At 41.4% G+C, this 259,343-nt stretch overlaps 1 protein-coding gene and 1 pseudogene across 1 annotated transcript; one reads left to right on the top strand and one right to left on the bottom strand.

The window, feature by feature from the left end:
- Positions 1–46,509: 46,509 nt before the first annotated feature.
- LOC134349271 (ubiquitin carboxyl-terminal hydrolase 35-like) lies at positions 46,510–52,890 on the top strand (annotated as a pseudogene).
- Positions 52,891–77,247: 24,357 nt separating this feature from the next.
- On the bottom strand, positions 77,248–210,778 carry frmd6 (FERM domain containing 6). The gene is made up of 14 exons (XM_063048729.1): positions 210,383–210,778; positions 161,041–161,304; positions 160,080–160,170; positions 147,922–148,001; positions 140,574–140,650; positions 137,627–137,813; positions 127,537–127,692; positions 124,842–124,907; positions 122,830–122,898; positions 115,464–115,638; positions 109,535–109,870; positions 103,371–103,502; positions 96,852–96,943; positions 77,248–81,732 (listed from the first exon to the last, which is right to left on the bottom strand). Exons 2-14 carry the CDS (start codon positions 161,137–161,139, stop codon positions 81,445–81,447), a joined length of 1,848 nt encoding a protein of 615 aa, XP_062904799.1. The 5' UTR covers positions 161,140–161,304; positions 210,383–210,778; the 3' UTR covers positions 77,248–81,444.
- Between the last annotated feature and the right edge of the window lie 48,565 nt (positions 210,779–259,343).

Genomic DNA, 259,343 nt, shown 5'->3' with positions numbered 1-259,343 from the left:
ATCTGGTTCCTCATGCCATTGAATGGTTTCCATTATCAACTTCCTCCTGTACCAGACTCTAGCAAGTGTAGACTTTGTGTCCCTGCCCATCACACTGCAGCCTCTGCCTCTACCTTTGACCTCCTCTCCTCTCACTTGGTTCCACACCTTTTTTCCCCTTGAATGCTTTCCACATATCACCTGCCTCTGTCTCCCAGCTCCACTCCCCCCTCTTGCCCATTTGGCTCCATCTGCCCATCATTTCTCACTTCTTCTTGGACAGCTATCACCGACCAGCCCCTGTATTATACTTCCCCCGAACGCCTTCTTTTTATACTGGCTACCTTCCCTCTCCATTCTCAGTTCTGAAGCTGGGTCTTGACCTAGGAAGTCAACAATTTTTTTCGTTGTGTTGATGCTGCTCCAATCTGCTGAGTTCGTCCATCATTTTTTTTCACTTCTTCTTGCTATTGGATTCTTGTACTCTGCTATCCCACTGAAAGACAGTCAGGAATGATGGCTGTAGCACCATCCCTTGGGGTGCAATTATTACCAGACAGTCCAGCTGCAACTCGCACGGCCTTATAAAGAATTCTGAATCTGGCACTTTGCAACCCTCATTCAGTCTCTCAGGAGCTGAAAGTTTCAAGTGTTTTTTCAGATGACGTTTGCAGTGAAAGCTATCATGCTCTGGAGGATTTGTTGCAGCAGGGAATGGCTGGAGAATTTCCTGAAATTGCCACTTGCACTGCAGGTTTGAGTCTTCTGCATTCATTAGCACCTTTGTCAAAAATGATGAGCACACCTGCCCCATAGAAGGTTATTGCTCCTTCGTCAACTTTTAGGAGGACAACACAATACTAGCCACAGATATCGTTCTTTGCTTGAATATCAATAGTACTTCAAGTTGTTAGAGGCCTGGACTTTGTTACAGGATCCTGGAGATGGAATTAAGCTTTCATGAGACTCTGTAAAGTAATTCCTCAGTACATTTTCTCTGCCATCTGTACAGGTTGATTTTTTGGTGATTCACAGGACGGTCTAGAATGTTCTCCCACCCTTATGTTTCACATTTGGCAACACTCAGCACAAGCAGAATATCATTGGCTGCTTGAAGTACTGGTGTGGAAGATAAAGTTTCACAAGAAAACTGACCCAAAGGAAGTTGTTTCCAGAGATATGCAATAACAAAGTATTGGGAAATCCTTGAGTGTCACATCCTTTAAACAGTTCTGGAATACTTATACATACATGCTCTCTGGCATGCCTAAGATATGACACAAACTGCTTCCTCTTGTACATCTGTGTGCCTGGTTACAACATTGAACCATGCAATACTTATAATGGGTGGAGGGACCATCAACATCTGGCTCCAAATCTCTGGCAAGAAGACATTGAAATGAAGGCTTTTTTATTATTTTATGGTATTTTTTGGTTGGGTAGTCCTCCTGGGACGACCCAAGATTTCTGGTGTACAATCTGATATCATTAAGTCTGCCTGTCTATTGATTAATGTTCACTCAGCTATGCTTAGAATCTACTATCAAAATGCTAATTTCTTTCCTAGTGCCAGCTTGTTAGAAGTTATCCTGCATTCAAGATCTGTCACCTTGCCTTCTTGCCCATTAGCAATAATATTCAACACATGAATGCCTATAATCACAGCAAATCCCTGTGCCTGAGCTGTCACCTGCTCCTCAGTGAAACCAAAGTAATTGAAATCATTTCTTCATGAGTGCAATTCCTGGGTGACCTCACAGACGTGAATGAGAGCAGTAAATTGATAGTCACTCCAGAGATTTACTGTGACCACTGATAAAACGTCTCATCGGCTGGAGAAGAAAATGAGTCAACCTGACTCCCTTCCACAGGGAGACCAGAACAGTAAAATGGAATCTTTTAAATCTAGAGGAGAGACAAGATTGGGAGTCTGATTATTTTCACATTGAAATGTTCTATCTCCATTGGTGTAGAACTTTCTTGTTACTGAATTGGCATGCCAATGTAGATTTTCAAACACATTTTTGAAGTTGGACTTGGACCTCAAACTTCTGATGGAACATTTCAAAATTAACAATATATCCAAAGGCATGAAGAAGGCTAAGCTGAACCCCAAACAAATGGTGAGATGAAAAAAAGAAAACATTTGGTCACTGACATGAAAGGGGAGATAAAATACCACAATCTGCTTGTCCTCCCCATTACATCCACCAACTATAAACGATGACTTCAAAAATTTACTGATTTGTAAATTAATGCTGATGAATGAGAATACTAATTTTTGTTCAAATATAGAAATATCACCCAAGAAAGGAAATTGAATGGAGAAGAAATCCAAGGGGCACTAGGGATGGTGCAAAACAAGTAATAAATTACCATGGCAGTTCAACACAACAGTAAAAATGGTGACAAAGCACTGCAATGTATTTCTAGGTGTATTGTTCTCAAGAGTAATGAAGTTTTATTAAACTTGCTTGAGCACTGAAAACTTCCTAATTTCTCATTTTCCAGCATTATAAATGATATTGAAAGTCTAGATAGTATAAAATAAAGATTTACAATAAAGAATTCAGTAATTAGAGATAGCTAGTTTTAAAATAGAACACATTAAAACACTCCTCTTTTGAATAGGGAAATCTTGAAGGAGACTTGATGGAGGCCTTTAAAATGGTCTGTGGTTTGGATAGTGAAGGAAACATCTCCATATAAAACAATAGATTATAAGTAAAATACATCAACTAACGCATCCAGAAGGAGCATAAGCGGACAATTTTTTACTGAGAGAGTGATGAGAATTCAAAATGCAGGGACTGTCGAGGAAATTAGCTTAGATTCGTTCCTAAGGAAAGTAGATGAGTACATGAAAGGCAACCGTGGCTGACAAGGGAAGTAAAAGCCAAAAGAGAGAGCAGATAATAGAGCACAATTTTGTGGGAAGCTAGAGAATTAGGAAGTTTTTAAAGGACAAAGGAAGGCAATTTTAAAAAAAGTCATAAAGAGGGAAAAGATGTAAGCTAGCCAAAAATATTAATGAAGATACCAGAAGTTTCTTCACATACATAAAGAGTAAAAGAGAAATGAGAGTAGATATCAGACCACCGGAAAGTGATGCTGGAGATATAGTACCGGGGCAACAAGTAAATGGTGAACAAACATATTTTGCATCAATCTTCACTGTGGAAGACACTAGCAGTATGACAGAAGTTTGTGAGTGTCAGCAGAGCAGAAGTGAATGAAGTTGCCATTACTAGGGAGAAGGAGCTTAGGAAACTGAAAGGTCTGAAGGTAGAAAAATCACCTGGACCAGATGGCCTGCACCCCAGGTTTCTGAAAGAGGTGGCTGAAGAGATTGTGGAGGCATTAGTAATGATTTTTCAAGAGTCACTGGTTCCAGAGGTCAGGAAAATTGCAAATGTCACTCCACTCTTCAAGAAGGGAGAGAGAGAGAAGAAAGGAAATTATGGGCCAGTTAGTCTAACCTCCATGGTTGGGAAGATGTTGAAGTTCATTGTTAAGAATGTGGTTCTGAGGTACTTAGAGGCACATGATAAAATAAACCATAGTCAGCATGATTTCCTTAAGGGAAAATATTGCCTGACAAATCTGTTGGAATTCTTCAAAGAATTAACAAGTAAGATAGACAAAGAAAAATCAGTGGATGTTGTGTACTTGGATTTTCAGAAGGCCTTTGTCAAGATGAGGCACATGAATCTGCTTAACAAGTTAAGAGCTCATATTATTACAGGAAAAATACAAGCATGGATAGAGCATGGGCAGATTGGCTGGAGACAAAGAGTGGGAATAAATGGAACATTTTCTGGTTGGTTCCTGGTGACTAGTGGTGTTCCACAGGGATCTGTGTTGGGACCACTTCTTTTTACATTATATGTCAATGACTTGATGATGGAATTGATAGCTTTGTGGCCAAGTTTGCAGACAATGTGAAGATAGATGGAAGGGCAGGTAGTTTTTTGGAAGCAAGGAGGCTGCAGAAGGACTTAGACAGATTAGGAGAATGGACAGTGGTGGATGGAATACAGTGTCAGGAAGTGTATGCTCATGCACTTTGGTAGAAGAAATAAAAGCATAGACTATTTTCTAAATGGGGAGAATGTTGGAAAATCTGAAGTTCAAAGGGACTTGGGAGCGCTCATTCAGGATTTCCTAAAGGTTAATTTGCAGGTTGAGTTGGTGGTGAGGAAGGCAAATGCAATGTTAGCATATATAAAAGCAAGGATGTAATGTTGAGACTTTATAAAGCACTGGTGAGGCCTCATTTGGAGTACTGTGAGCAATTTTGGGCCCTTTATCTGAGAAAGGATGTGTTGACATTGGAGAGGGTTCAGATCGGATTCATGAAAATGGCTCTGGGAATGAGAGAGTTACCAAATGAGGACCATTTGATGGCTCTGGGGCTGTACTCACTGGAATTCAGAAGAATGAGAAGGGATCTCATTGAAAGCTTTCAAAAGTTGAAAGGCCTCGAAAGTGTGGAAATGGAGAGGATGTTTCCTTTGGTGGGGTAGTGTAGGACCAGAGGACACAGCCTTAGAATAGACGGATGTCCATTTAGAATGGAGCTGAGGGAGAATTTCTTTAGCCAGTGAGTGGTGAATCTGTGGAAGTCGTTGCCACAGGTGGTTGAGGAGACCAAGTCAATGGGTATATTTAAGGCAGAGGTTGATAGATTGGAGATTGGGGCTGAGAGGAAAATGGATCAGCCATGATGAAATGGCACAGCAGACTCGATGGGTCAAATGGCCTAATTCTGATCCCATATCTAATGGTCTTATGGTCCTATGAGAGCAAACTCTACACTAAAATATTAAGCCAAGGCAAGCGAACCTAGTGGGAATTTGAAGATTATAAACATCACTTCCCGAATGACCAAATGACCAGTTTCTGTGGGACTCGTTCTGCAAATTCTACTTGACAAATTGTTCTTATAAATGATCCTGTGTATCTAAACACAGAAACATGGGAAAAACTTACGTTATTTGTACGTTAAAGAGTCTTTGCCTAAATGGAGGAATTTGTATTCCCCAATGCGTTCCTTAATTTGTCTATGAGTACATCATGCACTGATGCCAGTTGCATCAGATTACGCACACAGACAAAATTAAAGTGGTACAATCAAGACAAAAATAGAATAATGTTGATATTCTTGGAGCCATTGCCTGCCATTAACTGCTTAATTGTCCACCACATTCATGATTAGATATGACTGCTTAATAGGTTTTTGATCTGTGTTGTCGATAGGGAAATTGCATAGCTCTGCACATTGCAACTGCCTGTGCAGTTTGATGTGCAAGTAGAGTTGGCATGTAAGTTCATAGTGGGCCTGTGGTTGCTCCCAGTATGATCTCTGCGTTCCTCACTGAATCAGGGTTGATCCCCTGGTTTGACAGTAATGGTGGACTGAGGCAGATGCTGGACTACGAGGTTACAGATTTTACAGTAGTGGTATTAGACATTTCAAGTGTTGCCAGTGCCCGTGAAAGTCCAGTTTTGAGCTACCAGATCTGATCAGAGTCTAAACCATTTAGGACAATCATAGTGTCACAGAACAGGATGAGGGATGTTCTTAGTATGAAGATAGGATTCATTGTTGTAGAGTCATAAGGCACAGGAAAAAAACCCTACCATGTCCGCACTGACCTTTCAGCATCTCTGCCCAGTAATCCCATTTACTAGCATGGGTACATGGTCCATAATCTCTGTGCCCTGGCATTTCAAATGCTTCTTAGATATTTTGAGCGTACCTGTCCTTATCGTCTTCTATGACACATGTCATCCACTATGACAATATCTCATCCACTAAGGCAATATGTTCCAGATTCCAAACACTCCCTGGTGAAAACACTCTTCCTCGCTTTCTTTCTAAATCTCTAAGTTTTTATGTCGAAGCTCATGCTAGAAAAAAGATGTTCAGTCTGTAACTAATTTGCTTATTAGACTTTCTTTTCTGTCTGATCAGAGGTGGGGTGTCATGGAGATGGTGGAGATGTGCATGAGTAGGAAGTTTATAATGAAATATTAAACATTTACTCTCAGGAAAAATATATCTGGGGGCACAGCAAAGAGCATCTTAAGGCTGTTTTGGATTTTTCGGAAGTCCATCTCACAAATGGTCAAGAGGATTTGGTCTGTGATATTGCTGATGACAGCCACTATGGAGCACGACATTGGTGACTTCAAAATTGGATGCTACTCCAACAACAATGGCAGAATCTACAAGATGAATGTACAGGCATTGTTGAGAAGCTTGTAGAGTGTTCAAATAAGCTATTCACTTAAAACTCCAAAATTTACAAAACCCACAAACTTGTTATAAACTGATTTCAGTAGATGGGACAGGCAACCTGAAACTTTCACAAAATGAGTCAGGCTGGAGATAGTGACCTTGAAGGCAGAACTAAGAGAGAAATTAAACAATAATGTGAAAGTGAAGGTTGGTTCCCCGAGGAAAACGAAAATATTTATGAAGTCAAAGAACAAGACGTGACAACTGATAAGACCATAAGACATAAAAGCAGAATTAGGCCATTTGGCCCATTGAGTCTGCTTTGCCATTCAATCATGGTAGATCCTTTTTTCCCTGCCTCAGATCCACTTCCCAACCTTCTCCCCGTAACCTTTGATGCCATATCCAATCAAGAACTTATTAATCTCTGCCTTAAATACACCCAATGACCTGGCCTCCACAAATTCCACAAATTCACCACCCTCTGGCTAAAGAAATTTCTCTGCATCTCAGTTTTAAATGGATGTTCCTCTATCCTGAGGCTGTGCCCTCTTGCCATAGACTCCCCCACCAGGGGAAACAGCCTTGCCACACCTACTCTGTCTAGGCCTTTCAACTTTCGAAAGGTTTCAATGAGATACCCCCTCATCCTTCTGAATTCCAGCGAGTACAGACACAGAGACATTAAGCATTCCTCGTATGATAACCTTTTAATTCCTGGAATCATCCTTATGAACCTCCTCTGAACCTTCTCCAATGCCAGCACATCTTTTCTTAGATGAGGAGCCCAAAACTGTTCACAATACTCAAGGTGAGGCCTCACCAGTGTGTTATAGAGCCTCAGCAACACATCCCTGCTCGTATTCGAGACCTCTTGAAATGAATGATAACATTGCATTTGCCTTCCTCACCACTGACTTAACCTGCAAGTTAACCTTCAGGGTGTTCTGCACAAGAACTCCAAAGTCCCTTTGCATCTCAGATTTTTGGATTTTCTCCCTGTTTAGAAAATAGGCTGCACATTTATTTCTACTATCAAAGTGCATGACCATGCATTTTCCAACGTTGTATTTAATTTGTCACTTTCTCATCTATTCTCCTGCTGTCTAAGTTCTTCTGCAGCCTACCTGTTTCCTCAACACCACCTGCCCCTCCACCAATCTTTGAATCAACTGCAAACTTGGCAACAAAGCCACCTATTCCATTATCTAAATCATTGGTACACAGCATAAAAAGAAGCGGTCCCAACACCGACCCCTTCAGAACGCCACTAGTCACTGGCAGCCGATCTTTTATTCCCACTCGCTGCCTCCACACCGATCAGCCAATACTCCAACCATGCCAGTAACTTTCCTGTAATACAATGGACTCTTAACTTCCTAAGCAGCTTCATGCATGGATAAGTTACAGGATGCCATGCAAACTGAGTTCAGCATATCTAACATACATCGAACACGGTCTGTTGTTAGCAAGACATCCCATGCATCTAATATCACTTGGTTCACATTAAAATGGAGTCTGATTTTGGTGAGTTATAGGCAAGCTAACAGATACTGTGGGATAAGCGTGCCTTGGAGGGAAAGGTGGAACAGCTTCGAAGATATCAGGAAGAGCTTCGAAGATATCAGGAAGAACTTCGGAGAAAAAGGAAGCATGCTTTGGAAGAACAGGGAGAACAACTTCAAAGGGAAATGGAAGATCTTAAATTGCAGAAGAAATCAGCAGCCAAGATGACCAGAGTTAAAATGCTAAGGGCTTCAATTGCTGTGGGCGCTAAGTGTGTATTAGAGAGCAGTTTTTTGGTGAGAGTTCCTATGTTGGCATAGAACAGAGAAAATCCAGCATACTCAAAGTGGATACATTTGAGGTTCAAAAGCCTATGGGCCATGAGTATGAGCTGCAAGAAAGGTGCAACTGTAAGGTTACTTTCACCGACTTTGTTTACCTTATTGGAAGGCAAGTAAAGATTGTTATACACCCAGTGTTTGGGAAAGGTTATAAGGCTACATCGCCTGGATCACAAATTCACTCTCAAGCCAAAGGAAGCAACTTTGTCATTACTGTGTGTGGTAAACCATATGTATGTTGTAACTGGGTTAACTGCCTGGACATGCCCCTCTGCTGACTGCCCCTGTGGCTTCTCCCACAGACCCCTGAATAAAGGTGATTTCGCCTTGCCCTCCCCCTCAGTCCGGGGGCAGACACTCACCATGGAGGTTGTATTGTACAGCGAATAAAACCCTTTCAGTATTTTACCCAACTTCAGTCTTTTGGAGTTATTGAAGGTGCTTCACTGTGGCCACCATAGAAAGTGAAACTGAGCCCAGAACTGATGAAAAGAATACAGGTTCGAATCAAGTCGTGAATGAAGCAAACCCAGCAGTGAGTAATGCCCTGGTAACTAATGGCCTTAAGGGAGCTGGTGATCATGATTGCAACCTTCCTATAATTCCAGTTCAGGTGAAGCCTAAGAAGAGTAACAAGACAGTGGTTACTTATGCTTTCCTAGATCAAGGAAGTACAGCAGTGTTCTGCACAGAGAGCTTCCTGAACAACCTCAACCTGGCGGGAAAAGGAACACACATTTCCAGCATCTGCAGATTTTCTCATTTAGGAAAAGAAAAGCACATTCTTTTAGGAACCATGGGTCAAGAGAAGGTCATGAGTAGCTACTTCATTTCAGGATTGGAAGTGGCTGACTTAGATTGTGAAAAATATTGTGAAGTGCCTCATGTCCATACACAGGAATGTATGCCCGTCCACAAGGGAATATTCCTTGTCAGAGAGACCTCCGGTAATGGTCTTACCTGAAACATGTTTATTTGCTGGAAATTGATTCAGAAGTTGGGCTGCTGATAGGGGGTGAATATGCCTAAGGCATTGGAGCCATTGCAAGTGATTCAGTGTTAATGATGGACCTGATGCAATCAGAACCATCTTAGGCTGGACTGCTAATGGACCATTGGAGGGAGACCATGATGGTAGAAGAGTCAACGCTCGGCCAGAGCTGACGGTTAAAGAGACTTCAGTTTTGTGCTTGGATGACCTTCGGAAACAGTGATTCAAGACCGATTTGCCTGACTGCAGTCAAGAGGGATAACCTGGTTTGGCAGGAGAAGAGCACAATCCAGGATAGATTGCTTACCAAAAGAGGACATTTGTGTAAATGTTGAGATTTCATGTCTCCTGTGTCTTAATAGCATGTAATTGTAATTATTATATGATATAATAATTAGGGGGTTGGAATGTAGGAGGCATGCATTTTGCGCTATGCAGTTACTACATTTACTATGATAACTAGTCTCATTAATGGGGGCATGGTAAAAGCGAAGGAAATAAATTACGTATTCTTGCTTATTTTGTGGAAAGGAAATTTTGTGTTACCTTGTGGCTTGCAACCAGTGAAGGTCATGTCTTTACTGGATCTGTCGCTAAGGTAACACTTAATATTGTTTCAAGATTGTATGTTTGTTAATTGCTAATAAAGGATCGAAATAAGGAACTTGACCCTTTGGAACAATCACTTCATTGGAGCTGAGGGTGAGACATGCAAGTATAAGAACCCTGTGGCGGCCGCAGGCTCGCGGCAATTGTTTTGATTTTGGATTTGTTTTGCTGCTGCACGATTGATTACAAGAGAGTTCAACTTGAATAGTTTGGGACTGCAAGAGGTGAGCAGATTCTGCAATGAAATCCACTTGCTGAAGACAGGGAGTTATGGACACTGAGGGGAGCAAATGTACCAAGGGTAATTCAGGAGGATGAAAGTTAAATGCTTAAAATGTGTTATTAATTTAAATGATCCTGCATATTGAACCTAGTGGGTTTTCTAGAAAATCTGTAAACTGCATAAGGCAGTTACTGCAAAAGCAGCAGTGAAATATGAAATTCTGCAGATGCTGGAAATCCAAAGCAACACACACAAAATGCTGGAGGAATTCACCAGGTCAGGTTGTGATATTGCTGATGAGAGCCACAGGTCAGGTCGGTGAAATATGAGTAACATTGTATCATTTTTTAATGCATGCATTTCTAAATGACAATAAACGAGAACTGAGTGTCCTCATAATCTAATATGAATCTCAGTTTGGGTGTCAGAAATGTTCAGTAGAACTGATGAAAATCAGACTGGGGTTTGGAATGTAAATGATGCTTATTAGACCATAAGACCATAAGACATAGGAGCAGAATTAGGCCATCTGGCCCATTGAGTCTGCTCCACCACTCAATCATGGCTGATCTTTTTTTCCCCTCCTCAGCCTCACTCCCTGCCTTCTCGCCAAAATGATGCCACATCCAATGAAGAAACTATCAAGCTCGGCCTTAAATACACCCAACGAACTGGCCTCCACAGCTGTATGTGGCAACAAATTCCACAAATTGATTACACTCTGGCTAAAGAAATTTCTCCACATCTCTGTTTTAAATGGATGCTGTGCCCTCTTGTCCTTGACTCCCCCACCATGAGAAACATCCTTTCCACATCTACTGTGTCTAGACCTTTCAACATTTGAAAGGTTTCAATGAGATCCCCCACCCCTCATCCTTCTAAACTACAGCAAGAACAGACCCGCAGCTAGCAAATGTTCCTTATATGATAACTCTTTCATTCCCGGAATAACCCTTTCATTATGCTTGTACTTTGTCTCCTAACATTCTGAGGGTGCAAGACATTTCTCACTAGGTTACACAATTTCACTGTAACTGCTAGCATTATGTAACGTCCTGGGAAAGGGTTCACTGCTAATTTAATGGTTTTTCTGTAGCAGTTGTGTTTGGGTTATGACTAGAGATAACGGCGGCTTTGGAATATGCGCCGTCCAATGAAGGAAGTGTTTTTTCTTGTTGTGTGCCTGAGAACGAGGTGATCTGGGTCATTTGTTCGGTGGAAGATGAAGAGAGAAGATGCCTGAAAGGAGAGGTTGTAGACATCCAAAAGGAGTGGAGTGGGGCCAGGAGTTGATGAAGCCAGGGGGAGGGGGAGGATGGGAATCGATGGAGGACCAACGGAAGGGAAACCATGAGCTCCAACGTGCACATTAGATTGTTTCATTAAACTGGGCCCTTTTCTTTTTGTTTTTCTGTACTAACCCTCTAGTCAAATTAAGAATTATAAAGCTAAATCATTTAATTGCATATGGTGTACTGTCTGTTAATTTGTGGTACTGATTTGTAACAGAGTAACACATCATGCAGCATCCACACAAACAAAAAGTTTTGCATCTCAGATTTCACACGTTTGGTGGGGCCAGAGACTGTCTTCCCTAGACTAACACCGCCGGCCGAACCTGAGGGTTATAATTGTGGGGGCTCATCCAGGATTGATTTCATTGGATGCTGTGTGATTGCCCTGAGCATTGAACCAGTGGGTTGTGTGTACAAGTCTCTGCTAGTACGGATGCTGCCAAGGTTGAGCGGTGGTGTGCATCCACGGGGTTACTGGTAATGATACGTGCATGTTGAGTGGGGTAGATATTCTACACCTGATGAATTGTTAATTCAAATTTAAGTACTGTTAAAGCTGTAGGCAAAGTTACTATGGTGGTGCGGAGATCTGATAAAATGGCAGCATAGATTTTGTTTTAGTTCAGACTAGTGTTGACGTAATGGCAGTGGAACTGTGGGCTGAATCGCAAGTCGAATCTCCCGTAGCTGGGGGCGGTGACTTCAAAGACAGGGTTCTCTTGTTTCTGCTTACCGAGGGGAAGGAGTGGTCTGATTTGGAATGTCTAATGACTTCCCCATCCCCCAGTGAAGAGTGAGAATTCTGAGTTAGTGTCCGCACTTTCCTCTCTGATGAATAAATGGAAAAGTGCCCAGGTTCAAAGTCCCAGCTATCATAGGCTCTGCCTGTTCTCAGGAATGAAGCCCACCCCTAAAGAGGAAGAGGAGTATGAGACTTGGGTGGAGCAGACCTCTCAGTTGTTAGATGGATAAGTGACAGTGCTCTGATAATGTAAAACAACAGCGATTGGTTGAAAGTTTGAGGGGGCGGGCTGCTGACGTAGTGAGAGCCGTAAAGGCGCAGAACCCCCTTGCCACTTCTGCAGCCTACATGCAAGCACCAGAGAAGGTGTTTGGTGCAACGGGAAGCCCAATGGAGCTCATGACGGGGTTTCAGAACATGTGTCAAGAGAAGGGGGAGAAGCTTTCTGCCTACATCTTTCGGCTAGAGAGGCAGCTAAGTTGCTTGTGGCGCAGAGGGGCCATTCAGATGGCTGAGGTGGATCAGTTAAGGATGGACCAAATAGAAAGCCATCGGTGGTTGGTGGCGTTGTCTGCCTATGATTTCAGCCTGAAGTACCAGCTGAGAAGCAGAAACATTGATCCTGATGCTTTGTCCCGACATGTGCATGAGAGGCTGGACAGGGACGAAGAGTGGGAGAGCGTTCCTGCCCTGGGGCTGAAAGCCATGTGCCAGTTTGCCATCACGGTGAAGGCAGACCCGGAGCCCGACCTGCAGCCTACACCTAGTAAAGGGTTCTGCGGTGTCGCGCCGCGACTGAAGGACCAATAGCAGGAGAGGTTAGACCGGCCCCTGCCCCTGAGTGGGATACTGATTCACAGGATGAGGAAATGGGGGTGTGATAAATGCTGCCTTTTGCTAACTCCCCACTGATTGAGAAAGAGATTCCCAACATTTCTCATGTTGAGTCAGGTGAAATTGGAGGTGGGGGCTATCTGTGGACAGCCTGGGGTTCAGCAGGACCCTACGAGGGATGAAGTGGGGCTCAGCCAAGGAACAGGGGGGTCCGAGTTGCAGGTGGGCACGAGTGATAGACCGAGGGAGACCGAAAGTATCCCCAGTACTGTCGGAACATGGAAAGGTAGATGAGGTCTCAAAGGATCAGGAGACCTCCGGATAGGCTGACCTATGTAGCACCGGGGGAACAGAGTATGGCCCCTGCTGCTTTGGGGAGCTATGTCACTGCCTTTTACACCTGTGTTGGACTTTCTGCTTTGCAGGAAGGGTTGACAAATGATCTCAATGTCATGAGGACATGGCTCAATTGGATGGGGGCGGGGGAAGGTGTAACGCCCTGGGAAAGATTTCACCGCTAATGTAATGGGTTTTCTGTAGCAGCAGTGTTTGGATTATGGCTAGAGACAACGGGGGCTTTGGAATGTGCGCCGTCCCTTCTTGTTGTGTGCCTGAGAACGAGGTAATCTGGGTCTTTTGTTCAGCAGAACATGAAGAGAGAAGGTGCCAGAACGGAGAAGTCGCAGACACCCGAAAGGAGAGGACTTGGAGTGGGGTCAGGAATCAATGAAGCTCGTGGGGGGGGGGGGGCAGAAATCGATGGAGGACCAACGGAAGGGAAACTGTGAGCTCCAATGTGCACATTAGACTGTTTCATTAAACTGGGCCCTCTTCTTTTTGTCGTTCTTTACTAACCCTCTCGTCAAATTAAGAATTATAGAGCTAAATCATTTAATGGCATATGGTGTACTGTGTGTTATCTCGTGGTACTGATTTGTAACAGGGGAACACATCACACAGCATCCAAACAAACAAGAGGTTTTGCACCTCAGATTAAACACGTTTGGCGGGGCCAGAGACTGTCTTCCCTAGACTAATGCCGCTGGCTGGACCTGAGGGTTATTATTAGATAATAATTATTTATCACATGTACATTGACAACCAACACAGCTAATGATGTGCGGGGGCAGTCTGCAAATGCCACCATACATTCTGGTGTGGACAGGGGACAGTGTTTTCGAGATCCTGTTTAAAGTTGGGCATGAGTAACTGGAATCAGTCAAAATCATTTCATAATTTTTTGGAAATTTATAATTTTTGTCACAAGTTATCCCAAATTCACTTCACCATCACTTTGCTACCCATCTTCTAATGTGATGCCGACATTACTGCACGAGACTTTCTTTAATTTCTACAAAGCAAAACCAAGCATCGTAGGTGACAATAATGTTTCACTCCCAGATGAACTCAGAGACTTTTATGCTCTCTTTGGCCAGCAAAGCACAGAGACACCTTCACAAACACCCACCATCCCCAATAACCTTGTGATTTCAATCTGTGAGTATCCTTCATGAGGGTGAACCCACGGAAAGCATTTGGCCCAGACAGTGTACCTGTGAGTACCTCTCTCTTCAGTAGTCTGAGGTACCCACCTGCTTCAAGCAGTCTTCAATCATACCGGTGCCCAAGAAGAACGTGATTATCTGCCTCAATGACTATCATCCAGTAGCACTTATGTCCACTGTGATGAAGTGCTTTGAGATGCTGTTCATGAAGCATATTTATTTTTGTCTGAGATGTCACTTGGATCCGCTCTGGTTTGCCTACCATCAAAACAGGTCAACAGCGGATGTCATTTCATTGGCTTTCCACTCAGCTCTGGAGCACCCGGACAGTGAAAATGCATTCATTAGGATGCTGATGAAGGGTCTTGGCCCGGCACATCAACTATTCCCTCTTTTCCATAGATGCTGCCTGGTCTGCTGAGTTCCTCCAGAATTTTGTGTGTGTTTCTCCTCATTGACTACAGCTCTTCATTCAACATTATCATCCCCTCAAAACTGATCTAAGCTCCAAGACCGAGGCCTCGATATACCCCTGTGCAACTGGATCTTCGGTTTCCTCACTTGCAGATCCCAGTCAGTTTAGATTAGCAACAACATCTCCACCACAATCACCATTAGCACAGGTGCAACTCAAGGCTGCGCTCTTAGACCCCTGCTCTATTCATCTTATACTTATGACTATGAAGCGAAGTACAGCTCCAACACCATCTTAAAATTTGCTGACAAAACCACTATTGCTGGCTGAATCAAATGTGGTGATGAATTGGCATAGAGGAGGAAGACTGAAAAATTGTTTAATGTTGCCACAACAGCAACCTGTCACTAAATGTCAGCAAAAACAGACAGCTGATTATTGCCTACAGGAAGAAGAATATGGGGGTCCATGAGCCAGTGCTCATTAGGGGATCAGAAGTGGAAAGGGTCTGTAACTTACAGGCTGTTATCATATCAGACGATGTGTCCCGGGACCAGCATGTAGGTGCCATTACAAAGAAGACGTGGCAGCGCCTTCACTTTCTTAGACGTTTTTGCAGATTTGGCATGTCATCTAAAAACATTTAGAAGCAAAACTTCTAAAAACTTCTATAGTTGCGCAGTGGCCAGTATCCTCACTGGTTGCATCATAGCGTGGGATGGAAACACCAAAGCCTACAACAAGTGATGGATACACCTACAAGGAGCGCTGTCACAAGAAAGCAACATCCTACATTAAGGATCCCCACCACCCATCAATGCTCTCTTCTCACTTCTATCATTGGAACTAGGTAGAGGAGCCTTTGTGCCATACCATTAGGTTCAGGAATAGTTATTGCCCTTCAACCATTGGTTCAACCATCAGCGTGGACAAGTTTGCTCACCGAAACACTGAACAGATTCCACAACCTATGGACTCACTTTTAAGGACTCTGCAATTCACGTTCTTAGTCATTTATTTATTTATTTATTCATTACTTATCTATCTATTTATTTATTTGTATTTGTATTTACACTTTGTCTTCTTTTGCACATTGGTTGTTTGTCAATCTTTGTGTGTAGTTTTTCACTGATTCAATTGTATTTCCTTGTTCTACTGTGAATACCTGCAAGCAAAGAAACCTCAGCATGGTGACATTTGCATACTTTGATAATAATTTTCTTTTGAAATTATGAACTTTGATGTGTGGATCTGCACCGATGAGTATTGACTTTGATACTTCTTCTGGGGATTTAGGCAACTGTTTCAATAGCTCGTGTAGCTTGCGAAGCAGTTGAGGAAAGAACATAGAATATAGACTGTAGAACCAATACATCACAGTACTGGCACCCACCATTCCATGATGTTGAACCAACTTTTAAGCTCTAAAATCAATCTAACCCTGCCCTCCAACATGGGCCTCCATTTTTCTTTCATCCATGAGATAGATTTCAGTTTCAGGCTAAGTTTAGGGAAAGGAAACTTGGTCAAAGCTCTCCTGCTCCTGATGAGTATTCTTCTCCACATCCATAATTCCTTAGCCACTGGTCATAGTTATCACTGTTCTCAGCTAAGTGGATGAATCATATTGAAATGCTTGAATTTGACATATAGAATTATCCTGGATCAATCTCACATTTACATACTCCTGATGCGAAACATCAATAATTCCTTTCTTCTCTCAGATAGCTCTCAACCCACTGTGTTCCTCCAACAGATTATTCGTTGCTCACCATTTATTTAGTTGCATTGACAGAAACTATAAGTGGCGTAATCTTCCAAAATCTGATTTCCTCCCCACCTAGCCCTCAGACTTCCGGAGTGCATTTCAGGGCAAAGACGGTGTTTCCTAAACCTGAACAGAGTTAAGGACACAACACAAGGGGAATTTTTCACGGAATCTACGTACGTTCAGGGACATGAGATATTAATAATGATGTTGTGTCTGATTGTGACACGTTGGAAAGGATGAAATATGCCTGCTTCAGTACTATACCTATGACTGTCTGAGGCCAGCAATCACTGTGTGGGGTGAAGGAATAACTAAGGTAGATCTTTTAACAACACTAAATATTTGACAGATCAAAACTACGATGAATACGGTACACAGATTTCATTTGAAACAGCCACATCCATATTGAAACTCAGTTATATTATGACTTATTTCTTTATACTGTTAACATTCCAATGTCTCAGTAAGCAACATCCATTCAAAATATTACATATATACAGAGGCTCTGTAAGCATTTTATTTACAACAGGGCATTCCCATCCTGGGCTTCACAGGCCCCCTACTTAATGACATTGGTCTATGGCATAAAAAAGGCTGGGAACCCCTGATTTACAAGGACTTTTACAATAACCAAATTTTAACTTGGAATAAAATGGAATTTGGCTATTCAGTTATTTTGCCAAAGTACTGATATTCTTAAGAATCCAAAGCAATCAATAGTTGCCTAGTCTTAAGAAAAGCAATTGCCCATTTTGTTAACCTGTCGTATTTCTTCTCAGGAAACAAGCTATATTGCCATATTCTGTTTCTGTCACAAGAGGGAGACAACATCATTCTCAGATGCCTTGCGTAGCAAACCAAATCTCTTGAGTTTTACAGATGAGGAGTTACCATTATAAACATGAGAAAGTCTGTAGATGCTGGAAATACAAAGCACCACACTCATGAAATGTCGACTGTTTATTCATTTCCATAGATGCTGACTGGCTTGCTGAGTTCCTCCTACATTTTGTGTGTGTTGCTTAGGAGTTACCATTGTTGTCTATTTTCTTCCCTGTCATAACAGGGATAAATCAGGAGATTGGTTAAATTGTGTCCAATGGCACTCAATAAGCTTTTGAAATAATGTGGAAGAAGATGCAGAGATAAATTTGCAAAAACAAATTGACACAGGAACAGAAGGCTTATAATTGTTATGAAGCACCAACTATGCTGGGTTTCCTTTCTCTTGTGAAGAGAATACAGGGGGGGTGACCTTTAAGAACACGAATGGATTTACACCAATCCAGATCTTGAGAGGATATTTGCAGTAACGGGAAGGGTAAAGCTAGTAGTCACAGATAGCCCAGTAATAAATCCAGCAGGGAATTCAAAAGAAACTTCTCTATTCAGTGCCTGATTAGAATGCGCAACATGCTACTACCAGTAGCTGCTCAGGTAGCTGATCCAGCAAATTTAAGGGGAGGCTGGGTGAGCACAGCTTTTTGTGTGGAGCAGACACTGTGGTGAGGACCTATTGAATGCAAACTACTGTATGTTTTCAAGCTCAGTACATTCTGCATAATATGTGAAATATTCCCACTGCAGATAGAATTATTGATGAGCTGCCTCTAGAAAAAAAAGCTTTTGTTTACTGAAAGTTTTACATAATGTACAATTTTACAACTGCCAAAGAAAAACTTGGTATCATCTGATAATGTCATGAATTTCAGCCTTCTGTGAGAACAAGATTATTTCAGAAAACACACTGGACCCAATCAATGAAGCACAGCAAAATAAAAACATACGTAACATCTTTCTTCCTTGCAGGTGTAAAGTTTCAATTGAAATGAATCAGGGGCAGATTGTGCATCAGGCCTAATCTGGTGAAGGATTTGTGAACAATTACCTTAGTGAAGGCTACTGTCAGTCAGTTTTTGCTCTGTTATTGGATTACATACAGAAAGCAGAGTGGGGCAAAAAACCACAGGCTCACCAGATAGACAAAATAAAGAGTACCTTTTTGTTCCTGCGTCCATCCACCAAAGTACTTAGTGTCTACAATGCAAAGCTTGTGAGGTGGCCTTGACAACGTCCCAAACCACCCTTGAGCAGTGAGCAGATCAACAGGTGTTGCATGATATGCCTTTTGTCACAAGCCGAGTTTCAAGGAGAGTAACTTTCCGCCCTTCACCATATCAACTCTTAACTGTGCTGGGGTACAGTCCCAGCTCTCTTGGTTGTCCATGTCCCCTGTGCACATGGGGAAAGCTGTTCAGTTGCTGACATCCAATCTGCTCCACTGTCAAAGACCAGCATGTTTTACCTGCTGCTGCCCCTTGCAGGAACCTGTAGCTATGATGCGGTTTTCAGTGGTGATAAGACCGTGTCAGGGTGTTAGACATCCTCTGCTGCCCTCTTTCTCCTTGGCTGGTAGGCTACTTCAGTTAACATGCATAAACTGTTAATACTAGTTGGCTTAATGATGGTTCTGTGGCTATCACCCACTGCTTGCTGTTTATTTTTTGAGTGGGCAGCACATTCCCATATTGGGAAGCACTCAGCACTAGAGTAACACAGGGCAGGGCAGGCACAGTGATTCTATTCGTGTGTGTGTCTGGCAGGTCACATCTCGTGCAAACTTCCAGGGGTTGTTGCTTTGTGTGCCGACTTTACTTTGCCCTTGTGAGCAACTGTCGGGTGCAGGGGCACCTGGAATATTTGGGTTTGTGCAACGACTGTTCCAGCTGACGCTCAGCTGTTTATCCACATCTAGATCAGGCAGGTGGAAGAGGCTGGCCTGCGATTCGTTTGGATTCATTTAAGTTGATTAGCGGTATAATAGACAGCCAGTCTGGTTGGTGCAGCTGTTATCTTGTGGCCCGAATGGGTGAAGTTTCCTGTTTGTGTAACTGATAGCAGGTCATCCCATGGATCAAGCTGAAAGTGTTTGGTTGTTCAGTCATGTAAAAGTTAAGGAACAGGGTTTCCAATGCACTTCCTTGCAGTATACTGTTGTGCAAATGCCAGCAACTGTGTTTTCCTCTGATGTAAAAAAATGTGATGGTTCCCTTTTGACATCAGTGGGAAGGAGCTACAGTTATTTATTATACAATTAAGCAGCCTTCAATGATTAACAGTGTCATATGGTGCTGAAAGGAGGCACTGAAGCAATTCACCACCTTCCCTTTGCATAATGCCATGAGACATATAGAATGAATACAACTCTCCCATTGCACAGAAATTACTCTACTAAATAAGATATGTTCTTCCCACCAAGGGAAACTTAAAGTTTATGACAAATAATATACTAGCAGTAGCAGATAAGTTTTCCAAAGAATGTGGGTTAATGCAACTTGCAAATACCGCTTCTGCTCACGGATGTAATGAGGAAGAAATGAAGCAGAGTCAAATAATGACGGATCAGCTAAAGAAACGAGAAGCCTTGCTGTAAACATTATTAATGTACTGTGATGCACAACTAACAAACAGACAAGGTCCAGCAGTGCCAGTAATCAGAGACTGCTGGCAATTATATTGTCAATACCGACAGAAATCTTTATTCTTCAGTAGCCAATTGTCAGGAAAAAGAGAAGGAACATAAATCCTTCACATGGAAAATTATAATTTCAGGCGCAGTGTCGGAGTTGTCAAATCTGACAGATGCTGCCAAATATACAGTAGCCTTGGTGAACAACTCTGCATTCAACTTTGTCTGTTGTGGTTCAAGTCCTTGCTCTGGTAATGACAGTCTCAGCTGGATTTAGTGCAGATAAAAGTAGGGAGATGAGAGATTGCAGGATTTGTCATCCTCTTTTCCTTTCTGTTTCTCCCCTTCTCACCCCATCTGGAACAGTCAGCCCTGACCAACAGCAAGTGTCCCCCAGTGGTCTATCATGGTCCATTATCTTCATACCTTATTTGCAGTTGTTCTTGTCGTGGAGGTATGTATTCCAGAAAGTCGTGATTCAACAGTCAGTTCACTCCAGATAAAGACCTATTCAAGGAATGGTTCAACAAGAAATACCAGTTTCCCACGTTATCAAATCCCACATGATTCTGTAAGAAGAAACACCGATTGTGTAATTCATCTGACAACCCAACAGAAAACAAAAACACTTTGTATAATCTCAAAGGATGTGGGTAACTAAAATCAAAACACAGGAGCACTTGAGCTCTCAGGAACAAAACATAAGAATTGTTAGGATAAAACCTGGAAGAATTTATCTGGAATTCCAGAAGTTGTTTTGTAAGAGTAATCATTGATTAGGATATTATTGCTTGATAGTGTTGCTGAGGAAACCTATCAATGTCAGAAAGATTCTTCCAGTCCGAAGCTGCATTTGTTATTTCTTTTGAAATTTCTAATAATCATTGTGGGGGCATTAGTAGTTTTCTTTCAAGAATCAGTAGATTCTGGAATGGTGCCATAGGACTGGAAAATCACAAATGCAACTCCACTCTTTAAGGAGTGAGAGAGGCAGGGGGGAACATCGACTCAGACCACGAGAGGCCTGCATCGGGCATTTTCTTGCCTTACAAGGCAGATTGGAAGTCTGTGTGGGGCGCCACTCCTCGCACAGACACTAGAGCAATGTGTGGTTAAGTGCCTTGCTCAAGGACAAAGAGAGGCAGAAGAAAGGAAATTCTAGGTCAGTTAGCCTGACTTCAGTTGTTAGGAAGATGTTGGAGTCCATTATTAAGGATGAGGTTTTGGGGTACTTGGAGGCACACAATAAAATAAGCTGATGAGCTTGGTTTCCTTAAAGGGAATTCTTGCCTGACATATCTGTTGGAGTTCTTTGAGGAAATAACAGGCAGAATAGACAAAGGAGAATCAGTGTATTTTGTTTACTTGGATTTTCAGAAGGCGTTTGACAAGGTGCAGCCAATTGAAGCTGCTAAACAAGATAAGGGCCACTGGTATTACAAGAAAGATGCTAGCATGGACAGGAGATTGGCTGACTGGCAAAGAATGGGAATAAAGGAGCCCTTTTCTGGTTGGTTGTTGGTGATTAGTGAAGTTCCATGGCTGTCAGTGTTGAGTCTGCAACTTTTCACATTATATGTTATAATCTCGAAGACAGAATTAATGGCTTTGTGACCAAGTTTGAAGATGATACAAATACAGATGGAGGGGCAAGGTAGTATTGAGAAAGCAGTGAGTCTGCAGAAGGACGTGGACTGATTAGAAGTGTTAGATGGAATATAGTGCAGGGAAATGTATGGTCATGCACTTTGGTAGAAGGAATAAAGGTGTAGACTATTTTCAAAATGGGGAGTGAACTCAGAATAAGAATGAAGTTTAATATCACTGGCATGTGCTGTGAAATTTGTTGCTTTGTGATACATTGCAATACGTAATAAAAAAGCTATAAATTTCAATAGGAAATTCATTGTCCATTCAAAAATCTGAAGTTGTTCCTAACACACTGAGTGTGTGTGTTTTCAGGCTCCTGTACCTCCTCCTTGATGATAACAATGAGAAGAGGGCATGTCCTGAGTGATGGGGGCTCTTAACGATGGATGCCACCTTTTTGAGGCATTGCCTTTTGAAGACGTCCCTGATGAGCAGACTAGTGCCCGTGATGCAGTTGGCTGAGTTAGAAACTTTCTCCTGCTTTTTCTGATCCTGTGCAGTGGCCCCTCCTTACCAGATGGTGATGCAACCAGTTAGAATGTTCACGGTACGTCTGTAGAAATCTGCGAGAATCTTTGGTGACATAATGAATCTCCTCAAACTGCTAACTGCCTTCATTCTTTCTTTATAATTGCATTGATATATTGGGCCCAGGGTTGATATTCAGAGATGTTAACACCCAGGAACTTGAAACTGCTCACCCTTTCCACTGCTGATCCCTCGATGAGGACTGGTGTGTGTTCCATTGACTTCCCCTTCCTGAAGTCCACCATCAATTCCTTGGACTTACTGAAGTTGAGTGCAAGGTTGCTGCTGCGACATCACTCTACCGGCTGATCTACCCTCCTCCTGTAAGTCTCCTCTTCACCATCTGATATTCTGTCAAAAACAGCAGTGATTTTGACAAATGTATGGATGGTCTTTGGTTTGTGCCTAGCCACACAGCTGTGGGTGAAGAGAGAGTGGAGCAGTAGGCTAGGTGTCCCAGTATTGATTGTAGTGGCCTGTAGATCTTGCCAGAGCTGACGTGCATCTGATTCCATCTCTAACCTCAACTGGAATTGTTTTGTTATGCTCTTAAAATAGTCTTCCATAGGTCATATCTGAACTTCTTGTACTGTTCTGGATCAATGGTCTTGAATGACACAGATCTAGCCCTCAGACTATAAATCTCCTGGTTTATCAACTGTCAGTACCTCCAGTTGAACTCTGTCTTTTTGTGTGTTTCCCCCTAGCTGTCAGTCTGTGGTTTTGTATTGCCATGTGCTCCTGCCCCCGCTCCTGCTCTACTCCGGCCCCTGTATTACTGAGTACTCCGTCTCTCATCTGTTTCTCATTATTACCTGTGTTGCTGCCACCTGTGTCTCATTGTGCTCCACCTATCATCTGCCTCTCTGTTTATTGCTCAGTGTATTTCAGTCCTGTGTATTCTCCTGTTTGTTGCCAGATTGTGCCAGTGAATTTTCCTGAGCTTTTACACCATTCTATCTGTACTCTGTCTGTCTGAATATCAACTCTGCCTGTTTCCTGATTAAGGTTTTTGAATTTCTCTGGATGTTTTGATCTCTGCCTGAACTTTAATGTCAACTTTGTTTGCACCTCGGGATTTGTTACTCAATCAATATCACTGTGTGCACAGTCTGCGATTGGACCCCTGCTCCAGTGCTCTGACATCAACAGCTTTTGGTATGGATATGTCCAGTATGTTCTTAAAGACACACACTCATGCACACAGGTCTTGATGAAGTTGATAACAAATGAGGCATATTCATTCAGATTCAAAGATGAACTCCTGAATATTGTCCACCCTCTCAAAGCAGTCCTGTCAATACTCCTCCACCTCCCTTGACCGTACATTCTTGGTCCTCATTGCTAGTGCTGCGATTGTTAGTCTCTGCCTGTACATCGGAGTTGAAGTACAGCCATGTGATCAGACTTTCCAAAGTGCGGGTATGGGATGGCACGATATAACAGTGGTCAAGTGTGTTGGAAGAAATTGAAGGTGCAAATGGACTTGGGAGTCCTTGTGCAGGACTCCCTGAAGGTTAACTTTCAGTCTGAGCTGGTAGTAAGGAAGGTGGATGCAATGTTAGCATTCATTCTGAGAAGACTAGAGTATAAAAGCAAGAAAGTGATGTTGAACCTTTATAAGGCATTGGTCAGACCACATTTGGAATATCATGAGCAGTTGTAGACCCTTACCTAACAAAGGATGTGCTGGCTTTAGAGAAGGTCTAGAGGAGGCTTACGGGAATGTACCTGGAAATGAAAGGGTTAACATATGAGGAGTGTTTGATATCACTGGCCTGTACTCACTGGAGTTTAGAAGAATGAGGAGGGATTTCACCGAAACCTACTCTGCTCGTATGTCTTACGGTCGTATGGAAATAAATGGTAATATTTGTCAGTGCCATTTGGAACAAATATTTTATTTTATAAGTGCAGTAATTCAAAAAAAACAATGATTGAGAAAATGGACACGATCATGTAGACCTCATGATCAGCAGTAATCTGGATTAATTCTGCTGTCCTACAACAGCCCACACCCCATCCAGCTTCGGTTTATTGTCCTCAAAGCCAAACTCACTGAAAATTGCTAGTCTATTGATCAAATCAAGATATATCATATTAAGATTGGAATGTTGGTTTTATTATCAAATCCTTGTGGTCCATGACTTGAGAAGGGTATCTTACTGTGAATGCGGTAAAATTAGTGGGTATGCATAGTTTTATTATCCTCACAGCTTTTTAACTATCAATGTTCTATAGAAATTCAATATTTAACTTGAAAAATGTGAGAAACCAAAGGAAAAGTAAGGTCCCATAAATAAAGCAACAGCTCTTTGTACCACAGCTGAATTCTGCTAGTTTTCAAAAATAGTAATATGCCAAAATTTCTTTCCTCCTTTTCACACAAGAGACATGGTTCCCTGTCAAAGTGACAGAAATTGTATTGTTTTGGCACTTAGCCAGTAGTGAGAGATTTAATTCTATACAAATGCTGGCACATACATTCATGCATTATATAGCAAAAAAAGCTCTTTATAAGGCTAGTTCATACTGATATTTGTGAAATAATTTATTGTTTTTGCATCCAAAAAATTCAAAGTGGCATCACCGTATGGTTTTATCATCAGACAAGCAAAATAGAGCAAAGATATTTTATGCAACTCAGAATAGTTTTATTTCATTCTAAACAAGTAATGCCGTTACTATCAGTGCAATGGAGAAACAGTAAAATGAAGTCTGTGTTCTCCTGTCTCTGTAATATGTTTTAAACCCATTATTAGAAATACTGTTTTATTGTTTTATTGTCTGTACTTTTCTATATATCAGCTGTGACCTCTCTAAACCAGATAAACATTTCAGTTTTATAAAACAGAATAGTAAGCACAGACCATAATATCTATGCTGACAATGCCTGCATAAAGTCAGTATCCCTCTAATCCCTGTCTGTTCATGTGCTGTCTTAAATGTTGCTACTGTATCTGCTTCTACCACTACCCCTATCAGCACGATCCCAGCAACTATCACGCTGTGTAAAAAAATCATGTTGTAGATAGATGATCTTTAAACCTTCCACTGAGTTTTTGATCCCTCAGTTTATGGATTTATGCAGATAGCAATAGGTGATGTTCTCGTTAATTGAAAATGCTCATAATTCTAAATATCTACCCAAGTCATTACCATGACTGGCTCCCTCTTCTTTAATGACATAGACTGCACAGCGCTCACAATGCAGAATCGATCCAGCTCGGCTTTACTGCTCAATACCTACATTTAAACTCTACATAAGGTACCTTTTTGTCCAAATCTATCAGCTTAATCTTCTATTCCTTTCACTCTCATGCTTACTGAGCGTCTTGTTACTTGCATCAATGCCGTTCACCTCAGTTCAACTTTCTGGCAGTGAATTGCTGAGAAAAGAGGTTCCTTCTGCCTGTCAGTCCTCCCTGATAGATACAGAGTCAGTTGTGGCATCATCCTGGCAAATATATTTTGCACCTTCTCGAGTATCTTTATCTTATTGTTAAAATAGGGATCAGAAGTGTACCCTTCTAAAAAAAACTCATCCTAAACTGCCTTCATGCCTAGTTTGTGTACTGAAACTCACTTTCCAATTACATGCCATTTTTTACAGTCATTTTCAGAGATATGAGCATCGCTGATTAGGCCAGAATTTACTGCCCTTGAAAAAGTGATTGTGAGCTCCTTTCTTGAACTGATGCAGCCCTTCTGGTGAAAGTAGTGCATTCCAGTATTCAGATTCAGTAATGATGAAGGAATGGTGGTATATTTCCAGATCAGACCACATGGAGGGGAACCTGTTGTTGGTGGTGGTCCCAGCATTTGCTGCCTTTGTCCTTCTTGGTGGTGGAGATTGTGTATCCTGATAAGTAACAACAATACATTTTTATAAGTAGATAATACACTTGCAGCCTACATTCCAATGGTGGAGAGAATAGATGCTTCAAGTGGTTAAAGAGATGGCTATCAAGCAAGTTGCTTGATCAGTATTGTGCTGAGCTCAAGATTTGTTGGAGCTCTGCTTCTCTATCATGCTCCTGATTTGTGCCTTGTAGATGGTGGGAAATACTTGGCATGCCAGGAGATGTGAATTTGGCCATCGGGATATCTAAAATCTGACCTGCTCTTGTAGCCATAATATTCATGTGGATGGTCCAACTGAGCTTCTAATCAATGGTGGCACTCAGGATGGTGAAGATTAGGAACTCAATTATTGTAATGCAATTGAGCATCAAGAGTATCTGGCTAGACATGCTCTGCTTGAAGATGGTTACTGCCTGATACGTCCCAACCATCTATAAACCCATGTCTGAACATTGGCTAGTTCTTATATGCATGCACTAGCTGAGGAACTGCAGATGCAATTAATCTCAATGAAATCATTGGTGAACTTTCTCGCTTCTGAGATCATGGATTGAAGAAACTGAATTGATGAAGCAACTGAAGATGCTTGTCCCTATGACATTGACCTGAGGAAGTTCTGCAGTGATACCCTGGGAATAAATTCCAACAACCATCTTCAATAGTGCAAGGTGTAACTCCAGTCATGGAATAATTTCTCTTTGATGCCCCCTGTTTCTGTTTTACTGGCCTTAAAATGTGCCATACTTAGTCAAATGTTGATTTGATGCTAAGAGTAGTCACTCTTATTTAATCTCTGGAATTCAGCTCATTGGTCCACTTCTATGGCTGGTAAACACGTTATTGAAAGTTCCACCTATAATAGCATCATTGATTACACCTCCATCATTCTGGTGGTGATTGTAAGTAAAATGATTTGGGGCAAGTAGCAAGATTGAGTTTATCCTGCTCTTTGGACAAGGCATACCTGTACAATTTTCCACATTGTTGTGGTTGTAACCCTACTGAAATATCTTGGCTGGAGTCACAGTTACTTTTGGAATGCAGATCCTCAGTGCTACAGTCTGTGTTTTCTGCTCCCTTAGCCTTACTGTATCAGGTGTCCTCTGCTATTTCTTGATATCACATGAAATAAATCAAATTAGCTGGAAGCTGGCTTCTGTGACGGTGGAAATCTCCTGAGGAAGCCAAGATGGATCATCTTTCGTCAAGTTTATTAACTTCTCTCAGTATTTTTTTTCAGTTTTTCCTGTGTTTCATTTTGGGTGATATGATTGAAATTGTAGCCATGCCAACTTGATGTACAATAATTGGAGAACAGTAGTAGTCTCTCACCAATCATTGCAAAACACTATTTCCACTCTGAGGAGCAAACTTTATCTCTACCCTTCACTTCGTCTCTGTCCTCCTACTTAGTCTTTGACATAACATGCTCTGACTTTCAGTCTTTTATGTAGTACATCTCTGAATATCAATGAGAACAAGTGAAGGCAAAACAAATAAAGTTTTATTCATTTGTTGAGCTTTCAAGAGAGGAGCCATTGTTCAACAAGCAAATGCATTTGATTATCGTGAACTGCCATGGTTTTGACATTGCCTGACTAGTTATTCATGATTATTGTACAAGCCCATGTGGAGCCAATATCTCAATTTTTGCCCGAAGAGATAAGGTCTAACTTTGTGCGGAAACCAAAGAAAAGCTGTTTTAGGCCTCAACACCAGGACTCCAGTTATCACTGTCGGTCATATTTCATCTTGGTGTGGAGAATCAAGGAAATGGACTTTGGAAATGGCCAACCTGAAACCTTTGAACTCCTCCTTTGTTTGTTAGCTCTGAAGCATCACATACTCTACTTTGTCAAGCTGCCAAGTTCCTTTTCATTTGCTCATTAATGAATCCTAAATCTGGCTTAATCCAATCAAAACATTTCACTATTGATGCAGTTGTTTAAAGTATAGCTGAGTCTTTGAACTTTGGTGACCCTTATTGAAACAGAAGCTCCTTGAAGATTTATAATCAGAAGAGGGTCAGTGTCATGTGGCAGCTTATGAGTGGAGAGCAAGTGGAAACACCCTGCAAATATCCAATTTCATTTTCAAATTTCCTTCATAGCTCAAGTTGTTACCATTTTAACATTTGCAATGCTTTTATCATGAAATCAATTTCATATTAAAATTTGTCTATAAAAGTTCCTTCTGCTGTTCCATAGCTTTTGCTTCTGTTCTTTGGAATGTCAGTAACTCTAATGCACGGTTCATACCCTGAAATATATAAATGGCCAATAAAGAATGAAGAACAGTTTGTGGTGTTTTTAACAATGTTTGGATGTCTTAAGTGCTGTCTAGGCATATAAATACCAATGAGGTATTATCTATGTTGTCATTTAAGAAGTGCTGCTGGCAATCTGTGCACAGTAAACTTCCACAGAGAGTGATAATGACCATTTGCTTTAGTGATGCTGGTTCAGGGGCTGAGCTGGAATGGGAAGAGCTCTCCTACTCTTCTCCTAATCAGTGGCATTGTGCTTTTTTTTTTACCCACCTGGTGGAACAGATGAAGTTCTGGTTTAATTGCTCAGAATTATGTCAAAGCAGTGAGGAGGCAGAGCGCATCAGCCTACATTTTCTCCTCAGCCTCTGGTGTGAATTCATACCATTCTAGCTTGGAGGTTAAGCCACTGGTGCCAGTTCTCAGCTCCAAGTTGCATTCCACCCTCGGCCCTGTGTGAACGTTGCCGGCACTGAGAAAAATTGCACTGGTCCAGCTTGTCCATTGCTTGTGGCCTGAGGCCAGGGGATCGAGGGCAACTCCTGAGAGAATTGGTGTGCTTTCTCCTCTTTGCAATTCAAGTGCTTCTTGATTGTTCTGCGAAACACCCACTCAGGGTCCATTTAAGGCTCTCTGACGAGAGTGCTGGGTACCCAGTTAGATTGGACTGTGTCCCCAAGAGGTTTGTGCAGAAAAGGCGCGAACCTTTTGTTCTCCCATTTACAGCAGGTCTTGCATTTGCCTGACACGATATCGCCAACATCCTACCCTGCTCCTGTAAATTTGCCTTACTCCAAATATTCTATTGCTTCTTTCAGGAAGAGCAAAGCTAGATGTGGACCCCAGGCCCTGAGCAGCACAGTAGCTGCTTCACTGGTGTCCTAATCCGTTACGCGTGTATTCACGTATACCCAGAATTTGCTGACATGCATGTAATGAAATCCCAGCAGTTACGTGCAGAACTGTTCCTTGGAAAATGAAGTCCATCGAGATGTTTACATGCATTGTGGATGAGGAGTTAGTGATTCATTTTGACTAGATGCTCATGAGATTTGTACTTTCTGATCATTCTCATGCCAAATTTTTATCCATTTGAAAGGGCCTTTTCCCATCAAAAAGATATTATTTGCAACATTCCTTTAGCAAGGGGCTGGACATCTGCTCCCAAGAGTTTGCACATTCTTCTGTGTGCAGTTTGCGCATTGGCACCATGAGAGCACAAGTTTCCTCCAGGTGCTGCGGTTTCCTCCTACATCCTGAAGATGTGAGGGTTGATAGGTTAATTGACACCCTGAGTTGCTCTTAGTGCCTAAGCTGATGGCACAGTCTGAGGGGTGGAGGCTGTTGGTTGATGGGACTATGAGGAGAATAGGTTAATGGAAAATAAGTAGAAGAATGAGATTGCTCTGTGAACTAGTACAGATTCAATGGACTGAATTACCCGCTTTACTGTCATAAGGAAGTATGAAAAGAGTTAGATCTGAACTCATGGGGTTTTAACTCAAGTACATTCTTAGTAGCAACTTAACTGGGGTGTCACTGTAGAGTGGCGGTGAGCATGACACTATTGTAGCTCGGGGGCGTCACAGTTCAGAGTTCAATGCTGGTGTCCTCTGTAAGGAGTTTGTACTTTCTCCCCATGGAATGTCTGGGTTTCCTCCGGGTACTCCCGTTTTCTCCCACAGCCCTAACGTACCGGTTAGTAGGTTAATTAGTCATTGGAATTTGTCCCATGATTAGGCTAGTGCTAAACTTGGGGTTGCTGGTAGCATGGCTCAAAGGGTCGGGAGGACCTATTCTGCACTGTATCTCCAAATAACATAAAATAAATAAACAGAGCTGAGACTCAACTGAAAACGTTGACTTCATCCCCACTTATGCCTCGAGGCAGAAATATTATTATCTCTTGCTGAGATGCCTCACATGACATCAGCAAACTTTAGGCCAATCAGTTTTAGGTTACCATACTTTATAAAGATAAATTATAATATTAATAGTGTAATTGAATTTATATTTGGGTTATTATTTCTTTGAAAAGCATTCCTGGACACAGCAATGTTTTTTTTTCTGAACTTTAAATAATACACTCATACTACGAACTTTTAATTCCACCTAAGACAATTATGCAAATATTTTGGCATGCGGACATGACGGATAGGGTAGAATTATGGTTAATGAGAGACTTGCAGTCGAGCAGAACCAACCAGTTGAAACTTGTTAGGAGACAAACTATGACTTCTGCAGCAACCTACACTTGCGAAAGAATTTGGAGAACAACAGAAATCTGACTTTTAACCCATAACAAATTCGACAGGAATGATGTACGTGTGTCCACTATCAACGTCCTTGGCAGCTGAAGAAGAGGGTTAGAGGATTGTGTGTGTGCGTATTTCATACAATGGTCACAATACAGTCTCTTCTATGCTAGAGAAACCAAGTTCAGATATTAACACTCACTTCAAACCACAGAGGAGACCCTAAACATGTAGTCACCTATCACTTTAATTCTCCAAACAACTCCTACTCAGTCTCTCTGCCTTTGGTCTTTACCATGACCAATATTAATTTGAGCAATGACCTCATTCTCTACCATCCATCCGCTTCCCCCTAGGAACTTCCAGAAGACCATTTATGGAGAGCCAACATCATGTTTGAATCCATTCTTTTGCCAGGTTGGCTGGCTAGGAAGGTGATCACACTGGCAGACTATCCCCATCCAATTTCACCCCACAGATCATTCTCCTGTTTATTGTCCAGGGTCGAGCCTCCATCCTCTTGCTGAATCTCTTGCTAACACCTTTCTAAATGGTCTACAGACAGGGTGATGCTCCCACCTTAGTTGTCATCAGGAAGGAGCCCTTTCCCCTCATCCAATTTCACATCAGGCACGCAGCCCAGGAAAGCGTGGCTGACACCAAATGTTCTTCTACATCACGAAGAACCGATTTAATGTAGGCCTTGTGACTACAGGAGCAGGCATGAAGGAGAGCCTGAGCTGTCTTTTCCCCAATTTAGACTCAAGAGATTACGAAGAACTTTTGGGATCACTAACCCGTTATTCATCCATAAGGTCACATTGATTGCAGAGGGACAGGTTGAGAGGTCCATCCCTTTTACCTGAGCAAGAAGCATACCTCTTTGCACTCACCAACAGAGGCAGTCTGGCCTTGCATGAACCAAAATGAGCCTGAGAGCGATTTGCATGGCATCACGTTCCAAATGGCTTCCGGGTTTTCTGAGAATTCTGAGGGAACGCAGAGAATTGGAAGCCTGGAAGAAGGAGCAAAAACAAGCAATGAATCAGAACTTTGATAAATCTAAGCCACCACGTAAGGTGATTCAAGTATTGGCAAGCATACGTTTCCAAAAGTTAACCTATCAAACATTTTAAGTGACACATCTGCCTCATTTTGGGAGAGGTGTGCTTGTCATCTCCAAAGTTTCCCTACAGTCATCCTGAAGATATGTTTTTGAGATAGCATAATGACACAATGTGGGAAAGGTGTTCGACAAGCCTTGGGCTTATTTTAGACATGTTTCATCATGTTCTTGTTTAATACTTCATGTTGGTTAAAGGAATATTACACTTGTTAAAAAAATTCCTTATCAGGGTTTGCTTTTGATTTTGGGAGGGTAAATAGCCAGAAAGAGGTACTTGTCACAAAGGCAGTAATACTCAGTTAAATACTGATGTGCTTCAACACAATTTCTCTTCCTGAATTGCATAAAAATAAAGTTTGCAAAACTCTGCTTCGTGAAAATAATGTCCTTTTGAAGAATATATACATAAAGATTCATAAGTTCAGCAAACATTGCAACCTGCCAATGTGTTGCAAACATTTGGCAAGCATCCAAGTTGTGTGAGCATTTTCACACAGAATCACTGGAGAAATGCCCTGGCTAATTGCAGAAATGCAGTTTTAAGGAAATGTATGCTTGTTGCTTTTTATGGGTAACTTAAGAGTTCAAAATTCAAAGTTCAAAGTACCTTTATCATTACTTCAGCTGAAACCTTTCATCTACATCTAGACTTGACCATTGCATGGAACTTCTGGTAATGTCCATGCCCATGTCCTCAGTCGGCCAGTTAGCTTCAGGTTAATGAGCTTTCATTGAATGGTCAACAGTTAAAGAAAAATAAACAGGTTTTAAGATGTTGGGAGTGTGGCGTGTGGCCAAGTGTTTAGGGCGTTGGACTAGCGATCTGAAGGTCGTGTGTTCGAGCCTCGGCCAGGGCAGCGTGTGTGTCCTTGAGCAAGGCACTTAACCACACAATGCTCCAGTCTACCCAGCTGAGAATGTGTACCAGCAAAAATGCTGGGGGTTAACCTCGTGATAGACTGGCGTCAATTCCGGGGGGAGTCTCATACTCTCAGTCGCTTCACGCCACAGAGACCAGCATAAGCACCAGCCTGATGGGTCACAAGGCTCGTGACAGACTTTAAAAAAGATGTTGAGAACTGCTTACAGATCTGATAAACTATTCCTATTTTTGACGGTTGGTCATTAACACAAAAGTTAACTTTGTTTCTTTCTACATAGATCCTATCTGACCTGAAATAATATGGAAAATAATAATTTCAAACATTTCAAAGGTACAATTTAATGTCAGAGAAATGTATACAATATACATCCTGAAATGCTTTTTCTTAGCAACCATCCATGAAAACAGAGAAGTGCCCCAAGAATGAATGACAATTAAATGTTAGAACCCTAAAGTCCCCCACCAGCACCCCTCCCTCCCTCACATAAGCGGCAGCAAGGAACAATCCCCCTCCCCCCACTGGTAAAAATAATGCGCACCTGCTACCAGCTCTCAAGTGTGAGCCAAGCAATAGCAAAGACACAGACTTGCAGTTACCCCAAAGACTACCTTGTTCACCCAATAATTCGACATGCTACAGGCTCTCCATATTCCATCGCAATGTCGGAAGACCTCCTCTCAGTCTCTCCAAGAAATAAAATCCTGGCCTATTCAATCTTTCCTTATAACTCAGGTCCTCCAGGCCTGGCAACATCCTTGTGAGTTTTCTCTGTACTCTTTCAAACTTATTTACATCTTTCCTGTAGGTAGGTGGCCAAAACTGCACACAATACTCCAAATTGTGTGGGAGGGGAGGAGAAGATGGCGGCGTGACACAGTACATGCGGCTGCTCTGAAATGATATTGTATTTATAAGTAGGTACCGTGCACAATCCTGATTTGATGGAGACAGACGTGAGAAGCACGGAGGAACGTCTGGACAAACTTCTGAAATGCCCGCTTCGCTGCCGCTGCTACTGTGCGATCGAGAATCTCCGGAGGGGAAGGCCCCTAATCCTCGGCTTTGCCTATTGCCTGTTGCCAGGGCCGGGGTTAAAGCGCTCGGCAGAGATGGTGCTCGGTGCTTGGTGTCGGAGGGCTGGTCGGAGGCTCGAAGTTTTTGGACAGACTCAAGAGTCGGCTGTGATTGGGTGCTTCCAGAGTGCTGCATCGGCAAGTTTGCAGCGCTGGAAGTTCATGGCAGGGAGAGTTTTTCTTCCTTCTACTGTCTGCGTGAGATGACAGGACCTTCAAGAGACTTTGAGACTTTTTTTTACCGTGCCCATGGTCTGTTCTTTATCAAATTACGGTATTGCTTTGCACTGTTGTAACTATATGTTATAATTATGTGGTTTTTGTCAGTTTTTCAGTCTTGGTTTGTCTTGTGTTTCTGTGATATCATTCTGGAGGAACATTGTATCATTTCTTAATGCATGCATTACTAAATGACAATAAAAGAGGACTGTGTGTCCTCATAATCTAAAAAAACTAAAAAAAATTAAGCCTCATCAATATCTTTTACAACTGCAACATAACACCTCATCTCCTGTAATCAATACTTTGGTTTAGGAAGGCCAATGTGCCAAAAGCTTTCTCTAGAACCCTATTTACCTATGATGTAACTTTTAATGAATTGTGCACTTGTATTCCCAGATCCCTTTGTTCTACTGCGCTCCTCAATGCCCTATCGTTCACTGTGTAAGACCTACCCTGGTTGAACCAACTGAAGTGAAACACCTTGCACTTGTCTGCATTAAATTTATTCTGCCATTTTTGCAGCTGGTCCAGATCCTGCTGCAAGCCCTGATAGCCTTTCCCACTGCCCACTGCACCCCCAATCTTGGTGTCATCCACAAATTTACTGATCCAGTTAACCACATTATCATCCACTTCATTGATATAGATGACAAATAACAACAGACCCAGGACTGATCCCTGCGATATTCTACTGGTCACAGGCCTCCAGTCAAAGAGGCAACCATCTACTACCAATCTCTAGCTTCTCCCACAAAGCCAAAGTCTAATCCAATTTACTACCTCATCTTGAATGCCGAGTGACTGAACCATCTTGACTAATCTCCCATGGGACCTTGTCAAATGCCTTTCTAAAGTCCAGGTAGACAACATCAACTGCCTAGCCTTCATCAACTTAACAGTTAACTTCCTTGAAAATCTCTATAAGCTTGGTTAGACATGACCTACCATGCATGAAGCCATGCTGACTATCCTTAATCAGGCCATGTCTTTCCAAGTATTTATATATCTAGCCCCTTAGAATACCTTCCCTCTCCTTAAACTGAAACGTGACCCCTAGCTTCCCACTCTGTCCTCAAAATCATCTCCGATATTTTGCATTTGTATTGGGCCCATTTTCTCATCATCTCTGTTATTGCTGACTACACTGTGTCCTTTCATACAATAACTCCTCCCTGCCTTTCTTGGTATCCCTTCTAATTTTCCAACTCTCCAAGATCTTCATGCACCTCCTATGCTGGCCTCCTGCTTCTCGCAGTACCCCCAGCTACAAGTTTCCGTCCTTCTTCTACACACCTCTTAAGAATTAATTCTGTAATCATGGATTAGCTCTCTGCTCGAATAGATCCATCAACCAGTGTTCTTTTGGTTATTATTATTATTCCACATCAACATAGTGCCCCAATAAAGATGGGAGGAAGGGGTTATCAACTCCTCAATGACAAAAAGGAGCATTGATAGATGGCTACGTAAAAAAAGAAATGCATTTGAACAGTAAGCATTTTGCCTTTCCTGTAATGCCAATTACCAAAGAGGGTTTTTAATATAGAAAAACTTTGAACTTGACAGCAGAATACACAGGTAATGGCAGGATTCACAGCTCCCTCAAAGTTGCCACGCAAGTTGATAGGGTGGTTAAAAAAGCGTGAGGTATGTCAGCCTTCATTAGGCAGGGAATTGAGTTCAAGAGCCCAGAAGTAATATTGCACCTCTATAAAACAGTTCTGGTCACCTCATTATACGGAGGATGTGGAAGGTTTAGAGAGAGTGCAAGGAGATTTACCAGTATGCCACCTGGATTATTGAGCATGCCTTATGAGGAAAGGTTGAGCGAGCTGGGCTTTTCCCTTTGGAATGAAGCCAGATGACAGGTGACTTGATAGAGGTGTATAACAAGTCAGTGGTGCAATCTGCTCTACATCAGTGAGACTGGCATAGATTGGGGACCTCTTCATTGAGTACCTTCACTCCATCTGCTACCAAAGCCGGATTTCCTGGTGGTCACCCATTTTAATTCTATTTCCCGTGCTCAACTGACATGTCAGCCCATGGTCACCTCTACTGCTACGATGAGGCCACACTCGGGTTGGAGGAGCAACACCTCATATCCTGTCAGGGTAGCCTCCAACCTAACAGCATGAACATCAATTTCTCTAACTTCGGATAATTTCACTCCCTTCCTCTTCTTTCTTTTTCCATTCCCTATCCTGGCTCTCCTTTTACCCCTACTCTTCTCCTCACCTGCCTATTATCTTCCTCCGGTGCCCCTCCTCTTTCTCTTTCTCCCGTGGCCCTCTCTCCACTCCTATCAGATTCTTTCTTCTTCAGCCCTTTACCTCTTCTATCTATCATCTCCCAGCCTCTCACTTCACCTCCTCCACTACCTGCCTCCTCCCCCCTCACCTGGTTTTGCCTATCATTTGCCTAATTGTACTTCTTCCTCTACCCCCACCTTCTTATTCTGGCTTCTTCCCCCTTACCTTCCAGTCCTGATGAAGCATCTCAGCTTGAAATGTTGACTGTTTATTCCACTCCAAGGCTGGTACCTGACCTGCTGAACATTTTTTTTCAAGGTTCAAAGTTCAAAGTACACTCAGACCCCGCTTAACGCTGAAGGTGCATTCTTTGGAGGTGGAGCACTGTGTAAATCAGGGCTCTGTGGGGTCATTATAACATTACGTAGATGGACATGTGTGCCTGACAAAAAAATCAAACCCAGGATATGTGACATTATCTTATGTATATACAGTAATTTGTGAACTAACAAACAGGTTAGCAGGCCTAACCCGTACACCAGTGGAGCAACAACACATCGCAGTGGCAGCAGAGGGAAATAGGTGATGGTTACATCTTAGAGGAGGAAACAGGCTCTGGGTCCTTCTCTAGCTTTGACTTCTTCAAGTAGGTGTTAGGATTTGACTGTCTTTTCTTAAGTTTCCTCTCATGAAGCAGTTCTCGGTAGCAGGAAATCATGTGGAGAACACCTCTCTTTGCTTATTGCTTTGCTCCTGGTCAGGGTCATTGTCGCTGAACTGGTCCATGATTTGTGTGATCGTGGTAATGCTAGTGCAGAGGAATTTTGTGGTAAGATTTCTTGCTGGTGTTTCCTCTCCTCCATCCATGTCCTCAAATTCACCCCAAGATACAATGCTCTGCCAATTCTTGAAGCTCTTCATTATTAAGGCTTTCACCATGAAAATGCGGTAACTCTCTAACATCAACCTGACACTCACCAGCTTCCAAATGCTGTATCACTTGCAGTTTCACATCCATGCTAATGCTTTTCCTAGACATCTTAGTAGCACTACCCTCACTGGAAGTTGCAGGCCGTTTTCCAGACAATATGGGTAAAAAAATGGAATAAGTTGGCAAGGGAGCAAGAACATTTACCAACATGGGGGAGGCAGAGCATGAACTGATACCTGATTGGCTGTGAGTGGCTGAGAACATATGTAAAACACTCTCATTGGCTGATTGAGTGTTTGCTCTTGAGAAGTTTTAAGTGTTGTTTAGAATGAGTTTTTGTCATTTAAAAAAAGTTCAATAAAGAATTGAATAACTGCGTCATAACAAATCAGTGCTATGAGAGGTCTGAGTGTAAATTTTATTATCAAAGTACATATATGTCACCAAATACAACCCTGAGGTTTATTTTCCTGTGGGCATACTTAGCAAATCTATAGAAAAGTAAATATAATAGGATCAATGAAAGATCAACCAGAGTTTAGAAGACAACAAACTGCAAATGCAAATATAAATAAACAGCAATAATTAATAGGAATATCTGATAATGAGATAAAGAGTCCTAAAAGTGAGATTATTGGTATGGGAACAGCTCAATGGATGGGCAAGTGAGTGCAGTTATCCCCTTTTGTTTAAGAGCCTGACGGCTGAGAGGCAGCAACTGTTCTTGAACCTGGTGGTGCGAGTCCTGATGCTCTTGTATCTTCTACCTGATGGCAGCAGCAAGAAACGAGCATGGTGGGATCTCTGATAATGGATACTGCTTTTCTATGACAGTGTTTCATGCAGATGTGCTGAATGGTTAGGAGGGCTTTACCTGTGATGTACTGGATGGAATCCAGAACCTTTTGTTGGATTTTCCATTCAAAGGCATTGGTGTTTTCATACCTGGCTGTGATGCAGCCAGTTAATACACTCGCCACTACACATCTATATAGAGTTTGTCAGAGTTGTAGTTGTCAAGTTGAATCTCCACAGACTCCTAAGGAAATAGAGGCAGTGCTGTGCTTCCTTCGCAATTGCATTTAAGTGCTGGTTTTAGGACAGATGCTTTGAAATAGTATTTGAGTGTTGCTTGAGATTTTCAGCATCCACAGAATCTCTTGTGTGAACCATTAACCAATCTACAAAGCCCAAATGATCTTTCTAAACCTCTCCCCCCTACCCTGGTTTCCTCCATCTATATTCCCATCTCCAACTGCTGTGGATCCATCATACTGGTCTTCCATTTGTGATTTCCCTGTCCAACAACAAGTGAGCCTTGAAATCTCACTGGTTCACAGGGGAGAAACTGTTAAAGGATACAGAAGTTATTCATTTGATTCAGCAAGCCCACCACATTTCGAGCTTTCCCAAAAATCTTCCCAACAAGAATACATTCCTACTGTCCAGAAATATCAGGGCCTGTAAGAGCATAAAGCCATAAGACATAGGAGCAGAATTAGGCCATTTGGCCCATCGAGTCTGCTCTACCATTCCATATGGCTGATTTATTATCCCTCTCTATCCCAATTCTGCCTTCTCCTCTTAACCTTTGACATCCTTACTAATCAAGAGCCAATCAACCTCCACTGTAAACATTCCCAATGATGTGGTCTCCACAGCTGCCTGCAGCAATGAATTCCACAGATTCACCCCCCTCTGACTGAAGTAATTCTTTCTTATCTCTGTTCGAAAGGGATGTCTTGTATTCTGAGAATTTACTGCACAAAATGAAAAAGGTCAAGTCTTGATATGTACTAATTATTAACACAGAAGTGAACAATTTGAATGAAAGGCAGAGTGGGGTAAACATGACTTCAAACACAACCTATGGGGTAACATCCAAACTAGTTTCTAACATTAGAGTTTCAGTTACAAAGGGGATTTATCATGAATCAACATGATTTCAGAGACAGATAATTATTCATTTTTGTAGCTGGTTGTTTAGTCAAGGGTAAAAACTGCTCAGGCATTTTAATATTTCTAAATGATTAGTCACTTGTCTGATGCTACCAAGCAATTAGTTCCCTTGTGCATTAGGAATGTACATTAGGTGCATGAAAAAAATGCTTTCTTTAAATTTATTCATTACACTCTTTCAAATTCTATGATTTAAAGTAATTACACCCATATAAATATACCCATATCCAATAGTTCCATCCAGTCCAAAATATGTATTGGTGGTATTTCACCTGGAAAGAAAATGTCTATGTTTAAAATGCCTTTCTACGTCTCTCATCCAAATATTTAAAACCTTTTCATACAGTAAAAATTATGGTGAGTATTGTAATTTATTGTTTGAAAAGTTCTATAGAGTTCTATCAGAAGCTTTCAAGTCAGAAACAAGCTAAGAAACTGGGCAATATTGATCATAAAACCAGGATAGTCCTCTGCTCATTTTTAGGAACTACCACCAACTACCAATGCCAAAATGCTAAATGTCTAATGCCAAAACTGGGTTAGTAACTCCGCTTTGATACAAGATACACTCATCCAAGATTATTAGATATCTCCTATTTTGCGCAGTTCCTGGGGGAGATATTGGATTACACAGAGGGGAGAGAGTTTTAAAGAAGCGAGTGGGACAGCTGATACATTTTGTGCACCACAGTTCCCCTGGAGAAATTGAATTCCATAGAGGGAGAGAGAAATTCAAAGAAGCGAGTGGGGGTAGCCAACACATTTTGCACACCACAGTTCCTAATAAGGCATTGGATTGTGTAGAGGGAGAAAGTTTAAAAGAAGTGAGAGGGGGCAGCCAGTGTATTTTCTGTGCCACAGTTCCCAAGGAGACATTGGACTGGCAAGGTCCAAAAGTGGAGTGGCCACTGTGTGAATGGGCCAGTGTTAGAGAGAGGAGTTCGGGCTTCGCGAGGAGAGGTGGTTTTTCATTATTTATTCTTTCTTTCTTATTGCACATTTTAAGCAGTGAGGATGCGAGGCTGGATAGTGAAATGCTTTTCTTGCGGGATGTGGGAAGGCAGGGAGAGCTCCAGTGTCCATGATAACTACTCCTGCAAGAAGTACATCCAGCTTCAGCGTCCAACACTTCTGGTTTTGAGCTGGGACTGGATGAGCTTTGGATCATTCAGGAGGCTGAGGGATTGATAAACAGGACATACATGGAGGTAGTTACACTCAAAATGCAGGACACTAGTAACTGGGTGACCGTCAACTGGGGGAAAGGGAATAGGCAGCCAGTTCAGAGTTCACCTGTAGTCGTTTCCCTCAACAACAGGTATGCTGCTTTGGATACTGTTGGGGGAGGGGGGGATGACTTAGCAGTAGAAAGCCTGATGTCTCTGACACTGACTCTGGGTCTGTGGCTCAGAAGGAAAGGAGTGAGAAGAAGCAAGCTGTAGTGATAGGGGATTTGTTGGTCAGAAAGGCGGTTCTGTGGATTCCCGGATGGTATGTTGACTTTCGGGTGCCAGGGTCAGGGATATCGTGGACTGAGTCCACAGCGTTTGTAAGTGGGAGGTCATGCTCCATGTCAATACCAATGACATGTGTAGGAGGGGTAACGAGGTCCTGAAAAGTGAGGGCAGGGAGTTACTGTAGGTGCTACGTCAAAGGACAGGGCATCCAGGGTTGTGATCTCAGGATTGCTACCTGTGCCACATGCTAGTGAGTCCAGAAACAGGAAGATCATGCAGTTTAACCTGTGGCTAAGGAGATACCAGCGTCAGGCATTTTCATGCCTTACAAGGCGCTGTTCGAAAGGCTGCGTGGGGCACCACACCTCGCACAGACATTTCACAGTATTATTTTACGAGGCCGAGCTGTGAGCTTGACATCAACCCGGCATGGATGGAGAGCACGCATGGGCGCGGTCTGTCACTGGGTCAAACTCGGGAACCTCTGTTCTCGAGCCCGGCGCTGATCTCACTGCATCACCAGTCTCTCAGGTCTGATTCAACGTCATCATCATAAGGAGATGGTGCAGGAGGGAGGGCTTCAGATGTTTGAATCATTGGGCTCTCTTCCAGGAAAAGGGGGACCTGCACAGAATAGATGGTTTGCAACTGAACTGGAGGGAGTCTAATACCCTAGCAGGAACATTCACTGGTGGTGTATGGGGAGTTTTAAACTAGAGCTGCAGGGAGATGGAAATTAGAGTGCCAGGGCAGATAGTGGAGAGACCATAAGACAAAGGAACAGAATTAGGCCATCTGGCCCATTGAGTCTGCTCCACCATTCAGTCATGGCTGATCCTTTTTTTTATCTCCTCCTCAACCCCAGTTCCCAGCTTTCTCCCCGTAACCTTTGATGCCATGTCCAATCAAGAAATGTCCATCTCTGCCTTAAGTACACCCAACAACCTGGCCTCCACAGCTGCATGTGGCAACAAATTCCACAAATTCACCACCTTTTGGCTAAAGAAATTTCTCCGCATCTGTTTTGAAAGGGCGCCCCTCTATCCTGAGGCTGTGCCCTCTTGTCTTAGACTCTCCTACCATTCGAAATACCCTTTCCGCATCTACTCTGATTGGGCCTTTCAACATTCGAAAAGTTTTGGTGAGATCCCCCTTATCCTTCTGAATTCCAGCAAGTACAGACCCAGAGCCATCAAACGTTCCTCATATCATAACTCCTTCATTCCTGGAATCATCCTTGTGAACCTCCTCTGGACCCTCTCCAATGCCAGCACATCTTTTCGAAGATGAGGAGCCCAAAACTGTTCACAATACTAAACGTGAGGCCTCACCAGTGCCTTATAAAGCCTCAGCATCACATCATTGCTCTTGTATTCTAGACCTCTTGAATGCATTTGCCTTCCTCACCACTGGCTCAACTGGCAAGTTAACCTTTAGGGCGTTCTGCACAAGGACTCCCAAGTCCCTTTGCATCTCAGGTTTTTGGATTTTCTCCTTGTTTAGAAAATAGACCGCACATTTATTTCTGCTATCAAGTGCACGACCATGCATTTTCCAACATTGTATTTCATTTGCCACTTTCTTGCCCATTCTCCTAATCTGCCTTCTGCATTCTTCCTTTTTCCTCAACACTACCTGCCCCTCCACCAATCTTCATATCATCTGCAAACTTGGCAACAAAGCCACCTATTCCATCATCTAAGTCATTTACATACAGCATAAAAAGGAGCGGTCCCAACATCGACCCCTGCAGAACACCACTAGTCACTGACAGCCAACCAGAAAAGGATCCTTTTATTCCCACTTGCTGTCTCCTACCAATCAGCCAATGCTCTAAACATGTTAGTAACTTTCCTGAAATACCATGGGCTCTTAACTTGGTAAGCAGTCTTATGTGTGGCACCTTGTCAAAGGCCTTCTGAAAGTACAAATATACAACATCCACTGTATCCCCTTTATCTCTCCTACTTGAAATCTCCTCAAAGAATTCCAACAGGTTAATCAGGCAGGATTTTCCCTGAAGGAAAACATGCTGACTTTGTATTATCTTGTCCTGTGTCACCAAGTACTCCATCACCTCATCCTTAACAATTGACTCTAATATCTTCCCAACCACTATAATTTCCTTCCTGCTGCCTTCCTCCTTTCTTAAAGAGTGGAGAACATTTGCAATTTTCTAGTTCACTGAGGCTGTGGAGAAAAAAATTGGTAAGCTTACATACAAGGTTAGGAATCAAAAGATTGAGCAAGGTTGGACTAATGTTCTGAGCTGCATAAATTTCAATGCAAGGAGTATCGTTAGAAAGGCGGATGAGCTTGGGGCATGGATCAACACATAGAACTATGATGTTGTAGCCATTAGTGAGAAGGACTAGCAGCTCAATGTTCCAGGGTTCCATTGTTTTGGACCTGGTAGAGTGTGGGGAGGGGTGGGGTAGCATTACTAGTCAGGGGAAATGTCACGGCAGTGCGCAGGCAGCACAGACCAGAGGGCTCATCTAGTGAGGCTTTATGGGCAGAAAGAGGAATAAGAAAGATATGACCACGTTAATGGGATTATATTATAGACTAAACAACGGTCCATGGGATTTATAAAAGAAAATTTGTAGAGATCCCAGACTATTGCGAGAACCATAAGACTGCGATAATAGGCAATTTTAACTTTCCACATATTGACTGGGATTCCCATGTTGGAAAAGTGCTGGATAGGATTGAGTTTGTCAAATATGTACAGGAAAGTTTCCTTAATCGGTACATAGATTCCCAAGTACAAGGAGTTCAATATTAGATCTCCTATTAGGGAATGAGACCGCAGGTGACAGAAGTTGTCATAATGTCATTAGTTTCAAGGTAATTATGGAAAAGGATAGATTTGATCCTTGGGTTGAAATTTTAAATTGGGGTAGGCCAATTTTGATGGCGTCAGAAAGGATTTGGCAAGTGTGGATTGGGTCAGGTTGTTTTCTTGTAAAGGTGTACTTAGTAAATGGGAGGCCTTCAAAAGTGAAATTTTGAGAGTACGGAGACTGCGTGTTCCTGTCAAAATTAAAGTCAAGGATAACAGGTTTAGAGAACCATGGTTTTTGAGAGATATTGAGGCCTTGGTTAAGAAAAGAAGGAGACACATGGGAACACTCCCATGTGTTCGGACATAAGTTTATAGGCAGGTAGGAAGAAATGAGGTACTTGAGGAGTATAAAAAATGCAAAAGAACACTTAAGAATAAAATCCGCAGGGCTAAAAGAAGGAATGAGGTTCCTCTAGCAGACAAGGTAAGGAGAGTCCTAAGAACCTTCATATATATTAAGAGCAAAAGGATAGCAAGGGACAAAATTAGTTCTCTGGAATGTCAGAGTGGTAATCTATGCACGGAGCTGAAAGAGGTGGGGAAGGTTTTAAATCTGTACTTTCTCCGGAGAAGGACTGAGTCTATAGAAGGGAGGCAAAGCAGCAGCAAGGCCATGGACCCTATACAGATTACAGAGGAGGACGTGTTTGCTGTCTTGAGGCAAATTAAGGTGGATGAACCCCCGGGATGTGAGAAGATTTCCCTTGGGCTCTGTGGGAAGCTGGTATAGAAATACTAGCTCAAGGGGCTCAAGTAGAAATATTTAAAACATCCTTCGCCATGGGAGAGGTACCAGAGGATTGGAGGATCGCCAATGTTGTTCCATTGTTTAAGAGAGCCTCTAAGAATCATCCAGGGAATTATAGGCTGGTGAGCTGGACATCAGTGGTGGGTAAGTTATTCTAAGGGACTGGATGTATAAGTACAATCCTTTAAATTAGATTAGACATTGGTTTTATGGGAGATGCAAGAGAGTGGTGGTAGATGGTTGCCTCTCTGACTGGAAGCCTGTGACTAGTGGTGTACCGCAGGGAGCACTCCTGTTTGTCATCTTTGAGTGTGAGGTAGCTGCAGGTCTCAGTGACCCTGAACACCATTTACATGAGTTCATTAGAGTTGTTCAATGACTACTTTTATCATTAAGCTGTCACAGTGTTTTTCATGACACTCGTTATGTGAATATGGTTTCCTTATGCTTCATGTTCTTAAATGATTAGTTTTTGATATTGTTCTGCACAGATTTCCGGTGTTTTATGTTCTATTTAAGATTATTCTGGACCAGTGCTCATCACTGAGTCCTGAATTTCTGTGTGCTCAAGCCCCAAATAAGTAAGGTCTTAGTTTGATTACTCCCCGTATTGTTCCCTGAATAAATCTTGATCGTTAATTTCTACTATGGAGCCCAGAGTTTATTCCGCATCTGGGGCCACTTGTCTGAAGATTATGACAGCAGGATTCAGCCAGTCATGGACCCAGCTGTGATTGATCAACTTTGCATGACATTGGCCTGCCAAAGGCAGGCGGCTGGAACCATGAGCAGTTCCTCTATTAGATACTTCCATTACAGAAGGACTCCGGTTTCAAGCGTACACTTGTGTGCCCTGCTACACGTCCCCAGAACTACCTGCCACCCCCAGAGCAGTACTATGGGGACCCTTGAGTCTTGCTGTGGGTTCTTAAATCAATGCTCCCTAGTCCTTGAATTGCAGCCCACAAAATTCCCCTTGGGCAGGAATAAGGTGGCCTTTATAATTTCCCTATCTTGGGCAGGGCCTTTTCATGGGCAACGACTTAATGGGTGAAGGATACTCCCATGTGTTCTGACATAAATTTATTTCTAAAAATGACGAGGAAGGTGTTCTTTCATCTTCCGAGGGCTCAGAGGCAGCCAGCAGATTCCTCCAGCTGCATCAGGGACACAATCTGTGGCCAAATCAGTACCATTGATTTCCGTACCCCAGTGGCCAAGAGCAGATGGAACAATGAGGCTTTGGTTGCTCAGTTTAGGTGGAGATTAATTGACTAGCTTAAAAACATTCTTGCGACCAGAGAACAGGTAGGGGATTTGGAGGAACTTATGGAGAAGGCCATAAGAATCGACAACCATATTTCTGAAAGAAGGATGGAGAAGTGTAGTGAGTTCATCTGGAGACTGGTTCTCAGAACTACCCAATGTCTACCTCAGGTCCTCAATCTGATAACCACTGCAGATCACCACAATCATTGCTGGAAGAACCCATGCAACTTGGAAGTACTGATGTCTCCCCAGCTGAGTGAGAGTGATGCATGAGGCTGAGGTGTTGCTTATACAGTGGTAAGGCTGACCACTTCCGAGTCACCTGACCCGAGTTGTCAGGAAAATCTCCCAGGACTGTTTAATGAGGGGAGAACTGTAACAGTCTCAAGTCCCTCTCCTGTTTCATGGAGTCCCAGAGTGGTTTTACCATCCCGATTACCTTGGGGGAGACATCAACAATCTAAGAGAGCTTTGGTAGACTCTGGTTCAGCGGGGAGTTTTTGGACATCAGACTGGTATAGAGATTCCAAATTCACAAGGTTAATTTCCAATTTATTCATTCTCTAGACATTCCTTGGATTAACTGGTCTGTTGGCACCTCTATATCCCTCATTAGTGACAGAGAAAGAGCAGGTGGGATGTTGAACTGTTGGGATGAACAGTGGTTTTGATGGACTCTAGATCTGTTGCTTGCATGCCAGATGGTGAGGAGCTGATGCTTTCTGCTGGAATAAATGGAGAATGGGAGGGAGAGGGTTGATGCTTTGGCTCTGCTTGTGCATGGGAGTGGGGCTTTGGGGTTCTAATGTTTTTCTGTCATTCATTCTTTGGGGCTTTTCTTCTGTTTCATGGATGCCTGCGAAGAGTAAGAACTTCAGGTTGTATACATTCTCTGATATTAAGTGGAACCTTTGAACCATTAAGTTGTCTAGAGTGCCGTTGGAGTACCCAGATTTGTTGGAGGTGTTTAGCAAAGGAGAACCACTATGTTCCCGCCATACAAGGACTATGAATGCACCATCAATTTACTACCTGGTACGTGTCCTCCCTGGGGAAGGCTCTCTGGCTTGTCTGCTCCTCAGAGACAACCTATGGAGAAAAAAATGGACAAGATTTTGGAAGCTATGATGTTGTCTTGCCATCCAACTTCTGTCAAGCATGTTCCTGTAAGACGTATTTCAGAAGCAGCAAAAGAACCTCTCGATGGTGAACAGTGCATAGCCATTTAAGGATGTGGATGTATTTGATGGCCCATCAATGCATTGGCCACTGTGGTCCAATATATGGAAATCATGGAGGGGGTCATTCAAAAAATGACAAATAATGATTGCATCATGGATATAGAGATGTTGACTGCTTTGACCAATATTATCGATTGGCTTTCTAGCCATTAGCCAATATCATAGATAAGTGGATTATTGGCTTACTGAATGTTTGGCTGCTGTGAAAAACTTCAGTGTTTTGCTCGAAGTCACGCTTTCAAAAACCGAACAGGTGTTCTCAAGGCTCTTTTTCCCAGTTGTAAGAGCAGGAGCACTTGCTGTGCGGAAATATCAGCTTTTCACTTTCCAACATTCATTGGAAGCATTCCATGTGCTTGTTTGTCACATTCCTAAATTAATAATGTCATTCTCTGAGGTTCCGGTGACATCATCGTGCAGAATGGCAGCTTAAATCAGCAGCTCCTCTGGAAAAACACATATTTTGCCCCATTAATCCATCAAATATAAGACCTTTCAAAAATATCTGAATTGATAAGGGGGGCAAGAATGGGGAGAAAGAATGGAGATAAAAATAGCATCACTGCAGAGCCTGTGGGAGAGAGAGGTACAACGAGTGGCTCTCCTACACGTGCTCGTGGCGGCGAGGCTGACACTGGGCCTAGTGCAGGCAAAGCAGCAAATATGATAAAGATTCTGGAAGAGATAAGGGAAGTCCAAAAAGATATAAAGCAGCAACTCAATGATATAAAGTCGGAGCTCGCCAACGTCAATCAGAAAATAGTGGTGGCAGAGACTCGAATTGAGAAGATGGAAGATCGGGTGCAAAACATGGAACAGAAACTAAGTAAGACGATAAAAATATTAAATCAACAGGAGATTAAATTGTTTGACCAGGAGAGAAGATCACGACGGAAAAATATCAGGATTTATAATGTTCCCGAGGGAGCGGAGGGATTGTTGATGATGGACTTTGTAGACAAGCTGCTGCGGGAAGCGCTGGAGATTCCTCAGACTACGGAGGTTGAAATTGAAAGGGCGCACCGTTCACTTGTCCAGCGGCCTCCCGGAGACAGAGAAGATAAACAGCGCTCCATTGTACTTAGATTCCTTCGATTCAAGAGCAAGGCGGAGATTCTACGAAGGGCCTGGGCTAAGAAGAGGGTGTTTTGGAATGGGAAGTTAATATACTTACAGAAGGAATATTCCAAAGCGAAATGAATATTAAAGCAAGAAAAGATTAAATTCCAAACCCCGTACCCTGCTAAACTGAGGGTATTTTACCAAGAAGGGATACGACTATATCAGACGGTGGAAGAGGCATCTACAGACATGAAGAACAGAGGGCTGTCCATTAGCATGGTCAAACCAAGGGAAAGTCTGGCTGAGCAGTTATCCTGAACTGCTTGGGAAATACTAAGAGAAACCTAGAAAGCAGGGGGCAGGAACAGGATGAGAGAAGGATTTTAGGAAGAGACTGTCAGTTCTCTGAGGGCAGCCCTCACCTCCTCCAGAAGAGCCATAAGGTTTGGCTAACTTTAAAAGTGCTGATAAACTAAACGGAAGCAAAAATAGACGGTGATATACCTATCTCAAGAAATACGTGTTATAATGTGGATTTTATATTACTCAATTTTTTTAAAAAATCATTTATTCAATCCTTTTTCCCCACCTAAATGAGAATATATATATGGGAGGAATACACAGGGAAATCATTTCTGTGTAATGGACATATTTTTTTTTGTTTACTTTTATAGGTACTGCAGCGGGGGCCCTCAACCCACTGGTAGGAGGGGCTATCCCCCATGGCTAGACTTTTCTTCCAGCCCAACCCAGGGTCATCTAGAGACCCCAGCCTTGGAATCACACCTTTGTTACCTTTTTTTATATTATTCACTTTTCTTGATTCTTATTTATTCAGGGAGTAGATCAATTAAGTTATATTCTGCAAATTTTAATGATATACTAACAGATAAATACATTTAGAGAATAAGACCATATATTAAAGAGACTAGGAGAGAAGAGGTTAGTTCACAACAGGGGAATGGGAACCAGTGCAGAGAGACAGAGGGGTGTAAAATGAGGGTAGAAGCAAAAAGTAGTAAGGTGAAAAGTAAAAGTGGCAGGCCGGCAAACCCAGGGCAGAAATCAAAAAGGGCCACTTTTCAACATAATTGTATAAGGGCTAAGAGTGTTGTAAAAGCAAGCCTGAAGGCTTTGTGTGTCAATGCAAGAAGCATTCGTAACAAGGTGGATGAATTAAAAGTACAGATTGTTATTAATGAATATGATATAGTTGGGATCACAGAGACATGGCTCCAGGGTGACCAGGGACAGGAGCTCAACATTCAGGGATATTCAATATTCAGGAGAGAGAGACATGAAAGAAAAGGAGGTGGGGTAGCATTGCTGGTTAGAGAGGAGATTAACACAATAGAAAGGAAAGACATTAGCCAGGAGGATGTGGAATCGATATGGGTAGAGCTGCATAACACTAAGGGGCAGAAAACGCTGGTGGGAGTTGTGTACAGGCCACCTAACAGTAGTAGTGAGGTTGGGGATGGTATTAAACAGGAAATTAGAAATGTGTGCAATAAAGGAACAGCAGTTATAATGGGTGACTTCAATCTACATATAGATTGGGTGAACCAAATTGGTAAGGATGCTGAGGAAGAGGATTTCTTGGAATGTATGCGGGATGGTTTTTTGAACCAACATGTCGAGGAACCAACTAGAGAGCAGGCTATTCTAGACTGGGTATTGAGCAATGAGGAAGAGTTAATTAGCAATCTTGTCGTGAGAGGCCCCTTGGGTAAGAGTGACCATAATATGGTAGAATTCTTTATTAAGATGGAGAGTGACATAGTTAATTCAGAAACAAAGGTTTTGAACTTAAAGAAGGGTAACTTTGAAGGTATGAGATGTGAATTAGCTAAGATAGACTGGCAAATGACACTTAAAGGATTGACGGTGGATATGCAATGGCAAGCATTTAAAGATCGCATGGATGAACTACAACAATTGTTCATCCCAGTTTGACAAAAGAATAAATCATGGAAGGTAGTGCACCCGTGGCTGACAGGGGAAATTAGGGATCGTATCAATTCCAAAGAAGAAGCATACAAATTAGCCAGAAAAAGTGGCTCACCTGAGGACTGGGAGAAATTCAGAGTCCAGCAGAGGAGGACAAAGGGCTTAATTAGGAAGGGGGGAAAAGATTATGAGAGAAAACTGGCAGGGAATATAAAAACTGACTGTAAAAGCTTTTATAGATATGTGAAAAGAAAAAGATTGGTTAAGACAAATGTAGGTCCCTTACAGTCAGAAACAGGTGAATTGATCATGGGGAACAAGGACATGGCAGACCAATTGAATAACTACTTTGGTTCTGTCTTCACATAAATAATCTTCCGGAAATAGTAGGGGACAGAGGGTCCAGTGAGATGGAGGAACTGAGGGAAATACATGTTAGTAGGGAAGTGGTGTTAGGTAAATTGAAGGGATTAAAGGCAGATAAATCCCCAGGGCCAGATGGTCTGCATCCCAGAGTGCTTAAGGAAGTAGCCCAAGAAATAGTGGATGCATTAGTGAATAATTTTTCAAAACTCTTTAGATTTTGGACTAGTTCCTGAGGATTGGAGGGTGGCTAATGTAACCCCACTTTTTAAAAAAGGAGGGAGAGAGAAACTGGGGAATTATAGACCGGTTAGCCTGACATTGGTGGTGGGGAAAATGTTAGAGTCAGTTATCAAAGATGTGATAATAACACATTTGGAAAGCGGTGAAATCATCGGATAAAGTCAGCATGGATTTGTGAAAGGAAAATCATGTCTGACGAATCTCATAGAATTTTTTGAGGATGTAATTAGTAGAGTGGATAGGGGAGAACCAGTGGATGTGGTATATTTGGATTTTCAAAAGGCTTTTGACAAGGTCCCACACAGGAGATTAGTGTGCAAACTTAAAGCACACGGTACTGGGGGTAAGGTATTGATGTGGATAGAGAATTGGTTGGCAGACAAGGAAGCAAAGAGTGGGAGTAAACGGAACCTTTTCAGAATGGCAGGCAGTGACTAGTGGGGTACCGCAAGGCTCAGTGCTGGGACCCCAGTTGTTTACAATATATATTAATGACTTAGACGAGGGAATTAAATGCAGCATCTCCAAGTTTGCGGATGACACGAAGCTGGGCGGCAGTGTTAGCTGTGAGGAGGATGCTAAGAGGATGCAGGGTGACTTGGATAGGTTAGGAGAGTGATCAAATTCATGGCAAATGCAATTTAATGTGGATAAATGTGAGGTTATCCAGTTTGGTGGCAAAAACAGGAAAACAGATTATTATCTGAATGGTGGCCGATTAGGAAAAGGAGAGGTGCAACGAGACCTGGGTGTCATTATACACTAGTCATTGAAAGTGGGCATGCGGGTACAGCAGGCAGTGAAAAAGGTGAATGGTATGCTGGCATTCATAGCAGGAGGATTTGAGTACAGGAGCAGGGAGGTACTACTGCAGTTGTACAAGGCCTTGGTGAGACCACACCTGGAGTATTGTGTGCAGTTTTGGTCCCCTAATCTGAGGAAAGACATCCTTGCCATAGAGGGAGTACAAAGAAGGTTCACCAGATTGATTGCTGGGATGGCAGGACTTTCATATGATGAAAGACTGGATCGACTAGGCTTATACTCGTTGGAATTTAGAAGATTGAGGGGGGATCTTATTGAAACATATAAAATCCTAAAGGGATTGGACAGGCTAGATGCAGGAAGATTGTTCCCGATGTTAGGGAAGTCCAGAACGAGGGGTCACAGCTTGATGATAAAGGGGAAGCCTTTTAGGACCGAGATGAGGAAAAACTTCTTCACACAGAGAGTGGTGAATCTGTGGAATTCTCTGCCACAGGAAACAGTTGAGGCGAGTTCATTTGCTATAATTAAGAGGGAGTTAGATATGGCCCTTGTGGCTAAAGGGATCAGGGGGTATCGGGGGAAGGCTGGTACAGGGTTCTGAGTTGGATGATCAGCCATGATCGTACTGAATGACGGTGCAGGCTCCAAGGGCCGAATGGCCTACTCCTGCACCTATTTTCTATGTTTCTATTTTGGGTACAAACCTCAAGAATGGTTGAAAAGAGATAAATATAAATATTTAATGAATGTACTGCTGGTGGCTGGTAAAAAGACTCTTACCAGGAAATGGTTATCTCAGGAGAGCCCAACTTTAAATGTATGGATGGAAATTACAATGGACATTTACAAAATGGAGAAGATAACGACATCTGTTAATCATAAGTTGAAACAATTTTATTCATACTGGAAAAAATGGTTTAACTACATAACATCTCATAGGCCTGCTTTTATTTTCACAATCAATGAATATCTTGTTAAAAAAATCACTCCCTACTCTGTACATAGTTTTCTTCTTTCGATTGTTCTTTCTTTCCTCTTCTTTCTATAAGAGTATACTTTAGATAAATACTATGTGGAGATTTATGACAAATATGATTATATGATATATATGTACAGTATCTGAAATGCATCCTATGGAAATGTTTGTTTCATGATGAAACTCAATAAAAGTAAATTATAAAAATAATGTCATTCTCTAAAGAAGAGTCCAATTCTGCTATAAGCCGTCGACAACAATGGTCTGTTTTGGTACTCTGCATGATCTTGCAGTTTTCGGGCTTCCCTGACCTAAATGAACCTGTCATATAATCACTAAAGGATTTTCCCGTTCCAAATGAGGGAAAAACAAAGCAGCTGCTCAATCAGAATGCCTGGATGTCACAGCGTAAAATGTATTGGAACCTTTGTACTCAAGACTCAACTTTCTCAACCTTCTGTCTGACACTCATTGCCTCATGCAAAGGTTCCAATGCATTTTTCTTTGTGCCATCCAGGTATCCTGCAAAATTGGATACAGGAAAGACAGGACTGGCAGATCTTGGTGATACCTGCTACGTGAAGAGTGTCATTCAGGTCCTTTTCATGACTTCTGACTTCAGGAATGCTGTTATGCTACTCAAGGAGAGTGATTCGCAATTATGAATGATGAAACTTCCATGGTTATTTGCTTTCCTGGAACATAGCCATCTCTCCATCTCTCCATATATCTTCTTGAAAGCTTCATCTCCTCCATGGTTTAATCACAGATTGCATTAGAACCAGTCAGAGTATTGAAGATATCTATTGGACAGGCTACATGAAGAGGAGAAGCCTAGTAAAGGAGTATCTCATGGACTGAGACATTCAGGCAATGAAGCCTGTACAGAAGGTTGAGATCCAGAGAAAACAGTAATAGAAAGAATGTTTGGAGGGAAATTGGGGACTAGGATCTTCTGTTACTGTTGTTACAATGTTTCCCTCCAAGAGGAAGCTTTTACAGACACAGCTCGAGCATTTTCCACTGCCTAACAAGGTTCTACAAAGGTGGTCCTAATGTTTCAATGAAGATTACGAGTGCAGGTAATTTGGCATCACAAAATGAGCACCAACACATGATGGCCAAGACTCTAAATAAACAGACACAAACAAAATATAAGGAGCATTCAGTGCGAGTGGTACCATTTGAAATAATCGGTTCCCATGGAACAGCAAAAGGGGAGAATGCAGCATCTAGAATTAGTTGTTTGCCACAGAATGATTTTTCAGTGGCCTCTGGGGAAGAAGTGTGTGACTCAGCAAATTGTAGATGGTTTCTGATATCATTAACTACTTTCTTTCACCAGAAATGCTGTTTGGTGATAGCAGATATTATTTTCAATAAATGTACCTCATTACAAGAAGCAGAAGTGATGGAATTAACTGGAAGACCGCATTATCTTATCTTGACTTTATTATGATTCTCCTTTGATCTTGCAACTATGAAGTACAGAAAGATTCTGGATAATGTAGCTGTTCCTTTAGTCCTTAATCTACCTGTTAGGATTAATTCAAAGAATGAGCAGAACATTTGTGGTGAAAATCAATTATGTTAGCGAGGAAAATGGAAACTTTTTGCAGAGAAAAGATGTTGGGTTTCCTCTTAGGACATTCTGGATCCTCATTTAACCATGGACTTTTATAACATGTATCCTGACTGATCTGGGCCATCAGATGCTGGCCATAAGTGGGGCAGGGGGAGGATCCAGTCATGAACCCTTCCAATCAGCCAGGCACACTGGGTGACGGCAGGTTTCGAGTTTATTAGAGTTACTTAGTGACTACTTTTATCATTAAGCTGTTGCCGTGTTTTTTGTAATAATCATTATGTGATTATGGTTTCTTTTTTCTTCTCATTGTCAGGTGATGGTTTTTTGATTTTGACCAGTTCTGTGTGTTCAAATGCCAAGTAAGCAAGCTTGGGATTATTCTCAGTATTTTTCTCCGAATTCTCAGTATTCTTCATTGTTAATTTCTACTATCGAGTCCTGAGTTTACTCCACCCCTGGGTCCGCTTGTCCAAAGATTGTGACATTTGCGTGGGGGGGGGGGGGGTTGGTCAGGAAGGTTCAGTCACCTGGCATTCAATGTGCGGTGGTAAATTGGATTAGGCATTGGCTTCGCGGGAGAAGCCAGAGACTGGTAGTAGATGGTTGCTTTTCTTAACTAGCAAGTGCGCTGCAGAGTTCGGTGCTGGGTCTGTTGTTGCTTGTTGTCTATATCAATGATCTGGGTGGTAATGTGGTAAACTGGATCAGCAAATTGTGGATGACCAAGATTGGGGGTGCAGTGGACAGCAAGGAAGACTTCCAAAGTCTGCTAAGGCTGGGATCTGAACCAGTTGAAAAAATGGGCTAAAAATGGCGGATGGAATGTAATGTAGATAAGTGTAAAGTGTAGCACTTTGGGCAGACCAACCAGGGTAGGTCTTATGCTGTGAGCTGTAGGGCACTGAGGAATGCAGTAGAACAGAGACATCTGCGAATACAGATCCAAAGTGGTGCCACAGGTAGATAGGGTTGTAAAGAAAACTTTTGGCACATTGGCCTTCATAAATCAATGTATTGAGTACAGGAGTTGGGAAATTATGTTGAAATTGTAGAAGACATTGGCGAGGCCTAATTTGGAGTATTGTGTGCAGTTTCGGTCACCTACCTACAGGAAAGATGTAATTAAGATTGAAAGAATGCAGAGAAAATTTAAAAGGATGTTGCTGGGACTTGAGGACCTGAGTTATAGGGAAAGATTGAATAGGTTAGGACTTAATTCCCTCAAACATAAAAGATTGAGGGGAAATTTGATAGAGGTATACAAAATTATGAGGCTTATAGATAAGATAAATGCAACCACTCCAGTTGGGTGAGATTACAACGGGAGGCTGTGGGGTTAAGGGTGAAAGGTGAAATGTTTAAGGGGATCGTGAGGAGGAATTTCTTCACTCAGAGGGTGCTGAGTGTGTGGAATGAGCTCCCAGTGCAAATGGTGGATGTTGGTTCAAACTGAACAGTTAAGAGGAGTTTGAATCGGTACATAGATGGGAAGGGTGTGGAGGGCTAAAGCTCAGGAGCAGACTGATGGAACGAGGCGGATTAATGGTTCGGCATGGTTTAGGTGGGCTGAGGGGCTTGTTTCTGTGTGGTGGTGTTCTCCGACTCCAGCCTTCAGCTCATGACTCCTGCCACCTAGATCTTGAATTTCAGAAGTAGCGCTTTTCAGCCTAATGCTGTGTTTCTAGAACAACTTTTGATCAAAATGTTCTCACTGAAACTGACACAATGGTGATCAATAATTTTGTGCATGGCCTGTCAAGGGCAAGCACTGAAGGAAAAGGGTTATCAGATCTGCTAAAGTTATTCTATACAATCAGTAAGGGCTGGAGTAAAAACCTGAGATCGAAAATAAAACTGAAAATGCAGACAGCACTCAGTATCTATGGAGAGAGAAAATGAGACAAAAGTTTCATGTCAACGAATCTTCATCTAAACTGGAAAAGTGAGAAAATAAAGCTGCTTTATGTGTCAAAAAGGAGGAGGGATGGAGCAAAGAAAAAGGAGCATGTCTGTGACTGAATGCAGAACAAAATTGTCAAGGTCCAGCAGTTAGAAGTAAAAGGGTAAAGAAATTTAAAAAATGAAATTTCCAGCAACGTCATTGGAAAGAAATTACAATTGCTTACTAGAATTGGTTGAGTTCAACACCGAATCATGGGGGCTATAATATGTCAGATGAAAGATGAGGTACTGTACCTTGAGCTTCCGTTGGGCAACATTAGATCAATGTAAGTGGGCAATCCGAGTCTGATCTCTCCAATGAAGAGGAAACCTCAGGAATGTCACAGACTAACTATCAGTGCTTGACCTGCACCCTTTTGTCTTGATATTGCAGTTAATGGCTACAAATTATCTACTGGAGTGCAACGATCAACATTTGTGGGAGGAAATGAATTAACGATGTTTCAGGAAGCTTCAATGCTTTGCAAATAAAAACCCACTCTCCCACCCAGCCCAAAGCACCTAATGCACTGATAACCCCCCCCAAAAAACTTTAACAATTCATTTCCTCCCACCAAGTTTTTTTTGCTGCTCCAGATTCCAGCATCTGCATTCTCTTGTGGCCCGTCTGAAGTAATGACTACTTTGACAACTTTGTTTTGCACAGCCATCCGGTATTCTCTCCACCCTGCCCCTTTCTGAAATGTAAATCATGCTTGATTTCTCACATATATATTCTGATGAAGGCTCATAGATCTGTTTCATTTCTCGAACGTGGATTTGTGAGCTCGGGGCTGGGGAGGAGAGCAAGGTGTGATGACAGTAGTTTGGATGCATGAAGGTAGGTGGGAGAATGAGGTGTGATGATAGAGATTTGGGAGCCTAAAGGTGGGTGGGAGAGTGGGGGAAGCCCAGATAGAGCTTTAGCAAGCTGGAAGGTATTTTTAGAGGAGGCTGGGTGGGAGAATAAGGTTTTTGTTTTTGTAGTATTGGGACCTTCCTGTCTTTTTCACATTGTTTGTTTGTCCATCTTGTTGTGTGCAGTTTTTCATTTGTGCTTCTTTGTACTTACTGTCAATACCCACAAGAGAATGAACCTCAGGGATGTACACAGTGATAATAAACTTGGTAACAAATCTACTTTGAACATTCAACTTTGAGTTCCTCCAGCAGATGTCTGGAACCATTAATTCAATATTGAGTGAGTAGAATCTGAGACTGCCTGACCGGCTGAGAGCTTCTAACATCTATTTTTTTAACCAGTTGTGATATTAATTCATCTTTCTCGTTTATGTTTCTCATTGAGAAATAATTAAGTTCCAAACTAAAAGAATTAGTTGCTGCCTGTAGTGTGGTAATTGCACAGCAGCACAGGGCCCATGGTAACGTAAGCCTATTACAGTGCCAGTGACCCCAGTCCATTTCCTGCTGATGTCTGTAAGGAGTTTGTACATTCTCCCCATGACCATGTGGGTGTCCTTTAGGTGCTCCGGTTTCCTCCCACCTTCCAAAGACGTACGGGCTAGGAGGTTAATTGGTCACATGCGTGCAATTGGGCAGTGTGGGCACGTTGGGCCGTAAGAGCCTGTTGCTGAGCGGCATCGCTAAATAAATAAATAAACACCACTTCAGAAAATGAATTTAACATGTGTTGCATTTCCATATAATGTCTCATTATTAATTCATTTCTCCTTAACTGATTCCACTCAGGAATTAAATATTCATTCTACTTTTAAAACATGCCTTTTACCCATCTAAGTTGTACCACGGTTAACAAGACAGTGCCATAATTACAATTGATGTAGCACTACTTTTAGATCTAGTAATTCCCTCACCTGCATCTGAATTGAATGGCCAATTTTTAATCACTCCAATTACCATCGCCAGGTTTTATTTCCTGAACGTGGAACTCTGAGGTCATTGACTTAGAAAGACAAATCTGAATGCTACAAGCATTATTTTTTGTATTACGGGAGAACAATAGGATAAAAGGGATTTGGACTTTGATGCACCGATGAATTGTTGGCTACTGTCTCCAGGATGTTGACCAGTGAAGGGGAGTGCATATTCATTGGAATGCTATTAGGAATTACAGACTTAAAGATTGTACTTAGGTTACAAAAACTTGGCTTCTGTTCCCCGAGTTTAGGAGACTGAAGGGTGATCTTATTGCATGTTTAAAAATGGAAGTTCCACTGGGAGCCGGCTACTGGTATGTATCCTTTAAATAAAAAGCTTTACCATGGGTTTCCCAAGGCCTTCCTACCTCCATCCACCTCACCAGTCCATCCTGGACGGAATGGGGTGAATTGGTGAGAGGGATGGGAACTCACATTCAACTAAAGGGCAATGGAAATTGAAAACTCCCTCCATGATAAAGCATGGATGCTGGACCAAACGAATTTCTTGTTACTGAGGCGGACAATCTTTTGTTCCATTTGAAACAAATGAGGTTAAAAAGAACTGATCAGCCATGTTGCTTGAAAGGTTAATATCCATCTCTTTAAACATAGTGGGATGATGGTATTGTATCTCAAGGCATAACACTGGCAAAATCTAATAGTTTAGAAAACCTATCTCATGATCTATGAGTGAAATTTATTGAACGCCTTTGAGTATTTACTGTGCTTGGTGTAACTTTGTCATCTTGTTTTCATTCCCTTTCACTTGGCCACCAACTCTATTATAAATTATTTTGCTACTTACTTACACTAAGGGACAATTTACTGGAAAAAAAATGATCATCTTTGTGATATTGCAGAATACTGGAGCCGCTGACAGAGAATGAGCTATGAGGAAACCCCACAAGCTACACCCGGACAGCACTGAGTCCAGATCCTTGAGGCAATATTCAATGAGGAGCTGTTTGAACAAGTTCTAGTCAGAAGTGTGCAGTGCTAAGAACCAGCTACTGGTGGGTATCTTCTAAGTTAAAACTTTTCTGTGGGTATTTTCAGGACATAGAACATAAAATAGTACAGCACAGTACAGACCCTTCGGCCCACAATGTTGTGCCGACCCTCAAACCCTGCCTCCCATATAAGCCCCCACCTTAAATTCCTCCATAATTCCTGTCTAGTAGTCTTTTAAACTTCACTAGTGTATCTGCCTCCACCACTGACTCAGGCAGTGCATCCATGCACCAACCACTCTCTGAGTAAAAAACCTTCCTCTAATATCCCCCTTGAACTTCCCACCCCTTACCTTAAAGCCATGTCCTCTTGTATTGAGCAGTGGTGCCCTGGGGAAGAGGCGCTGGCTATCCACCCTATCTATTCCTCTTATTATCTTGTACACCTCTATCATGTCTCCTCTCATTCTCCTTCTCTCCAAAGAGTAAAGCCCTAGCTCCCTTAATCTCTGATCATAATGCATACTCTCTAAACCAGGCAGCATCCTGGTAAATCTCCTCTGTACCCTTTCCAATGCTTCCACATCCTTCCTATAGTGAGATGACCAGAACTGGACACAGAACTCCAAGTGTGGCCTAACCAGAGTTTTATAGAGCTGCATCATTCCATTGCGACTCTTAAACTCTATCCCTCGACTTATGAAAGCTAACACCCCATAAGTTTTCTTAACTACCCTAACCACCTGTGAGGCAACTTTCAGGGATCTGTGGACATGTACCCCGAGATTCCTCTGCTCCTCCACACTACCAATTATCCTGCCATTTACTTTGTACTCTGCCTTGGAGTTTGTCCTTCCAAAGTGTACCACCTCACACTTCTCTGGGTTGAACTCCATCTGCCACTTCTCTGCCCACTTCTGCATCCTATCAATGTCTCTCTGCAATCTTTGACAATCCTCTACACTATCTACAACACCACCAACTTTTGTGTCGTCTGCAAACTTGCCAACCCACCCTTCTACCCCCACATCCAGGTCATTAATAAAAATCACGAAAAGTAGAGGTCCCAGAACAGATCCTTGTGGGACACCACGAGTCACAATCCTCCAATCTGAATGTACTCCATCCACCACGACCCTCTGCCTTCTGCAGGCAAGCCAATTCTGAATCCACCTGGCCAAACTTCCCTGGATCCCATGCCTTCTGACTTTCTGAATAAGCCTACCATGTGGAATCTTATCAAATGCCTTACTAAAATCCATGTAGATCACATCCACTGCACTACCCTCATCTATATGCCTGGTCACCTCCTCAAAAAACTCTATCAGGCTTGTTAGACACGATCTGCCCTTCACAAAGCCATGCTGACTGTCCCTGATCAGACCATGATTCCCTAAATGCCCAGAGATCCTATCTCTAAGAATCTTTTCCAACAGCTTTCCCACCACAGACGTAAGGCTCACTGGTCTATAATTACCCGCACTATCCCTACTACCTTTTTTGAACAAGGGGACAACATTCGCCTCCCTCCAATCCTCCGGTACCATTCCTGTGGACAACGAGGACATAAAGATCCTAGCCAGAGGCTCAGCAATCTCTTCTCTCGCCTCATGGAGCAGCCTGGGGAATATTCCGTCAGGCCCCGGGAACTTATCTGTCCTAATGTATTTTAACAACTCCAACACCTCCTCTCCCTTAATCTCAACATGCTCCAGAACATCAACCTCACTCATATTGTCCTCACCATCACCAAGTTCCCTCTCATTGGTGAATATCGAAGAGAAGTATTCATTGAGGACTCGCTCACTTCCACAGCCTCCAGGCACATCTTCCCACCTTTATCTCTAATCGGTCCTACCTTCACTCCTGTCATCTTTTTTTTCTTCACATAATTGAAGAATGCCTTGGGGTTTTCCTTTACCCTACTCGCCAAGGTCTTCTCATGCCCCCTTCTTGCTCTTCTCAGCCCCTTCTTTAGCTCCTTTCTTGCTTTCCTATAGACCCATCTGATCCTTGCTTCCTAAACCTCATGTATCCTGCCTTCTTCCACCTGACTAGATTTTCCACCTCACTTGTCACCCATGGTTCCTTCACCCTACCATTCTTTATCTTCCTCACCAGGAAAAATTTATCCCTAACATCCTGCAAGAGATCTCTAAACATCGACCACATGTCCATAGTACATTTCCCTGCAAAGACATCATCCCAATTCACACCCGCAAGTTCTAGCCTTATAGCTTCATAATTTGCCCTTCCCCAATTAAAAATTTTCCTGTCCTCTCTGATTCTATCCTTTTCTATGATAATGCTAAAGGCCAGGGAGCGGTGGTCACTGTCCCCCAGATGCTCACCCATTGAGAGCTCTGTGACCTGACCCGGTTCATTACGTAGTACTAGATCTAGTATGGCATTCCCCCTGGTCGGCCTGTCCACATACTGTGACAGGAATCCATCCTGGACACACTTAACAAACTCTGCCCCATCTGAACCCTTGGAACTAATCAGGTGCTAATCAATATTAGGGAAGTTAAAGTCACCCATGATAACAACCCTGTTATTTTTGCACCTTTCCAAAATCTGCCTCCCAATCTGCTCCTCTGTATCTCTGCTGCTACCAGGGGGCCTATAGAATACCCCCAGTAGAGTAACTGCTCCCTTCCTGTTCCTGACTTCCACCCATACTGACTCAAAAGAGGATCCTGCTACATTACCAACCCTTTCTGTAGCTGTAATAGTATCCCTGACCAGTAATGCCACCCCTCCTCCCCTTTTTCCACCCTCTCTATCCCTTTTAAAGCACTGAAATCCAGGAATGTTGAGAATCCATTCCTGCCCTGGTGCCAGCCAAGTCTCTGTAATGGCCACTACATCATAATTCCATGTATGTATCCAAGCTCTCAATTCATCACCTTTGTTCCTGATGCTTCTTGCATTGAGGTATACACATTTCAGCCCTTCTACTTTACTGTCTTTACACCGTTTATTCTGCTTCTCTTTCCTCAAAGCCTCCCTATATGTTAGATCTGGCTTTATTCCATGCACTTCTTTCACTGCTCTATCGCTCTGGGTCCCATCCCCCTTGCAAGTTAGTTTAAACCCTCCCGAACCATGCTAGCGAACCTACCTGCATCCCACTTCTATTGCTCTTACTAATTCATCCAGAACACAATCCTGAATCTCCTTCCCCCACCTCCATTATACGTTCAACTTGGTGTTCAACCTGCTTATGACCATATCACTATCCATTCCCCCACCACTGCCCCAACCCAACTAAGGTGCCAACTCTCTTCCCACCACCCCAAAATTCCTGAATCCAACTGATGCTTTGACTCTCCCACCTCTGAATTCCTTTCTACCATTAGCTTCCACCCTCACACAATGGAAGCAGGTAGTTCCTCAGTGCTATGGACAGATTCTGCAGATGCTGGAAATCCAGAGCAACACACACAAAATGCTGGAGGAACTCAGCAGTTCAGGCAGCATCTATGGAAATGAATAAACAATCGACATTTCAGGCTGAGACCAGCTGAGCTCCTCCAGCATTTTGTGTGTGTTCCTTCAGTCCCATGTCTTGTCTGGCACATAAGGATTTCTTGGCCAACGTTACTGAATTCACCATATGTGAAATGCCTGTTAATATTGACAGCTGAGTTTAACATAATTGTTTGACAAGATGTAATCTAATGGCCATTTTCAGTATTTAACCTTATTTAAGGATTGGTTGATACTGGACAATATTTAGACCCAGGGGAACCTGTAGCCTCCCTTGCCATGGCTTCAGACTAAATGAGTCAGCATCTGGGCTCAGTTTCCATCTTGACCCTTGTTCTCTAGCCATCATTTGGTTACAATGCAGCTTCCTGATCTAGGGAGTTCTAAAGCACTGAGTCCAGAATCCTAACTGATCTGGTGGGACACTTATCTTCTGACAGGAAACATGCTGTACAAAGAATGAACGAAGAAGAATGCTGAACTAAGACACTGAGGGAAAGGCATCTGTTACTAATAAACTGTTATTGTTCACAATGAGGTCAATAATACTTGCTGTTAATTGAAACTGTGTCAAAGTTCCCCTCCTTCCCATTTTACTCTGCATGAAGTTGATTAATGTCACCTAGAGACACAAATGCTTTCATTTAGTTCCAAAATCCAATTTGGCTCAGAAAAAACAGTGACAGAATTTACTTTCAGTCACTTTATCTTGTCCAATACAGCACTGAATATTTGTACTCTGGAAACCAAGTCTGACTTCTAGACATTATTGAAGATTTGGAAATACTTTTCTCAGTCCACATAGTTCCACATAATTAGTTGCCCTGTGAATATCAGAATCACTTATTTGACATGATATTTGCGGCAGCTGTATGTTGCAAAGACATTAAAGTTACTATTAATTACAAAATACATAATAGTACAAAATTATTGAAAAGGTAGTGTTCATGGGTTCCTGGAGTGTGCAGAAATCTGGTGGCAGAGGGGAAGAAGATGTTCCTAAATCACAGAGTATCTCTCTTCAGGTTTTTGTATCTACTCCCCAATGGTAATAACAAGAACAAGACTAACGGAATTTAATGCAGACAAGTGCAAGGTTTTGCACTTCAGTAGGACCAACCAGGGTAGGTCTTACAAGATAGGAGTGTGGTAGATCAAAGGGATCTGGGAATACAGGCCCATAATTTGTTGAAAGAGGCGTCACAGGTAGATGGGGTCATAAAGAAAGCTTTTGGTACATTGGCCTTCATAAACCAAAGTATCGACTACAGCAGATGGGGTGCTATGTTGAGGTTGTAAAAGATGTTGGTGAGGCCTAATTTGGAGTATTGTCTGCAGTTTTGGTCACCTACCTACAGGAAAAATGTAAACAAGGTTGAAAAGTGCAGAGAAAATGTACAAGGATGTTGCCGGGTCTGGAAGACCTGAGTTATAAGGAAAGATTGAATAGGTTAGGACTGTATTCTTTAGAACATATAAGATTGAAAGGAGATTTGATAGAGGTATACAAAATTATGAGAGGTATAGATAGGGTAAATGCAAGCAGGTATTTTCCACTGAGATTGGGTGGGACTACAACCAGGGGTCATGAGTTAAGAGTGAAAGGTGGAAAGTTTAGGGGGGATATGAGGGGAAATGTCTTCACTCAGAGGGTCCTGAGACCTGAGCTGCCAGCACAAGTGGTGTATGCGAGCTCGATTTCAACATTTAAGAGAAGTTTGGATAGGTGCATGGAGGGTATGAAGGGTCATGGTCCTCATGTAGGTCGATGGGAGTAGGCAGTTTAAATGGTTTTGGCATGGACTAGATGGGCCAAAGGGCCTGTTTCTGTGTTGTATTTCTCTATGACTCTAAAAGAGCATTGCCCCTGCTGAAGATATTTAGTGATTTATGAATTGAATTGACTTTATTTCTTATATCTTTCACATACATGAGGAGTAAAACTCTTTATGTTACACCTCCATCAGAATGTGTAATGTGCAAATTATAGTAATTTGTAATAAATAGTATGAACAGTAAGATATACAACAAAAGTCAATATAGCTTAGAAATACGATTGTGTCGGTGTGAGTTAATCAGTCTGATGGCCTGGTGGAAGAAGCTGTCCTGGAGTCTGTTGGTCCTGGCTTTCATGCTGCGGTACCGTTTCCCGGATGGTCGCAGCTGGAACAGTTTGTGGTTGAGGTTACTCGGGTCCCCAATGATCCTTCAGGCCCTTTTTATGCACCTGTCACTGTAAATGTCCTGAATAGTGGGAAGTTCACATCAACAGATGCGCTGGGCCGTCCGCACCACTCTCTGCAGTCTCTGCACTCTCTGCCGCTTTCCTGAGGTACCGTCTCTTGAAGATGCCCTTGACAGTGGAGAGGGTTCTGTCCGTGAGCCGGCTGGGTCTGCAACCGTCTGCAGCCTCTTGTGATCCTGTGCATTGGTGGTTCCAACTAGTGTCTGATGCAACCAGTCAGAATTCTCTCCACTTACACACCTATAGAAATTAGTATATATCTATACGAATAAGAAGCTACGGCCTTCTCAGCTGATACTTTCAGTAAAAAACATTGTCTTAAGTGGCTCAGTCGAGTTATATCAAATTCATAAGGCAATAACTGGTACAACATACACAGTTCCCTGGTTGTCAGTTCCTGACAGGATTATCTTTGTTTTCAGATTACTGCAGAAGGAAAGGGAAGCAAAAGAACACTGCAGACCAACTGCTGTCAATCATGGAATGAATTAGGTATCTCAAGAGTCAGAAATAGCCTTCTGCATGCATATTGCCTTGCCTGAATAGCTGGCACTCAATATCAGGGCCGAGCAAAGGGATGTCCATGAAGCTCAAATAAAAAGGCACAGGGGAATGTATATAAAACATATAAAGAGGAAAATGATGGCATTCATATAAATTGTGTTAGCAAGATCCCTATGGAGAGCATAGTCAAGTCTTATGAGAAGTTAAAGCATCCTTTAATGCCTGGAGTTGCAAATGACAAACTACCATGGAAGTTCCGTGAGTTTTGTGATACACTATGGCAAACATGCAGATATTTACATATGAAACTTACGTGTTACAGCAAAAACATTTCTGTGCATCAATTTCCTCAGGCATTATTTCTGTTTATCTTGTACAGGCCCACACTATAAAAATTATAGTTGTGAAGAGTACTATTGATTTACACCAGTCATGTCACTCCTTATATTTAGAGCCCTCCTATTAGATCGAGCAGGACAGGACACCAGACAGTATCAGCACAGTAGGTTATTAGCATTAATTTCTTTTTTAGCAATTGTAATAATTAATAATACTCCATTTTCATTTCCTTTCACATGAATATCTATCATCATCAAATAAAAACCACTGTAACTATCTAAGTTCTTAAATAATGTTATGATTACTATTTAACAATAAGATATTTAAATGAACATTTGATCTGAACCAAAGCAGAGATTGCTGGAACCACCCAACAAATCAGGCAGTATCTGTGGAGAAAAAGAATAAACATGTCAGATCAATAACTTATTATCAGGTCTTTCCTAATAAAAGGTCATTAACATGAAACAATAACTCTACTTCCTTCTCTGCAGATACTGCACGGCTTGCTGAGTATTTCCAGTATTCTCTGATTTATTTCAGATTTCCAACATCTGCTGTATCTTATCTTTGATTTAATCTGAGTACAATATCAAATCCAAAAACACTTGCTATAGAAATTATTAGCAAAATTTAAAATAACTAAATCTTGATTTAAATCGGCAATACCAGTATGAAGATGTTTGTATGAAACTTTGGGCTGGAGATACTGAATTTGACTTACCACCCAAAGTTCGTGCATTCCCCCATCTGTTGAGCAGGCTCTGGCCTTGTACCAAAGGACAAGCAGGGCTGGTGAAAATGAATAACATTCTTCAGAACAATAATTGTTCCTAGTGTGGAATCAATCTGCCTGACCATCTGCACCCTTGAGACAGTAATGACTTGGCCTCTTACAGAATATATTTTAGTATCTTCATTTATTAACAACTTTAGTTACTGTAGATAAACCAGTTTGGTACATTACAAAGGTAATTTACTTACAAAAAATCTTACATTAACTGAGGCAGCAGTATCAGGCAACATACAGTGGTGTGCAAAAGTTTGGGCACCCCGGTCAAAATTTCTGTTACTGTGAATAGCTAAGCGAGTAAAAGATGAACTGATTTCCAAAAGGCATAAAGTTAAAGATGGCACATTTCTTTAATATTTTAAGCAAGAAAACTTTTTATTTCCATCTTTTACAGTTTCAAAATAACAAAAAAGGAGAAGGGCCCAAAGCAAAAGTTTGGGCACCCTGCATGGCAGTACTTAGTAACACCCCCTTTGGCAAGTATCACAGCTTGTAAGCTCCTTTTGTAGCCAGCTAAGACTCTTTAATTTCTTGTTTGGGAGATTTTCGCCCGTTCTTCCTTGCAAAAGGCTTCTAGTTCTGTGAGTTTCTTGGGCCGTCTTGCATGCACTGCTCTTTTGAGGTCTATCCACAGATTCTCGATGATGTTTAGGTCGGGGGACTGTGAGGGCCATGGCAAAACCTTCAGCTTGCGCCTCTTGAGGTAGTCCATTGTGGATGTTGAAGTGTGTTTAGGTTCATTATCCTGTTGTAGAAGCCATCCTCTTTTCATCTTTGGCTTTTTTACAGACGCTGTGATGTTTGCTTCCAGAATTTGCTGGTATTTAATTGAATTCATTCTTCCCTCTACCAGTAAATGTTCCCCCAGCCACTGGCTGCAACACAAGCCCAAAGCATGATCGATCCACCCCCGTGCTTAACAGTTGGAGAGGTGTTCTTTTCATGAAATTCTGCACCCTTTTTTCTCCAAACATACTTTTGCTCATTGCAGCCAAAAAGTTCTATTCAAAAGGTTCAAAGGAACATCTAAACAAGCCTGATGCATTTTGGAAACAAGTCCTATGGACTGATGAAGATAAAATAGGATCGATCATGCTTTGGGCTTGTGTTGCAGCCAGTGGCACGGGGAACATTTACTGGTAGAGGGAAGAATGAATTCAATTAAATACCAGCAAGTTCTGGAAGCAAACATCACACTGTCTGTAAAAAAGCCAAAGATGAAAAGAGGATGGGCTTCTACAACAGGATAATGAACCCAAACACACCTTAAAATCCACATGGACTACCTCAGGAGGCGCAAGCTGAAGGTTTTGCCATGGTCCTCACAGTCCCCCAACCCAAACATCATCGAGAATCTCTGGATAGACCTCAAAAGAGCCATCCATGCAAGATGGCCCAAGAATCTCTCAGAACTAGAAGCCTCTTGCAAGGAAGAACGGGTGAAAATCCCCCAAACAAGAATTGAAAGACTCTTAGCTGGCTACAGAAAGTGTTTACAAGCTGTGATACTTGCCAAAGGGGGTGTTACTAAGTACTGACCATGCAGGGTGCCCAAACTTTTGCTTTGGGCCCGTTTCCTTTTTTGTTATTTTGAAACTGTAAAAGATGGAAATAAAAAAGTTTTCTTGCTTAAAATATTAAAGAAATATGTCATCTTTAACTTTATGCCTTTTGGAAATCAGTTCATCTTTTTACTCGCTTAGCTATTCACAGTAACAGAAATTTTGACCAGGGGTGCCCAAACCTTTGCATGCTACTGTAGATGGAAATTCACAGCAGGCATAGCAGCTCTCATGGAGGTACAGAATTAAGGCTGCAGGTCAGTAAGGTTAAGTGAGTTTGATTATCTATAGAATTTGCCATGAAGTAAAAAAATGCTAGTCAGAAAACTATTAGCAAAATCTGTTGTCCACCTCTTTATGACAAGATTTAACATAAAACCTACTATTTAGAATATGCAAAATAGAATGCAAGCTGATATTGTTTTAAAAAACTGTCTGCTTTATGCTTGGGTATTTACAATCTGATTCAGGAAAATGAGCTCTGCAGGTGATACATTCTCATTAGTACGATGAGTGCTATGTTTGGTACCTTAGCCAGTGGAAATTTGCAACTGTTTTTGATGCAGGAAATTTTGAACCACTGACCAGAGCTGACAACTTATAACTAATTTATTTGGATTGGCTAAACAGAAATTCTTCTAAAGTTTACTTTGAAAAATTAGTGAAGCTGAAAACATTACTTTTTTAGAATCTTTCAGGAATTTGGCAACAGATGAAGGAAATGTGTTGAAGTGATCAGACACAACATTAATTCAACCTGCTCTTTCATTTCAAATTAACACAGTCTACCGTGGTTTCATGTGCGTTCCATTTTGCACAGTAAACTTAAAATACATACGCCTGGAACATAATTTATAACATCTGCTTGTAAACCTGCCACAGTTAGGGCTTTGCATTTGATGATGTAGCAAGCTGGAACACTGAGAATTTGCAAGCAGGATAGATTTTAACACTACCATAAAGCTGGAATGAAGTTTGGACCATCCTAATACAGGAAAACAACTACCTTACAGATATTCTGATTGACAGTCATGCACTGTGAAAATGTCATAGTGTATTTGGAGGATTATTTTTTTTAAAAAGAGTTCAGCTACATGTAGACTCCGACTCAAGTATGCGGAGTCAATGTAAATGCTTAGTGATGATTCTGACTGGTTACTAAACTCACTTCAGCTGGGTTGTGCTGCAAAATTTCATATTCAGCACAAGGAGGATAGTTTCAAATAATTCATATTAGCATGTGTCTAACAGCACTTTCCTTTTTTGAAGGACTCAGTAGTCTTCAAGAATTGGTTTAACACTGGAAAACCAGAAATTATTAGTTTTTGAGCAGAAAATATTTCACACATTTTTTCCAACAAGGTTTCAGGAGGAGGGGATAATTCAGTCTTGAATGCAATTTAGAATAAGCAATTCACCTTGTCTTCCAATAGGCTTTTCCACAATCTGCAGGCATATGACTGTCACACATGACTGGATGAGTCCAGCTCCAACAACAGCTGATTAACTTGGCATCATTTGGGGCAAAGCAGAAGATTTGACTGGTTCCACTACCTTGACTGACAAGAGTGGCAAAAACATGGGAATACCTCCATCTTAATGTTTCCCTCCAATATTGTTGTTTGCAAATATATTGCTATTCCTTTGTTGGTCTGAGGTCGAAGTCATATATCTCTCCACTCAGCAACTGTGTGAATGTCTACTACAGAAGAACTCGAATGATTCAAGAAAGTTGCTTCAAACTAACTTAAGGACATGTGCAAATGGTGGTACTACCAATGATACCCTCAACCTAAAACTAATACATGTCATACATACATAAAGAAAGAGAACCAGGAATAGTTTCCTATTCCTGTCCTGTCTCAGCCTGAAACATCGACTTCCATTTATTCATTTCCATAGATGCTGCCTGACCTGCTGAGTTCCTCCAGCGATTTGCATGTGCTGCTATGGTTTCCTATAACTGCTTTCTATGAAGAACAACCTCTGTTACAACAAAAGTAGCCACAAGTACATGCAATAGAAAATTAATAGTTTTAATGAAAAGATTAGATCCTCATGTGGACACTATGAAACTTTCAGCATGAATTGGAGAAGACACTATAACCAATAAAATCCCTTGTTCTTTCAACTCCTATTAAAGCTATCATTTGTGCTTGTTTAATCCACTGTATTTATAGCATAAAGATTTTGTATTAGTTTTCTCTTGGTCAACAATCTATTGTGTTAAGGATTTATTTCCTTTAGACTACAAATAATATTTCTATAATGCTACTCAATGCAACAAACAAGAATATAATTTCAAAGATATGCAGAGGCCAACTTTCCAATTTGAGTCATCTTGGCGATAAGGATAATTCATTTAAAGATGTCATATTTATTGAGCATATGATATGATGCCATATCCATTGAGCAGTGAGCTTGAGATTAATGTTGAAAAATCATTCTATTTGCAATCCTAACTTTTCTTCCCCTGATGCACCACAAAAAGACATTGTTAGCAGCACTGAGCCTTCAACCCTGGTTCCTGGACGTTTGGTTTATGCAGGAGTGAATAAATAGGGAGATTGTTTTTTTTTTAATTGTCACATTACAGTGAAAAGCTGGCCTTGATATCATTAGATCAATGCATTGAGGTAGTTCAGTTACAGAGCAGGCAAAAATGAAGAAGCCCTAATGAGGTGGATTGTGAAGTCAAGGGTCCACCTTAAAGTGCTAGGAGACCATTCATCAGTCTTATAACAACAGGCTAGAAACTATCCTTGAGCCTGGTAGTATGTACTTCCAGGTTTTTTTAATCTTCTGCCCAATGGGAGAGAGGAGAGGAGAGAATATCTGGGATGGAGGTGGTTTTGATTTTACCGGCTGCTTTAGTGAGGCATCACAAAATGTAGACATACAATGGATGGATCCCTGCTAACATTAATAACTTTCATTTATATTGTTTCTTTAATGTGGTAAAGTATCCTAGGGAGCTCCACACCAATAGAATGAGATAAGAATTTATGTTGATTACTAAGATGTGGTGGTCAAAATGTTATTCAGAACTGAGGTCTAAAGAAAATCACATATATAGAAAGGTGCAGGTGGGGTACACTTTCATGACTCCTGGCCCTGTTGAAGAGTTCTCCTTGAGGTATTGTAATAAGGTGGAGAAGACAGGAAGAGGGGAGGAGTGAGAAACAGCAAATTATGTTTAATAAAATCATCTAGATCAGAGGTTCCCAACCTGTGGTCCACAGAACCCTAAGTTACTGGCAGGGATCCAGGGCATAAAAACGTTGGGAACCCCTAATCTAGAGGAACTGGAGACAAGGAGGCCAATGGGGAGCAACAATTGGACTGCATGCAGAGCTTGGAGTACGGAGCACGAGGACAACCTGGAGTCATTGGAAAAATCAAGTCCTCCAACACCTGGACACAGAGAAGCAGTGAGGTGATTGACTGGTAAAAGTGATTTTGATCATTGATCAAAATGCAGAATGCTATTAATTAACACGATCATGAAATGATATTTGCTGCAATAAATCTGATAGAGAATTCACTTCAAGTTATTATGACATCAACTTACATTCACAAAAGCTGCTTAGTTTATTAAATCTTGCAATATATGGGAAAAGTTACATTGAAATTTAATCATAATTGTGAAATCCTTTTAATGGATTACCAGGACCTGGAACATTCGTTCATTCATTATGAACCGTGTCGTGTTGTATGATGTGGGCGATCATGGTTGTTCTTGGGGTCAAATTTTTCTCTAGAAATGGTTTGCCATTGCCTTCTTCTGGGCACTGGCTTTATAACACGGATGACCCCCCCTCCACCCCCCCAAGCTATTATCAATAATCTTCAGAGATTATCTCCCTGGCTTCATTGGTTGCATAGCCAGGATTTGTGATATACACCAGCTGTTCATACAACCATTCACCACCTGCTCCCATGGTTTCACGTGACCCTGATCAGGGGGCTAAGCAAGAGCTACGCCTTGCCCAAGGGTAACCTGCAGGCTAGCGGAGGGAAGAAGCGCCTTACACCTCCTTTGGTAGAGTCGTGTCTCCACCTCACCACCCAACCTGGAATATAGGACAGTAATAAGAGCAGGAAGAGTGACATCATGAAAGAGATCAAACACCAATCATACCCCCTTATTCGACTCTGTCAAACAAGTCTTTCTAATCATATTGATACATTCCCTTCTTTGAAATATTATCTGCACCAAAATGAATTTACCTAAACCTAAGCTCAATCTTAAATGAATACTCTAACACAAGCCTACTTCAAAGATAAAGACAAAGAAGACTGCAGATGCTGGAATCTGGAGAAACTTAGCAGATCAAGCAGCATCTGTGAGAAGAAAGGAACTGTTGACATTTCAGGTCAAAGTCCTGCACTGGGAAATAGTATGGCTAGGGAAGATAGCCAGTATAAATAGGAAAGGGGAAGAGACAGGCACCAATAGTTATTGGTGGATCGAGGTAGTATGAAAGTAAAGATGGACAGGATGATAGACAGATGGAGGGTGATGGGAGAGTAGTACTCGAAGGGGTGTCTGGGAGGCAGGAAGGTGAACGTTGTAAGGACGCAAACAACTAAAAGACAGATAGAAGTAGCAGTCTCCACTTTCACCTTCCTCTCTCTCTTCACCTGCCTCCACCTATCAAGCTGTATTTTGATGGGCTGAACTTAGCGGGTTGTCCAGTTGGCTGAACTGAGATCTCAGTGTCCTCCTAACACCTTTTGTACCCTTCTTTATCCAGGAACTTCTAATGCATTGTTAGTTAGCTGTCCCACAGGATCTCCCATTTTTCTTAGGTAATCAATTGAGATGTTGTTGTGCATAGCATGACTCACATCATTGGGGAGTAGCTAATTATTGAACTATGACAACTTGCACTTAGACTATACCTTCAATGACATAAGAGGCATAGTCACTTCACTACTGAGAACAAGCCAAATAAGGATACATTAGGAGGGGTGAGTAGATTTTGACAGAGTAACAGATTGACAAAGGCCAGAAAGATTGCAAAACTTGAAAATACACTGGTTCAGTCTGGGATAATGGCCAGGAAAGGGATGGGAGTGATAAAAATCCATATAATTTGTGGCAGAACTGAAGACAATGACTTTTCATTTTCCAATTTTAACATTGGATTGTTATAAAAACTCCCATGGTTCATTACTGGTTTTGAGGGGACAAAATCTGCTGTCCATACTTGGCTTAGCCTTTATATGATTTTAAATTCACAAAATGGTAGATTGTTAAATGCCTTCTGCAAGTCACTCAGTTGAAAGGCAATTAGGGATTAGGAATGAGCAATAAATGCTTGCCCTTGCCAGTAATAATCCAATCCCAATAAGTCAATTGGAATCTCTGGAGAAAGATATATCAGCTGGTTGAGTGTTGTCAAAACAACAAACTTGTACTCAACATCAGTAAGACCAAGGAATTGATTGTGGACTTCAGGAAGGGAACACACAGCAGTCCTCATTGAGGGATCAGAAGTGGAAAAGATGAGCAGTTTCAAGTCCCTGGGTGTCAACATCACAGAAGATCTATCCTGGCCCCAATCTATTGATGCAATTATAAAGAAGGCATGGTAGTGGCTATATTTCATTAGGAGCTTGAGGAAATCTGATCTGCAACCAAATACTCTCGCAAATTTCTACAGAAGTACTGTGGGGAGCATTCTAACTGGTTGCATCACAGTCTGATATGGAGGGGCCACTGCACAGAATCAAAAAGAGCTACATAAAGTTGTAAACTCAGTCAGCTGCACCATGGGCAATATCCTCCCCATCATCAAGGATGACTTCAAAAGGTGACGCCTCAAAAAGGCAGCATCCATGATTAAGGAGTGCCATCACCCAGGACGTGCCCTCTTCTGATTGCTGTCATCAAGAAAGAGATACAGGAGCTTGGAGACATCCACTCAATGTTTCAGGAACAGCTTCTTCCCCTCCACCAGCAGACTTCTGAATGGACGTTGAACCCATGTATACTACCTCACTTTTTTCTGCTTTTAGGTCTCTTTTTGAACAACTTATTTTACATATTTTTATTATGTCTTATTGTATTTTATAGTGTTATTATGTATTGCAATGTACTGCTGCCGTTAAACAACAAATTTCATGACATATACCAGCGATATTAAACCTGATTCTGTTTCAAATTAAATAAACAACCATTTTGAATCAGTTCACCCAATACAATTATCAACTGTATTAACTAATATTTTTAAAGAGTAATTGTAAGAAAGGAATTTACTAAATTTTATTTGAAATTATTTTCAGATCTCCTTTTATTTCATTTCTATCTGTGCACAAATTTTGTATCTCTAAAGTTCAAAGTGTTTGGTCATATCCTGCACACTTCTTCAACAGGACTGGTGTATATTATACTCCTAAAATCAGATTCCGCTACAAACTGCACACAGATACAATGCACTGACTAATACCAGCCGAGCACTTAGTACAAGGTCACTGAATCTTATCACCTTAAGGAAACCTGACATTTCAGTATAAATAAAAGTAAATGGATGTTGCAGTTCCTCAGATTCTTAATTTAGGAGATATCAATTGAACTTAAGGAATATTCTATCATATTATCCTGGCAAGCAAATACATTTCCTTCTGTGTCAGGGATCGTTATCAGCATATTTGTATTATTCAAGTAATTTGAGAGGATTAAATGTAGTGAACACTTCTTTTAATTCAGACAATTCTGATATATATTTAATACTAGAATACATTGAAAATTATTATGCTTGAGCTATTTATTTCAAATATGAATGTACAAGACCCAGTGTGCTATTTTCAACTAGTTTCCCAACCTACCCTGCCACCTTCAATAAATTAAGCATACATACCCAAGATTCATTTCTCTGTTCTTTATATCCTTTTTAGAATTTGTCCCCTCCAGTTTATGTTATCTCTTCTCATTCTTAGTACTAAAACATAACCACTTTGATTTCATGGAGGTAAATTTCATTCTCACACCTACCCAACGGTCTATTTATAATCGCCTATCCTAATTGGAGATTGGATCTAAAGTCTCTCCAGGGCTGTACCATGGTAATCCACACTGTGGGTCTTTTGGCTGTATGTGCACACAGGCAAGTAAGGCTGTAGGTCAGGGGTGGCCAACCTTTTCCATTCCATGCATCAATTTTTTCACGCACGAGTTTAGTTGCAATTTTTTCACGCATGAGTTCTATATTAACATATTTTTACAAGAATTGAATGGGGGTACAAGAGAAGTATGGCGAATCTGAACTCGTGAGTGAAAAAATTGACGCATGGAATGTAAAAGGTTGGCCACCCCTGCTGTAGGTGCACACTGATACATTGGTAGCTTTAAGAGGATACATAACCCATATACTTCAAAGATGTCTATCGAGACTTCACACAATGCCAGAAACCTGGTATTAATAGCATAGCAATAAAATGGAGAGGCTGCCTTTGCAAACATGGCTTACCACAATAACCTGGCTGACTCAGTTCATATAGGACATGAGGACATATGGCATGTGTTGACAGACTGCCCTCATCCTGTGCTCTTTTTCATCAGCACCTGATAAAAAGGGAAGAAAACACCTTCTGTCGCATCCAACAGGAGGCAATAAGAGGGCATAATATTTTTCTAGTTAAACTGTTTTAATATTCTCCCATTGCTACTTTACAACACTGCTTGGCATCATTGTTGTCCAGTGTTTTACCCCAAATTCAACTGTAGGGAGTCTAGAAACAAAGTCTACTAATACTTTTCAATTTGGCTGCCCTCACTTGTATGGTGGAATAAATGGAAGCACATGTGTGAAGCTGGTGTGGCATGAACATCATAGTTTCACTCATCCTCGAAGCAAGACCTCTTAGTATTAAATGATGTAGTGAGAGAGTGGAAAACATCAAGTTCCTTGGGGTGCAGATCTCGGACAATCTCACCTGGTCCAGGAACACGGGCCCAGCAGAGATTGCACTTTCTGAGGAAGCTTAAACAAGCATCACTCCCCATTAACATCTTAACTACATTTTACAGAGGCGTGGTTGAGAGTGTGCTGACCTTTAGCATCACAACCTGGTACTCCAGCTGCAGTGCTGTCGACAAAAAAGCCTTGCAGAGGGTGGTTAGGGGAGCAGAGAAGGTTATTGGGGTCTCCCTACCTTCTGTCCAAGACCTATTTCAGAGTCGATGCCTCCAGAAGACACGGTACATCATTAAAGACCCCTCACACCCTCTCCATGAACTGTTTGTTCTTCTGCCATCAGGCAAACGTTACAGGAGCATCAAAACTAAAACCACAAGGCTACTAAACAGCTTCCTCCCACAGACAGTCAGACTGCTAAATAGCTGCTCCACCTGACTCTGCTTTGGACACTTTTAACTTGCACTGGACACTTATAACTGATTTAACTGACATGTGGCTGTTGTGTTTTACTATTTATTGTTATGTTTATTATTTAGTGTTGCGTTTGTTATGTTATGATTGCACTGCCCCTGAGGGAACGCTGTCTCATTCTGCCCTGCAGAGCTGATGTATGGTTAGAATGACAATAAAGTTTTTTGAATCTTGAATGTAACAAAGGAAGCTACTTGGCAAGCCATGCTTGTACCAGCAGTTTCAGAAAGGCACGCAATTTTGTTTCACGCCCTGCCCTTTTCCCTCTAATCATACAATGTCAACCTCAGTGCACACTAAGTTGTTTTTTGAATGTTGATGTTCGTATTATCCTTCCAGAAAATGCATTTTAAGACCTTAACAACTTATATTAAAAATTCTTCTAAAAATCTCGCTAGTTCCTTCATCAAATATTTTTAATCCATGTCTCCTGGATACTGACCAAGTTGTCACTTAAATCAGTAAAGTCTCACATAAATTCCACGTACTCCATTTATCATAATTAATCTTATAAAATCTAGGGCTGACAGTCTCCATACAAATTTCGAAACAGACTTTACAACTATCAGAATTGAATCTACATGAACAATTTCCTTTAAACGCATCGAAGTTGCAAGCTTATAAAGAATACTTAGACAATTTATAAAAAGCTCTGCAAGTTATAGTTAGTCAGTAAACATGGAATAATTAATGCTCTAAATGTTAGCAGCTCGTGCAAATCTTAGTTAGGGAAAAGCAGAGATACAAGAACGTCTGAAAATGCTGGAAATCTGAGACACTTCATCAAATTCCTGATGAATGGTCTTGGCCCCATATGTCAATTATTTATTTGCCTCCATAGTTGCTGCCTGACCTGTTGAGTTCCTTCAGCATTTAGTGTGCGTTGCTTATAGGAAAAACACTTGGCTACTCATAATTGTGAAGAGACTCCTGTGTATTCTCCTTTGCTGAAGCCAATAGAAAAACTTAAACATGAGGAAATCTGCAGATGCTGGAAATCAAGCAACGCACATAAAATGCTGGAGGAGCTCAGCAGGCCAGGCAGCGTCTTTGGAAAGGAGCAAACAGTCAAGGTTTTAGGCTGAGACATTTCATCAGAAGTACTGATAGGCTGAATCACAACATATAACAGTAATGAATTCTAGCACATATTTTTAGTGCTGACCTTTTCAAGCAATCCCTGACTGCTCAAGTTCCCAAATTTAAAATGAAACTGCTTTATTTTGTGATTTACTTTTCGTTCCCACCACTGCCACTGCCCATCAAAAAGGAAACAAGTGGAACATTCTGAAATCTTTCCCATATGGATAATCATTTTCCTGGTGAACCCAAAGGAAATAGAAGGAAAATAATAATCAGAGAAACTGAAGAAAAAATTTGGGGTTATTTTTTAATGAAGAGTTGTTAAGAGCTGAAGCACTTTCTGGAAGGGTGATATAAACAGAGAGAGTCAATTTCTCCAGGGCAATCATTCTATCTACTCTGAAATAGGGAAATAAGGTACTAGCTATTAATTCTACGTGATACTCTAACTAAGCCCCCTTAATGGCTAACCAATCAACAATTATACCGTGACATTGCCCTGGAACTCGTATCAGAATCCATGTGGTGTCCAAAAACCCATTATTAAACAAATTACAAAGTCTTTTCAAAATTAAAACACAACACTGATGGTGGCAAACATATTGACATTTTATTATATAATGGCATTTGTACCTTGAAGATACTATTGGACTTCATTTTCTCTTAAAGTAGTTCAGATACAGGTTGAAAAATGCTCTTTTTTTTACATATCCTGACAGAACCTCCTTTCACAGAAAGGAACCTTTACAGTTTGTGCAACTATTATAGGAAAGGATATGAAATGTAGCAAACATTTTTATAAGCTATTGAAAAGTTGGCCATATTTTAAAATTTATGCATAAATCCTGGTTCGCAAACAAATGACAAGCAGCTTTTTAGCACATTTCCAGAGTGATAGAGTAATGCTCAAGTTCTATAAAACATAACAAAAGAAAACGAAGCTGCGAGCATGACTGAGGATTGCACGTTTGCAAGAGACGGAAGTGTGATTATTTTGAAAAGTAATCCATCAATGTAGAACATTCTGAAGAAATTTACAACTTACAGGAAATTTGAAGCTAACACACCCATTGGCTATATAATTCAATAAGCTTAACTGACCTTCCTTGAGACAGCAATCTCACCCAACTTTAATTAGCATTGAATGATAACTTACTGCAAATAAGGACCCTTTTTCTATTATGTGAGCAGTGAACGTGCACATTATTTAACCTGTGCTCTCTAACCTTTATATGTCTTTTCTCATCAGCGATTTGGAATCACTATTCCAAAAATCTTGCAAGGTGACAGGTTAATTTTGAGTAACACACATTAATAAGTTCTCAGTATCAAATGGGCAGATCAACTGTCCTAGAGCAATTTGCACAAAGAACCAACTGAATCAGCAAAAACCGTGCACTTGATGAAGAACTGACAAACGTGAAAATATAAATTTTTAGGGAAGATTTAAGATTTTTAAATAATTTATTTTACTAAATGACAATCGATATCAGAGTGTCAAATGTCTCAATAAACTCGTCAGTTAGTGTATGGAGTCTTGATAAATTGCCAAATTTGATGTTCCTTTAAATTCTACATAACTAATCAGTACTGCATCTTGTGTGCTAGTCTGAACAGAGTTAATTTTCAATCAAGTTGCCCTGGGTACTTGATTTGAACCTGCTGTCATAGCTCTTTCATATGCAGCTATATTTGTACTGAGAATTTCACGCCCATGGAAAAAATGGATTTGTATATACTTGTTTAAAGAATGCAATTTTGTGTGATACCCTAACAGATAATTATATTTAGAAATGGGGGCATTTTGAGCAATACTGATTGCTGAGATCTACTGGAGAGAATTTTAACATTGTCCTGCAGCCCAAATGTTTCTAATTGAAGCCAAACTTCCCTGTCATTACTAGTAGTTATGAAACAATGTCTTGTACTGTGAAGACTTGGGTTCTAGTTTAGGATAGTACTAATTATCATTTGGTATTATTTCATTAAAATACCTCACAATTTTTGAGAAATATGAAATCCTAATAATTCAGTAACCTCATCTTAACTTTGTGGATAAATCACTGCTTTTCTAATGAGGACATTGTTCACATGCAGACTTTAAGATTTATCAAGATTTAAAATATGAATCAAAAATTACGAGAAATTTTAAAGTTTTTGTAAAGTTTAAGCATGAAGACCATTTTCAAAATGTGATCTAAACCATAGGAAATAATTTAATTTTCCATGGAATACAAGACAGACCAATGTCTATTGACCATTCACAACTGTCCTTGAAAATATATTGAGTTGTTTACTTAAAATGCTGCAGTTTGTGTTGTAGAGAGTTCCACAATGCTGTTCAGTCAGGAGTTCCAGGATTTTTGACCACAGGAAAATGAAGAATTAGCAATGTTTCCCAATTAAACATGAACATGGAAGGTGATGACAATGGAAGATGCAGTTGAAGAAGCCTCGATGGAAAACATTTCATCCAATAGATACGCTATAGCAATGGTGTGCTGACAAGTAGGAAGTTAATGCTCAAAATGGACATTATTCAATTAAGCCTCTTGTTCTTGATATCATCAATCTTCTTCTACTGATGGAACTGCAACAATCCACCGAATAGATACTATTCTGACCAGCACAGAACATCCTGTTTCTGATACATTCTTGGAGCCTTAAGATATGTTTAAACATGATATCCAATGATAACTTTTCATGAATACAACTTAATATTATTTGATCATTCATTCAGTGACAGCATAAGGAATTTTTTAAAAAAAGTTACAAAGGACAGAAAAATCCAAAAGACTGATGAAAACCTCAAGTTCGTCTATCTAGTCACTGAGTCCAGCATGACTTGGTGATTGGTTTGCTTAATGTATATTACTGAAAATAGAATAAATGAGTTCATCTTTGTTCAAAAATATGTCACCAATCTTTCTTGAAGTAATATCATTCCTTTCCATCTCTGCTGAAACCAAAAGCACACTTATGAGAAGGGAAAGAGTAATCCAGAATTTCCACATGGCCAGTTCATTCACTGACACAGACACAAGTCTGAACTACAAATATTAACCTCATTAGTTTATAATACTGCTTCCACACCTGCTAACGATTGTCATAATACTGCTAAAAATTGCACTGACCTTAACAGCTACTTGATTAATATAATTTCATGTAAAAATATCCATTATATAAAAATACCAATAAACAAGTTTTATATCAAAAAATATTTTAAGAAACTATTCCAGTTGCAAAAACACAGCTAAATGTTAATATGGTAACCATTAGTGTATTGCAAAACACTGATGAGATTGAAAATTAGCTATTTGATAATCACGTTACTTCACTTTACAAAGCAAATTCATTCTAATAGTTTTTCTGCCTCAATGTAAACACCAGTTCATCTTAATAAACAAAAGATTTCCTATGACATATTCCATTAATTTCCTTATCAATTATTACACCTGTAGTACAACTTAAATTTGATAGGTACCAAAATCTGTTCAAACTTTAGCTATCTTCTGTCATTTCTGTGAATCTTTTCATTTACACGAGACTTTTTTTAATATTGGTATTCTTGATGCTAGTGCTTGGAATGAGCACTTGTCTGACATAATATTTTATATCATACAAGAACCATTGTACCTAGGTACAGTGATCTAAACTGTGGCTAATAATTTACATTAGATTAGATACAATAGCTTTGAAAAATATAGTGGAGCAGTAATTTGGGTGAGAATTCCATGTGCTAAATGGACAATATAACTGCAGCTGAAATCAATGGAACTGCATTTTGGAAATACATTATCAAGCATTTAGTGTATATGACCAAGGACAAATCAATCCCGAAGTTTATTGCATAACTATATTAAAACAAAAATAACATATACTTGATTCAACCCTTTTGCATTCAAAACTCTTTGATATATGAATCAGTTCCTTGGCACACTGATACTTAGTGAGGCTTATCCACGCTTTCCAGCAGCTTTACTTTTGTTAATACACAAATCCTCTCCGTTTCAAAAATTCGCTGTCTCTGGTCACCTGCCACCATGATTACACAGGTTATCTTTCCATTAACTGGAATTAACCAACTAATTGGAGTGAAATTCAACCCGCCACCAATCCCAAGTCAAATAAATTCCCACAGCATCTGCAATTTTCTATTATACATCTTGTATTATTGACAGTGGTGGGAGTCAGTGGACAGACAATTCTGATTGTCACTCATACATACACAACTGACAAATGAGCAAAGGTACAGGATCACAACACAGTAAGGTTCACAGTACCAAGGTCATGTCTATGCATTCAATGGGACACTTTGAAGTTGATCAACAACATAAAATGAAGCCTCTAACACACATGGTAAGAACACTAAGGTTCCACTAAATTGTAACATTTAAACTATTCTGCTCGGTTAAAAAAATCTGTAGAAAGATCTGTCTGTGTAATACTGAACACGATGGATTTGATTCTCCACAGAAAAGTAAGTGTGCAAAGAATTCCCGTAGGCTTGCTTTACCCGAAAGTTCTTTCTCAGACTTGCAAAAATATACATCTTAGATTCCTAATGAACATTTTTCTTTGGTTTCTTGACATCCATTACTTTGTCAGCTGCTTTTGTCCAGAACCATGGAAGAACTGCGGAGTATAAACTGTTTATTAGCAAGCTGAAATAAAAAGAAAGATTTGCTGCTTGATAGAAGTGTCAGGTAATGGCTTTGAAAGGTCATTGTGAATGCAGTAGGCAGCCAGGCATACCGTACATTTCACCAATGCATAGTTAAATCTTAATGCTCAGACTACAAATTCAGGAACAGAGTCATCCGCTGTGAGGTCCAGAGATGAATATTTACTTGTTCGTTTGACTATGAATGTGTCTTTTGTTGAACTGTACTGCTCTGCCAAGCAGCGGTTACAGCAATTACCTTCCTCACTCAGATTATGAGCACAACCAAATGTGTAGCTCTGAGCAGTGTCTTGGTTGAGGGTGGTTATCTCCATAAAGTCCTTCTGGTAAAGGCGGATGTCATCCAGGCTCTGGCTGTGCCGGTCTGAGGAGCTCTTTGGTTTTCTGCACGCAGGCTGTATATATTTAAACAAATACGTTAGCCAACAGATCACTCAAAAGACTTCCAAATCTGAAATAACCTTGACACTCAAAAGTTTCTATTAATTCATTCTCCACAAAAAACTAAAATGCTGCAAAAAAAAAGTGACAGGAAACTCCTGATTAGTGTATCCGGTCAGATTTCAAATGATGCATTTAACATTCGATTCCACTCAACAAAAGTCAATAAATACTCAGATGTTATAAATAGATTCTTTCAGGTTGACGTCAAGACTTGCTCACCTCAAGCAGTAACGTTATATTCACACAATCAAGCACAAGATGTCTGGTCAGATTAATTGAGAAAGGAAGATGATGTCAGTGCAGATCAATTTACTTAAGTTTGGATTTTGGATTACACCAGGGGTTTCAAGTCAAATAGTATGAACCCCCTCGTATGGCTTTACAAAACATGTATGCCTTAGCTTTAGGTTTTTCTTTATGTTACCCTTCCTGGTCTGTAACTACTGCATGAATGGAGGGTGCTGCTTATTGAGGGTTTAGGGTTTTGTTTGCAAACAGAAGCTGCTTATAGAATCTGTGTATAGTCTTTGCCTACCTCGAACCTCAGATCATTATAAAAGTGGAGTACACAGGATATTTCTCACAGAGCAGGGAAAACCAATGCCAGTAATTTATTTGGACTTTCAAAGGCCTTCCATAAAGGCCAACATTAAAGGTTGGTGAACAAGTTTAAAAGTTCAAAGTTCAAAGTAAACTTATATCAAAGTATACATATACCACCATATACAACCTTGAGAACCATTTTCTTGCAGGCATATTCAATAAATAATAGAATAATAACCACAACAGAATGAATGAAAGACCGCAGCAACTTGGACATTCAACCAGCGTGTGAAAAACAACAAACTACATATACAAAAAGAAATAACATTAATAAACAAATATGCAATAATTATCAAGAACATGAAGTGAGGAGTCCTTGAAAGTGAGACCATTAGTTGAGTGAAGTTATCCCCTTTGGTTGAAGAGCCCGATGGCTGAGGGGTAATAACTGTTCCTGGATCCGGTGGTGCAAGTCCTGAGACTCCTGTACCTTCTTCCTGATGGCAGCAGTGAGAAGAGAGCATGCCCTGGGTGGTGGGGTCCCTGATGATGGATAGATGCTGCTTTTCTACAACAATGTTTTGCGTAGATGTGCTCAATGGTGGGGAGTGCTTTACCCATGATGGACTGGGCTGTATCCACTACTTTCTGTAGGGTTTTCCGTTCAAAGGCATTTGAGTTTCCATACTAGGCTGTGATGCAGCCAGTCAATATACTCTCCAATACAGTACACATCTATAGAAGTTTGTCAAAGTTTTAGATGTCATGCTGATTCTCTGCAAACTCCCAAACAGAGGTGCTGCCGTGCTTTCTTCATAATTGCATTTATGTACTAGGCCCAGGACAGGTCGTCCAAAATATAACACCGAGGAATTTAAGTTGCTGATCCTGTCTCCGACAAAGATCGACTCATGGACCTCTGGTTTCCATCTCTTGAAGGCAATTATCAGCTCCTTGGTCATGCTGACAATGAACAAGAAGTTGTTGTCGTGGCACCACCCAGCCAGATTTTCAATCTCCCTCCTGTATGCGAATTCATCACCACCTTTGATTCAGCCAACGACAGTGCTGTCATCAGCAAACTTGAATTTGGCATTGGTGCCGAGCTATAAGTGTAAAGCGAGTAGAGCTGGGGGCAAAGCACACAGCCTTGTGGTGCACCTGTGCTAATAGAGATCATGGAGGAGATGCTGCTGACTCTGCAAGTGAGAAATCTATGGATCCAATTGCACAAGGAAAGTACTGAGGCCAAGGTCTTGGAGTTTATTGATAAGTTTTGAGGGGATGATGGTATTGAATGCTGAGCTGTAGTCGGTAAAGAGCATCCTGATGTATGCATCTTTGCTATCCAGATGTTTCACAGTTGAGTGAAGAGCCAGTGAGACGGCATCTGTTGTGGACCTGTTGCTCTGCTAGGCAAATTGGAGAGAATCTATGTCGGTTCTCAGGCAGGAGTTGATGTGTTTCTTTACCAAACGCTCAAAACACTTCATGGTGGATGTAAGTACTTCTGGATAATAGTCATTAAGGCAGGTTACCACATTCTTTTTAGGCACCTGCATAATTGAAGCTTGCTTGAAGCAGGTGGGACAAAACAAGTGGTTAAAGATCTCAGTGAACACTCCAGATGATCAGCACAGCTTTTTAGTACTTGGCCAGGTACCTCGTCTGGGGGAGATGCTTTTTCTAAGTTCACCCTAATGAAGGTTGCTCACACATCAGTCTCAGACAAATCACAGGATTTTCGCGGCTGTGGGAGTTTGTGACGGTTCCTCCATGTATTAAGGGTCAAAGTGAACAAAGAAGTCAATGAACTCATCTGGAAATGAAGCCATGTTGTTTGATTTAACTTTATACTCTTCACAGTCCATATCAGTAACCTGGCTAACAGGATCCCAGTAACACAAGGCACGTGGAAATAAAAGCAGTGAAGAGGATGTGACACCTCAAGAGTGAGTGGACAACATCTTGTCAGAAACACAATGTGGAAAATGTGAGGTTATCTGCTTCGGCAGAAAGGACTTCAAAGGCACTTGGGTATGCACAAGCTTCTGAAAGCTAACATCCAGGTGCAGGAGGCAGTTAGGAAGGCTACTAATATGTTAGCCTTTATTGCTGGAGGATTTGAATACAAGAGTAAAGACATCTCACTTGAATATCTTATTCTTCTTCATAGGCAACAGCCAAGGATGATTTGTTCCAGGATTATGAGTTCTGAGTGTTACGTACCCCGTAACTGGGTTGCCAAACCAACAGAAATGGATCACTCAGTTGGAGTCTGGAGTACTAGAACTAAGAAAGTTTTATTAAAGAAACAAGCAACACAGTAATCGAAAGGATAATAAATGCAACAGTTCAGCGATGATAAACACACATGTGCACAGAATTAAGATAACAGCATCAATCAAGCTCTATCGTTGTCTAGGGGTAAATGACCAAATTTCAAAGTGACTCAAAGTTCAGTCCAGTTTAGTAGTTCAGTTCGCAGTAATCGTTGCCATGGCGATGGACAACGTGGTGGGGCGGGGAGAGAGAGAGGGAACAGGAACAACTGATCATTCAGACACGGCTTCACTCACAGACCGGCGATATGGCTCACAAGCAGCTTTTGGGTGGGTCCTTGGTGATGTCACCTGAGGTCACCGACTGTGACCCCTCCTCCAGATGCAGTCGATCCTCTGCAGTGAACCCGGCACCCAGGCAAGGGCGGACACACACCGGGTTCCCGCTGATCGTACCTTTCCACCCTGGCCGTTGTCTGATACTTCCCACCGACTCGTGAGAAGCGTACCGCTTCCAGGGTCTCGTTACCTCGGGTGGCGTGTGTCGCTTTAGCGAACCTGTCCCTTTTTATCCCCCTGCTGGGGTATCGCCTGTCCATCACTTCAAACAGTTCAAGGTTCAAAGGGGGGAGCCGCTCCAGACAGCTCTCTCTCCCCCGTTCCTTCATTACACATCTCCAGACGCTGCTCCATTGTTCCTTATCTCTCCTTCCCCTGAGGGCAGGTGGCAGACCACTTGCTGATGTCACTGATGCTAACCCAGGCCAGCAAACATCTTAATTTTATGTGTATTCTCGTCACATGAGAAACCAATGTGAATACCACAGTCTTCCACAGATAGAGCAGGAGGTGACTGAGAGGCCAGGCAGGAGGATAGTTTGTAAGTTGACCCACTTCTGTTGCTTATATGGGGCTTCTGTGTGGTGCTAAATCATGGCCTTGGGTATATACTTGTTCACTATGAGGGGCCATGGGCCAGAGATACTCAGGCATCAGAGGGAATGTTGTACTTCAAGAAAGCCTCGAGTACATCCTCAAGTCTTTTCCTCTGCTTGCCTGGTCTTATCCTGTGATGGAACTCAAAATACCGTCTGTTTCGGGAGTTTGGTCTTTGGTGGCTTTTCCAATATAGACCTAGTGTAGATAGGCCTTCAGTAATAGATATGTTGGCCTGGAAGAGGACATTGATGAATTTGCAAAATTTTGCAGAGACTCCCTTAGTAGCATTTTATTTTTCCTCTACTGTCTTGAGCTGCCAGCTGTATGTAGTCCAGACCTCTGGTGCATTAAGGAACACAGCTGCCTGAGAAACATTGGCCTCCAATCCAGCAAAATGGCAGGGTGACTGGTTGCAGCAGCTTCTTCGGGGTCTACAAAAGGTGCTACCTTTATACTTAAACACATGTCTAATAATTGCAAAATCCTGCTATCCCTTAAGAACTTAAGGTACTGCAGGTCCACTCCATCAGCAAGTCGCTCCCTGGTGCAGAAAGTGAAGGAGCTGTGTAATGTGCTGCTACCTGAGTCGATGGAGGCTTTCAATCAAACAGCCAGTGGCCGTCTTGGTCGCTTTTCTTGTGATTGTAAGATCCCTTTAGACATTGTTAATCTGTTATGCTGCAAGTTGGACTCACTGATTGATTATAAGCCAGCAGGGGCTGATGCATTGGGTCTAGTTTTAGGTCATAGTGAGGATTAGGCCTGAAGCCACAGTGTCGCCTGTTTGCAGCCACTCGGAGTGAGGGGACAAAGCTGTTGTGCGTCACCGGGGGCTGTGTGGCACGGTGTTCAGAACAGAGTCGGAGCTGCCCTCCCAGAGCTTCACTCAGCAGAAGACAAGCTCTGTGGTGGCAAACTGCAGATCTTTTTAGAGCCACTCAGTGAACTTGGGCCTCAAGCAGTTGGGTCTTTGAAATGATTTGAAATGGACTGAGGAGTCTGGATCTGCCTGTTTGTTTTTTCACTAATATTCTTTATGTGCTAGTATATGCGAGAACTAGGCCTCAAAGCCATGGTGTCGCCTAGTGGGCATCGGGGACCAGTCGACAGTTGATATCGGTGGGCTGGGGAGGGGGTCTGGACTGTATATATTGTATACATGCTATTCTGTGTCATTGTATTTTTACTGATATTCCACGTAGGTTTGTTGACTTGTATGCATCAAACTGCAGCATCACGGGGTGGTGGGGGGTGGTGGGGAGGGATTCGGGACTCTTATTATGCGATTATGGTCTGTGTGTGACTGTTGGTAATGTGTCTTTGTACCTTGACCCTGTAATAACACTGTCTCGTTTGGCCCTATTCCTCTATGGTTAAATGACAATTGAACTTGAATTGAATTGAATAGAGAGCATTGTTGTGACCATATCTGGAGTATTGTGTATAATCACTGTCACTTTACCTATAATTCCTTTAGACCAGTTGTTCCCAACCTGGGGTCCACAGACCCCTTCCTTAATGGTATAAAAATGTTGGGAACCCTGCTTTAGAGGGAGTGCAGCAAAGATACATCAGGCTGGTTCCTGGAACTCCATGGTACGAGGTGCAGCCTCCATTCTGTAGCAGTTAGAGGAATGAGGGGCAAATTCACTGAAACATACAAAACTCTCAGCGGGCTCAACAGCATCAATGCGGGAGGTTTAAGACCAAAGGTCCATCTCAAAATTAGTAGGTAATTTAGTATTGAAACAGGAGGAAATTCTTCTTTCAAAGAGAGGTGAATCCTTGGAATTCTCTGGCCTGGAAGGCTGTGGAAACTGAGTCACTGAATACATTTAAAACAGAGGACAGCTTTCTGGATATTAAGGAAATCAAGGGTTACAAGCAGATGGCAAGAAAATCATTCTGAGGTGAAAAATCAGCCATGAGTTAGTCATGATATAGGAGATTAGTGGGCAAAATTGGAGCACATGGTATTGGGGGTAGCGTACTGACATGGATAGAAAATTGTTTGGCAGACAGGAAACAAAAAGTGGGGATTAACGGGTCCCTTTCAGAATGGCAGGCAGTGATTAGTGGGGTACCGCAAGGCTCGGTGCTGGGACCACAGCTATTTACAATATACATTAATGATTTAGATGAAGGGATTAAAAGTAACATTAGCAAATTTGCAGATGACACAAAGCTGGGTGGCAGTGCAAAATGTGCGGAGGATGTTGAGATAATGCAGGATGACTTGGACAGGTTGGGTGAGTGGGCAGATGCAGTTTAATGTGGATAAATGTGAGGTTATCCACTTTGGTGGCAAGAACAGAAAGGCAGATCACTATCTGAATGATGTCAAGTTAGGAAAAGGGGAAGTACAACGAGATCTAGGTATCCTTGCTCATCAGTCACTGAAAGTAAGCATGCAGGTACAGCAGGCAGTGAAGAAAGCTAATGGTATGTTGACCTTTATAACAAGGGGAGTTGAGTATAGGAGCAAAGAGGTCCTTCAGCAGTTGTACAGGGCCCTGGTGAGACCACACCTGGAGTATTGTGTACAGTTTTGGTCTCCAAATTTGAGGAAGGACATTCTTGCTATTGAGGGAGTATAGTGGAGGTTCACAAGGTTAATTCCTGGGATGGTGGGACTGTCATATGTTGAAAGATTGGAGCGACTGGGCTTGTATACACTGGAATTTAGAAGGATGAGAGGGGATCTGATTGAAACATATGAGGTTATTAAGGGATTGGACACGCTAGAGGCAGGAAACATGTTTCTGATGTTGGGGGAGTCCAGAACCAGAGGCCACAATTTGAGAATAAGGGGTAGGCCATTTAGAACGGAGTTGAGGAAAAACTTTTTCACCCAGAGAGTTGTGGATTTGTGGAATGCTCTGCCTCAGAAGGCAGTGGAGGCCAAGTCTCTGGATGCTTTCAAGAAAGAGTTAGATAGAGCTCTTAATGATAGTGGAGTCAAGGGATATGGGGAGAAGGCAGGAACGGGGTACTGATTGTGGATGATCAGCCATGATCACAGTGAATAGCGGTGCTAGCTCAAAGGCCGAATGGCCTACTCCTGCACCTATTGTCTAATGATCTTGCTGAAATGTACAGTAGCTTTATGGGGCCAGAAAGACTACCATTGTTATAATATTATTGAAACTATGTTCTTATTTTTATGGTGACGTCAGAACAAGGTCTACTTCTGGCTTTATTCAGTTGGCTTGCTGCTGGGTGGGACCTCTGACCCCTCCCCGCAACCCCCCGACAATTTCAATGGTACTTGATTGAAATCATCATTACTTACTCAAAAAGTACCTGCTTATTTTTGGGTAGATCATATCTGATCTACGTCAGTCAGGTGTGTTCCAGAGGCCACAATGTAGTAAGGTGTAGTAATTAAAGCAACTGATAAATGCCATTTACAGTAGGTACATTGCATTTAAATCAAGGCTAGCATTGTTGTGGACTATGCAGATGTTTGGTGCCAAGCGTCAACACATCACCATGATTTGCTTTAATTCATTTGGAAAAAAGTTATAGTCAAATAGCCAGAATGGAGTCAGAAACTCTTACTTCTCAGCTACAGCAAACAAGGGAGCCCAATCAGAAAGCATCCTCCTGCAGTCGAACAGCTGAAATATTGCAGGAACAACTGGTGGGAACTCATTTCAGTACCAGCTTTCTATTACCAAGCAGTTCTCCATCGAGTTATGAAATTGCAAGGTTAAAAAGACTGTGATGGAAGTTATATACAGGCCTCTGAACAGTAGGCAGGCTGTGGGCTAAAAATTTCAGCAGGAAATAGAAAATGCATGTCAAAATGGCAATGTTACGATAGTCATGAGAGGTCTCAATATGCAGGTAGGAAATCAGGTTGGTATTGATTTTGGCTCCCAAGAGATAGAATGTGTAGAATGCCTATGAGATTGCTATTGGGCCCACTAAAGGAACAGCTATTCTGGATTGGGTGTTGTATAATGAACCGGATTTGTTTAGGGAACTTAAGGTAAAGGAGCCCCTAGGAGACAGTGATCATAATATGATAGAACTCACCCTGTAATTTGAGAAGGAAAAGCAAAAGTCAAACGTATCAGTATTGCAGTGGAGCAAAGGGAATTACAAAGACATGAGAGAGGAGCTAGCCAAAGCTGATTGGAAGGGACACTAACAGGGATAATGGCAGAGCAGCAATGGCTGGAGTTTCTGGGAGAAATTCGGAACACATAGAATAGGTACATCCCAAAGAAGAATTATTCTAAAGGGAGCGTAACACAACAGTGGCTGACAAGAGAAGTCAAAAAAGCCAAACAGAGGGCATATAATACAGCAAAACTTAGTGAGAAGCTGGAGGATTGGGAAGCTTTTAAAAACCAACAGAAGACAATTAAAAAATCCTATAAAGGAAGAGATGAAATATGAAGGTAAGCTAGCCAATATCATCAAAGAGAGGATACCAAAATTTTTTTTAGATATATAAAGAGTAAAAGAGAGCCCAGAGTAGATATCCAACCACTGGAAAATGATGCTGGAGAGGTAGTAAAGGGGAACAGGGAAATAGCAGTTGGACTGAATTAAGTATTTTGTATCATTTTTCACTGTGGAAAATACCAGCAGAATGTTGTAAGCTCTAGAGCGTCAGAGGACAGAAGTGAGTGTAGTTGCTATTCTGAAGATACTTGGGAAATTGAAAGGTCTGAAGGTATACAAATCACCTGGACAAGATTGACTACATCCCAGGGTTCTGAAAAAGGTAGCTGAGGAGATTGTGGAGGTATTAATAATGATCTTTTAAGAACCATGATTCCGGAATGGTTCCAGAGGAATGGAAAATTGCAAATGTCACTCCACTCTTCAAGACGGGCGGGAGGCAAAAGAAATAAAATTATAAGGTAGTTAGTCTGACCTCAGTGGTTGCGAAGATGTTAGAATCAATTGTTACGGATGAGGATTCGGGGTACTTAGAGGCAGATGGCAAAACAGGCTGAAGTCAGCATGGTTTCTTTAAAGGAAAATCTTACCTGACAAATCTGTTGGAATTCTTTGAGAAAATAACAAGCAGGATAAACAAAGGAGAATTGATGGATGTTGTGTACTTGGATTTTCAGAATGCCTTTGACAAGGTGCCGGAGAGATTCTAGCATGGATGGAGCACTGGCTGATTAGTAGGAGGCAAAGAAATGGCAGATGGAGTATAACGTCAGGAAGTGTACGGTCATGCACTTTGGTAGAAGGAATAAAAGCATGGACTAGTTTCTAACTGGGGAGAAAATTCAAAACTCCAAGGTACAAAGGGACTTGGGGACCTCGTGAAAGATTCCCTAAAGTTTAACTTGCAGGTTGAGTCAGTTATGAGAAAGGTGAAAGCAATGTTAGCATTCATTTGGAGAGGACTAGAATATAAAAAACAAGAATGTAATGCTTTATAAGTCACTGGTGAGGCCTTACTTAGAGTACTGAGAGCAGTTTTGGGCCACTTATCCAAGAAAGGATGTGTTGACATTGGAGAAGGTTCAAAGGAGGTTCACTAAAATAATTCCAGGAATGAAAGCCTTGTCCTATGAAGAGCGCTTGATGGCTCTGGACCTCTACTCGCTGTAATTTAAAACAATGAAGGGGAATCTTATTGAAACCTATCGAATGTTTCAATGGCCTAGATACAGCATGTGTGGAAAGGATGTTTCCTATAGTGGGGAGGTCTAGAACCGAAGGGTACAACCTCAGAATAGAGGGATATCCACTTAGAATGGAAATGAAAAGGAATTTCTTAAGCCAGAGGGTGGTGAATCGGTGAAATTCATTCCTAAGTGGCTGTGGAGGCCAAGTAAGCGGTGTACTTAGGGCAGATATTGATAGATTCTTGATACGTCAGGGCATGAAAGGTTATGGGGAGAAGGCCAATGAATAGGGTTGAGGGGGAAATGATTCATCTGGTGAAACTTCTGAAATGCCTGCTTCGCTGCTGCTGCAGCCACTGTGTGGTCCAGAATCTCTGGAGGAGAAGGCCCTGTCCTCGGCTTTGCTTGTTGCGTCGAAGGCTCGACATTTTCGGACGGACTCAGAGTCCGCTGCGGTCGGGTGCTTCCAATGGTGCTGCATCGGCAAGTTGGCGGCGCTTGGAGGTGCATGGCAGGGAGAGTTTCTCCCTTCTGCCGCCTGCATGAGATGATGAGTCCATTGGGACTTTGAGACTTTTTTTTTACCGTGCCCATGGTCTGCTCTTTATCAAATTATTGTATTTTTTTGCATTGTTGTAACTATATGTTATAATTATGTGGTTTTGTCAGTTTTAGTCTTGGTTTGTCCTTTTTTATGTGATATCATTCTGGAGGAACGTTGTATCATTTTTTAATGCATGCATTTCTAAATGACAATAAACGAGGACTGAGTGTCCTCATAATCTAATCAGCTATGATCAAATGGAGCACATTACGGGCTGAATGGCCTAACTCTGCTCCTGTGTCTTATGGTCTTAAGTTCCACAAGGTTCTAACTCAATTTGGGTGAGGCAGGGTGGAGTGTTAATTCATAGATGAATAAGGTGTCGTGTTAATGTAGTACGAATACAAGGCATACAACTAAAAACTTCCCTGGAATCACTTAGCTGTAAGAGCATTCTTCCATGAACTCAGCAAATTCCACAACACCAAGGGGAAATAAATGCAAAACCACATTAATATAACAAAATTATTTCTTAATCCAATGGAATCCAGCAATTTAGCTTTGTTCTGGTGCAGTGTCCAATTCTTATGATGTCTGCCTTTGCCTTCTTGAAGGCTAATGATGTATAAATATCAAGGGCAGTGGTGACCCTCCCCTTGCAAGAGAGCAGGAAGTGGTTCATTGTGCTTGAAGTACTAACTCATTGTGGCCTAGTCAGGGTGGAGTGCAGGGATTGCTTTAATTATTACTGGCAGGAAAACTATAAACACATTTGATTTAATTACCCTTCAAATATCACAAGATACAAATCTAAGGAACATTCTTCCTGTTCCTATGATTGTTTCTATTGCAGGGTTCATGGGAATTATGTGAAGTTATATTCCTCTGTTGGAAAAGTTGATTTGGGTGTTTATTCTGGGGGCACTCACATGCTGTGTAGTTTGTAAATAATTTTCATTTCTCAGGTCCTTGCTTCAGATTGTCACTTTGCAAATTTTAACTTAGCTATCAATGTGGTGATCCTTGATGAGACCATGGCGCTGCAGACCACATTTTAACATTTCGCTGTTTCTCTGTTCCACTGACCGGTTTACCAGACAAATGTGTCCCTTTAAAGCAAAATTTCACTCAAAAGCTTGAGAGTCCTGTTTGTGACTCTGCCTTACTTATAAACTACAACCTCCACGGGTAACAGTTACTTCATGCCTTTGTCCATCTTTGAGTGAATCAGAACATAAAACCCTCTGATGCATGAAGAATTCCAGATCCGACAGGATTTTCTCAAAGCAAGGAATTGCTTTGCCATTCCAGGCCTGACCTTTGCCTCTAATACGTGAATAATTCACTGCTCTAAATCTCATTTCACTCTCAGATTTACAACAGAATCAGTTCAGTGTTGAAATGAAGTATCACATATGGCATCCCACTATTTGCTTGTTAAAACTTAAAACTTTTTAAGATACGAGTGCTCTGTTTGTTGTTCTATGTCAAATATGACAAATAATTCTAAAGTTTTAGCTAGTAAACATGTTTGAAAACAGAGTGACCTGGAAACTTGGCAACACCAAATTTTGAAGATAAATTGTTAGCTTTCTACGGGGGACAAACAGGTCCAGTTACCAAGCTGAGCCAGAATCAGGAAAGTGACGATGGATGTTGATGGGACTAAGTGAGTTAAGACTAATAGGCTGTTTTTTTGAGAAATTCAGAGTTCCAAGAGCATCTCATGCTTTGGGGTTCCCAAGTGCACACACTGGTCAGTTAGGAGGTTACAAGAATTCTGTAGCTCATGGACACCACCAGACCAGGACCACAGTCCACAATTTTAACAACTAGTCATGATGAAGAAGAGATCAGTATTTATTGTTTCACCACTTGAAGAGAAAGAAGAAAGCACAGCACAGAACGGCTGACAGCTCCTTCCACAAGTGAAAGTGTGGGTGGCAACATACAGGTACCATTCTCCGGTCCACTTGAAGAGCAATGGGAAGCCTGGTCTGAAAAGTAACAAAATCTAAGAGTTTCCCATGAGGACCCAAGCCAGAAATTGGGCAAGTAGATATTATGGTTGCACAACAAAATTTAAAAAAGCTGTGATGAAAACCAAGAAATGTGGTAGAATCACACAGAGGAGCATGGGAAGTTGATCATTTCAGAAGAGCCATGCTACAAATTGCTAATACCAACGAAGTACATTTTGCATGATGCTAAAAGAATATTGAGAGTATTGTCTGAAAACCACAGTGGGTATCTGCCACCAAGAGCTGCAGACATTTTGCCAAAAGACAGCAAGCAAAGCCATTACTACATTACTACATGGTGGAAAGTTACACTGGGGAGAGGCAGCTGGGCAGACAACCATTAAGTGGAAAAACTAGCTATGAAGGAAAGCATCAGGTCAGCCAGGAAGATGGACTATTGTGGGATGACCTGAAATGAGCATTTTGAAGAGTCTTAAATTAAGAACTTTGCTTGGACTGTAAGTTAGCATCTTCAGTGCAATGTCAACCTTCATGGAGCTGATAGCAAACAGTTTGGAGGAAAGTCGATATTCTGTTTGGACTGCATGGGATAAGGCTGGGTGCTGAGGAAAGATCTCTTGAGGAGATGAGTTAATGGTTGTTTGGGAGCCAATGGCCTGACGCTCACTGGTGGAGGTTATGCTCCAGGGGAAGGCATTTCTAAGTGTCTAAGAGTTGATATTTGGCCTCTTGTGAGATGGAGACCAATTTATCTAACCACAGCAGCACCATGCTTGTCTGTCAGCTGCATTGTGTTGTCAGGGCTGGACCTTGCTGTGCAGATTTATACAAGTTCAAAGCAGAGTAGGTTATATAACTGCAAGTGTTACTTTAAGAAATGATTATTGAACACAGTTATACAAGGCACTGCTGATAGCCGAGTACTAACTCAGCTCTATAAAGGGACATTTCACTGATAGCTCTCAAACAGCAACACAAAAGGCTGCAGACACCATAGGGATAATGCAGGCATCACCTCAGATGAACTGTACATGGACTGATGGTCCTTTGTTAAAGTAGGTGGCTGGGCTGGACTACAGATTTTGGAGGAAAAATGGATAGACCTCAAAGTAAACAACTGAAGAGGAAGATTAGATTCTACAGGGACAAAAAAGGTTGAACAAAATGATTACAGACATGGTAGTGATTGAAGGGAATTTTAAAAATAGGAATTCTCAACTATTAAGTCCAGCATTCTAGTTTCTTCAGAACAAATTTTTTCAGGACACAGATGTGGAAGATTATTTTAATAATACCTCCAGTCAGGATTGTTCTGATTTACCCCTATTTTATGAGTCAATGTGTTCCTTTGTCAAAGCAGGCTCTCAGTCACTGGGCCTCCTTTCAAGCCAATGTGGTATATTCCTCCCTTGCTGATGGATACTCTCAGCCGCTCCTTCTTGCTTTTCATTGTGTCCAAGCCTGGAGCAGCCATGCCTGTATCTCAAGACCATCTGTCCTTCATGCTGAGGCCCAACTGATTAAAGCACAACCTCAAGGTACAATGGCACTAAGAAACAGTTTACTTTCAATGATGGCATGGAAAAAGGTTAAAGCAAGTAATTTAATTATTAAGTAAACTCCGGAACCTAGGCTTTCTGCTGAACCATTGCACCAGTGAGTGTGCCTCGTGACCTCAGCAGTATTTTGTGACGAGGTCGTTAAGTCAGGCCACATCCCACTGGTGTCTGACATCAGCCTGCTGACAGAAGCGTGCTGTGGCAGGTCCCAGAGGACCAGGTGCAGTGAAAAAGCCACAGCGAGAAATCTGCTTGAATGGGGAAGTCTGAGTATCAAATTACATCCTGCAGTCCATGGTGTATGTGTGAGCTTCAGCAGGCTCACCCGTAGGCTCCCATTCATTAATCTGCAGACAAGGACACCAGCAGCCTAACAGGTGGCTTTTGCTTGCTCCAATACTCTTACAAAGCAAAGTCAAAACCAGGGCTTGGCTACTTTCCCCCATTATGCTTTTGATTTAGATCCAACATACCCACTGACCATGCTAACCTGCTTGTATCTCTCTTCAAGATTGCCCTGGGAGCATTCTTCAAATGGGAGGATGTTTCCCTGTGGATCAGTGTGTAATACAGGGTCCTTCTGACTGCAATTGGCCGTCTCTGCTCCTGTATTTCAGCTTGGTTTCACCAGAGCAATGGAGGGAGTCCATAAAAGGAGCAGTGAGAGGCGAGTAATCCGGTGGGCTCGAGAGGAGGAGAGAAGTGGAAGTCTGGAAGTTTGGGGAAGTTGCAAGGGAGGGCTAGGAAATGATGGGCCCTGCCAGAAAATTCAATGGCCTTTCTAAATATGTAACACCAATGCCAGCGAACAATTCATCTGTCTTTTGCTGACACCCTCTATTATTGTGTGTGTGTGTGTGTGTGTGTGTGTGTGTGTGTGTGTGTGTGTATGTATGTTTGTATGTATGTATGTATGTATGTATGTGTGTGTGTAAGTAAGACAGAGGAATCGGATACAGGCAGGACAACGAACAACACAGTGAGCTTTGAGCTAAATTGACACAGTGAGGGGAAATATCACATGAAAAGAAGAGAGACCTTTAATTGGAATAAGCACCCTTTAAGGTGAGCTTGGCAAGATATCATGTGAATAATTTAATGTTAAAGTAATACAAATTGGGGCTGAGAGCTAGTTAGGCACAGAGACAAGTTTGGTGTGGGCTGGGTGGGAACAGCTGGAGGGTTGGAAGCAAGATCCAAGGAACTGTGGAAAATGAGAGAATTGAGCAGAGGCCAATCTCCAGGGTAGAGCCAAGAATGGAGATTGTAAACACTGAGACTGTAAACAGCATAGCTTTGAAGTGGAACCAAAGGTAGAAAAGCATATAGTATAAGAATTTTCATTTCTGGACCCTCTGAAAGATGTTCTGTTAGTTTTCGACCTATAGCTGAGCTCAGTAATATTCAGTCATAGTAAAAATGACAAAACATCAATCAACCCAGCTGATATCACAAATGTAGGACCCAATCACATTTTTAAATGTCATTCTGTTTCACATAAAATGGGCTAATGATAGAATTTTATTCCCATATTCTGCAATTATAGAAAGATATGGTTGCACTAGCAGATTCAAAGATTTACATTGAGAACACAGAGTGCTCTCGGCTACAGACTCACCTGTGGTAATGAATCTATGCTTTGACCATAAAGTCGCACCACTGTTTCTGAAGAACTCGATGTTGAAGAACTCAGCTCACGCACAATCAATCCTATATCAAATGAAATAGATTCATGTTAAAATATTGTAAAGCCTTCCACAAACACGAGTTGGGCTGGAGGCTGAGGAAACATTGATTTACCTTTCAATAAGTTCTTGAAAACAATTAAAAGAATAACTCTTGCCAATACTGTGATGAATTGAAACCATAAAGTAAGTTCAACTAAACTTAAGATTCTCTATTCAAATGCATGACATGCCCTGAAATACTTCAACGTACATTAATCTTGCCACTACCAAATAAATCAAGTAACTCATATCTTAAGGAACCTGTCAATAATCTGATTTATGATCAAAGAATACTCAGCCTTGGAGGCACAGAAAATGAACAGCTGGGCCAGGTGATAAATTCTTCTTGGAGTTCTTTTTCTGCCTTGGTGATACGCTGTGCTATTTTTGTATTTGTATCACTGCTGGTGTCAGAAGGAATCTTTTCAGATGAAATCTGACTTTCTGACAATCAGATGTACAAACTAAATATACGTCATTGAACAAATACTGCTGAGATTTTATAAGAACATTACTGTTTGTATAATCCATAACCTGTCCAGCATTATTAACAGTTGAGGATCAATGTCTTCTGCTTGCTTTCTTACTTGTTTGTTCAGTTGCTTTTCTCTGATTCTATTCACTCACTTTCTATGTCTTTCTTTGTTTTACTCTAGATGCTTGCTGCATTTTCTTTATCATTTTATGTAATCTGGTAGAGAAATGTATCACAGTCCTGCAATGATGCCTTGGCCCATTACTGAACAGATTTCCAGTTGGTTTGTAGTATTGTCTGCCAAGGAGAAGGTTCATCTCGCCCACCAATCTAGTTCTTTGGCCAGAACCTTGTGAAGCATTCGTTACTCTCTGTCCAGTTATTTTCCTGTATGTTATTTATTGGTGCTCATGTGTGACAAATTACAAAGGAAGTGTTCGTTCAATATTTCTGAAATCAAGAACTACCCGAATATGCACTTGTATCTAATCAAATCATCTTGAAATATCTTGCAGCAACAAACTATGAGATGATAAAAGACTGGAGCAGAACCAGACCACTCAGCCAATTGAGTCTGCTTTGGCATTATTATGGCTGATTTATTATCCCCCTGAACCCCATTCTCCTGTCTTTTCCCTGCTATCTTTGATGCTCTTCCTAATCAAGAACTTTATCAACCTCCACATTAAATATACCCATTGATTTGGCAATTAACTGCAGCTTCACCAGCCCCGTTTCAGAAATTCCTCCTCATCTCTATCCTAAATGGATGCCCTTCTATTCTGAGGCTGTGCCCTCTGATCTTAGACTCCCTCACTATAGAAGACATCGTCTCCACATCATCTTGGCCTTTCAGTATTTGCTACTCCAAAATGCATGACTACATGCCGACAAATTCTTCTACCAGTGATGCTCCAATCACAAGATAATTGACCAGTTGACTTACTTACTTTTATTGCATTTGCTAAAGGAAGAATTGCTTGTTGAAAACTAAAAAGTAGTTCTGATTTTTCGATATTAAATCTCTATTTCACCATACAAATTAATCTCAAGCAGTAAAACGATTTAATATTTTTCCTAAGCACTGATAAATTAATGGAGACAGGAGAACAGCAAGTACATTAATTTTCTGTCAGTGGTATCCAACTATTGACGAGGTTTATACAAGAACACAAGGAAATAGGAGGCACTTCAATACTGGCACCTTCCCTCAACCATTCAGTTCTTGAACCAGTTGACGAGACAGTAATCACTACAGTTTAGCAAAATCATGACGACTTTGATCACCCAGTGCTAAAATAGACCTGACTTCTTCTGTTCTAATTGTGTACAATTTATGGATAATTTAGGGTTTCCTTCTGAATGCTGCTGATATGACGCTGTGTCCTGTGATGTTGCTGCAAGTTTCTCAATGATGTATTTGACCATATGACAGACTTAGCTTTGACATTCAACATGATCATGTTCTATACTCCTGCACCAGTTCCCCATCAACTTCAATTCTTCATTCTTTCAAACACATATGGATACCATCATGTAGATAGCTTGCATCAACAAGACCTGGCTGCCAGGAAAACTCCAGCTGTGGTGCTTCCAGTTCGGCATACTCCCAAGACTCATGTGGCCTTTGACAGTGTATGAAATCCCCATCAGCAGGGTTGAAAAGCTCAAAAGAATGATCAGCACACATGTAAAACAGTGGCTTGGATTTCCACGATGCTCAAGTCCTGTTGGACTGTACGGGAACGGCAAATTGGAATTACCAATTGCAAGTCTTGTGGAAGAATTCAAATGCACCAAAGCAAGAGTGGTCATGACCCTCACTGAATCCGAAGATACTGTTATTCGAACAGTGGCCCCCCGTGTGGCAACGGGGAGGAAGTGGAGCCCATCTGAAGCTGTTCAGAGTGCTAAGTCTGCTCTTCACTTCAGGGATGTGGTTGGCCAAGTCCAACATGGGAGAGCCGGGCTCGGGCTCGTCCCAAAGGCTCCTCAATGGCACAAGGCAACATCAGTGCAGGAGGGACGGCTCATGGTGGAGGAGTTGAGAAGACAGGAGGAGGCAGAGCGACACGCCAGGGCTGTCTCAATGACCAAGCAGGGCCAATGGACTAACTGGGAAAGCCTGGAAAAGAGGAAACTTAGCTGGCGTGACATCTGGGAGGTGGAGGGATCTCAGCTAAGTTTTGTCATCAGAGCCACTTATGACCTCCTACCCACACCCCAGAACCTGAACCAGTGGTGGGGAGAAGACCCCGCTCGCTCTCTTTGTCAAGCACCTGGATCACTAAGGCACATTTTAACAGGATGCACCACGAGCCTCACCCAGGGTCGGTACACTTGGCAGCATAACCAAGTTCTCAGACAGCTGGCATCAATCTTGGAACAGAGGCTAGTCACCACAAATGCTCTCCCACAAACATTGGCAGGAAATGTCCACATCACACGGTTTGTACCAGCAGGCCAACCTCCAGAGCACCATATAACATCAAAAGATGTAAGCATTCTGCAGGTTGCTCAGGATTGGAAAATGGACGTGGACTTGAGAAAAAAAGCTCGTGTTTCCCCCAGACATTGCAGCTACAACAATCCGGCCAGACATGGTCCTGTGGTCCACAACAGCCAAGCTGGCATATGTTGTGGAATTGACAGTACCATGGGAAGATGATGTCGAAGAAGCTTATGAGAGGGAAAAGACCAAGTACTCTGAACTGACAACTGAAGCTGCCCAGAATGGCTGGAAGACCAAGATTTTCCATGTAGAAGTGGGATACAGGAGATTCGTTGCTACATCTACCACCAGTCTATTGAAGAAGATGGGGGTGAGGGGTGACTCCCTCCAACAAGCAATCAAATCCTTGTCAAATGCAGCAGAAGGAAGCAGCAATTGGATTTGGATTAAAAGGAAAGACAACAACTGGGCTGCAAGATGAAGACGGGAGGGTATGGAACTGGGGGGGGGGTGTATCTGGGACGCCAGGTAGCACCGTTGAGCCCTCTGGAGATGTCGTGGGCTTATCAATGAAACGTCAAAGAAGGAGAGTGCCCACCTGATGACCCCGATGACGTACCTACCCTCCCTCCTTGTCACCACTCCAAACCCACTGCCAACATCGAGAGTGCCAACTTACCATAGGGATTGAAACATCAAGTCCTGGTAGCTCTACCTTAAATACATCTAGTGATTTGGCCTCCACATCCCGCTGGGGAAAGTATTCCAGAGATCTTTTACGCCAGAGAGAAGAAACTTCTATGCATTTCAGTTTAAGTGACCAGCCCCTAGCTTGTAACTAAGTCTTCTTATTTAGATGCTCCCACAAGTGAAAACATCTCAAAATCTCCTCTGTCAAATCTTATACATTTGAATAAAGTCACCCACCTTCTTTCTCTCCTGAAAGGACAACCTTTTCATCCCCATTCCAAAACTGCACACAACATTACAGGTGTGGCCTCACCAACACTCGGAACAACTGTAACAAAATCTCCTGCATTTTAAATGCTAATACCTTTGAAATTATTGCAAACATAGCATTTCCTTTCTTGATAACTTGCTGAACTCATGTCACAGTGTACTACAACACAGAAACAGGCACTTTGGCTGATTTAGTCTGTGCCGAACTGTTATTGTCTGGTCTCATCAATCTGCACCTGTACCATACCCCTCCCACCCATGTTCCTATCTAAATTTCTCTAATCCTGAAATCAAACCCGCATCCACTACTTCCACCGGCAACTCATTTCACACTCACCTCCCTATTGGTAAAGTTCCCCATAAATATTTCACCTTTCACCTTTAACTCATGACGTCTGGTTCTAGTCTCAGCCAACCTCAGGTGGAAAAAGCCTGCTTGCATTTACCCTATCTATACCCCTCATAATTTAGTATACTTTCTCACAAACCTTCTGAGATTCATGCATGAGAACATCTAGATGCTGCTGAAGTTCACTCATTTGTAGTTTCTGACCATAATCTGTCTTTCGATTCCCCTTACCAAAACGCATGACCTCATACTTACATTAAGCTCTATTTACCAAGTGTGCGGCTGATCCCTCAGTCTTTCCATATCTTGTAGAATCGAAACGGTCACATCACAATATGTCCTTGGCCTGTTTTCATACCACTGGCAAAGTTGGAAAACTTACATTTTGTATCCTTTTGCAGGTCATCAATGTAAATTGTTAGCAGCTGAGGACCAAAGCTCAATCCGTGGCATTCTGCACTAGTTACATCCCTCCAGCCTGAACAAATCATTTATTCTAACTCTCTATTTTCTACTTGGCAGTCAGTTTTCAATCCATGCTAACACTCCTTCTCAAAACCCCTGGCACTTAATCTATGAACCAGCCACTTATGTGGCACCTTCTCAAATACCTTTTTGGGAATCTACAAACTTTGTAATTATAATAATTCTATAGGTCACCCCATCACATTGAGTGATACAGCATGAAAACAGGCCCTTTGGTCAGAGTCCATGTCCACTACCAACCACTTGTTTATGTAATCTGACATTAATCCCACTCTGTCAATTCCCCTCAAATTTTACCACTCACCTATGCACTAAATTTGCAGTAGCCAGTTAAGCTATTGACCTGCCTGTGTTTGAGATGTGGAAGGAAACTGGAGCACCTGGAGGATACATGAACACGAAAACTCCCGACAGACAGCACCATTGTTAGGATTGAATTTCAGACAATGTAAATCCACACAGGTGGTGTAGAGGCATCTGCACCGGACTTCGATGTGAGTGGTCCCGGCCGGCTCCTGGCACACCTTCCTTCCGTGCTGGGTTGAGTATTGAGCCAGCAACCCAGCCTCATGAAAAAAAATATTGACAAGTGCTGAAGAAAGGGCATGGATTCCGTCCGTTGCACCACAAGATGTGGAGAGGAACAACAAAATTCAAACAAATCTCCCAGACAATGATTTACCTTTCAGCTGAGGGTTGAATGTATTCAGCTTTCCCAAGTGATTATTTAATGCCTATTTGATTCATGAATCCTACAGCTAAGCTGGAAGGAAGACTTCTCAAACCACACTGGGATCTGTTTCATTGGAACGTACCTGGTAGAACCCATTTCCACTTTCAGGAAGTACAGCCCTGATATTTTCAGTGCACGTCAATTTGCTTTCCAATCAGCAAAAAAACTAACTGAAATTTCTCATTTCACGTGCTTTCATATAGACGCCATAGTCAAGAAAACTCGGTTCTACTTCCTAGGATGGCTAAAGATATTTGGCCTGTCCTCATCAAGCCTTACTAAAATTTTTTGATGCACCACAGGAAGTACCCAATATGGATGCATTATAGTTGGTTTTGGCAATTGTTCTGCCTGTGACCACAAGAAACTGAAGGGAGTTGTGGACACAGCCCTCATACCACGGAAACCAGCGACTGCCTATATTTCTCAATGCCTCTGAAAGGCAGCCAGAATAATCGAAAACCCTACCCACCCCGGACGTTCTCTCTTTTCTCCTCTTTGATCGGGTGGAAGATACAAAAGCCTGAAAGCACATACCACTGAAGCTTAAGGACAGCTTCTGCCCTGTTGTTATAAGACTATTGAATGGTTGCCTAGGGTAATAAGATAGTCTCTTCACCTCACAGTCTTCCTCTACCTTGCAATGATCTTGCAGCTTATTTTTTTTACCTGTACTGCACTTTCACTGTAGTTGTTACACTTTATTCTGCATTTGTTATTGTTTTACCTCAACGCACCGTGTAATGAATTGATCTGTATGGACTGTATGCCAAATAATCTTTGCCCTGCACCTTGATATATGCGACAATAACAAACCAATCATTTCAACTTGTGCTGTTTTTAGTCTGGTATAAACAAATCAATCAATTACCTCCTCTCAAGTATCTATACTACATAGTGTGATTTTCTGCAGTAACAAAGGAAAGCTGGTAGGAACTCTCCCGCCATTACTCACCTGCATGCCCATTCAACTGCCGTGACATCAGCATCTCCTCCGTGATGTGAATACACATGTCGGCACTAACGTCTGGAGCCAGTTCATTCATCTGCTCCAAGTCCTTGGGATCATCAACCAGCATTTCTATTTCTGGGACAGAAACAACATACTTAGCTCCAGTACATTTCTAGTAAGCTACTTTGCAGCATTACAATTTCACATGACTTTGGAGAAAGGGTGGCAGTTTCTCCACCAAGACTAGCTTTAAGGGTGCAGACCTATCGTCTCAGCCAATTTAATCTTAAAATGACAACTCCGGTCTAGGAATGATCTAACATAACACATTTATTATTTTGGGGTTAGTTGGCTTCTTTATTAACTCTACTGGCAGAATAGGGTGCAAACTCTTATGCCAAATTTTTACCTCTTCCTTTCAGTGGAAGATTTTCTGACTGCCAGGCAAAAGAAGAATATGAAATTGTAGAATTGTTTGCCAATAGTCCACAGAAAAGGGAGTTAATCTGTCATTTGCAGTTTTATGGATTGGTCAGCATTTTTGTTTTCTTTATAAAATTATGTTCTAGTGGAAATCATGGATCATATATAGTAATTGTGGATGTCGAATAACATTCAACCATTTCTTCCAATATCATATGAAAAAGCAGCTGCTAAGTTGTTACAAAAGTCCCTCCCTAAGGAATGCTGTGCCTATGGAGGAGAAATGCATCTTCTGCCATAAAGAGTAAGAGATGAACTTCAAGGCAGCTATAGAAAGAGAAGTACACCCAGAAGCCAATACTCAGCCACAGTTTACCATGAACACCAGATAAATTTCTCCTCCTGTAGGTATGAAAAGAGTACTGCATTTTTTTTTCCCCCAGTTGCTCTTTTTAAGACTTGAAAAGACATAAACACAAGAACACAGGAGGCAGGCCTTTCAAGCCAGCTCCATTATTTAATATGATCATAGCTAATCTATGCTGGCCTCAAATCCTCTTCTGCGCCATTTCTCCAAACCCCTCTATTCCTCAATAAATTCAATGTTTCTTCATCTTCACTTTAAATGCTTCTAATTATTCAGGTTCCCCCACCTGCTGGGAAGAGGACTGCAGAGATTTCCCAAGCCTCAGCAACTTCTACACTTCTCCGTTTTAAATGAACATCTCTTCAATTTGTATTGATGTCACCTTGAAAAGGCTTAGAATAATCATATGTTTTAAATGATCGGTTTAGCTGCCATCAGACTTTCAGACACCTCCAGTCAATAGAACAAGACTATTCTGGAGGGAAGGCTAACGCCAAATGAAAGGAAGTTTACCATTGCAAAGGAATTGATGAGCTGATGGAGATGGCGATTTGAAGGAAGAATGAATCCTACAGCAGGCTCAGCTAGATCAAAACACAGGAGATCCAAGAGACTGCAGATACTGGAATCTGGAGCAACTAACAAATGCTAGATTAAATCAGCAGATCAAGCAGCATCTGTTGGAGTGGGGAGGGGAAGGGAAAGGAAATGACTAAAATTGGGTCAAAACCCTGTATCAGGACACACACATTCTCATGGAGGGTTCAAACCCAAAATGTCAACAATTCTTCACTCCCAGCCTGCACAGTTGCTGCTCAACTTGCTGAATTCCTGCAGTAGTTTGATGGTTGCTTCACCCACATGAAATATTGGATGTATCCTCTCCTGAGGGAATCTAGAACTTTCTACGTAAGTGCTCACCCATTTTAGGTGCACACAAAGCAGAATTTCTTCTCTCAGAAAGATGCAAAAAATATCTGGACATCCCTACTCTTGATAACTATGAAGTTGGGTGCAGAATGCATGCAAGGCTGAAACAGACAGATTTGGGAATGTTGAAGGATTCAAGGCTATTGGGGAAAGGATAGTTAAGTGGAGCTGAGGCCAAGATCAGATCAGCTACCAACTTTTTGAATGAAGGAGCAGGCTCTAGGAGTTTGGTAGCCCATTTCTGCTGCCGTTTCCTGTGTTCTTGCAAAGACAAATTGAATGCATGGTTTCTTTATCGGAAACAGTGTTATAAATCATGATGTATTTTGCCAACATAATCCCAATCATGTAAGATGCTCAAGAATGGATCAAAATCTCAGATGCCAGTGATCTGAAACAAAGAAAATGCCAGAAGCAGTCAGCTTTTCAATTTCTTCTCACTTTTCGAATTTTGTTGAAGAATCATCAACCTGAGTCGATTCAATTTCTTTCTCCACAGATGCTGCCTGGCCAACTAAATATTTCTGATTTTTCTATTACTTCCAATTCTTGATACTTTTGGTTTATTATTCTACAGGTTTTGATAGTACCTCTGCATTTTATGAAATGCCTTGCAAAGGTTTTATTTCTTTTGAAGGATTTTTATAACTTTGAGCACCAAATCATCTTTCAATACAATGGTCAGAGCCTTTTCAATCCATTCTCTGTAAGGTATTGGATATCCTATAAAATACGTGTACTAAAGAAATGCTCGAACTGTAAAGTTCAAATTATGATCTCCTGGGTCTTTGCAATAAATAATCTTAGTATTTCAGTAGCCAAACATTTAAGTTCTTCAAAATTTATATATCAGTCTGAAAGTAAGACAATCAAGTAAAAATACCGAAATTAGAATTGAGTTCCCAAGATTGAAATTGTAGAACACAATGAAGATTGAGAAAGATGAGGAAAACACCTCCACCACCGGTGTGAAATGGCTGCAGTGAACTCCAAAAATGAACTACAATTACTCACCTAGACTAATCTGACACCATCTCTCAACCCGTGATCGCTATCACCAAGAATGACAAAGTCTTCAAGCACATGGAGACACCACCGCCTGCAGGTTCCATCCAAGTCACCCACTATCCTAACTCGGAAATACGTCGCCGTCCTTCATCACCTGTGGGCCTAAATCCTATCCAACAGTACGGTGAAGTACCTTCACAAGAAGGACCACAGTCGTTCAAGAAGATGGCTCACCATCATCATCTCACAAGCAACTAGAGGTGGGAAATAATTGCTGGCCTTGCCAGGGATGTCCACATCCCTTAAATAAAGTGTTGAGTTACGGCTTATTGGCTTGTTATCAGCACAATTTAATTTTAAAGAGTGAGTAAAATAACAGGGAAACTGATCAAACATGACCAAATCACAGAAAACATGGAGATAAACGCAAACAACAGGAATTCTGCAGATCCTGGAAATTCAAGCAACACACATCAAAGTTGCTGGTGAACGCAGCAGGCCAGGCAGCATCTATAGGAAGAGGTGCAGTCGACGTTTCAGGCCGAGACCCTTCGTCAGGACTGCGAAGGGTCTCGGCCTGAAACGTTGACTGCACCTCTTCCTATAGATGCTGCCTGGCCTGCTGTGTTCACCAGCAACTTTGATGTATGTTGCGAAAACATGGAGATGATTACTTTGGTACACTTGCTTTTGAAATGTCTGGTCCTATCAGTCACTACAATGTGGTCTAGCTAAACAGTGTTCAGACTATCCTGGACGAAGCATGATGGAAAGTCATCAACTTGAAATGTTAACTTTGGTCTTCTTTCCAACAATGTTGCCTGACCTGCTTTGAACTTCTCTCCCTTGATTTGATTGCAGTGAAGTCTGCATTATGGCATGAGTACTCTGTGGCTGTTACCTCAGCAACAATGACAGCAGCTTGCAGGAAAAAAGTCCCAAGGGTCCTCACACAGCTTCAATCAGGAAAAAGGTGATGCTGAATTTCAGAAGGCAGTACTAGGCAGCCAAGTATACACTTGGGCAAGTGGTAATCTAAACAGGGAGTAAACTGTTTAGGGAGCCAAACTGGTTGAAGGAATGGCCAATGAATGGGTGAAGATAATGACAGTAGAGGTGACTTCTTCAAGTAGACCTGAAAGATGTTACAAAATGCATGTATGAACAAGGTGGAAAGGGACTTGGACATGGGTTGGGATCCTGATTTGGAGCCATTAAGAGACAAGTTCAGTGGGAAGAGAGGTAGAGGGTGGCGAAGACCAGCTGACATTAAGGATAAACACAACAGTGTCCTTCCTGAGGATTGTGCAAAATGGATGATCCAAAGCTGATCAGAGGAACAATGGAGCTCCTCTGAGCAGCAAATTTTCCCCTCCCTTTTCCAGACTCCCATTTTCCTTCACTTTTTGAGGCCACCTTAGAATATTCTTCACGTTAAAGGCCAGTATGTAACACACAAAACATGAAAGTTCAGTTCAGTTTCAGTTATTTATCCCTTTTGATTAGGTTGTTGCTAGCAGTCTGAGGCTTTTATCATTATTCATTACACACCTAGTACTCTGAGGGAATGAAAAACATTTATGACGATTCTTTCCCAACTTCAGAGTGCTGCGGAAAACAAATTTCTGAACAGCCGTTCGAAAGGAATGCAGCAGAGAAGAAGTGTACACCAGTCTTCCACAAACAGTAGGGCCAGATGATCAGGTTCACAATGTTTAGTGAATTATTGTTGGTCAGGACAAAGGGATTACTCCCTCAATGCTAAGCAGATGTGTGATCCTTTACATTCACTTTAGAGATCAGTCTAATCACAGTTTCATCACTAAGTGACAGATGGCACTTGCAACAAGTCACATAGTATGCACTGAGGAATCAGCCTAGGCTATACATCTCCCGAATCAATACTCTATTTCTCTATTAGGTTTCCTAAAGAGAACCTTTCTCTATTTAAGTTGATTTTTAAGAATAACAAACAGATCAGGCTGCATCCAATGGCCACCTACCAAGATCCTCAGAGTCACATTTGTTAAGAGTCCTCTGATATTTACTTTCTACCGAGGGCTCTAACTGCAAAAAGCAGCAATGAGAGTGTACCTGATATCACAGACATGATCACTTGCACACTGGTTTCTGGTGTTCAGCTCAGCAGCTGGCAGTCAATTCACTGGTCATACCCGAGGTGTCATTAATTACATTTATATCTAGAACACAGCAACAAGGAGCCAGACACAGACTTTTACCATTCACTGCAACAGACACCCGCAGCTAACATTAATCACAAGACATGGTCACCTCAGCAACAGTCAGCTTTCTCCTCTCACCTGCCTTCATCTTGGATAAGACATGTTGCAAAGACAATCTGTGGGGAAGACATGCTACAATTTCAAACTGAAAACCCTCTGTGCAATCACCTCATGCAGCGCCACCTCCATTACAGGTGCCTTCAAGCACAAGGTTGGAAACTAAAGCCCTTCCTCTTCGTTGCCTCGTCTCTTTGCTTTTTTACATTTGACTGTTGTTTCTGGCCACCCCCCTGCCCCCAAAATTTTGAGGGGGAACTGCCTTTGAAATATTTCCAAAAGGTTGAAGAGACGTTGGCCTCTTCCTCTGTGAGCTCACTTGACGTACCTACAGTATCTCACATTTCAAATCTTGTCCAGCTACATGGCCGTCTCCTTGTGCATGTTAAATGTTTTGCACAGACTCTGAAAAAACAATTAAAGTAAACTGACCATTGTAAAAAAAATGGGTAAAGAACAAACAGGTCAATCAGATGGCTATACAAGCTATCTGTTTCTGACTAAAGGGAAGTCTATTTTGTTTTAAGAACAATTCCTTGTACCAGAGAAGTATGTTACAAAATATTACAAATTTATTCTTTAAAAAGTATATTGCTGCAAAAAAACTTGTAAATCAGAAATAATTCTCCATTGAAAGCATTTATCAAGCTACTATGTCCATTGTGACCCTCCACCACCCCATGACAATGGGAGGGTATTCTCAAAGGTGATTCAATCAACAGCCTTCCAGGCCCTCTATTCCACCACCACTTCCTCGCAAGAACTGCAGTGAAAATTTCCGCAGTTCAGCCTTGCACAAAAAGTGATTTGTTCCATGGTTTGTTGAAAGTGTAATTAAGCAATAGGTGTTACGCTTTCTCAGAAACACTCCCTCAGAGGCGTGCTCTGCAAACGGAACAGAACATGTCACACCATTCTTGACAAATAGAAGTCTTACAAAGGCAAACTGTTTGAAATTCTCTTTTCCATTCTCAAAGCAGAATGCCTGGCATGCAAAGAAGCCATTATATTTGCTCTCTTATTTTACTTGTTAATCATATCTGTTTGTACAGAAGTGTCTGTGTTAGGTTTTACGATAGTAATAACAAGCAAATGAAGCGGATGCAATGGTAGCTTGCAGCACTATCCAGTTGGATTACCATCATCCTGTGAGTCATCCTCTATTCTGTCTTTCCCACCACTCTCAACACCCGAGGTGTGTGAGCTGCCGTGGCTGGTCATTGAGTTGCAGGACTTGAGTTTCCGATGAAGGATGTGTCCACTGAAACTGTCCTCTGGTCCAAGGTCCCTGTGTTTGGTGTCCGCCTCAATGCCTGAAGTGTGAGAGCTGCCGTGACTGGCTGTAGAATGCCTGGAAAGACGTTTATGTTTCATGCTGCCTGCACTGCTGCCACTGGCTCTCGATCGCTTCTCCAGCTGTTCAATATCCATTTCCATGGTGTCACTGATGTAAGATTCTCTGTACTGCTTCTTTTCTTCAAAGAAAACAATAAAAAAAACAATAATAGCATGTTTACTTCTAACACATTCATTAAATAAATGTACCCCACAAAATTCCATGCAAAATATGTCCTTGTACTAGGCTGACACAGTATTAAGCTCATTTTTAAACGGTGAATTAAATAGATAATTAAATCTGAGAGCAATTATAGCATTAAAATCAATTAAAAAGTGTTCAAGCAGTGTGCTTTTCTAAAACCCTTGAACAAATTATGCAAAAACCCAATAGGACATTTCTTTCTTAGCTGCTCATGTCAGTGCTGATGCAGCCTCTGATATGAATTTTAAGCAAATACCCTGATAACACAATTAATCTCATTGTCACATCTCCGCAAAAACACATCAACACTGAGAATGGTTATGGTCTTCAAATAAGAACACCACTGAATGCATTAAAAATATTCAAAGACTAATGCAATGAATTAAATTAATCACACAAGTCCACTGACTGGGTGAGCCAAACACTGAACAAAAATGTTTGGAAAGCACTTTGGGGAACTGTGTGAAGCTTTTGACCACATACATTCTCTGTGTAATGAGCTTTATACGAAATTCCACCATAGCTAAAAACCCAGGCTCAAGCAGCACACTATGGAATAAACAGCACCAGTTTTAGTTCAACACCATCACCTCAGTACTAATCAAGAAGCTCCAGAATCTCGGCCCCTGTACCTCCCCCTGCAACTCAATCCTTGACTTCCCCCATCGGGAGATCACAGTCAGTGCCGATTGGAAATAGTCATAGTCATACTTTATTGATAACATCACCTCCTTGCTGACAATCAAAACTGGCACACCTTGAGGATGCGTGCTTAGCCCACTGCTCTACTCTCTCTACATGCCCAACTGTGTGCTAAGTACAGCCCAAATGGCATCTATAGATCTGTCAATGACACAACTATTGCTAGCAGAATTTCAGATGGTGATGAGGCACCGTACAGAAGTGAAATAGAGAGTTGCTGAAGAGATTGTGGAGGCATTAGTAATGATATTTCAAGGATCAATGAATTCTGGCATGGAAAATTGCAAATGTCACTCCAAGAAGGGAGAGAGGCAGAAGAAAGGAAATTACAGTCGGCCCTCCTTATCCGCAAGGGATTGGTTCCAGGACCCCTCGTGGATACCAAAAAATGCGGATACTCAAGTACCTCTTTCAACCTGTCTCAATGCGGTGGACCTTAGGACCCAGCGGAACCCTGGACCTTATTTAACCTGTCTCAGTGCGGTGGACATTAGGACCCGGCAGCAGAGCTCTGAGTCTGCAGTGTTTCTGCTCACAAAAATAATCACGATCACGATTGAAAATAAAGTGGAAATAATAAAGCGATCGGAAAGAGGTGAAATGCCATCGGTCATTGGAAAAGCATTAGGCTACAGTTGGTCAACGATCGGAACAATTTTAAAGGATAAAGTGAGAAAGGCCCTGCCCCGATGAAAGCTACAATTATTACTAAGCAACGCAGTGGTTTAATTATTGGGTTTTGAGGTTTTGGGTTTTTGATCCAGCACATCAACCCGGCACAGATGGAGAGCGCGCTTGGGAGTGGTCTGTCACCAGATCGAACTCAAGAACTTCCGTTCCCGAGCCCGGCACTGAAACATACGTTTCTTAAGTGTCTTATATGCATAGGAAGGTAAAATATATACTATATATTAAGACAAACATTTGACTAACTGACGTTAAATAATACCGGATGTACCTGTTCCGACTTACTTAGTAAGAGACCTTACGTTTTTTTTTCGATCTCGATCCACGATAACCTACGGACATCCTCCCGTATACTTTAAATCATCTCTAGGTTACTTATAATACCTAATACAATGTAAATGCCATGTAAAATAGTTGTTATACTGCATTGTTTAGGGAATAATGACAAGAAAAAAAGTGTACATGCTTGAACAACAAGTGCTGGAAGAGCACTTCCGGGTTTTCTGGATTCGCGGTTGGTTGAATTTGTACATGCAGAACTCGCAGATAAGGAGGGCCGACTGTATAGGCCAGTTAGTCTGACTTCAGGAAGATGTTGAAGTTGATTGTTAAGGATGTGGTTTTGGGGGTGTTAGAGGCACATGATAAAATATGTTGTAGTCAGCATGGTTTCCTTAAGGAAAATCTTGCTTGACAAATCTGATGGAATTCTTTGAAGAAATAACAAGCAGGATAGACAAAGGAGAATTGGTCGATGTTATATACTTGGATTTTCAGAAGGCTTTTGACAAGGTGCCACACGTGAGGTGGTTTAACAAGTTAAGAGCCCATGATATTACAGGAAAAATACAAGCATGGATAGAGCTTTGGCTGACTGGCAGGAAGCAAGGAATGGGAATATAGGGAGCCTTTTCTGGTTGACTGCAAGAGACTAGCGGTGCTCCACAGGGGTCTGTGTAGCGACCTGCACTTTTTACATTATACGTCAATGATTTGGATGACGGAATTGATGACTCTGTGGCCAAGATTGGAGGCAATACGAAGATAAGTGGAGGGGCAGGTAGTTTTGACGAAAGGGAGAGGCTACAGAAGGACTTAGATTAGGAGAATGAGCAAAGAAATAGCAGATGGAATAAAATGTTGGGGAATGTATGGTCGTGTACTTTGGACTATTATCTTAATGGAGAGAAAATTCAAAAATCTGAGGTGCAAAGGGACTTGCGAGTGCTTGTGCAGGATTCCCTAAAGGTTAATATGCAGGCTGAGTCAGTGGTGAGGAAGGCAAATACAATATTAACATTCATTTCGAGAAGACTGGAAAATAAAAGCAAGGATGTAATTTTGAGGCTTTTTGGGCACTGTCGAGACTTCACGGAGTATTGAGGGCAGTTTTGAGGCCTCCAGGAAAGGACACGCTGACATTGGAGACGGTTCAAAGGAGGTTCTGGAATTGAAAGGTTTATCATATGAGAAGCATTTGATGGCTCTGGGCCTATACTCACTAGAATTCAGAAGAATCAGGGGGCGGGGAGGGAAATCTCATTTAAACCTATCAAATGTTGAAAGACCTAGATAGAGTGATGTTTCCTATGGTAGGGGAGTCAAAGAAACAAAGGATACAGCCTCAGAATAGAGAAATATCCATTTAGAACAGAGATGAGAAGAAATTTCTTCAGCCAGAGAGTGGTATATCCGTGGAATACGTTGCCACAGGTGGCTGTGGAGGCTATGTCATTGGGTATATTTAAGGTAGACGTTGATATTTGTTTGATTAGTCAGAGCAAGAAGGAATACAGTGAGAAGGCAGGAGATGGGGCTCAGAGGGAAATGGATTAGTCATGATGAAATGGCAGAGCAGACTTGATGGCTCAAATGGCCTAATTTTGCTCTTACATCTTCTGGTCTCCAGCTGATTGGGTGGTGTCAAAACAACAACCTTGCACTCAACATCAGTAAGACCAAGAAAATGATTGTGGACTTCAGGCGGGGAAAGTCGAGGAAACACACGCCAGCCATCAGTGAGGGATCTGTAGTGCAAAGGGACAGCAGTTTCAGGTTCCTGGGTATCAACATCTCTGCTCTATCCTGGGCCCAACAAATTGATGCAATTATAAAAAAGGCACAACAGTGGCTAGATGTCATGAAAAGTTTGAGGAGACATGGTACGTCACCAAAGACTCTTGCAAATTACTACAGATGTACCATGAAGAACATTCCAACTGGTTGAATCATTGTCTGGCATGGTGGGGCCACTGCCCAGGATCAGAAAAAGCTGGTGAAAACTGCACTCAGCAGCTCCATCATGGGCGCGAGTCTCTGAAGCATCCAGGACATCTTCAAAAAGTGATGCACCTAAAAGATGGTATTCGTCATTAAGGGCCCCCATCACACAGGGCATGCCTTCTTCTCATGGCTACCATCAAGGAGGAGGCACAGGAGCTTGAAGACATACACTCAGTGTTTCAGCTTCTCCCCCACTGCCATGAGCTATCTGGATGGACAATGAACCCATGTAGACCACACCATTTTACTTTTAAATTTTGCTCTCCTTTTGCACTACTTAAATATATACTGGACACCTGGGCAAAAACCTTTCCACCGTCAGCTCTGCCACCACAGTCTCCATCTTGGAGTTGATTCCTCTTGGCATTGGGCCCAGGTAGAGTAACAAGCTCCGTGAGGAGGCGATACGGAGAGGTACAAACTGGTGTCCACCAACAGCAAACAACTAATTTGCTGAATATGCTGAAGATATCAGCAAAGAGGGGGACACAGGTTGGAGTGAATGCAAAGAACCATATGCCTGCAAGATGATAATGTGCAGAATAAAGAGTAACTATGTAGGAACGGTGTAAATGAGTGTCTGATGCTCAGCGTGGACAGTGTTTCAATGCTGTATTCTTCTACAGTCTACAACAGTAAAGCTGATAAGGTTGAGAAACAAAGGTGGCTGAGTTCTGGAGCTAAGGCGTGCTTCGTTGTGATCAGCCTGGTCCTTCACAAGAATAATGTACAAGTGATGAGAAGATATGCGCTACACACAGCCTGATGACACCATGCACACTCACGTTCCAGTTCAAGCACGTGTCCTCTACGAGCATCTGAAGGCATCTTAGTGATCCAGTTTCAGATCAAATCACCTGCACAGTGTACAGACCACCACATCAGGTGGCAGAATTACAAACTGTTTCCCTTTGTAAACTTAGAAACAACAATATGTTCTAGATGGTGTCACCTGGAAATTCAAACATCTATCACACCTAAAATATGTCTAATATTTTCTGCCTAATTCATTAAATTTCACAGTACTATAGGTTTTGTTGTAATTTAAAAAAAAACTAACATACTAATAATTTTAGGTTAGTGGTCCAAGCATGACTCAGTTTAGAGCAGAAAACTATAGCATTGTCTCACTGAAGGCAAATGATATGCGACTTCTCACGTTCCTCCTGGCAGAACTGAAAAAGCAACAAGAGCCGATCAGCCATTTCGTTGATCTGCAGAGAGTAGTGGACACAGCCTGGTCGACCTCTGACAGCATCTACAAAATGCACTGCCTGAAGAAGGTACCATTTATCATCAACAATCCCACCAAGTGGGCTATGCCTACTGTTCAGCATGTCGAGCAAGAGACACAGAAGCCTAACCACAAGAGATGCTGGAAATATTGAGCAACACACACACACACATTACTGCAGGAACAACAAATCAAGCAAAGCAGCATCTATGGAAGGGAATAAACAGTCGATGTTTCGAGCTGAGATCCTTAGTCAGTCCTGACTTGATGAGACACAGAAGCATCAAGCCCCACACCATGAGGTTTAGAAACAGCTAATTTCCTGCAAACGTCAGGTTCTTGACACAACCATATTCCTACCTCTTGCATTATTATATCCTGTCTCTATTTTTGCACTGATTACACGTTTTCAACAGCTGTTTTTCTCTTCATAGTCCTGTATAATTTATGTTTTGTGTGCTGTCTGAACCCATGGGCAACAAGCAAGTTTTTCATTTCACCTGAACCTCACCATACGTGTGCACATGTCAAACTCAACCTGGCAAACAGAATAGGTACACTCCATGAAATTTCAAGCTCAGCTAATCACAGCACCTCCAAAATATTTGGATTTTAAGCATACCTTCATTCTCTTCCAGTTTGCGGACCTGTCGTAGGACAGGCTGCAGGTTCATGTAGAGACGATGGCTGTTACTGAGGAGCTGAAGCAGGTGCCTGGAACGCATGGGACAGCCAGTGTAGTAAATGAGTTTTCTAGCAGAAGGCAAACCGTCTGGCAGGATCTCAAATTTCTTCCCCTGTAAACATAGGAAAAGTTCTGTGTGATCAGCAAACCAAAACGAAAACCATGTATAACTTTAAACTTGGGTAATCAATTCAATACCATTTGCAATGAATTATACAGTCAATCAATTTAACAATAGAAGTTTAAGATTCAATAATGATTATTGTCATTCTTGACAATAAACAACAGGTGAAAAGGAGAACAAAAGGATTGTTAGTCTGGATCTTCTGCACAATAGAAAAACACAATAAGCCTAAAGGAACACAATTAAAAACATAAATATAAATGTTACTTACATACATAGAGAGATTGCATATACAGGGGGTGATTGATAAGTTTGTGGCCTAAGGTAGAAGGAGTCAATTTTAGGAAACCTAGCACATTTATTTTTCAACATAGTCCCCTCCTACATTTACACACTTAGTCCAGCGGTCATGGAGCATACGGATCTTGGACCTCCAGAAAGTGTCCACAGCAGGGGTGATTGATAAGTTCGTAGCCTAAGGTAGAAGGAGATGAGTTATACAGCTCTTGTTACATGCACATGCAGGTCAACTCTTTGAGTGATTATGCAGAAAGTTTGAAGTTAATAACACATCTTCTACCTTAGGTCACGAACTTACCAATCACCCCTGCTGTGGGCACCTTCTGGAGGTCCAAGATCCGTATGCTTCACGTCCGCTGGACTAAGTGTGTACATGCAGGAGGGGTTTTCTAAAATGGGCTCCTTCTACCTTAGGCCACAAACTTATTAATCACCCCCGTACATAAAGTGACACTAGGTACAGGAGTATTTGTGCACACGGCGAGTCTGATAAGGAATGATAATGCTGTGGTGGTGATGGGTTAATGGGTGGAGGTATTGATCAGCCTGATGGCTTGAGGGCAGTAACGGGTTTTGAGTCTGGTGGTCCTAGCGTGGATGCGGCATTAGGGTGGGAGAGGGAAACATGATCCTTCATGATAAATGGTACTTGCAAAACTTTCTAAAGAATTACCTATAACTAAAACCATTCTTCGAGAACTCAAAAAGAACATTTCAGTATGTACACAATCCCAAGATATGCACTTGTGAAGAGAAAATTTGGTGCAAATGATTATACAGAAATATAGTACTACTTTTAATCAAGTTTCTCTGCTGAGAAAATGGTTAATTTCCATCATACAAGCCTTGCTTGTTGAGATTTTGCCATGCCCGGGAGACATAGTAGTGCACCATTGAATCAAGCACTGTGCTAAAGTATATCACAGTGACCAGCTGTGAGCACTTAAAGTAAAGGTATTATATGGATACTTTTAGAATAGTTGCATGAAATACTGTTGGGTCAATACATTTGAATAAAGTTTCTGATCTCAAGTGCTGTCTCTCAAAGAGAGCCAAAGCCAACGGCTTCCCAACAGACTGAATAAATGGCCCAATGACTGACCACCTAGTTGTTTGCCTGAAAGGACAAAGTATCATACAGGAGACCGGACACATTATACAGTATGTTTTTATGGATGTGTGGAGGTGTATACAAGGAAAAACCACTACATCTGGAGTGCTGGCAGCCAAAGTTTAGAGTCTATTGACCTTAAAGAGTTTGAATCATTTAGATCTAGGATGTGGAAACACCAGGATGGCGTTCCAGTTTCTTGAGTATGAGTGGACATAGGGAGCGCCCTCAGGCCCTATGGGTATTGACAGGAAAAGTAAGCAGAAACCAAGGTCCAAGCTGTTTTCTGGTTCTTTAGCTGCACTCTCATTGGAAATTCCACAGAAGGGTACAGGAAGGATCACATAATTTTGGCACTGGTGGGACCACAATTTTGGCATGTACATTTAGATTAAAATTATTTTTCATTTGCTGAGATGGTTAAAATATTTGAAGACAAGACTGGCACTGTAATGCAGTAGTAAGCGTTTCTGTCACATAGGCCAATGGTCCACCTTCGGTCCTGACCTCTGATACAACCTGTGTGGGCCCAGCACATTGGAAACATAGAAAACCTATAGCACAGTACAGGCCCTTTGGGCCACAAAGCTGTGCCGAGCATGTCCTTACTTAGAAATTACCTAGGGTTACCCATAGCCCTCTATTTTTCTAAATAGCTACATTCTTCCGATGGCTACCTAGATTTCCTTTGGGTAGCTTGCTCCCACGTGCCAAAGAAGTGTTGACACATTAATTGATTGCTGTGACTTGCACCTTGAGTTGATGGGTGGCAAGAAAATGGGAGGGGAGTTGATGGGAGCATGAGGGAGAATAAATTGTGGGGGAATGGGAACATTGCAAGAGCTAACATAGATGGGTTGGGAGGATTGGCCTCCTTCTTCACTGTAAGAAAACATTAAAAATGAAATAACCAGCCAAAAGCAGTCAACTCCTAAACACAAGAGTCTTTAGGTGCTGGAAATCCAGAGTAACACACACACACACACACACGATGCTGGAGGAACTTGCAGGTCAGTCAGCATCTATGGAAAGGAATAAACAGTCGAAGTTCTGGCCCGAGATTCTCAGCCTGACAAATTGATTGTTTCTTCCTCTCCAAGGTCAACTTCTGCTATTTGTCAGCCTTTTGACGCCTAATAGTCCAATGTATTCAGCATGATGAATATTCAACATTCAGAGGATGAGCACATCACCAGCATTTGTTGTCCCTTACAAATCACTTTCATAAACTGCTGAAGGTTCTCCCTCAGCACTGCTATGCAGAAAATTCCAGGAATTAGATGCAGCGTCAATAAAGTAAAGGAGACGTATTTCCATGCCATGACTCTGAGGAAACATACTGATGGAAGGTCACTTGCTGGCTTTCCTTTTCTACATCATGGAGGAACTGGTGAAGAAGTCTTGCTAAGCTGCCACAGTCCATCTTGTTGGTACACATTGGAGAGAGAGTGCAGTAGCAGTGGAGGGCATAAATGTGTAGGGTGTGAATGGAGTGCCAGTCAAACAAAAGGCTTTGCCTTTGATGATATCAGATACCCTGAATTTTGCTAAAACAGCACTGCTTTGGACAAGGGGAAAGTATTTCAATAGAGATTTGGTTAGTCTGAATCAATTCTGCTGAATATTTAGAATCTTGCTTGCTCTTGTAGCCACAGCATTTATGTGGCTGGTCCAATTTAGCTTCTAACTAATGATAACTTTCCAGAATGCTGATGGTGAAGCCTTAGACAATGTCAAGAGGAGTTGCTAGATTCACCTTAGTTGGAGAAAGCCATTGTCAGACACAATGTAGCATAAAAATTACTTCCAGTTACCTGTCCACGCCTGAACATTGCCCAGATTCTGCTACACAAAGGGACTCCCTTATTATCAATGGAATTATGAATAGAACTGATCATAGTGATTAACAAGCAATATTACTTCCAATCGTACAATGGAGGGACAATCATTGATGAAGAAATTAACATGGTTCTACTGAGGAACTCCTGCATTGTCACTGGACTTGCACAACCATGAGAAAATGCTTGGGCTGTGTACAGTTTGGACAAGTGAATAGCTTAACCCAATTTCCCTTGACTTCCTTTGATGTTACACTCAGCAAAGGGATGCCTTGAAAACATGGCAGTCAGTCATTTTTAAATCACCCTAATTTAACAAAGCTTAGACCAAAGCTGTAATGAGATCCTGAGTGATTGGCCCATGATGAAGCCAAAGAAAGAGCAATGTTCTATTAGATAGCATTGTCAATGTTACTTCCATCACTGTGCTGATGGTTGAGAGTTGATTAATGGAGCGGTAATTGGCCAGACTGGATTTACCCTGACTTTTGAGAACAGGCCACATCTTGGAAATGAAGGTCGTCACAGAACTCATGAAGTGTCTTGCCCCAAAACATTGACTCTTCATTCTTACCATAATTCAGTTGCTTCTAGTCTCTTTTCCATTGCTGGGGAAATGGTCCAGCGTTCACTTCCATAAGTCAGGATAGAATAAATGTAGCACTGCAGTATTCTGTTTTTAGTGTACATGCTCATCTTTCTGTCTGTTAATATGGTCGCCATTTTTTGGAAAGCTTCCTTCGCCATTGCTATTCTGTATTTGATATCTGTGTCGCACCTGCCATCACTTGTTATTAGGCTGCCAAGGTATCTGAATTTGTTAACTTGTTTGATGTTTGTATTTCCGATCTTGATCACACGTTGTGGGATGTTTGTCTTTCTGGAGATGACCATTTTTTCTGTCTTCTTGGTGTTGATTGAGAGGCCTCTGCAATTACTTTCTGCTGCCACTGTAGTGAGTAGTTCTTGAAGTTTTGTTTCTGAGTAAACTATTAGTACGATGTCATCAGCATATCTGATGTTATTTATATTATGGCCTCCAATTGTGAATCCTTTGATGTCTTTGATACTTCTCAAGATATTTTCACTATACAGGTTGAATAAGTCTGGCGAAAAGACACAACCTTGCCTGACTCCTCTCATGATATTCACACACTCACTTACTTCTCCTCCTATTCTGATGGATGCTGTCTGGTCCCATTTGAGACTTTTAAATTATGTTTGTATAGGCACATGGATGTGAGGAAGATGGAGGGACATGAACAGCAGGCGGTGAAAAAGGCGAATGGTATGCTGGCATTTATAGCAAGAGGATTCGAGTACAGGAGCAAGGAGGTACTACTGCAGTTGTATAAGGCCTTGGTGAGACCACACCTGGAGTATTGTGTGCAGTTTTGGTCCCCTAATCTGAGGAAAGACATCCTTGCCATACAGGGAGTACAAAGAAGGTTCACCAGATTGATTGCTGGGATGGCAGGACTTTCATATGATGAAAGACTGGATGAACTAGGCTTATACTCGTTGGAATTTAGAAGATTGAGGGGGGATCTGATTGAAACATATAAAATCCTAAAGAGATTGGACAGGCTAGATACAGGAAGATTGTTCCCGATGTTGGGGAAGTCCAGACGAGGGGTCACAGTTTGAGGATAAAGGGGAAGCCTTTTAGGACCGAGATTAGGAAAAACTTCTTCACACAGAGAGTGGTGAAACTGTGGAATTCTCTGCCACAGGAAACAGTTGAGGCCAGTTCATTGGCTATATTTAAGAGGGAATTAGATATGGCCCTTGTGGCTAAAGGGATCAGGGGGTATGGTGGGAAGGCTGGTGCAGGGTTCTAAGTTGGATGATCAGCCATGCTCATACTGAATGGAGGTGCAGGCTCGAAGGGCTGAATGGCCTACTCCTGCACCCATTTTCTATGTTTTTCTATAGATGCTGCCTGACCTGCTGAGTTCCCTCAGTAGTTTGTGGGTGTTACCTTGGAAGCATTATATTTGCAATGTTGTAACTAACATGAAATATTTTAAGAAGAGGACTGGCTAGCTCTGGAGCAGATCTTTAGCACTTAATGTTTTGAACGCAAGGTGAATTATTTTTCAGACTGTGGGAATAAAAACTTGGCAGCACAGCTATGCAGATGTGTGGAGATGAACAGCAATTTTCTCGAATCACAGTGTCACGCAGGTATTTAAATCTTCATGGTTGTGCTTTTATTGGCAGCTATCTGACAATGATTTTCTCTGCTAGAAACCTGCCAGCTGGGCAAATTAGTTAAATCATTTGTGGTTTGATGGAATGTCACCACTAAGGTTATGTTAGAGTATACATAATCTCTATGGCAGCGTGTCGTTTAGTGAGACACTGCTGTAATTTGGGGTGTTCCAGGGTTCGGAGTTCAACTCTGGGGCCATTCTGCAAGAAGTCTCTGTACACCCTCCCCGTGGAATGCCTGGGTTTTCCCCAGTGCTCCACTTTCCTTGCACAGGCCAAAGGTAAATTAGTCATTGTAACTTGTCCCGTGATTAGGTTAGTGTTAATCGGGTTTGTTGGAGATTGAAGCACTGAAGGGGCCTACTCTGTGCTGTATCACTGAAATAAATATATATATTTTGAATTAATTTGTCTACAAGGCAACTACATTTACAGTAAAACTCTAATAATTTGGCACCCTGAATGGCAGATATTCAGGATTTTACTCCTATTAATACACCATTATGCTTAAAGGGGGTGTTAGAAGATGGTCTGTACATTTGCAAGGATGCAAAAACTGGGTCCTGATGTACTTGAAAGAAGCAGAGGCCTCAGTGACTTCAAAAAAAGGATTTCGGAATAAAGCCCTAGTGTGTGTTTAAAAGTAGTGTGGGAACAGGGTTAGCAGAATGCTATTACAAAGCCAGCGACCCAGGTTCAATTCCCGTCACTGTCCCTACGGAGTTTGTATGCTCCCTCTGACTGTGTAGGTTTCCTCCGGGTGCTCCAGTTTCCTCCCACATTTCAAAGATATACGGGGAAGTAGGTTAATTGGGAGGTGTGGGCTCGTTGGGCTAGAAGAGCCTGTATCTCTCAATAAAGAGCAGATGACATGAGTTTTGTCATGCTTCACTGTTCTCACAAATGAAGTTTCATCAGGCTATAATTATTCAGAGTGTAAGGTACAGAAGTGTTCAAGAAAATAGTTTTGTCACAAAATTAAAATTAAAATCATAATGGATCATTCATGTTTGATTCAAGGTTGTCCACATTTGCTACAGCTTTTAGAAATTGATTTCAAATCGTGCATTTTACATAGCTATTGCATATTTATGCATACAAAAATCTCTTACCAGCATTCTTACACACAGTGAAAGTAAAGGCACAGGCATGCATCACTTGCACACTTGTAAAAGGCAAGTTCGAGAATAACATAAAAAGTGCAAGTGCTGTCTACTACACAGAGTTTTTTTTTAAAGATGTGTGAGAGCTGGTGGTTGGGGGGGGGAGTGTGAAAATCCAATTCATTGGTGTGATTTAACGTGGAGGAGATGGCAAAATTACACTGAATTTAATGTGAGTAAATGAGTGGCTCCTTTAAATGCATTTATCTCAACAACGATCCAATCTAATTCCATGAAGTTAAAAGAGCAGAAAAATAATTTTGTCGTCTTTACAAATTATTATTATTATCGATGTTTCCTTATTCTGTAATCTAGATAATAAGAGGCCGATAATAAAGATTGTATTTTTCCTCTATGTCAGATTTCTCATGCAAAACCATAAACAGCAAACTATGCTAAAGCATTGTTTCTGTATTGTGGATCTGATTTCTGGCCCCCACTTCAAGACCCAGATTTCTACAGTGTCAGTTAAATATTAATGGGAGGAAACAGATTCCCTTGCTCATAAAAGTTAGTTGGAAGGAAAGATTGCTACAAAAATTTCCTTACTTACCACAAACACAAGCTTGCCAACATTGGTCCAAGGAAAATCATACAACAACTGTTTAGATTCGCCCACAACCTGGAAAAGATTAAGTGGTATGAGAAATATACTCTGTCTTCCTCACCCTGACCCCTCCTTTGTTAGCACCGAGCACAAAAATTGAAGAGTGCTAGGTGTAGTTCTGGTTATTGTTTGAAGTCATACTAGAGTCAATATACTGTAAGTTATTGTGTTAAACCATTTTCCTAGCCCAAATTGTTTTAGTAAATGGAAATCAAAGTGCAACCCAGTGACTGAATTCTGCAAACATGTGAAAATAAACCACAGACAGCTGAAAGATGTTTCTAGTTACTCTGGGTTGCTCAAAAAACAAAACTGGAGCATTGCAATCACATTCTATTTTAGGATATGGTACAGTAGTCTCTCCAGAACAAAAATTACAGTCATTACCATGCAATTATATTCCATGTCAGCATTCCCTTTCCTTTTGCTGAATCACACAGGGGAAAAACTTGTAACAGTCCAAAGCCAGTTCGGTCTTTCACAATCTAAACTACCTACTTTGTGAACAATATAAATCTGTTAACTTTAGAAGTACTTTATTACAGCCAGATGGACTGGGCTATTGACCATTTTCAGTGCCTGGATCACATTGCTGCCAAATGGGCATGTGCTCAAGCTTTTTTTTAAATAAACCGTGATATCCAGACCAGAGGCATTTCTGCAGACCGACTATGAGGCCTTTCCCTTTACTGACATTGGCAGAGCCTCATCCTCAGCAGGAAGTGGAAGGAATTTCAATGAAATTCAGCTGAGTTTGTTACTTCCCAGTAAAGTAACACGAGGCAAAAGAAAAGCATAAAAAGGGCAATGAAATAAAATCAAGGTAAAAGGTATAATAGACAAATTGTCTCTCTTATTCAGTTAAGAGGAAATGAAAGTATTAAAATTTCACCATAACACAAGTTACATACACCTTTACCAAACTTATGATTATTAACCTTTATATTATAACACAAAAGATTAAAAACTGGTTCCAACAAAATATATGTGGAATCATGAAGCCCGTGTCTGTGTTTTTTTTCAGCTCATAAAATTTTGATAGAGTATTCGCCATCATTCTGAGTTAGATCGAAACCTAATTAATGCAGCTTGTTTCGTTTCTGATAGTATGAAATACTGTTTGTGGTACACTGAAGCCATTCTTCTACCCAATGAACTAGCCTTTGTAGATTATTTAAAATGCACTGGTTACTGCTTTATAACGTTTGGAACTACGCTCATCGTGAGCCAATAAACAATGTTAACATGCAGAGACCCTTCCCTCTGGCTGCTGCAAATGTAGTGAAATATAGCTACAAAGCAGTTACTATACATTAATGCTGTTTATTAAAAATTTAACCATTGAGGTTCCTTCTGCGTAACTTTTCCAATTAATCAATCATGCAAAAATGGGGACAAGAGCTTCTTTCTTATAGTAGTGCACTGTAACCACCTATAAGCTCTGTGCCACAGGTAATGCCAACTCGCACTGAATGATTACCGCCCGTCTGAGGACTTCCTCTTTTACACAGCTTCATTTCCCCTTTAAGGCCTGCTTTTCATGGTATGGTCTACAATAATAATTATTTGTGCTCAAAGCTGCACCAACAATATCAGATATACATTGCAGAACAACTGATCTTAGGCCACGCAGCCAGCAATGTCCGCTAGCAGGGACAGCACACAGACAGACTGCAGCGATTCAGTTTCTCACTGTGATGTGTGGATGGAAGTGCTGATTGCATTGTGTGATTGATTTGCATTTCATTCAACCGCATGGTGTACATAAAGATGAACTACACAGCTGAGGTTTTAGCTGCTGGAATGATCAGCTCCTTACAAAGTAGCACATGGCAAAGTAACTGAACTATTTTGCCACTTGCACAATACTCTTTCTAGACAGATGGTTCGGATCGTGATTACCAACAATGAAAGACAGCAAGTGAGTTGGGTTTGCATAGAACTGTTTTGAGTCTCACCTGAAATATCTGAAGTCCTTGAAGAGTCAAGCCCAGCATCAGTGAGGCCTCAATCTCTCTTTTATCCTAAACATAAAAAAACACAAGTAAAATCAGGTTACATTCCTGTGCTGCAAAGTTCAGAGTTATTATGACAGTGAAAGGGTGTTTCATTAGCTTTTGGCTGCGCCAAGAGACAAAGTGGACATTGCTACAATACCTTCTAATAGTGCTAATTCAAATGAACAAGTGCCACTACCATATTTCCTAATACGCTTCAGATGTCTCCAATTCTGCCACACAAGAGTCGCGAGCTATGACAACACACCAGCTCAGGCCACATATTTTGATCAATGGCCATTCATTTAAACCTGTTGCATGAATAAGCGAGGCCCAGTTGCCAGTCAGTGCTATGGGTGTGAGATGATCTGGGCAGAATCACCCCGATAGTTGTGTGTGGTGTAACACAATGCAACATACTACCTTAGGTCCTTGCACAGTGCTGTTCCAATGGCTGGAACATGACATGTTCTTATCGGGAGAGTTTCACTGAACAGTACAGGCCCTTTGGTTCATGATGTTGTGCCAATCTTTTAACCTTCTGTACTCTACGATCAATCTAACCCTTCCATCCTACATAGTCCTCCATTTTTCAATCACCCATGTACCTTTCAGTGGAGGAGAACGCAGAGATACTTGAGGTTGTCCTCAAGGCCAGCTGTGCTTGGAAGATCCAAACTGTGGATATTTTGCATAGGGAGTGCCATGCTGCTTGTTAACAGGCAATTACAGGGGAACTGGTGGTGTGCCAGTGATGAAGTTACCAATACTGTCATCCTGAGTGTGGCAACATGGTGGGTGGTATTCCCAGTAACTCTCAGAAGATGGTTGTGACATTAATTTACAAACCTGCGAGTAGATTAACAATGACAGCAGCATTCACAGAAACAAGTCCACGACCAACTTAATTTACAGCAAATCCTTTCTAGAAACGGCTGCAAATTCATGAACCTAATACCTGAATTCTGAGGTAAGGATAGAATGACTTCCCCACACAAGTAAAGAAGTATGTGACTCAGTGTGGCTTCAAGAGCCCTGGGAAAATTAAGGTCAATGGGCATCAGAGGGAAAGTACTCCAACAGTTGGAGTCATACCTTGCACAGGGAAGAGAGTTGAGGTTGTTGAAAGTCCACCATCCCAACCCTGGTTATCATTTCTTGTTCCTCAAGACCAAATCAACCTCTTCCTTTCATCTTAAGGTCAGAAATATAGATATACAATAATGGCCGTACAAGATTCAATAATCTCCAAAAACACCTCGTGAACTCGGAACAAACCACGGTGCTTTATTTGATAAGGAAAAAAAGATGCTCCTACCGTAAGAAACATCTAGACAATAATCGGACATGGTCCAATAAATGCAAGTACACACATCACAAAAGTGCCAGACAATTACATCTCCAACAGGAGGAAGTCCAACCACCTACCCTTGCCATTAGTATCATTAAGTTCCCATCATCAAGGCTTGGGAATAACTATTGACCACAGACTCAGCTGAACCACCCACATAGCCACAAGAATAGATCAGAGACCGAGTATCCTGCAGTGAGGGTTGCAGCTCTTGATATTCCAAAGCCACCATCCACAATAGCTACAAATCTATCTACCTCTGCCCTGAATGTACCTCGTGATTAAGCCTCTGCAACCTGCTTGGGCAGAGAATTCCAAAGATTCTCTATCCACCAGGTGAAGAAATTTCTTCTCGTCTGTGTCCACTGCGGCTGACCCCTTGCTTTGAAACTGCTTCCCTGGTTCAGACACCACAACAAGAAAAACACATAATTTGCATCTGCGCTGTCAAACTTTAAGAATTGTGCACATCACAATGAAATCACATTTCATACTTCTAAAAGCAGAGAACTCCAGCCTAATTTCTCATTAGATAAAACTGCCATTGCAGAAATCAATCTGGTACTGAATCAAACACTGAAATTATGTTACTGAAAATTAATCTGTCCTTAAGCATTTTGAAAAAGAGCAAGGGTCGCGCAAGAGCCCCACCGTTATTTGACTTCTTTCAGTCAAAGCCATGGGCCAGGAACGTCTTTTCTCATGCACTTCACTCAGAACTAATAGAATGGATGGTGAGAATAAAGATTCACATGGGTGATAGGTAAACCACAGTCTGAAGGAGCTGATTTGAGTTGGCAAATGTCTTCTGTTTGTACAGGAACCATGCTGTACATTCACTGCTAATTTGGCATGCAAAAAACAATAAGGAAGAAAGCCATGGACTAGAGATGTGAGCTGACTCTTCTGGATCACATGATTACTGTTTGTAGTAATGGTGCTCGCTCTCTGAGCCTTCATCTTCTGGCTGAAAACTCAGCTAACCAGCCCCAACCCTCAAACACTTGTTATAAGGTCATGAAACACATTTGAACCAGAGTTCCGGCAGTTCTTTCTTCTCTAAAATATCATGTGTGGCCTCATCATTTTCCTAGGCCGATTTCCCCAAACTATAGTTGACCATGCCAATATGGCTGCAGGTAACCATTCCACTAACCTGGTCACTGGCAACCTTCCCAGGCTATGAAAGCAGTCAGACAAAAAGAAATCTCAGTAAATAGAAAATTCTTTCAGTCAGTGCTTTCAATAAAAATTCAGAGCATTCTGTCTGAGCTGAAGCCGTAGTATATACATTCTAGTCCTTACCTTATACAGTCTGTAATAGTGAACAGCCACATCATCCAGCTGGACAGCCTCTTTGACGTATTTGAGATGTGCTTCTGAGGCTGTAAGTGCATACTGGTCCTTGTGCATATTTGGAATGTGTTTCAAAATATATTCCTTTCCTCGCTTGGTAACCACCTGTAAGAGTGAGTTTTAGAGTGAGCCTTCGTTTGCAGCTTATTACTTAATATTCCATAAGATTAAATTGCCACAACCACAAGACATCCATGCACTTTTCACATAAGTCAGAAAGGGTGCAAGCCTCTCAATATTTGTTCAGTACATGTCTTTTTGTAATATTAGACACACTTTCACAGTCAAGAAACTCTACACTACATAGTGTGTGTTGAATGTACAAAATCCAGAAGGCAGGCTCATTGCACCGAGGAGTTGAATCAATATACTTCTCATGCATCACAGGTTCAACATCTTCAACAGGCTCAACTTGTATTCCAATTTACAAGTGACAGGAGACACCAGAGCCTGTTAGGCCATGAATAGTTTGACAAAGCTTTGCTGTTCAAGGGAGAATATAATATCCAAAGTAAATTGTAACCTTGAATGCATTTTACATCCATAGAAATAAACCACATTTTACTAAAATGATACTAAAAGTCAATGTTAACTTTGATATAGATTACATCAATGTACATATCCAATATGAAAGTGACATCTCAGTGGTATTTTCAGTTCCTATAAAATGCAGAGTATCTCCATTTCTTTATAGAAACATAGAAAATAGGTGCAGGAGTAGGCCATTCGGCCCTTCGAGCCTGCACCGCCATTTATTATGATCATGGCTGATCAACCAACTCAGAACCCTGCACCAGCCTTCCCTCTACCCTCTGATCCCCCTAGCCACAAGGGCCACATCTAACTCCCTCTTAAATATAGCCAATGAACTGGCCTCAACTGTTTCCTGTGGCAGAGAATTCCACAGATTCACCACTCTCTGTGTGAAGAAGTTTTTCCTAATTTCAGTCCTAAAAGGCTTCGCCTTTATCCTCAAACCGTGACCCCTCATTCTGGACTTCCCCAACATCAGCAACAATCTTCCTGCATCTAGCCTGTCCAATCCCTTTAGGATTTTATATGTTTCAATCAGATTCCCCCTCAATCTTCTAAATTCCAACGAGTACAAGCCTAGTTCATCCAGTCTTTCTTCATATGAAAGTCCTGCCATCCCAGGAATCAATCTGGTGAACCTTCTTTGTACTCCCTGTATGGCAAGGATGTCTTTCCTCAGATTAGGGGACCAAAACTGCACACAATATTCCAGGTGTGGTCTCACCAAGGCCTTGTACAACAGCAGTAGTACCTCCCTGCTCCTGTACTCGAATCCTCTTGCTATAAATGCCAGCATACCATTCACCTTTTTCACCACCTGCTGTACCTGCATGCCCACTTTCAATGACTGGTGTATAATGACACCCAGGTCTCGTTGCACCTCCCCTTTTCCTAATCGGCCACCATTCAGATAATAATCTGTTTTCCTATTCTTGCCACCAAAGTGGATAACTTCACATTTATCCACATTAAATTGCATCTGCCATGAATTTGCCCACTCACCCAACCTATCCAAGTCACCCTGCATCCTCTTAGCATCCTCCTCACAGCTAACACTGCCGCCCAGCTTCGTGTCATCCGCAGACTTGGAGATGCTGCATTTAATTCCCTCATCCAAGTCATTAATATATATTGTAAACAACTGGGGTCCCAGCACTGAGCCTTGCGGTACCCCACTAGTCACTGCCTGCCATTCTGAAAAGGTCCCGTTTATTCCCACTCTTTGCTTCCTGTCTGCTAACCAATTCTCTATCCACATCAATACCTTACCCCCAATACCGTGTGCTTTAAGTTTGCACACTAATCTCCTGTGTGGGACCTTGTCAAAAGCCTTTTGAAAATCCAAATATACCACATCCACTGGTTCTCCCCTATCCACTCTACTAGTTACAACCTCAAAAAATTCTATGAGATTCGTCAGACATGATTTTCCTTTCACAAATCCATGCTGACTTTGTCCGATGATTTCACCGCTTTCCAAATGTGCTGTTATCACATCTTTGATAACTGGCTCCAGCAGTTTCCCCACCACCGACGTTAGGCTAACTGGTCTATAATTCCCCAGTTTCTCTCTCCCTCCTTTTTTAAAAAGTCTTCACTTATTTCAATGTAATGAGAGGCAGAGCTCTGGAGAAATGGCAAACAAATAGCAAAATACTTAGAAACAATTGGTTCCCCTTATACTGTGTAATGATTCTCAAATTTCTGCACTTCCCAACCCAACTTCAGCACCCAAGATGAGTCACGTCATGTTCAGTACCCTTTGAATGAAAAGCACAAAGTTCAAAAATGGGTAAGGAGGTATAAGCACGGAGGACTTACATTTTACTTAGAATTTATTGCTTGACTTATTCTTTAGAGGTATACAGCACAGAAAGAGGTTCCTCAGTTTACCAAATTCACAGTAACCATCAACCACCTGTTTATACTCCTCCTACACCAATTCCGTTCTAATTTTCCCCAGATTCTATGACTTCCCTACATGCAAGATGCAACTTGAAGCAGCCAATTAACCGACCAACCGACATGACCGACATTAACCGACCAAGCGACATTAACTGACCAACCGACCAACCGACATGACTTTGGGACGTGCGAGGAAACTGCAGAACCTAAGGTAAACACGCGCAGTCTCTAAGAGAAAGTGCAAACTCCACATAGTAAGCACCCAAGGTCAGTATTGAACCCAGATCTCTGGTGCTCTAGCAGCTATAAAACTGTGCCTCCTTTTAAGAGCAGAGCCCAGAAGCTGAGAGAGAAACTGAGATGAAAAGAGCAAGTATTGGAATCATATCAGAATACATTGGTATTAGTAAATGGGAGCACAAGAAGTTACACTTCAGGCCCATAGACTGATGGCCTGATACTTAAGAGATATTTTCATTATGCAACTTTAGTTCTCCCCAGTTCCTGCTTCATTTTGTTTCTACTCTGGAACACCCATTTTACACCCACTGTCAAGTTAATTTGGTTCAAAAATCTTAATTTGTTATTTGGATCAGGTCTTTCAGACAAAACTTTCATAAAATAGTCAAAATTGCAAACTTATTAGCCTAAAATCCCCGAGTTTCATAATTATATTAAAAACTATTATCCAGCATTTTGCTAACCAGCATTATTGAGCAGGCCAAAAAACTAGGACCATTTTTGGGGGGATCATTGAGGCAGTCAATGAGTGTTTGTGGGGATGAGGTGGAAGAAGGTGGGGATGAAGGGGGTGTTAAGATGGGGGGGTGGGAAAAGTTGGGTGAGAGGTGAATGAATGAACAGTACTTGGCACCAATGAGGATGAAGGGTGCAAAACTAGTGCGCATGCGCTGGTCGTGCATGCAGCCTGTTACAGCTGCTCCGACTAGTTTTCTTACTTTATACTTCTTACTTTTTTTAACTTAAGTTATTTGTTGTATTTTTTTTCACGGTAATACATTGAAGCTGCACCCTCTCTAACATGCTGGTGGAGAGAGTTTTATTTGGTTTTCTAGCGCTGGAAATAGTTACACTCGGACACGTCGCATTAGCGTGGCAGCAGTATGGTCGCATTGTTTATTCCAGGAACCAGCTGATTGCGCTTATGCCGGCCGGTTTACCAAGCAGAGCGGCGGACACCCCTGCTGAAATCTGGAGGAAAACACACAGAGGATGCAGAGGGGGATCAAAAAGGCGAGGAAAGAGGTCCGGGTCGGGACAACAGAGACTTATGGAGAAGAGGAGTTCTCCACTTGGACTGCACGTGAACATACCCAACCAAAACTTTTCCATGGAGGGCTTCCAGACCGTTCAGGCTGACCAGAAGTGTACTGAGAGTGGTAAGCGTAAAAGAGTTGGGGGCTTGCTGTTCTGGTTAACAATGGATGGTGCAATCCTGGTCATATTACGATCAAGGAACGTGTTTGTAGCCTGGATATTGAACTCTTTGCTGTTGGACTCCGGCCATATTCCACCGAGAAACAACACTGGGCGTCATTGGAGGTCGTTCCTGCCTGTGGCCATCAAACTTGCAGCTCCTCCCGTGGAGGGTCAGACACCCTGAGCCAATAGGCTGGTCCTGGACTTATTTCCATCTGGCATAGTTTGCATATTGTTGTTTGATTGTTTGTGGTTTTTGTATTGCTATATTTATGCTCTATTCTTGGTTGGTGCAGCTGTGACAAAACTCAGTTTCCCTTGGGATCAATAAAGTATGTGTATGTGTATGTCTATGTCTATGTACAAAGCAAAGTTATATGTGATTTATTCTGCAGGTCTTTCAAATAAGTTACGCAAGATTCAATATATAGTAACACAAAACATCATTTATAAACCCTTCAGATACTTGTAATTATATAGCTGCATAAGACCCCTATTATTTAGTGGTTTCTGTGTTCAGGTGCTTTTTTTTCCCCAGGCTATACACTAAAATCTTTCTTGGTTTACAGTTAATAATAGAGTTAGAGCCAACTGCATTAGAGTTATAGCAAACCAAACCAATAGCTACTGATCAACAAGGGATATCTATATATGCCAAGGAATGACTTTACCAGGCACCTGGTGTTTGGAAACTGTTTCTAATGTCTAGCTGCTCTGCACTACTTGGCAAAGGACAGGCCTGTTTCATGGCATGCTGCACAATCTCGCTTCCCTCTATCCACCTACACAGTCAGCAGCCGAGAAGGAACAACATAAGGCCAAGAAGGACAAGGAAACTGAAATGGAGGAAAGGGAATATAGAAGCAGTACCCTAGAAAAGACCCCCAGTGTTCACCCTGTCCAAGAAAATATATCAAGGAATCACTGTAATTCTTAGTTGATTGACAATGACAATGTTCTTTTGCTTTGTCCTCACCATCATATTATACATTTGTACACTTCAAAAAAGTTTTACTAAAAGATGTAAAGATGTAATTTGTAGGAGGGGGCTTTAGGGCTTTAGGATTCTAACGTTTAACTGTCATTCATTCTTTGGGGTACTCCTCTGTTTCGTGGGTGTTTACGAAGAAAAAGAATTTCAGGATGTATATTGTATTCATTTCTCAGACATTAAATGTACCTACTGAACCTATTAAATAAGGTTGGAAGTGTACAGATAAAATTTGCAAGGATATTGCCATGACTGGAAGACGCGAGTTACGTAGGGTTCTCAGTAATATTAACTGTAATGTTAACTGTTAAGGCTAACAAAATGGCTTCTCTGTAGTGTTACAATGAAATGGCTTCTCTGTAATGTTAACTGATGAGGTAATAATTCTCTGTAGCTGCGATGTTTGGGTTATAACTATAGATAATGGGGAAACTAACCAACGAAGGACCTGTTATGCTATCTTGTATGGTGGGAACCGGGGAGAGTTTGCAGTCTTTTCTCGGCGAGGCGAGTGAAGTGGAAGGACAAGTACAGGAGCGTTCAGCGGTCCCAGGATGGCCGATACCAGAATTCGACAGTTCGGAGGTTCGGAAGTCATTTAAGGACAAACGAGAGAAGCATGAGCTCCAGTGAATTATTTTGTGCACAGAACTGATAAAAGGCGCCACCCAATAAATTTATTTTATTTGTTTCTACTAACCACATCACAAAATAAGAGTTATAAAATGTAATCACTTAATTGCATATTGTGTACTGTCTGCTGTTTTACGTTGTGGGTTTGTATTGGGGTGAATTACACAGCATCTACGCCAATGTGAGAAACAGTTGGGCCGGCAGGCAGCAGTTTCCCCTAGACGAACGTGAATTGATAAGGCTGAGTGTTACAGTCATAAGGGAAGATTGAATAGGTTAGGACTTTATTCCTTGGAATGTAGAATATTGGGAGGAGATTTGATTGAGGTATACAACAGTATGAGGGGTATAGGTAGGGTAAATGCAAACAGGCTTCTTCCACTGAGGTTGAGTGGGACTATAACCAGAGGTCATGGCTTAAGAGTGAAAGGTGAAAAATGTAAAGGGAACATGAAGGGAAACTTCTTCACTCAGAGGGTTGTGAGAGCATGGAATGAGCTGCCACCACAAGTGGTGCAAAATGCGAGCTTGATTTCAATGTTTAAGAGAAGTTTGGAAAGGTACGTGGGTGATAGAGGTACAGAGGGCTATGGGGCTGGTGCAGGTCGACAGGAGTAGGCAGTTTGAATGGTTCAGCACAGACAAGTTGGGCCAGTGTTTCTGTGCTGTACTTTTCAATGACTCTATAAACACTTGGAATTAATTCATCCCAAGTGCCATTCAGCTAATCACCTGTCTTCCATTGGCTTTTGCTCATCCATGCTTCCTTCGTGGAGAAGAGAGTAAGTGGCCTTGGAGAATAGTCCTGACCAGCTCCAGGTCTGAATCACTGGATCTAGTAAGCCAATGGGTAATAGTAAACCTAATTTAACTCTGTAATCACACGATAGCAGGTCCAGATTTCTGGTTGGGCCCTGAGACACTGGGCGGCAGCTACTTGCGAGACAGCAAGATCAGCCATTACACAAGACATCATGATTGGGACCATGAATCTTTGAATGGATTTGACTACCATAAAGATAATGCCTTCTATGCAGGATGCCCTGTAAGCTGTCCTGCACTGACCAGGCTAAGCTTCTAGGGGGTCTGAAATAAATATCTGGATGCAGTTGTCCAGAGATGGGACAGGGGAGCCACAGCCACACATTCACATGATTTGTACCTCATAAATTAGGGAAGAATATGTTGTGAGGGGAAGGTGTGACACAAGGATAGTCACAATGAATATTTCCAGCCTACCAATGGCCACATCCTAAGCCACTAAGCTTCTTGAAATGGCCCCTCTTAGGGGCCAGGACATGCAGGATTCTTGATCCTTTGCTTATTTGCTGCTGCCTCCATTGTGCCCAGGGAGACACAGGAATCTACAGTCAGCATGATTTGCGAAAAAGCACAAATTACTGAGGGGCTGATGCAGGGTCTTTGTCCAGAAACATTAACTGTCCTTTTCCTCCGTAGACGCCGCCTGACACAGAGATCCCCAGCAGTTTGTTTTTCTTTCTGCTATTGTGCACAATGCTCCCTGCAGTAGAGAGGAAGTTGATCAGTGGCTGGCATCTAACATCCTTGGGCAGTGGGTCTGCTGAGGACTGGCTGGCAGTGTGTACAAGGGGAGGATGTGGTTGTTGGCTATGCAACAGTACCAGGGACAAAGATGTCTGTGGAACACAGGACGAAGTATGAATCCCAAGTGATCACTCTTGTTCCTTAGTGAACGGGGGGGGGGGGGATGCAGAATTGGACTGTGGCTGGGGCTAGTGCTGCTGATGACAGAACATAGCACTTTATGATCCATTCACTGGAATGCTTGGTTACAATTGGACCCATGAGGTCATTGAAAGTCCTGATGAAGGGTCTCGGCTCGAAAGCTCAACACAGTCATTGGGAACTGGATGAACAAGTATGTAAACAAATTGCAGAAACGTACAGTTCAACAAGGTTATAGCAGCGCGAGATTTTATCTTTTAAATTGCGATCAAGAGTTTGTGAAGACAATATGTTGATAGAGGTACTACAGAGGGGCGTTGTTTGATCTTGCCCTGGAAAGTGAAACTGGGTAGGTGTGTAAATCTTAACGGGGAAGCACTCAGAATGGTGACGATAATTCTGTAAGTTTCAAGGTAGTTTTGGAAAGGGAAATGGTTGATCCTCAAATTAATGTATTGAAGTAAGGAAAAGCTGATATCAATGGCATTAGAGAGGACCTGTTGAGAGTAGATTGGGAGCAGATACCTTTGGTAAAACAACAGTTGATAAGTGAGGAAAGGTACGTCACATCCAGAGCTTTTCCGGTTAGCGGACGATTTCCCTCCACGCCTCACTGACGTAGTGGGGAGCCGCGTACGAGGCAAGTTACAGCAGTGGTTTGCCATTGCCTTCTGCTGGGTGAGTTTCCAAAGAGATCACCAGCTCATAACCCAGCACGGATGGAAAGCGTGCAGGGGAGCCGGCTGGATTTGAACTGGGGACCTTTCGTCCCGAAGTCCGGCACTGATGCCACTATGCCACCAGCTGGGTCAAGTGAGAGTCTATTAAAAAGAGAGTTATTAAGAGTACAGGGCCAGCACATTTGGTGAAGCTCTGTTGGATTAGGAAACCTCAGACAATGAAGAATATAAAAGGCTTTAATGAGGAAAATAAAGAAAACATGGCAAATGGGATCAAAGGGGTCTGTTGAGGAATACTGAGTGTGTAGGCTTCTAAAAGTGAGTAGTCTTCACAAAAAGGGCAGAAAGGTGCCACAACATACCCATGATTAGTAGATTAAGGAGAATCTCAAGATATTCTATAATATCAGGTGCAAGAGCGTAGTCAAGGGAAGAGCGGACCAAATTTTAATCTATGATTGAACCAGGCAACATGCGTGAGGTCCGAATTGAATATTTCAGATCTATATTCTGAATGGAAGATAGTGAGTTCAGGGAGGGTGTGTTGATCCTTTGGAGAAGGTCAGTATTATAAAGGGGGAGATGTTAAATATCATTGAATTTGTAAGGGTTGTTAAATCCCCAAAGCCAGATGAGACCCATCTTAGGATGCAATGGCAAACAAGAGGGGAGGTAGTTGGGGACTTGACAGAGAGATTTTTGCAACTTTGTTAGGCATAAGTGAAGTGCCAGAAGAGCGGAGGATAGCTGATACCATTATTTAAGAAGTGCAGCATGCATAACCCAGGTAACAAAAGGCCGGTGAACCTTCTGTCAGTGGTAGGGAAAATACTGGAGAAAATGCTGAGGGATAGTACTTATGCACACTTGAAAGACGGGGCTGATTAGGGAAAGTTAGCATGGCATTGTGCAGGGAGAATCCCACCTCACTAATAACACTGTGCTTTTCTGAGCTGGTAATGAAGACTGATGAAAGCAGGGTGGTAGGTGTTATCTAAATAGAGGGCAGTATGGCAACTGACAAGGTCCTGCATGGCGCGCAGGTCCAGAAGGGTCAAAGACGAGCTTTATTTCTCACACGTACATTGGAACATACAGTGAAATGCATCATTTGCATCAAATCAAATCAGCAAGTATTGTGCTGGGCAGCAGCCGGCAAATATTACCACGAGTCCGGTGCTAACACAGCATGCCTACAGCTTACTAACCCTAACCATATGTCTTTGGAATGTGGGAGGAAATCCATGCAGTCACTGGGAAAACATACAAACTCCATTCTGGCAGTAACTTTCTACCTTACTCCAAGGTGAACTGATGAATTGAATCCAAACAAGGGCATGTTGACAGGAGGCTGAGGGTGATGGTGGATTGATGCTTTGTTGACTGCAGGCATTGGTGCACCACAGGGATTGATGCTAGGACCCTTCTTGTTTGTGATATATCTTAATAACTTGGATGTTCTGTGTAGAACCACTGGCAACATGATATTTAGTAGGCAGCATAAGGTTAATACTCCCCACATTCCTTAGCAGGATAGGCCCCAATCAACCATTTGCAATTCATTTGACTATATTAGGTCACTGTAGCCTAAAACCCAAGAATTGCTTCTAGTAATTCAACACAATAGAATGTAAAAATCCTGCACTTAACTCAAAAACACACAAACTTGACATTTCTATAGAATAATCACAAGGTCAATAATGGGAGGTACTTTTTTTACTATTTCCCACTCACATCAAACAAATCCACAACCAAGGAAGAGACACTGGTGGACCCCAAGCAACTGATAGTCAGTTTCTCAAGTTACAGAATGGATTGAGAAAATATCATCCTCTTTATAAGCCCCATAAGTTTTATTTTCCAGTTTTCTCAAATCAGGTTACGCCCAAATCCATAACTCCTTTCAGTCTCTGAAGACCCTCCTCCAGGATGTAAATGGTGAAATATCATTCACAAATAACCTGCATTCAGTTACAAGATTATTGAAACCTTCTCCAAATTTCAAGGGAATTTTGAATGAAACTTAAAGGTTTCAAAGTGAAGAATCTTGTTTATGTTCCAAATTCGTAAGCTTACCCCAGCTACAGTTTACACTGGAGTTTTGGCTCACATCTTTATTTATAAAGAGAAAAAAAATTGAAGTTCATACCCAAGGAGGAAAGTAAGCTTCTGGCTCAAAGTATTTTCCATAATGTTTGTGCCTTTTGTAGTTGCCAAGGTCTGCTTGTAATGCGTAAGCGGCAAGTAGAAAGTAGGCCTCTTCATGCAGCATGCACTGGGATTGAAGAACCTGTTTCCGTAAATGCCAGTAATAATAGTATCTCGCTATTCTGTCACTGGAAATAGAAAAATAGCAGATTAGGATCAAAGCCACGATAACTGCATTATGATGTTTATGTTTTTGCCACTTCTGAATGTGTCACTCCCTCTTTGTTTTTAAGGAGTGTTGGTAAGCTCTTTCAGATAAACACTGGGGAGACTGGAGTTTTATTATGTGGTCACAGAGTCCCTAATGTCCATGTTACTAATTTAATCTTAGTCTTAGCTATATCTGAAGTTTACACAGCTGAATGTGATGATTAAATCAGGGCTGAATGCCTCTCCCGCTCGCCGAACAGTACATCCATTTCATTTTATTACCCACATATCTTTCCTCGGATCTTATCCCATCAGCACTGAGAAGCTCAGAAATCCCTTTGTACCTCTGCAGCGGAAGATTCTTACTCCATCTTCCATTTGTGTCAGCTCACACCTACAGATTAGTCTCAGGTCACACTCCACACTGCTACTGCTGCCTTGCTTTGGCTCACATTCCCCAACACATTCCTGTATTTAAATGTTTACATTACCCCTTCCTTCTTCCAACATCACAACCCTCTCCAACGTCTTCCTTGGAGCCCTGACTCAGAGTTAGCTTTCCCATCAAACATCCAGTACTCTCAAATTCCTTTTGGTAAATTCCTCCACTTCTAATTCTTTAACAATAAATTTGAGCTCAATGTTTTGTTTTATTATTTTACGGGATGTGAGCATGTAAGGCCAATGTTTTTCCTCATCCCTGACAGCTTCCACCCCCAGCTAAGAGATTATGGTCCAGAGGAGAATGATTACAGGAATGAAAGTGTTAATGAATGAGGAGCTTTTGATGGCTCTGGGCCTGTACTTGCTGGAGTTTAGAAGAATGAGGGGGATCTCATTGAAGCTTATCGAATATTGAAAGGCCTAGATAAACTGGATGTGGAGAGGATGCATCCCATCGTGGGGGTGTCTAGGACCAGAGGGCACAGCCTCAGGATAGAGGGACATCTATTTAGAACAGAGATGAGGGGGAATTTAGCCAGAAGATGGTGAATCTGTGGAATTCATTGCCACGGACAGCTGCGGAGGCCAAGTCATTGAGTATATTTAAAGAGGAGTTTGACAGGTTCTTGATTAGTCAGAGCAAAGGTTACTGAGAAGACAGGAGAATGGGTTTGAGAGAGATCATAAATCAGCCATGACGGTATGGCAGAGCAGATGTGACGGGCTGAATAGCCTAATTCTGCTCCTACTGTATGCTTTATCGTCTTGTGGAGAGAATCCCTCGACCTGCTATAGTCATGAGCTTAAAATTACTTCAACGCTGTAATTTATGGGAAAATTTTGAGGTTTTGAATTCAGTATGATGGAGCTAAACCTAGAGGTGTGGCAAATTTCCCCTGAGTTCTTCAATGCTAGAGGTCAGAGTACTTCAGAGGTGCTATCGGAGCAACATTTGCAAGCAGCCACAGTGTATTCTATGGATGATGCAGACAGCTGCCAAAATGTAGCAGCAGTGGAGAGAGTATGATTTCAAATGCTGGTTGGAGAGACAAGTAAACAGTGTCATTACATCCCCAATACACAACAGGCAGAGGACTATTTTTTCAGCCAAATGGATACCATTAAACCTCTAATTTGCACATGATAGCTCTCTTTTCAGACTCAAGGAATACCTAGCTGTGGACTTGCACTATTTCTTTGTTAATGATTGTCTTTATACTCAACATGCACTTAACTGAGATACTCTACCAACAAGCCACGCTGTAATACATAGCTGAATATCAGACGTGGACAAAAATGCAGAAACCTATAATGTAGGAGAGCATGGGAGAATGGGGCTGAGGTAGAAGATCAACCATGATTTTGGTAAATGGCAGAGAAGGCTCGATGGGTTGGATTCCCTGCTCCTGCTTCTGAATGCCTGATAAGGTATTTTTGTAAAGTTTTCCCTTTCAGAGGCATTATTGTGAAGGCGTGTGTTGGGAGAGGCATTGATATATACATTAATGAATCGATTGATGAAAGGTTTAGGACGGATGTGCCGTTGACAGCACTTGGACTGGCTGCATTACTGCTTGGTGTGGAGGTTCCAATGTTCAGGATGGAAAGAGGCTGCAGAGGGGTGTCAACTCAGCAAGCTCCACCACTGGCAGAAGCCTCCATCAAAGGCATCCTCAGAAAGTGCCTCAAGAAGACAGCATCAATCATTAAGTGCCCTCACTATTCTGGACATACCCTCGTCTCATTTCTACCATTGTGAAGGAGGTACAGGAGCCCGAAGGCCCACACTTAAAGGTTTAATAATTGCTTCTTGCCCTCTACCATCAGATTACTGAACAGTCCACGAGCACCACCTCATCATTCACCCTAGCTTGTAGTAATGTTTTATGTTGCACTGTACTCCTGTCAAAAAACATCACATTTCACAACACAAGTCAGTGATAATAAACCTGATTCTAATATTAGACAAGGAGACAGAACTCTTTTCTATCATTTCTCCGATTTCTCCTGCACTTTGTGAATTGTGCAGCTTAAAGCAATAATGCAGAAAAAAAGCTGAACAAATGGAAATGATAAAATAGATTGACTTCATCCTGAGCGAAAGACACAAGTAAATTCACTGAAGCATTGAGAACATCTGTGCACACGCTGTAAACAATTTAATTACTGAATATTTATGGACACTGTAATTTAATCAAAACCACTTTACAAATATGTGCATCCTTAAAAACTATTATTGGCTTATCATCTTAGCTAAAGCTTAAAAAAAAAATCTTCCATCACTTTAGTCTCACCCAATTAATCTCCCATTCTCCACGTAGTACTGTACCCTGAAGTGAATAATCATTGGTGGACCAAACTGGTCAATGCCCTGCAGAAAGGAAAGAAATATCAATTTGACGACAGGAGTTCAGATTTTCCACAGAATTTCTGATTGTGTGCCTTATGCATGAAACCAAAACAAATAAACAAGGAAAATTCATTTTCTCATGCCAAGTTAACTAAAATAAATCTCCACATCCTAAATTAGGATCCAAAAGTTGATGAATTAAGTCAATTGGGTAGAGTAAACCGACATCTAACGTGGTGCTAACTCATTTTGTGGTCCAATTCCATCTGATCTGAATTCCTGGAACTGGAGTGCATTCAGCTCACATATTATGGATTGCACATGTTCAAATGCAGACAGGCTGATATTTGTCTTTTGCGGCAGCTTTGTGCTTTCTCAACGTAACATACATTACCATCACCAGGGTGTTGATGTGTGTCCTTTCCATATGACATACCAGCAGATGGGCCCCTCAGCCCATTCAGCCTTCTCTGCCATTCAACCTTGGCGGATTTATTTTCCATCGCAAACCCATTTTCCTGCCTTCTCCTCATAACCTTTGATGCCCTTATTAATTAATAACCTATCATCTTCTACAATGACCTGACTTCCACGGACGTCTGACAGCAAATTCCACAGGTTCACCACCCACTGGCTAAAGAAAATCCTCCTCATTTCTGTTCTGAAGGTAGTCCTTGTATTCTGAAGCTCTGCCCTCTAATCCTGGATTCTCTCACTACAGAAAACATCCTCTCCACATCCGCTCTATCTAGATCTTTCAATATTCAATAGGTTTCAATGAGATTCTCTTCCTTCTTCTAAATTTCAACAAGTTCAGGCCCAGAGCTATCAAACACTCCTCAAACATTAACCCTTTCATTACTGGGATCATTCTCATAAACCTCTAATGCCAGCACATCATTTTTTAAAATATGGGGCCCAAAATTGCTCACACTATTCCAAATGTGGTCTGACGAAGGCTACATTAATCCTTATTATAATCTTGCTTTTATATTTTACTCCTCTAGAAATGAATGCTAACATTGCATATGCTTTCCTTACTCCTATCAACAGTGGCCGTGCCTCTGGCACAGAGTCTGGCCCTGTGGCTCAGAAGGGTAGGGAAAGGAAGAGGAAGGCAGCAGTGATAGGGGACTCTATAGTTAGGGGGTCAGACAGGCGATTCTGTGGATGCAGGTGCCAGGTGCCAGGGTCCGAGATGTTTCAGGTCGTATCCAAGATATCCTGCAGTGGGAGGGAGAGCAGTCAGAAGTCGTGGTACATATTGGTAGCAATGACATAGGTAGGAAAAGGGATGAGGTCCTGAAAACAGACTACAGGGAGTTAGGAAGGAAGCTGAGAAGCAGGACCACAAAGGTAGTAATCTTGGGATTATTGCCTGTGCCATGCGACAGTGAGAATAGGAATAGATTGAGGTGGAGGATAAATGCGTGGCTGAGGGATTAGAGCAGGGGGCAGGGATTCAGATTTCTGGATCATTGGGACCTCTTTTGGGGCAGGTGTGACCTGTAAAAAAGAATGGGTTGCACTTGAATCGCAGGGGGACCAATATCCTGGCAGGGAGGTTTGCTAAAGCTACTGGGGAGAGTTTAAACTAGAATGGTTGGGGGGTGGGAACCGAACTGAAGAGACTGGGGAAGAGGAGGTTGGCTCACAAATAGAGAAAACTTGTAGACAGTGCGAGAGGGAGGATAGGCAGGTGATAGAGAAGGGACGTACTCAGACTGAAGGTTTGAGATGCGTCTATTTTAACACAAGTAATGTTGTGAACAAAGCAGATGAGCTTAGAGCGTGGATCAGTACTTGGAGATATGATGCAGTGGCCATTACAGAGACTTGGATGGCTCAGGGACAGGAATGGTTACTTCAAGTGCTGGGTTTTAGATGTTTCAGAAAGGACAGGGAGGGAGGCAAAAGAGGTGGGGGCGTGGCACTGTTGATCAGAGATAATGTCACGGCTGTAGAAAAGGTGGACGCCGTGGAGGAATTGTGTATGGAGTCTCTGTGGGTGGAGGTTAATAACTTTACTGAGTGTTTTTTTTTTATATAGGCAGCCCAATAGTAACAGGGATATCGAGGAGCAGATAGGGAAACAGATCCTGGAAAGGTGTAATAATAAGAGTTGTCATGATGGGAGATTCTAATTTCCCAAATATCGATTGGCAGCTCCCTAGAGCAAGGGGTTTAGATGGGGTGGAGTTTGTTAGGTGTGTTCAAGGTGGTTTCTTGTCACAATATGTAGATAAGCCTACAAGAGGAGAGGCTGTACTTGATTTGGTATTGGGAAATGAACCTGGTCAGATCTCTCAGTGGAGAGCATTTTGGAGTTAGTGATCATAATTCTACCTCCTTTATAATAGCATTGGAGAGAGATAGGAACAGACAAGTTAGAAAAGCGTTAAATTGGATTAAGGGGAATTATGAGACTATCAGGCAGGAACTTGGAAGCTTAAATTGGGAACGGATGTTCTCAGGGAAAAGTACGGAAGAAATGTGGCAAATATTCAGGGGATATTTGTGTGGAGTTCTGCATAGGTACGTTCCAATGAGACAGGGAAGTTATGGTAGGGTACAGGAACCGTGGTGTACAAAGGCTGTAATAAATCTAGTCAAGAAGAAAAGAAAAGCTTACAAAAGGTTCAGAGAGCTAGGTAATGTTAGAGATCTAAAAGATTATAAAGCTAATCGGAAGCAGCTTAAGAAGGAAATTAGGAGAGCCAGAAGGGGCCACGAGAAGGCCTTGGCGGGCAGGATTAAGGAAAACCCCAAGGCATTCTACACGTATGCGAAGAGCAAGAAGATAAGGCGTGAAATAATAAGACCTATCAAGTATGACAGTGGGACAGTATGTATGGAACCGGAGGAAATCCCAGTGGTAATTAATGAATACCTTACTTCGGTATTCACTATGGAAAAGGATCTTGGTGATTGTATTGATAACTTGCAGCAGACTGAAAAGCTTGAACATGTAGATATTAAGAAAGAGGATGTGCTGGAGCTTTTGGAAAGCATCAAGTTGGATAAGTTGCCAGGACCGGATGAGATGTACCCCAGGCTACTGTGGGAGGCGAGGGAGGAGATTGCTGAGCCTCTGGCGATGATCTTCGCATCATCATTGGGGACGGGAGAGGTTCCGGAGGATTGGAGGGTTGCGGATGTTTTTCCTTTATTCAAGAATAAGTTGATGGAGAAGATCCTGAGAAGCAGGATTTATGAACATTTGGAGAAGTATAATATGATTAGGAATAGTCGGCATGGCTTTATCAAGGGCAGGTCGTGCCTTATGAGCTTGATTGAATTTTTTGAGGGTGTGACTAAACACATTGATGAAGGAAGAGCAGTAGATGTAGTGTATATGGATTTCAGCAAGGCATTTGATAAGGTACCCCATGCAAGGCTTATTGAGAAAGTAAGGAAGCATGGGATCCAAGGGGACATTGCTTTGTGGATCCAGAACTGGCTTGCCCATAGAAGGCAAGGAGTGGTTGTAGATGGGTCATATTTTGCATGGAGGTCAGTCTCTAGCGGAGAACCTTAGGGATCTGTTCTGGGACCCTTACTCTTCATGATTTTTATAAATGACCTGGATAAGGAAGTGGAGGGATGGGTTAGTAAGTTTGCTGATGACACAAAGGTTGGAGGTGTTGTGGATAGTATGGAGAGCTGTCAGAGGTTGCAGCAGGACATTGACAGGATGCAAAACTGGGCTGAGAAGTGGCAGATGGAGTTCAACCCAGATAAGTGCAAAGTGGTTCCTTTTGGTAGGTCAAATATGATGGCAGAATATAGTACTAATGGTAAGACTCTTGGCAGTGTGGAGGATCAGAGGGATCTTGGGGTCCGAGTCCATAGGACGCTCAAAGCAGCTGTGTAGGTTGACTCTGTGATTAAGGCAGCGTACAGTGTATTGGCCTTCATCAATCGTGGAATTGAATTTAGGAGCCAAGAGGTAATGTTGCAGCTATATAGGACCCTGGTCAGACCCCACTTGGGAGTACTGTGCTCAGTTCTGGTCGCCTCATTACAGGAAGGATGTGGAAGCCATAGAAAGAGTGCAGAGGAGATTTACAAGGACGTTGCCTGGATTGGGGAGCATGCCTTCTGAGAATAAGTTGAGTGAACTCGGCCTTTTCTCCTCGGAGTGACGGAGGATGAGAGGTGACCTGATAAAGGTGTATAAGATGATGAGAGGCATTGATCGTGTGGATAGTCAGAGGCTTTTTCCCAGGGCGGAAATAGTTGTCACAAGAGGACACAGGTTTAAGGTGCTGGGGAGTAGGTACAGAGATGTCAGGGGTAAGTTTTTTACTCAGAAAGTGGTGAGTGTGTGGAATGGGCTGCCAGTGACGGTGGTGGAGGTGGATATGATAGGGTCTTTTAAGAGACTTTTGGATAGGTACATGGAGCTTAGAAAAATAGAGGATTATAGGTAAGCCTAGTAATTTCTAAGGTAGGGGCATGTTTGGCACAACTTTGTGGGCCGAAGGGCCTGTATTGTACTGTAGGTTTTCTATGTTTCTATCCCAACCTAGAAGTTAACCTTTGGCAAACCCAGCACTAGGACTCCCCATGTTCCTTTGCATCTCTAATTTCCGAATTCAGTCTCCATTTAGAAAATATTCTACACTTTTATTCCTTCTACCAAAGCGGTTGACTGAGCATTCCCAGCACTGTATTCCATCTGCCACATCTTTGCCCACTCTCCTAATCTGTCAAAGTGCTTCTGCAGACTCCCTGCTTCCTCAATGCTGCCTGCCCCTCCACCTATCTTTGTATCCTTCATAAACTTGACCACAAAGCCATCAATTCCATCAAATGAATTATGGACATATAACATGAAAAGAAGTGGTCCCAACACTGACCCCTGTGGAACATCACTATTCACCAGCAGCCAAACAGAAAAGGCCCCCTTTATTCCGACTCTTTTCCATCTGCCAGTTAGCCTACCTGCTGTCCATGCTAGTATCTTTCACATAATGCAATGGGCTTTCAGCTTGTTTAACAGCCTCAATGCCAACTTTCTCACTCCCAAATCAAGGACAAAAGTAGCAGTCAAATACGGGACACTTGTGTTTACCCTGAGAAAGACTACCATGACCATGAAGCCCTGCGCGGGCACCTGTGTGCACAAGCGTGACGTGCGCATGCATGTACGTGCCGATTTTTTTCTACAAATCGGTTTTGGCTTAATCTTCTCGATTCTAATACACTCTGCATATATTATTTCTACTTTATATAGACTGTGTATTTATCATATCATTCCTGCTTTTACCATATGTTAGTGTTATTTTAGGTTTTATATGTTATTGGTATGATTTGGTAGGTTATTTTTTGGGTCTGAGAATGCTCAAAAATTTTTCCCATATAAATTAATGGCAATTGCTTCTGCGCTTTACACCATTTCGACTTACGAACGGTTTCATAGGAACGCTCTACCTTAGCGGGGGAAATATGGGACAAGGGCAGTCCCGTATGGGACAAACCAAATTTAGCCCAATACACGGGATGTCCCAGCTAATAAGGGACAGCTGGCAACCCTAGCCTCATGTGTGGCATCTTGTCAAAGGCCTTTCAAGTAAACAACATCTGCTGACATTCCGGGCCAAGACGTTTTTTCCTGACAAAGGGTCTCGGCCCGAAACGTCAACTGTACCTCTTCCTATAGATGCTGCCTGACCTGCTGCGTTCCACCAGCATTTTGTGTGTGTTATTTGTACTTCCAGCATCTGCAGATTTCCTTGTGCTTCTGCTGACTCGCCTTTGTTTATATTACCTGTTATCTCCTTTAAAAAATTCAACAGATTGGTCAGGCAAGATTTCTCCTTAAGGAGACCAAGCTGACACTGGCTTATTTTATTGTGTGCCTCAAATATGCCGAAAACTCATTCTTAACAAAGGGCTCTAATACCTTGCCAAGCACTGAAGTCAAGCTATCTGACTCTAATTTCCTTTTTTTGTCTCCCTCCTTTCCTAAAGATCAGAGAGACATTTGCAATGTTCCAGTCCTCCAGAACCTCCACAATCTCTTCAGCTTCCTCTTTCAGAACACTAGGGTGTAGTCCATCTGATCCAGGTAACTTACCTACCTTCAGACCTTTCAGCTTCCCAAGCACTTTCTGTTTAGTAATAACGACTACACTCACTTCTGCTCCCTGACATTTTCAAATTTCTGGCATGCTGCTGGTGTCATCTACAGTGAAGACGGATGCAAAATACTTACTCAGTTTTTCTGCTATTTCTTTGTTCTTTATTACAATCTCTCCAGCATCATTTTCCAGTGGTTCAATGTCCACTCTTGCCTCTCTTTTACCCTTTATATATCTGAAACAACTTCTGGTATCCTATTATTGGCTAGCATACCTTCGTATTTAATCATAGCTCTACTTATTGTTTTTTAGTTGCCTTCTGTTGGTTTTTTAAAAACTTTACAATCCACTAACTTTCCACTTTTTTTTTTGCTTTATTGTATGCCCTCCCATTTGCTTTTATGCTGTCTTTAGTTTCCCTTGTCAGCCTCATCCTTCCTTTAGAGTGATTCTTTTTCTTGCGGATGGACCTCCAGAAACTCCAGCCATTGCTGTCATCCCTGCTAGTGTCTCATTACAGTTAATTTTGGCCAGCTCCTCTCTCATGCCTCTGTTGTTATCTTTACCCAACTGTGATACCACTATATCCAATTTTAGCTTCTCCTTCTCAAACTGTCAGGTGAATTCTATCATTATTATGATCATTACTTCCTAAGGGTTCCTTTACCTTAATCTCCCTCATCAAATCTGGTTCATTACACAACACCCAATCCAGAATTGCCTTTTCCCTGGTGGGCTTGACCATAAGCTGCTGTAAAAAGCCACCTCACGGGCATTCCACATAATCCTTCTTTTGGGATCCAGCACCAACCTGGTTTTCCCCAATCTCCCTGCATATTAGAATCCCTCATGACCCCTTTTCTCCTCCTTGTATAAGAAACTGAACCTGGTTCATTCTAAAAGTGTCACGTATGAATTGGACAATTGAAAGTTCTATGAATGCATCAATTGCATGCGCTTTACTACCATAAGCATACAGTAACCATATTAACTCTAATTCAGTCTGTGTAATGAAAGGCATCTATGGTAATTTTCATGTCAGTTACTATTCACAAACCACTCAAACCTCCTTTTGCTATTATTTGCAATCACCTTCAACAATTATGTTTTGTAATGCAAATTAGGTCACCTATTATTCCATGCAAAATAAAAACATTTCCAGGCCAATGGAAGATTCTGGGCTGTACTGAAAGCAGGGTAACTCACCTTGCTTACTTCCTTCTTCCATTCCTTTGGACAATACTTGTAGAGTTTCTGCATCAGCTCCATATAAACGTGTTCATTATCTATGTTAGGGAGATAAAATAAAGAAACATCAACCCCAATCTTGGAATGTCAAACAACATTAAAACACAATTGCAACTGCTTTGTCCATGACTGCAAGAAACTGCAGAGAGCTATGGGCACAGCTCAGCACATCATGGAAACCAGCCCCCCCCCCACCCCCATGGACTCTATCCACGCCACTCACTGATCCGCCAAAGCAGCCAGCATAATAAGAGTCCCTACCCACCTCAGGTGATCCATGGCAAGCCTCTCACCCCACTGTTGAATGGTTCCCTACTATGATAAGGTGGATTCTTGGCCTCACAATCTATCTCATTATGATCTTGCACATTATTGCCTTCCTGCACTGCACTTTCTCTGTACCTGTTGCACTTCATTCTGCATTATACTATTGCGTTACCTTGTTTTACCTCAATGCACTGTGTAATATCTGATCTGTGTGTTCAGTAAGGAAGACGAGCTTTTCACTATACCTCAGTACGTGACAATAATAAATGAGTTCCAATTCCAATTGTTAATGTCAAACTTTAACCTCTACTGACAATGTGGATCTGATAGTAATATCATACTGTATTGAGATTCTGAATTCACAGGGATGGTATCTTCATTTTCTTTAAAATGAACAGAACATTTCATACATTAATATATCAAAGTCCAGCTTCCACCATTCATAAGCATTTATTTAATATATTCATAGAAATATCCTCAATCTACAAGTTTTCTTCCATTATTAGGGATTTTTCTAAGAACTATCTTATCTTATTTGGAATGATGGGAAACTCCCCCTTTGCACTACCACAATACCTCAAATAAATGTGATTATAATACAAGATTAGAGAGTCTTCAATATCAAATCATTATTAATTAACATAGTTTTGTACTGAAAACACTCACAAGGTGAAGCAGCACCTGTGGAAATTGAAACAGAAATAATGTTTCTGTCAAAGATCCATTGATTTCACAAGAAGGAAGGCAAATTGATGCCAGGAACGTCAGAGGTCAGAGGCTTGGTTGTTGAAGTCCCAGCAGCCAGCAGAATAACACCCACATTTGAGATGATTAAGAGATTAGAATGAAGTCATGCAGATGTTTCAGAGAATGTAGTACTTAAGATTTTCATTTACTAGACAATGAGTTTGGTTGACAAAGTAGTTTTGCTTTCCCTTGGTCTAAGCAATCTCATCAGATTGAAATAATAACTGGCTTTTTAAATACTCCAGAGTAGTATGCATTCGCAATTCTGAGCTTTCTGTGAGAGCTCTGGATGTGGTCTTGCCCTCATCACAGCATTGGAGGTTAATCTGTCAGGCAGTATTTGGCCAGAAGATAATAGGAAGTCTCATGATTTGGAAAAGAGGCAGTTTTACAAAAATGTTGCACAACATGTCAATGGAGAAAACATCTTTGAGTAAACTCAAAGCTAGTTAATCATAATGTTAAACTCTGCAAAGAAGCTATTGATGTACATACCCCCACACACTGCAGCTGCAAATTGCTACACAAAGAACTTTAAGATCCATCATATCACTACACACTAATCATAAACTCATAATTTATCTTTTAATCTTAGAATTCAACAAAATAATTTCATGAAAGTCTGAATCATTGGCAATAAGACAGTGATAAGGCTGTCAGCACTGTGCAATGCTTTCATCATTATACAAAGGAAGGTCACAGTGTAAACCATTTAAATCAATCAAATTTGATCGCCTCAGAGCACAACAGCTTTCCACACAGGCCATGCCACGAAAAGTCAAATAACTTGGTCATCGTAATACATAATTTTGTGATTTAATTAATCTCACAATCTGCATTTATGCAGAGACATCAAAGCAGAAAACTATGTCCTTTTTCCCCATCACACTGCTGAAGTAAAGAGACTCGTCAATTTGGTGCCGTCAGCAGTTCCCTCCTTAAGGGCATCTTTTCAAAGTGAATCATTCCAAGCCCTCTGCACCCCAGATTCTTCGGAAGCTGTGAAGGAAGAGAAGTTACAAGTTACCTAGTTCCTGTAGAGGCATGGGGAGTAGGAATGCTCCCTGACTACCAGCTCCAAACCAGTTCCACACCTTACTCACAGTATATGGTCCATTCAATTTCTTCTCGGAAAGATTACAGAAATCCAACGCCATTTGACAGCTGCCTTACTAGCAAGCTTCTTCAGTTTAATGCTCAAGGATTAGGTTTGCCTGTTTGTGTCTTTAGGCCATGCATAATGCTATGTGATGTTGATAGGTTCATTGGCTGCCTTATCTCAGGTAATTTACAGACACTGCTCTACAGATTCCCATGTATTTTATACCTATCACCTCAGTATCTTAGATATCATATAATATAACAGTGCCATCAACAAAATTCTACTTATCATGCTCATATTTCTGCTACTATTTGGCATAACACTATTATCAATGCAAATTCTCGTCTGTATTTTTAAAATGGAAACTGACGCTATGGAAAGTTGTCATCATGGAACTTGCTCCAAGCAAATTGCCCTTCTCTACTAGTTTATTACCAATATTATTAAATTAAAGTAACGAAGCCTTATCATACTGCATTTTCAATGTTATAAAATGAGTGTCTGCCTGACAATCATAATCGGCCTGCGGTTATAATCATACTCATAACCAAAGAATAAGGGCAAGACACCATGAATTGGGGAAAAATAAAAGGTCAATGATCCCATCCAACATTCCGAGAAGGTTACTCCAACAATTCTGTCGAGAAAGCAGTTTTAGACCAGCAGTTATAAGCAACTCAAGAGGCAACAGCAATAGCAGTGTTCACTTGCATGCATTACCCACCACGTTCTTGGCAGTTGAGCTTGGGAGATGGCGTCTGAGTAAAGTGTACTTTGTAGTTATGATGGAAGAAATTAATGCTTAGGTCAGTGTATGGGATGTCAATCAGCTAGGCAGCTTTGTTCTGAATGGTATCAAGCTTTGAGTTTGCACTCATCCAGGCAAAAAGAGAATCTCTCACTATGCACTCTACAACACGGGGAAAAGGATTTGGGGCGTCAGGGGCTCTGATCTACTCTTACACAAAATTAACACAGTCATTTCACTTGGGTTCCTGCTCAATGCTAACACTCAGGATTGAGGGTTGAATTTTCTTTAGTAATTTCAGTGGTCCAGGATTCAAATTGGTTTTCAATTCTCACTGAAAGCTATACATTATATAGCTAAGTAGACGAATAAATTGGATGAGTTTCCTCTCCAAGGCAGAAACATGTTTTCGTTATTATACTGTCATTAACAGCATTTCTTAACCAGTGACATTTGTGTCCAGTAAAACAATTTTTTTTTGGGGCATCCTTCATTTTACTTTCAGTTCATTCATTTAAATGAATTTGTTAATACTTTTAGTTTTTATACAAAGAGTTCAATTTTTATAATTTCCCCTTGGTGCTAGCCATATAAAAGCAGCAATTTCAGAGCACTCAAGGGAAGGCTTGAGGCTGGCCCCATGCTTTAGTAAAGATGGCAGGGCACAACACAAATTGTCTAGCACTTGGAGGCAATTCTCATCTCTACTTTTCCAGCCTTCCATTTGTTGCATTTTTTGTGCTTTAATAACTTGGCGTGAACTCCACACATTATTCTATATTTATCATGAAATTTAATTTTCATGAGAGATATGCTATGGATAATGATAATCTAAATGGGTAACATGCTATCGTCACCTTGTATAGTACTCTACATTTTAACAGGCTTCAATGACTTTTTATTTAAATTAAAATCCTCCTAAGGTATTGTAATTTTAAATTTTAGTTGGTGGAATGTCCTCTCTTACTAAAAAATTATTTGCTCCTCTTAAGTTCCTTTCCTTAAACAACCACTATCTCACCCAGAAAGTGGGCAAGAAGTTAGCTACCCAAATACCAAAGTGATTGTAACACACAATTAAAATGAAAGATAATTTTGCTCTCTAAATCTGCAGCTTGTGCTGCTCTTTCACCCTCTAAATATGGCTCAAGGTCAAGTTCAATGGGGGATCTATTGTTTTCACAGTAAACACAAACATCACATTCGAATCAATGAAAGACTATACCCAACAGGACGGACAACCATTGTATGAAAAACCAATGAACTGTGCAAATGCAAAAAAGAGAATAGAAATAATGACAACAATAAATAGTGAGAACATGAGATGTAGATTCTTTGATTGAATGAATTGCCTCACTTCGTACAATAATCTGGTGACCACACCTCACAAACACAACCTGGGTTGCAAAGCAAATTGGATCATATAATGGTCATACAATATTTTATGCAAATGCTTCAATTTAGATTTTTAAATCTGTTCAAATTATTTTCTTTTTAAACATTGTATTCTCTTTTTCATTTGATTGATCCATTCACTACTACAGTTTCAATCACTAAAAGACTTACAAAGCAACATCCAATTTATCTCTGACCCCAGCTTTGGTCAAATTTCCTTTAGAGTATTTCCTTTTATACTTCCTGTTCCTATCCAAAGTATTGGATTGATTTGGAGCCTGTTTTACAATTGGTATATTGCTGTTGTCACAATGTTCAGTAACTTCTTAATTTTTTTTTGCAGAGAATAATACTTAGAAGTGCTATTTGAAAATACTACTCGTCAAAACTAAACCCAAGTAAATAATATCATCGCACTTCATGGATCGCAGTGCAGATAACTAATACATTAAAGGCACACGAGTACTGCAAAAATACAAGGGAACTGTCATTCCCCTATGATGTCCACGTTAAATGACCTGATAATATTGGTATCTTCCGGCATTCTTGCACAATATTCAGTCCTTCTCAGACTGATGGAGCTGAACGAGATGCCAATTTACTGATTACTTCTGATGAGAAATTTCCTCTTTCAATATTTAGGCATGCAAATTGGATTGATTCAACATTCATTGAAAGAAGTAAGGGAGGAAACTATTTGAGACAATGAGAAGTAGAGCTGGATAATGTCTCCATGGACAGAAAAACTCAGCAAGTAACATGAATCTGTGGAGAGCTGTAAGTAAAGCGGAAACTGAAGAAAGACACCCATTCTATAATGCAGATACATAGTAAGAGTGTTAAAAAATAACTTGGCAGGACCATAACCATCAGCATGGCATACCACTAATTGAGTCTATCAAGAGCATGGCAAAATTCCAATCCAATCCTAAGAAGGGAAATGAGTACAAGATTCAGAGTACAGAATGCTTTCCCCTTGGAACTGTACCATGACACATTGAGAGATTTGCTTGTTCTTGGATCCTCCGAGTTCTGTAAATGGGAGTTCATTCATGACCACCAACCAAAATCCCATTCCTGTGGCCACCACCAAGTAATCCAGATATGAACTTCAGATTGCGATGCCCTTGATCCTGCTCACCCTAACACACTGCCTTTTCCTGGAGTTTCCTATGCTCAATGTGATTTACGCTTTGATCCACATCCCAAGCCTCTCCTCACTGCCTCATAAGCTATCCTAGTACCTCTGCTTACGCCACAGTCTGTGTTGGTAATAAGGCCTGTTTCACACACAGTGCTTTGGGCAGAGCTAATGGATTTAATGCCCGGCTGCTTCTTCATCCAGTGTGCCAAAGAAACTACAGCAACAATGCTCTTTTTGATCTGGTATCAATTGGGAGAACAAGAACGTACCAACAAATTGACAAGAAATAAAAATTTTGGCAAGCCTGGGAATCATAATTTTCATGTGATCTGGAAGTTAGAAACACCCAAAACCAGTAACAACCAACACAAATAAATAGGGGAAATTCTTCCCATCAATTCAATAGAAGACCAGTGGACTAGCTTTTAAGTTTTAATGTGAACAAACAAGAAAGATACTTCCCTAAAATTAACAAAGACAGTAAAAGAATGAGATAATGAGAAAAACAACGTGCATGAACTCTGTGAGGAGTCGACACAAAGTCTTTACTGGGACTAATTAAGGAGATCCACAAATTCAGCAAAAGGATGTTCAAAGGGATGAAAAACACAGAAATGGAAAATGACAAGATTGTTGGTATAGTATAAAAATATCACAGAGGAAGAGGGTAGTCAAACGTGAAAAACTTCAAGTAGAAAATAATATATAGCAAATATGAACAAATGAGTAAATATTTTCAATGGCTACACTCACCAGATGAAAAATTATTTTACTATCATAAAGGTCAGAATCTTCAACTAACAGGTTCTAAATAGTGTAAGGCTATGTTGTGTCAATTCCACTACAATGCACTCAAATGATCGATAAGAGATTTTCACAGCTGGTGGTATTTAGTCGAGCAGCTGTCCTCTCAGCATCCAGCCCTTAAAGGGACAAATCATAATTTAAACAGGGTGCTTCTAGATACAGGGCATGTGGCTAATTAATGAATGTATACTAAAATAATGGGAATAAGGATGAAGATAATTTATACATTATCAGGATGGAACCAAAGGGCAATACAAATTCTGAAAGGGAAAGGCTACCTCAAATCATCTGGACTACAACAAGGAAGTGACAACGTGGACAGCAGAAAGTAACACATGAAGTATCTCAGTATCTCATCAGTTGTTGATAAAGGTACAGACAAATGCAATTAAGTCAAAGCTGTGCATAGTTAAAATTAACCCAGAGGGCAGCTAGCATGCAGGAAACAATTGAGCTTTGGCATAGTAGTTTCGATAGAAAGGGAAATTTGAGGAAGGAGGAGTACTGAGTGAGCTGTTTTACAGGTTGTGCTTAAAATGAGCTTTTTAAAACCAATTTTTGGTTCCTCCTAATACTTTTCACCTTCAGTTTTGAAAAGCTTGGAAAAAAGACAAGTGGATGATCAATACTTCATAGGCAAAAACAATGTACAAACACAAATTCCCAATGAATATTTTTAAAAGGAGTTTTAATACTTCCAGTATTTTTAAAAAATCTCTAGTTTTCCATAATTCATATCCTTAAAATTTAGCATAGTCTGCTGTCACTCATTTTCATTTTGTTCAAACATCCTTATTAGTTTTATTTCTACTCATTGTTAATTTTTTGTTAGTTCATTAATATTTTGTTTGCCTATATAACTAAATAGAATTCAGAATAATTCATTCTACGGAGAAATCCTTTATGATTTCTGAGAGACCACACAAATTCAGTTCTTCCTGAAAACAATTAAAAATTTGGGGTAGTAATAAGTAAATAATGAACTTGGCAAACTCCAAATATTCCAGTGGTTTATACACTTCTGAAATAAAAAAAATTGATGATGTTTAATCGTGTGTTCAAAATGATTTGCCACAATACTTAATAATGGTTAATGGGAAATTGTTCAAGATGAATTTATTATCAAAGTACATATATGTCACCATATTCAATCCTGAGATTCATTTGCTTGCGAGCATACTCAAAAAAATCCAATAACCATAACAGAGTTAATGAAAGACCTCATCAACTAGGTGTATAACCAGTGTACAAAAGACAACAAATGGCAAATACAAAAAGAAAGAAATAATAATAATAAATAATGACAAAAACATGAGGTGAAGACTGCTTGAAAGTGAGTCCATAGATTGTAGGAACATTTCAGTGACGGGGTAAGTGAACTTGAGTAAAGTTATTGCTTTTGGTTCAAGACCCTGATGTTTTGGGGGATAATAGCCGGTCCTGAACCTGGTGGTGAATCCTGAGGCTCCTGTACCACCTTCCTGACGGCAGCAGCGGGAAGAGAGCATGACCTGGGTGGTGGGGGTCCCTGATGGTCAATGCGGCTCTCCTACAGCAGCGTTTCATTTAGCTGTGCTCAATGCTGGGGAGGGTTTTGTCCATGGTGCACTGGGCCATCTCCACTACTTTTTGTGGGATTTTCCATTTAAGGACACTGGCATTTCCATACCAGGATGTGATGCAGCCAGTCAACATACTCTCCACCACACACCTAGAGAAGTTTGTCAAAGTTTTAGATGTCATGCTGAATCTTTGCAAACTCCTAGGGAGGAAGAGGTATTGCCATGTTTTCTTTGTAATTGCATTTACATGCTGTGACCAGGACAGGTCCTCCGAACTAATAACAACAAAGAAGAATTTAAAGTTGCTGACCCTCTCCACCTGATCCTCCAGTGAGGACTGACTCATGGACCTCTGGTTTCCTCCTCCTGAAGTCAATAATCTGCTCCATGGTCTTGCTGACATTGAGTGAGAGGTTGTTGTCAGCCAGATTTTCAAATGCCCCCCTATATACTGATTCATCAAAACCTTTGCTTTGGCGTATGACAATGGTGTCATCAGCAAACTTGAATATGGCGGAGCTCTGTTTAGCCACCCAGTCATAAGTATAAATTGAGTAGAGCAGAGGGCTAAGCCACAGCCTTTAGGTTAAATATCTCAGTGAACACTCCAGCCAGTTGATCAGCACAGATCTTTCGTATTTGGCCAGGTACCCATCTGGGCCAGATGCCTTTCGTGGGTTCACCCTCCTGAAGACTGCCCACCCCAGAGAATGAAATTAGAGGATCATTGGGGTGGTGGGGGGGGGGGTGCTGTTTGTAATGGTTCCTCCATGTCTTGAGGGTCAAAACAAGCACAGAAGTCTTTGAGTTCATCTAGAAGCAAAGCCCTGTTCTTGCCTATGTCAATTGATTCGACATTATATGAGGTAATAGTATTCAGGCTGCAAGACCATAAGACATCAGAACAGAATTACACCATTTTTGCCCATCGAGTCTGCTCCACCATTTGATCATGGCTGATCCATTTCCCTCTCAACCCCATTCTCCAGCCTTCTCCCCGTAGTGTTTCACACCATGACTTATCAATAATCTATCAACCTCCATCTTAAATACACCCAATGACCTGGTCTCCAAAGCCTCCTGTGGCAATGAATTCCACAGATTCACCACCCTCTGGCTAAAGAAATTCTTCCTCATCTCCGTTCTAATTGCATGTTGTCTAATTGGCTTCTGGTCGTAGACTCCCCCACTATAGGAAACATCCTCTCCACATCCATTGTATGTAGGCCTTTCAACATTCGATAGGTTTCAATGAGATCCTCCCCTCATTCTTCTAAATTCCAGTGAGTACAGGCCCAGAGCCATCAAACGCTCCTCATATGATAAGCCTTTTATTCCCAGAAGCATTTTCATGAATCTCCTTAGAACCCTCTCCAATGTCAGTTTTCTTACAGAAGCGGCCCAAAACTACTCACAATACTCCAAGTGAGGTTTCACCACTGCCTTAAATCCTTGTCATCTCAAAATGAATGCTAAAATTGCATTTGCCTTCCTCACAACCAACTCAACCTACAAGTTAACCTTTAGGGAATCCTGCACAAGGACTCCTAAGCCCTGCCACAACTGCTGAATATCCTTCATTGATTTAATGAACTGTCACTTCACCCATGAGATGGCTTTCCAGAGATCGTACCTGGACCTCTTGTAACTTACTTGGTCACCAGACCTGAATGCCTCTGATCTGGCCTTCAGCAGACTGTGGATCTCATGGTTCATCCAGGCTTCTGGTTGGGGAAGACTCTGAATAATTTTGTGGGGACGCACTCGTTTATGACTGTTTTTATAAAGTCTGCGACATATACGGTGTAGTCATTCAGATCCTCTGATGAGACCTTGAACACGGCCCAGCCCACCGACTCGAAGCACTATGGTAGCCACTCCTCTGTGTTGTCCTAATCTCTGGAGCCCCTGCTCGTATGCAGGTAGAAGGGCGGCCAAGTGTTCAGATTTCCTGTAGTGTGGTCCGGGCATGGGACTGGCCAGGGATTTCTTCAAGCACGTTTGACTGAAATCCCCAACTACAATATGAAATGCATCAGGATGGACTGTTTTTTATTTGGTGACGGCATCATGCAGCATCTCAAGTGCTTGATTATAGTTAGCTGTTGGTGGTAAACTGCAGTCAGGATCATAGAGGATCCTGACCATGGTAATATTTATTTCTATATTTATACTCTATTCTTGGTTGGTGCAACTGTAACGAAACCCAATCTCCCTCAGGATCAATAAAGTATGACTATGACTAACTAGGAATGGGCAGCATTTGATCTTTAGTTGTTTAAATAGTTACTAATTCTTCCCCCCCACCCCCGTCTGATCATGTGAATGATATCAACATTCTTTCTTGCACGATTTTTTCTTATGTGCAGTTTATTTTTGAAGATTCTGTTCAATGTCCAGTATACTTACAGCCTTATTCATGAAGTTCATTAGCCTGGACAGAGTACAAAGAGGAAACTCGGTTGGAAGTTCCTCAGACTCCCACAGAGCCAGCCTGATCGTGTTCTGTTTGTTTATTTAGAGAGATACAGCACAAACAGGCCCTTCCGGCCCTTTGAGCTGTGCCAGTCAGCAACCCACCAATTTAACCCTACCCTGATCACAGCACAATTTACAATGACGAATTAACCTACTAATCAGTGGTCTTTGGACTCTGGGAGGAAACTGGAACACCTGGAGGAAACCCATGCACACACGTAAAGAAATGTACAAACTGGCTTACAGATGACTCCGGAATTGAACTTTGATGCCCCGTGTGGTAACCGTGTCACACTGACCACTAGACTACCATGGCGCCCCAAAGATCAATGGAGGTTGGCCTCAGTTACCTTACTCACTTGACTTTTCTTGCTATACTGCCAGAATTCCATGCTCTGACAAGAATGGATAAGCTATAAAAATTCACCATGATCACAACTTTATTTATAAACCATCTTAAATAAGTGCATAGGCACACCACTAAAACTGTGTAGATATAACAGTAGCCTGGCCCATACTTTTACACCAAGCAGTTCTGAAAAATTATAGTGATTCTTCCTAAAATTTAATTAGCATATGTAAATTTGAGATTTTCTATTAGCTAAATAAATGTATCCTTTCTTATTTAACACTGCAGCCAATCTTGAGAGGCTTTATGCACACAATTTTTCGTGCATCATAATCATCGCATTATAAACAGGTCAGAATCCCAACTAATTATCAAAGTTAATGTACAAATAGAGGATTCAAATTCACAAAATTCTCAACTGTGTGCTTCTTTTAGCATAATACAATTTTCTTTGTACATGTTCCCAAAGTAGCCCAGTAACAGAACCTATGCAAGGTTGTCACTGCAGCCACACAATACTGAACTGAATTCTTACACTCTGCAACGTTATCCAACTGTTTGCAAAATGCTCAAGTGTGACTTGAACAAGTAATTTACATTAGGAACAGAAATAAACCAGAGCTGACACTGCATCATCAAGGATTCAAGCACACCATTCTGTGTTTTGTCTGCAACTAGCGGTGTTCCACAGGGATCTGTGCTGGGACCTCTGCTGTTTGTGATGTACAGTGGATTCTGGTTAATTGGGACATATCAGAACCAGTATGTTTTGGCCCAATTAAGTACCTGCCCAACTAACCAAAGTTCCAGGGAAATAGTTAAAGAGGTATAAAAAAGACAAACTACTGTTTAGCTGAGTAACAAATTATGTATAGAAAATTAAATACAGGACAAATTAGAACAGTACCAATTCTACTATAGTACTATAAAACTGTGCATTAGATCCTAATAGCTGTCAATGGAGGAACTCATCCGCTGTACACTACCGTGTATGAGGTGTCCAGGAGGAGTAGCACCTCTGGTGAAGGGGCTTGTTGTGCCTATTCTGGGGCAGCTCACTAAACTTTGGTCTTCACCCGACACTCAGTTCCCACTTGTAGATCCAAGTAGCTGTTTGCATGGGACAGCAGCCACACCCCAGTACACTGCTTCGACCGGTTGCAGGCGGGTCTCATGCCCTGGTGAAGTGACCTGCTTAAACTGCTACTGAATACATCAGTGATGACTAAATTACGCTACTTCAAAAGCAGGGGTTCCCAACCGTTTTTATGCCATGGAGGCTTACCATTATCGAAGGGGTTCGTGGCCCTGAGGCTGGGGATGCCTGGACTAAAGGAAGAAAAGACAAAGGCTCCGGCCTAGTAAAACTGTAAGAAGATATCACATATAACAATATTAAAAAGGTGGATATGAATAAAAATGTGGCATTGAATACTATTCCAAAAAGGGATTTACATTGCTGATGTTGTTGAATGACATTATTAGGGATACTGAAATTATTCTTTTGTGTCACTTACTTTGTATGACACTGAGCCCAAAAAGATGACAGTCTTTCAGCCTTAGAAGGTCGCACACTTGAACAAATAATTCTTGGCATAACGCTTTAACCTAGAAAAAGAACCATGAAATTTTTGAAAGGAATTTAGCAAAGCCAGTTTTCTAGCATCAAGATTCACTAATTTCTTATTAATTGAAATCTCAAACACAGATTATTTTAATGTGTTTTTTTTACATGAAATATTAAAGTCAACACCATCTCTTCCATGGTAGATCCTTCAACTGTGAACTTGCTTTCAGCCCTACAATGATGCATTCTCAGAAAAAAGTGGAAATTGCCACAAATTTTATTAATAGATTAAGCTTTTGTCCATCAATTTTGTAATTGGCATATGAAACACTTCCATAATTAAAATTAAATAAAATTATTACCATAGACAGCCATGGAGGCCAAGTCATTAGGAATATTTAGAGTGGAGGTTGATAGGTTCATGCTTAATAAGGGTGTCAAAGGTTGCAGAGAGAAGGCAGGAGAGTGGGATTGAATGGGCCATGCAAACTCAATGGGCCAAGTGGCCTAATTCTGCCCCTATAATCTTATAGTCTTATTCATCTTAAAATATTTTAAGAGGAGGAATACAACCTTCAACCAATTAAAATATTTTCTATGGAAATAAACAGCTTAGAAATGTCATTTAATGCTAGATAATACTGCCTTTTAGTGAAACAGAGGATGCATGGTTTGTTCACAATCATTAGGCAAAATTCAAAGTTCAAACAAGTGGCAAAAAATATAAATACACAGCTCATTTTTACTTTGATATTTCAGAGTATAATGGGCTAAATAAAGTAGCAAATGGGGTAAACAATATAGAACTGCAGTGTGCTGAAATATTGTGCAGCTCTTCCCTTTCACGTTAAAGGTCTAAGCTGTTGATTTAAGGAACAATATCAGTTGGAAGAAAAGTGGACAAAACCTACATTCACAATAATGTTGAGGGCTTCATCGTTCGGGAGGAAGACACAAACACTCCGGCGGTCCTGCATTACTTTGTTGTTCTGAAAGGTGAACTTGCTCATCACGCCAAGCAGGCTGTCAGATGGTTTTCCCAGGTGCCCCAGGGATCTTTCACATTACAGGTCAGACCATTGAACTGTAATGAGAGATGGTCACAAGCAAATTCTCTTCATCATAAGCTCGCAAGGGGCAGGGCAACTCTGCATGTGTCATAACACTCACTGCAGCTGGAGGAATAAAAAAAAGTTATACGTTATCAAAGAGAAGCCAGTCACTCGCTACACAGTAATCAGAATAGTTCTATGGCAAGCTGAGACAGAACTGTTGATTCAAATGCAAAGTTACCTAATTGTTTGGATGGCTCATGATTGGAGGCTCATATTCATTCTTTTGAGGCTTGTCATAAAATAATTGTACGACACACAGAAAGACCAATTCCACTATTATGATACAAGTATGCTTTAACAAACACATCAGTATCTTGAAAGTTTATAATCAAAACTTCTAAACCTTACTACTTTAGATGGCAATATTATGAATTTACCAAGAGAATGGCTGAAAAAGGAGAGGCGTGTAGAAGCAAAGTGTTCTCCTGATTTGGACACTTGGGATCAAATACATTGATATCCCCCAAGGGCCTAATGCTTGATGGAGCATCACAGCTGGCTTTAGAATGAATGCCTTTAATTGCAAGCAACTTTTAAAAAGAACCTTCCAACCTGTAAGCTCAGTTGTTTAGTGGCACAGAACTTAAGATCTGACAGGCGATTTTGGGGTGGGGGGGGGGAAAGTTGCTAGAAACTGTACCTTCTCACGTGTTTTTTATGTCTACATACTGCAAATAATTATATATAATTCTTTCTTTCTAATGCTGCTTTTCTGGTGCATGTTGCACCCTGGCCAACACACCGTAGCAAGTTCCAAATTAATGGCAAATAAAGTTAATCTTTGATTCGAAAGCATTCTGTTCCTGTGATTTGACATGTACTTTCCAGTTTAAGCCTTGTCCATTGGGAAAGCGGGCCAGCACTTTTAGAGATCAGTTTTATCTGTCACTTGTACACTGAAATATACAGTGAAACCCATTGTTTGCATCAAATCAGATCAGTGATGACTGTGCACAGCCTGCAAATGTCGCCATGTTTCCAGTGCCAACACAGCATGCCAACTAATTAACCATAAATGTATGTGTTCGGAACGTGGGAGGAAACTAGAGCACCCAGAGCTAGCCCATACGGTCACAGCGAGAACACACAATATCCTTGCAGACAGTGGCGGGAAATGAGCCCCGGTACCATAAAGCTAAATGCTGCACTTCAAAGTTCAAAAGTTCAAAGTAAACTTATTATCAAAGTACATATATGTCACCTTATACAGCCCCGAGATTCATTTTCTTGTGTGCATTCACAGTAAATACAAGACACACAACAGAATCAATGAACGACCCACCACCCCCCCAAATAGGACAAACAACCAATGTGCAAAAGACAACAAACTGTCAAAAACAAAAAGGATGAAAAGTTAATAATTATTGAAAAAGGATCTAGTGCTTTCCCGGAGTTTATGATGAATAAACTGTTCTTGGGCTTCAAGCCAGGTAAAGGTATCAATTGTAACCAACATTTTAAAGACAAACTCTGCCATCTTCTTCAGAGCTGATGCCTGGGCAAGTCTAGTCTGGTGGTATTTATACCCCTGTATTCCGTCCCTCCTGATTGGTCAGTCCTCACCTAATCAGGTTTTCGCTCTCCCCCCGTTTGCCATGGTTTGTTCTTACTTAGAGTGAGACCATCATCTTTCTTAAAATTCTTTTCCAGTAGTTTTATTTCAATGGCTTCTCTTACTAGGTTGTTCCAAAAGCCATTGGCATCTGGAATTCAACTGTAAACATGATGGAACAGTAGAAACCTGAATGGATGAGGACTAACCATTCAGGAGAAACGGAATACAGGGGTATAAATACCACCAGACTAGACTTGCCCAGGTATCATCCCTGAAGAAGATGACAGAGTTTGTCATCAAAACATTGGTTATAATCGATATCTCTACCTGGCTTGAAGCCAGAGAAAAGATTATTAGTAATAATCATTATCACAATTCATGTTTATATCCATAGTAATTTTATCATTGCACCTGCCACATGTGATAATATTAGCAAATACATGGCTTATTCAATTACTTGAAAAAAAATGGATTAAAAGTTCACAATTCACAATCATAAAATTCTTCAATACAGTCAGTATATTATGCTGAATGTAGTGCCCTATATGATCTCTGGGACCTAGTTTTTAAAATGTGGATAAAAACCTTCTGGTTTTCGTTTTGTAAACTCATTGCCAGCCCCTTTTGTAAAGACCTGTAAACTGATAAGCATCGTTCTCAGATCTCTCCATCTGTGACTCAGTGCACCAACTTATTGAACATTGGGAATGACCCTTTGACACTCCAATAGTCAGACCCCCAGGAGGCCCTGCATGATTACTCCTCTTATATCCCATTACCTTTTTTTCAGCCACAGGCTGCCATGGACACAACTCTTTAAGGGCACTAATGCTGTCTGCCTGTAAAGCAGCTGTCACTTGTGAAGTACAGGTTTTCAGAGATAGTCAAAATAGGAGTAAATAATTTCAAGTAGACTAGTAAGAAGTGTTAATTTAATTAAAAATATTTTAAAATAATAACAAAATGTTAAAAGATGTAAAATAAGCCCCCCTTTCTCTTCAATTATCCTGATTTTCAAACAGACACAATCCCATTCAATGGAATGGGACCATGGTTCCTGCCCCAGCTTACACTGCAATATACATTATTTTATTGGTCTTAACAGGAAGCAACACTGATAACAATTTCTTAAAGCATGCAGGTCCCAAGTTTGCGATATTTTTGTGACCTCCTACAGACCATCAACACTAATTACAGTAACCAATTAATGCACCAAAAATGCCTAAAGACCAATTCTATATTTCCAGAGTAGAAAATGGCACAATGCCTAATGCAATAAAATGAACAGCTGTCCCTCCAGGCAAATAACCAAAAACAGCCTCTTTTTCTCCCACAATACATTTCTTCTATGCCTAAAGCTCTACAATGAAACTTGATTACAAAATTAGAAAATAGTTTCATTTTCTCCGCAGTGCATACAATACAGCAATCAAGAACGAACACGTTTGCCAGATTTTCCAGTTGTTTCCATATTTGTTCAGCTATATCATCTGCATAATTTTGCAATCACAACTGACAAGCCTTTGTAAGATGTGAGGGCACAACCCTAGCCCTGCACAAGGTCATTATATTAATACTTTTAACATCTCAAAACATTGCTATGTTAAGGAATTTCAAAAACAAAAACAGGAAAGCAAAGAATTAGACAAAGATATCCTTGCAAGGATGACCAAAGTTCAAAGTAAATTTATATTCAAAATACATACATGTCACCATATACAACCTGAGATTCATTTATTTGCAGGCAATCACAGTAAATACAAGAAACACAATAGTATCAATTAACGACCACAGCTAACATGGTGGACAACAAACAATGTAAAAAAAAACAAACTCTACAAATACAAAAAAAATAATTAGAATAAATAAGCAACAAGTATCAAGAAGATGGAATGAAGAGTCCTTGAAAGTGGTCCATCGGTTGGTTGTGGGAACATTTCAGTGATAGAGTGACTAAAGTTATCCCATTTGGTTCAAGAACTTGAAGGCTGAGGGGTAATAACTGCTCCTGAACCAGGTGGCGAGAGTCCTAAGGCTCCTGCACTTTCTTCCTGGTGGCAGCAGCAAGAGGAGAATATGCTTTCCTGTGACAGTGCTCTGTATAAGCATGCTCAATGGTGGGAAGGGCTTTACCCATATCGACTGAGCTGTATCCACTACTTTTAGTAGGCTTTTTTGTAAAAGGGCATTGGTGGTTCCATACCAGGCCTTGATGTAACCAGTCAACACACTCTCCACCATACTACATCTATAGTAAAGTCAAAATCTTCGCAAACTTCTAAGAAAGGAGAGGCGCTGATGTGCTTTCTTTGAAAGGCACTCTGAAATAGTAATGCCGAATGCTACACCTGCCCCTACATTTCCACCCTCATCACCATTCAGGCCCTAAGCAGTCCCTCCAGGTGAGGTGACTCTTTACCTGCAAGTCTGTCAAGGTCATTTACTGCATCTGGTACTCTGTCTACTGTAAAAGTAGGATCTCCTGGCGGCTACCTATTTCAGCTTAGCTTCCCATTCCCATCCTGACACATCTATCCGTGGACTTCTCTACTGCCATGAGGCCAAACTCAGGCTGGAAGTACAACACATTATATTCCATCCGGGTAGTCTCTAACATGATGGCATGAAGACTAACTTCTCCAATTTTCAGTGATTTCTTCCTCATCCCCTCTCCTTTTTTCCATTCCTCATTCTGCTTACCCTCTCATCTTGTCTCTTCTCCTCACCTGCCCATCACCTCCTTCTGGTTGTCCTCCTCCATTTTCTTCCACAATTTCTGCCCTCTCCTATGAGATTCCCCTTTCTTTAGCCCTTTACCTCTTCCATCTATTCTGTTTTCCCCATCTACCCAGCTTCCCCATCATCTGGTCTCACCTATCACCTACCAGCTTGTATATTTTCAAACCGCACCCCCCCCCCAAACGGCGGGAGGAGAGGGAGCAGCGCGCCCTCTGGTGAAAAATGATATCATATCCTTTAAATAGGGGCCGTGGACAATTCTGATTTGATGGAGAGGGACGTGAAAGCACAGAGGAACATCTGGAGAAATTTCTGAAATGCTCGTTCACTGCGTGGTCGGGAATCTTCCAAAGGGTAGGCCTCAAAATCCCCGGCTTTGCCTGCTGTTGGCGACCGAGATTGAGGTCGAATCGTTTGGACAGAGATGGGGCTCAGTACTCGGTGTTGGAGAGCCGATTTGGAGGCTCGAAGTTTTCGGATCACTCAGAGACGGATTGTGGTCGGGCATGGCAGGGAGAGTTTTTCTTCCTTCTCCAGTCTCTGTGAGATGTGGGACATTTGAGAGATTTTGAACTTTTACTGTGCTCATGGACTTCCTCATCAAGTTATGGTATTGTTGTACTGTTGTAACTATATGTTATAATTATGTGGTTTTGTCAGTTTTTTCAGTCTTGGTCTGTCCTGTGTTTTGTGATATCACACCAGAGGAAATATTGTATCATTTCTTAATGCATGTATTACTAAATGACAATAAAAGAGGACTGCACGTCAAACCTCCTTATCCTGGCTTCTGTTCCCTTTCTTTCCAGTCCTGATGAAGGGCCTTGGCCTAAAATATCAACTGTTTATTCCCTTCCATAGATGCTGCCTGACTTGCTGAGTTCCTCCAGCATTGTGTGTGCATTGCTCAAGATATCCAGCATCTGCAGAATCTCTTCTGTACAAGATATTATTCGGTCTTTAACTCAAAGGAAATGAGTATGCTGCCAAAGAATGTGGTAAGCAGCATTTTAACAACATGTCACATTCACATAATCAGTGAAGTATAAAGTATGCTCCTAGCCCAAGAAGCCATTGCAGCAGTGTAACTTTTTTCAAATATCCCACCTAAAGTTGGGAAAAAATGTCTCTAAATGTTACAGTAAAATCTAAAATACAACATGCTTTCTTGTAACTTTTAAGGAAGTGGATGCTACTGAATTTCCATATGCTTTTCTCTGGCTACTTTGTAAAAGTCATTCCAATGCCAAGTTTACAAAATGACGACCTGAAGCGGTGTATGATCACAAATCCTTTCTTCCATTGTTTTCTTCAAGATGTAATCACCTGGGTATTTATGTCAGCACCCACTAACCTCTGCTGACTGACTCATACAAAGCAGTACAATTGGATACACTGCAATCCACTTCATGAACTCGGTTAAGACAGACAAATGACAACATTACTGGCTATTCCAGTTCTGAGTAAGGAAGAGATTGCAACGTGCAAAATATTTGCTTAAAACATGGATCTGATTACTGTAATGCTTAGGTTAAACTTTATACCTACTTATTTTTTTATAATATGCTTTGGTAGAAATACAAGCATTTTACTGTATTAGTAGATATTAATAGAAGATTTTTTTGTTTGTCACATAAATTGGCTTGGCTATATTTCATCCCCTTGGTACTAGTGCATATTTTAATTGGTATTTTATACCTACATTTTATAAACAGTTAATGTTTATTAACAGCAAAGGCACTTCACCAGAGCATTATCACGAAAATACAACCCTGAGATATTAAGACAGACGATCTAAAGCTTGATCAACAATGAAGGCTTTGGATCTTTGTAAAGAAGAAAAGCAAAAGAAAGGGTGTAGAGGATTAGGGAGGGGCTACAGTTTGCCAACTTGGAAATTGAAGAAGTGATTAACTGTGGGGATGATTATCAGTTCAGAATTAGGATAGCATTATGATATTGATGTGTTAGAGCACTGCAAAAATTTGCAGAGGAAAGACAAAGCAAGGCCACACAGGGATTTGAAAATGAAGAATGAGATTTTTAATTTTGAGACGTTGCTTTAACTGGGAACCAAATTATGTCTGTGAACAAGGAACTCAACAAATAGGACTTGGACTCAGTTTGGATGCGGGCACCATGCATCAAGTTTGTGGAGACTAACGCAAAGACAAACCAGTCAAGGTGGCACTTGCGTACGACACTCCCTTGGTGAACATCTTCTGGATAGACCACAAGACTATTTATTTCACTTCATTTATGTCTGCTTTTCATCTTAAATCTGTTTCTGAAACGGTTAGAGTCTGTGATTTACACTTTGGAGGTTGATTGCGTGATCCAGTATTTTGCTCTCTCCGAGAAGATTCCAGGCCTCTGCTGCTGGTGAAGGGTGAAGCCTGTGTGGCCTACGACTATGCTCAGAGGGTATAGGCCTCTTTGTTTTTCCCTCTCTCTCTCTCCCTCTCCATGATGTCAGAGGATGTTACCAAGATTCAGCGCTTATGGTCTTGGACTATGGACTATGAAATGTTTCAGTCTTGTGTTCTTAATATTCTGTGTTGTCACCCGTTCTTCTTTGCTGTTTATTTTTGAGTGAGGGGGAGAGGCATTTGTGGGGTTGATGCTTCTTTTGTGCAGAGGGTTAAGTATGCCCTTTCTCTCTGAACTGACTTGCTTGGTTTTTCTTTATTTCATGGCTATCTGGAGAAGAAGAATCTCAGAGCTGAATATTGCAAACATGCTTTGTTAATAAATGTACCTTTGAAATAGTCGAAGGCGGGGGTAACAATTACTCAGATAAGTGTCGGAGCAGGGATGAGCTGAGGTCAGAGACTAAGTCAATATTGCAGAAGTGGGCTTGGAGAAAGTTTATATGAATCTCACCTCAGGCCCATCAACTGTCCAGTTCAGTTTTAGATAGAAGTCAAAGAAAATAACAGAGGTTGCGCTGAGAACCAAAGACAATAGTTTGTTTCCCCCGACTTACTGAGAAATACTTTCTGCTGAAGGAAGGAGATCTGGGGTGTACACTGGGGATTAGATGCACTGCTTTCAGATGGGTGCAGGCCCATACGGTGACGAGAAACAAAGGGGACAGTAGATGGATCCAGAGCTTAATGGTACAGAAAAGGGAAAAGCCAACACTGCTTATTCATTAACATAATTCAGCATTTAGACTGGATCAAGGCATTTGAGTCTTCCCACAGAACAGACACTGGAGAAGGATGCTGTGGTCAGCTATATAACTGCTTGCAACCAGGTTGAAAAGGACAAAAAAGGTATAGGTTTCCTTTGTTACTGTCACATAGGAAATTATTAATGGCTTTTAATAAGCTATTTTGGTAATGTAAAGGGGGTAGAAACACAACTGGAAGAATTCTGATAAAGAGTTATGCTAAAATAGAATCGGAAGGCCAGAGTATATTCAAGGAGTTACTGAAATAGGAAAATTTGGAAATGGGATGGAGACAGGAGGCTAAAAGGGTTTTTTGCTTTTGGACTGGTGTGCTAGCGGCAGATTTTAGGGAGAGACAATATCCTCCTATTTCTATTTATCTAGCGTGTGGCACAGGAGTAATCCTGAGATTACAATCCAAGAAATCCTATTTTTAACCTTCTGCCTAACTCCTTAAATTTGTTTTGCAGGCCCACATTTCTTTTTCTACCTCCATCATGACATCACTTTGTACTCCCATCTCTGTTGCTCTCCCCCCTCCCCCTTCAGAATGTTTTGTATCTGATCTGAGACATCCCTGACTCCAGCGCACAAAGGAGAACATTTCACTCTCGAATCTCACTCTTGGCCACAGAAGCATCCTGGCTTTTTTTCCTTACTAGCAAATGCCCCACTACTGTTCCTCTAGACTTTTCTCTCCCCATTATGAATCAGAGCCAACTGTGGTGGCACTAGTTTAGCCACTGCTTTCCTCTGAGAGGATACATCTCCCCAACAGTATCCAAAATAGCACACATATTTGAGAGGGCAATGAAGACGGGTCCCCTGCACCTACTGCCTTTCCTGGTAGTCACCCATCTGCATTCTTTAGTGTGACCAACTTGTTCATACTGAGACCATTTCAGCTCCAGTTGTCCCATGCGGCTTGACAGGTGCTGAGACACTGGAAATATTACTGATCTCCCACATCCTGCAGATGGAGAATACGACTGTCCTAGCCACCATATCCATTATCCTCAGTCCCTTCTATTGAAAAATATCTAAATTAACCTATCTCTTGTCTTTTACTCCCCAACCTCTCCCCGTCAATGCTCACCAGCTGCACCTTGCAATGCCCTCTCAAACTTGCTCCTATAGTAAAGGCTGTAGCAGTCTTTAGCTCCCCATTAAGACCCAGTTCTGTGTAAATGCTCACGATGTCCACAGACCTTTAACATATTAAATTAATAGTGTGTAAGTTGTGCATCCAATGCTGTTTGTTTTCACTACATAAGGTTCATAAACACAGCCAAACAAAACAGTTTTACTCCAGGGCCCAGGTGCAAAGCACAGTACAGTACCAAAGGCACATATAGAAGACAGCAGCAAAAATACGGTCACACAAAAAATATAGCCCAAGTCCCTGAGACCACGAATGCTGCAGCAGTCCAATCCCCAACCCCAAAAGCCTGCGTATAAATGACCAGCATACACAAAAAGAGGATCTGATTCAAAGTACAGGCATCAGCTGCGCACACACTAAAGATTTAGTTACGCTCAGATGTAATTTACGCACCCAACACATGCAAATATGCACGCAAATATTGACCACTGAAAGGATTCCACCCATAGGCTAGGAATGATTGACGGCTGTTCCATATTTTGCATCCAACTTTTTTTTAAAAAGCTGTATTGCTCAAGTGGCAGAAACATTCTAAACATTCTCTACAGTTTTACAGCAAAGTATCACGGGATGGCTCAGCAGGTCAGGCAGAATCTGTAAAGAGGAAGGAACAGTTGACGTTTCAGGCTGAGACCACGAGGAAGGGTCTCCGCCTGAAATCTTGACTGGTTTATTCCTTCCACAGTTGCTGCCTGACCTGCTGAGCTCCCCCAGCATCTTGTGTGCATTGCTCAGGACTTCCACCATCTGCAGAATCTCTTGTGTTTACGGATACCTTAAGTGACAAGAAGAGTCTCTCACTGAATCTCGGGCGGAGCAAGCGAAACACATCATCAGCATTGTAAAGTGACACCAGGTTTCCCCACAAGCCTCAGGGAAACTCCAAAAGTCCCAAGTTTCACAATTGATTAGACAACATTCTCATCTTCACCTATCACCAAACAGGCCTAATAGCCACTTACAGGCAACAGAGCTCTCGACCGATTCCTCACTGACTCGGCGGACTGAGAGTGGTATCCAGACACATGATCTAAAATGGAAGGAGTATCACTTTTACCCAGAACTGAACAAATGTGCAGAAAATGATTACTAAATCCAGTAGCTCAATTACTTATTAATGGTTATTAGGATTCTGCCTTGATCTCATTTTCCAAAGCGCTGCCATTGAAATGGAATCAGAAAAGAAAATGAAAATTAGCCTTCAGATAAGGGTGTGGAACTGATGGAAAGCTCAACCACAAATACTGTAATTACATCTACAGATATTAGGAACGACAAGTAATGAGTTAAATAAAACCTCTATCTCAAAAATATATCTCCAGAGTCATTGATCAATGACTCCTCAGAGAGGAGGTACAGAAACCAGAAGACACACAGTCAATGCTTTAGGAACAGCTTCTTCTCCTCCACCACGTATTTTTGACTGGATAATGAACCAACCCATGAACACTTCATATTTAATTTAATATATGCACATTTCTTCTTGTACTTTATAGTATTTTTATGTATTCCAATGTAATATTGTAGCAAACAACAATTTTCATGACATATGTCAGTGATTCTGATTCGGAAATTGATTCCAGATCAACTTAACATTAACAGTTGTACATCCATATTATTCTGAGGTCAGTTACTAAACTTTCTTTTACTTGTTTGCCTCCTTTTACTTGTCGATCTATAGTTTATCACCTAACACTCAAAATTTTCAATATTTCTTGTTTAAACTAATTCCTCTACTTTGCTTCTTTATATGATCCTCGGAAAGTTTTATTCTTCTTGGTCTATTGTTGTCCATAGACAATTAAAGACTTGCATACTGACCTCACAGATCTATTCATTACACAGTCAATAGAAAAACTGTAAGGGAAAAAAGATAAAAGAGAATGCTGAATAAATGTAACAGCTGAAGAGAAAGTGCAGTACAAAATCATAATGAGGTAGACTGTGAGGTCAAGGATCTACCTTATCTTCCTAGGGAACCATTCAATACTCTTATAACAGTGGGATAGAAGTTTTCATTGAGCCTGGTGGTAAATGCCTTCAGGCTTTTGTATCAAGACTCGCACCACTAGGTTCAAGAACAGTTACTACTCCCCATCCACCAGCCTCTTCAATAAAAAGGGATACTTACCCCATCATTGAAATGTTCCCACAACCAATGATCTCACTTTTAAAGACTTTATCTCATGTTCTCATTGTTCATTGCTATTTATTTATATTTGCATTTGCAGAGTTTGTTGGCTTCTGGACTCTGGTTGATCTTTCATTGATCCTTTTATAGTTACTATTCTGTAGATTCACTGAGTATGCCCACAAGAAAATGAATCTCAGAGTTGTAGGGTTGTATATGGTGACATATATGTACTTCAATAATAAAATTTACTTTGAACTTCTGCCCAAAGGGAGGGGAGAGAAGAGAGTGGGGTTGGGGATATCTTGGTCTGGGATTGGAAGAGTCTTTGATTATACTGGCTGCTTTAGTGAGGCAGTGAGAAGACGTGAGTCTGTGGCGAGAGGGCTAGTTTCAGTGATATACTGAGCTGAGTCCACAACTCTCTCGCGTTTACAGTGTTCATTTTTATACATTCATTCCTATGTAGCTTTTTTTGCTTACAGTCACATGCTTTTGGACAGAATGTTTGCTTGATATAACATTTTGGTCATTTTCATTACACTTAGTATTGATAATACTACACCTGACCCCCCCCCCCCCCAAAGATGCTGAAAAGTATACACTTGGCTGAAAAGAAACCTGATACAACTTTACTGGTTCATATTCCGGTTCTGTCACTTTGCATCCATTTTTGAAGTAATTGGAATCAAATTTATGCTCCTTTTAAACTTTTTAAAACATGTGTTATCTTATGCAGGGGATTTCCAATAAACATTCATAATTAATTCCCTTCCCTGTTAAATCATGCAGAACTATTACACTGCATTTCTTCTGCCAAAATGTTAATTCATATTTTCATAGGCTCCAATCTAAGGTGAAGATACACTTTGCTCTTTTGTCTGGCCTGCCAGTTGTGCCTGTAGTGTGGGCTCACATCTGTCTTCTGGATAGGTCACAAGCCTGCAGCTTCTAATGTGCTCATGAGTTGTTACTGCTCCTTATGCTGCTGAGTTAATTAGGTCTTTGATTTCATAAAGTAGTTGTTAATGAATCTTTGGGCATTTTAGAACGTCAGAGTTGAAAACTATCATTTTGACTCTAAGTCAGGGGTTCCCAGCCACTTTTATGCCATGGTCCAATACCATTAAGCAAAGGGTCTGTGAACCCCAGGTTGGAAATCCCCGCTCTAAGTGAATATTTGTTTATCTTTATCATTATACTTCATGGGGAGGGGATTCTGTGTTTTATTTACAGGATTTTATTTAACAAAAACTGAAGAGATAGGAGCAAGAGGGATTCATTTGCACCACGTGCATAATGCAGATTACTGGAGTCACATTTTATTATCTTTCATTTTTAACCTGTGGTCCTCTCCATCTCACTATCGTGGTGTGTATAGGTGGCTATTAGCAACTTGCACTTTTAGCTTGCCATTGAGTGGTGTGATGGGTCGGCACAGCAGCATTCCAGTTCTGGGATCTGCACCTGAACTCATTCCTCTCGATCAAGCCGACCCACTGCCTGAAACTACATGGAAATTGTCTATGTCCCTCAAATCACCCAGTTAGCCAATGTGTCAAGCAAAAATTTATAAGGCAAGTTGATCTCATGTAGTTGCCCTTAATTGTACTGATAGGTAGATCAACCAAGAAATGAAAATGATTGGTATTTAACTGTAACTTCGTTGAATGATGCCGAAATACTCAGAATGTAGAGTACACCTGCTATGCTATGACTGATAGAACCCAAGGAAGAGCAGTGGTATCAAATAGCAAGTCACAGGTCTAAACACGCAATGCAGTGTGAGCACACGTGACCTGTGAGAAGCATGGACCACACACTTACGTTCTCTGATAACATTCTATCTGATGGTATGCATAAATTTGCACAAGGCAATATAATTTCTAGGCTATGTTGTGATTACTTGTAACTTGATTCACATTCTGACTATAAATGAGCAGACTATTTTGTTAAGATTTTACTCTTCAAAGTGAGGACTATCAATACTTGGAAATTAGAATGTGTCATTCACATTATCTATGCCCACGCTGGCATTAACAAATAGCCCCTTAATAATAAGCAGTCCTTCTTGCCAAGTACCAAGCACAATTCTGAATGTTCTCTTCTCACACCAAAAGCAGGGCTTTTATCTATGTTAGATTTACAGGGCCTGTTCTACTATGCACAATGATATGGATCTTATGTGCAACATAACTTTGCAGCAGTGGCCCAGCAGAATAATTATGCATCTTTCCCAGGATAGAGGAATTTCTGGATTTGTATTAATACATCTGTCACATTGCAAATCATCAAGAACGTTATGAATAGAAATGGTGGTACTATAACTTTGGAAGTAATATGAAGACAGATAACCAAACATCCGTTCAAACAGTAGGTTTGAAAAAGCATTGTACAGAAAGGGAAAGAAATAGGGACGGAGTTCCAAATCTTAGCTAGCTGGAAGTGTGACCAGAAATGGTAATGCAATGGAAGAGCCTGAAGTCCTTGAAGTCTTCTTAGGTAGAGGAAACCAGAGAGACAGTGCAGTTAATGCTATGGAAGGATCTGCATGTGAGGATAAGTAGAAACTTGAGGCTTTGCTGAACATGGAACCAAGGCAGCTGAGTAAACAGAAGGGTTTGTGAGTGAATGGGGTTCAGTGCAAGTTAAGATTCAGGTAGATGTGGTTTATATAAACACAGTTTATCCTGGGTAGAGGTGGGAGTCAAAGGAATAGCAAAGTCCCAATGTAACGTCGGTGTGGATGACTGTTTTAGCAGCAGATGTGCACTTCAGTCAATGATGAGGAGGTGGAAGTGGCCAGGATGTGGATGGCCATGTGCTAGATGTAACTCATAATGAATTTCAGCTTTAAATGGCTATGTTTAGTAAGTGATGTTTGGCCTTGAACACAAGTTCAAGGTAAACCACAAGGTAAACTAGATAAACCACATTGCTAAAATCTCTTCCAATGCGTCAGAATTCATGGTCCACACTAATTCACTTAATTTCCTAGGCTACAGGTATATATGTAATAATATTCAATTAGTTTTCATTTTAATTTTCTTCAGCAGAAAGACCATTTTAATTACCAACAGGTATTTTATTAACCAATGCAGAACTGGGAATATTGAAATATTTTTATGACATCTTAATCCTTGCAAATATCAATAATATAATGTCATAAAAACAATAAAAACACAACACTGTTGAAGCTCTGAAGCAACACAGTTTCGACAGAAGCAGGAATAAAGCTATTCTGAGAATCCGAAGCAGTTATTCTTAATTGGCAGTTCAGCTCTTATGCTGTTAAGGTCTGCTGCCAGGGGAGAAACATCACGTGATAACAGAAGGGAAGAGTTATTTTTATACTAACTACGCTGAACAGGGGAGAAAATGTGAGAATTATTTTTATAGTTCCCTGAATGCAATCAGGTATTTTTAAATCAAGTGCTGGGCAACTTGCTGAGCTACTTCCCATCTCAAATTCAGTAAGACCCAAATATTACTGTTACGTCATCTTTTTATTTATCTTTTGGCTTCATGTATAATACAACTGAATTAAAATGCCTTTCATTGATTGTCAATATCACAGTGTTATATTATCATTATATTTATCTTTCCAGTATGGTGCAATTGAATTAAAACGCTTCTGCTTCTCAATAATTCACATTTCCACTCAGATGGTCAAAAAAATTATATTACAACATTACAATAAAAATTCCCAAACTGTCTAGCCAGCAAATTGTTTGACCTTTTCCCTTCATATTCCTTGTTAACAGTGCTCAGTATTCACCGCATGATCCTGAATTGAATGCAACCTACACACAACAAAACATCCTTTAACAATATTCACAAAATACTTTGAACATATTGTTTGGTTTTTCAAGCAGTATTTTGGTACATTGCACAAAAATATAAATGGGATGTGAGTTATGGAAAGAGTAAGATCATACATATAGTGCATTTAGCTGGCAGCATGCTTCACTAGGGAGACACCCAAAGGGGCAATGGATTGTGCCACAGGGAACAGAGGAAACAGAGGAAAGCTTTGAATGTGAAAGCAGGATGCCTGGGCGATTTCAATTAGTTCCGTCCAGCTTGGGTTCCAGATAGAAGTTCTTCATTTAATAAATAACATTGGTCAACTCTGTACCCTTGACATGATGGCAAAACTTCAACACTTTGCTTCCAGCAGATATTATATTAGACCACCAGAAATGCTTTTGCCCAGGATGAATCATCAAAAATTGCCCCAAAGATAGGTGAGTTTCAATAATCATGCTTTGTTGCAACAAACACAAAAACATCACAAGTCAAAGAATATGTAATTATAACTGATTTGGGCAACCAGAATGCCTCATTCCTAAAGCAACCTAATTAATCCCATTGCTCAATACTTCACACATTCCCTCTGCTTCAAACAACCATGCAATTTTATGCCTTTATTTTAATCATGCCATGTGGAAAGGTATTCCACAATCGAAAAACCAACAAAAATTATTTCTTTCCATCCTTCCTAGCATTCATGAACCTCCTCTGAAACCTCTCCAATGTCAACACATCCTGCCTTAGATTAGGGACCCAAAATTGCTCACGATACTCCAAGTGAGGCCTCACCAATGCTTTAAAAAGCTTCAGCATTACATCCTTGTTTTTATATTCTAGTCCTCTTGAAATTAATACTAACCTTGCATTTGTCTTCCTCACCAGCAACTCAAACTGCAAGTTAACCTTTAGGAAATCTTGCATGAGGACACAAGTCCCTTTGCACTCTGATTTCTGAATTTTCTGTCCATTTAGAAACCAGTCTATGCTTTTGTTCCTTCTACCAATGTGCATAACCATTCAGTTCTCAACACTATTCCACCTGCCACCTCTTTGTCCATTCTCTTAATCAAGGGGTCCCCAAACTTTTTTGCACCATGGACTGGTTTAATATTGACAATATTCTTGCGGACCGGCCGACCGGGGGTGGGGGGGAGTGTTCAAGTAGGGTTGCCAACTTTCTCACTCCCAAATACGGGACTAAAGTAGCAGTCAAATATGGGACACTTGTGTTTACCCCGAGAAAGACTACCATGACCGTGAAGCCTTGCACAGGCACCTGTGTGTGCATGCATGATGTATGCATACATGACGTGTGCATGCGTGACGTGCGCATACATGACATGCGCATGCGTGTACTTGCCAATTTTGCTTAATCTTCCCGATTCTGTTAAGTGAAACTACTTTGTACATGCATTATTTCTATTTTATATAGGCTGTGTATTTATCATATCATTCCTGCTTTTACTATATGTTAGAGTTATTTTAGGTTCTGTGTGTTATTTGGTATGATTTGGTAGGTTATTTCAAGTTCAACAGTGGGCGTGACAGGGAATGAGGAAAGGTGCAGCTGACTCATATCGTTTCATATCGCCAAATCATATTGCTTCCTCGCGGCCCGGTAGCACGTTTTGCTGCCCGGTACCGGTCCACGGCCCGATGGTTGGGGACCACTGTCTTAATCTGTTTAACTCTTTCTGCAACCTCCCTGCTTCCTCAACACTACTTGCCCCTCCACCTATCGTCCTTTCAGCCACAAACTTGGCCACAATGCTATCAATTCCATCATCAAAAACATTGACATATAACATAAAAAGCAGTCCCAATATAGACCCCTGCAGAACACAACTACTCACCAGTAGCCAACCAGGAAAGGCTCCCTTTATTCCCACTCTTTGCCTCCTGCCAATCAGCCAATTCTCTATCCAGGCTAGTATCTTTCCTGTAATACCACAGCTTCTTGATTTGTTAAGCAGCCTCATATGAGGCATCTTTTCAAACCAGCTACACAACATCCACTGCTTTTCCTTCATCTATCCTGCTTTTAATTTCCTCAAACAATTCTAAACATTTAACAGGTCTTTGTCTGTGGCGAGAGAAACAGAATTAATATTTCAGGTCGATAACTTCTCATCTGAACTTCACACTGATTAATCGCGAGTGACCCAAAACATTCACAGATAATCTCTGCACAGATGTAATCACATCTTCTAGATCTTCTACTTCATTTCATAACTTCCAATTTCCAGGTTCTGCTGCAGTTTGCTTTTACCCTTTTAAACGCAAATGGACCTTTCTTAAAATTCCACAGACCAATGTCATTATTCACACTGCAACATAATATTGAGACCAGTACTGCAATGCCACATATCAACTGGCTGGAGCAGCTGCCTTGCCAAAAAGGCAAGGCAAGTTGTTAAAATATCCTTTTAACATCCTTCAGGTTTGAAGGAGCAATAATGCCAACCTCCAGTTACCACTGCCCATCACTCTACACCCATCATTGTCACCAAAGTCTTCAGGGTTTCCAGCCTTGAGTTTCTACTTCATAGGAAAACTGCCAACCTGAAACTGCTTATTGCTTTAATCTAGCTCCAAATTCTGCAGTGACAATTAAAAATTAATATATAAAAAATAAAACTGCAGATGCTGGAAATCTGAAACAAAAACAGGAAGTTCTGTAACAGGACGTCCAGATGAAGGGTTTTGACCTGAAATTTCAGCTTACACTTTTTACCTCCAATGATGCTGCTTGATCTGCTGAGTTTATCCAGAGGGTTTTTTTTTCCTCTCTGCTCCAAATTACAGTGCCTGCAGACTCTTTTGTCTTCACATAAATGCCGGTTAAAAGCTCAGCAGATCAGGTAAGTGAAAAGGTCAACAGCACGGGCCTGTGACCCTTTGTCAGAACAGAATGAGAGAGAGAAGCAATTACTTTTCAGTAGGAGAAATGGAGGGGTGAGATGCACACAAAAAAATGTGATAGGATGAGTCAATATGGCTTTTTGGCAGCCATTTACCAATACATTAAGCTTCTTGGTGCATGAAATGAGTTATCTATGGTAAGGTGGTGGGACTTACCCTGCAGGAACACTTAAGGAAAAAAAAGATAGGAAAAGAAAAATGTAGCCCACACAAGAAATGTAAAACTGGAAAATGATAGAAAAATTCAGCAAGTAGGCAGCATCCGTGAAAAGGGATACAGTTACCAATTCAGATGAAGGACTCATCAAAGCTGAGAAAGAGAGAAATAATTAGCCCAGGTAGTAGCAATGTGGATGAAACAAAGGGAAATGCACAATTAGAGCAGAGCAAGGCGTGTTGCTCCTCCATCCTGAGAGTGATAGGATATTCTGCAGGTGTTGGAAATACAAAGCAACACACACAAAATGCTGGAGTAACTCGGTAGGTCAGGTAGCATCTATGGAAATCAATAAACAGTCAATGATTTGGGCTGAGACCCTTCTCCAGGACTGGAAAGGAAGGAGGAAGATGCCAGAATAAAAAAGTGAAGGGAGGAGAAGGAGGACAAGCAAGGTGATAGGTGAAGTCATCTGCAAAAAGTGGAATTTCCCAGTGGCCAAATATTTTAAATTCCAGTTCCTATTCCCCTTCCAACATGTCAGTCCACGTCTCCCTCTTTTGCCATGATGAAGCCACTCTCAGGCTGGAGGAGCAACAGTCAAGGTAGCCTCCAACCTGATGGTACGAAAATCAATTTCTCCAACTTCTGGTAATATTTTCACCCTCCCCTTCCTTCTGTTTCAATTCCCTACTCTGGCTTCTTACCTCTTTTCCTCACCTGCCTATCACCTCCCCTACCGCCCTCCTCCTCCCCATCACTCCTCTCCTATTGATCCCTTCTTCTCCGGCCTTTTCTGCCCATCACCTCCTAGTTTCTTACTTTAACTCCCCTCCCCCATCCACCTGGCTTCAACTTCCCGCGTCCTCCTTCCTCTCCTCCCACCTTCTTATTCTGGTGACTTCCCCCTCCTTTCCAGTCCTGAAGCAGCATCTCGGCCCAAAATGTTCACTGCTTATTCATATCCATAGATGCTGCTTCACCTGCTGAGTTCCTCCAGCATTTTGTGGGTGCTGTCTGTCTAAATGCCTCTTAAATGTTGCTATCATATCTGATTTTGCCATTTCCCCAAGCACCTGGCAATCTCTGGCAGAAAAAAAAGCCTTGACAATCTTTAAAATTTCCCCTCTCAACTTGCAGCCCCATCCACTAGTATCTGACATTCACATCCTTGGAAAAGACGGCTACTATCTACTTCATCTGCGCCTCAATTTTAAGTGCTTCTATTAAGTTGGACATGGCTGATCTGCCTGTGGTCTCTACTCCTCTGCTGCAGATATGTTATATAGTTCTATGCAGCTGCTGAAAATCTGAGACAAAACTGAGAATGCTGGAACCACTCAGCAGTTCAGACATCTTTGGAAAGAAAAAAATGAGGTTAACGTTTCAGGAAGACAGGCCCTGTATTTTCTGAAGCGTTAACTCTGATTGTCTTTCAACAAATATTGCCTGACTTGCTGAGTGATTCCAAAATTCCCAGTTGACAAATGGCTGGTGAACTTCACACCCAATATATCAGAATAGATGCCACCATGCCTGATACACAAGATGTGTACAGTTCACTGTGCAAACATTCAGACTCATGGTGTGGAGGTTCAGGTACAAAGATGAAGCTGAAACGGCATCAGAGAAAATAATCGGATGGCAGAAGATGCAGGGTGAAGTGTCCGAGCACCTGCTTAGACAAGGTTGGGATATACATAATGACTGGTAGCACTGAGGAATGGAGGGACAACGGTGCGCAAGTTCAAGGATCCCTGTGGCAGCACGGGCAGAGAAACTAGTTAAGACTTGAGACTGGATAGTCTGGGTTTGTTTTCCTTGGAGTGCAACTGGGGACCTAACTGAAGTATCCAGCTTTATTAGTGACATAGATATGGGATATTTTTCCCCTTAGAAGCAGTGTCTTTATCCTGAGGGCACAGGTTTAAGGGGTAGGAGAATTAGAGATTTGAAGAAAATGCCTCCTGAAATAGTCCGCCTGTGGGAGAGGCCAGGGCAGATGTGAACTCTTGACTACAGGGCAGGTTCAGAGAAACAACATTAGCATAGATGGCTACTTGATTGTCATCACACACTTGGTTCACCAAATGACCCTTTTCTGTGTTGTACAGGACTTATACAACAGATTTACAAACTAGCTCTCCGCTCCATGCTGGCATATACTGTACAGAACTATGCAAAAATGGTGTGCACCCCCTGGCTATATAGATGTGCTCAAGACTTCTGCACAGTACTGTATAATGTTTAGAATATGTGAAATATGCAAGTAAAAACTTACATATCAGACTCAGACCAAAAAAGAATTAAAACTGAAGAATAATTTGCTGTTACAAAAATAAACAAAATGTGACATGACCAAGAGACCAGATGAATGGCCTGAATACAGAAAGAGAAGCACCATATAACTGGACTGAGGGCCGCCCCATTGCTGTGCCTCTCAGTATGGCCGCACTGCAGAGAATCTGAGCAGATGATGAACTTGACTTGACCTGAACATACAGCCCATTTATAGTTCAGTACCATTTTTGCCTGACAATAAAACTCAAACTATGTGACAGGGAAAAGCAGGCTGGAAATTGTGTGAGGCACAGGTTGGCTCCTAGCCAGAAACACAGTGCATCTACTCATTGGGGAGAAACATCCATGACTTCCAACATAGTTTCCCTTCAAGATCCGGTGAAACCTTTCACATCCGCACTTCATCTTTTCTCTGTTTTGTTTCCATGGATCTTCAGCCTAGTTCACACAGATAATACTAAATTCACACCCACAGAACTCAGCACTGCAGCAAAAGGACTGAAGTGTGTAAATAGGATCAATGATACAAGTAGCACTTGCAGAATTAATCCATTTTCTTCACAGGCATTGCTGTCACATCAGCCCAAAAATTTGAAGGTGCCAACAGCACTTTCAAACCTAATGTAAACTAGGCAAGCTGTGCTCTGCAAGTTTTGCCGTGGAGTGAAGGTACACCTAGAATATCTGCAAGATTCATCCCCACAGGTGGCACAAAACACCTGTCATTTTATTCTTCTCCCAAAATTTAAGGTGGCCCACCAAATTTTGGAAGTGGAATGGAACATGCAGTTGAGAATAGCTACACTCAAGAGACAAATTTCTACACAAACTTTGCATTAATTAATTTCCGGTGCAGAGCAGTCACAGCAATTGGTAACTGATTCTAGCGATCTTAGAATTCAAAAGATCACTTACAGGAGAAAGCCAATTGACTGGTTGAGTAAAAGAGGGGTAAAAGTTTTAAGGTTGGTCTTGGAAACAGAGAATTGACTAATTACTAAGCTCCTGTCCTGAATAGCAGAAACCACACCCAGAGGAAAAGTTGGACACGTGCAACATGTTAAAGTTCTCTTAGCAAACCTTACAAAAATAAATATGATGGAAGAAGAATTCAGTGAACATGAAAATAACAAATATTTATTTCTAAAGAAATATATGGTTGTGGATTTTTTAATGAACTAATAAATCATCACTTTCCAACAAACTCCAATTGCAGTGGAAGCACAGTTCTTTTATTGTACTAAATTTAACTTGATTTCGTGCAATATATTTCTATCTCTGCAATACACTTAAGTGGATTTGTATATTCACATGTTAAGAAATTGTAAGCCTGACTACTTCCAGCCTAGTTTACAACTAAATATTATGCAAAAACAATCATCTCCCAAACTGCTGTTAAGGAAATTAACTCCAAAAGTCTTCAATAATTTATAAAGTGGGTTCTGCTGATGCAGCAAAAAAATGTAGCTGCTTTGCACCAGGTGTGCTAATGCTACACCCAAGAATAAACATGTAAACTTTTGCTATATATGATCTACTAAAGTGAATTTCGTAAAACTGATTTGCAGTTGTGCCTAGTAGGGTGCGTTCAATGTTACAGGTTTTTTTTCTAACTAAACATTTAAATACTAATAGTTAAAGGCAGGGGTGTTTCAATTATTTCAAGCTATTTTTAAGACAAGAATGTCTGAGATTTTGCTTGCATTTTTGGTAACAAACTAAAACTGCGGCATTACTTAAATTAAAATTCACTACACCCCTAATTGCAAAAACAAATATTCTTTTAATAACCCTAATGGACATCCATTGGAATAATCCAGGTAAATCTAGTTAAAATTTTGTCAATCCTTCCTGTTGTAGTTATTGTTCATGTACATTCTTGGAAAAGACATGGAAATTACAGGAATAACAACATCTTAATAAAGAGTGGGCAGCCTGGGAATGTTGCCGTGCTTCTGCCACCAACATAGCACACTCACAACTCACTAGCCCCAACAGTACGTCTTTAGAATGTGGGAGGAAACCAGAGCAACTCGAGGAAACCCATGCAGCCACAGAGAGAATGCAAAATCTCCTTACAGATAGTGGTGAGGATTGAGCCCTGATGCTGCCACTGTAAAAGCATTACAGTAACTGCCGCACTCCAGTGCCACCTGATGAGCTGCAACATGGACCTAAAGCAGGAAGGTAGTAAGGTCCATTGAGAGAACTTGGGTCATATATCCATTGGAATGTATTTGAATATAGATGTTAGGACTAGACAATGCTGCCAATACTCAGCAGGTCAAGTAACCTCAGTGGGGAGAGTAACAGCTAATGTTTCAGGTTGATGATGTTCCCACAAAAGCTGCCTAATTTGCACTATTTCAGATCTTCTGCATCACCAGCTAGTCATTAGCTTTTGGGTTAGCTGTCCACAATATAATTAAAAAAGTTCATGTAAATGAAACATTTAGGTAAGGGATTTGATTTTGAAAGAGGCAGGATTATTGACAAGAAGATAATGGCACAGCTTTGGAACTATGTTTATTGATTTACACACTCAAATCACTACTCACTTGTACTGTCAGTAATGGGGAAACTTAATAGCATTGGTTTTGAACACACATCTTGGTTCATTAATGTTTCAAACCCTTCTGAATTCCCCTCATCTTTTCCTCCCCAAGTCTTCCTGCTGTACCCTCCGTTTTTATTTAGTCCTGGGACCACTGGGTTGCAAAGGTGGCTCTAAGGGCACAGATATCTCTCACAGAATCTGCTGTGATTTGTGCCCAAGTTCGCTTAGACTCTGTTGTCAATCCCAGCCAAGGGCAAACAGATTCACCCAATGTCCCTAGGTGCCTGGGAAGGGAGCAGAAAACCCAGCAAAAAGGCATAGACTCACAGAGATGCCCAACTAGTCCATGCCAAAACCACAAACTGCCTGCTTTCATTTTTTGGGATGCTTTCAAATACTTATTCTCACAAAGGGTTTGGACAAAGAGCTTTGTCAAAGTTTTACATTTTTATGTACAGCTTCAAGACACAGAAACAGGGTTGGTTTTGATGCCATTGGGTTGGTCTTTAACATTCTTTCTGGGGGGGGGAGAGCTGGGAGTAGAAATTACAGCTGAAACATGGGAAGACGTCTGTGATAATGCAAAGAAAATTTCAGTTTGTAATAGAACTGAAGCATTGCAACTCAAAATTCTGCATAGAGCCCATCTGGCTCCAGATCGTCTCTCGAAATTTAAGATTTCTCCAATGCGTTCTAAATGTAAAGTAAATACTGGAACTTTCATCCACTGTTTTTGGATTTGTCCCAAACTTCAGGCATACTGGAGTGATATTTTGGGTGAAATGGAAAAGATTCTGAAGATGGAGCCTGAACTCGATCCAGTGTCTTTTCTCTTAAGTTTACCCAGCAGTCATATTATTAATGCACATCAGAAAAAATTTTTTAAACATCCTGACTTTGTGCGAGGAAGAACATTTTACTTTGTTGGATATCCGATAAGATCCCTGGACTTTCTGGTTGGTGTAAATTAATCATGGAATACATTCCTTTGGACTTCTTAACATGTATGGTACACTCAAAAGCAAACAGTTTTCATAAAACATGGCAACATTTTCTGCAGTATATAGATGTGAACCTGTCTGCTATACTAATAAGGGCTTTTGAATAAGATGTGGTGGTGATGTCTGTACTTTAATGGCAAAGTGTTCTGATACCTGATATCTGTGAGGGGAAGAAATGTAAATGTACCTGGAAATTGAACGTTTTGTTATGCTGAACAAAAAAACCCCCTCTCTCTAACCAGCCTGTGTCAGGAGTCAATAAAAATCTCAGCTACATTGTATTAGGAAACCTCAGGCCTAGTTAATTGGCAAGCGAATGTAGATTGCTTGTAAACAGAAGGAGATAACAGGTAAGTAAAGAGAAACAGAAAACTGCGAAGTCAGCATGCCCCAAAACACCAGGAGCACATCATTAAAATGCCACACAAAGTTTATCTCCACATTCGGTAGCAGGTTAAGTAAGACGTTACTTTTCCTTTCAACATAATACGTATGTATGGAAATCCAATCACAAACAAGAGAAAATTTACAGATGCTGGAAATCTGAGCAACACACACAAAATGCTGGAGGAACTCAGCAGGCCAGGCAGCATCTAGGAAAAGAGTACAGTCAATGTTTCAGCTCGAAATGGAAATAGGTGAAATGCTATTAATAAGCATACATACTGGAAAAGCAAGGGAAAGAAGCAGTACCGATGTTTTACACTCGAGGAAGACATGGTAGATCATCAATCCTTGGTCACCTCCTGACTGAGGAGGATCTTTCAGTCATGAGCACAGGCACAGATGACAGCTGTCCAATGAGAAAGGGATGTATCACCTCTTGGCTTCCTGCTGCTGAACCAGAGCAATAATGCTAGTTACTGGGACTTCCATCTTTGGTTAGTGGGTTGAGTGTGGGTCTAGCAAGGGTAAATCCTCACATGGCTGATGTTGGGTGCATGACATCCAGACCATGAGAAGTGTGGTTGGCAGAACATTTAGTTATAAGTTCAGATAGATACAGCATTACTTTGGATCTAGTGAATGTAACTTGCATTGAATACATGGTATGGTTTAGTGTAACCATAATGAAAGCACAAGGCAGGGGTTCCCAACCTTTTTTATGCCATGGAACCTTACCATTAACTGAGCCCCTGCGGTAAGGTCATGTGCAACTCAGCAGGTGAGATGGTATTTATGGAGGGAAATATACAGTTGACATCTTATGCTGAGGCACCTCCTGAAGACCTTGTCAAGTTCTCCAGGAAGAAAAGAGCAAAATTAAGGAAGGAAAAATAAACACTACTTGGTGAAGGGTCTTGGCTTGAAAGGTCATCTGTTTATTTCCCTCCATAGATGCTGCCCGACCTGCTGGGTTCTTTTAGCATTGTGTGCATTGGTCAAAATTTCCAACATCTGCAGAATCGTGTGTGCTTGTGTAAGATAATTTGCAGTGTTAAGACATAATTTTGTGAAGGACATATTTTTTGCATTAAGATCAGCATCTAATAAGCTTTTAATAACATTCAAGTTCAAACTTATTGTCATCTGACTGCACATACACACAACCAAATGAAACAACATTCCTCCAGACCATGGTGCACCCAAACTACACATGTCACACAAAGCACAAACCAAAACGTTAAACTACAAATAATTTAATTCAAAATGCATGTGGTAAAGTGTGGTAAAGTGTAGCACAGGTAAACAGCATGCTGTTTTAGTGATGAGACCCCAGGGGTGGCAGGGTATTCATTAGTCTCACAGCCTGAGGGAAGAAGCTGTTACCTCATCTGGCAGCCCTAGTCCTGATGGTTCAGCACCTCCTTGCTGGTGATAGTAGGTCAAAGAGATTGTGGGATGGGTGGTAGGGATCCTCAGTACTGCTTTGGGCCTTTCATCTACTATGCTCCCAGTAAATGTCAGAAATAGAGACCCCAATGGTCGTCTCGATGGTTTTTACTGCTAAGTTCAGTATGTTATGTCTACATATATTTTTCTTTGGCAATGTGTACCTTGTCAGTTTAAATTATGGAGAGAAAAACAAAGACTTAATTTGAAAATTCTATCAATCTTATTATCAAAATGGATAGTAAAAGTTTTTTCGTATATGTTAAAAATCAAAGAGAAATGAGAGTGGATATAGGACTGCTAGATAGAGCTACTTCAGATCTGAAAGCTACACTTAGTTGTGTATAATCACATCACTGATATCAGCAAACAACAGAAACTGCAAAAGGCTGTAAGTTCCACTATCAACCTAGAACTCTACTCCATATTTGCATCCTGAAAAGAGACATACTTTCATGAGATCTCAAGATAAAAAATATCACAGGCACAGAATGTGACATGTCTTTCTATAATAATGTGCAGTCTGCATGATCTATATCTAGTATCTTTAAAAAAAAAGTTGAATAACAATCAGTTTAGTACAATCTGTTCATGTAATCATACATTCTGAAATTTTACATATTTATGACAATTAAATCTTACACTGGAACACCTTATACCAGGGGTGTCAAACTACCAGCCCGTGGGCTGCATCCAGCCTGCGAAAGAGATGATTTTGGGGGGAAAAAAAAGTATATTCATGGCCATTTATTACGTATCTGTACGGCAGTCGCTCTCTCTCCCACCGCTGTCTGTGCTGCCTGCTGGGCCAGCAGCTTGTTGTCGGTACTTAGAAAACAATAGGTGCCAGTTAACCACCCGCTGTGCATAAACACCTACCACCCTGCACTGAAGACCACTAGGGCCCCACTTACGTCGTCAGACACAGTATAAACACACAGAGTACTCAGGTAAGTAACACCTGTAGCAAGGCTGAGACTGTTTGCTGCTGTGGTTCAAAATGCTTTCCAAGAAAAGAAAAGTTGACATCCAAGGTCGGATATTCAACGATAATTGGAAAGATCATTTTTTCTTCTGTGAGGTCAACGGCAAACCTGTGTGTCTGATATGCTCGCAACAAGTGACTGGCAAAAGAGTACAATATAAAACGACACTATGAGACGTCACACGGAGAAAAATATGACAAGTAAGCAGGACGACTCAGAATGCAAAGGGTAAATGAGCTTGAAGCAACTCTGAAAAAACAGCAATCAATGTTCACCAAAAGTCGAGAGACTTGTGATGGAGCTGTCAAGGCCAGCTATATTATTGCCAACAAAATAGCTGCTGTGTCAAATCCATACTCAGAGGGGGAAATCATCAAAGCATGCATGCTGACGGCGGCTGAGCTGGTGTGCCCTGTGAAGAGACAGGCTTTTGGTAGTATTAGGTTGTCAAGAAATACTGTGGCAGAGAGAATCAGTGACCTTGCAGGAGATTTGAACAGTCAACTAAAAGACAAAGTGAAGTCATTTATTGCCTTCTCTATTGCAATTGATGAGAGCACAGGCGTGACTGATGTAGCTCAACTGGGAATATTTATTTGTGGTGTTGATGCATCTTTGACCGTCACCGAGGACTTTGTGGAGATGGTGCCCATGACAAACACCACAATAGCGAACGACATTTTCTCCAGCCTCATCGAGGCCTTGGACAGACTGGGGGTTGAGTGGAGTCACGCTGTCAGCGTGGCAACAAATGGCGCATCGTCCATGGTCGGGAAAAAGGCAGGTGTTGTTGCAAAACTCCGAGAGAAAGTTCAAACAGAGAATCCAGACCAGGAATTCTGGAATTTTCATTGTATTATACACCAAGAGGCGTTATGTAGCAGGAGCCTGAAAATGGACAATGTCATGGATGTAGTAATCAAAACGATTAACTTTATTAGAGCCAAGGGACTCAACCATTGGCAATTTGACACTCTTTTGTCCAAAAGTAATACTGGACATGGCCTACCCTACCACACTGAAGTCCGCTGGTTGAGCAGAGGGGTTGTGCTCAAGTGCTTTTTTCAATTACGTGTGGAAATTGGACTATTCATGAATGAGAAAGGGAAGCCAGTGGCAGAGTTGGATGACCCAGACTGGCTTCATGATCTTGCATTTTTGGTGGATATAACAGAGCACTTAAATGTGTTTAATGTTAACATGCAAGGCCGCAACAAACTTGTTATGGAATACCATGACAGCATTCATGCCTTCAAATTAAATTAGGCCTGTGGGAGATGCAACTATCTCGGAGCAACCCAGCTCATTTCTCCTCTTTGCAGTCTGTGTGTGTCGCTCATGGGAATAATGGCAACATGGACAGGTACAAGGGCAAAATATCACAGCTGAAAAATGAGTTTCAGAATCGTTTCTAAGTCTTCACTCAGCTCGCGAAGGAATTCTCACTATTTTGCTCGCTGTTTGCTGTCAACGCAGCATCAGATGTGCCAGAGGAACTCCAAATGGAACTAATTGAAATTCACTGTAACTGGGCTTTGAAATATAAATTTGAGACTGTGGGTCTGGACTCATTCTATCAATACTTGGGACCAATGTATCCCATGATGAAAGACTTCGCCTCAAAGATCCTTTGCATGTTCGGGACAACATATCTCTGTGAGCAGGCGTTCTCCATAATGAATATTAACAAATCTAAACTGCACTCGCAGACATCTAAATGACGTTATGAAAATCACAACTGCCCAGAAACTGGTCCCTGAGGTTGACAGGCTGGTTAAAGCCAAGCGATGTCAGGTGTTTGGAAGCAGCAAGTGAAAAATGAGTGACATTGTTCGATGCACTGTGACATGTCAGCAAAATGCATTATGAAATATTGAGTGTCATAATATTGTGACTCATTCATTTTCTGACTATTCTATTCCGGTAAATGTGATCACTTAAATAAAAATTAGAGGCTAACTATGTTCATTGTCTGAGTTTGATTGCTGGAAGCAAGCTAATAAAAATTAGGTGCAGTTGTGTAGCCTACATTTACTATTTGTTTTGTTAGGTCTACATTTGTGTCTGCTAATGTTCGATTTCAAATGGTTTATTAATGGAAAAGGTGTGGCTCCCAAGACAATCTTAGCCAAAATATCATTGTTTTTTCTCTCTCTCATCACAACTTTCTTGTAGCCTACGACTGTAAGTTAATACTAATCATAAAAATAATGCTTGCTATGCAATCTTCTTCATAACAAAACGAAATTCGTAAAGTGAAACACTTTGTAGTTATAGCAGAGACTGAGACACATGACAGCAGGTTGAAAAATCGAAGGCAACGAAAGCTGAGGGAGCATGTGCACATGCACAGCTGATCCAGCCCGCATGAAGTCGCATTTTGCCCAATCCGGTTCGTGACCAAAAACGAGTTTGACACCCCTGCCTTATACCCTAATTGCATTAAGAATGCTGGAATAGAACAGGCTGGTGGTTTAACATCACATTTGCAAGTCCTGGTGTATTCAGTAATTTGCATCACCACTCGGGGAAGTCCCCCAAAAGGTTGGCAAGAGGATCTGGAGCCAAATGGAGGGCATTATCTGCTAGGATTTCCGCTGTTCCTTGTCTCCTGATCATTAGGTCTGGATATTATCAAAGTGGATACCAGAAGTTTTTCCAAGCATGTTAAAAATAAAAGAGAAATGAGAGTGGATATAGGACCGCTAGAAAATGAGGCAGGAGAAATAATAACGGGGAACAAGGAGATGGCTGATGAACTAAATGAGTATTTTGCATCAGTTTTCACTGTGGAAGACACTGGCAGTATGCCAGATATTGTAGTGTGTGAAGGAAGAGAAGTGGGTGCAATTACTGTTACAACAGAGAAGGTGCTCAAAAAGCTGAAAGACCTGAAGGTACATAAGTCACCCTGACCAGAGGAACTGCGCCCTAGGTTTCTGAAAGAGGTAGCGGTAGAGATAGAGATGGTGGTGGCATTAGAAATTATCTTTCAAAAGTCATTGGGCTCTGGCATGGTGCCAGAGGACTGGAAAATTGCAAATATCACTCTACTCTTCAAGAAAGGGGGAAGGCAGCAGAAAGGAAATTATAGGCTAGTTAGCCTGACCTCAGTGGTTGGGAAGATGTTAGAGTCAATTGTTAAGGATGAGGTGATGGAGTACTTGGTGACACAGGACAAGATAATACAAAGTCAGCATGGTTTCCTTCAGGGAAAATCCTGCCAGACGAACCTGTTGAAATTCTTTGAAGAGATTACAAGTAGGATAGATAAAGGGCAATGCAGTGGTTGTTGTATATTTGGACTTTCAGAAGGCCTTTGACAAGGTGCCATACATGAGGCTGCTTACCACATTAAGAGCCCATGGTATTACAGGAAAGTTACTAACACGGTTAGAGCATTGGCTGACTGGTAGGAGGCAGCGAGTGGGAATAAAAGGATCCTTTTCTGGCTGGCTGCCAGTGACTAGTGGTGTTCCGCAGGGGTCAGTGTCGGGACCGCTTCTTTTCATGCTGTATATAAATGATTTATATGATGGAATAGATGGCTTTGTTGCCAAGTTTGCAGATGATACAAAGATTGGTGGAGGAGCAGGTAGTGTTGAGGAAACAGGTAGGATGCAGAAGGCCTTAGACAGATTAAGAGAATGGGCAAGAAAGTAGCAAATGAAATACAACATTGGAAAATGCATGGTCATACACTTTGATAGGTGAAATAAATGTGCAGACTATTTTCTAAATGGGGAGAAAAATCCAAGAATCTGAGATGCAGAGGGACTTGGGAGTCCTTGTGCAGAACACCCTGAAGGTTAACTAGCAGGTTAAGTCAGTGATGAGGAAGGCAAATGCCATATAAGCATTCATTTCAAGAGGTATAGAATACAAGAGCAAGGATGGGATGCTGAGGCTTTATAAGGCACTGGTGAGGCCTCACCTTGAGTGTTGTGAACAGTTTTGGCCCCCTCATCTTAGAAAAGATGTGCTGGCATTGGAGAGGGTCCAGAGGAAGTTCACAAGGATGATTCCAGGAATGAAAGGGTTATCATACGAAGAACATTGGAATTCAAAAGGGTGTGGGGGAGGGATCTCATTGAAACCTTTCGAATGTTGAGAGGCCTAGACAGAGGAGGTGTGGAAAAGATGTTTCCCATGGTGAGGGAATCTAGGACAAGAGGGAACAACCTCAGGACAGAGGGGCACCCTTTCAAAACAGAGATACAGAAAAATTTCTTCAGCCAAAGAGTGGTGAATTTGTGGACTTTGTTGCCACATGCAGCTGTGGAGGCCAGGTCGTTGGCTGTCTTTAAGGCAGAGATGGATATTTCTTGATTGGACATGGCATCAAAGGTTACAGGGAGAAGGTCGGGAACTGGGGTTGAGGAGGAGACAGAGAAAAAAAAGGGATCAGCCATGATTGAATGGCGGAGCAGACTCGATGGGCTAGATGGCCTAATTCTGCTCCTATGTCTTATGGTCTTTTATTGATAAGACATCCAGAATATTGGAATGGCCTAAGTGGTGACACAAGGGGCAGCCGAGGCTGGGTTAATTGCTTGGAATAGTCTGGACTACCTGAGCAAACTGGAACCAGCTCAGAACAGACCGTTTTATTACATTCCAGTTAGTTTTATATTCCACTGGGCTCAGGCCTTCGTCTTGTGCCTCGGTGAGCGTCCTGATCAATGCTTAAAGCAATGTAGCAGTATTGTGAAGATTTGGCCATTTACAAATTGCTCCACGATCTCTGTTGTGAAGTCACATATATTGCCAGTGAACAGCAAGATATAATAGCAGTGCAAAATTTCAAAACATGTCAGCTCTGTGGCTCACAATGGAACGATGTTAAAAAAAGTTATGATGACAGCCCACTTATTCATCAACAGCTATTCTATTTCTTCAAAAGACATTCCTTAAAGTTTGTATTAACTAAGTTTTCTTCTATAATAATTTGCATTATTATAGAAAATTATGTAGTAAAATTGAAAGTAAAAGCAATAACAATATAAAACACTAGCACTATACTAGCTTCAAAGCACAATTTCACCTAATTTGGTCTGCAACCTTTAAAACAGCCCGGCTCATTTAACCATGACCCCTGCCTCCTAGTAAGGAGATTGTAGTTCAAGCCTCACTCCAGAAACCAGAGATCTGAACTGGGACTACTTTAGAGCAGTACTGAGGGAGCTTCAAGACATCGAAAGTGCTGTCTTTCAGACAACATCTGCTCTCTAAGCTGATATAAAATATCCAATGAGAATGCAAGGGTTAGTGACAAAAGCAAATAGTTATGCCTTAATCAACTTTATATAATGAACGATCTGGTCATTATCACAATGTTGTTTGCGGTTGCTTGCTGTGGACAAATTTACTGTTCTACTTCCTGCCTTACATCAGCGGCTAAGCCATTGACTGTGTAGCTCTTCGTGGCATTCTGAAGCAATATGATCTTTGCGTTCTTCCTAAACTATTCCTTTCATTCACTTATCAGCTCACTGGTATTCAAATAATAGGAATGAATTAAAAGGTGGGGGAGTACAGAAAAATTTATTCTTTGTAAATGAATGATTAACAAAAGTATTTGTTTAAAGAACACTCCGTAAACATTTAAAAATTCCACTCATTTCACATAATCTGCATTTGAGTGGGATCCAGTTAGAGTTACATTGTTTCTTTCTCTGGTAAACTCATTTTGCAGATTTTATTTAAACAATCAACTCAACCAGTCACATTTCAAACAACCATGTAACAGGACAGGGGAGCAAAATATAAAGAGGGCACACATCATGGTGCAGCAGGCAGAACAGCTCAGGCAGAGGTTCTTCAACTGAACAAAGTTACCGACAGCAAAGTTGCTCATTCAGCCTCTCAAACAATCTCTTTGTGCTGGGTAGATTCACCACAGATTGGTCTCATAACCCTTCCATGTTGCATTACTTCATCCCCATTCCCACTAAGAAATCAAAAAGGCGAATTATCCACCAGGAAGTATGCCTTATCCAATATTTACCAAGTGGTCGAGAAGTGACAGAAAAAGAACCTTAGAAGTAGAAGAGAATCTGCAGATGCTAGAAATTCTGTACAGCAATACACACAACCAAAGTGCTGGAGGAACTCTGCAGGTCAAGCAGCATCAATGGAGGAGAATAAACAGTCGACCTTTTGGGCAGAGACCTGTTATCAGGATTCATTTAGGTAAATAAAGAACAGTTCAGCAGCTTCTCACAACACAAAGAAACTTCATACGCACAGGTATGCATACAGCATGGAAATGGGTGATAAGGGATCTGAGTGGAGTCACGGCCACCATGATGGGATTTGGCAGGTGAATGCTCGGATGATTCCTTTGTTTACTCTCCTTTGTGTGGGCGATGCAGGAAAAAAGAACACATCCGGAAACTCTGGAGGTTAACTGGTTATTTCCTATATTGAAATACAACTGGAATACTCATTACCCAAAGCCACACTTGCAGTGTAAAGAGATAATGACACACTATGGCAACAGGGATTGCTGAAATTTACTCTCAATACTTTGAATGATATTAATGGTGGCTGTTTTGAAAGCTTGAGTGGAAGAACCAGATCATAATGAATCACTTCCAGTCAGGGACACGTTGGCAATAATATAATCCAGCTGCAGTTGGTGACTCAACTCACAACTTAAATGCAGACTATTTGACATCTCAAACTGGAACAGAGGAACTTGGATGCAGTTAGCAGTGCCTAGATTCATCCTTCCCTACTTTGACTTTTTGAATGACCTCACTGTCCAAAGGGAATTGAAATACAAGGGACAACAACTAGTGATGCCCACTGCAAAGTGCACAGACTTAAGCTCATTCAATGTGAAGGCTAAATCCATAAGGTTCCTCACCGCTGTATCCCTTTATTGGACAAGGATAACAATATTGGTTAAACCAGAATCGGAAATGTTTTCTGACTGGTTTATCCACATCATCCAAGAGAAGATGTGAGATTGCTACAAAATGAGATTGCGGCACAGCCTTGGGTGAATCGGAACTTCATGAGGGAGAGGATCAAATTTTGTCTGATCTTTGCTGCAGCTTTATCAAATTTAGCTACTGCACAGCTCAGCAAAAAATAAGTTTACAGTTTACATCTGCAGAATTGTCAGTACTTGCAAAATGATAGGGATTGAGACATCATTCCATTATCCTGAGCGAAAAGGCAAATTCAAGAATGCCTTCAGGAACAATTCTTCATAAAATGCAAGGAGTTTGGTAATTGGGAGTTTCTAGCTTTATTGGTCAAGAGCAAAACATCTAGGGAAGTCCTGCAGTTCACTGTTTCTAACATCAGTAACATCCTGACACCCTAAACAAATTCGTTGAGGAAGTCTCTCGTGTTTGTAGGTTAGAACAGGAAAGAACACCAACAAATATGGAAAGCACAAAATTACAGTGTTCCTTGGCCTCAACAAATAAATGGAATAACAAGAACTTCTGGTAGCCCAAGACAAAATCAGCCCCCATATCAATGGTTTCTGTTTCTGCTTCTGCATGTGCTTTAGTTGATTTTCAGATTTCCTCACCTGGTCTTTACTTTACTGAGCAGGTTTTTTGGGGTTTCAGAATGGTGATCAGGAGAAGTGGGAAGTCTGGGTTTCCCTATATACCCTACCATTCAACTCCACAGCAGGCAAATTCGTTCTATCTACAACTCCCAGCTGAGTATGGAATATTGTGGAGGTGCCTGCAGGTCTGGACAATCTTATGGTGGAACTGGGGAAAATGGAAAAGGGCCTGTTACCCATCCTGAGGAGAAGCTTCACTGCTGATTCTTGACCTGGAGATATGAACTTGTGGTTTCCATGTGCAGGTAATCTAATACTTTGAGATTTTTGGCAGCTTCAAGGTGCTTAGATCTTCTTAGGCTAGAAGCAGCAATCTGTCATATTTATTGCTTCCTGGAAACTGGATTCACAAGGACTCAAGGTTAATTTAAAGGCACTGGGGTTCATTAGCTTATTTAAAACATTTATGCACTTCCTGGGATTGGATAGGCTACTTAATCCTTATTTGCTCATTAACACACGGAACTCAGCAGGTTGCAACCGTATTTCTCAGATTTTCCCAATTTAACCCTCCCCTGTATTACTTCCAACCCCAAATGCTTTCAAATCTGGGTCAGGTAATATGCTAGATTCCTTTGTCTTCCCTCTCCTTCATGTATACTTGTACAGCTGTGTACTCTTACAGATCCTAAACCTACTGCAAGTTCTCCTGATAGCTTGCTATACAAGGTTTCAACTACTACGGTTCAACTACTATTGCAAGAACAAAGCCAACATCTACTCTACTGCATTTGTAAGAGGAAAACATTCCGAAGCTCTTCATATGAAGAGTAACAACAGATGTTGGCACCAGGCTACACAAGTTGACATGAAAGGGCAGATGACCAAAGGCGTGGTCAGAGAGGAAAATTCTAAAGAAGAGGAATGAAAAGATGACAGGTTTGGGGGAAGAAATTCAAAAGCATTGAAATTGGTCACTCATCAGTGTTGAATTGAATTTGTGAATGCTCAAGACACCAGAACTAAAAGAACCAGTGAAATCTGTAAGCGAGGATATGAATATTAAAATCATGGCCTTGTTGGGTCAGTTACTATTTCAGCAGCATTGGCTGTCAGACACAGAATCAGTCAGCAAGTCAAAACAAGCAGCAGTTATGAATGACATGTTTCCTGAGGATAGAAAATGGTGAAAGGCTGTGGATGCACCAGAGTGGTTAAGTCTACAAGTAATAAAGACACCAATGAGGTTTCAGCGGAATGTCCGCTGAGAGAGGGCCAGTTTTGTAACAGTGGTAAAAATCCCAGTGCTAAAACAGAAAATCCAGAGCTCACATAGCAAAATGTAATGCCAAAACTTGTGCTGTTCCAGGAAAAACTGGATATACCTTCTAATATCCAGACTCCATTATGCTTGGTTCAATGACATTGCCCTATGCTGACCACACCCATTAACTGCAGCAATGTCACACAATGAAATACACTAAAACAGAGCCCCCCTATAAAACACAATTATCTACCTTATTTCAGAATCAGAATCAGGTTTATTATCACTAGCATGTGACATGAAATTTGTTAATTTAGCAGCAGCAGTTCAATGCAATACATAATCTAGCAGAGAGAAAAAAATAATAAAGAAAATAAAAATAATAATAATAAGTAAATCAATTACATATATCGAATAGATTTAAAAAAGTGAAAAAACAGAAATACTGTATGTTAAAAAAAGTGAGGTGGTGTCCAAAGATTCAATGTACATTTAGGAATCGGATGGCAGAGGGGAAGAAGCTGTTCCTGAATCGCTGAGTGTGTGCCTTCAGGCTTCTGTACCTCCTACCTGATGGTAACAGTGAGAAAAGGGCATACCCTGGGTGCTGGAAGTCCTTAATAATGGACACTGTCTTTCTGAGACACTGCTCCCTAAAGATGTTCTGTGTACTTTGTAGGCTAGTGCCCAAGATGGAGCTGACTAGATTTACAACCTTCTGGAGTTTCTTTCGGTCCTGTGCAGTAGCCCCTCCATACCAGACATTGATGCAGCCTGTCAGAATGCTCTGCACAGTACAACTATAGCAGTTTTTGAGTGTATTTGTTGACATGCCAAATCTCTTCAAACTCCTAATAATGTATAGCCGCTGTCTTGACATCCTTATAACGACATTGAAATGTTGGGATCAGGTTAGATTCTCAGAGATCTTGACACCTAAGAACTTGAAGCTGCTCACTCTCTCCACTTCTGATCCCTCTATGAGGATTGGTATGTGTTCCTTCATCTTACCCTTCCTGAAGTTCACAAACAGCTCTATCGTCTTACTGACGTTGAGTGCCAAGTTGTTGCTGTGACACCATTCCACTAGTTGGCATATCTCACTCCTGCGCACCCTCTCGTCACCACCTGAGATTCTACCAACAATGGTTGTATCGTCAGCAAATTTATAGATGGTATTTGAGCGATGCCTAGCCACACAGCCATGTGTATATAGAGAGTAGAGCAGTGGGCTAAGCACACACCCCTGAGGAGCGCCAGCGTTGATCGTCAGCGAGGAGGATATGTTATCACCAATCCGCACAGATTGTGGTCTTCCGGTTAGGAAGTCGAGGATCCAATTGCAGAGGGAGGTACAGAGGCCCAGGTTCTGCAACTTCTCAATCAGGATTGTGGGAATGATGGTATTGAACACTGAGCTATAGACGATGAACAGCATCCTGACATAGGTGTTTGTGTTGCCCAGGGGTCTAAAGCCTTGTGGAGAGCCACTGAGATTGCGTCTGCCGTTGACCTATTGTGGCGATAGGCAAATTGCAATGGGTCCAGGTCCTTGACATCCCCATCCCCATTCTGCTCCTGCCCCCTCCACTCCTTAAGTTTTTTTTTACTTTTTAAACAAAACTAAGATCTGAATTCTATCCATCCTAAACTTCAAATGGCATATTCAGACGTTGTGGTTGAGAGGTCTGGTCATGTGGAAGCAGTTATTACTGCATGAAAGAAATGAAAACCAGACAAGAGTGCATTTTGGTCAAGATGAATTCATGCTGGATGAAACAAATGATGCAGACTCGATTATGCCAACAGATCAGAAAAAAATTCTTAGGTACGCTTTATTTTGACAGGTTGAGGAACAATAAGTAAGCTGACATGCTAGTGTTGAGACAGCTAGATTGATTTGGCTCCATTAAAGCTGCAGACAAGTATCTGCATTAGAACCTTACAGTATTTAATTAGATGAGAGGTTAAATTAGAGGTTTTGGTTTAAAGGATTCATTTGATACTCACCTTAAATCAGATCCAACTATTTTTAGCAGGAAACTGAAATATGACTTTGGCTCTTCTCATCCCATTGCCTGTTAATTTGCAACACAAAGATGTGTGGCACTCAAATCAATGTAGAATTCCCCAAGTCATGCAGATATCTCTTCTGTGACTGCTGACTTGAAATAGTCTCAGCTCACTGAACTTCAACACAGCAAAGAATCAAATGGATTTTAGTTGGCAGCAATACTGCCACTGAGACAAAAGGTAGAGGGTTTAAGATGTACTGTGGTGATACAGACATACAGTATTGTCCCTTGGCAGCAGCATTGAGGGAAAGTTGCTCTGTCAGGAGCAATGTCTTCTGATTGAGACATTAAATTGAGGTTTTATTTGTTCAGAGGGCACATATTGGGAAGAAAAGCATGGGAGATCCTCCCAATGTCCTGTCCAATATTCATAACTCAATTAACTTTATAAAAACAAATTTACAGATTGTACCACATTAACAGTTATGGGAGATTGTTGGGTGAAAAGCTGGTTGTTCATTTTCTACATTGCCATAATTCAAATGTACTTAGTTAGCTGTAAAGCATTTAGGTTCTACCACAGTCATGAAAAAAAAATCAATTAAAAAATTTCTTGTTCAGGGTGACAGAACTTCCAATAAGTGTTACCAGAGGACCAAGTTTGTTGAAACTTTACAGTCTGAACCATTCTTATACAAGACTGTTACTCAAATAGGAAAGAGCTGAACCATATTTGGTTAAGTTATGCAATTCTTGTTTTGAATATTTATGTTGAATTTATCCTTGCGCTGGATGATTCTCCTGTTAAAAAGAAAATTTATTCTGTACTTGCTGGAAGCATCACATGTTTGGTTTCCAAGAGTATTGCAACATATACAGTTTAGTCCATCACGATAATGGAAAGTTACATAGAAGATGGGAAGAGGATCAAGTTCTTCAAGCCTGCTTTGCCATTTCTGGTTGATCCTCTACCTCAGGGGTCCCCAACCTTTTTTGCACTGCGGACCAGCCGACCGGGGGGGGGGGGTAGGGTTGCCAACGGACAAGAGTAGCAGTCAAATGCGTTGTTTCCCAAAAAGACTACAATGACCATGAAGCCTTGCGCGGGCACCAATGCGCATGCGCGTCGTTACCCGCCGATCCCCGATTCCCCCCCCCCAAGCAAATCCTATTTGGCGATTCTGTTCGTGGGGGTGGGTGTTAATCACTACTGGAATATAGGTGATAAGTGGGTAATACACTCAATTTTGTTTCTAAAAGGGTTTATCTAACGAATTTAATATTAAACACAGAGCGCATATTTTCCTCGCATGAATATAATGATAAGTCAATTATCAGGAGAGCTTGAAGTAAGTGTTGAACGAACTTCCAGTAGAAGTGGCAGAAGCAGGTTCGATATGATCATTTAAAGAAAAATTGGATAGGTAGATGGACAGGAAAGGAATGGAGGGTTATGGGCTGAGTGCAGGTCGGCGGGACTACATGAGAGCAGCGTTCAGCACGGACTAGAAGGGCCGAGATGGCCTGATTCCGTGCTGTAATTGTTATACGGTTATATAGGTCACTTATAAGTCAATAGCATCATAACATTTTAAGTAACATTTGGATATTAAACGCACAGCACATATTTTCCCCGTATGAATATATAAAATTATTGCAACACACCAATATCGCTGAATCAGTGGGAGCCCTGGGCTTGTTTCCTGCAACAACACAGTCCCATCGAGGGGTGATGGGAGACAGCGATACTCGAAGGGGGTTCCTTATGTCCAGTCTATTCCGCAGTTTAGTTTTCGTTGCATTCATTGCAGAAAACTCCGTTTCGCAGAAAAATGTTGGAAATGGAAGCAACGTTTCAGTGCTTTCGTGGCTATCTCAGGATATTCAGCCTTGACTTTGATCCAAAATGCCGACAGGGATGTTATGTCAAACATACTTTTCAGCCTGTCGTCACTTGCAAGCTCGAGGAGTTGATCGCCTTCCCGCCCTGACACGGATGACGCGCGGGTCATGACTGTGATAGGGAATGAGGAAAGGTGCAGCTGACTCATATCGCCAATCATATCGCTTCCTCGCAGCCTGGAAGCGCATGCTCTGCGGCCCGGTGGCTGGGGACCACTGCTCTACCTCAATATCATATTCCAACGCTCAGCCCATACCCCTTGATGCTTTCTGTGTCTAGAAATATATCCAATTCCTTCCCATTTATATTCAGCAATCTGGCTTCTCCAGCACTCAGTTGTAGCAAATTCCACATCTCACCACACTGAGTGAAGAAATTCTCTGTACCCTCAGGCCCAAATCTTCTGCTATCTAAGATGTGACCTTTCATTCCAGATGACCCAGTTAGAGAAACCGGCTCCTTACATCCACCCAGTCTTGCCCTATCAGTATTCTGATAGTTCCAGCTTCCTCCCCCACTTCTAAACTCTAGAGGTTGTGAACCTAGCTGATCTAATCTCTCCACCTACAGAAGTCTAGTTATCCCAACAATCAGTATGGTGAACCTTAGTTGCTCACCCTCTACAGCAAATCCAAAACTGCACAATATACCAAGTGTGACTTCATTATGGCCCGGGTTAATTGTAGTAAACTATATTTGTTCCCATTCTGAATCATCTTGCTATGAAGGCCAAATGCACCACTTGCCTAACCCACGTTTGTATTGAGAGCATTCATCCCTTTACCAATTTGAGATTCCCAGCGTTACCTACTCATGTTAATCAGAATAATAGGATCTAATTTTTGCTGCATGGGGAGTTGTTATACCTCATTTCTGCTTTTTTTTTCCTTGAACAGCTGCATTCAAATTAAAATTTTAAATTCAAACATTCCTTATTCAATGACCACAGGAAAAATCCTAGTAAGTAACCTCAACCAGGACAAGGTCAGTTTACTGGGGCAATACTTCACTGTTGCTCTGAATATACAACTAGCAAACTCTCTTTTAATTTTTCCCCACTTAAGTAAAAGATGTTCAAAGATAACTCCTAATTTTGCATAATGAGTTTGGGACTTTGCATCTGAAACGTCAGAGAGAATATGCAAACCCAGACCAGATGATTTATTACCACCTACTATAGGTATCAATAGTATTGAAAGATCCAATTATCCAGTCCTATTCATGGGATTTAGATGGGCAGGGCAAAAACAAGGAGAATTGTACAATCAAAGGGAAAACTCCAAAGATAATAAAGCAAAGGGAACAAAAGATAATTTATTTTAGATAAATCTTTGGGAAGTAATTGGGACATTATTTTAGTAGAATATTATCTATACTGGAAAAGTCGTCCCACCAGTCAATAGAAAGCTCATTTCCAACATGCATTCTGTTCAATGTAGTTGAATAAGGAATGCTATTTTCCACGAAATTGGTGACCAAGCAATGAATCTTAATGGGAGCAGCTGATTTACACATTTTTAACTATAAATCATAAATCATCTGAAGTTGCCCAATTTACATGTGGATGCTGACTGTCTCCATTACTCAGGATGCCAAAAACTTCAACCATTAAAAAATGGTAGCATGGCCTAGAGAGTGTCATTAGTTGAAACTCCTGTTTAATGAGCATTTACGTAAAGCATCTTCTTGATAGAGGAATAAAAGCCAACTATCACTCTAGCAGTCTAATAGTTTAATAAACAGCTAAAGATGTCCACGTTAGTTTATTAAAGTAGCGTCAAGGCATTTTGGTGGGTAGCAACTCAAACAATATCCCCTCTTAATAGCAGACTGTGTTTGTGATCGAGCATTGTTTGATGTCAGTTCCAAGCATTACTCCAAAGGGCCTTGGCACTTAAAGGCACTTTACGGTACATATCACTGGACAGCAAATTTTTTCAAACTTGTTGCCTCCTCAGAATTTTTTTTTTGGTTATGATTGACTGCTTGAAGCTGAACACAAATAAAACTGCTTGTGTCACGTAGGAACTTGGAGAAACAAGAAACTAACATTTATTAAATATAACGTGTTTAATTGCATAATGGGTGTTAATGCTTTGCAACAGTTCAACTGAGCTAAAAATGTTTTGTTGATGATTTTCATTTGTACTTAGTGTCTGAGGTGTTAAGTGTTCAACAATAATCAGACAGCATTCGTGGATACCATTTGGCCTGATACCATTTCTCCATCACCGCAATGTTCTTGGTGAAATCTTTCACCATACTCTATCATTGACAGTGCCAAAATTTGCAGGGAAGAAGTCTAAATGGGAATGCAGAAAACGAATCTTTAGCGACATGTTATGATTCATGGTTTTGTATACTTGAATTATTTTGTCAATCAGTTGCACATAGTTTGCTGCTCTGTAGCTGCCAAGAATTTTCAAGAACATCCTTGAATAACTTACATGCGATTTTCTCTGGTCCCACTAGAAGTTCTTCAAATTGACTGATTTGATGACATTTTTGATTTGTGGACCAACAAAAATGCCTTCCTTAATCTTGGCATCAGTTATTCTGGGAAACATCTGTCTGAAATATCAAAACCTTCACAGAAATTTTCGTGCCTGGTGACAACAGATTCTGTTCTTACTGTCTTGAAACCAGTAATTCTGCTTTTGCCTTTGACAAACCCAAGTCTCTGACCAGGTCATTTAACTTAGATTGAGCTATCGGATGAGGTTCCCTTGACATAAAATGTTCAAAATCTGTATCAGTATCATTTTCCACTCCTGGCTGTATACCATGGCATCTGTCGGCCTCCTCTGGAATTCACTGGAAGACTATGGTCATGTAGCACACGTCTCATGACTGAAGGGAGATTGGGCATTCAATGGATTTCTGGTTTTTAGTAGACAAACCAGACACACTGGTCAGACAGAAGTAGCAATCTGTCACATGATCCTTCTGCTCTCACCATATCATCAGGACAGGAGCTCGGGCTGTGTCTTAGTCATCAATTTTACACCCAAAATAGAGTTCATAGGCTCTCTTATTAAGAGGAGTCATGCCTAGTCTTTGAGATTTAAGCATATACTCACCACAAATACATCAAAAAGTATCACTATTATTGCAAGTTTGGCTCAATATTTTGCTGTCATAAATACACTAAAATTACAATTACTTTATTATAATAAACACACACAATATGCTATGTACGTAGAGCATGCACATTAACATGATTACATCTATATCAGTTTGTGAACACAATGCATAGAACGGTGTGTGTGTGTGATGCTTTTATAGCCTTTCTAAAACCTATTCTGCCATGCAGCATCCGCCCTGCAGAAACATGCCTGGGCAAGATAGAAAACTCTTCAGCTTATGTTGTGGGCAATATTTTAATTTACTTGAATTATGAAATGAAATGGTGCAAAAGAATGGTGCATGATAGGGAAAGCTCATGGTGACTTTCATGACTGGCAACCCAAAATGTATAAAATACACCCAAAAGTATGCAGGAAGCAAAATCTTTGTTGTCCAATGTATGCACAAGGGAGATGAAAAGGATACAATCAAATATAGTCCAATAAGGGAAAAAGGTGCACATATTAAAAGCCAAATTTCCATAGATAGAGGTAAACGAGATGAATGATAAATGGGTGAGTGGATTGATCATTTGGTGGGAATTTGCCCAGCTTTCCCATGTGTTTTATTTTAATTTTGTTCCTGCAAGTCATAAAATATCATTTGAAATACGGCTTTGATCCAACTTCATATTTATGCATAGGAAAGCAGCTATCAAAACACTTGACTTTTCCTTCACTGACTTTTTCTGTCTCTCTTGTATACGTTTCCCATTCAGACCAACGATTCAGTTACTCCCTCCAGCCTCAATTCTTCACAATTTGCTTTCCATTTTGAAAATTAAGCATTCTTATCCAAACTTTATTTTAAAATTATTAATCTACTAACCAGATTTCACTTTTGGTTACAAAATATTCATTTCTCATCCATTCTGGTTAGCTGGAATTTGAGCGACGCCTAATTGAAGGCTGAACTTCAAAAACTGAGTTGAGCTGCCATGAGAAAAAAATACATGGAAATGTAATATTGATTCTTGATTAATAGTGGAATTATGCGAAAAGGCAAGGTGCTGGTGACGTGCTCAATGTCAAATTAATAACCCAGAGACTTGGACTGATAATTGAGAGACTCAACTTCAAATCCCACATTAGCAATTGAGTAATAATATGGAACTTAGAAGCTTTTTCTATTCATTATAGGATTATGGACATTCACTGGCAAAGGCCCAGCATTAAATACCCATCCCTAACTGCCTTTGAGATGATGGTGGTGAGCTACTTTCTTGAGCCCCATTTCTATGCTGCACTGCTCCACGATGTTACGACTAGGTCTAACGTGCGCAGTTTGAGTCAAACATGGGTATTTGCATGAAACTTTAACCCTGGTCCAAAAGTAGAGGAGTTGGGATGAAAGTGGATCTTTCTAGAATACAGCAAAAAGTGCATGCTTTCTGGGCGGAGCAAGAGCCCGGGTAGAAAATATTTTCTTGGCACTCCATAGAGAGATAATCAAAAAGTAGATATTTCATACATTTACTATATTTCATGCTTAAATTATTCAAGGTAGAGCAGTGGATGTGGTGTATATGGATTTTAGTCAGGTGTTCAACATGGTTAGCTCATTCAGTAAGTCAGCAGGAATGATTTGGCTGCATAGATTCAGATTTAGCTCGCCAATAGAAGACAGAGGTGGTAGTAGGTGAAGCATATTCTGCCTGGAGGACAGTGACAAGCAGTGTTCCACAGCAATTTGTTCTGGGTCTCCTGCTCTTCATGATTTTTATAAATTACCTGGATGAGGAAGCGGAAGGGTGAGTTAGTAAATCTGCAGATGACACAAAGATTGATGGCATTGTTGAGGGTGTAGAAGGTTGCCATAGTTACAAGATAGGATGTAGACTTGTTCAGAGAAATGGCACATGGAGTTCAATCTGGAAAACTGGATAATAATACTCTTTTGGAAGGTCAACCTTGAAGGCAGAGTACAGGGTTAATGTCAGGATTCTTAGTAGTGTGGAGGAACAGATGGATCTTGGGGTCCAAATCCAGAGATCCCTCAAAGTTGCCACGCAAGTCATAGGGTAGTTCAAAAGGCAAATGGTGTGTTGGCCTTTATAAGTCAGAGGATTGAGTTCAAGAGCCAGGGTAATGTTGTAGCTCTATAAAAACTCTGGTTAGACCACACTTCGAGAATGGTGTTTTGTTCACACTTGGAGATTTAACAGGATGATTCCTGAATTACAAGAGCATGTCTAGTGATGAAAGGTTGAGTGAGGAAAGGTTGAGCAAGCTAAGGCTTTGAAATGAAGGAGGGTGAGAGGTGACTTCATAGAGGTGACAGAATAAAAGGCGTAGACAAAGTAGATAGCCACCCCATTTTTATCTCAGGGTGGCAATAGCCAATACCAAAGAATATCTGTTTGTCTGATTGATCTTGTACCAGATCAAAGGGTCAACACTACATCATGGGCCAAAGAGCCTGTACTGTTCTATGTTCTACATTCTGTCAAGACAAAAAAAATTTCCACCTGAGAAAGCCGACAAGCCATTAATTTAGCACCTCAATGAAGTGTCGGTCTAGAATTGACACAAACTGGAATCATAGAAAACTACAGCACAGAAACACGCCCTCAGTTCACGCTGAACTATTTAAACTGTTTAGTCCCGTCGACCTGCCCACAGACCCCTCCCAACCATGTACCAATCCAAACTTCTTTTAAATGTTGGAAATCAATGTCACATCCACCACTTGTGCTGGCAGCTGTTACTACCCTTCAGTGAAAAGCTTCCCCATCTGTTCCTCTAAAACAGTTACCTGTCAGACTTCTAGTGGGAGTCTGACCCAGCCTCAATGAGAAAACACTGCTTGTGTTTACCTTCTCTATAACCCTAATAATTTTGTATACCTCTATCAAATCTCTCCTCCTCCTTCTATGTTCTAGGGAACAAAGTCCTAACCTATTCAATCTTTCCTTATAAATCAGGTCCTCATCCTTATAAATTTTCTCTGTACTCTTTCAATCATATTTACATCTTTCCTGCAGATACGTGACCAAAACTACACATAATACTCCAAATTAGGCCTCACCAATGCCATATATAACTTCAACATAGCATTCCAACACCTGTATTCAAATCTTTCATCTGTGAAGGCCAATGTGCCAAAAACTCTCTTAATGACTCTACCTATCTGTGACACTACTTTCAATGAATTATGGGCCTTTATTCCCAGATCCCTTTGTTCTGCTGTACTCCTCAGTGCTCTATCATCCACTGTGTAAGGTCCTACTGAAATGTAACACCTCACACTTGTCTGCATTAAATTCTATTTGCCATTTTTCAGCCCATGTTTCCAGCTGGTCCTGATACTGCTACAAGCTTTGCTAGTCTTCCTCACTGTTCACTTTGCTCCCCAACCTTGGTGTCATCTGCAAATTTGCTGATCTAGCCTCTTAGAATACCTTCCAATAACTTTCTCTGAACCTCTGAATCGATAGGTGATCTCAGAATGGTGGTGCTACTGAAAAAAAATCATAAAATATCACAGGGATACATTGACAAGTCCATAGTGCCTCCGACAATTCAACAAGGGCAATATCCCATTCTCTTTCCAAATCTTTATATGTTCTTCACTTTCATAAAGTTTCATTTCCTTTTTAGCTCCATATGTTCTTTGCATTACTAGTCTCCTTGAGTTAAACATTACACACTCTAACCACCTACTGTAAGAAAAAAAGCTTCACATTTCCCTTTTTTCTCTTCTGCTGATAATCCTTAGCTTTATCAAAGAACTTACATTCTCAAAACTCTTCTAAAATTTGATGATATTTATTAGGTCTCCCTTAATTCACAAAGATGGTTGAGTTAGGGAAAATTGTTCCCGTACAAGTTATGATTGAATAGGCAAATTTACTAATATCAAGATTTTACTTACAAGTATGATACATGTAACTTGTCATAAAGGCATATAGCTTAGAAATAGATCTGTCAACCTATCACCAACTATCAACTCCCCATTTACAGTAATCCTACACTAACCCTATTTTATTTTCCCCACAATGTTATCCACTTACCAGATTCACTCACTCACCTGTACACTCAAGGCCATCAAACCCTCCAACCCGTAAGTTTTGGGGATCTGGGAAGAACTTGGAAAGCCCGGAAGAAACCCAAGGAGTCACAGAGAGAATGAGCAAAGTCTACATAGTCAGCACCCTTGATCAGAATTAACTGATGTGTGAGGCTGAAGTTCTACTTGCTGTGTCACTGCATGACTGTCTAAATCTATAAATGAGAGAAAGGAATCCATTGGAAGCCAGGCTGCCAGATGTCACAAACCAAATTTCTGGAACTCTTTGTATTCCTCATTGACTCACTGTCATTTCTCTATCTAAAAGATCTTTAAAGCTTAGCTCTCGCCATGATACAATGTAGAACACCTGGGATGCTGTCCTTGTTAGTTCCTAATGCTCCTCAGTTACATTTTCAGACTTTAGATTGTATTAGAGATGCTATGCAAATACAAGTTTTATCAGTAAAATTTAAAAAAGCAAAGACAGACCTAAATCATTCAAAATATTCTTCAGCTTATGGTCAACCTTCAGAAATATCACCACCTGTATGCATACAATATTTTAATAAATGTAAGTTAAATAATTTTGAGTAGATAATTATTCAACCATTTAGTCCAAACAGTTTCTAGCAGAATTATGGATTTTGACAGTAATGGGTTCAGCCAGCAGTATTTCAATGAACCCCAAGTCTGACTGTACCTAAAATTTGCGCTGATGAACCACATGATATGAAAGCTATCACAAACTGTTAAGCTATCATTTGGCAAAGTAATCGGCAACTTATCAGGAAGGCTGGTGCAATGGAAACTGAACACAAGGGTTTTTAATAGTTTCAAATCAGGATCCCTCGGAGTCACTAGTCACTCTTTACTTTCAAACATTCAAGATTTTTTTTTGTAAGACTTAAAGGCACGTTCCACAAAAGTGACAGTGTGAACTCACCCAGAAGTTTTACAAGCTTGGACCATTATCACTTTCACCAAGAGATATAAAATGTTGAAAGACTTCAAATCAATTGAAAAATGTTAGAGCTGAATATTGATTATAATGGTGTAGTCAATTTTAGTTTACTGTGTGAATCACATTCCAGCTGGCTAAACAAGCCAAATTTTTAAAACTATGTCCAAGTATGCTTAGAGTAAGAAAGGCAAATCCTAACATAACAGCTGTTGACAACATCATCTGTTTACTGGAGTGGCACCTCCCAGGTACAAGCCATCAGGGAAACAGAGGCTTAATGATTCGAATAAGCTTCTATTTTAAAAATAAATCAAAGTGAATTAATTTATCAATGTAAATAAGAACCATTTGACTGCAGCAAGATATTACCATATGGGAAGCAGGCCTCACTTGAGGCCCCTGTTTTCAGTGGTTTCCTCTATCCACATATTTTGTCAATGTGTTTTTATTCATTGCATTTTATTTTTACCATACGGCTTCAGAAATTCCAGGCTTAGTCAGTTACACCGAGCCTGTCAGTACCCATAGTCTCCATTCCGAAAAAGAACACATTTCAAAGATAGTTTCAACCTTTCCTTCATGGATGTGTCACTCATGATCAAAATAAACTCCCAGTGTCAAGACATCTTAATACAGGGTATTTTTTAAGGAACTGGCTTAGCTTGCCTCCCCGCCCCTCTCCACTCCCCATGTTGCATTGTTTTCGAAAAGCAGCAGTTACTCCCTGGAGTAACACTGGGTGCAATTAAAGTCAGCTTTAATTGACTTCTGCAAAACTGCAGATACACCAAAAAGCGATATTTCCTGTGCCCTTCCGTGTATGTCCACGATCACAGGGAATCGTACTTGGATTCCAGTATTCGCTTAATAGGCAAATTAAAGAAGCCCCAGCGAACAATCAAAAGCCCCTGAGCTTTTTGTTCTTGTTGGAATAGTGAAGCAAAAGTCATGTGAAAATAATTGGAATGGCCACAACATACCCACCGCCTTCACTACAATGCTCAGTGGAATAGTCTATTCAAAACTGCGGGAACATTCTATTGGATGCTTGAATGTTTCGCAACAAACATTACAACATTTTACTTTTATTTACGGGGTCCAATAGGATCATACAGAGTAATTTAAATATTGTACAGAAATTCAGGGAAAAGTGGGCTGGACGCCCGTTGTGCTCATTGACTCACGCTCAACAAGGGTGCCTCCACCCCAAACACTATTAATTATTTTATCGTCCTTAAACAACTGACAGAGTAGTTCGCAATGTCTTAGCACCGGGGTGAACATGCAATGCTTTGAATAAAATAAGGTTTAGCGAGGACTTACAACCTGTAAAAACATCCTCAGCAACATTCACCGATCCCATCCGAGAAGTCAACTCACAGAAATCTCAGAAAGGAAATGACTCGCATTCTTTAAAAATTAAGCCACATGCAGTCCCTCAGCAGAAGTGACTAATCGTATAAATTGTACCCTGCGGCACTGAAGAGAAGCAAATGTAATCGCCTCCAAAATCTTAAAAGCTTATAGAAGAAAGATGGAAGGCAAAATGTTTCAGACAACGTAAATCTTACAGATAAACGACAACCGGATACATTTACCGGGGATCTTAAAGGATCGTGTAACTGTCCCATAGGGTCTTTTAGGAACTGACGAGAGCCAGTCAAAACCACAGGAATGACAGTTTCCCCCCCCCCTGTGAGCAGCTACAGAGGGGGTTTGCTTCAAACATTCCCCAACATAATACGATTTATGTAATAACACCTAGGATTAAAAAAGATTCTATAAATATCGTGAAAGTAAATAGTTTACAAATAAGTTTCACACGTATATTTGAATAAAAATTAAGTAACTTCATTCTTACTCTAATATGTATACTTCGAAGTGCCACGGTACGGACTTAGAAGCAAATTTCTAAATCCACCCCCCCCCCACCATTGGAAAACAAGACAAACGTTTTTTTTGAAAGATGGTTAAGTAGAGCCAGCGCTTTCTTACCGCTGGAAGTCCTCCACTAGATGCCACGAAGGAAGTTGCCTCCAGCAGCCACAAATCCAAGCGAAATGTCCGCTGAAGATTCACTGAAGTGGGGAAGAGTTACTGTAGCTGAGACAAACTTCACTGCCACATCTCCGCTGCTCCGGCAGACACAAAACTACATATGGTTGTCGGCTGAATTCCCACATGTGCTGGGAAACATGAAAGGGTACAACTGCCGGCATACGTCTTTTCAGCAGTGTTTGTGCGCTCGGTGGAGGCTGCCGAGGTTGGTTCTATCGTGCTCTTTCTCTTCCTGAGCCCACGTCGGAGTCCTACAGAAATTCTACAGCTGGAACTCATCGGAGCATTTTTAGCGCTGCGTGTGTTGCAATCCCCCTCTGTTGATTACTCGGATGGTTTGCTCCACTCTCTAACATGCCAGCTCCTGTCTGGCTTCGTGTGCTACAGCTTTCATGTATACACATACATGAGTGAGCAGTTCGCTGAAATCCGGCCAGCACGCCGCCCGTTTTTAAAAATGTGACGACTTTACAAATCACTGTGCGCCCTTTACCCCGCGCATTGTAACCTTTTCAACAATCACCTATAGTCACCCTGTCTTTGTTTCGTTAATCCACATCAGTGGCGCTGAATTAGCAACGTTTCTGTAGTCAAACTTGTTTTAAATAAGAAGGTTCTTTTGTTCTGGTTTTACAAATCAGCTAATATCTCTTCCAATGTTCCGTCACGAATCACCATATTTTGAACCCTCATGGCCCCATCTGCTAACATGTTGCATGCAGACATAGTTCTATATGTTACACCCTGCGGCTAGAATATGAATACTTCTCAAAGAGCTGATCACAGGGCCTGGAAGCTATGCTGGCGTTTCCATTCAAAGTTCAAGTTCAAAGTAAATTTATTATCAAAGTACATATATGTCACCCTGAGATTCGTTTTCCTGCGGGCATACACAGTAAATCCAAGAAACACAACAGAATCAATGAGAGACCATGCCCAACAAGATGGACAAACAACCAATGTGTAAGGGGCAATGAATTATGCAAACACAAAAGGAATAACAATAATTTAGAGTCAGAATACCACAAATTATATTATGACCAAACCATTATTACAGATAGGATAACCCATAATAACAGACCAGATATAATAAAATTAGAGGATAAACAAGCAAGAACAACTTACCTAATAAATATAGCCATTCCAAACACACATAATTTACAGAAATCAATAAGTGAAAAGCTCAAGAAATTTGCTGAATTAAAAGAGGAAATTGAAAGACTATGGAACATGAACAGAGTATACATTGTCCCGATAGTGATCTCTACAACTGGTATCATCCCAAAGTCACTAAACAGTAGCATTAAACAATTAGGCCTGCACAGCAATATCTATGTAAATCTTCAGAAAGCCACAATACTAAACACCACTAGAATAATCCGAAAGTTCCTAGCAATTGACAAATGAGCCTTGCTTGGCTATGCCTGTACCTCAGGGTTTACCAGCTTGAGCTGAGAAAAGATGTTTTTAACTTTTTATAATAATAATAAGGATTCAATATCAGCAACATGAGATAAAGAGTCCTTGAGAGTGAATCCATAGTTTGTGGTGGGCTCAGTATGTGGTGGAACAGTTCAGTGATGGGGTGAGTGAAGTTGTCCCCTCTGGTTCAAAAGCCTGATGGCTGAGGGGTAGTAACTGTTCCTGAACATGGTGGTGTGCATCCTGAGGCTCTGTACCTTCTTCTTGATGGCAGCAGCATGGCCTGGGTGGTGGGGAGTTGGGTCTGTGTAAATGTGCTCAATGGTGGGGAGATTGCAGTCTGGCACCATTAAGCTGGATTTTCAATTTCCTTCCTATATGCTGATTCATCCCTAATAACAGTGATGACATCTGCAAACTTAAATATGGGATTGGTGCTATGCTTAGCCTCACAGTCATAAGTATAAAGCAAGTAGGGCAGGGGGCTAAGCACATAGCGTTGTGGTGCACCTGTGCTGATGGAAATTGTGGAGGGGATGTTATTACCAATCCAAACTGACTGCGATCTGCAAGTGAGGAAATTGAGGAACCAATTGCATAAGGCGGTATTCAGACCAAGGATTTGAAGCTTATTGATTAGTTTTGAGTATTAAATACCGAGCTGCAGTCAATAAAGAGCATCCTAATGTATGCACCTTCACTGTCCCTATGTTGCAGGATTGAGTGGCGAACCAGTGAAGTGGCACCTGCTGTGGATCTGTTGCAATGGTAGGCAAATCGGAGTGGATCCAAGTTGATACGTTTCATCACCAACCTCTCAGAGCACCTCATCACTGTGGATGTAAGTGCTACTGGATGATAGTCATTGAACAGGTTACCACATTCTTCTTAAGCACTGGTATAATCGAAGCCTCTTTGATGCAGGTGTCTACCTCAGACTGCTGAAGCAATAGGTTAAAGACATTGGTGAACACACCAGCCAGTTGATCAACACAGGTCTTTAGTACTTGGCTAGGTACCCCATCTGGGCCAGATGATTTCCATGGATTCATTCTCCTGAAGGATGCTCTCATGTTAGCCTCAGAGACTGAAATCATAGGGCCATCAGGGGCTGTGAGAGTTTGTGATGGTTTCCTCCATGATTTGAAGGTCAGAACGAACATAAAGGGAACTGAGTTAATCTTGGAGTGAAGCTATTTTGTCTCCAATGTTCCATGGTTTCACTTTGAAGGAGGTAAAAGCATTCAAGCCCTGCCACAGTTGCCAAGCGTCCTTTAGTGATTCAAGTCTGGTCCAGAATTGTCACATTGTACATGGGGTGGCTTTCCGAAGATTGTACCTGGATCTCTTGTATCTTACTTGGTTGCCGGACCCGATTGCCACAGATCTGCTCCTCAGTAGACTTGGATCTCATGGTTCGTCCAGGGCTTCTGGTTGGGGAAGATTTTCTGGAGACACACTTGTCTACAACAGTTCTTATAAAATCTATGAGAACATTCGGATCCTCTGAGACCTCGAACATGGCTAAGTCCTCTGTCTCTAAGCCACACTGAGATGCATTTGGTGAGTATGCTCTCAATGGTACAGCGGTACTTTTTTCAAGATTGGATCTCAGTAGACTTGGATCTATGAGAACATTCGGATCCCCTGATGAGACCTTGAACATGGCTAAGTCCTCTGTCTCTCAGCAATCCTGTGGCTGTTTCTCTGCCTCCAGTGACCAGCTCTTTCTTGTACTTCTCTCTGGAGCCTCGGCCTGTCTGGAGGTTGGAGAAGGGAAGCCAAGTAAATCAGATTTCCCTTGAGCAATTTGAGCACAGTTTAGATTGGGGGATGGGAAAAGTGGCAATCAATCTTCTTGTATAATGAAGAAAGTCAAGATTACATTTTGGCAACTGAAGTGGGAAAACCTACTTTTCTGGTTTTTCAAAGTACAGCATTATTGAATTCTAGTCTCCCCTGCACAGTCTCCAAGTACATTTACAGCCTTTCAGGCAGACAGCATTTGACTTCAGATTTCCCCCCTGGACAGATTCTCACATACTAGTAAGGGTCACATAACCCAGAGAACATGGCCTGGAATTAACCACATCTCCCAATGTTAAAGAGACTCAAGAGTGCCATGGAGCAAAGGGATCTACTGCAGCTCGAAGTCAACCCCATTTAGACCATTTCCCTTCTGCATTTATACTTAACAGGATGGTTCACTACAAGTTTCTCATTAAAACTCATCAATAATTTCTTGGGTCAGTTTGTAAAGGCATAGAATGGGATTTTTAAAAAGCACCAATAAATTTGCTTCATATGAAATGATTGTGCACTTAAGGGAATTCTTTATAAATTTGTTTAAAAGCCAAAAATAAAAATCACAGAGCACCAGGATGACACCCTAGGATAAGATGCAAAAGACTGAAGAACCATAATTAAAGAGCCAGTTCATTGCTACCAGACAGAAAAGGGATATGGGGATGAAAGAAATATAGGAGACTTCCAGGTTCAATAAAGATGGGTGATATTTCCATAGATGATATGTTCCATGACTGATGATAGAAAAATGGAAGATTTACTGAAAGGTTCAATGGTTCAAAGGTTCAGTTATGATCAAAGAATACAACTCTGAAATTTTTCTTCTCCAGATAGTCACAAAACCAAGAAAGAGAAGAATAGCAGCACAATCATCAAACCCAAAATGAACAAAAATGGAACAGGCACACCAACCCCCAAATCCCCCTCCCCCACACATAAAAATTGAAATATTGGGCAAAAAACACAGAATACAACAAAACCTTAAGATTGAAAAAAAGTCCACAGTCCAAGCCTACATTCAAAATGCAGAAAACCTGGGTAACATTCTCCCTCTCCATAATAGAACGATCTCACCAGCAATAAAAAGGCAATCTCCCCTCTCTGTAGAAGAGAGATTTCAGCAGCGTTAAAAAGGCAGTTTACCCTCTCCGACAGCAGAGTGATCCCCCAGCGATAGAAGGGCAGGCAACTGACGTCTCAATCTCTCTCGTCGCTTTAATTGGCGAACAACGGAAGCTTTAATTGGCGAAATGGAGTCAAACATCGGTTTGCAGCCTTCTCGCCACGAGTTTCCCGCACGCTGCCTCTGCCTCCTGGAATCCCCTTTGAGACTGTAGAGTGCTGAAACACCCAAACAATCTCCAATCTGCAAATCACATGCTCCAACAGTTCCAGAAACACATTCAAGACAGAAAAAACAAATGTAAAAGACATAAAAGAAGTGAAATATATGGTTTCATGATCTCTCCAGAAGATGTCGACCAAAGGAACTTTGTACGCAGGCACCATCTTGACCGTAAGTTTCACTTATATTACATCGATCTGTCATTCATAATGTTCTTGCAAACATTCAAAGTCTGCAGTATTAGTTCATTATTAACAAAGAGCAAAGCAACATGAATTTAGACTGCTTACTCAGCCCCCTGCTCTACTCACTTTACAATTATGACTGTGTGGCTAAGCACAGCACCAATGCTGATGACATCACTGTTGCTGGCTGAACCAAAAGTGGTGATGAAGCAGCATATAGAAGTGAGATTGAAAATCTGGCCGAGAGGTGCCAGAACCACAACCTCTTACTCAATGTCATCAAGGCCAAGGAGCTGATTATTGTTCAGGAGGAAACTGGAGGTCCATGAGCCAGTCCTCAGTGGAGGATCGGGGTGGAGAGGATCCGCAACTTTAAACCCCTTTGTGTTATCATTTCTGAGGATTTGTCCTGGGCCCAGCACTGACGTGCTATTATGCAGAAAGCGTGGCAGCGCCTCTACTTCCTTTGGAGTTTGCAAAGACTCGATATGACATCTTAAAACTTTGACAAACTTCGACAGATGTGTACTGGAGAGTATGTTAACTGGCTGCATCACAGCCTGGTATGGAAACTCAAATGCCCTTGAATGGAAAATCCTACAAAAAGAAATAATATGGACTTCAGAAAGGGCAGGACAAGTGATCACAAAACAATCCTCAGAGAGGGATCAGAAGTGGAGTGAGTGAGCAATTCAAGTTCCTGTGTGTCAAGATCTCTGAGGATCTAACCTGATCCCAGCATATGGATGCAGCTATAAAGAAGGCAAGACTGGCTATACTGTATTTCATTGGGAGTTTGAGGAGATTTGATTTGTCACCTAAACTGTCGAAAACTTTTACAGATGTACCGTGTAGAGCATTCTGACCGTCTGCATCACTGCTAATGGGGGGGGGGGGGTGTTACTGCACAAGATTGAAATAAGTTGCAGAAATTTGTAAAATTAGTCAGCTCTATCATAGGTACTAGCCTCCGCGGTATCCAAGACATCTTCGAGAAGTGATGTCTCAGAAAGGTGACGTCCATCATTAAAGACCCCCATCAACCAGGACATGCCCTCTTCTCATTGTTACCATTAGGTAGGAGGTACAGAGCCTGAGGGCACACACTCAGCAATTCATAAACAGCTTCTTTCTCTCTGCCATCCGATTTCCAAATGGACATTGGACCAATGAACACTAGCTCATTTTTATTATTCCTGTCTTTGCACTATTTTTAATTTAACTATTGAATATATATATATATTTGCTGTCATTGATTTACTTATTATTTTTCCCTATATTATCATGTATTGCATTGTACTGTTGCCACTAAGTTAGCAAATTTCACAACATATGCCGATGATATTAAACCTGATCCTGATTTTGATTCTGGCCCAGTCCATCACGGGTAAAGCCCTCCCCACCATGGCACTGAAAAGCAGCATCCATTACCAGGGACCCCCAGGATCCAGGTCACGCTCTCTTCTCGTTGCTGTCATCAAGAAGAAGGGACAGGAGCCTCAGGATTCACACCACCAGGTTCAGGAACAGTTATTATCCCTCAACAGTCAGGCTCTTAAACCAGAGGAGATAACTTCACTCAACTTCACTGTTCCATCACTGAACTGTTCCTATAATCTATGGATTCATTTTCAAGGACTCTCCACCTCATATTCTCAATATTTATTGTTTATTCATTTGTTATTATTTGGTTTATTTTTTTTCAGCTCAAGCTGGAAAAACCTGAGATACAGGTATAGCCAAGCACATTCATTTCTCAATTGCGAGGAACCTTTGGACCACTCCAGTGGTGTTTAGAATTCTGCAGGCATCCTGACCTCTGCAAGGGACTGGCAGCTGTTGGTGGACCTCGAACGGCAGCTGAAGTTCCCCAACCATATTGCTGCCACCAGACATTGTCCTAGTGTCTGAGTGTACTAAGCAAGTGGTGCTGCTGGAGCTGACAGTCCCATAGGAAGTTAGCTTGGAAGAGGCCTTTGAAAGGAAGCTCTCCAAGTACGCAGGACTGGCCAGCAACTGTCAGCAGGCTGGATGGAGAGTGAGGTGTCTCCCAGTGGAGGTTGGCTGTAGGGGATTCACAGCCCATTTCTTAGTTAGAGCATTCAGCATTTTGGGCATCGAGGGAGAGAGGAAGAGGAGAGCCATCCACAGTACCACCGATGTGGCAGAGAGGGCCTCAAGATGGCTGCGGCTCAAAAGAGGGGAGCCATGGAGTCATAAGTAGCTAGCCATCTGGACACAAGCTGGGGTCTGATCAGCCCCGGCTGGGTCACCTGGAGGAGGTTGTATGATGTTGAAAGACCCGAAACACCCGATGATTCTAGGATCATCACTGAAGATGTGTCCAGAAGCATCAGTAGATGTATGTACACAGCTGGCCTTCTGAAGATTTACATAAATACTGCTGTATAGGCCTAATTATTTAATATTATTGTGTAGTGACTTGAGATGATACCAATTGTAGATACTACTATTGGGACCATGTATACCTTGTTCATGTTCCGTGGCCTTTCAATTTCTCCTTTAAATTCAAAATCCTTCTGATGTTTTTCACTTACTGATTTCTGTTTGTTATGTGTATTTAGTATGGCTATTATCTATGAAGAAAGTTGTTTTTACTTGTTTATGCTGTAATGTTATATCTGGACAGTTATTAGTATTGTCCTGTCTGTAATAATGGATCAGTCATAATACGATTTGTGGGCCAATCTATAATAAATTGATTATGTCAGTTATTCCTCTTCCTCCTCCTGTCCTGGGTAGTGCTAATCTAACTGTGTTCAAGTGTACGTATGATTTCAGTTCTTATTTTTCTTTGTAAATCTTCCAGATCGGTTTCAGAACAAGATATTATGCCAAAAGAATATGTTAATATGGGTATATTGAACGTGCTTATTATTATTTTACTATTGAGCTCTGTTTGGCAGATTTCCTTAAAACTTGAAGTAAATTTTGTTGGAAGTTTTCGCTCCATTGCGCTATCATCTATTTTCTTTGCTTGATGATATCCCAGATACCTTTATGTTTCATATTCATCCTTCAGTTGTATTGTATCCTGCAGCTCAGGTTTGTATTCTATAGGCTCTATTGCATCTTTCTTCATGTTTAATGTTCTGCACTTACCGAGTCCACAGTTCATGTTTATATCTTTCAAAAATAGATCGACTATTTGAATTAATTGGTTTAGCTTTACCGATTGGGGAGCATATAATTTCAAATTGTCCATGTATACAAGGTGTGTCAAGGTATAATTTGTTTGGTTATTTTCTGATTAGATACCCTATTCTGTCTGATTCAGTAAATTAGAGAGTGGATTTAAAGCTAGACAAAACTATAGTGGGCTTAGAGAGTCGCCCTGGAAAATTATTATTATTTCTTTTTTCTTTCTTTCCTTTTGTATCTGCACAGTTTGTTGTCTTCTGCACACTGGCTGTCAGCCCTGTTGGTGTGGTCTTTCACTGATTCTATTATGGTTATTGTGTATGCCCACAAGAAAATGAATCTCAAGATTCTGTATGGTGACATATATCTACTTTGATAATGAATTTACTTTGAACTTTTCGAACTTTGATTTATCTGACATCAATGTCAGATTAGTAAATTGATTATAGAGCATTCAGTAACGACAAGCAGAGACAAAGTCAAAGAAAGATATTATCTCTTACATTTTCATAGTAGTTCTGCAACTGGTTGCAATAAGCGTATTTGACTACTATTCTAACATCCTGTAATATTACCTGAGGAATTTGGTGCAAAGCTCATATATTATTATCTCTCAGCATAGGCAGAGTGGCAAAGTGCAGCACAGCCCTTGAAAAAGTGTGCAATCCTGACAAGTGCGGTTTCCATCTTCTTCCTGTTACTGCATGGTTTTCCTCTGGTTGTTCTACATAAAGACTTGGCCTCCACAGCCACCTGTGGCAACCAATTCCACAGATTCATCTCTCTCTCGGTAAAGAAATTTCTCCTCTGTGTTGGGACCGCTGCTTTTTACGATGTACGTCAATGATTTGGACTATGGTATTAATGGATTTGTGGCAAAATTTGCCGATGATACAAAGATAGCTGGAGGAGCGGGTAGTGCTGAGGAAACAGAGAGCCTGCAGAGGGAGGGGAATGGGCAAAGAAGTGGCAAATGAAATACAGTGTTGGAAAGTGTATGGTCATGCACTTTGGTGGAAGAAATAAATGGGCAGACTATTATTTAGATGGGGAGAGAATTCAAAATGCAGAGATGCAAAGGGACTTGGGAGTCCTTGTGCAAGATACCCTAAAGGTTAACCTCCAGGTTGAGTCGGTTGTAAAGAAGGTGAATGCAATGTTGGCATTCATTTTTAGAGGTGTAGAATATAAGAGCAGGGATGTGATGTTGAGGCTCTATAAGGCACATATGAGACCACACTTGGAGTATTGTGTGCTGTTTTGGGCTCCTTATTTTAAAACAGGTATACTGACATTGGAGAGGGTTCAGAGAAGATTCACAAGAATGATTCCAGGAATTAAAAGGTTACCGTATGAGGAACATCTGGCTGTATTCCCTGGAGTTCAGGAGAATGAGGGTGGATCTCATAGAAACATTCTGAATGTTAAAAGGCCTGAACAGATTAGATATGGCAACGTTATTTCCCATGGTAGGGGATTCTAGGACAAGAGGGCACGACTTCAGGATTGAAGGACGTCCTTTTAGAACTGAGATGCGGAGAAATTACTTTAGTCAGAGGGTGGTAAATCTGTGGAATTTGTTGCCATGAGCAGCTGTGAAGGCCATCATTGGGTGTATTTAAGGCAGAGATAGATAGTTTCTTGATTAGCCAGGGCATCAAAGGGTATGGGGTGAAAGCAGGGGAGTGGGCATGACTGGAAGAATTGGATCAGCCCACGATTGAATGGCGGAGCAGACTCAATGGGCCGAATGGCCTACTTCTGCTCCTATATTGTATGGTCTTATGGTCTAATATCTCCTCCTCGCTGATGATCAACACTGGTGCACCTCAAGGGTGTGAGCTTAGCCCACTGCTCTGCTCTTACTATACCCGTGACTGTGTAACTTGGCATAGCTCAAATACCATCTATAAATTTGCTGATGATACAACCACTGTTGGTAGAATCTCAGAGGGAGACAACAGGACGTACAGGAGTGAGATATGTCAACTAGTGGAGCAGTGTCGCAGCAACAACCTGGCACTCAACATCAGTAAGACGAAAGAGTTGATTGTGGACTTCAGGAAGGGTAAGGTGAAGGAACACATACAAAATCCTCATAGAGGGATCAGAAGTTCAGAGAGTGAGCAGTTTCAAGTTCCTGGGTGTCTAGATCTCTGAGAATCTAACCTGGTCCCAACATATCTATACAGTTATAAAGAAGGCAAGACAGTGACTATACTTCATTAGGAGTTTGAGAAGATTTGGTATGTCAACAAATGTGCTCAAGAACTTCTATAGAAGTACCATGGAGAGCATTCTGACAGGCTGCATCACTGTCTCATATGGGAGGGCTACTGCATGAGACTGAAAGAAGCTGCAGAGGATTGTAAATCTAGTCAGCTCCATCTTGGGTACTAGCCTACAAAGCACCCAGGACATCTTCAAGGAGCGATGACTCAGAAAGGCAGTGTCCATTATTAAGGACCTCCAGCACATAGAGCATGCCCTTTTCTCACTGTTACCATCGGCACACACTCAGCGATTCAGGAACAGCTTCTTCCCCTCTGCCATCCGATTCCTAAATGGACATAGGTGTGCACTCAGTAGACACTTTATTAGGTACAGGAGCTACAGAGCAAAGTGGCCGCAGAGTGTAGAATCAAGCAATTGTAGAAAAAAGATATTTGTGCTTTGGTCTGTTATAAACGTAAAATAGACAAAAATGGGAAAGAAGCTACAGAGGAAACAGTCATATTTTAACTTTCCAACCTACTCCATTAACCTGTTTACGGTGACGGTTTTACAAATATTGAAATAAGCTACCATTAAGTAGATTTGGCAGCTCAATGTTCTAAAAGCAGCTGAGAACTAACCAAAGATTCAGAATAACAGGATTTACTTTATTCTAAGGTTAGATCCCATGAAGTTCAGTATACACAGTCTGATCCTATCCCCAAGGATCAGAAATAGCAGTCAGGTATATGCTCGAGCATTAGCTCTGCTTTTAATTTACAGCATACAGACAATATTGGCAGTTTCAGGTGTCAACAGCACCCTAATGACAACAAATCATGCATTTTAATTCAACAAATCTATAACAGTAATGTTGGAGAAAAACATTGATCTTAATAGAAACTTCACATTAAACCTTCTTACTTTAAATCATAACACGAGGAATTCTGCAGATGCTGGAAATTCAAGCATCACACATCAAAGTTGCTGGTGAACGCAGCAGGCCAGGTAGCATCTCTAGGAAGAGGTACAGTCGATGTTTCGGGCCGAGACCTTTCGTCAGGACTAACTGAAAGAAGAGCTAGTAAGAGATTTGAAAGTGGGAGGGGGAAGGGTAGATCTGAAATGATAGGAGAAGACAGGAGGGGGAGGGATGGAGCCAAGAACTGGACAGATGATTGGCAAAAGGGATATGAGAGGATCATGGGCTGGACAGTAGGTTAACCCGACGCAGACTGGGAGATCGTTTCGCTGAAACTTGCCCTTACACTTCCTCCCTTACCACCATTCAGGGCCCCAGACAGTCCTTCCAGGTGAGGCGACACTTCACCTGTGAGTCGGTTGGGGTGATATACTGCCTCCAGTGCTCCCCATGTGGCCTTCTATATATTGGCGAGACCCGACACAGACCGGGAGATCGTTTCGCTGAACACCTACGCTCTGTCTGCCAGAGAAAGCAGGATCTCCCAGTGGCCACACATTTTAATTCCACGTCCCATTCCCATTCTGATATGGCTATCCACGGCCTCCTCTACTGTAAAGATGAAGCCACACTCAGGTTGGAGGAACAACACCCTATATTCCGTCTGGGTAGCCTCCAACCTGATGGCATGAACATTGACTTCTCAAACTTCCGCTAATGCCCCACCTCCCCCTTGTACCCCATCTGTTATTTATTTATATACACACATTCTTTCTCTCTCTCTCCTTTTTGTCCCTGTCACTATACCCCTTGCCCATCCTCTGGGCTTTTTTCCCCCTCCCCCCTTTTCTTTCTCCCTGGGCCTCCTGTCCCATGATCCTCTCATATCCCTTTTGCCAATCACCTGTCCAGCTCTTGGCTCCATCCCTCCTCCTCCTGTCTTCTCCTATCATTTTGGATCTCCCCCTCCCCCTCCCACTTTCAAATCTCTTACTAGCTCTTTCTTCAGTTAGTCCTGACGAACGGTCTCGGCCCGAAACGTCGACAGTACCTCTTCCTAGAGATGCTGCCTGGCCCGCTGCGTTCACCAGCAACTTTGATGTGTGTTACTTTAAATCATAATTTGTTCAATTAAAAAGACTGAAGGAATGTCAATTTAGTAGGAAATTAAAAAGCTTTAATATTGTTGGGAGTTCTGCTGCAATTCCTGTGTTATGCGTGATGCTATTGTACAAGAACGGTGCACAAAATGAACACCAAGAAGTTCCTGACAAGAAGTAATGAACATAAACATTGGAAATATTGAGTCTGAAAAAGAGTGGATATTCTGCTCCACAATAGGGAGAATTACTTGTTAATCTAAGTGAATAACATTTGCTTTGGACATAACTGTTTTATAAAAAGCTCACTTGGCAGTTAGTTTTCTTTCACTGAAAGGTATTTTTAGCTTTAAATATGCAGTTAGTGCAGGAAGTGGAATCAAGATTTTATAAACTTCTGATTCAAAATGTTAAGAGCATTCTAGCTTTTTACAGCTTATGAGATACCTACAGTGCACCTTTCAAAAATTTATTTCAATATATATAAGATTTAAACAACTTCACCTGAGAAACATTGATTAAAAGAAAGGTTTATGCATTCTTAAACTGACAAAAGGAAAAGTATGTTTGAATAGAATGAGTAAGTAACAATTTAATGAGTTCTATTGCCAATTAGTGGTAAAGATGCCTTCCCATGTTAATTTGTGTGGATGTGCAAGTATTTGCAGCTTTTATTGAGGTGACTAACCTTTTGGCAAGCAACAAGGAGCACAATTCAAAATACCTCATTTGATTCTACAGATATGTTTCTTTATTAACATGTATTAAGTGGCTTTGCTAAACTTTGCTAGACTACACCTTTCATTCTATCAAGTTATTATTTTTGTCCTATATTTAGGGGATTGTGTCATTTGAATTAAAAAAAAACAACCTGAGTTCTCTGCACACCCACAGTTTGACCAATTGTCACATCTGTAATTATGGGGTAATCTGTTTCTGATTGATTGTGATAAAAATGTGGAAGTCACATATCACAGTGGATTATGTTCTGGAAACAGGGCACCTAGTGCATTATTTTCTCCTATAGTAAATTATGTTCTATCCAAGCGTTTATATCCCACATCATGTTGACCACAAATAATGAAGCTTTGGCCTATTAAGAAGGAGACTTGGGTCAGTGCAATAACTGCTTTTAGCACCTCCTTTGTATTGCATTGGTTGCAAGAAAGTTAATCCTGTTGTCCCAGGATACTCTCAGACTTCTGGGACTCATGTGATTCTCTTTGAGAAGAAGCAGAGGGGGCTGCCTTCACTGAGTGCTGCTTAACCACACACCTGCTCAAAGACATCCATAGCAGAAAATGACCTGGACAAGGAGGGAGCACAAACTGGAAGTTATAGAGCAGTGTACAGGAGCAGTAAGATTACAAGGAAGGGAAAAAGGTATCCCTAGTAGATGGATGTGGTCACATCCTTACCCAGGTTTTGAATTCAGGAACAAGATCCCTGTAGCCCTGTTTCTTCTTTTAGGGAAGGAGCATAACAATTTCATAAGGTCAATAGAAGAGCTTCCTTGCAGCTTCCAGCATTCAGTACTCTCCTGGATTTGTAAAATAAATTGAGCCCTGAGCCTGGTTGCAGAGCAGCTCTGGCCCTTGGAATAAGCATCCTTTGGCTACACCATCATGATTTCAATGGATAGTGTTAGAGACCAATATGAGATGTTAGAATAGGAACACAAGAGATTCAACAGATGCTGCAAATCCAGAGTAACTCACACAAAATACTGGGGGAGCTCAGCAGATCAGGCAGCATCTATGAAAAGGAATAATGAGTCAACATTGACTCGTTACTCCTTTCTACAGATGCTGCCTGACCTGCTAAGTTCTTCCAGCACTTTTTTGGTTGTTAGATTAGGATGAGCTTTCTTATTAAATACATTGTGCATGTGAATCCCTGGAGAAGAACTCAGTATAGCACTGCAGCAAATATGAACAGTTATAAAAGCAAAAGGGTAAATAGGGACAGAATGGGGCTCCTTATGGATAATTGTGTTCATCCATGTTTGAAGGCATAAAGAGGGATGAGGTTTCCAATAAATGTTTCTCGTCAATATTTACCATGGAGCAAATCATGGAAGCTAGATAACTCAGAGAAGAGATTAGTGATATCCTGAAACATATCCACAATATTACAGAGAAGGTGATGGTGAACTTAAAGCACATCAACGTTGGTAAGTCCCCAGAGCTTGACCAAGTATATCCTAGGACATTGTGGGAAGGTAGGGAAGAAAATGCTGAGGTCCTGATGGAGTTATTTATATTATCATTAGCTGTGGGTGAGGTATGGAAAATCTAGGGAGTGTTAATGTTGTGTCTTTAAGAAGAGCTGCCAGAACAAGTCATGGAACTACAGGCCAGAGAACCTAACATCAGTGATGGGAAAGTTATAGGAGGAGATTCTGAGAGAGGGGATCTACTTGCATTTGGAAAGGCAAGGACAGGTAGCAAGGCTATGTACATGGGAAATCATGTCTCATAAATTTGACTGAGATTTATGAAAATGTGGCTGAGAGGATTGTTGAGGGAGAGGCAGTATCCATTATCCACGTGAACTTTAGCAAGACCTTTGACAGGGCCCTGCATGATAGGCTGGTTTGGAAGGTTAGATCACATGGGTTTCAACATGAGCTAGCCATTTAGGTATAACATTGGTTTGGTGCTTCTAAGTTCAAAAGTTCAAAGTTCAAAGTAAAACTTATTTTCACCACATACAACTCTAAGATTCTTTTTCTTGCGGGTATACTTAATAAAATCTATAGAACGGTAACTGTAAACAGGGTCAATGAACAACAAATTCTGCAAATATAAATAAATAACAATAAATAATGAGAACATGGAATAACAAGATAGAGTCCTTGAAGTGAGACCATTGGTTATGGGAACACCACAAATAGAATGAGTGTAGTTATCCCATTTTATTCAAGAGCCTGACGGTTGAGGGGTAGTAACTGTTCTTGAATCTGGTGGTGTGAGTCCTGAGGCTCTTGTACCTTCTCCCTGATGGCAGCAGTGAGAAAAGAGCACAGTCTGGGTAGCGCAGATCTTTGTGTCACAATCCGGTCTGTTGACTCCTCATTTCAGTTAATTTCCTTTTCCCCGTGTTCCACTGGGCTCCTTGATTAGGGCACCTGATTCTCATTTGAATTGGCAGCATAAAAACTCCAGCTTACATCTACTCGCTGCTGGTTTGTCACCGTAGCCAGGGCGGCGATGAATGTTCTGAGCCGCCAAGAATAATGGACCATCTTCATGAGCTTCGTGTCAAGACTCATATTGTCTGTTGTTGTTTGTTTTTGTTGTCTCATGTCCAGCTGTGTGATGCCGGCCATATTGCCACTGCTCCAACCCGCGATGTGAGTGCTCTATCGTTGTTTGTTTTTGTTGTCTCGTGTCCAGCTGAGTTTTGCCGCTGCTCTGAACCGGGATTCGAGTGGCCTGTTGTTTTGTTTTGAAGGCTCCAAGTCTCAGTCCAAGTCAAGGCTTCGTGTCCAGTCAAGTGATTGCCAGCCATTTGCCGCTTCATGAGCTTCTCCATGTCAAGATACGTATTGCCTGTTTTTGTTTGGTTTAGTCATCTCATTTCCAGCTGAGTAGGTCCGGCCATTTGCCGCTATGGGAATTCTGTCTCTTTGTGTCCCAGTCCAAGTCCAGGCTCTGTGTTCCAGTCAAGTCCAAGTCCAGGCTCTGTGTCCAAGTCAAGTCCAAGTCCAGGCTCTGTGTTCCAGTCAAGTCCAAGTCCAGGCTCTGTGTTCCAGTCAAGTCCAAGTCCAGGCTCTGTGTTCCAGTCAAGTCCAAGTCCAGGCTCTGTGTCCAAGTCAAGTCCAAGTCCAGGCTCTGTGTTCCAGTCAAGTCCAAGTCCAGGCTCTGTGTTCCAGTCAAGTCCAAGTCCAGGCTCTGTGTCCAAGTCAAGTCCAAGTCCAGGCTCTGTGTTCCAGTCAAGTCCAAGTCCAGGCTCTGTGTTCCAGTCAAGTCCAAGTCCAGGCTCTGTGTTCCAGTGAAGTCCAAGTCCAGGCTCTGTGTTCCAGTGAAGTCCAAGTCCAGGCTCTGTGTTCCAGTGAAGTCCAAGTCCAGGCTCTGTGTTCCAGTGAAGTCCAAGTCCAGGCTCTGTGTTCCAGTCAAGTCCAAGTCCAGACTCTGTGTCCAAGTCAAGTCTAAGTCCTGGCTCCGCGTCCAAGTCAAGTCCAAGTCTGTCTCCATGTCAAGTCTCCATGCCTGTGTCCTGCACTTGGGTCCACTTCCTCCAGCCGCCCCTTGCAACATTTTGATGGTGGATGCTACTTTTCTTTGGAATCAGAAAGTGGTTGTGGAGCAATATTTAGCAGATCCATTATTGTTCATAATTTCTGTTAATAATTTGGATGAGAATTAGTTGGAATGGTAAGTACAGATGACAATAAAATTTGGTGGTACAGAGGATGATGAAGAAGGTTATCTAAGATTACAACTGAGTCTAGATCAATTGGGAAAGTGAGCCAACATTTGGACAAGTACAGAATAAACAATCACAAGAGCACCTTCAGCAAATATTTCTGTTGAAAGTTCTATCATATTTTACAACAGATGGTTATGGAAAACAAGTGTAGATGTATATAGTGAATATTTGGGAGGAAAGGATGACAATTTTGACATTGATTGCAACCTGGAATGATTTCAGGGAAATTTACAAGTTGGTGATGGAGACTATAGAAAAGCTCATGTTGGTATATTCAGCAGTGGTTAAAGTCATGAACCTTTCAATCATATTAACGCTAATGCTTTCACTTCAAAAAGTTAGCAGGGGTAGTCTTCACAAAATCCATAAAAATTTTTACTATAAATGACAAATACATTTTGAAGATAAATGTGATAAATTATAAATGCATTTTTATAACTGAAATATTTGTGCTGTTAACTTAACAAAGGACTTCATTGCATATGAATAAAACGTTTGTTAAATTCATTTTAGTTTTACTAAGCTCATGCATTCATTTTAGATCGCTGGAAATCAAGGGAAAGGTTTGGTTTTACTTTCCTGATGACTTGCAACCATCCATCAAGATTTCATGCCAGCTGGCAAAGAAGCAGTTGTGGAGACTTATAAATGATCAAGAGAAAGGAGGGCATTCCAGGATTCTGTCAGACCTCAGTCATTCAATGGTAATCCACCCATTTTTGATTTCAAATATGGAAATTCCAAATTCAAAGATTCCATTGTCAAATGCAAGTTTGCTAAGTGAAGGACAACTATTTTAAACTGCAACATATTAAAGGATATTCAGTGCCTATTAGGCAAATAATGAGCTGCAGCCCTTGATAACTTGAAAGTATGCTAAAATAAATTACTCTTGCTTGGACTCATTTGAAACATAGCTGTTGACGATAGCTCATTGTGTCAGCTATGGCTACTGGAAATGTGTAGCAAGCCATCAGGCTCCAAAAGGAATTTGAAATATGCTGAACCATCTACTTTTGTAAAATCTCAGTCCCACTAGGGAAAAGGAAATAGCCATCTTTTCAGATCCATGCCTGTCAGCATTGTAACATGTGTCACACTGTTAGACTGTTTTCCCCTTCATGACCACTTGAGGTTGGTAACTCACCCAATTTAATGTTAACTTACAAAAGCCTGAAACAGTGATATTTTTTAAGATGAATATAACTAAAATTACACACTCAAGTATGAAACGCAGCCTGATGGCGAATGGAGAAATAAATTGCCTGAAGAAGTCTATTTTGCTTCAGATCTGTAACGCAACAGAAAGTGCACAACATAAATAGTTCATGCCACATTATCACACTGAATGTAAAAACATTAGACATGTAGTGGAGCACCAAAATATTGAATGACATCTCACTACTAGAACTAAAGGTCATGAGTTAAGAGTGAAAGGTGAAATATTTAATGGTCAATGAGACTAGGCAGAGAAGTTTGGCATCGACTAGATTAGCCAAAGGACCTGATTCTGTGCTGTAGTGTTCTATGACTCTGACTCAATTTGAAAAACTTTTTCTAAATAACATCATAAATGTATCCACATGTTGATTAAAGTTTTCTTAATGACAAAATTAATTCTCTTCAATTTGTTAAACGGAGGCATTGCACAATACCACATTCTGAGTTCAGTGTGGCTCAAAGGCTTTATTGAAAAATTATATTCCCACAGAGGTTTCCTTTGAAAGAAAAGCTAGGAAATAATTTTGGAATGATTGCTGAAGTATTGAATACACCAGGTACACATCATGCAACTCAAATTTGTCCAGGTTAAACTCTTCCAGATAATTTTGCAATGTTTTATTCAAAATCAGAAACATTTTAAAACCAAGAACTCAAAAAATTATGAAAGGAATGCTATCATTATTATGAGCTGTTAAACTTTACTACCTCATTCCAGGTCTTTCAGTTGAAGGGAGATTTAGATCCATCAGCCACCTTCATATTCAATGAATTTAAGGCCAGATTTAGTAGAAGACCAGATTTAACGACAGATTTAATTCAATTATCATACAGTTAAATTAATTCAGTTGGCCATTGTTATGTTTTGTAACTTCAAAACATTAAATTAATTCAAAAGGAGATGCGAGGAGTCCGAAATACAGGTGTAGTTCGAGTATCACGTGATAGTATAATGACATATACAATTAACATATTTTTTGCATATGACCCGTAATTAATTAGTTAAACAAACAGGAATGCTCAATCAACCAATCTAGATACAAGATTACTCAAATACAACCAAAATATTGAAACAACATTCCTCCCTGCTTAGCTATTTACTCCAACTCAATGTAGAATGCATCTCAACTATATACACAGTATACTATCTAACACAACTACTCTATACAGACATCCACAGCATTGTAAGTTTTAAATTGTTCCATTTGGGCTTAAAGATGTAATCGCTGTAGAGGATTTCTTATTCTTGTGAGATAACGTCTTTCGTGACATGCAGGATCACTCTGTTTGGTGGATCAGAGTTGTGACTTTGAAGCAATCTCAGGTCCTGGGGCCTCCTTCGTGGTGGCGGTAGGAGCTGACTGAGTCTGCAGGATGTGGTTCTGACAGTGGCAGGCAACTTTCTTCTCTATCAATTGACTCTGCTCTCCTCAACTGATTGATGTGTTGTCTCCAGATGATATCAGACTCAATCTCCACTATTAGGAGAGTGGTCCAGTTCTGTCCTTAATCCTTTTGAACACCCACTTTTGATCATCCCTGTAGTCCCTCACCAGGACTGCTTGTCCAGGAGTGAAACATTGAACCTCCTTGTTTGAGGAGCCTTCAGCTTGTCTCAGCCGCCTGTCTTGTGTCCTCCGTCTGAGACTGAGTTTGAGGAGATCCAAGTATGAATGCAAAAGACAACCCAGAAACAACATAGATGGTGAGGTCTGGGTCATGTAGGGTGTTGCATTACGATATGCAAGGAGGAAATTAGCAAGCTTCTGGTTCAGTGTTAGTGTTGTGTTCGGCTGACATTGTGCACATTGTGTTCTTTAGACTCTGGACAAACCTTTCCACCAAACCATTTGCAGCTGGGTGATAGGGTGCAGATATAATTTGTCTTATTCCATTCATTTTCAGGAATAATTGAAACTGTTCCTCCACAAACTGTAGTCCATTATGGAACATTCAGTCTTTGCAAAGAGGCTTCTCAACAGATCAACAGTGTGCAAGGCTGCAGTGGAGGTCACTAGGAACACTTCTGGCCACCTTGTAGCTACAGCCACTACTACCAAGAGATTTCTGCCCATGAACGGTCCAGCAAAATCTACATGAATCCTCTACCAGGGCAATGCAGGCCTTTCTCAGGGATGGAGAGGTGCTGCTCTTGGCATCTTCTGGACATGTTGGCATGCGTATAGTGTATAGCAAGATGCTCAATCTGTGGATATATCCCAGGCCTCCAGAGAAAACTTTGAGCTGCTGTTTTCATTTTCACCACGCCCAGATGACCAGCATGCAACTCCTCCAACACATTCACTCTCAGCTTGGATGTTACAACAACACTCAATCCCTCAATCACCACATAAGCCCCATCGAGGACAAGTTCATCCCAGCACTGGTAAAAATAAGGGAAGTGGGATTTTTGTTGCACATTCCAGCCATTTTGAGTGGCTATGTAGACCTGAGATAATGTGAAGTCTTTTCTAGTTTCCCTTTGGACCATCTCTGCTATCATAGGGAGATATTCCATAAGATACAGAGTACAATTAGGCCATTTGGCTCATCAAGTCTGCTCCACCATTTCATCATGGCTGATCCAATTTTCCTCTCAGCCCTGATCTCTTGCCTTCTCCCTGTCTCCCTTCATGCCCTGACTGATCAAGAATCTATCAACTTCTGCCTTAAATATACATAAAGACATGGCCTCCACAGCAGCCTGTGTCAAAGAATTCCACAGATTCACCACCCTCTGGTTAAAGAAATTCTTCCTCATCTCTGTTCTGAAAAGCTGTGTCCACAGGAAGTATCCTTTCCACATCCACTCTATCAAGGCCTTTCACTATTCAATATGTTTCAGTGAGGTCTCCCCTCATTCTTCTGAATTTCTCTCAGTTTTTTTGTATTTTCTCTCCATTTAGAAAATAGTCAACCCCTTCATTCCTTCTACCAAAGTGCATGACCATATACTTTCCGACACTGTTTTCCATCTGCCATTTCTTCTATCTGTCTCAGTCCTTCTGTAGCCCCTTTACTTCCTCAAAACTATCTGCCCCTCCACCCATCTTTATATCGTCTGTAAACTTTGCAACACAGCCATCAATTCCATCATCCAAATCATTGCCATATAATGAAAAAGAATTGTTCTCAACACAGACCCCTGTGGAACACCACTAGTAACTAACAGCCAACTAGAAAGGTTCCCCTTATTCCCACTCTTTGCCTCCTGCCAATCAGCCACTGCTTTATCCATGCCAGAATCTTTCCTGTAATACCATGGACTCATAGCTTGTTAAACAGTCACACAAAGTGTGTGGCACCTTATCAAAGGCCTTCAGAAAATCCAACTGATTATCTTTTGCTTATCCTGCTTGTAACTTCTTCAAAGAATTCCGATAGATTTGTCAGGCAAGATTTTCCTTTGAGGAAGCCATGCTGACTATGGCTTATTTTATCATGTGCCTCCCAGCACCCTGAGACCTCATCCTTAATAATCGATTCCAACATTTTCCCAAGCACTGAGGTCAGACTAACTGGTCTACAGTTTCCCTTCTTCTTCTTCTCTCCCTTCTTGAAGAGTGGAGTGACTTTTGCAATTTTCCAGTCTTCCAGAATCATTCCAGAATCTAGTGATCCTTGAAAGATCATTACTAATGCCTCCACAATCTCTTCAGCCACCTCTTTCAGAACTCTGGAGTGTACACTATCTGATCCAGTTGACCTATCTGCTTTCAGACCTTTCAGTTTCTCAAGAACCTTGTCTCTAGTTATGATAATTTTGCACACTTCATGCCCCCAACACCTGGAACTTCCACCATACTGCTAGTGTCTTTCACAGTGAGTCTAATGCAAAACACTTATTCAGTCTGTCCGCTATTTCGTTGTCCCCCATAACTACCTCTCCAGCATCATTTTCCAGCAGTCCGATATCTACTCTCGCCTCTCTTTTACATTTTATGTATCTGAAGAAACCTTTGGCATTAATTAAACCTCTTTAATGTTATTGGCTAGCTTACTTTTGTATTCCATCTTTATCTTCTTAATGATTGTATTGGTTGCCTTCTGCTGGTTGTTAAAAGTTTCCCAATCCTCTAACTTCCAACTAATCTTTGCTCCATTATATACCCTCTCTTAGGCTTTTATGTTGGCTTTGACTTCTGTTGTCAGCCATCTTTCCTTTAGAATACTTTTTCCTCTTTGGGATGTACACATCCTGTGCTTTCTGAATTGCTTCCAGAAATTCCAGCTATTGCTGCTCTGTCGTCATCCCTGCCAGTGTTTTTTCCCGATCAATTCTGGCCAACTCCTCTCTCATGCCTCTGTAATTCCATTTACTCCACAACAATACTGATACAGCTGACTTTAGCTTCCCCTTCTCAAATTTCAGGGTGAACTCAATTATATTATGATCACTTTCCCCAAAGGGTTCTTTTACCTTAAGCTCTCCGATCAATTGTTGTTCATCGTACAACACCCAGTCCGGAATAGCTGGTCCCCTAATGGGCTCAACCACAAGCTGCTCTAAAAAGCCATCTCATAGGCACTCTAGAAATTCCCCCTCCTGTAATCCAGCACAAACCTGATTTTCCCCAATCTATCTACATATTGACATCCCCCATGACTATTGTAACATTGCCCTTTTGGCATGCGTTTCTATCTCCTGTTGTAATTTGTCGGTAATATCCTTAATACCTTTTGGGGGTCTGTATGCAACTCCAGTCAGGGTCTTTTTACCCTTGCAGTTCCTTAGTTCTATCTACAATGATTCAACACTTTCCGACCCTATGTCTTCTCTTTCTAATGAATTGATTTCATTTTCACCAAAGAGCAATGCCGCCCCCCCACCTGCATTCCTGCCTATCCTTTTGATACAATGTATATCCTTGGACATTAAGCTCCCAGCTATAATCTTTCAGCCATGATTCCATGATGCCTACAACATCATACCAGCCAATCTGCAACCGTGCTGCAAGTTCATCTACCTTATTCCGCATACTGTGCATATTCAGATAGAGAACCACTCACAACTCGCTGGAGGAACTCAGCAGGTTGGGCAGTATCTGTGGAAACGATGAGTCAGATAGAGAACCGTCAGTCCTGTATTCATCCATTCTGACTTTGTCAGACCATGCCCAACCTTTTGATTCCTAACTTTGTCTGAGGTCTTACCAACGTCTGCCTCTAGAGCCTCTCCACTAACAGTTCTGGTACTCTGGTTCCCATCCTCCTGCAACTCTAGTCTAAACCCCACCGTGCAGCATTAGCAAACCTTCCCACTACGATATTAGACCACCTCCGCCAGTTCAAGTGCAAACCGTTCTTTCTGTACAGTCCCACCTTCTCTGGAAGAGAGACCAATGATTCAAAAATCTTATGTCCTTCCTCCTACACCAACTCCCTGGCCACATGTTAAACTGTATAATATTCCCAGTTCTAGCCTCACTACACGTGACATGGGTAGCAATCCTGAGATCACAACCCTGGGGTCCTACCCTTTAGAACCTAACTCCCTGTATTCCCTATGTAGAACCTTATCACTCTTCCTACCAATGTCATTGGTACCGACAAGGATGACGACCTCAGGCTGCTCACCCTCCCACCTAAGAATGCTGAGGACTCGATCTGAGATATCCCAGATCCTGGCACCCAGGAGGCAACATACCATCCAGGAATCTCATTTTTGCTCACAAAACCTCCTGTCCATTCCCCTTACTAATAAATCTCCCATCACCACAGTGTGCCTCTTCTTTCCCCTTCCCCTCTGAATCACAGAGGCAAACTCAGTGCCAGAGATCCGATGATTGTGACTTTCCTCTGCTAGTTCATCTTCCCCAACAGCATCCAAAGTGAAATACCTTTTGTTGAGGGGATGGCCATTGGGATTCTCTGCACTGGCTCCTTAACCCGTTCCCCTTCATGACTGTCACCCAGCCTCCTGTGTCCTGTCCCTTGGGTCTAAATACCTCTCTATATACCCTATCAATCACCCCTTCAGCCTGCTGAATGATCTGGAGTTCATTCAGTTTGTGTCAGGGAGAATCCATCAAGAGGAGTTTGTTTTTCAGTAAATTTTTCAGGTATTTCCTTTTCCAAGGAAAAACAGGATAATCCATCGGCATTTCCATGATTAGCTGTCCACTGAAATTCATCTTGAATTCTATCCTCCAAGAAACAGAGCCCATCTCTGCATTTGAGCTGCTGCTGTTAGTGGAACACTCTGCTGTGGGTTGAAAATGGACACCAGTGGTTCATGATCAGTAATAAGTGTCACAATGGGGGCGCTGGTAGCGGACCCAAACGCAAGACACAGACACTGAACAGGACTTGACCAGAGTAGGGACGTGACAGGATACAGACAAAGAGCAGGGACAAGAACGCAGACTTGGGCTTGGACACCGAGCCAGAAACTGGACAAGGACCCAGAACCTGGGTCTTGCCTCGGGCTCAGGCTCCAGAACCTGGGTCTTGGACATGACATGACTGCAGGACGGGAGGCTGGGGTCCTGAGGCTTGAGGTTTGGAGACAGGCTTGGGGTCTTGAGGCTTAAGGCTTGGAGACAGGCTTGGGTTTTATCATGCAATAAACAATTTGGCTATCATACAACAGTGATGAAAATGCATTTGTCAAACAGCTAACTCACTTGGAAAATGTCAGCAGCGTGGTGCCAGAACAATCTGTGCTACTATACTCAACCATCAGGTTTAAATTTTGTTGCCAATATTCTATGGCCCATAAGTTATCCTGTAGATAGAATGTTTGTAAGTATGGGGTAACATGGATGACGATGCAAGTCAATTGTAAACACATCAATCAAGTCTGACTGATTTTAATTGTCCCAAGTAAGTGGCTGTCTGATTAACTGATGGCCTAATTAACTGGAATCCACTATACTTGGCTAAAAAATTTGCAGTGTATCTTCCATTCAGTTCTCTATCTCATTTACCTAAAATGCTCCCGCTGAAGAGGTTGAGGCTGCCTCTGCAGATGGACAATGGAATACAGCCTCTTTTGAAACTTCACTCATGGACATTCCTAACTCTACTATGTCTGTTTAGATGAATGGGGATTAAGTTACTTTGGATCTTTCTGAGATTTGTAAATCACAGTTTCAACATCTAAAGCCTGGATTAGCTCGATCCATCATCCCTTCTTTCCAAAATCACCACCAATAGTTATTCTATCACACTACATAATTAGAAGGTTATGGGTTGAGTGCAGGTCGGTGAGACTAGGTGAGAGTAAGTGTTCAGCATGGACTAGAAGGGCCGAGATGGCCTGTTTCCGTGCTGTAATTGTTATATGGTTATATGGGTCTTGAGGCTTGGAGACAGGCTTGAAGTCTTGAGGCTTGAGGCTTGAGGCTTGAGGCTTGGAGACAGGCTTGGGGTCTTGAGGCTTGGAATGTGGAGGTTGATAACTCGGAGGCTGGAGCTCGGAGACAGACTGGGAACTGTACATCAACATCGAGCCGGGACTTTATACTTAGACAAGTCGGGACTCAACTTCATCTCCACACCAAGGTGGGACATCCGTTGAGTAACGGCAGAACGGCCTGACTTACCTCATGGAGGCAAGGACAAGACAAGACAGATCCCCCTGCAGGGCAATGGCAGATAGGCCAGACTTACCCCACGGAGGCAAGCACAAGACAGATCCCCCTGCAGGGCAACTGCAGAACGGCCTGATTTCTCCACAGAGACAAGGACAAGACAAGACAGATCCCCCTGCAGGGTAACGGAAGAATGGCCTGTCTTACCCCACTGAGGCGAGGACAAGAAGAGACAAACACTGAAGAATGACAGACAGTTCCATCTCTGCATTGGCGATTGAACTCGACAGTGGTGCAGGCGAGGTATCCAGGCAGAGAGTCAGGCAAAGGGGAAAAGACAAGGAGGGGAACAGGACAGTCCAGCAGGGAATCCCTGGTTTGCAGAGGTATTTATGTCTCAGCCCCAAAACGAGAATCATGTGCCTACAACAGAAACTGGGGAAAACTAGAAACCCTGGAATAAGGAACTATGAACCGGAATACAGACTTCAAGGACCGGACCATGACAATAAGTATAAACTCTCTGCCTTACAAGTACAGGCTGAAACATTTTACATTCCAATCCAGACTCAAGGCCTCTCTGTCAATCTGTGCATAATCTTTCTCTGCAGTGGTAAAGGAACATGATGCAAAAGCTATGGGGCGGTCAGTTCCATCACTGATAACATGCAACTGCACCTATACAATAAGCTAAGGTCTCACAGACAACTTACACTGGATGATGTGGATCATAATGTGTGAGTACAGTATCTGCTATCATTTCCATTGCCTTTTGGAAAGCCACCTCACACTACTTTGTCCATTGCCATTTCTTCCTGATCTGTAGTAATGAGTTCAAAGGGTGGAGCATAGTAGCCAGATTTGGAAGGAACCTGTTACAGTAGTAGACAATCCTAAAAAAGACTGCAACTATGACACATCCTTTTGCCTGGGGGCATCCTCCACTGCTTGAATTTTCTCAACACACTTGTGTAATGCTTGTGCATCAATGGTCTGACCACAGTAAGTGATGCTCAGTCTAAAGAATTCTCACTTGTCACATTGTGCTCTAAGCCTATGATCTTCTAATCTTTTTAACAATGTCTTGAGGTTTTGGAGATGTTCCTTATCATCTTTACTGAAACAATGATATCATCCAGATAACAGAGTGGGCAGAATGTATGGATCTATTTTCAGTACTGGGTTGATGGTGACCTTAATATCACCACAGATCCAGACAAACCCATTCTTCTTGGCTGCTGGGATCACTGGAATTGCCCATGGGCTCCAATCAACCTTGGAAAGAATTTGTCCAGCCTCCTTGCAAACTAGCTCACCGGCTACTTTATCACAGATGGTGTAAGGAACCAGATAGGCTTTGCAAAATTATGGTGCAGTATTTTTATTTAACACTATTTTACCCTTGATATGTTTGAGTTTTCCAATAGCATCTTCCAGTATCTTTCTTAATTCACTTTCAGTTGGCTTCATTGCAGGGGATGTGGCATGCAAATTGTGCATAGATCTGCAATAAAGTTGTAGTTATCTCAGCCAATCACACCCCCACAAGGTTGGTCCTCCTATTTTTACCATATAGGCATCCGTTAGTCTCATGAGACCATGAACTTGCGCTTTGGAAAGTTTCCAGTGCACAGGCCTGGGCAAGGTTGTATGGAAGACCAGCAGTTGCCCATGCTACAAGTCTCCCCTCCCCATGCCACCTATGTCGTCCAATGGAAGGGCATTAGGACCCATACAGCTTGGCACCGGTGTGGTTAAGTGCCTTGCTCAAGGACACACACGCTGCCTCAGCCAAGGCTCGAACTAGTGACCTTCAAATCACTAGACAAACACCTTAACCACTTGTCCACGTGCCAACACCATATACAAGCTCAATGTGACCTGTTGGTTGTTGTATTGCACTGTCGCAAATGTCATTCCCACAGGAGTTACCTTTTCTCCAGTAAAAGTTCTGAGTTGGAAATCTGCAATAGTCATTTTGGTATCTTTGAAATGCCGTTCAAACTCATGTTATGGAATGACTGAAGCAGCTGAACCAATGTGCGATTCCATTTTAATTAATTTGACATTCACTTCTGGTGCAAACTACATTGCTTGTCTATTGCTAATTTTCACACTGTAAATCTCAAGGCTACACAATCCTGTGTCACTCTCATCATTATCAGATTTTTCATCAACAGCATGCAAAGTAGTGCTCTTTTTGAAACTGCAGCTTGAATTTTCATCTTTTTCTCTTCTCTGTGCTGTCCAATTTTTTTGTCTTCCTGACATGTTACAAAACATAACAGTGGTGATGAAGAAGTTTTAAAACAAACCTGAGACAACTACCTACCTGTTGAAGTGCAGTGAGACATTAGAGTTAAAAAAATTGTTTTATTCTTTACAAGGGGAAAGAGAGATGTTTGAGTTTTTAAAAAAGCGCAGCACTTGTTTCTTCAGAAGGGGAGAAAGATAATTGAGTTAAAACAAAAGGCAGAAAATGGACAAAATTCACAGGTTCATAAACAGTGAGTAGTGGGTGAAAATTATGAGAAAACAAAGCAGAAATGACTGTCTACGTCAGAAATATAGATGCCCTTGATTGCGCAACAGATAACTGGGTGATGTATAGTATACTAAATGAATTGTGTAGCATTTTATAGCAAATGGAACAGCTAACGAGAAACAAGTGCCAGTTTTGCTGAGTGCAATAGGAGGATGAGCATACACAGGCTCAACTGTTTCAGTCATAACACAAAGTTAGTTTTCACAGCATTTCAAGTATACTAAACGGAACCCTGCAGATACCCAACTAAGAAGTTATACTGGGGAAAAAAACTCCTATGGGAATGACATTCATAACAGTGAAATACAACAACCAACAAGCCTAATTGAGCTTGTATGTAACAAAAACGGTGGGGTGGGGAGTGGGGGGAGGGTGGATCCAGCATTGCAGGACTATGATTGGCTGAGACAACTACAACCTGTTTGGAGATCCATTTACCATTTGCATGCCACATCTCCTGCATGAGACTCAACTGAAAGTGAATTTAAAAAAGGTACTGGATGATGCCAAAGCAGTGTTCAAGGACGGCATTGGAAAACTCAAACATATCTAGGGTAAAATAGTGTTAAATGAAAATGCCGCACCCTAATCCTATCTGGTTCCTTATACCTGCAGTGATAAAGTAGCCAGTGTGCTAGTTCACATGGTGGCTGAAGAAATTCTTTCCAAGGTTCAGTAGAGCCCATGGGCAACACCAGTGGGCCAAGAAGAATTGGAATTGTCAGGATCGGTAGTGATTTTAATCACCATCAACTCGGTACTGAAAGTAGATCAATACCCTCTGCCCAGGTTAGAGGATATCTTTGCAAACCTTTCTGGAGGAAAACGCTTCAGCAAAATGAACTTAGCTGAAACCTAGTTACAGATGGAGATGAGAAAAAGAGTCCAAAGTGTTTCTCATCATAAGCACTGACAAAGGGCTTTATCACTATAACAGGCTTATTTGGGAGTAGCATCTGCACCTAGCAGAAAGCTATGGGCTAGGTGCTACAAGGCTGCCCAGACACTCGGTGTTACCTGGAGTACATCATTGTTACTAGTGACGCTGACAAGGAACATCTCCACAAACTCAAGACTGTGTTAAAAAGATTAGAAGATTATGGGCTCCGAGAATGACACAAGTGTAAATACTTTAAACCAAGTACCACTTACTGTGGGCGCACCATTGACACACAAGAATTATACTGGCGTGCTGAGATGGAAACCCCAAGGCCCAAGGACCTGTCACAGTAGCAGCCCTTTTAGTGTTTGTCAATTACCATAACAGGTTCTTGCCAAGCCTGGTTACTGTACTCCACCCCTTGATCTCATCACTACTAAATCGTGAAGAAATGGCAACAGGCAAGCAGTGTGAGATGCCTTTCCAAAAGACAGAGGACATGGTGATGTCAGACTCTGTACTCACACATCCAGCTTATGGTGTAGGTGCAATCATGTCACGTGTTATAGTGATGGAAGTGAGACAGATCAGCAGATCAAGGAGATTGCCATGCATTGTTCAGGATGCCAACATATCCAGTAGATGCCAAGAGCAGCGCCCTTCCATCCCTAGCATTGCCCTGGCAGAAGATTCATGTGGATTTTGCCAGGCCATCCATGTGCACAAATTTCTTGGTAGTAGTGGATGCAGCTACAAGATGGCCAGAAGTGTTCCGAATAGCTTCTACTACAGCCTTGCACACAGTTGATGTGTTGAAAAGTCTCTTCTCAAGCACTGGTGTTCTAAAACACTTAGTCAGTGACAATGGACCACAGTTTGTTGTGGAACAGTTTCAGTCATTCCTGAAAATGAATGGAATAAGACATATTCCATCGGCACCATGACACCCAGCTACAAATGGCTTGGTGGAAAGGTTTGCCCAGAGTCTAAAGAAGACACTGTGAACAATGTCAGCAGAACACACTACACTGACACGGAATCAGCTCAACAAGTTCCTCTTTGCATATCGCAGTGCACCACACTCCACAATCAACAACTCACCAGCTATGCTGTTCCTGGGTCGTCCCCTGCACTCACACCAAATCTTCTCAAACCCAATCTCAGGAGAGGGATGCAGGACAGACAGCCGCGACAAATTGAGGGTTCCTCAAACAAGGAGGATTGATGTTTCACTCCTGGGCAAGCAGTCCTGGTGAGGGACTATAGGGATGATCAAAAGTGGGTGTTCAGAAAGATGAAGGACAGAATTGGACCGCTCTCCTACTCAGCGGAGATTGTGCCTGATGTCATCTGGAGACAATGCATTAATCAGTTGAAGACAGCAATCAATTGTTAGAGAAGAAATATGTCCAGAGCTGTCACCTGCAGTCTCAGAGTCAACTCCTACACCACCATGGAGAAGGCCCCAGAACCTGACATTATTTCAGAGACACAAGCCTCTCCTGCCAAGAAATGTCAGGAAAGACATTATCCCACAAAAGTAAGAAATCCTCCACAAGGATTAAATCTCTTGGCCTGAATGAGATGATTTAAAATTGACTATTCTGTAGATGTCTATATAGCAGTTGTATTAGTATACTGTATATATAGTTGACATGCATTCTATATTGAGTTGTAGTTTATATCTAAGCAGGGAGTGTTGTGTATTTAATATTTCAGTAATGTTTAAGTAACATTGTAAATATATTGTTTAATTAAGCATTCTTTGTTGTTTACAAGATTCAATACGGGTTATAAGTAGAATTATCTGACTGGCATACGTCATTATGCCAGCACATCATATGTCAATGCCTCTTAAAAAGAAAATGAAGTAGACATGTTTTCCAGGCCTCCTGTGTTTTTCTTTCAATTATTTTCTGGAGTTACAAAACATAATAGTAACTCTTCATTCTTCTTTTATTGTTTTACCTTGTACAATCTCAATGCATTTTTCTAGTGAAATGATCTGTATGGGCAGGTATGCAAGATGTTTTTTAGTGTACCTCAGCACCATGACAATCATAAACCAAGTTCCCCTTTGCAATGGCAATCAAACTGTCATAATATTGAGAAGCTCTGTGTCACCAAAAGGGCTTATTAGAACAAGAAGCCAACCACCAAAACCTGGAAACCCTAGCTCCAGAGATCTCCAGTTCAGCCTCTTCTGCTGTGGCTTGTTGTTTCAATGGATGGCTGTCAATTATATAAAGGTGTGGGTTGGAGGTGGTGGATAGGAGTGGGGGTACATGATGGGCAATTTTCCCACCTTACTCCTTTACGATTGCAATGTTTGACCTGCTCATGCTATAGTTAGAAAAAAAAACATAGAAATTAAGGCTTTCTTGAGACAAGCTCCACCAGATTAATCTGGACGACAAAACCTTTGGTGGATATATGTGCTTTGCTCAGTGAAAAACCTCTCTTGTTGGCTCACATTGTATCAGTGTTACAAATCTGTAACCAATCCACAAGAGGTGTTGAAAACCAGGAACAGCAAGAATGAGCCTGATCTATGGCTTGAAAAAAAGTAAAGATTTGATCAGGCACAGTTTGTGGGAATCGGTGACGATGTTGCTAAGATCCTCAGCAAATTTATACAATTAGGATAATTTCCCTAATGAGTATTGCTTCAGCCAATTTCTTGAGCTTTGTCACCGTATTTTTCGTCAGCCAGATAAAGAAAGCACGCAATTTTGTAAAGGCATCCTAATACTTGCACAGGAGGTTAGTATTAATTTCAAGAGTTTCTGGTTTCCTTTGCTAATTTGGTTACACATACTGTACACTGTGAACAGTCAGGCATATATCACTGTGAATTTGTAAATTCATTGCTAAACTCACATCTTAAAATTTCATAGGCCAAAATAAAAGTTTGTTCTAGTAACATAAGACCATCAACTTAAAATTGCACATGAAAACTTGAGAGCAAGAGATTAAGTGCAATTTCTTTACATTGAATACTTAAGGGTTAGATTAAAAGAACAAGTCCTTCAATGTCTGGATGAGGGAAATTTAGTGCTGTAGGCAGAGACAGTACTGTAGAATTAGCTCCAGATTTCTTCGCAAAGATGGAAAGAATAGCCGGATTTTGTGCTTCAGTTCTACAGTCCTGGGTTCAGTCAGTAAGTTCTGGACTCGCTGGTCTAATCGAGTATGGAGTTTGAAGTTTGGAAATCAAGACCCACGATCAGTAAGTCCCAGGGGCAATGGATCGAAGCCCAAAGTCAGCAAGTCCAGAAGCTGAGGCCCAATGGTCAAATCACCAAGGTCCGTCTGCCTGAAAGTCAATGGCCTGATGTCCGCAAGTCAACATGTCCACTGAAGGCTGGAAGGCCCAGGGGCGGCCTGTCTTCCTGTCTTAAGAATGAAGGTCTGGTGTGTCTGTGTGTGTGTGTGTGTGTGTATGTGTGTGTGTGTGTGTGTATGTGCGTGTGTGTGTGTGTTTCTACGTGTATGTGAGTGTGTGTGCATGTCATTGTGTGTGTGGGTGTGTGTGAGTGTGTGTGTGTGTATGTGTATGTGCGTGTGCGTGTGTGTGTGTGTTTGTGTGTGTGTGTTTGTATGTGCGCGTGTGAGTGTGTGTGCATGTCATTGTGTGTGTGGGTGTGTGTGAGTGTGTGTGTGTGTATGTGCGTGTGGGTGTGTGTGAGTGTGTGTGTGTATGTGCGTGTGTGTGTGTGTGTTTGTATGTGCGTGTGTGTGTGTTTCTACATGTATGTGAGAGTGTGCATGTCATTGTGTGTGTGGGTGTGTGTGAGTGTGTGTGTATGTGTGCGGGTGTGTATGTCAGTGTGTGTGTATGTGAGTGTGTGTGTACGTGTGAGTGTGTGTGTATATGTGTATGATATGTGTATGTGAGTGTGTGTGTATGTGAGCGTATGTGAGTGTGTGTGTGTGTGTGTGTGTGTTTGTATGTGCGCGTGTGAGTGTGTGTGCATGTCATTGTGTGTGTGGGTGTGTGTGAGTGTGCGTGTGTGTATGTGCGTGTGGGTGTGTGTGAGTGTGTGTGTGTATGTGCATGTGTGTGTGTGTGTTTGTATGTGCGTGTGTGTGTGTTTCTACATGTATGTGAGAGTGTGCATGTCATTGTGTGTGTGGGTGTGTGTGAGTGTGTGTGTATGTGTGAGTGTGTGTGTATATGTGTGTGTGAGTGTGTGTGTATGTGTGCGGGTGTGTATGTCAGTGTGTGTGTATGTGAGTGTGTGTGTACGTGTGAGTGTGTGTGTATATGTGTATGTGAGTGTGTGTGTATGTGAGCGTGTGTGTGTGTGTGTGTGTGTGTGTGTGTGTGTGTGTGTGTGTGTAGGGAGGAAAAGGGCCTATTTTGTTGTTGTGGTTGATTTTTTTTCTTGTTGTTGTACTAGACATTGTGCACATGCTGTGTTAGAGCCGGAATGTGTGGAGGCCCTTGCAGGCTGCCCCCGCACCCCCCACCCCCCAGCATACTCTTAGGTTGTTTCAGTGTTAATGGAAACAAAGCAATTCACTGTACATTATTATGTATTTATGAGAAATAAATGAATCTGAATCTGAATGAAATGAGCTGATTGTGTGTAGTGTCTATCCTATCTGCAGTATATGTGAAATTGGCCTGTCACTTTCTTGTGATAGTTTTTTTTGCTGTGAGGTGGAAGCAACACCCACACAAATTGTCATGTAAAAACCAATTAATCTATTTCTCTTCACAGTCTTTAGAATCATTGTACCAATAGACTATTCATTAAGAAGTGTACACTAATATAAATTACATGTCCCTGGGTGCTTGGCTGGTCACATCCGCACGTTGTACTCGAGGAAGCGTGGCGATGAGTCATGCTCTCCAGAATATTATTCAGTTTTAGTTCCACGTTGCTAATGTATTATAGATAACATGTATCAACTGTAGAGGCTAATTTAGTAAAAAAAATCGTAAATGTACAAAAGTTCTGCAAAAATGTGAGAAAGATATCAATATTTATAGCCTGTAATAATATTATGTACAAAAACAGGATTTATAAGAACTATTGAGAAAGGCTGCACCAAACATTTCCCTTTCCCAGTTAATGCCATGAATGACTTTCATATCTCTATTCACCATTAGACATCCCTGGTCTGACTCTAGTTTTGTACAGGACATGCAACTTGCTTTCTTCAAATCTTCTCCATGTGTTGACCCTGCATACTCCAGCGTTGTCAGCATCGGAGACCTTGACTAGACAGACCCCAGAGCAGAAAACAACAATGCTTGATATATATTTTTGTGACAAAACTATGTTGGAGAAAAGAAGACCATTTTGTGTTATTTAAATCAGAAGATTCCAGTTAATTGGGACACATCAGGACCAATACATTTTGGCCATATTAAGTAGCTGCTCCAATATGGCTGAAATTTCAGGGAAATACTTAAAAAGGTATAAAAAAGGCAAACTACCATTTAACTGAGTAACAAATTATGCAATTAAATGAAATACAGAACAAATTAGAACACTATCAGTATTACTGCAATACTATAAAACTGTTTATTAGTTCCTAATAGTTATCAATGGAGGAATTCATCTGCTGTCTTTTGATTGACTTTAACTGAAAAAAGATCAATGCAGATATCCAGTGTAGATAATGGACTGCCATCATACAACGCTTTAAAATGACTGCATCCTCCAAATCTTCATTTGCATTGTAATGTTCAAGATGTTCGTCAATACCTTCAAATTCTTCATAATTCCTAACTTGTTGAAGTTGTGAAGTCATTTCATTTCATTTTCACTTCCAACCATTTCTGGCATCACCAAGCCTGAATGCTTGAAACTGCAGTGAACCAAACAATTCTAAATTATCTTATTGCTTATTTCTTGCCAACGTCAAAGTCAAAAACCATGACTTTTTGAAGACAAGCACATGCAACTGACACTGTTTTAAAAACCTGTTTGCTCTAAGTACAGCGTAGTCTCTAATGGCTACACAAGTGCGCGTGTCTGATGCTAGTTTAAAAACTATTTAGCAACACTCTCCTGCCCCAATTAAGCGGCATAGTGTCTCGAATAAATGAAGGAAATCCCAGCTATCTTCTCCATTAGTTCTTAATCATTAAGAGTTGCCTCAAGTAAGTGGCTGTCCCGTTTAACTGATGGCCCAATTAACTGGAATCCACAGTATTTAGTTAATTTTCTACATCGGTTTTGTGTCAAATAAATTTGTAGCTATAGTTCCCTACATTCAATTAATCCAGGAGCCTTATAGCTGCCAATGAAAAAGAAACTTTTAATCTGCTAATTTCTCCAGATTAAAATCTGTTGAAACAAAATATTTTTCAAACTCATTTCATTATTTGCCTAATAAGTCAACGTAAGTAAAAATAGAAAATATTGGAAATATTCAGCAAGCCTGTCAGCATCTGTAGAAAGAGAAACAGAATTAACATTTCATGTTGAAGAGCCTTCATTAGAACTTGGCATTTTAGTTTTTCTAAGCATCAATTTATATCATACATATATTAATTAGCCTGCCCTGTAAAAGATGTTGTTCACAATTTTAATATTAAATACTCCAAGGATGCATTGTACAAATATTATATACATTTTTCATTAACTATATCTTTCTTATTTTGGTGACACACTCTTCTGAATGCCCAAGGTCTGGCCGTCTGAGATGATGCTTACTGATCAAGTGATTTCAAGTTTTGAAATGCAGGTGATTGTAATTTTTATTGTGAAATGTTTTTAAAGTCTGCACTTACATGGTGTGGTTGTTCCTCCTTGCCTCAGACCATTCTCTTTCATGATGTCATTGTGCTGCCTCCAACATGATGAGCTCAGAACAAAATGGGCTTTAAAATGCTAAACACTGAAGACCTTCTGCGTCCCAGCTTCACAACGGAATCCCATGTGCCTTCAAACAGACGGAATCAGCATCATCAAGAGAACAGGAACTCTCTTTCTGCTTTCAACGATATATCCCTGGTGGCAGATTACCTGCTGAACACTCATATATGCCACAGAAGGAGATATTGGACTCTCGTGTCCATAATCCAAAGACATATATCAATGTGAGATGGTGGTGATTTCCTATATATCTAGCTCTTGATCTTCTGAGCATGTAAAGGATCACTCTAAAAATATCTGCCCTCTTACAGCAGAGCAGACCTGAGAATACAGCGACACGAGGCTCATGTGGTAGGGAATTCAGAGGATTATGGACCTCATCTATCCTGTGAGTCAGTGACCAGGATGCTTCATTCCCTGAGAGGCTGAAAGTCCATTTTGATGCACAGAACAAAGTGCTGGCAAAGATGACACCCCTCCCCCAGGGGAGCAGACACTTGGTCTGGCTGAAGCTGAGGTGAGGAAGACCCTGGCCAGAGTCAACCCACGCAAAGTTGCGGAGCCCAATAATATGCCAGGTTGGGTTCTGAAAGACTGTGCAAACCAGCTGATGGATATAGTCAACATCTCTCTGGAACAATCTATTGTCCCCCAGTTTTCAAGGCAGCAAGCATCATTCCAGTGCCAAAGAAGGTGATAGTAACCTGCCAAAATGATTAATATCCGGTGGCATTAACATCAATGCTTTGAGCAGCTGGTCATGGAGCACATTGAGGCCTTTCTCCTGACTACACTGGACCTTTTCCAGTCACTTATCGCTCAAATCGATCCATTGACGATGCAACAGCTCAGTCCTCCACTTTGTCCTGTCCCACCTGGAAAGTGGGGTCTCATATGCCAGACTGCAGTTTATAGACTTCAGTTTGGCATTCAGCACTACCATATCCCAGAAACTGGTGGGGAAACTGTCCTTGCCATGTCTCAACACCTCTCTCTACAATTGGATACTAGACTTCTTAACAGTAAGAGCACAGTCAGTCTGTGTGGGCAGCAACGTCTCTCGTCCTATTACGCTGAGCATAGGCTCTCCTCAAGGCTGTGTACTCAGCCCACTGCTGTTCACACTGCTGACACATGACTGTGTCGCAGGATCCAGCTCAAACTGTGTCAGCAAGTTTGCGGAAGACACAAGTGATTGGCCTTATTGAGAACAATGACGAGACGGAGTATAGGGAGGAAGTGGAGCGGCTGGTGGATTGGTGTGAGAAGACCAACCTGAGCCTGAGCATGGAGAAGACAAAAGAAATCATTGTGAGCTTCAGGATATTGCAGATGAACCCCCTCTGCGAATACACGGCTCCTCCATAGACAGAGTTAAATGCACCAAGTTCCTGGGAGTTCACATCACAGAAGGCCTCACCTGGTCCCTTAATATCACCTCCCTGAAGAAGGCACAGCAGCACCTCCACTTCCTAAGAAGATTGAGGCAGACAAGGCTCCCACCTCCCACCCCCCACCCCCCCCCACCCACCTTAACTGTGTTTTACAGGAGCACTATTGAGAGTATCCTGACAAGTTGCATCTCCATCATCTCCATGGTCTCTCTACCATCCTTCGGGGATATTTATCAGGAGTGCTGCATACACAGGGCCCTTATTATTATTAAGGATCGCACCCACCCATCCAGCATCTTCTCTGACTTTCTACCATCAGGCAAGAGACTGCAATGCATAAAAACAAGAATGGTCTGGATGAGAAATAGTTTCCTCCCCCAGCCATTAGGCTTCTGAACTCTCTGCCGCATTGTAGTTGAAGTGTCACTGGTTAATCTATTCTGTACCTTACATTCAAAATTAATGCACCTTAGTTTGTTATTTGTGTGACTCATCTGTAGATTTTATCTTTACCTTCATAAGTTATCATGCATTATGTGTGTTATGTGTTCTACCGTGCTTTATACCCTGGACCTGAGAAACAATGTCTCGTTTCTTTATACATTATATACATGTATATAGTTAAGTGACAATGAACTTGACTTGACTTGAATATATGTAAGGGCAGACAGACACACATACACACACAAACCTTCTGCAGAATTGGCAACTTCATCAGTAGGTAGACATTGATCTACAACATGTAGACTGGTTGCCTACCAACTATCGTGCAACATCTACACCACCACTGCAAACTACTCATGAACCTCCAACCTTCATTGCACACAATTGCTTGAAATCTCCAGCAAAATTAGAAAAAGGTTCTGTATCTTTAAATGTTCAAGTTAAAAGTAATATCAGGCAAAATTATCTTAAGTTTATACTTATTTACATATCTGCCATCTATTCTCATCCCCACCTTGCCTCACCAACATTGTAAAAGAATTTACAAGTTCCCCTACTGATTGATGAAATCCTGGCTGGGCGAGAGAGAAAAAAACAAGATATTGGATCCTGGCCAGAACATTCAACTCTGATAACACATGTGGTAGTCCAGGCTTCTGCCAACTCCTGCAGTGTTGAGCAAGATAAGCATCCTGCTTTGTCTTGAGTGTCAATTGTAACCTTTCCTACAGAATTAAAAATTCATTTCCAGTTGTATCAGATTGCTTTAAATGAAAAAGTAATGGAATTTAATTTCCTAGGTAGGAAGAAATACATTAAAATACTACACAGTACATCATTTATTTTTTAAACATTACTTTTGTTCTCCTGATAGATTAATACGAGTTTATCTTATTAGTATTTAGCGCATAGAAAACAGGAAAGCCTTGGAATAATCATTTCGCAGAATTAGCTGATTATCACCAAGCTCTTGGGATTTACAATGCATTTGACTTGGCAATTTTCAGTGAAGGAGAGTAAAATGCTTCCAATTCAATTTACTTAATGCATGTTGACATGAATTTCTAACAGGACCAGTCCTCAACATGTAGTTCAAGCTTCTTATGTTAACAACGAGTACTTGACCGAAACACCAAAAGTCAACTGGCATCATCGAACTGTACATCAGCAAGGAATCAATGTCTCCTTGTGATGATCAATGCTAATATTCATAGGAAACAATGGATTAATTACTAAAGGTAACATTTTCTGTCTTGACCAATGATTATCGCTAAATGTCTTTTTTTCAAGTTTTGATAAAATTTCAAATGAATTGTATGTATTTTCTTTATATTCTATCAGACAGTTGTAGGGTGTTCTAAAACAAAAACAATGAAATTAACAGAATGAATAGAAGAGAAGAGTAAAGTTCCTGGAGGTCTGTTACTTGCACAAGATCAATCAAAGTGTAATTTCAACATGCACCACAGAGGGTCATCTTCATTTTGACCCTTCACCCGTTGTACTCTTCTCCTTTTCCAGTTATTTCCAATGAATAGATACAAGCACGTGTATCACACAAAGAATTTCTCAAGTAGTGAGCAGCAGTCTCTTTTCAAAGCATCGCCCTCTTTTCCCTTCTGAAAACTTCACCGAATTCAATAGGAGCGAGCACAACTCAAAAAGCTTGGCCAAATAGTTCTTGACGTCTGAATCTAAACTATAGATTTCCCAGGAATGAAGGACCGCAGTACCAGATGTAAATATGCCTTCACACAAGGAATTCACCCAGCCCATTTTACAACGGGGATCATTAAATACAGAAGTGAAGTTTCCCAAACTTACTGTGACTAATTATCACCCTCTAATCACAGTCTCTGACAGTTTAACCAATTTAGCACAGATCAGTTTGGAACCAAGACCCCTTGCTGCTGAATTTAGTGGATCCTAATCCACGAAGCCAAGCTACACGTGTTTTCTTTTACCATGTATTTAAACTCATTAGACTCAAAGACAGTGACACAACATCACAGCATTAGAGTTTTAATTACTCTGCCAAAGCACATGAGAACAAAGGAGAGGCTCTTGATGTTTTTATGTTCCAGGTTGGTAAACACACCACTTGGGGCGTACTTTAATTACCTGTTTGAGGGGGTCAGCTTGAAGATGACGTACACTTCAGGAAGCAGTGATCACAATATAATATGGTTTAATATAATTATGGAAAAGTATATGGGCCACTCGAGATAAAAATAGTCAATGGGAGAATGGACAATTTTAAAGGGATGACTACGGATCTGGCCAGATGAATTGAAATCAAAGCTTGGCAGGGAAAACTATAATTGGATAAGGGAGGCCGTTAAGATGGGCATGCATTAACTGCAGTCGAAGTACGTTCCCAGGAAGTGTAGGGAAATTAAAGTTGAAGCTCGAGGGATGACCAAACTGATGGAGAAGCAGAATAGAGCAGAGGTATGAACACACGACAGAACGCGAGATTGTTAGCACAGGTGATGACAGAAATTTCCGAGGGCAAGTGAAAAGCGAGGGGACATGAGATGAGGTTTTCTGCAAACAGGGTTTTACATCAGTTTTCACCAAGGAAGGCGAGGCTGCTGAAGTGTGACAGAGATTCTGGACAGGCTAAAAATCAACAGAAAGAGGAGCATTAGAATGGCTGTCTGTATATAAAGCAGATAAATCCCCTAATTCAGATGAAATGCACTTGAGGTTGTTGAGGGAATAAGGGAAGAAATTGCAGTGATCTCAGCTATAATCTTCCAAACAGATTTAGGGAGATTCCTGAGGAATCAAAAACTGCAGCCACTGACCAGTCAGTTAATCTTCCGCGGTGGGTGAAGTTCTGAATACAGAAATAAAGGTCAGTGTTAGTATTCATTTGGGTACGTGTGGATTGATTGAGAAAAACTCACTTGGGCATGTTAAAAACCAAATACTGGCAGTTAATTTTGTGAACTTTTTTTAAGCAGTAAAAGAGTCAATTTGAGAAACTTGGTTAATTTATTTATAGTGTTGAATATAGCTATCCTTAAGATTGAAGATCACAGAAGAAAAGGGGTTGCAGCAGCTAGACTGGAAGGAACTAGGGAGTAGGGGTGAAAAGTTATTTTTGAACTGAAGGGAAGTGTACAAGGGATTTCCCCAGTGGCCAGTACTGGGATCTTTGACCTTTTGCTAAATCCTAGAGCTGTGATCATTAGCCCCCATCAGAGGAGGCAACAAATCCATTTTACTCTCCAGGCATCCAGGTGTGTCCTGTATTAGCCACATGGCAGGGTGTTAAATCACCTTTTGCTTATTCAGCACACACATAAGTATGGCCTGCAGAAGATGGTTCAACTCCACCCACCTTTGACTTTATACGGGAATTCTTGAGTCCATTTTTATTTCTACCCCTTCATTCCTTTGTCTTTCTACCTGATGAGCTAATTCAGAAAAGCACAGAATATTTAAATAGCTTTAAAGGACCACTTAAATTGTATTCTAAATCCCAATGCTACTGCAAATGTTTCAGTGACTAATAGCTAATGCATTGCTGTTCTAAGTCTCATGTTGTTATTCAGCCTTCTGAATAATGTCAAGAATTACAGCACCTGTTGAAACATGACCCTGATGCTTCCTGTGCAACTCCTTTTTTAGACTTCTGCATTTAAAGCACAAGTCTTTGGTGGGGGCGTTCTCAGTGACACACCCTTTCCAGATTCACTGCTTATTCCTGTTTGAGTTCTACTTTTTACTCTGGCAGTAAAACAACCAACTGCTACCTTACAAGAATTTTAGAATGGACAATAAACTGCACTGATACTCTTTACAAATTTCGAAATTGAATTTATGGAGAAATACGAGGCAATAAAGTAATCATTTAAATAAAAATGACTATGAATGCAGACTTACCTACTCACAAAGCAACACTGATGGTGCTAACTGAGACCTCAAGCCAATAATGTTATGACGTTGAATTTGATCTGTGATGCCTCTTTTGCTGAGTTCAAAGTTCAAAGTAAATTTCTTCGGCTGAGTTCAATGTTCAAAGTTCTCAGTGTCAGCTGTCATCAGGAGGAGTGCTTAAGTAGGAACCAGGCCTTTCTTGTTATGTTCTTATCTGTAACCACAGAATCACCCAGATGTAAACATTAGTTCCTAAAATGATTAAAAATACTTCCCAAGTATCAGAAATAATGGCGTAACGGTTAATTCTACAAAGTGAGATAAGATTCAAGCCAATACATCTAAGAATATAATGGCACAGAAGACCCTGACAACTTACCAACATACTCATAAGGTTGTTGTAAGTTTTTCCTAGAATGCTGGATCTCTTGATACCGTCTAATGTTGTTGCTGTATTGGAGATTTAGCCTTCCTGTGCACAGCAGTAGCTCGAGTGGGACATGGTGCAGTCTTGGTCAGACCTTGATACACCCACTTGTTCAGGTCCAAGGCAGTGAAGCCACTGAGCATCCAGCACATCCTGCATTGATCCAGTCCGGCGTCCTCACCGTAATGCTCAAACCTAAGCACTTTTCTGAGATATTAAAGATGGAAACTATTCTATCTCCATTCCCATGTGGAATCCATGACACAGCCCTAAAGAAGAATATGGAGAACAGACAGATACTTCAAAAATCACGATGTGTTATTCCACATTCATGATGTAAGATTGCTAGACATAACAGAGGCCTTGCTGAAATTGTCCAAGATGTCCATCCAAGCTAAATGAGCCAAGATAACAGAAATAATCCATAACTTCAGAGTTTCAGAAAAATATGAATTATTCGTAGAAGTTGCAACGTAAATCTTTCCTAAATATTTATATAATGCATTCCATAAGCACTTAACAGTGATGTATGTATACCACTGGGTAACAATCTGCTTGACAGCAGCATAAATCAGTCAATTCAAGAACAGATTGTCTATCAGTCCATTGGTTTCCTTATCTGAGCAGCCTGCAGGAAATCATTTTAAAACCATACTGCATGGAATTCATTAGAGTGGAAAGTCATTAGACTAATTTTTCCCACTTTATTTTAAGAACAGAAATACTAATAAAACTAAATTTTCTCCACAGGTTTCTCAATACATCTTAAAAATATATCAAAGTTCAAAGTAAATTTATTACCGAAGTATGTATATGTGCCATATAACATTACTTTTAGATTCAATTTCTTGCAGGCATTCACAGTAGAACAAATAAATACAATATAATCAATGATAACCACACCCACGAAGACTGACAGACAACCAACATGCACAAGAGGACAAACAGCGCAAATACCAAAAAATAAGTGATACTGAGAACATGAGTTGTCATGCGTTTTTGAATAAGAGCACCCAAGAGGATCATGTGAAGATTCATGTACATTTTGGTCACTTATATATCTAAATGCATATTTCTATCACATTATTAATGCTGCATTGTACAGCAGTTTTCGAGTGAATGCACACCGATCTGTTCAGCATTTCATCAGATACAAATATAAATATGCATTTTCAGGTATGATTTCATAAAAAAAGTATGTATGATCACTCAATAGAGCATACATGAAATGTGGATATCATTATAAACAGACCATCTTAATTGATGAAAATGTTTTAGCAGTGAACGATAAAAGCTTCATTGCTCTCTCTCACATTCATGCTTCATTGTTCCCACTAGAAACTGCTCAGTTTAAAGCTTGAATCAAATTCAAGTTCAGCTTCAGTTTATTGCCATTCAATCACACACGTTGACTGCCAAATAAGACAACACACCTCCAGACGAAGGTGCACAACACAGTATATATATCTCACACACACAAAACACATACATTAATATTACCACTAGTAAATTAACAAATAATAAGGTGAATAAATGACACAAGTTTAGAAGTAAACAGTATAGCGCTACTGGTGCTTCACACATGACGAGACCTAGATGATGGCAGGGAGTTCAGTAGTCTCACGGCCAGAGGAAAGAAACAGTTTCCTATCCTATCAGTCCTCATTCTAATGCTATGGTAGCTCCTGTCTGATGATAGGGGGTCAAAGAGATTGTGGGACAGATGGGAGGGATTATTGACAATGCTAAGGGCCCTGTATATGCAGCACTCCTGATAAATATCTCAGATGGCAGTTAAAGAGAGACCCTAATGCTTCTCTCAATCCTTTGGAGGGACTTGAAGTTAGATGCCTTGCAATTCCTGTTCCAGGACACTCTCAATGGTGCTCTTGTAAAAATTAGTTAAAATGGAGCGGGGGGTGGGGAGGTTGTTGGGGAAGCCACTCTTGCCAAAATCTCCAAGAAGAGGAGATGCTGCTGCGCTTTCTTGACCAAAGTAGAGGTTCTGAGCAACCAGGTGAGATCGTCCATTATGTGTACTCCCAGAAACTTGGTTCTCCGAACTTTCCTCACAAAGCAGCCGTGCATGTGCAGTGAGGAGTAGTCAGCCTGCACTTTCTTAAAGTTCACAATCATCTCTTTGGTCTTGTTCAAGTTGTCCTCATACCATTCTACCAGCCACTCTATCCCCTCTCTGTTCACTGTCTCCTTGTCATTGTTGATGTGGCCAACCACTGTGGTGTCATCAGAGAACTTGATGATTAGGTTTGAACTGGATCCAGCAGTGCAGTGGTGCATCAGCAGCGTGAACAGCAGCGGGCAGAGCACACAGTCCTGGGGAGTGCTGGTGCTCAGCGTGATGGAGCTCGAAATGCTTCTGCCAACACTGAATGACTGCAGCCTTTCTGTCAAGAATTCCAGGATCCAGCGTCAGGGAGAAGCTTTAAGACCCAACAAAGACAGTTTACCCACCAGCTTCTGAGCAACGGTCACATTACGTGTCGAGCTAAAGTCAATAAACAGCATCTCGGCTTAATGACGTAAACACAAGGAAATCTGCAGATGCTGGAATTTCAAGCAACATACATAAAAGTTGCTGGTGAACGCAGCAGGCCAGGCAGCATCTCTAGGAAGAGGTACAGTCGACGTTTCAGGCCGAGACCCTTTGTCAGGACTAACTGAAAGAAGAGCTAGTAAGAGGTTTGAAAGTGGGAGGGGGAGGGGAAGATCCAAAATGTTAGGAGAAGACGGAAGGGGGAGAAATGGAGCCAAGAGCTGGACAGGTGATTGGCAAAAGGGATATGAGAGGATCATGGGACAGGAGGCCCAGGGAGAAGGAAAAGGGGGAGGGGGGAAAAACCCAAAGGATGGGCAAGGGGTATAGTGAGAGGGACAAAGGGAGAAAAAGGAGAGAGAGAAAAAGAATGTGTGTATTTCAATAAATAACAGATGGGGTACAAGGGGGAGGTGGGGCATTAGCGGAAGTTAGAGAAGTCAATGTTCATGCCATCAGGTTGGAGGCTACCCAGACGGAATATAAGGTGTTGTTCCTCCAGCCTGAGTGTGGCTTCATCTTTACAGTAGAGGAGGCCGTGGATAGACATGTCAGAATGGGAATGGGACGTGGAATTAAAATGTCTGGCCACTGGGAGATCCTGCTTTCTCTGGCGGACAGAACGTAGGTGTTCAGCAAAACAATCTCCCAGTCTGCGTTGGGCCTCGCCGATATATAGAAGGCCACATCAGGAGCGCCGGACACAGTATATCACCCCAGCCGACTCACAGGTGAAGTGTCGCCTCACCTGGAAGGACTGTCTGGGGCCCTGAATGGTGGTGAGGGAGGAAGTGTAAGGGCATGTGTAGCACTTGTTCCACTTACAAGGATAAGTGCCAGGAGGGAGATCAGTGGGGAGGGATGGGGGGGACAAATGGACAAGGGAGTCGCGTAGGGAGTGATCCCTGTGGAAACCTCCCTCCCCTTTCTAGATCTTTCTGTCTCTATCTCTGGAGACAGCTTATCTACTGATGTCTACTATAAGCCTACTGACTCTCACGGCTATCTGGATTATTCCTCTCTCTTGCAAAAATGCCACTCCCTTCTCGCAATTCCTCCGTCTCCGCTGCATCTGCTCTCAGGATGAGGCTTTTCATTCCAGGACGAGTGAGATGTCCTTCTTTTTTAAAGAAAGGGGCTTCCCTTCCTCCACCATCAACTCTGCTCTTAAACACATCTCCCCCATTTCACGCACATCTGCTCTCACTCCATCCTCCTGCCACCCCACTAGGAATAGGGTTCCCCTGGTCCTCACCTACCACCCCACCAGCCTCCAGGTCCAACATATTATTCTCCGTAACTTCCACCACCTCCAACGGGATCCCACCACTAAGCACATCTTTCCCTCCCCACCCCTCTGCTTTCACATTTCACCTGTGAGTCGGCTGGGGTGATGTACTGCATCCGGTGCTCCCGATGTGGCCTTCTATATATTGGCGACACCTGACGCAGACTGGGAGATCATTTCGCTGAAAACCTACGCTTTGTCCACCAGAGAAAGCAGGATCTCCAGTGGCCACACATTTTAATTCCACATCCCATTCCCATTCTGACATGTCTATCCACGACCTCCTCTACTGTGAAGATGAAGCCACACTCAGGTTGGAAGAACAACACCTTATATTCCGTCTGGGTAGCCTCCAACCTGATGGCATGAACAGTGACTCCTCAAACTTCTGCTAATGCCCCACCTCCCCCTTGTACCCCATCCGTTATTTATTTATATACACACATTCTTTTTCTCTCTCTCTCCTTTTTCTCCCTCTGTCCCTCTCACTATACCCCTTGCCCATCCTTTGGGCTTTTCCCCCCTCCCCCTTTTCCTTCTCCCTGGGCCTCCTGTCCCATGATCCTCTCATATCCCTTTTGCCAATCACCAGTCCAGCTCTTGGCTCCATTTCTCCCCCTCCTGTCTTCTCCTATCACTTCGGATCTCCCCCTTCCCCCCCCCACTTTCAAATCTCTTACCAGCTCTTCTTTCAGTTAGTCCTGACGAAGGGTCTCGGCCCGAAAAATCGACTGTACCTCTTCCTAGAGATGCTGCCTGGCCTGCTGCGTTCACCAACAACTTTTATGTGTGTTCCCGACTTAATGAGTCAGCATTTTCCAGGTGGGACAGGACAGAGTGCTGTGCAGAGGCTCTGGTATCATCAATGGACTGATTTGAGCGATTTGAAAACTGGAAAGGCTCATAAAATCTTGGAAGGATCTTGAATCATAAAGTTATCACAAATGTCTTTTGTGACAGTGACAAATGATTGGTCTTGAAATCTCTGCACAAATTGAAGCTTCCACAATGTATTTATTCCGATCTACGTTAAACCTGATCAGAGGATAACAAATTCATCAAAAATCCCTGCACTTTGTTCAAGGCTATTAAGAACTGCACAGTAGATTTCATTCCCTTAGTCATTCAGCAGCACAATATAAACCAGATAGCAGAAAATACTGAAGCTAAATCCACCATATACAGAAATAATTGCTTTCCGAAAAAAAGGGTTAATGAATTGCCTATTTTTATAGCAAGATGCAGACAGAAAAGAAAATATTCCAAACAAATGGCTGGTGAGTTTAATCCTGATAGTTGTTGAATGCAGATGAAATTGGAAAAGTTATTCAGGATGATGATCAGGCTTATCATCACCAGCATGCGTCGTGAAATTTGTTGACTTAGAAGCAGCAGTTCAATGCAATACATGATAATATAGAAAGAAAAAATAAATAAGTAAATCAATTACAATAAGAATATTTCTATATTAAATAGTTAGATTAAAAATAGTGCATGACAGAAATAATATAAAAAAGTGAAGTGGTGTTCAAGGATTCAATGTCCATTTAGGAATCGGATGGCAGAGGGGAAGAAGCTGTTCCTGAATCACTGAGTGTGTGCTTTCAGGCTTCTGTACCTCCTTCCCGACGGTAACAGTGAAAAGACAGCGTGTCCTGGGTGATGAGGATTCTCAATAATAGACGGCGCCTTTCTCAGGCACCACTCCGTGAAGATGTCTTGGATACTACGGAGGCTAGTACCCAAGATGGCACTGACTAATTTTACAACTTTCTGCAGCTTCTTTCAGTCCTGTGCTGTAGCCCAACACCTCCTCTATACCAGACAGTGCTGCAGCCTGTCAGAATGCTCTCCACGCTACATCTATAGAAGTTTTTGATGCTTTAGGTAACAAAGGCTCCCCCTTTCCACACAGCTGATCGATCCAAAGGAACGGAAAGTTTGGGCACCAGTGGCGTTTTAGGAGTTGCCAGTTAGAATTAAACTCAATGTAGGACTGCCTTAGGGACCCTAGCTCTGGCTTCTTGGGATTTACTACTGAAGCCTTCCCCATGAGTGGAGGTTTGAGATCAGAGTTTTCCATTTCCTAGATGAGCTGCCAACCATGGCTGACGAGTCCCAACTGCCCAAGAGCAACTGGTTTTAAGGCACCAGTTACCCGCCATTGCCCCTTCTCCTGTCAGTGAAAACGTTTTCACTCGACTTCGCTAAGCCACAGGTGAAGGCTATGAACTGGACTTGGTTGTCAGAGGCTTGAGACGTATGTCATTGGGAGCATTTAATAAGTAGTGGGAACTAATTGTCTATCATACTCTTGCTCTGACTTCTCAATGGCTTGCTGTACTATTATGACAAAGTATGATGAAACTCAGGGAACAATACCTCATCTTTCATCCGGATAAGTTGCAGCCTCTGGATTCAATATCAAATTCTGTAACTCTGAGTAACTCCTTGTTTCTGTTTACCTCTGCTTGGTTCTAAGGGCTAGGATGTTATAGTCACAACAGAAACATGGCTGAGATAAGGACAGGACTGGCAGCTTGGTATTCCAGGATTCAGATGCAACCAGCGTGACAGAGCTACAGATAAGTGAGGAGGTGATGTAGATTTCTTGATAAGGGAGGATATAGGGCAGTACTTAGAGATAACATTCTTGGGGTATTGTCCAGTGGGGCCTTGTAGGTAGAATGTAGAAACAAGGAGTGGGAGTATTATTATTGGTGTGACCAATAGTTAGCAGAAACTTCAGGGGAATTGAATTGAATTGACTTTATTTATGTCCTTCACATACATGAGGAATAAAAATCTTTACGTTATGTCTCCGTCTAAATGTGCAATGTGCAATTTATAGTAATTTGTAATAAATAGTAGTAGTAAATAGTATGTACAACAGGGCAGTAAATATAGCATAGAAATACAATTGTATCAGCATGAATTAATCAGTCTGATGGCCTGGTGGAAGAAGCTGTCCCAGAGCCTGTTGGTCCTGACTTTTACGCTGCAGTACTGTTTCCCAGATGGTAGCAGCTGGAACAGTTTGTGGTTGGGATGACTCGGGTCTCCAATGATCCTTTGGACCCTTTTTATGCACCTGTCTCTGTAAGTGTCCTGAATAGTGGGAAGCTCACATCTACAGATGCGCTGGGCTGTCCACATCACTCTCTGCAGAGTGCTGTGATTGAGGGAAGTGATGCAGCCAGTTGGGATTCTCTCAATTGTACTCCTGTAGGAAGTCCTTAGAATCTGGGGAATCAAGCCAAAGTTCTTCAACTATCTGAGGTGAAAGAGGTGCCGTT

This window comes from Mobula hypostoma, chromosome 1 (assembly GCF_963921235.1).
Source record: "Mobula hypostoma chromosome 1, sMobHyp1.1, whole genome shotgun sequence".
Lineage (NCBI taxonomy): Eukaryota > Metazoa > Chordata > Chondrichthyes > Myliobatiformes > Myliobatidae > Mobula > Mobula hypostoma.
Note: the sequence above shows the minus strand (reverse complement) of the source record. Positions and strands in the feature narration are given on the sequence as shown.

What these genes read in the sequence shown, in the direction of transcription:
- frmd6 (XM_063048729.1), bottom strand. Translation starts at nt 161,139, where the DNA reads ATGAGCAAGTTCACCTTTCAGAACAACAAAGTAATGCAGGACCGCCGG. An exon ending in GAGAATGGGAGATTAATTGG is followed by an intron (nt 137,814 to 140,573) that starts GTGAGACTAAAG and finishes TTCTATTTCCAG; the next exon opens with TGACAGAATAGCGAGATACT. An exon ending in GCATAGATTCATTACCACAG is followed by an intron (nt 81,733 to 96,851) that starts GTGAGTCTGTAG and finishes AAATATATACAG; the next exon opens with CCTGCGTGCAGAAAACCAAA.